The 250,646-nt window shown below is 37.1% G+C and overlaps 2 protein-coding genes and 1 long non-coding RNA gene across 3 annotated transcripts; 2 read left to right on the forward strand and 1 right to left on the reverse strand.

The window, feature by feature from the left end:
- The first annotated feature begins 68,248 nt into the window (after window positions 1–68,248).
- Window positions 68,249–68,847, forward strand: LOC121030052 (non-histone chromosomal protein HMG-14-like). The gene is given in 2 exon segments (XM_040474610.1): window positions 68,249–68,470; window positions 68,473–68,847. Coding segments are annotated over 2 exon segments (354 nt in total). The 3' UTR covers window positions 68,605–68,847.
- A 14,568-nt stretch (window positions 68,848–83,415) lies between these two features.
- On the forward strand, window positions 83,416–196,169 carry LOC121029701 (uncharacterized). The gene is made up of 5 exons (XR_005789845.1): window positions 83,416–83,832; window positions 173,560–173,659; window positions 178,213–178,263; window positions 185,669–185,709; window positions 196,077–196,169. It is a non-coding gene; the product is annotated as an uncharacterized LOC121029701 (long non-coding RNA).
- LCA5 (lebercilin LCA5) lies at window positions 178,869–237,218 on the reverse strand. Its single transcript, XM_040474009.1, has 7 exons — window positions 236,990–237,218; window positions 231,741–232,270; window positions 195,382–195,519; window positions 186,225–186,321; window positions 185,377–185,519; window positions 183,119–183,251; window positions 178,869–181,392 (listed from the first exon to the last, which is right to left on the reverse strand). Exons 1-7 carry the CDS (start codon window positions 237,186–237,188, stop codon window positions 180,521–180,523), a joined length of 2,112 nt encoding a protein of 703 aa, XP_040329943.1. The 5' UTR covers window positions 237,189–237,218; the 3' UTR covers window positions 178,869–180,520.
- Window positions 237,219–250,646: the final 13,428 nt, after the last annotated feature.

Consider the following 250,646-nt stretch of genomic DNA (forward strand, 5'->3'; position numbering starts at 1 on the left):
TCAGTTACTTTTTATAAAGCTTGCCAAGTTATTTACCTTTGGAATGTTCCTTCCCCAAAGAGAAAGCCAGAAGAATTTAGAAGTATATACTTATATTCTAAAAATATTTCTAGGTATATGTATATAGATACATGTGTGTATGGTTGTATTATATGTATATCAACAGGTGTGTATATATATGTATGTGTGTGTGAGCTATCATATGTATGTGAGGTATACATATCTCATGTATATATAACTCTGTCAAAGCTCATCTTTCCACTAGAGAAGCATTTCAACCTACATGCAACATTAATTTTTAAGTTACCTTCTCCTTCTGGTCCACTAAAGGCTGAGAGGATAGGCAATGTTTGTTAAGTGCTTATTATTTCTAATCATTTTCTATGTGATTGGTCAAATTCTCATTAACAGCTTATGAAATAGGTATTCACTGCCTTTTCATAAGGATGATTGGGCTGGGATGTGAATTCAAGATAAATGTCTCCAGTGCCTGTGTTCTCCATCACAATGCTTTATTTTCTCTTTGCAAGTGGTGATGATTCTCAGATTTCTATTCCTCCTAGTGCCTAAATCACTCTCTAGATGTTACTTAGCCACTTGGGGAGAGTCCATTTTCTGTCTGGTTCATTACTATACTATTTCAAAGCAAAGTAGATGCATTCTGTCAAAATGAATTTCCATAAGGTGAGTCAAGTTTTTGACTATATCATTATAAAATTAGAGGTGTATTTCCATAGAGAAAAATATTTCTTAATAAGTAATGACAAAGTTTTGATAAGGAGAGGATTAAGATGGTAGCTAGCCCAGGTTCATTTGGAACCAACAAATCCTTACTTAATTACTGTCTCGCAATGGCAGTATACTTCTTTGTAGTACCGTGTTGACTTTAGAATGTCTCCTTTTGTCTTCATTTGCTCACCTCATCATTCCTGCTGAGTCCTGGTTAATAAACTGTAAATATCCAAACATGGTTCTACCCCTGATTACCTCTGTATTTACAGTTTTCAGAATTTTTGTACTCATCTCCTGGTATTTATCTGGCATTTTCAGTGTCTGATTCAGTTGGACTGCTACCACACATTTTAACTTTAATTTCTACCATATTGTTTTATTTCTATCAGGTTTTTATTGAGACCTATGGTGGATTGAATAATTGTGCTCAATTCTTCACCTCCCTGAACCTAGTATTACACATCCACACTCTTGACATGGGTTCAGGTAGGCAGAGTACTATACTTCCTGCCTGTTGACTTTGGCTTTGGCCATATGACTTGCTTTAATGAATGGGATATTAGTAGATGTGATGTAAACAAAGGTTTGATATGAGCTTCTACTCCTGACTTTTTCATGAGAAAAATGTGCTTTAGGCAAGTGTGATAAATATATATTTGGTCTTTGTCCCCAAGTCCTGCAACAGAGCTTCTAAAATCCTTGGAATTTCCTGAGTGATAGGGTTAACAGAAGTACCTTTTATTGTTCATTACAGTCTCCTTTCTACCATACCTGAGTTTGCTCTAAAAAGGTTACTTTTGGCCTCGGGATGGGGGCTGGTCACCAAGAAGACCCAAGCATGATTAGAGAGTTGGAATTTTCAACCTTACCCCCACTTCTTCCAGGGAGGGAAAAGGAGATAAAGATTGAGTAAACAGCCACTGGCTAATAACTTAATCAGTTTTGCCTACCTAACAAAACCATAAAGTCCTCCAAATGGTGGGGTTCTGAGAGTTTAAGTTGATGAATACATAGAGGTGCTGGGAGGGCGTTCCTCCTTGAAGAGAGCATGGATGGTCCATGCTACCCCTCCCATATCTTCCATATCCTATGCCTCTTTTCCATTTGGCTGTTCTTGAGAGTTATATCCTTAATAATAAAGCAAAAATGGTAAAGAGTTTCCCTGAATTTTGTGAGCCATTCTAGCAAACTAGCAAACCTGAGGAAGCAGTTGTGGGAACCCCTCAAATTCTGCCAGGTGGTCAGAAGTACAAGTGGCAATCTGAGGCTTTTGACTGGTGTTTGATTAGGGATAATCTTGTGGCACTGAATCCTTAACCTATGGGGTCTATGCTAACTCTGGGTAGTTGGTATCAGAATTGAACTGAATTATAGGACACCAGTTGGAGAGTTGAAGAACTGGCTGTTGTGGGGGAAAAACCCACACATCTGGCATCAGAAGTGTTGTGAGTAAAAATAGTTCAGAAGTAGTGTCAGAGCCAAGAAGAAGAGACACATGGAGCAGGCCTAGATCAAACTTGCAGCTTAGAGCTAAGCCCAGCCTAAATCAGTTGAAACCCAGCCAACCCAGCAATGCATAAGGGAGAAATAAATACTTGTTTTTGAAAATCACTGAGTTTTAATATGGTTTGCTACACAGCATAAATGGATGTGCAATCATGTGCCAGGTACTGTTTTAAGCAGTGGATGGCTTCTTCTCTCAGAATTCTGTAGGTTTTTGGCTTAATAAAAAGAAAATTTACCTGCCTTATTCTTAAAATACAGAACTTTCCATATTGAACATAGTATATGGAATTCTACATTCAAATATAATACAAGCAGCTGTATAGGTTTAGAGAATTTGATAATACAAAGATAAAAGGGAAAGAGAGCCCAGTTAACCAATTAGGCAAGACCTTGTACGTTACCCTCAGTTTTGCAGAACTCCCCAAACCATTTTTTCCAGGGTACCCAAGAATTGAGGAGCCTCTCAGGAACTGCTACACAATAACTAGACCCAAAAGAAACTAATGCACAAACCTTAGAACAATTACTTCTTCTGTTACAAGAGATACTTCTTTCTAGTGACCGTAATACATATGTCTGCTTTCCTAAATACCACTTCCTAATATCAGCTACCAGGGAAGTAGAATCCTCACATACACCAGTTAGGATAAGTTTGGCTGAATATAGCAGATAACTACCAAATACAGTATCTTTAACAAGATAAATATGTTTCTCTCATAGTTAAGAAATGTGTGAATACACAGTCCAGTGCTGGTATGGCCTACAGATTTCATCAGGGACCTACCCTTTTATCACTCTGTACCATCATTTTCAGTATGTGGCTCCCATCTTCAAAATTGAAAGCCCAATATGTTAAAACTCCAGCCATTATTTCCATATTCCAGGGAAGGAAGGAAAGCAAAGAGGGAGGAAGGAAAGCAAAGGAGGAAGAGAAATAAATCCTCACTGGATTTCACTTATATCACATTTACTAAAATTTATGATTATAACTGGTGCAAGAAAGTCTCAAAAGTTTAATCTTTAAGTGCATGCATGCATTGCTGTCCTGAATTAGTATGTTTGCTACTAAGCAGAAAGGGAAAATTGGATGTTGAAGAAAGCAGGTGGGAATCTCTGCTCACCATATCGGTCTCATTCTAGTTGTCTATTTCACATTTTGATGTTCCTTAAGTCAGATGCATTGTGTGGACATTGATATGTACTTGATATTTGCCTGAAAACCCATTATTAAATTTTTTAAAATCTTTATTTATTTTTGAGAAAGAGAGAGAGACAGAGCAGAGTGTGAGCAGGGGAGGAACAGAGAGAGGAGACACAGAATCCAAAGCAGGCTCCAGGCTCCCAGCTGTCTGCACAGAGCCCGAGGATGCAGGGCTTGAACCCACAAACTGCGAGATCATGGCCTGAGCCAAAGTCGGACACTTAACCGACTGAGCCACACAGGCCATCCCCTGAAAACCCGTTATTAAATTGATAGAATGCTTTTTAATGTTTTTAAAAATGTGCTAATGATATGAATACTCTTGGTGAGAATAAAATCAGAGCACAGTGAGCTTCGTGGGATATGGTAAAGCCTTGTGAATTACCCCTGCCCCACAAAAGGGGTAACATTTTCAGAATTAAAATATGTGGGTCTGCCAGACTCAGAGTGGCTATTCTACGAGAGAGAAACTCACTGAATTTTTGCTTTTGGGGATTCCCTTTTCTGGAATCCTTGTAATCCCCCCTCCTAAGACAGTCTCTAGTTAACGGAAACCTTTGTTTTTGGCCATTGTTGCTCTGGTCTTTCTCCATGATTACTCTCTAGTAACTTTAGACTAAACCTCTCTATTGCTAGAGTTCTCCAGCCAGGATGAGTTAAACCATTTTTTAGGCTGTATCTTCTACACAGGACTACTTTCATCCATAAATGTGTTAATTTTAACTAGTTTAACTACAAAAGTTCACCTCTCTACTTAGTTCTAGGGACTCCTGTCTCTTTCAAGTACTTCTAACATGAGCCACATTTCTTTACCCAAAGAGAAGTTGTCCAGGTAGGTAATTTGGAAAAAAATTCCAGTAATTCTTTAGTTTCTGAATTTTACAAAGTCATAGTTTCAGGTAAGATGGGAAAAGATAAAGCTATACCTTAAACTTTGTGGTCTGTTTCATAGAATCACTTAAGAAATTGTTGTGTTTCCTAGGTTATCATTGAAAGATTTAAATACAAAATTTAATGTTTTTATTTTACAAGCAAATGCTTTATGTGCTAAAGATATATTTTGCTATGTATTTGGCAAGCTTTAGATAGTGTTTGAGATCCTTTGTTAGTTGCTTAGGGTTACTACTGACAAGAATAAAGCTACTATATATATATATTTTTTAAGTAAGACATCAGTTTTAAAATCCTGATTTCTGCCACGTGAAAATAGGAGAAATGTGTATCTTAGGATCACTGAAATACAATTTAGCAGAATTTTTAGTGATGATTACTAGTGTAAAATATAAAGTATAGATTATAAAGCCTGTAGGTAGAAGACTATGTAAAATTAGGGGGTTTAGAGTCTGGAATTAAAGACATTAGAGTCTTTCAGTTCTAGAAAATGTATGCTTATGTTTGCACATAGCTCATGTGCATCAAAGGATTATTACAGAAATTCACAATCTTTGTACTTACCAGAGACTTTAAGAAGGTAATGGCTGAAAGTTTAAACATTATTAAAAGGATTGAGTTAATTAGCCTTAACTTAACTGCCTTTTTGAAGAAAAAGCAATCAAGCTTCTTTCTGCTACAGTTCTTGAGCTTTCCAGGTTCCCCCTTTATCACAAAAGGAATGAATTTGCCAATACATCCAGTGAAGTGTCTGCTATAGGCAATGTAGGTCTCTGTAACTCTCAAAGACTATTATATTGTGTTTTAATTTCATATTTCTTTGTAATTCATGTTCTTTTCAAAGTTCAACCACCTCCCCAAACGTTGTGAACCCTATGAGCACACAAGAATTACTGAGAATTCACTCTGTACCAGGCACTCTGTGAGGAAGTGGGGATAAAATAAGAAATTCTCTTTGACATCACGTGAGCAGTCTTACAGGACAGTTTCAGTAATGCTGTAATAGCACTTCTACAGCCTGTAAATTTAATAGTCCAACTAATGGCCCAAAGGAGAATATAATCAATTCTACTTTAGGGGGTTAGGAGATAGAGATATGGCAATTGGGTCTTGAGAATGAAAAGGAAGGAATTTAGCAGGGCTACACAGTGAGGGGGAACTGGAGACATTTCAAGTAGAATGAACATGAGCACATTTGTTTTTATGTCTCACTTACTAGACCTTCTAGAGTGAAGACCTCAAACTCTGGTAATACTCACCATGCAACCAAGTGTAAGATAGTGTTTAGCAAGTGTTTTCTCAGTAAAAATGAGTGATCTAGTCTAGAGAGTATTGAGAATGGTTAAGAAACAGTCCAGGGCTTCTCACTTTGTTAAGCATGAGAACCACTTGGGGTGCTTGTTCCTATGCATCACCCCAGAATTGCTGTTTCAACAGGTCTGGGGTGAAGGCCAGAAATTTGCATTTTTAATAAGCCCTACTCCGAACTTCCCTCCTCATTGTGACTCTGATGCAGGGGGTCCACAGAGTGCAGAGATGTAGGTGGAAAGGAATTTGTGGATACTTTGGAGATTCTTACATCCTGGTTCTTATCAACTACCTACAGCTCTCCAAATATACCTCAAGGTTCACCCCCTGTGAGCCATCAAAAAGCTTTTTAATCAATCTTAACCTCTGCTGCTGAGACCTGTAAGTTAATTTTCTGGCAAATATGATGAGGGGAAAATAAATCTGCCTCCTGAGACTTAACAGGTCTTCTTGATTTTTAAGTATTAGCATGTTTTTCAAGTGCTGTGAAGCTGGAAAGTGCTAAAAAAAAAACAACAAAAAACTCCAGGATTAGTCATTTCTCTTAAAAAAAAAAAAAAAGTTTCCAGTGGCACAATACTTACCTCGAAAGATGAAAATTTCCACCTAAAGGCATTTTTTCTATATTTTGTAATCATAGTTGAGAATTTATGCCAACTCTCTTTTTTAGCTATTCAATGAAACATTTCTAAACGGAGTTGAAAATAATTCCATCATGCCTTTAACACCCACTTGCTCTAATTTAACTCCACTTGTCTCTCCCTTACTTACTCTTTATTTTCTTGAGCATTCCAGCTGTTAACATTAAACCTAATTTTTGAATGTCAGCCCATGTCAAAGCAAGGCTTAATCCTTTTAATGTTAACCTATCACCAGCTCAAAGCTGCTTTATATCATGAGATACAACTGCATTTCTAACCCTGTGGGCATGGAGTGTCATTACACATGCATGCTATAGCTTCCCTGTAACACTATTTTGGTGAGTCTTGAGTTTTATGTGGGGCAGGTAGAGATTGAACCCCATCCCAAGTGCTTTGGTTATACAAATAGAAGAGGCCTTTTTACAGGGTGGTAGTGCTGAAATATTAGAAAGAATGTTGGCTGTCATCTAGTCCCTCACCCTTATTTTTTTAATCTAGGAAAGAGTAAAATGTCACAGACAAAGCATATATTTAATGACAGGCTTTGGAACCGGAACCAGACACTTTGTTAAAGGACTTAAATGTCACTGTCATTTACTTTCTTCTCTCTTGAATGAAAGGCAATTTTAAAAACTCATTACTGTTCTTACTTACTCCTCCCATTTAGACAATTTTTGAGGTGTAAGGAAGTCAACTGTGTCTTGAAACAGGCTGTCGTCATTGGCTAAGTCCCACATGTAAGCAACTTGTAGTAAGGTACAGGTGACTTTTTCATTCCACTGGGACCACTGAGCTTTGTTACAGTAATATACTAATAAAGAATTCTGTTTATGAGGAAGATCAGCAAATGAAAATAGATACTATTGCCATTTTATGTTATGGCTTTTGGTGCAATATAATTAGAACTTTAGTAAGAGATTGTATCTTAATTAAATGAAAGAAATGATAAATGTACTTATAAATGAGAGTGAATAGACCTTATAAACTATACTAGTGAAATGTCCAGTTAAATGTTCACATTAAAAGCCAATAATAAAAAAAGGATAAAGAAAACAGTATTTTATTTATATTATGTACCTTGGCACTGAAGTTAAAAGAGTAAGTCACAGTATTTTTCCTAGAAGAGCTCACGGCAGCATACGAAGGGAAGAACAATACCAAAAATGTCAACTATAAGACCTAAAAGAAAATTCAGTTCAAAGCCCTATGAGACCTTAAGGGGAGAGTAATTAATCTTGTTTTGGAAGTTGGAAAAGGCTTCAGGGAGGGTATAATGTTTGAAACAAGTGCAAATTCAGTAAAAAAAAAAAAAAAAAAAAAATGCCAAGCAGATGATTTTTAAAGGTATAAATGCAGCAGTGTGACATTTTTTTAATGAACACTAAGTAAAAAGCTCTTTTATTAGGCATAATTAAAATAATTATTTCTATGGAAGAAATTTTCCACTTCCCAGCTCCCTGAAATAATAATGCCTGCCTTTTATTTTTATTTACTGTTTGTCAGTCTTTTCTGTTAAGTCTGGTTTATGCAGTTTAGGATTTTTTTTTTTTTTTTTTTTTTTACATCACCTATTTGGAAAGGACCTTCCTAAAAAAAAAAAAAAAAAAAAAAAAAGTCTGTCCACATTTTCCTCTAGAAGAGTCACTTTATATTCTTTCATGTAATTCACATCATTCTTCTCTCCCCCTTTCCCATTTATTTTATTCTTTTTAAAAAATATTTCCTGGGGTGCCTGGATGGCTCAGTCGGTTGAGTGTCTGACTTCGGCTCAGGTCATGATCTCACGGTCTGTGGGTTCGAGCCCCGCGTTGAGCTCTGTGCTGACAGCCCAGAGCCTAGAGCCTGCTTTGGATTCTGTGTCTCCTTCCCTCTCTGTCCCTCCCCCGCTCATGCTCTGTCTCTCTGTCAAAAATAAATAAACATTAAAAAAAATTAAAAGAAAATATTTCCATACTCTGGTATCGAGAACTGGGAACAATAATATATGCTAATATATTTATATTCTACTTTATCATAAATTTGGAATCAAAATCCTAACCTCCTAGACCTGGATAATGGTCATGAGATCAATTGTTTAACATTTAAAATGTTGCCAAAGATATGCTACAGGACTCTCACTGACAGATTCTGTGAAAAAGGTTCATGATTGGAGATTCTGAGAAGGAAGGAGTTAAAGGGAACAAAATCTTGGAGAATTAGATTGATCTCCAGGGATTTGGAAACTAGGCAGACTATCTGAAGATGAAAGGAAAGATTTGATTCTGTGCTGAATTATAAGTTTTGAAGGAAATTGCAGTGTAATTTTGTTCAGTTATAGATAAGAATCCACAGCCTAAATTAGTAAAGTTCTTATGACTTATCTTTTAAAATCATCATTAAAAAGTATTTCTAAAACTGTCAATTGTGAGAATCACCCTTGAGGTACGTGTGTAATATGAAAAACCTAGAAAAGAAGAGCAGTAGCAAAGTGCATATTAAACATGAGTTGCAAAGGGGGCAAATCTAAAAGGCATGTCATTGCATTATATCTCTTCAGTGTCGAGGAGGAAGGAAAAGGGCAAATCACTGCTGACGTGCCTTATTCACACACCTTAAAAAAGCATTGTCATGTGCTAGTCAACCTTCTGCTTTTAAGGGAGTTGTTAAAATTGCTAAAGCCTTGGATTCTCTTACCCTGCCCCTACTCCAAAGAGCAACACTTTGGAACCCCTCCATAGCTATTTAGACTTGACCCCAACTCAGTCACTGGAAAGAACCCTCAATCCAGGTTTAAATGAATTGGGCATGTTGGTCAAACCAATTAATGTAATTGCTGCCCACTGGTTAGTTTCTAAGAACAGCCTGTCTTGTTGCAAAATATCATTTTCTTTCCTCAATTGCCAAGTATATACTTGATTAGTCTGATTTCCAAGTGAATTCCTTGGATATGCTTATATAAATTTAGAATGGCCCACTGATACAAAATCAAGCAAAAAAGGCATAGTGAATTGAATACATACACACTCACGTCTATGCTCCTTCAGAAGCTCTCTCAAACAACAGTAAAGGTTGTGGGAGAGTAAACTCTGCAGGACAAAGAACAAGAAAGGAGAAGACGGTGAAATCTGGGTGGTTGTTAGGTGTGTGGTAACTGATGTTTACGTAGCAAATCCAAGACAGCCGAATGATAAACCACCAGTGGGGAAGTTTTAGAAGCACACTGATTTGCATTGCAGAATCTGCAAAGGATTTATGACCATAGTAATTCTGGGTGTCAGATGTAAATTGGCGCTAAAAAAAAAAAAAATTGGTTGAAAGTCTGTTTAAGACTGCACATTAACTCCCTTTAAAAACCCCACTTAAATCATAGCTTAAGTTTCTGTTTGATTTGTTTTGTTTTAAGGAATGAACTGCAAATGATGAAAAACAAACCAAAACAAAAATAATGTTTTTTTGCATACTTTCCGTTAAAATCCTTATCTGGGTACTCTAAAATTTTTTGCTATTATGAATAGTATATTCCTAAGTATTCATTTTCTAGCAGTCTGTTGCTTATATGCAAAAATACCACTGACTTTTGGTTATCAATCTTGTAACTGGTAACTTTGCTAAAATCTATAATTATAATTTTGACAATCTTATCTCTGAATAGTAACTGACTTTATTTCCAATCTTTATAGTTTTTTATTTCCATTGCACAAACTATGATATTTAGTCCATTGTTGAATAAAAATAGTTACGTTAGGAATAACGATAGTGGTCCACCATTGATAATAATGTTTGCTGTAACTTTTCTATGCACACTTGTGTTCAGGTTAAAGTAATTCCCTTTTATGCTTTACCCACTGAAAATTTGTATCAAAAACGACTATTAAATGTTATCAACTACTTATTCTATATTTATTGAAATTATATAAATTTTCTCTCATATGTTAATGTAATACATTACTTAATAGATTTTCTAATCAACTTGTATCCCTAGAATATATCCAACTCAGTGATGATAGATTACCTTTTTATGCATTGCTAAATTAAGTTTGCACTTTTTAAGAAAATTTTTGCTCTTACCTTAATAAAAGATGGACTTGTTTTTTCTTCCTTTATTTTTTTATAACAAAAGAAATTAGATATATAAACTAAATTGGAAAGTCTTCCCCTTCATTTTATTAATTTGAACTTTAGGTTTGGAGTTACTCAGTAAGATCACCTGGTCTTGCCAGTTTCTTTCAAGGAGAATTTTGAACTAATAATCATTCTGATTTTTATTTCTGGACCAATGTTGAGTCAACTTTGGTAACTTTTAGAAGTATTTTATTTCACCCAAATTTTCAAATGTAATAATATGAGAGCTACTTTTATTTTCTTACTTCAATCTCTGCTGCCTTTCCGTTATGCCCTTTTCCATTGCTAATATTCTGTGTTGTCTCTTGTTTCCTTAATCAGTCTTCACTGAGGTTCATCAGTTTCACTCATTTTTCTTTTTTTCCAAAAAAGCCACTCTCATTTTTACTTCATACTTTTCCATTCTTAATTATTTTATTTCTCCTATATTTTCTGGGTTTATTTTGCTCTTTTTCTAATGTCTTAAGTAAACGCTTATGCAATTGACTTTGAGTTTTGCTTTTATCCCCCTAATATAAGCATTTAGGCTTTAAATTCCCCTCTAAAAACTTTTGGCTACATTTCAGAAGTCTTCAAATCTTGTATTTGTAGCTGCTTCTGTTGCTATGTATGCTTTGTTATGTATGTGCCATGGTCACAGAATGGCTGCCAGCTACTTGCACAGCTACACACTTCATTATCCACATTCAGGTACAAAAAACCAGTCCTTTCTCAAACCATCAAATGAGTTTCCTGAACTGTTCCTAATGAGACCCAATGAAAACACTGAACCAAATTTTATAGCTAAAGAAATGTCATGCTCACATTGACTTTATTACTGGAAAGACTTAAACCTGTCCTTGTTTAAGGACAAATTCCTTCCTGAAACCCCTGATGCTGGGTGAAAGTCATTAAGTGGAAAACCTATTTCCATTAATTTTACTTTACTTAAAAAAATTTTTAACATTCATTTATTTTTGAGAGGCAGAGGGAGACAGAGCACAAGTCGGGGAGGGGCAGAGACAGAATGAGACACAGAATCTGAAGCAGGCTCCAGGCTCTGAACTGTGTCAGCACAGAGCCCCACATGGGGCTCAAACTCACAAACCCACAAAACATGAGATCATGACCTGAGCCAAAGTCGGATGCTTAACTGACTGAGCCACACAGGTGCCCCTATTTTTAAAAAAATTTTAAATGTTTATTTTTGAGAGACAGAGCACTAGTGGGGGAGGAGCAGAGAGGGAGCCACAGAACTCAAAGCAGGCCCAGTCTCTGACCTCTTAGCACAGACCCAACATGGGGCTTGAACTCCCTAACTGCAAGATCATGACCTGAACCAAAGTCAGACACAACTGACTGAGCCACACATGTGCCCCTATTTCCATTAATCCTAAAAGTCGTGATGCATTTCATCCCAATTCCCAATAACAACTGAACAATATAAATAATTTAATTTTTAAAAATCCAATAATTTGAAAGTAAATACAAATTTATACATAAAACAGGGTATAATAAGGGTTTGCGTATTCCTTACCATTTTCTTCAATTGTCCAGTCTTTTGGAACTCAGTTGATCTTGCACTCCAACTGCACTTCAAAGTTATATCCTGGAAAAACACTTTTAGGATAAAATAAAAGCTAAGCAAAAGAATGCTTTGAAACCCATGGAAGTAGTGCATGTTCACAATAGACTAAGAGTTGTTGAAACTGCAAACCCTTTATCCCTCTCATTTGGCATACATAAGCAAAGTCGATTGTTTTGGGTTTATCTAAACATTGCATGCAATTCAAATTAGACCCATATGATATTGTCTCCCTAGAAAATGTTTGTGTTGAGTAAACTGATGAGCATGTCTTCGCCTGAACCGTAGTCGCAAAAATATTATATTTATTTTTTTATTCTATTTTTAGTGTTTGGGGATAAAAAGGAAAAACCTCATGCGGGAAAAAGGAATAATTGTCTGAAAATGGTATGACTTTTCAAAAACTATACTATTATAGCAAAAAGCAGAACATTTCATGCGAAGTAGGTCTGTACTGTGGCAAAGGGGATGGGTTTGCTCTGACTCCGATTGATCAGGGCTTGTCCTTGGGGATGTGGCTCTGCCAACCTCCATGCTATACACAAAGGGTAAGGAAGAGTATGAATATCAATGAGATCATCAGCATGTCTTTTCATCTTGCTTTATTGCAGTGTTCCTCTAAATCAAATTTAATCTAATCTGAGATCCCACTCACATAAGTGATGGGACATTTAATTTTCATTATCGTTGGGGTTTCCTCCCTCTCTATGAGATCAGAAGGCATTCAGAAAGCCAGGGGAGGTGCTGGTTAGTCACGGTGGTCACCAGTATTGATGCTGAACCTTCTCCCTAATGATGCTACCAAGTATTAACTTCTAATATCAATCAAGCATTCATCTCTGGGTGGACTTAAGGATGAACCCATCAGCCATTTATTCCACCAGTGCTAGACTTTGCCCTCTGCTCACCAGGCCACAATATATAATGCCCAGCTTCCTTGTCTCACTTCTGTTTTTTCCCCACTCTTTGCTGCATTCTCTGATTTCCCATCCTAAAACTTTGCTTTCCATTTTCTGGCTTAAAAAAACACAACACTTTATTGCTATGATTCATAATACCATACTATTCACACACTTAAAGCAGATAATTCAGTGGTTGCCATTATATACACAGAGTTGTTCAGTGATCAGCACAATCAATTTTAGAATGTCTTTATAATTCCTGAAAGAAATCCCCTACCCATTATCAGTCATTCCTCATTTTTCTCCGACTCCCCTACTCCATGCAGCCCTAGGCAATTACTGATCTGCTTTCTGTATATGTAGATTTTCCTATTCTGGACATTTCATATAAATGAAGACATAAAAATGTAGTCTTTTGCATCTGGCTTTTACTTAGCATAGTGATTTACACTTCATTCATGCTATAGTGTACATTAGTAGGTAATTCCTTTTTACAGTTGAATAATATTCCATTATATGGATATACTACATTTTGTTTATTAAATCCCCAGTTGATGGACATTTGGTTCTCAGTTTGGAGCTATTATGAATAATGCTGATGTAAACTCTTACAAAATGCCTTTGTGTAGACTATAGTTATCTCTTGAAGAAATTCCTAGGAGTGGGATAACTAGGTCACATGTTAACTTTATATTTAACTTTTAAAGAAACCGCTATATTGTTTTCCAGGGATCTGTACTATCGACCAGCATTATTATGAGGGTTCCAGTTTGTCTGCATCCCCATCATTTGCTACTGTTTATCTTTTGAGTGATAGCACTTCTTGTAAGCATGTAGCAGTATACATTATATTTTTAAAATTGTAATTAGTCAACTACATTTAAAACTTGGCAGAAGGGGCGCCTGGGTGGCTCAGTCGGTTGGGCGGCCGACTTCGGCTCAGGTCATGATCTCGCGGTCCGTGAGTTCGAGCCCCGCATCGGGCTCTGTGCTGACAGCTCAGATCCTGGAGCCAGTTTCAGATTCTGTGTCTCCCTCTCTCTGACCCTCCCCCATTCATGCTCTGTCTCTCTCTGTCTCAAAAATAAATAAATGTTAAAAAAAATTAAAATAAAATAAAATAAAATAAAACTTGGGAGAAAATCTAGGCATCTGCCCTTCTCAGAAATATGCAGATATTCTAGCAACACTGGGTCTTAGCACTGTAAGGTAGCAATTGGCTGGAGCTATGTAATTGCCATTCTCTTTATTCTGGCACTCTGTCCAGTTTTCGTCAGTCCCATCTTATTTTATGAGCCTGACACAGAGGGTAAGAGTCCGTTCTCATTTTTTTTTTAATAGTTGTGCTCTTTTTCTGGAGGTAAGAAATGTTTTGTGTCTTACACCTCAAGCAAAAGTAGAAAATAAGTTGGAGACTTGGAGGGAAATATAATTAAAGAAAAGTAGGAGAGAGGAGTTCTTTGCTGAATTAAAGATGGCTCTTATATGTTTACAAAAATAAAAAATGGATTAAAGATCTGAATGTGAGACTTGAAACCACAAAAATCCTAGAGGAGAATACAGGCAGTAACTTCTTTGATATCATCTGTAACAACTTCTTTCTATATTTGTCTCCTGAAGCAAGGGAAACAAAAGCAAAAATAAACTGTTGGGACTTCATCAAAATAAAGAGCATCTGCACGGCAAAGGAAACAAACAAAACTAAAAGGCAACCTATGGAATGGGAAAATATATTTGCAAATTACCTATCTGATAAAGGGTTAGTATCTAAAATATATAAAGAACTTATCAAACTCAACACCCAAATAATGAATAATCCAATTAAAAATAGAATACGACCAACTAATCTTTGACAAAGCAGGAAAGAATATCCAATGGAATAAAGACGGTCTCTTCAGCAAAGAAAACTGGACAGCAACATACAGAAAAATGAACCTGGACCACTTTTTTACACTATACTCAAAAATAAACTCAAAGACCTAAACATAGGACAGGAAGCCATCAAAATCCCAGAGGACAAAGCAGGCAACAACCTCTTTGACCTTGGCTGTAGCAACTTCTTACTCAACACATCTCCAGAGACAAGGGAAACAAAAGCAAAAATGAACTATTGGGATGTCATCAAGATAAAAAGCTTCTGCACAGAGAAGGAAACAATTAACAAAGCTAAAAGGCAACCAATGGAAAGGGAGAAGATATTTGCAAACAACATATCAGATAAAGGGTTAGTATCCAAATCTATAAAGAACTTATCAAACTCCACACCCAAAAACAAATAATCCAGGGAAGAAATGGGCAAAAGACATGAATAGACACTTCTCCAAAGAAGATATCCAGATGGCCAACCTACACATGGAAAAATGCTCAACATCACTCATCATCAGGGAAATACAAATCAAAAGCACACCTGTCAGAATGGCTAACATTAACAACTCAGGCAACAGCAGATGTTGGCGAGGATGGAGAGAAAGAGGATCTCTTTTGCACTGCTGGTGGGAATGCAAACTGGTGCAGCCACTCTGGAAAACAGTGTGGAGGTTCCTCAAAAAATTAAAAATAGAGCTACCCTACGACCCAGCAATTACACTACTAGGAATTTATCCAAGGGATACAAGAGTGCTGTTTTGAAGGGGCACCTCAATGTTTATAGCAGTGCTATCAACAATAGCCAAAGTATGTAGAGACCAAAGGTCCATCGACAGGTGAATGGATAAAGAAGATGTGTATACATACATATACATACATACATACATACATACATACATACAATGGAGTATCACTTGGCAATCAAAAAGCATGAAATCTTGCCATTTGCAACTATGTGGATGGAATTAGAGGGTATTATGCTAAGCAAAAGTAGCCAGTCAGAGAAAGACAAATATCATATGACTTCACTCACAAGAGGAATTTAACATACAAAACAGATGAACATAAGGGAAGGGAAGCAAAAAATAATATAAAAACAGGGAGGGGGATAAAACATAAGAGACTCTTAATACAGAGAACAAACTGAGGGTTGCTGGAGGGGTTGCAGGTGGGGAGATGGGCTAAATGGGTAAGGGGCATTAGGGAAGACACCTGTTGGGATGAGCACTGGGTGTTATCCCATGTTCCACTGGGATGAATCAGTGGAAGCTACTCCTGAAATCACTATAGCATTATATGCTAGCTAACTTGGATGTAAATTTAAAAATAAAATAAAATAATGAAAAAACAGATAAAAATAAAATAAAAATAAAATAAAACTTTCAAAAAATAAAAAAAAATGGATATTTTCCTGGATTTTAAATAAATAATAGGCAGAAGACATGAATGGACATTTTTCCAAAGAAGACATCCAGATGGCTAACAGACACATGAAAAGATGGTCAACATCACTCATCATCAGGGAAATACGTATCAAAACTATAATGAGATACCACCTCACACTGGTCAGAATGGCTCAACTCAACACAAGAAACAACAGGTATTGGTGAGGATGTGGAGAAAGGAGAAGTCTCTTGTACTGTTGGTGGGAATGCAAACTGGTGCAGACGCTGTGATGAGGAAACTCTGAAGTTTCTTCAAAGTTAAAAATGGAACGGGGCGCCTGGGTGGCGCAGTCGGTTGAGCGTCCGACTTCAGCCAGGTCACGATCTCGCGGTCCGTGAGTTCGAGCCCCCACGTCAGGCTCTGGGCTGATGGCTCAGAGCCTGGAGCCTGCTTCCGATTCTGTGTCTCCCTCTCTCTCTGCCCCTCCCCCGTTCATGCTCTGTCTCTCTCTGTCCCAAAAATAAATAAACGTTGAAAAAAAAAAAAAGTTAAAAATGGAACAACCCTACAATCCAGCAATTGCACTGCTAGGTATTTACCCAAAGAATACAAAAATACTAATTTAAAGGGATACATTCATCATAATGTTTATAGCATTATATAAATAGACAAATTATGGAAACAGCCCAAGTGTCCATCAACTGTTGAATGGATAAAGATGTGGTTGTATGTGTATGTGTGTGTCACACATATGATATCACTCATGTAGCATTTCAGAAATAAAAATGGGAAAAGTGAAAAAGAGAGGGAAACCAAGAAACAAACTCTTAACTACAAAAAAACGAATTGATAGTTACCAGGGGGAGGTGGGGGGATGGGTGAAATAGGTGGTGGGGATTAAGGAGTGCACTTGTTGTGATGAGCACTGGGTATCGTATCAAAGTGTTGAATCACTATGTTGTACATCTGAAACTAATTACACTGTATGTTAACTAACTGGAATTTAAATAAAAACTTAAGACTAATGTTTCATATACTAAATATATCTGTCAAAAGAATGTAATTTAAGACATTATGAACAAATCATATAAAGACAATGTATGATGGAAATTTTAATGAGCTGAGAAGCAATAGAAATTTCAGCGGAGTCCTATTTTGAAATCAAATCAAATAAGTAATGCTACCCTGAGAAGTTATCTATTAATACAAATGTAAAAGAGCTTATAAATTAAAAAAAATTTTAATGTTTATTCATTTTTGAGAGACAGAATAGAGTGTGAGTGGGAGAGGGGCAGAAAGAGAGGGAGACACAGAACCTGAAGGAGTCTCTGGGCTCTGAGCTGTCAGCACAGAGCCCATTGCGGGGCTCAACTCACTGACCTGCAAAATCATGACCTGAGCCGAAGTCGGACACTTAACTGACTGAGCCACCCAGGTGTGCCAAGAGCTTATAAATTTTAAAATAAATGTTTTCATTATCTTAATTTTAGGAAAATCATTTCTTTGGCAAGCAATAATCCAGTGTACTTTAAAATTGGCTTTCAGAGGGGCGCCTGGGTGGCGCAGTCGGTTAAGCGTCCGACTTCAGCCAGGTCACGATCTCGCAGTCCGTGAGTTCGAGCCTGCGTCGGTCTCTGGGCTGATGGCTCAGAGCCTGGAGCCTGTTTCCGATTCTGTGTCTCCCTCTCTCTCTGCTCCTCCCCCGTTCATGCTCTGTCTCTTTCTGTCCCAAAAATAAATAAACGTTGAAAAAAAAAATTAAAATTGGCTTTCAGAATTGGACATTGTAAGAATTCCCCAGTTACAGAATTGAAGATGCAATTTTAAACATGATTCTCTCCTTCAAACTTTGAAAATTAATTTTGTTCACTTAATCTCTCACAATTAATACTGATAGAAAGAATGAAGAGTTATTAAAAAAAAGTCATAACAGTACAATATACTGAAAGCTAGATGTGATGGTGTTGGAAAATTAGATTTCTTTAAATGTCTTGAGAGTAGTTACTCTAAATATAAAACCAAACTATGTTTGGAAGTAACTACATTTGGGTACATCTGTTCTCCATTATGCAATGGAATAAAACTAAATATTATTCCCAATTAAGGGATTTAAGGCCAAATTCTGGACTGTCCATTTCAAAGGGAAATGTAAGACCTAATACATCTTTTGTAGAAGAAAATGTTAGTTTTATAATTCCAAACGAGAAGAATTAGATTTAGAAATTTTTTAATCCTTTTTTAAAATTAATCTATAATCCAAAATACGATCTCTGTTTAGATTTTGCAGTGTACTTCTAATATAGTAAAAATAAAAATTGTTGATTCTACTTCAGAAAGTCCAATATTCTTGTCCTTGGGGTGCTGTACATATGTTACCTACTTGGATTTTTTTTTTTTTTGACTTTTGATTTTTGAACACCTGTGTAAAAGGAAAGCTTTCAAGGATTCTTCATATTTCTTCCTGATCCAGCCCAGATCGTCAGGATGGGAGGATGCACAGGAACCGTAAGCAGATGCTCAGAAATAGAGAATCTTCATTTGTTGAAGATAATAAGAGCACAGAATGGACTAGCAGGAAACAGGTACTCAGCTGGTAAAGAAGGGAGAGACCCAACATTTGTTTTGGTCTGCAGGATAGAACTTCATTTTGAGGCTGGTGGAGAAGGTAAGTAAGGGTGGCAAGAGAAAAAGTCTTGACTTGTGTTTGCTCGTTGGTTGTAGCTCATGGGCTGCAGAAGCATAGGCATTGCACTGACCATCTTACATGCTTAAGTCTATAGCAGCCCTTCTCCTTGGTGAGCACATAGACCTCTGCTTTCGGGAGGCTGAGACAAAACCTAGCTCTAACAGAGGGGTAAATTCTTCCTGAGTTCTGTATGGCTCATCATGTATCAATGTTTATAAGGGAAAGGTCCCTGCTTCTGACCCCTGCTGCAGTAGGCCTGTGTTCTCAAATATGTACTCTGATCACTCCCTTTATCTTGGCATAAAGGCTGGAACTGGCATTTATTAATCATAAAGTTATTCATTCTGCTTTAAAAATTTTTTTTTTCAACGTTTTTATTTATTTTTGGGACAGAGAGACAGAGCATGAACGGGGGAGGGGCAGAGAGAGAGGGAGACACAGAATCGGAAACAGGCTCCAGGCTCTGAGCCATCAGCCCAGAGCCTGACGCGGGGCTCGAACTCACGGAGATCGTGACCTGGCTGAAGTCGGACGCTTAACCGACTGCGCCACCCAGGGGCCCCTCATTCTGCTTTAAATCTAGCAACAGTGCTTAACTCCATAACTCCTATGGCAGTGGGTTTCACAAGTTGGCTAAATGTGGTACAAAGTAATAGTTTCTTCAACTTGCTCTAAACTTATCAGCCATTAATTCCACCAGATGACGCTTCATTCTTCAGTAACATTATGGAACATTCAGTTCTTTGGTTGAGAGTACAAACAAAACCCTCTGTCAGACTCTCAACCACTAAATAATCACCACTTGCCATTTTCCTTTTAAATATGTTTGCCTGGTTTGATTGACTTGGAGAAAATCTTAAGCTCTTCTAATTTGCCATAATTCTATTCAAAGTTTACTCTCCCAGTCTTTGTTCGGAATCATTTCAAATGTATATTTGTTATTAGGTATATATACGAAGTAGCCTATTTGGTAGGATTAGGATTAATTTGTTTGAAGAGTGCACTGAGGGCTTCTAAAGTATCAGGTATTTTGTAATAATGATGACTCATAATAAGTTATCTGTGGGCAGGACTTCAGGAAGTAGATGACAGGACACATTCATGATTTTAAAGCAGTTGAATTGGTTCCATGCCTGCCACCACCTCCCTCCCCTGCCAGTTCTTCCACTCACTCTGATTTATGAAATTCTTCTATTGAGGCTTAGTGTCTTTGATCCCTATTCCAATGAAAACTCCTTTAGAGAGAGAGGTGTTATTTAAGCTACTGTCAGCCATTTTCTCCTGGGCACAAATTGTCATGATGTATCATGCTTCTTTTCCTTTAAACTAGTCGTTTTCAAATCATGTCCTATAGAATCCTAGAGTCCCACAGGTCTTGTAGGGATAGTTGCAGGATAAGAAGAGATCAGACAGGTTTGATTTCAACAGCAACTCTGCTTACCTGCTGTAGATATTTACCTTCTGTGTAAGACTTAATGTGATAAGAAAATTTTATATTACTGTTGTTATATCTGTTTTAGACTCTCAGGTTAGACCCTTAGCATGAGGCCTGGCATGAGCTTCCAATATTTTTATATCAGTTACCCTTAGTTGATGCTCTCCTATTCTATATTCTCCCATATGGCCCTTGCTCCTGATTAGGGCACTCCTCGAGCACTCACGTTTGCTTCTGTCTCCCAGATTACAATCCAGAGCCACTCTTGTGCCTCCTATACAATTGTCATCTTTTCTACACTAGCAAGAAAAAGAAGACTAGGAGGAGAAAGCATAGCTATGAACATGCTTCCACTACTTCCTTCCTTCCTAAAATAGAAAATTTAAAGAATATCACTATCTTTAAGAGCTTTGGAATGGATTCCTTTGAAAGAAGAAAGTAGCTATTTCACCCTAAAGCCAAACACATTCAGAGCCTGGGTAGTTGGAATTATATATAATAAAAAATAATCTGAAGTCATTTACTACTAGGAGATGTGAAAAAAATAACATTTAAAAATAATAGAAAGTGGGCATACATTAGAACAATTTAGATTAATCTCTTCACTTTCTATTTTGATTATATTTTTGACTGGTAGTGGGGAGCTATATTTTAGCTTTGAAAGCATTGGGAGAAAGATTTAAAAACTTAATTCCACAGAACTCTGCAAAATTGAAGTTTTCTAAACTGTAAAAATAATATAACTAAATATAACATAATAAAACTAAAATTTAAAAGGAATAAATGAACTAGGAAAAATTTACATAAAATTTGAGGACTATAATCTATTTAGTCTGATTATAAACAAATAATAGAAATGAACTCTGGCTAACAGTTTTACTTTAAAAAGTGGAATTATTTGTAGCTTACAAAACTAAAATGGAAAAATAAATCAGGTGTCATTATGAATGAGACCAGGGGAAGTATGTAAATATGGGTAACAGGCACTCTAATGGTTGAGCAGTCTTTTCAGAAGCTGTGAGCATCATGATGTAGCTTTCATCGCTTTCTATTTTTGTTTCTTTCTTAAAATTCAAATTGCAAGGAGCATCTAATTAGCCAGGGAATGGGGACATGCTGGATGCCCCACCAGTGTAGCCTGCAGCAGAAGAGGGGTAGTTCCCAAAGGAAAATCCAGTATGAAAGGGAAAGGACTCTCTACAGGCAAAAGGAGCAGGTGCCCACCATAGGGCTCGCTCAGCTTCAGGAAAACACAGAGGAAGAAAATCAATAAATGGGTAGAGGACACAAATTAGAATTCATAGAAGATGCAATGGAAAGCAATATAGGTGGAGTAGATACTCAAATCTTGTAAAAATTAAAATTTATAGCAAATAAAACAGAACTTTTTTAACCATTAAGAGAACAGCTTAAATATAAAAGTTAAGCATAAAATTACCATATGATCCTTCAATTCTACTTCTCAATATATATTCAAAAGAACTGAAAGTAAGAACTCAGATATTTGTACAGCAATGTTCATAGCAGCATTATTCACAATAGCCAAAAGGTGGAAGCAACGCACGTGTTTGACAGATGAAGGGATAAACATGGTGTGGTATGTAAAATACAATGGAATATTATTTCACCCTTAAAAGGTATGCAATTCTGATACATGCTGCAATATGGATTAACCTTAAATGTTTTGCTAAGTGAAATAAGCCAAACACAAAAGAACAAATATTGCATGATCCCACTTAAATAAAGTGTTTAGACTAGGTCTCATGGACACAGAAAGTAGAAATGCAAGTTACCAGGGACTAGGAGGAGCGAAGAATGACAAATTGTTTAATCGGTAGAGTTTCTGTGTGGGATGATTAAAAAAAAAGTTCTGGAAGTGGATAGTGGTGATGGCTACACAATATTATGAATGTACTTAATTCCACTGAGTTGTACACTTACATTTTAACCTTTTAACCATTTTTTATGTTACTTATATTTGCCCACAATCTTTTCAAAGATGAATAGCTGCTTAGAATAATGTTGTGTTTAACTCATGCATTTATAGTGAGGGTGGGAATGTAAATTTATACAACTCATTTTGGAACGCAGTATGATAATTTTTATCAGAAACCTTCACACTGTTCCTGTCTTTTGACTTAGCTATCCTATTTCTGAAGATACCATCTTAAAGTAGTGAAAAGCTGTTTGCATGAAGATAATCATAGCAGTATCAAAAACTAATCGGATAACAAACCTAAGAGTCAAAAAAGAAGAGAAGCATGTCACACTAACTCAATGAAACATGCAACTATTAAACCTTACGATTGAGATAATATTTGGTATATTAACAAGTAAAGGTTATAAGGTGACACGATGTGAATATAATGTTAAAATACTCATGTCAACAACATGCATGAATGAAAGCCTTTGTGGTAAGCTGAGGAAATTATAAGGAACATATTTTCTTTTAAATTTGTCTTTAACTTTTGTTGTTTTGTCTGGATAAAAAGTGGTAACATTTAACGTCAAACAGAATTAAATATTTAAAATATGTTGTTAGAAAAGATAGAGAAGCAATTCTTAAATACTTGTTGGAGTAATTACAAGGAAAATTTAACAAGTAATTTTCTTCTCCATTATCATTTGTACTGTGAAAGTAAAGATACCTAAATGATACCTATCAACTAGACTAATAATAGGAATCAACTTACAAAAACCTTATTTATAAAACTATACACATTCTTTTAGGGCTGGAAGGAGCCTGGGGACTTATATAATGTGGTTATATTATGAAATGCACATTTTACAGAGCAATGGAAAAGAGATTGTGAGATGAAATGGAACATGGTTTTATAGATATTGGCAAAAAGAAGACAGGATAATAAAACAGAATGTCTCAGGAAGATTCTCAGATGCAAAAATCTTCAGAGAAGACACTTCTCACATGAAGTGGCAGGAAAGAATATCAGTGTGCTAAAAAGTCTCAGAATAACTACATATAACATCAAATGGCATTGCCTCTCATAAGAAATTAAAAACAGTGGAGAAGATATGTAGGAAAAACATTTAATGAGCAAATACTTTGAAATTAGGAAAAGAGAGCTGAGAACAAAGGAACTAACAACTTTCACAGCCAGAAAGTACTTCCTTAGTGTAACACTTATCTTTCTGGTACTTTTTCTAGACGGGAGTAGATTCCCAGACTCTATAGCATCAGAAGAGATTTTAGACAGCACGTAATAAAATTTCCTTTTTAAGCTGGGTACTCTAAAGTCTAGAGAAAGGACACACCCAAGTAACATAGCAAATAAAAAGCACAGAAATACCAGGGGCCTGGGCTCTGTGTGGCCCCACACTGCTTCTGCATTGCTTCCATGTTTCCATACCTGTAGTGGCATGGAGGGGGGAGGCTGCTACATTGCCCCCATGTTGATGCTTCCTTTGTTGAATGCCTTGGCTTTCTGCCATGGCCTCTTTCTCCAGACATCTTTACAGCTGTAAAAAACCTCCATCCTTCTGCCTTGAGAGGCTCTTTGTTCCATAGACATTCCATGCAATATTATTATTGTACATTATTATACCATGGGGTTCCCCCCAGGAGTGTTCAGTAGAGTTCAAAACCGAGATACAACCACATGAAATAAACAGTGCAAAAAAGGTTAAACTATTCAGGGCTAAATCAGAGGTCAACATACCACCCTAGAGTCTGAGAAAGAAATCAGTGTGGATAGGATCTATTAGGGAGGCAGGAAGGGAAAAATAAAGCAGTGTTTACTAAAATAGGATCCTGTGGATCTTCTGCTCTTGAACCATTGGGCAAACTAGTTTTAAAATGCAAAACCAAGAGTTAGCATTTTAACAAGATCCCTAGGTGACTTTGTGCATGGAAAGGTTTGAGAACCATTTTCAGGTATTTGGGAGTTGATGTATACAATGGCCTGAACTTGCAGCAAAAAGAAACATGATGTGTTCTGGGACTGTCCATGGAGTCAGACCATTCAAATAATATAATGTGGGAACTAATATAAAAAGATGCCTCAGCAGGAAGCCATGGAGCAGAATAATTTTTAACTTGTATAAATAGAGAACAATGATGACATTTAACTTTGTGTCACTACTGATATGGAAATAGAGGTACATGAGAGAAAAGAATGCAGGCTGGGTTCTGTGAACTTCTGAATCAAGATGACACATTTAATGGTGTTTTCTAGAATCAAATGAGTATCTTTTAAAATTTCTCTAGGTACAACTCTTAATTCAGATGACTTACCATTATAGGAAAAAATGTCCAAATGATTTAGTAACCAGACTTAGGATTTCCTATTGTTTTTGCCTTACATTGGAGCTTGAAAAGATTATTTTCTTTTTCATTTTACAGTTCAGCTTACGAATTTATACTAAAACATCTGGATATGTAGTAGACATGATTCAATTGTAGTCTCATTATAGTTGTTCAACTGAAAAAATAATAAACACGTTTGAATCTGTCATTTTGAAAGACCCAATACAGAATCTCTTTTGGCTAAAACTCCTGGGCTCACTGCTTCATCCCAAGCAGGCCCTCCATGGCCTCTGATGAATCCCACATCTCAAGGATATGGTTGACTCTCTTCCTTGTAGCTGCTCTCACTCTCAAGACTGTATAAGTAATTAGGATGCAGTCTCCTTAGCTTTCTGGCTCTTCTTTGACCCAGAATTAAAAGATCACACACCGTTTTTATTTTAGGGTTTTGGTTCTAAATACTTCTGAAACAGAGTGGGGAACCAAAGCCATTAACAGTGGAGTGTTGAAGGCTTTAGGAATTCTCCAAAAACTCTCCTAGTAATTACTCTTATTCTATCCTAGCCTGCAAATGGGGCTGGTCTCCTCTTCTGCCTTCTGCATGGACTCCCTCTTTGCATTATCCTGATAAAGTCTCTGTATGGTATCTTACATGTTTTAAAAAAAATGGGGTGGGGCATAAGGCTTACATCCATGCTCCCTCTTGCCTTCTTCACAAGTACAATTCCTACCCATTAGGGACCTCTTTCTAGAACTAGCTCTTCTGGAGATTTAAGGTTGACCTAATAGGCGGGAACTCAGAGGACATCTGTTTCCCTATGCCTCTCCATCAGCCTTCAGTCTCCAGGTCTTCCAGGCTAGCATAGGTGAATGTGAATTGGGTGAAAGCTAGACATTGATCACCTGTCCTTTTCAGCGCTGTGGAAACTTTGGATTACCTTGGAGCTCATGAGAGACCTTTTCATTCTGGTCATGAAGAAAGACATTTGTGTTCTCTCTGGGGATGATTTCTATTCCCTTAAATTGGGACTTTCTATTGTCCTAGCCTCATCTTTAGTCATTTTGCCTTGGAATCCCCACCTGATCCCCCCCCCCCCCTCCGCCACCTTGTTCCTGAATTACTGCCCCGTAACAGTTTCCCAGGCTTCCCTCTTCAATCCCATACATAGCTTCTAGGAACTCTGTTCCAGGGCTATAATGAAGACAAAAGTCAAGTATGCTTCTACTTCTCACCTGGAATTCCTACAACTGCCTCTTCAGTTATCACTTCGCTGAGGACATTTATTGCTCCATTTGTACACAGTGAATATAGTCCTATCATACAAGATGGGTTTGGCCGTGTAGCAGTAATATTGTTTTTGTCATCCTTTATTAATTTTAAACTCCATATTTATTTTCTGGGAGCACCTGCTTAGTGTTGCCTAAAAGAGGAGTGGGCAGTAAATGCTCTAGATGTGAGAAGATGTTTTGTGTTGCTATACATATCTTATTTCTCAAATTCAGCTAAGCACAATTATTAACTATTGTGTGGGATCTGTATTTCCTTCACACATTCCTTTGACTTCCGCAAAGAATTGTGCTTTGAATAAATACTGCACATACAGAACAAAAAAAGCCAAACAGTACTCAAGGACAGAACAAGGGAAGAAAGAAGTACAGAAGCATATTTCCCCCATTGCAAGGCACATCCTCTTCCTTAAAGATGGTGATTGTTTCTGTCAGTCTAGCCTGAAGTCCACAGGAAATTACAATAGTATTGATAATAAGTTTAGAGTACCGAAAGTTAAAACTTAGGAGTAAATTTCTCATTCATGGTAACAAGTTAATTTAGAAATATGCAAGTTATTATTGATCATATTTTGATTCTGTATATTTAGGGAAATCACCTAATTTGGAAAGGTTAAATGCCTTTTATTTTAAAATTTATACGATTTTCAAAGTTTCATCGCAACCCTAAATAGTACTGTTGCTACCTTAATTAAGCAGCTATTTTGAAACCTTTGTATTTCCATTCTAGTGAACTAGATTTCTTTACCAGTAAGAAATTTCTCTTTATTTCCTAAAGAGAGTAATAATTTTTAATAGTCAAATTCATTTTTTCTCTTTACATTTAGCTGATTTAATAAAGTACTATTTTGAAAAATCACATGATTTTTTAAGTGGTGGTAAAAAAACACATGAAATTTACCATTCTAACAATTTTTAAGTGTACGATTAAGTATATTCACATATTAAACGTCTTGAGAAATTCTGAGTCTTTTTTCCTTTGTCTGACCCAGGTGTTTTGCAAACTTATTTGACTAAAGAATTCTTTCTGTCCTCATAAAACCTATAAACATTGAAGGAAAAAGTGTAGCCTCTAAAACCCTAGACTGCATCTTCAGCATCTTCAGCTGTACCTCAGCACTAGAAAACTGTTTTTCGACTTGGAATCTTGATTTGACACTCCACTATCCTCCTTTCTACCACATTTTCATATTTACTTTAAGACAGAGATTTCTGTATGTTCCATAAATGCTGTCACCCAGACGCTCCTTACTGTAAATGTCAAGTTGATTAAACTTTCATTTGAAAGAATGGTAAAGCAAGGCTGACAATACATTTTTCTTAGCTTGGGGTTTGAAATGATGGCATAAATCCCAGGGGGCAGATCTATGATCCTCCGGGCTAAAATAAAAACTGTTTAGCTATTATGCCTCCACTGTATGTGAGCTATAAGCCCATCTCACACTTTGAGAGAAACAAACGACTCAGCTGCAAATGCTTTTAAAGTACTAGAATAAGAACAGCAAAGACAGGTAAATGAGAACATTTCTATGCACACGCAACATTAATATTGCATTGAAAATCTGAGCTTGTGTGGACTGTGTTTAGAGATACAAACAATTCCAGAAAAGACTACATAAAATACAAGATGAATCATTGTTACTACACAAAAGCTTCTGAAATTATGCATGGAATCTAAGTGGGGAAGGCTTGAGTAATAACTAGGAAATGACTGATTTTCCACTAAAGATATTTTGTTAATTACTTCAAGGCTCTATAGGCAATTTAACACCTTGTAAGGCTGTCATTATGCTCCATTTACAATAACAGCAATTTCTCTCAAAATATTTGACAGTGCATAAATTAACTCCTTCCTTATATTCCTCAATTATGATTGAATATTTGGACTCACATCTTAGCTCTTTTACTAAACTTAAGCTCCTTGAGGGTAGCAGTGATATTTAAATAAATTTGGTATGCCCTTCAGAACCAGATCCAGTATTAAGTACAATTTTTAATGTTTCAGATATATAGCATTTTAATTCAACATCTGTATACATTACAAAGTGATCGTTCCCAAAAGTCTAGTTACCATCCATTTCCCTATAGTTGATGCCTTTCTCCCATCCAGTCTGCTTCCCTCTGATAACTACCAATCTGTTCACTCTATCCATGAGTCTGTTTTTGTGCTGTTTTATTCATTTGTTTTTAGATTCCACGTATGAGTGAAATCATACAGAATTTGTCTTTCTCTTTTATTTCATTTAGCATAATGCCTTCAGGGTCCATCCCATGTTGTTGGAAATGGCAAGATTTCATTCTTTATGGCTGAGTAGTACTCCATTGTGTATATATACCAGATCATCTTTATCCATTCATCCATTAATGGATATTTATGTGTTTTTTTGGATATATCAGCTATTGTAAATGATGCTGCACTGAAGATAGGGGTTTGTATATTGTTTTGACTTAGTGTTTTCTTATTTGTCAGATAAATACTCCATAGTGCAATAGCTGTATCATATGTTAGTTCTATTCTTTTTTTGATGAACTTCCATTACTGTTTTCCATGGTGGCTCTAACAGTTTATAATTCCACCAACATTGTACAAGGGTTCACTTTCTTCCACATCCTCTCCAACACTTGTTATTTCTTACCTTTTTGGTATAGCCATTCTAATAAGTGTGAAGTGATGTCATTGTGGTTTTGATTTGCATTTCCCTAATGAGTGATGTTGAATATCTTTTCATATGCTTGTTGGCCATCTGAATGTCTTTGGAAAATGTCTATTCACATCCTTTGCCCTTTTTTTAATTGAGTTGTTTTTGTTGTTGTTGTTGTATAAGTTCTTTATATGTCTTGGATAGTAACCCCTTATTGGATATATGATCTGTGAATATCTTATCCCATTCAGTAGGTTGCCTGTTCATTTTGATGATGGTTTCCTTTGTTGTGCAGAAACTTCTTAGTTTGATATGGTCCCATATGTTTGTTTTTGCTTTAATTTCATTTGCCTCTAGGGTCAGATTAAAGAAAAAACTAACATAAATGTTGAGGAACTTACTCCTATGTTTTCTTCTAGAAATGTAAGTTTTCAGGTCTTACACTCAAGTCTTTAATCTGTTTTGAGTTAATTTGTGTGTATACGATAGTGGTCTAATTTCATTCTTTTGCAAGTGTCCACCGGGTTTCCCAACACTGCTTATCCAAAAGATTTTCCCTCTCCTTTGTCATAAATTAATTGACCACATGTGTGGGCTTATTTCTGGGCTCTCAGTTCTGTTCTAATGATCTATTTGTCTGTTTATGTCCTAATACCATACTGTTTTATTATAGCTTTTTTTCTTTTAACGTTTATTTATTTTTGAGACAGAGCATGAACAGGGGAGGGCCAGAGAGAGAGGGAGACACAGAATCTGAAACAGGCTCCAGGCTCTGAGCTGTCAGCACAGAGCCCGACACGGGGCTTGAACCCACGGACCGTGAGATCGTGACCTGAGCCGAAGTCGGACGCTTAACCACCGAGCCACCCAGGCGCCCCTATTATAGCTTTTAGTATAGTTTGAAATCAGGGAATGTGATATCTTTATCCTTGTTCTTTTTTTTTTTTTTTAATTTTTAATTCCAGTGTAGTTAACATACACTGTTAAATTAGTTTCAGGAGTACAATATAGTAATTCAACAATTCAGTATATTATTCAGTGCTCATCAAAATAAGTGTTCTCTTAAACCCCTTCATCTATTTCACTCATCACCCACCATCTACCTTCTGTTAACCATCTGTTTGTTCTCTGTAGTTGAGTCTATTTTTGGTTTCTCTCTTTTTTTCCCTCCTTTGTTCATTAGGTTTCTTAAATTCCACATAGGAGTAAAGTCATGTGGTATTTATCTTTCTCTAGTGGTTTATTTCACTTAGCATTATAGTCTCTAGATCCATCCATGTTGTTGCAAATGGCAAGATTTCATTCTTTTTTTATGGCTGAATAATATTCCATTGCAGATCTACACCATATCTTCTTTTTTTTTTTACTCTTTTTTTTAAAAATTTTTTTAATTTATATATGAAATTTATTGTCAAATTGGTTTCCATACAACACCCAGTGCTCATCCCAAAAGGTGCCCTCCTCAATACCCATCACCCACCCTCTCCTCCCTCCCACCCCCCATCAACCCTCAGTTTGCTCTCAGTTCTCAACAGTCTCTTATGCTTTGGCTCTCTCCCACTCTAACCTCTTTTTTTTTTTTTTTTCCTTCCCCTCCCCCATGGGTTCCTATTAAGTTTCTCAGGATCCACATAAGAGTGAAACCATGTGGTATCTGTCTTTCTCTGTATAGCTTATTTCACTTAGCATCACACTCTCCAGTTCCATCCACATTGCTACAAAAGGCCATATTTCATTTTTTTCTCATTGCCACGTAGTATTCCATAGTGTATATAAACCACAATTTCTTTATCCATTCATCAGTTGATGGACATTTAGGCTCTTTCCATAATTTGGCTATTGTTGAGAGTGCTGCTATGAACATTGGGGTACTAGTGCCCCTATGCATCAGTACTCCTGTGTCCCTTGGATAAATTCCTAGCAGTGCTATTGCTGGGTCATAGGGTAGGTCTATTTTTAATTTTCTGAGGAACCTCCACACTGCTTTCCAGAGTGGCTGCACCAATTTGCATTCCCACCAACAGTGCAAGAGGGTTCCCGTTTCTCCACATCCTCTCCAGCATCTATAGTCTCCTGATTTGTTCATTTTGGCCACTCTGACTGGCGTGAGGTGATATCTGAGTGTGGTTTTGATTTGTATTTCCCTGATAAGGAGCGACGCTGAACATCTTTTCATGTGCCTGTTGGCCATCCGGATGTCTTCTTTAGAGAAGTGTCTATTCATGTTTTCTGCCCATTTCTTCACCGGGTTATTTGCTTTTTGGGTGTGGAGTTTGGTGAGCTCTTTATAGATTTTGGAGACTAGCCCTTTGTCCGATATGTCATTTGCAAATATCTTTTCCCATTCCGTTGGTTGCCTTTTAGTTTTGTTGGTTGTTTCCTTTGCTGTGCAGAAGCTTTTTATCTTCATAAGGTCCCAGTAATTCACTTTTGCTTTTAATTCCCTTGCCTTTGGGGATGTGTCGAGTAAGAGATTGCTACGGCTGAGGTCAGAGAGCTCTTTTCCTGCTTTCTCCTCTAGGGTTTTGATGGTTTCCTGTCTCACATTCAGGTCCTTTATCCATTTTGAGTTTATTTTTGTGAATGGTGTGAGAAAGTGGTCTAGTTTCAACCTTCTGCATGTTGCTGTCCAGTTCTCCCAGCACCATTTGTTAAAGAGACTGTCTTTTTTCCATTGGATGTTCTTTCCTGCTTTGTCAAAGATGAGTTGGCCATACGTTTGTGGGTCTAGTTCTGGGGTTTCTATTCTATTCCATTGGTCTATGTGTCTGTTTTTGTGCCATACATTAGGTTTAAACATAGGCTGTTTGTCTGAGATTTTCCTTGTTTCATGAGGGTAGGCCTGTATTACTATAGATTTTTCTCTCAGAACTGCTTTTGCTGCATCCCATAGATTTGGGACCATTGTGTTTTCATTTTCACTTGCCTGCATGTATTTTTTTATTTCTTTTTGATTTCTTGACTCTGGCTCTTTAGTAGCATGTTGTTTAACCTCCCTGTGTTTGTTTTTTTTCCCCCTATTTTTTTCTTGTGATGGATTCCTAGTTTCATACTATTGTATGAAGATGCTTGATATGACTTCAGTATTTTTTAATTTATTGAGACTTGTTTTGTGGCCTAACATGTGGTCTATCCTGAATAATGTTCCATGTGTAGTGAAAAGAATGTGTATTCTGGGCGCCTGAGTGATTCATTCAGTTAAGTGTCCTACTCTTGATTTTGGCTCAAGTCATGATCTCATGGTTTGTGGGTTTGAGCCCCATGTCAGACTCCATGCTGACAGTGCAGAGCCTGCTTGGGATTCTGTCTCCCTCTCACTCTGCCCCTCGCTTACACTTGTTTGCTTGGTCTCTCTTAAAATAAATAAATATAAATAAACTTAAAAATAAAAAAAATATTGGGGTGCCTGGCTGGCTCATTCAGTTAAGCGTCTGGCTTTGGCTGAGGTCATGATCTCGCAGTTCATGGCTTTGAGCCCCACCTCGGGCTCTGTGCTGACAGCTCAGAGCCTGGAGCCTGTTTTGGATTCTGTGTCTTCCTCTCTCTCTCCCTGTCCCTCCCCTGCTCATGCTCTGTATCTCTCTCTCAAAAATAAATAAACATTAAAAAAATAAAAAATAAATATTAAAACACAAAGAAAAGAATGTGCATTCTGTTGGTTTGGAGTAGAATGTTTTATATATATCTGTTAATCCATTCAGTATAATGTTTCATTTAAAGACCTTGTTTCATTCTGCCTTGACAATCTATATGTTGATGTAAGTAGAGTGCTAAATCCCCTACTATTATTATATTACTGTCAATTTCTCTCATTATGTCTATTAGTACTTTCTTTTTATATTTACATGCATCAGTGTTGGGTGTATAAATATTTATAATTGTTATATGCATTTGGTGGATTGACCTTTTTATCATTAGTGCCTTTCTTTTTCTCTTGTTACTATTTTTGTTTTAAACTCTATCTTGTCTAATGTAAGTATTGCTATCTTGGCTTTTTTAAAAAAACGTCTATTTATTTTGAAAGAGAGAGAGAGAGAGAGAGAGAGTGTGTGTGTGTGTGTGTGTGTGTGTGTGTGTGTGTGTGTGTGTATGTATGTGTGTATGTATGTCTATGAGTCGGGGAGGGGAAGAGAGAAAGGGGGAGAGAGAATCTTTAGCAGGCTCCATGCTGTCAGTGCAGAGCCCCACATGGGGCTCAATCTCCCAACTGGGAGATCATGACGTGTGCTGGAATCAAGAGTTGGACGCTTAACCAACTCAGCCACCGATGCACCCCAGCTATTTTGTTTTATTACAGGTATGGAACTCTTTTTTTCATTGTTTCACTTTCAGTCTTGATGTGTCTTTAAGTTTGAAGTGACTCTCTTTTAGGCAGCATATAGATGGGTTTGTTATCTATTCATTCAGTCACTCTATTTTTTTATTGAAACTTTTAGTCCATTTACATTTAAGGTATGTACTCATTGTCATTTTGTTTCTTTTCTGGTTGTTTCTGTAGTTCCGTTTTCCTCCTTCTTTTGCTCTTTCCTTGTGAATGATGGCTTTCTTTACTGTTATGCTTGGCTTTCTTATTTTTTGTGTATCTATGATAGGTTTTGGTTTGTGGTTACTATAAGGTTCATATATAATATCCAAAATATATAGCAGTCTATGTTAAGTTGGTGGCCACTTAAGTTGGAAGATGTCGTAAAAGAACTTCATTTTTACTTTCATTTTTATGTACATATTGTCTTATTTTCCATCTTTTTATTTTGTGAGTCCCCTGACTAATTCTTTTATTTGAAGCATATACATCTGTTTCCTCATTTTGACTAAATTTTTGGATTTGTTTCTATGAATTAGGCAAACAACTACTTCTATATTTGAAGGGATGTTCTTATGTATGGTCATCCCCTATATAGACTGTGTGTGCTGGTGATTTTGGTTGGCTGGCTGGAGCCATGGCTGGTGTGAACTGGGGAGTCCCCAGGCACTTCATGCTGGGCCTGCTCTGGTAGGATGGCCAGAGCTAAAGTGGGTGTGTGTGTGGGGGGGGGGTGGTTTTGGTGTTCTCTGCACAGAGGATTCCCTGGCAATATGGCTAAAGCTGAAGCAGGCACAGGCTGGGAAAGTCTCAGGGTTCTCTATGCAGAGGGCATCATGGTGGTGTGGCAGGAATTGAGGCAGGGCACAGTCCAGGTGGTCCTGGGCACTCCTCACCAGTGACACTGGTGGGGCAACTGGAACTGAGGCAGCACAAGGTGGGGTTTCCTGGGTGTTCCATCCAGGGTGCACCCTGGCATAACAGCTGGAGTTGAGGCAGGCTGGGGTTTCCAGGGTGCTTTGCACTGGAAATTCCCTGGCAAGTTGTCTGGAGCTGTGTGTTACAGGCCTGGCATGTTTCAGGATGCTTTGTGCCTGTGTCACCTTGGTGAGATGGTTGGAGCTCACTTGGTGAGCTCACTTGGTGAGATGGTTGAACACTGACCAGGACTGGTATGTGCCGTGCTAGTGCCACATTCGTGGGACAGCTGGGGCTGGTGTGGGCTAGGGATCTTGGGCTCATTGAGCTGGTAGGCTGACTATGGTGCCCAGATCCTGCTCCCAGCTGTACTATCAAGGTGGAGGATGAGCATCAACTATCATGCTCACCAGCCTCTCCAACCCAGAGAGAGTTCTGGTGCCTCCCTGCTGTTTCCCAGGGCCTTCGGGCTGATTTCTTTATATTCTAGCTGCCCTTCTAAACTGGCTTTGTTTTTTCTGTGACCCAGGGCAGATGAATCTGCTCATGATCCCTCAGTACTATCACTCCCTACTGCGATTTGTAGCATCACGGGTGGGGGTTCTCTTTGTTCCCGTGTCTCCATCTCTCTATGGAGAGAGATCACATCTTGGAGAGATCACACATGGAGAGATCACATCTTCTCTATGTGATCTATCTACTGTTGTGCAGAAGCTCTTCAATCAGCCCTCAGTTCTTTTTCAGAGAAATTCCTCCATAAATAGGTAAAGATTTGGTGTGTCTGAGGAGAAGGTGAGTTCACGGTCTTCTTCCTACATTGCCATCTTGGACCAGAATCTGTTGTGTCCCATTTATGGAAATTAGCTATATGCTACTGCACAGATAGAATCTATCTACTTAATTTAAAAAAGTGCAAATTAAAATATTGTTGATTAAACATTAAAACAAAAATAATTTTGCTACTCAACAGCAAATGAATTGAATATCTGAATAAAAGTTATAAAAATGGTGAAATGTTTATTTAGTTAACACAACTTATTGAAGTAGGGTTATTTAAATTTTTCTTCACCCATAGACAACCAGGTCCTACCTACCAATTCAAGGGTAGGTCAGTCTATTTATTGGTCTGGTTTATCAACATTAGAAAAATACCAGTCTCATGGTGAACACATGCTTACTGCATTGACACAACCAAGTGAATATAGAGAATCTTGCCATGTTATAAACTAGAAATTAGTGAGATGATGTAAGAAAACTCCTGGACTGGGTTTCTAGGCCTGCTTTACCATCTCTTTTCTCTCAGTATAGAAATGTACTTAAAACTCTACCATAAATATAACAAAAAATGTTGTGACTCATATATCCTGTTCTAGGTACCACCATATTATTCTCTTTTTTACTCTTTATTATTTTGCTAGGGCTGCCATAACAAAATACAAAAGACTGTGTGAACTGAACAAAAGAAATTTATTTTCTCACAATTCTGGAGAGTAGAGTTCAGGATCAAAGATGTTAACAGGTTTGGTTTCTGAGGCCTCTCTGGCCTTGCAGATATTTGCCTTCTTGCTTTGTCTTCATATACTTGTCCCTCTGTCTGTGTCCTCATCTCCTCCTTTTATGAGGACACCAGTCATATTGGATTAGGGCCTACTTACCCTGATGATCTCACTTAATCTTAATTATTAGAGGCATACCTTAGAGTTATTGTGGGTTTGGTTCCAGACCACTGGAATAAAGTGACGACCACAACAAAGCAAGTCAGATAAATTGTTTGGTTTCTTAGTGCATATAAAGTTATGGTTACACTATGCTGTAGTCTATTAAGTATGCAATGGCATTATGTCTGAAAAATGCACATACTTTCATTTAAAAATTACTTTATTGCTAAAAAATGCTAACCATCATCTGAGCTTTCAGCAAGTCTTAACTTTTTGCTGGTGGAGGGACTTGCTTCAATGTTAATTGCTGCCGACTGATCAAGGTGGTGGTTGCTGAAGGTGGGGTGGCTATGGCAATTTCTTAAAATAAGACAACAGTGAAGTTTGCCACATCAATGAACTCTTCTTTTCATGAAGAGTTAATTGATGCTCTTTCTTAGTAGCATTTGATGCTGTGTGATAGCATTTTACCCTCAGCACAACTTCTTTCAAAATTGGAGGCAGTTCTCTCAAACACTGCTGATTCATCAATTAAATTTATGTAATATTATAAATCCTTTATCATTTCAACGATCTTCACAGCATCTTCAGGAGGAGATTCCATCTCAAGAAACCACTTTCTTTAATCATCCATGAGAAGCAATCTCTTGTCCATTCAAGTTTTATCCTGAAATTACAGAAATTCAGTCACATCTTCAAGCTCCACTTCTAATTCTAGTCGTTGTTTTTTTTTTTTTTTAATTTTTTTTTCAACGTTTATTTATTTTTGGGACAGAGAGAGACAGAGCATGAACGGGGGAGGGGCAGAGAGAGAGGGAGACACAGAACCAGAAACAGGCTCCAGGCTCTGAGCCATCAGCCCAGAGCCCGACGTGGGACTCGAGCTCACGGACCGCGAGATCGTGACCTGGCTGAAGTCGGACGCTTAACCGACTGCGCCACCCAGGCGCCCCGTCTAGTCGTTGTTTTTGTTGTTTTTGCCATTTCCACCATTTGCCATTTCCATCTGTAGTTATTTCCTCCACTAAAGTCTTGAGCCCCTCAAAGTCATCAATGAGGGTTGGAATCAACATCTTCCAAATTTCTGTTAATGTTGATATTTTGACCTCTTCCCATGAATCACAAATTCTCTTCATGGCATCGGGAATGGTGAATCCTTTCCAGAGGGTTTTCAATTTACTGTGGCCAGTTCCATCAGAGGAATCACTATCTATGGCAACTCTAGCCTTAAAAATGTATTTCTTAAGTAAGACATGAAAGTTGAAATTATTTCTTGATTCATGGGTTGAAGAATGTGTTAGCAGGCATGAAAACAACATTAATCTCATTGCATATCTCTATCAGAGCTCTTGGGTGATCAGGTACATTGTCAATGAGTAGTCAGAATTTAAAAGATGTCTTTTTTTTCTAAGGAGTAGGTCTCATTTAGAAGCTTCAAATATTCAGTAAATCATGCTATAAACATGTGCTGTCATCCAGGCTTTGTTGTTCCATTTGTAGAGCACAGGCAGGGTAGATTTAACATAATTCTTAAGGATTGTAGGTTTTTCAGAGTGGTAAATGAGTATTGATTTCAACTTCAAGTCACCAGCTGCCTTAGCCCGTAACAAGAGTCACCTGTCCTTTGAAGCCAGACACTAACTTCTCCTCTCTAGCTATGAAAGTCCTAGATGGCATCTTTTTTCCAATAGAGGACTTTTTCGTCTCCATTAAAAATCTGTTGTTTAGTGCAGCCCCCTTCATTAGCTAGAACTTTTGGATAACTTGGTGCAGCTACACCAGCACTTGCTGCTTTGCCTTATACTTTTATGTTACAGACATAGCTTCTTTCCTTAAACCTCATGAACTAACCACTGCTAGTGTAGTACTTTTCTTCTGCAGCTTCCTCACCTCTCTTAGCCTTCATAGAACTGAAGAGAGTTAGGGTCTTGATTTGAATTGGGCTTTGGGTTAAGGGAATGTTGTGGCCAGTTTGATCTTCTATCCAGACCGCTAAAACCTTTTCCATATAAGCGATAGGACTATTATACTTCACTATGTGTGTGTGTTCATTGAAGAAACACGTTTAATTTCCTTCAAGAACTTTTCCTTTGCATTCACAACTTGGCTACCCATTTGGACCAAGAGGTCTAGCTTTCATCCTATCTCAACTTTCAACATGTCTTCCTCACTAAGCTTAATCATTTCTAGCTTTTGACTTAAAGTGAGAGACGTGTGACTCTTTCTTTCACTTGGACACTTAGAGGCCACTGTAGGGTTATTAATTGGCCTAATTTCAATGCAGTTGTGCCTCAGGGAATAGGAAGCCTGGGCATAGAGAGATAGTTGGGAGAACAGTGGTCAGTGAAGCAGTCACACAACATATATCGATTAAGTTTACTGTCTTATATGGGCATGATTTGTGTTGCCCCAAAACAATTACAATAGTAACATCAAAGATCATTGATCATAGATCATCATAACAAACACAATAATAATGAAAAATTTGAAATATGACAAAAATTACCAAAATGTGACACAAAGACACAAAGTGAACAAATGTTGAAAAAATGGCACCAATAGACCTGATGCAGGGTTGTGACAAACCTCCAATTTGTGAAAAATGCAGTATCTGAAATGCAGTAAAACATGACATATCTGTACCTATTTAAAGAGCCTATCTCCAAATACAATCACCTTCTGAGACACTGAGGATTAGGATTGCAAAAAGGTCACCACAATACCTTGTTAATATTAGTCACCATACATAATTATAAAATTTTTCTTTTTTTATGATGAGAACCTTTAAGATTAGTCTGTTAGCAACTTTCAAATATGCAATACAGTATTATTAACTACATTCACCATGTTGCACATTGCATGACTTATGCATTTTATAACTGGAAATTTGTACCTTTTGACCCCCCTCACCCATTTCACCCACCCCTCGCCTCTGGCAACCACCAGTTGTTGTAAAGCTATAAAGCTACAGACATGCAACCACCAATTTGTTCTCTGTATCTATGAGTTTGATTTTGTTTTTGGTTTTAGATTCCACATATAAGTGAGATTATATGGTATTTGTCTTTATCTGATGTATTTTATTTAGCATAATGCCCTCAAGGTCCATCCACGTTGTTGCAAATGGCAAGATATTATTCTTTTTCATGTTTGAATGATATTTCATACATTTTCTTTATTCATTGATGGACATTTAAATTTTTCCATGCCTTGGCTATTGTAAATAATGCTACAATGAACATGGAAGTGTTTACCAACACTTATTTCTTGTCTTTTTGATAATAGCCATTCTAATGGATGTGAGATGATATCTCATTGTGGTTTTGACTTGCATTTTTTTGATGATTTTTGATGATGAGAATCTTTTCATGTATCTGTTGGCCATTTGTATGTCTTCGTTAGAAAAATGTCTATTCATATCTCCTGCCCAGTTTTTAATCAGATTGGATTTTTTTTTGTAATGAGTTCCTTATATGAATTTTTTTGAGTATGACACTATAAAAAGCACACACCAAACAGTAACTGTAATAATAATAATGAATACTAAATAGAACACAAAAATAATGAAAACCTCATATATGAAACTCCAAAAGAGTCAATGGGATCTGGATAAACTGCATTATCCCCTTTGTTATCTTTTGTCTATTTAGAAATCACCATGACGCTCTGTTTCCATCAAGTCCCACTGAATGAGCTCCTGAAAATGGCACTAATTAAGAACTTATATAGGTAACTTGATCATAGGTATAGGGTACAGTAAAGATGGAGCAGGGGTGCCCACAGATCACTCCTAGGTTTGGTGATTGGCTAAAATTACAGACTGGACTCCGTATATCATTGTCTCATAGCTATTATTTATTACAGCACAAGAATACAAAACAAAATCAGCAAAAGGAAGAAGGCACGTGGGGAAAAATCTGGAGGAAGCCAGGTTGTAGTTGCCTTTCCAAGAGTTCTCTCCCAGTAGAGACACACAGGATATAATTAATCCAGCAAAAAGATATAAAAATACATGAAATGGCTACTAGAGAAGCTCATTAGAGACTTAATGCTCAATGTTTTCATTGTGCCTTGGTCATATAGGCACCCTTTGCCTAGCACATACCAAACTTCTGGACTCCCAGAAAGTAAGTCATTGTTCAGTAGAAATGACATTGTTAGTACAAACAATTTAGCCCCATTAAACCACTTTTATCAGTTAAGGAAACACTTCCCAAATTCAAATTCTCAGATGCCAGCCAAGAGCCAACATTGCTAGCATGATTTTCTAAGGATAGAAGTTTCAAACCTGCTATGTTAACTGTTTTCTGCAGATACAAAACTCAGAAGCCTGCTCCACAGAGACTGCCTAGCTGACTGCTATTTCTAAGTTTATCATACTGTAAGGAATCACAGGTAAAGGACCCCAGTAGGCTCCTTTTAAACATGTCATTTGGCTTGCTATTTTTGTCCCAAGGTTTTACATTTTAGCACCTTGAACACCTCCATGTTCATTATAGCATTATTTACAATAGTCAAGACATGGAAAGATTTTAAATGTCCATCAGTGAACAAAGAAAATGTATATACACTCCTTGAGCACTCTTTTCCTTCCCTTCCCTGCCCTTTTTGCCTGCAGAAGCAGGACGAGAACTTTACAGAGGGAAATCCGTATTGAAACTCACAGGGGGCTAATATAGCAATGGCCATCTCATAGGAGAAAACAGGGTGGATTGCAAAGCTACAGACATGCTTTCCTGGCATTTTTGATAAGCTCAGTCTAGAGTCAGTTCCTAGAGAAATTCCCTTCCTGGCCTGGACAGTGGCCTCCTCATTGGAATTGCTTTGGAGGGGTAGACCGTACCAAACGAGGAGCTCCTCTGGCTGCCCAGCTAAATACCAGTTGCATATAGATTCTAACGTTCGCTTGAAAAGTCTGCCTCATTATTTTATAATTCCACTTACCCAGTTTTCCACTTTGAGCTAAACGGAACCCAAGTAATGTGTCTTTTCAGAGGTAAAAGGAGAAAACTTTCGTGTTTTATATCTGGACTCTGAGGAAATCAGACACAAATTAAGCTGCTTCTAAAGTCATATGCGTTACAACTTTTTTTAAGTTTGTTTTCTCATTTTGAGAAGAAAATTGTTGCTCTGTAAGAGGTCCACCAAGTCACTCCTTCCTCCCTTGGCTACCTCCATGATGTCTCTGCGTGCAACTGAAGAGTTTGCCACCAGAGTTTCATGCATTGCTTTGCCAAATGCTGCCACTAGAATTTGACAGCAGAAAATGGTCCCTGGAGTTTATTAGTATAAAGAGCTTCCAATTCTTCATGTTTCTTCAGTCAAAACAGTAAATATTTCATCTGACATCAATTTTATTTCCTTTCTGCAACATGTAGTAAAGAAAGCTACAAGAGGCCCTAGGAACTTTATGCTTCAGTAACTCAGAATTCTCCTTACCTTTTTACATTCTCCATTTCTCATTGTACCTACAACATTGTTTGTTAGAATAACAAAGGCTGCCCCTATTTCTTGCTTTCTTATCTTAAAACAAATGAGCAAAGGTCTTTTGCTGTTTCAAAGTTTTCTTGAACCAGGCTCCTTCCTAAGGAGCAAATGTGAGCAGACAGATCATACAGATCAGCTGTATTTTGTGCATGGATGAAATTAAGAAGCTGTCCTGGAAAATAGGGAACAGGGTGATCTTTGCCGTTAGCTACAGAGTCATCTGTTGATTCTTGCTGCTTCCCTTTCTATGGTACTCTCCTGGTCTCTCTGTCTCCCCTAAAGAAAATGCTGAACTGTTCTCCATGATATACAGATGGTGATAAAAATATGTTAAGTTGTGTTCCCTCTATTTGTTCTCACTGTGATACTTTTTTTCCAACTGAACCAAGTCTGATCTGATTTGGGTAGTTTTATATATCTTGACTATTTGAAGAGCTTAACAGTTGTTCTTCCCTTCCATCCTTCAGCCAACTCTGATGATACCATTACTTGCACAAAAATTGTAGTGGTTTCCCCCTGCCATCGGAATAAGCCAAAGTGCCTTGGTCTGGCATTCACAGATGTCTATAGTTGAGCACCAGCCTCCCCTCGCCTTTTCATTTCTATATGTACTATTTTTTTTAATCTCATGCTTGATTGTTTATTGGCATATTCATCTATTCAACAAAATTTTTGAATTGTCTATTTTGTTTTGAGTACTAGCCCTAGTAGATAAAAAGAGAAAAGATATTTATTTCCCAAAGACTGATCATCGAATAAGGGAGACAATCACAGTGGAACTTAATAAGTGCTGCCGCGGAGGTGTGCACGTGAATAGTGTGCATTAAATAATTAATGACAATTAGTGGTAATTTAATTTACTTTGTCTAAAATACTCATCAAACACCTAGGACAATACAAGCAATGGGAAAACACAGAAAGGATCCAAATTAAAGGAGGAGGATCATGGAAAGTTTCTCAGAGTTGCTAATGCTTCAGTTCAGTCCTTTGAACCCCTGAGCGCCCAGGCCCTCTGCTAGTTGTCAAAATGCTCCTTGTAGAAGGCACAGCATGCTTTCTTTACACTCCATTTCCTCATCTGGAATACTTTCTTGTTTTAAAACACCTCTGATCCTTCGAGGCCTAACATCTAAATGTATCTCTTCATCCTCTGTGATTTCCCTAGGACAGAAGGAATCCATTTATTACCTTTCTGAATTCCTACAGCACACTGTGCTTTTCCAGTGTCACAACTTTGAAGCTATTTTATTTTATTTTATTATTTTATTTTTAAGTTTATTTCTTTATTGTGTGTGTGTGTGTGAGAGAGAGAGAGAGAGAGAGGGGGGGGGGTCAGGTAGCAGGGCAGGGGAAGAGAGAGAAGAGAGGGAGTATCCCAAGCAGGCTCAGCACTGCCAGCACAGAGCCTGATGCAGGGCTCAAACCCACAAACCATGAGATCATGACCTGAGCTGAAACCAAGAGTCCGATGCTTAACTGACCGAGCCACCCAGGCGTCCCCTCAAGCTATTTTATTTATTTTATTTTTTTTCCTCAAGCTATTTTAAATGAATATCCAAGGTGATAAAAAGCAATTTAAATTACATAGAACTATGTATAGCAAAAAATGGAAGAATATCTTTACCGCCACTCTCTGTCCCATTCCTGCCTCCAGAAGGAAGTCCTATCAGAAATTTGTTGTGTCCACCCAGAACTTTTGCTTGGCATTTACATACATGTGTGCACGTGTATGCAAGCAAACACATGTAATTGAAGGTAATATTTTTCATAAATTAAATCTTATTCTGCATTGTTTTGGGAATTGCATATGAAGATATGAACATATGGACTGTTCATATCAGTACATAAAAATGTAATTTGTTTTCAATGCAATACTTAAGATGGCCATTTATTTTCTGACATTCTATTGTTAAAAAAAAATCCTGCTACATTTAAATATATCTTTGCATATGTATGTGAGCACTTCTGTGGATAAACTTATTGATGTGAAATTCCTGTATCAAAGAATGTACATATATAAAATATTGGTAGATACTGCAAAATTGTCATCCAAATAGGCTATCCCAGTTTAAATTCCCACAAAGAGTCCTCAGACCCTCATTTAATGGCACCTTGCACAAATTTGATCTCCCTTAGTCACTGAAAACATAATTTTCTTTGGTCAGGGACTACACCTTTTATGTTTTACCATTCTAGGTGACCTCTGTCACAGAGTAGTGCTTGGCACATAATATAAATTTGATAAATATTTGCAGACACAAAATGAACTGCATAGATGTAAAACACCAGGTTTCTTCTGGAGGCAAGGAAGGTGCTATTTATTCTTTGTGGAAGCTCTCTGATCTGGCTCCTATAGATTGAGATCCTATTTCTAGCCCCTACCTAAGTGTTCAGTTTTTTTTTTTTTTAATTTTTTTTTCCCAACGTTTATTTATTTTTGGGACAGAGAGAGACAGAGCATGAACGGGGGAGGGGCAGAGAGAGAGGGAGACACAGAATCAGAAACAGGCTCCAGGCTCTGAGCCATCAGCCCAGAGCCTGACGCGGGGCTCGAACTCACGGACCGCGAGATCGTGACCTGGCTGAAGTCGGACGCTTAACCGACTGCGCCACCCAGGCGCCCCATTGTGTTCAGTTTTTAATTAATGGCATAGTCTACTTAGATGTCTTGTTATAATGAAAATCTTAGATAAGATTTTCTGAGGAGTTAACGGGAAGTTCTGAGAGTAAAGCCCCTGGACCAGTAAAATGCAAAGACCTAGTGGTCTGGGGCCTCCTCTTGGCACCAACAGAATGTGGCTGGTAATCCCAAGTGTACAAGAAGGACATGGGTTCATAGTAATCTGCCAATCGAGCTAGGAAGCCCAAACCGGAAATGGTACCTGATGTCTAATTGCTTTTACATTTGTGCACTTGAAGTCAGAAGATGGGGGTTAAACCCCAGTTCCATGACCTTTGGCACTCTGCTTACTCTTTTTGAAAGTCCCCTTGCTTTTCTGTAAAATGGAAAGAACAATCCTCGGGGTTTTTGTGAGGATTAAGAATGATCAAGTGAAGGAAGCTTGCACAGTGCCCACTATGTAGTAACAGCCTTCTCATGCTGCGTGCCGCCTTCCAGGGCACAGGAAAGGACTGCCTCCAGTAAATACACAGGACTTGCTTAGGAACATTGTTCCTGAAGATCTACGTTTGGATAGTTGTTTTGTCCATTCTTTGCATGAGTTTCAAAACTGCCTCCTCAGGAAAATAAATCCAGAAATCCATGTAACTATTTTTTACTTCCCTGTTTTTATAGATTCTTTTCTATAGTTAAAGGCAAACTTTGGTTCTTGACTCAAAAATCCCATATGGATGTCATGCCCAAAGCAATGAAAAGGGCATATGTAACAATTGGAATGAATATAATGTCCCTCTGCATTCAAGATGAGGAATCACACGTCAGGGGATTCTGTGGCCATGAACCATTTGTGGGCCTTTGGGAAGGCAGGCAGTAAGTGCTGAGAGCCAGCTTGGGTTTCTGGTTAAGTGATTCCCCCCAAATCTACACTGGCACAGCGCAGACTGCCAAAGCAAAGGGTACGTGAATGCCACCCAAACATTAACATGATATCTTCTTTTGCTCTGTGTTGCTTTTGTTCATGTTATTCCATCCTTCTCATTTCTACCTGACAAAGTCTCCTTCATCATTTTAGGGCTATTGCAAGTCTTACAATTCATAGCATTCTTCTTGTATGACATTTTTCATATTATGGCTTCCTGCTGATTTGTCTGTTTTTCCCCCATAGACCATAAGCACCTGAAAGCTATCATTTCATATTTCAATTTCTCTTTCCCATGTTCAGAGCTTTATACAATGCCTTGTGCTAAGTACTTCTCCAGTAATACTTTTTAAAGAAAGAATAAATGAAAAGGAGGAGAAATACGGGCTCAGGTATAGTGGGTGGATTTGTGGCTGCTAAAATGTCCCCAAAATTGTTGAAGATATTCAAGACCCACTTCTATCATGGGCAAATTCTCGGAAGTTAAAATGGGACTCTTTCACAAATTTGCATTATCTACCAGCCACAAACATACAAGTAAATGGAACTTCACAGAGTAAGCCCTTAATCGATAATGAAAAGATGCAAAGTTAAGCTATGGTATATTTTCCTAGAAAATTAAATAATCCATGGGTGGGCCTGTAAACAGTGACTCAGGATGCCTCAAAAGAATGTGCAGCCATCATAGTGGCCTTATTTACAGATCGTGGATAGTTTTCCTATCTCAACGTTCAGCTCCTTTTACTCCATGCAATCTTCCTGGAGCAATTTCCTCCATACCTATGGCTTGCCAGTGATTCTCAAATCTATAATTTCAGTCCAGACCTTCTACCTCAGGCCCAAACTTATGTATTATACTCTCTCCTGACTGCATGGCTCTGGGAAGACTACTTAACCTCTCTGTGCCTCTGTTGCCTCTTCTATAAAGTGAGATAATAACACTACCCACCACATAGGGTTACTAAATCAGTTCATATGTATGAAGTGCTTTGAACAGCACCTGACATGTAACATGACATGTGTTTGCTGTTTCTAGTCTCAACGTCTTTATTTGGTTGTTTCAGTGGTACCCAAACCCTACATGTCTGAAATCAAACATATTTACTTCCCAAACCTGCTGTACCTCCAGTACTCCCTGTCATAATCAAGAGCACTACTATTCACATAGTTACAAAAATGAAAAGGTAAGGGCTGTCCTTTATACCTCTTCTCCTTATTCCTCATATACAAATTATCAATAAGGCCTACTTATTTTATTCCTAAATAGGAAAAATAGGATTATAATTGGATTGGATTCTTAAATCTATACATTTCTCTCCATCTCTACTACTGACACCCTAGTCCAAACAGCTTTCATCTCTCACCTGAGTTACTACAGTAGCCTCCTGAATGGTCTCCCCATAAACCCTCTTGCCTTCTCTAAACCTCACTCCATGGAGTGATCTTTTAAGAATAAAGCTCTGGGTCATCTGGGTGGCTCAGTCGGTTAAGCGTCCAACTCTTGATTTCAGCTCAGGTCATGATCTCATGGTTCATGAGTTCCAGCGCCATGTTGGGATTCTCTCTTGGGATTCTCTCTTTCTCTCTCTTTCAAAATAAATAAATAAACTTAAAAATATAAGAAAATCTTACTGTGCTTTTTCCCTGCTTTGAAACTTTCAAAGCTTTCCACTGCTCCCTCAATAAAGACTCAACTTCTAAACTGGCCCTTGCTTCATGCCACTCCCATGCCTTCTCTTATCTCTTGACCGTGCAGGCTCTATCACTAGCCCTTTGCCTGCAGTGCCCTCCCCTCTTCACCTTGTGGCTTTCCAACTCAAATAGCACCTGCTCAAGGAACTCTCTTGAATCCTTACACCAGGTCAGGTGGGGATTCACACCTTCTATTTTTCCTCCCAATATTTACCATCTCTTATAATAATTTATGTATATGACTGTATAATCTATGTCTATTTTCTCCACTAAACTGTAAGCCCCATGAGGGTAGGGACCATGGCTGTTTCTCTTACTCACTGTATTCCTGCTACCTTGCAAGTAGCCTGAAATTTAGTGTATGCTTAATATGTTGTTGACAACTGAGTTAAAGAATCCAGAGCCCTGTTCAACATAGCTATTAGTGATTTGGATGAAATCATAAAGATAAACAGATAAAAATTATGGAGGTAAAATTTCAAAAAATTAAAAATAGAGTTACCATATAATCCAGTAATACCACTGGATGTATATCCAAAAGAATTTAAATCAGGAACTTTAAGATAGATCTGCCCTCTCATGTTCATTGAAACATTATTCACAGTAGCCAAAATATGGAAACAACCCGAGGGTCCCCTGAAAGATAAATGGGTAAAGAAAGTGTGGTAGGTACATATAATGGAATAGTATTCAGCCTTTAAAAAGAAGGAAATCCTATCATTTGCAACAACATGGATAGACCTGAAAAGAAATTACATTAAGTGAAATAAGTCGGTCACAGAAGGACAAATACTACCTGATTCCACTTATACAAGATATATAAGATAGTCTAATAGAAGCAGAAAAGAGTGGTGCTTTCCAAAAGATGGGGAGAAGAGGGGAAGTGGTGAGCTGTCATTCAGTGGGTATAAAGTTACAGTTATACAAGATGAACACGTTCTAGAGATCTGCTGTCTAACATAGTACCTGTAGTTAACAATTTGGTGTAAAAAATTATAGAGGTTAAGAAAAAAAAACTGGGACAAGTGCAACAAACTCAGGATTCCAAAATATCTTAAAAGCATAAAATAATCCTAGTAAGCAGCAAGCTTTAATAAGGATATGATACAACTATGTATTAAATTTTAAGAAAAGTCTCCTGAAGAAATATAGTATCAGGAAGACTACTAGATAACAGTACGTTTGGACACAACTAAGCCAGGGTGGGAGAGTGCATCCTCGGGGGAGTTAACAATGTACTGGACCTGTAGAACGCTTGATTCCATCCTGGGCTGCACTAACAAGCCAGCCGTCCTGAAAGTCAGGAGGAATATGGATGATCTCCCTTGTCCCTGTTGAGATCACAGCTGACAAATAGTGTTAAACTAGACCGTTGATTACAATACAGTAGAAAGAATACAGGATATTTAATCTGAAGACAATGTGAGTTAACAATTATTTTCTTCAGGCCTATAATAGCCAGTATTTATCCAGCACTTACTACAGTGTGCTATAGGCATTACCTTGATCAAGCCTAATAGTGTAGTATGGATATTATTATCCCATTTTATACATAGATGAAAGTGAGACACAGTATAAATAGCTAGAAGTGGTAGAGCCAGGATTTGATGGAGGAAGCCTGCTCTAGAACTTACTCTGAGGCCCTCTATGGAGGCCACAGCCCCATTAAGCATATGCTTATCAAAGACCTATCTGGACAAGAGACTACATGCTTTATGTGTTGACTCCAAGATCCAAATCCAAGATATATGACAAAGTAAGCAGATTTGTGTGTAATTTAAGAGTTTTCCGACATGAGAACTTTATAAAATGCTTTCTCAAAATAAAAAAAAAAAAAAGGTCTAGGTTGAGTGACATGTTAAACTGGGGCTCCACCACCACCTCTCAGAAATGCTGTGGAGGGTATTCCTGTATTGGGGAAGGGAGTTTGTGCTAGATGACAATTAACTCCCAATTCTAAGCTGCTAGGATTCAACAAATTGGTGATGGGAAACTCACTTGGCTAAATCTGATGTAATAGAATAGATTATTGGTGAGCAGATAGTCCTTTGACTCCCTCTGCTTGGGGTAGAGTATAATCCCTTAGTCCCATTGACTCTAGGCTTGGCCATGTGACTTGCTTTGGTCAGCAAAATGTTGGATGTGGCTCAAGTAGAGTCTTTATGTACTTGCTTCAATTCTGCTTGGCTCTTGAGCCCCTGTGATCAACTATGAGATGCTTCTAGTAGCATCTTTAGCCTTGGCTCTAGACTCAACACATGTAGAACAGGCCTGAACCCAGCCTGCAGCCAAGATCAGCAGACCCCAACTGATCTCCAGATCCATGAGTGTGAGAATAAATGCTTCTTACTGTAAGCCACTGAGCTGTGGTTTACTCAGGATTTTATGACAAAAGCTGACTTGCAAATACCTGGTTCTCCCTAAACTGAGACAATCCTTTTATCAGGCCCTTTACAGGTAGTGGTTCTCCTTGCCACTCTCCTGCCTTGGGATTCCACCTTGTATAGTTGTATAGGGGCAGAGAAGGAAGGTGAGTGAGTGCTGGAGTTTACAATATAACATAGCCTTGAGGCGAAGGGCCTTCAAGGAACTACCAGGTTGGTTTATTTTCCACGTCCTTGAAACAACAGAACTGTGCTATAGTCCTGTACTCTGCCCTTCTCTTTGTGGTCTGCCAGTAGTCTTATACCATCTTGCTCTATCCTTACTTAGGTAATAGCACTTGGGTAAATCTATCCAATTATGGAATTGGCTTCTTCCTTTCCTGGGCCTTAAGTTTTGAGTCCATGTTATATTGTTCTCTGAGAACTCATTCAGGAAGAATTTAACAGGAAGGTGAAATCCACTTCTGCCCTTAACCTACCTTCTGGACAAGTGGAAACCAGCCCGGGCTTCTAAGAGCCAGAGCTGGCATAGGAGGATCAAGGGGAGAGATACTGGAGCATGGGCTTGGTAGAAAGCTAGAAACTAGGCACAAAACAGGAGGTAAGCCCAGAGAGATCCCCAAAGGTAGTCGCTGGTGCTTTCTCTATGTTATCTGTAGCCTTTCCAGAACTGGATGGTCCTTTCAGATACTTTTCCTTTAAAGCCTTAAATTCTGAAACTGCTTGTGCCAGCTTTCTTTGGTAACCTTTCATTTCTGGGTTCCATATGGTATGTGAAAGAAGAAGAGGAAAGAAAGGGTGGATGTGAGTGACAGTACAAGAAACATTTCCTTTACATTTGGACAGAAGAAACAAGTGGCCACCCTCAGCTGTGCAGGAATCCAGCCTGATTTTTTAGCACTGCCTTGTTTTTTCCCTCCCAAGTCTCCAGAATAAGGTATTTTCACAAAAGAAACAAGTATGCTTACAAGAGTAATGAAGGGTGTGAGTTAATGGGAAATGAGAGAGAGAGTGCAAACTATGTGCATAAGGAAGACCGGAAAGAAAGAAGAACAGAATATTTGCCAGACACCATACCCGGTAGTTGACATATGGTTTCTCACTCTCTTCTTATAGCAGCCCTTTATTAACCTCTCTGACATAGAAATAAGGAAACTGAGACAAAGAGAAGTCTAGTAATTTGCTCAAGATCCCACAGCTAGTTGGAGAGTTGGGAAAAGAACCCAGGTAGAGCTAGGATTAGAAGCTATATACACATCTAGAAAGTGGAACAAAGGATGAATATCATTCAGACTCAACCCTACACACCGATGTTCAAATGTTATGTGATCTGAGAGACCAAAGCAAAGGTCTTCTAGTCCAAAATCTATCTTCTACTCAACTATCTTAATGCCTAGATTTCTACTATTATGTTTCCCTTTTACTGAGCTAAATCCACATTTGTCCAACTAGGTTATACATAGCATGTGGCAGTGTGCTTGGAGATAGTTACAGGAGAATCATGGTATGTTGTTCAAGAACAGTGGTTTCGTGCCAAATTATGAGGGAAAAGTTTTACCAGAACAAACATCGATATTTTATAAAATGCAAATTTGAACTGAGTTTAAAAGCTAAAATGTGAGAAACTTCATGTTTGCTTTACATTATAATCCCAGAAGTCCAAGCGTATGAATTCTTTCTATGAATCCTTATAGGCTACTACTCTGTTGGAAAAGACTGAGGTGCACCAGTTGAAGGTACCTTGTCTCTGGGAAAACGAAAACATGCTGACTGGTAGTGGTAAGGGAACATTAACATTCCCTGCCAAACATGAGCACTTGAGGACAGACGAATTTATTATTTTAAATTCACCAGGCCAAAGAAAATACTTGAAGTAATGAGACCCCAGAAGCATAAGTTTGATTGAATTCTGGAAGCACAGAAATAATTTCTGTTGAGCAAGAGTAGGTATGTGCCTTGGTGGGATGTCAGAATAATATATGTAAGGGATGGAGTTACTGGAGAGGTCAACTTTTCCTCCATCAACCATTTATTCTCCATCCCACACTCTTTGTTAGAGAACCTTCCCGGGCTCCCTTTGCAGAGAGAATGTTCACAGAGACCTGTTAAATAGGGGGGCTGACCATGTGACACACTCTTTCCTCTGCAGTCACAGCTGACTTGGCTATAGGCAGATACTAGACCCAAAGCAATGCACTTGGAAGGTATTTGTGTATATGAAAAAAAGCCAGGGATCCTTTTATTCATATTCAGGAATATGGAAGTCAGGGTTCAAGATCTGACTTTAGTCAGTGTGAGCTGAAGATGATATAAAACTGGAGATAATGGTAGCCATATGCGTGCTAAAGCCAGGAAAGCCAGTGCGCCAAAGAGAAAAGACAAAACCAGATGTGTAAGGAGAAGCAATCAAGGGAACGTGCACCTCTGGAAAGAGAAAAGCAGAGACTCAATATCTGAGTTCTGGCCCCTGATAAAGTCCGGCCATTTGGTGAACTACCTCTGTACCATACCTGTCAATTCCCCTCCTTGCTTAAGCTGGCTAGAGCGGTTTTCATTCTTTGCCACTAAAGTTCCCCGACAAAGGCAGAGGGATGTGATCAAACCTCCTTTACTTGGGTATAGAGTTACTATGTAATTTATCATCCTAACTGGGACACTTGGGGTGCTGTTAATAATTATACTGACAAAACAGGAAACCAGAATGTACAGCCATCCTTCCTATGTGGTCAAGAAGGGAAATGAGATATTAACTGCTTGTATTTCCCAGGCACTGTTAGCTGTGTAAATATAGGCCATCTTGTCTGATCATCACAACAGTCCTACCAAGCTTGGCCTCTCTCAGACCAGGAACTAGAGCTAGAAGGATTACATGTATAGGGAAACAGGTGGAAGAGCCAAGATAGGAGCCCAGGTCGAGCTGACCACAGGTTCTATGCTCTTCTCAGCGGGCTCTCTTCCTCTGTAACAGTTTTGCATGAGGCTCAAGCTGTACTAGCCCAGAGTCCTCAGATTAGCATTCTGGAGTGTTGACAGCAATGACCAGTAAAGAGAAACACATGCAATTATGCTAATCTCTCAGAAAACCCATGCCCCCTCAATGATACCAGGACGATGTCTGTCTAGCCTCCTTCTTGCCTGAAACACCTTTCAGCTGAAAAAGCACAATACAACAAAATCTCCCCGAGCAAAGAAGGAAATTGAAGTAATTTTGAGACAATTTGGAAGCCCCCATCTCCACCTGAGTTATCTGAGCAGTGCAGAACACAAAAGATTAGGGGTCAGAATTTTTCAGATAATTGCTTGTTTTCCTGACCCAGCAGGTTTAACTCGCAGGCTCTCTTTTGTGAGCATGTATTGTCCTCACCACACAGTGAATACGCACCAATTTCTAGGTAAGAGCTGTATAGCAAAAGAAAGGTGATGAGACAGTAGAACCTGATATTCTAATTAAGACTCAGCTGAAAAATCTCTTCATTAAAATTCTAATGTGATTCCAGTTTTATTTCTACTAAAATGCCAAATATAACAGGAAAATATTCCAATTTCTATATCCCTTTTCCTACCTGTCACTTCTAGCCCCCAGGACTAATCCAGTCACAATCAAGCAATTATCTGATGTTGGGGCTTCTGGGACTTGCCAGCCATTGTGGGGAGTGTGCCAGGTTCTTTCTGAGTCAGAAAAAGAGATCAGTTACTGCCAACTGCACCCACCTGTTTATCCTTGGTAAGGGGTAGACTGCCAGGATAGTAATTACATCTTAATTGAAGGCGACATGACCTAGATAGGCAGCGAGCTCTCCTACCACATTGATCTAGCTTGAAGAAGAGGTTCCAGCACCAGGCTGAGAGGCAGGGCTTTTTATTCCATTAGAATCTCAGCTGTTTCTCCCGACACTACTTTTAGAACCACTGATGAGTCTGCCCTTGTGTGGTTTGTTTGCAGCATGTATTTCCAATGTCATCCCTGACCTTGTGAGGAGGTAGAAGACTGAAAGAATTTGGAAGAAGCTGTAGTGTGGACAAGAGAACACAATTTGGGTTAAAGAATGATTACAACCACATAGTACTATGCATTCTGAGGTCTGACCTCATAAACTGCGATTCTGATCACCTATGGCTGAGACCATGTAAGAAACGTGACTGGCATTTCACAAGTTATTTGGAAGCCACAAAAATATGTCTGACACGAGGTAGCTCTTACTGAACCTTGTAAAATGGAAATGCAAAGTTTTTATACTACAATGATAATGTAATTGAGAAAAAAATCTTTTTAAAGTAAAGGAGCATAAAACATCATTTTTTGAAGAACTTAATGGACTATTGTGGCGCTCTGGGTGCTAGGTCACAGCTACACAGTCTTTTACTGACTTTTTCAAGTACACTGAATTCTATCCCCACAGTTAAGGGACCTCATGGTCTCTCTTTTGAATGATTTAAATCCTTGCGAATTATTCAAGTGCTTATATTATTCTCCTTACTCTTTCCTCACCCACCTTCCAACTGAGAGAATTCTTTTAAATTACCCAGATGCATACCCTCAATGCATGTATGCACACAAAGTGTCTTCTAGTGGTTTGCACTTAGAAAACAATTCCTCGGGGCGCCTGGGTGGCGCAGTCGGTTAAGCGTCCGACTTCAGCCAGGTCACGATCTCGCGGTCCGTGAGTTCGAGCCCCGCGTCGGGCTCTGGGCTGATGGCTCAGACCTGGAGCCTGTTTCCGATTCTGTGTCTCCCTCTCTCTCTGCCCCTCCCCCGTTCATGCTCTGTCTCTCTCTGTCCCAAAAATAAATAAACGTTGAAAAAAAAAATTAAAAAGAAAAAAAAAGAAAACTATTCCTCTACAAATGAATGGCTCTCGTTGGTGCTAAATAATCAGATAGCATCATTCATTCTAGCCCCATAAAAATGACCAAATAAGGAATTGAGTGACATAAAACAACAGTTGAACGTGGAGGTTCACGAGTGTGAAGCACAACTCCTAACTGGGAAATGAATCCCAGCACCTCACATAGGATTGTTCTGTGTTACTTTCTTAGCAATAGTTTCAGTTTTTTTCCTCTAATAACTCACTGCCTTAATTACTTCTAATAGACCTTAAAGAACACCTGTATTTTTATTCAAAGATGCAATAATGACTTCCACACAAAACCATCATTAAATTTTTCCTGAGGACCTTGAATTTCATTTTCCTAGAAATCATTGTTTTGAATCTAGTTTTCTTTCTGGTGGCCAGAATGCAGATGTTACAGAAATGTTTGTCTTCGCTTCCAGTTTTCTACCCTAATATTAACTTTGCCTTTCAACTTGGGTAAAAATCATATAATAGTAACGATGCTTAAAAAAAAGGCACTTATTGGTTATAATGGCATAGTTTTATAATGGTACTAGTTTTCCTGGAGGGCCTGAATTTTATTTTGAAATCATATGTAATGATTTCCTAAAAGTGCCATGTCCGGATCTTAAAGGTATTCTTTTTATGCACATATAGTACCTCAAATTTTAAATTTTGGTCATAGAACTGAACTGATTCCTACTGGGAAAAGTGGGAGAATGGGGGAAAAATAATTAGAGCAAAAATATGATTATAAATATTTGATATAGTTACATTAGGAATTAAAGACAGGTTCAAGTTGAGGTTAAGTAGTTTTAACAAGCCATCCTTTAAGTTTTATGATAGCATTTGGGTGTTGATCTGTTACACCTATTTATTATACTCTGGTCTTTCCCCGGCTGTTAACAGCTGGTCAGCAACTCACTTTTGCCCTGGGATTTTTAGCCATGCAGGCATGGTTACCATCAATGCCTTTAAAAAGATTTATGCTTAAAAAAATATTTTACAAACCTTTTGTAAAACAGAGGCTGTCAAATAAATTGGATGACATTTCTGTCCCATTTGATTCCTGGCATTAGGCCAAGACCTCTATTAAAATCAAAGAATGCAGTCAGCTCTTCAAGCACTGTCCCTTTCTGCAACTGTGGTTTTGCCAAGACCCTGCAGATTCTGTAGCCCACAAGGCTGCATGTCCTGAGTGGGTGCTTTCCTTTTTAGCAGTAGCAGAATAACAGGACACTGAGCATCACGCAGAGGCCTCAACCCAGCCTTGTTCCTTCCACTCAGACACATTGTCTAATGTGGGAATTGCACCCCGGGGAACCAGACATCAAGGTTTCAGTCATTCATTGAAATACTGCCCCATAAAACACCACTCCATTTTGTTGCACCTGACACAGGGGCAGGTATGTGTGCACATGCCTCTCTGGGCTAGGAAATTGCTAAGGAAAAGCAGAGCAGAGCTGGTAGAAGCAAGTTCCAGGTTCCAAGGTTTCTAAGAAGCCATGTTTGACAGCACACCACATTTTCTGTCTCATTGGTTTCCATTAATTTTTAAAATGTTATTCTAAGTCAGATAAGCGATTTTTCAACCAGGATGGGGTTATATTTCTGAGAATGCAGATAAAATCAAACTTTAAATTTTGGTAAGGGAACGCAACTTGAATTCTACGTTAGAAAACTTAAGTTTTGTGTTTGTGTTCAGTAAGCTTGGCTAGGAGCCTGGGTGTGGGAAGTCGGAACGTAGAACCAAGCTCAGAGATGGGGTGAAGGGCTTACTCTTGAAGCTAGGACTAACAAGTCTTGTCAATCCAAGGACAGAGGCCAAAACTGGCTCTGGGAAAGGATGGCCTAACTTCTGGGCTTTTCAGGGTGAACTCGGAGCCTCAAAGAAGAAATGATATAAATGAGTAGCTGGCTTCCTAGACCAAAGCGAAGGAGGGCCATGCACATAAATTCATGGATTTTTAAGAGTTGGAGGGTGCTTCCTAATGTTACAGATGAGGAAACAGAGATCCAAGGGGACAGCTGTCTCTATCAGGCTCATTTATGTGATCGGGGTTGGGAGTGGTGGGAAGCAAATGGACAAAAGGTAGGCAGAGAATCGTTTTTCTCTTTGTTTCACAAGTTTGATTGCATCTTCCCAGCTTCATCGGCCATTTTCTGCCCTACAAGTGATGTATTCCAGTGTGCAGATAGGTATCCTTGTGCACTGTAAGAACCAGGCATCTTAATCTGGGCCTTCACAGTGCACAATAGCATACCACAAGCAGGGTGTGAGACACTGTTTTCCTAAAGACATTAGAAAAAGCACATTAGTCCTGAAGCTACTCAAATAGTTAGAAGAGCTAGTTCAAATTGCTGTTCTGCCTCGACTGCTATGGCTCAGTAGAGAAAAGTTCATTTAAAAAGCAAAACAGAAGGATTTCAAATCTGATGTTTGAACATAGGTTCTTACAGAACAGTATTTACCTGGTTCAAAAGACAACCCACAAAGGAATTATGCACTCATAAAGAAGGCTCAAAACTGTTACAAGAAGCCAGCGCTGTTTCTCATTTCTAAAGTGGTAGATTTAAAGTGGTAGAAGGGTTGGGAATCTTCGTCATCTGTGCTGGCAGACACAGGCAAGGAAATGTGTATTCTGAGGTGAGGATGATTTTGCAATAGAGTTTGGGTTCAGAAACCAAACAGGTATTGGGGAATTTTCTTCAAATAGAGTTTCTGCAAGAGTGAGCAGAAGAATGAGAGAAAGTTCTAACCTACACATTGGACTTTGCCCTAGCTTGCACGGTGTATAATGACACTGTAGAAGCCACAGAGAGGAAGAATTTAACCTTCTTCTGAATGGTTAAAAAAAAGGAACTATTGAATATTATTGAACGAAGAGATTTTCTTACATAAATTACCAAGCTGTATGTCTCTTGGTATTTCCAGGCTAACAATTCTTTTCAACTGCTATGTGTTCTAGGCATGCCAAAGTCAATGTGGGGCAAAGAGGAGGGAAGGGGGAGATTCCAGTCACCCTTCCCTATTCTTCCTTCATTGTTGAAAGTTAATTTCTTTGGCCTTCCCAGTTCAATATTTTGTTCCATGATGTGTGTGGTAGACAGAATAATGGCTCCCCAAAGATCTGAATCCCCAGAACCTGTTAGTATATACCTAACACAGCAGAACGGACTTGGCAGGTGTGATAAAGTTAAGGATTTTTTTATGGAGAATATCCTGGAATATCAGGGTGGGTGTAGTGTAAACATGAAGGCCCTTAAAAGGAATAGAGGGAGGCAGGAGAGTCAGACAAAGATACGTGACAGTGGAAGCAGAGGTCTGGGTGATGCAATTCCTGGCTTGGAAGATAGGAAGAGGGTCACAAGCCCAGGAGTGCAAGCAGGTTCTAGGAGCTGGAAAAGGCAAGGAAATGGATTCTCCTCTAAAGTTTCTAGATAGAATGTGGCCATGCCAATACCTTGATTTTAGCCCATAAGACCCATTTTGTGACTTCTGACTTCTAGAACTATAAGAGAACAAATTTGTGTTGTGTTAAGCCACTAAGCTTATGGTAATTTGAAACAACAGTCATAGAAAACTAACTTAATGCCTCACCACAAATCTGTGAATAGAGAAAGACAATCATAGAATTCTTTTCAGCATCTTTGGTGGTTGGTGCCTGGCTGTTTCTCATACAAAAGTGCTAGGGAATCAGGTACTGACCACTGAGGCTTTGTTCAGAGCCCAAGATGCAGCCATTTCCTTCTGAGCTGCACCAGCCTTGTCTTGGACTTTGTGAGACATTTGTGTTTCTGAACCTGTAGCTCTTGGGAATTGCACAGAGGACTTTGCATTCCTAATTTCCTCACGGCCTGTTTCTGTCCCCCAGGCATCGGTGTCATCAGAGCACATGGCATGTTTTTTGCAATTTCTTCTGTGTCAGAGAAGACCCAAGAAACTTTCTTGGTGCCAAAATAGGGGTTTTGCATCAGCATTGGTGATGTTTGCCATGGTGGCATTCTGAACTTGGTCACAGACCACATTGTCCACACAAATTGTCATTGAATCCTTGGTAAATTTCTTCTCAGGCGGAATAACCTGTGAAATAGTGCCCACTTGGATCAAGCAATCACTCATTGCAAGAAAAAGAATAAATCAGGTTCTTTGGCTCTTCCTTAAAATTTGTGACTCAATCTAAAGAATATAGTTCTTTCGTATTCTTCTAGGATAATTACACACATTTTATTGCTATGGGGAAAGTTATGATGGGCCAAAATCCATCTGCAAGGTTACAGCCTGTACAGGGCAGATTTTGATCCTAAACACACTGCAGAATCCCTGTCACTCAGCAAATAACCTGTTGGACAGGTAAATGAAGAAATAAGTAAATGACAACAACTCTTTGTGAAATAGGTTTTCAATTAAACTATTGATGGGTGTGGGTCTAGTATTCTTCTTTTAGTTTTTTAAAAAATATTCATTTTTCAGAGACAGAGCATGCACGTGTGCGCACACTCGCGCGGGGGAGGGGCAGAGAGCGAGAGAGAGACACTCAGAATTTGAATCGGGTTCCAGGCTTTGAGCTGTCAGCAGAGAGCCCAACACAGGACTCAAACCCACGAACTGTGAGATCATAACCTGAGCTGAAGTCAGTTGCTTAACCAACTGAGCCACCCAGGTGCCCCATTTTTTAAGCTTTTTTTTTAAGTTTGTTTATTTATTTTGAAAGAGACAGAAACAGCTTGAGTGGGGAAGGGGCAGAGAGAGGGAGAAAGAAAGGATTCCAAGCAGACTCTGTGCTGCCAATGCAGAGCCTGACGTGGGGCTCACACTCACAAAACTGTGAGATCATGACCTGAGCCAAAACAAAGAATCGGATGCTTAACCGATTGAGCCACCCAGGTGCCCTGGGTCTAGTATTCACAATTTATGAAGTGTTTATGAATTTATGAAGTGTTTTCACACATTGATTTACTTGCTTATTTGTGAAATTTTTTCTGTACACCTTAACTCTTCATTTTAACTTAAAACAAGAGTCTATAAGTAAAAAATAAAATACTAAGAAAAAAATAACATTTTCATCCAAACCCATGAAAAATGATCATTTTTGTGTGTGCCTATATTTTAGGATCCTTAGGTTGATAAGTTCCAAATTCATGGTTTTATTTTAAATAGCTATATTGCTTATATTAAGAAATTCATCTTTAGATAGCCCAGCAGCTAAATTATCTGAAGTGATTAAAATATATAAATTTTATTTGATTCCACTTTTTTCTGAATGTTTATTTATTTTTGAGAGAGAGAGAGAGAGAGAGGAGGGAGGAGAGAAAGAGAGAGAGAAGCAGTGAGAGAGGGAGACACAGAAATCGAAGCAGTCTCCAGGCTCTGTCTGAGCTGTCAGCACAGAGCCCGACACGGAGCTCAAACCCAGGAACCGGACTATGAGATCATGACCTGAGCTGAAGTTGGACGCTTAACCAACTGACCCAACCAGGCACCCCTGATTCCACTTTTAAAATACTTATTTGCCTTAAAAAGGCAAATTTTTACTTTTATAATGTAACATACAGTTAAATTTTACCCCTAGAATGTTTAAAATAGTGACAATGTCAACTGCCTGATTATTTAACAATAGAAGAGAATTTGCTCTTCATTCTATATAAATCTGAAACTCCCTTTAATACTAGCGGATACAGGGAGGCCAGAAATGAGACTAATTCATTTAAATTTAGAGCAATTTGTTATACAGTGGCATTTCTTTTCTGTAAAAATATAAAAAATTCAGGAGATGCAAAAGCAGGTTTTGCTACAAACTGTGCACTAAAATAAGAATGGAAAGTGGACAAAAACCAGAACAGTAATTGTGAATTGCCTTTTTTGTTATGGTTAAGGGCACTTTTCTGCTCAATAGTTTTAATAAAGAAATCCCCCTAGCTATCCCCCCAATCAGTTTGAACGTAATTCAAGCATTATACACATTGTTCCCTGGATTTATGCCTTCGTGGTTTCAAATTATGTCCAGCATCCTGCCAAGACTTAGATCGTTGTACCGTAGTTAAAAATCAGATTCCAAAGCAACTAGAAATCCATGTTTTTCCTGTTTCAAAATAAAATTCTATTTACAGTAAACCTAAAAAAAAAAATGGTTTTTGTAGTTGAGCAAGTCGTCAGTAGAATTATAGACCGCTCAGAGAGATGAAGTTCAAATGAACTTCGTGATACTTTCTTTTCCAAATTCTCAGCTAAATATCTTCAGGCATTGGTTCCCAAGCTACACGATGTCAGTCTCTGAGGTTCCAGGATGTTACTGCAAGGGCTTCTCAGCTTCCTAGATGGCTGTTCACGGAATAGTTTAGATGTTACACACATAAATGTGCTACCAGCTTCCAAACGTATGTGCTAGATGTTAATGTGATTCATACAACTCCAATTCATTAGCTAAGTCACTATAACTGTTTTTCGTAATATATCTCCTCTGTCAATGGGCAATTGGCTTTGGGGGAAGGATAGTATTAGGTAATATTTCTTAAAATTAAGAAGTCTTTGGTTAAAAATTAGAGCAGTGGCTCCTGGGTGGCTCAGCCAGTTGAGTGTCCGACTTCAGCTCAGGTCATGATCTCACGGTGCATGGGTTCAAGCCCCGCATGGGTCTCTGTGCTGACAGCTCAGAGCCTGGATTCTGCTTGGGATTCTGTATTTCCTTCTCTCTCTGCCCCCTCCCCTGCTCACACTCCGTCTCTCTCGCTCAAAAATAAACATTTAAAAATATTAGAGCAGATACATAACTAGAGAAAATAGCCATGCCAATGGTCATCTGTATTGACAAAAATATATAAAGACAGAAATAAACACCTACCCAACTAATTGTCAGAGATCTATGCTTCTCTCAGCTCATAATGATAGCCCTGGGCAAATAACCCCAGATATGTTAACACAAAAAATAATACAATTTAGGTAAAACAAAGAAACTTTATTTAACACTTCATGAAGTAGACCGTCTCCTTTCAGAGAACTGCAAAATGGGGGCAGAAGGACCAGGGGCTTTTATAGGATAAAGAATAAAGAACAAAGAAGAGAAAAATAGTAACTATCAGGTTGGCTGAGGCCACACAGTCAACCTTGTTTGGGGTGAGAAGGTCCAGAGGTGGCTAGGCGTTTGCAGATTGGCTGACTGGATACAGGGCGTCTTAGGCCTTCATCTTGGGCCTAGAAAATTATTTCAACATATCTCAAGCTTCAAATGTATTGCCAGACAATTTGGAAAATATGTTTTAAACCCTCTTATGTTTGAGGGGTTGTGCTCCCACAAAAAGGAAGGTGCACAGGCCCAATAATCCACCACAAAGCTGTGCATCCTTCCTCTGGGCAGTTGTGATTGAATTCTTCATGGCTAGCAAAGCCGTTTCAGGCATTGACATTTGAGATCTCACTGTACATCTAGGAACATTGGCAAGGAACAAGAAGTATTTTGAAATAGAATAGAAGTGCACCGTGGTGTTGTAACTGAACTCAAGGGGTTCACCACTTGGGGCGTATTTAGTTGAACACAAGGAAGTGTTGAAAGCAAAGAACTTTTATTGTTGTAAGTAAGGAGATGGGCAGATAGCTCTCAAAGCACTGTCTTCCTGTGGGGTTAGTACAGGAAGCTGTTACTCATTGTATTAGGGGGGCAGGGGCAGGGAGCTGGCGTATACTTGAAGGGACTTGTACATTTTCTATTGAGCACTTCTGCACAACTGCATTTGCCTGGTATGTCAACGTGCTAGTGCATACACTGTATGTTCAAAAAATGATGGGAAACCCCACCCATAGGAGAAGATCTGAGCATGAAAATGAGCTAAATGTGGAAACTAACTCCTAGATGACCCAGATGTAGACTTCAGCAGACAAAGACTATAAAGAACCTATGATAAATGCATTAAAAAAATATATTCAAAGGAAAAAATACATGCGATTATTAAATTTCTCATAGAGATGTTTAAATTTAATGCCACATTAAATGTGCATCTCTAAAACAATGGTTAAAAGAGAGAATCCCTTTCAAAAAAAAAAAGAAAGGAAAGAAAAGGAAAGGAAAGGAAAGGAGCTAAAAAGGTAACTGGGGCAAGGGGGGAGGGGTGCGGGATGGGGCTTCAGCAGGGTCCTCAGCTTCAAACCAGCTCAAACTGGTTCACCTAAGGGGCTGTCAGGTGAAACTCTTAGCTGGATGTCTTCTAGGTGGGAACTGCTGGTTCTGCAAAACAAAACACATTCCTTCCCTGCTTTTGTCCCTTCACCTCCTCCCTTCTTCCAATAGCTTTCAACCCTCTTATTTGAGTGACTTCCTGTTGCATCCTGGCTCCCAGTATCAGCAAATGGCTGACCAACAACCCTGGCTCAAAGCCAGCCTAAAGCAGTCTGGAGGCAGAGGGGAGTCTAGCTGTTTCCTTGTGTTATGACTAATTTCTCTCCTCGGGATCACTACTACTGTTTATTTCAAATTCACCAGGAGTCAGCAATTGTTCTAAATTCTTTGCCATTAATTCTTTGCCATTATTTCATTTAAATCTTGTAACACTTAGGACACAGCAAATGAAGAAACAGAGATTGTGAGAAATTCGGTGGACTCGAGGTCATTTGAGTGAGGAGTGGTAGATTTAACAGATTTAACTTCAAACGCTTTAGCTTTAGCAGATACCGGTGACAGGCCAAACCCTGACGGAGATGTGAATTGGGCAAAGTCCTCCCTCTTCTTTGTCTCCTGTTGTTTACTGATAAATGTTTCAGGGCAGCCCCTCCTTCTGTATAACTGGTATAACTTGGTGGCTCAAAGTGAGTCACATACAGCTGGATTCACATCCCTATTCTATTACTTGCTGCACGTTTTGCTGTTCCTTGCTTGTTGTCTTGTGCAACTGACTTAACCTGTAGCCGGGTGCAAGAGCACCTGGCTCTGGGGATCCCACACAGACCAGGTTTGGCCACTCATCACTGATAAAATCCAAAGGCAGAGAGAGGAGTGGTGATGAAACAAGAAATTTATTTTAGTGAGGCCAACACCAGGAAGACAGCAGACTCACATCTCAAAGACTGTCTCCAAAATGCTGAAAATACTTCCAGGTTTATATAAGGAAAACATGGGGCAAAGGTGGGTGGGGTACTTGCAGGTGATCCATGAAGGTCAAATCGATCATTGTCTTGCAGTCCTTATTGCATGAGGGCGTAGTTTCAGTTCCCATCAGGGGATGCTTTGTTCTAGGGATCTTCCCCCAGAGCCAAGAGGAAAACTGGAAAGAAGAACCCAACCAGAAAGTTCGAGGCCAAAATGGAGGCAGCCAAATGAAATTTCTTTCAAATCAGTCAACCTTTTTCCCATAAGGATCTTGTGATGAAATTAGACAGCACTATCATTCATTCAAATTTTAGCTGAAAACTCATGGCCTTCCAGCAATCTAGGTACAGGCTACTGACAGAGTTCTATCCTCACAGCTGAAAGTTTAGTTTGGTAGTGTGATGTTATGGTTAATAATAAATATATATTAGGTCTTCATCTGTTTCTGGCACAGAGCCCTTAACCCCTTCCCCCACCCCCAGTGGCCTAAGTTATTAGCATGACAAAGGTACGTTTTGGTATCTTAATGAGGTAACTTTTGGAAGGCACCTAAGGATGGGGGCTGGTTGCCTTTGGAGCCAACCGCATGATTAGGAGATTAGTAATTTTAGTCTCCTTTCTATCCTCCTCTGACCTCTGGGGACCTGGGAGGGGGACTGGAGTTTGGGTTCAACCTCCAATGGCAAAAGATTTAATCAATCATGCCAATGTAATGAAGCCATAGAAACCCAAAAGGATGTTTGTAGAGCTTTTAGGTAGGTGAACGGGTGGAAGTGCTGGGAAAGTGGTGTTACTCTTCCCACATACCTTGCCCTATGCATCTCTTCCATCTGGATGTTCCTCTGCATCCTTCATCATATTCTTTTATAATACATTGATAAATGTAAGTGTTTCCCTGGGTTCTGTGAGCTGCTGTAGCAAATAATCAAATCCAAGGGGAGGAGATGGGCACCTCCAGTTTGCAGCCAAGTCAACCAGAAGTTGTGGGTAACTTGGGGACCTACTAGTTGCCATTGGCATCTGAAGTGGGGACGGTTTTGTAGCACTGAGCACTTAACTTATGGGATCTGATGCTTACTCCAAGTAGACCGTGTCAGCATTGAGTTAAAATATAGCATCCCTAGCTGGTGCCACAAAGAACTGCTTGGTGGGGAAAAACCCCTACACATGTGATCAGAATTGTCAGAAGTGAAGTGTTCTGCGTAAAACTAAAGGAGACATGTAGGAGGGAAAGACTGTTTTTTTCAATACAAGGTGTCAGGAAATTAAAAAAATATATGTAATTCATAGCATGTAATGCTATGAAGAAACATAAAGCATGGTTAGAGAATGAGGAGATGGAGTGATAGGGCTGCTGTTTTAGATAAAGTTGTAATGTATATTAATGTCAAACTCTTAACATTAGGACCTGACACATAGACTCAAGAGCTGTTGTCCATTATTGTCATTAGGCCATCCTGTTAATTCTAGCAGAAGAATTCTGGGGGACGACACTGAGGGGCCTTGTTTGGGTCTCATATATGTGTCTCCGAACCAATCACTATGACCAGGTTAATAGGTCATCCTGAGTCACATGACTTTTCTCGTGGTCAGGGATGAAGGAGACCCTGACCTGATAAGCCCTCTCTCTACCTGGATTGGAGTAAGGGTGGCACAGTTCTTCAAAGAATAGACAAGGCTATTACTGGGGTGGGGGTGGGGGAACACTGTTAATAAATACTTGTTAATCCAAGTTTCTTGGGAGAATACAACTAAAAGATAATCAGTGGAGAAACATTTTGTATCAGGATTAGGTTCTGAATTCAAAATGCCCTCTTAGTTAGAACCCAGCCTACTGGGAAGTCCTAATTCCAGCACCAGAATGAATTACTCTTTTCTTCCCCCTCAGCGTTCTCTGTAAGTGTAATCACTGTCTGTCACCATACAATGTTATTGACTATGTTCCACATGCTGTACTCTTCATCTACGTGACTTATTTATTTTATAACTGCAAGTTTGTACTTCATAGTTCCCTTTATTTATTTTGCCCATCCCTCCATCCACCTCCCCTCTGGCAACCACCAGTTCTCTATATTTAGAAGTCTATTTTTGGTTTCTGTCTTCATTTGTTTTGTCCTTCTTCATATAAGTGAAATCATGTATTTGTCTTTCTGTCTGACTTTTCTCTCTTAGCATTATACCATCTAAGTCCATCCTTATCAAATTGGTAGGATCATTCTTTCTTATGGCTGAGTAATATTCCATTGTATACATCCATTGCAGACACATCCTCTTTCTCCATTTATCCCATGGACACTTGGGTTTCCATAATTTGGCTATTGTAAATAGTGCTACAATAAACATAGGGGAGCATGCCTTTTTGATTTAGTGTTTTTGGGTTCCTTGGGGAAATAGCCAGTAGTGGAATTAATTGATCATGTGGTATTTCCATATTTAATTTTTTGAGGAATCTCTATATATTTTCCACTGTGGCTGCACTAGTTTGCATTCCCACCAACAGTGCACAAATGTTCACTTTTCTCCACTTCCTCACCAACATTTGAGGTTGTCTTTTTGAATCTAGCCATTCTAACTGGTGTCAGGTTATATCTCATTGTGGTTTTGACTTGCATTTTCCTGACGGATAAGTGATGTTGAGCATCTTCTCATGTGTCTGTTGGCCATCAGTATGTAGTCTTTGAACAAAAGATCTGTTCAGGTCCACTGTCCATTTTTAGTCAGATGATGATGATTATGATTAGTGTTGAGTTGTATAATTCTTTATATATTTTGAATATTAAACCCTAATTGTATATACCATTTGCAAATATCTTCTGCCACTCACTAGGTTGCCTCTTGTAATGGTTTCCTTTGCTGTGCAAAAGTTTTGTATTTTAGTGTAGTCCCAATAGTTTATTTTTGCTTTCGTTTCCCTTGTCTAAAGAGATATATCCATCAATATGCTGCTAAGGCTTGTTCAAGAGACTACTGACTATGTTTTAGGAGTTTTATGGTTTCAGGTCTCACATTTAGGTCTTTAATGCATTTTTAATTTACTTTTGTGTATGGTGTAATAAAGTGGTCCAGTTTCATTCTTTTGTATGTAGCTGTCCAGTTTTCCCAGCATTATTTATTGAAGAGACTGTCTTTTCCCCATTGTATATTCTTGACTCCTCTGTTAGAGATTAATTGATCATGTAAACATGGATTTATTTCTGGACTCTCTATTCTGTTGATCTATGTGTCTATTTTGTGCCAGTATCATACTGTTTTGATTACTATAGCTTTGTAGTATAGTTTGAAATCTGGGACTGTGATACCTCCAGCTTTGTTCTTTTTCAAGTTTGCTTTGGCTCTTTGGGGTGCTTTGTGGTTCCACATAACCCTTAGGACTATTCTAGTTCTGTGGAAAATGTTGGTATTTTGGTAGGGAATGCATTGAATCTGTAGATTGCTTTGGGTAGTATGGACATTTTAACGGTATTAATATTTCCAATCTGTAAGCACAGAATATCTTTCCATTTGTGTCATTTTCAGTTTCTTTTATCAGGGTCTTATAATTTTCAGAGTACAGGTCTTTCATCTCTTTGGTTAAATTTATTCCTAGGTATTTTATGCTTTTCAGTGTAATTATAAATGGGATTATTTTCTTAATTTATCTCTCTACTACTTCATTATTGGTGATAGAAATGCAAATATTGGTGTATATTAATTTTTTACTCTGTAACTTTACTGAACTCATTTATCACTTATAATGGTTTTTTGGTTGAGTCTTTAGGGTTTTCTAAATATAATATGTCATCAGCAAATAGTGACAGTTTTCCTTCTTCCTTACCAATTCAAATGCCTTTTATTTCTTTTTCCCCCCGATTGCTATGGGTAGGACTTCAATACTATGTTGACTAAAAGTGATGAGAGTGGACATCTTTGTCTTTTTTTTCTGATCTTAAAGGAAAAGTTTTCTGTTTTTCACCACTGAGGATATTAGGTGTGGGTTTTTCATATGTGACCTTTATTTTGTTGAGTTATGTTCCCTCTAAACCATTCTGTTGAGAATTTGTATCATGAACAGATGTTGTATTTTGTCAAATGCCTTTTCAGCATCTGTTGGGGTGATCTTATGGTTTTTATTCTTCCTCTTGTTAATGTGATTTATTGCCTTGGTTGATTGCAAATATTGAACCACCCTTGTATACCGGAGTAAATCCCACTTGATTGTGTTGAATGATTATTTTAATGTATTGTTGAATTTGGTTTGCTAATACTTTATAGAGTGTCTTTACATCTATATTCCTCAGGGATACTGGCCTGTAGCTTTCTTTATTGGTAGTGCCTTTTTCTGGTTTTTGTATCAAAGTAATGCTGACCTTGTAGTGAATTTAAAAGTTTTCCTTTTTCTTTGATGTTTTAGAATAGCTTGAGAAGAATAGACATTAACTCCTATTTAAAGGTTTGGTAGAGGGGCGCCTGGGTGGCTGTCAGTTAAGCATCGGACTCTTGATTTAGGTTCAGATCATGATCTCACAGTTCATGTGTGAGAACTGTGTTGGGCTCTGTAATGTTAGCACAGAGCCTGCTTGGGATTCTCTCTCTCTCTCTCTCTCTCTCTCTCTCTCTCTCTCTCTTCCCCCCCACCCTCCCCTGCTCACACACTCTGTCTTTGCCCCGCCCCCTCCCCTGCTCACATGCTCTCTCTCTCTCAAGATAAATAAATAAACTTAATAAAAAAGTTTGGTAGAATTCACCTGTGATTCCTTCTGATTCTGGACTTTTGGTTGTTGGGGTTTTTTTTTTATTATGAATTCAGTGTCACTACTAGTAATTGGTCTGTTCAAATTTTCCATTTTTTATTCGGTTTTGGAAGGTTGTATGTTTCTAGGAATTTATTAATTTCTCCTAGCTTTCCAATTAGTTGGCATATAATTTTTCATAATATTCTCCTATAATTCTTTATATTTCTGTGGTATTAGTTGTTATTTCTCCTCCTTCGTTTCTGATTTTGAGTCCTCTTTTTCTTGATGGGTCTGGCTAAAGATTTATCAATTTTGTTTATCTTTTCAAAGAACCAGCTTTTAATTTTATTGATCTTTTCCATTGTTTTTTTTAGTCTCTATTTTATTTATTTCTTCACTCATCTTATTTCCTTCTACTGGCTTTGGGCTTTGTCCCTCTTTTTTCTAGCTCCTTTAGGTATAAGCTTAGGTTGTTTGAGATATTTCTTGAGGAAGATCTGCATTGCTATAAACTTCCCTTCTTAGAAGGGATGCTTTGGTTGCCTCCCAAAGATTTTGGACCATTATGTTTTCATTTTCATTTATTTCCATGTATTTTTAAAATTTTTCTCTTGATTTCTTGACTCATTGGTTGTTTAGTAGTGTTTGTTTGGCCTTCGTGTGTGTGCATTTTTTCATGTTTTTTTTTTCTTGTGATTGATTTCTAGGTTTATACTGTTGTCAGAAAAGATGCTTGATAAGATTTTAGTTTTCTTGAATTTATTGAGACTTGTTTTGTGACCTAACATGTGATTTATCCTGAAAAATGCTCCATGTGTACTTGAAAAAAAAATGTGTATACTGATATTTTGGGATGGAATATTCTGTATATATCTGTTATGCCCTTCTGGTCTAATATGTGGTTCAAATAACGGTTTCCTTATTGATTTTCTGTCTGGATGATCTATCCATTGATGTAAGTAGTGTGTTAATGTCCCATACTATTATCGTATTACTGTCGCTTTCTCCCTTATGTCTGTTAATATTTGTTTTATGTATTAAAGTGTGCCTATGTTGGGTTCATAGATATTTACAATTGTTATATTCTCTTGTTGGATTGATCCCTTTATCATTGTGTGGTGCCCTTCTTTGCCTCTTGCTACAGTCTTTGTTTTAAAGTCTGTTTTGGAGCTTGGGCAGCAGCAGTAGTGGCAACAGTGAAGCAGCCGGGCTTCATGAAGGCTCTTGTTTCACCATGGCACGTAGGCACCTGGTACAAACGTGCCCCACTTCCATGAAGCCCAAAAGTAAGGTCAGTTCTGCCAAGGAAGTGGTGAAGGAGGAGCCTAAGGGGAGGTCAGCAAGGTTGTTAGTTAAATCTGCTCCTGCAAAAGTGGAAATGAAGCCAAAAAAGGTAACAGGAAAGGATAACTTCTCAAACAAAAAAGTGCAAACAAAAGGGAAAAGGGGAGCAAATACACTGGAGGAAAATAGGCTGGAGTGGCTAACCAGGAAACAAAAGAAGACTTACCTGCAGAAAATGCAGAAACTAAAAATGAGGAGAGTCCAGCCTCTGGTGAAGCAGGAAAGAAAGAAGCCACGTCTGATTAATATCATATAACATGTCTTATCAGTGGTCACTGTCTTCCTTCTTGTACAATCCACAGGAATATTTTTATCAACTATTTTGTAAATGCAAGTTTTTTAGTAGCTCTAGAAACATTTTTAAGAAGGAGAGAATCCCACCTCATCCCATTTTTTAAGTGTAAAAGCTTTTATTAAGAGGTGAAATCATTTGCTTGTTGTTTATTTTTAGGTACAACCAGAAAATAGTGGGGTATTGAATATGGGAGGCTTTGACTATCTTGAGTGTCAGATAAACATTCCATAGATGAGGTAGATTTTGTATCATATAATACCAAGCAAATGGTGATTTGGAGTCAGTCACGCATTTAATATGTCTTGAACATTTTAAATTACTTTTATTCCCATGTTATTTTTGGTAGAGTTGTTGCCTAAAGAAAACTATTCCTTGATCTTGGCTCTTCACGTCAGAATTTTGTGCATTCTGTAACATCTTGGTAATAGTAGTCAAGTTTTCCTAGTAAATTTGTGAATGTGCTGTGCAAGATTGAAAATTTGAGTATGTATGGTATATGGTATTAAATTGTGACTTAATAGGACTTAACAATGTTACAGCATATCAACATTTGAAGGTATTGGTACTTGATACACTGTTAAGAAAAATTTGTATCCAAATTTTAAACTAGAAGTTCACTGGAATAACTTTTAGAAAAGAATCACAATTACATGATTTTTTAGATTTTTGGTATATAGGTTAAGAATTGTGTACAAATTGAAATATCTATATTGATCCTCAGAACAACCAATAAAAACTCAATTACAAAAGAAAAAAGTAAAGTCTATTTTGCCCAGTATAAGTAATGCCAGCCTGGATTTAATTTTTTTTTTTCATGTCAATTGGCATGGTATATGTTTTACCATCACTTTCGGTCTGTATGTGTCTTTAGGTCTGAAGTCAGTCTCTAGTAGGCAGCATATAGATGGGTCTTTTTTATCCACTCATTTCTCTGTTCTTTTCTTCTTTTACTCTTTCTGTATGAGTGACTTTCTTTACTGCTATTTTTGGCTTTATTTTCGTGTATCTATTATAGGTTTTGGTTTGTGGTTACTATAAGGTTCATTTAAAACATCCTAAGTATATAGTAGTCTGTATTAAGTTGATGGCCCTTTAAGAAGAAGGAACATAGAAGAATTATAAAAGCAACCAGAAAACTAACAAAAATACTAATTAGTAAATATCTGTCAATAATTACTCTAAATGTAAATAGACTAACGGGTCCAATCAAAAGACATAGGGTGACTGACTGGCTTTTCTTTCCAGTTAAAGAATTCCCTTTAACATTTCTTGTAGGGCTGGTTTAGTGATAATGAATTCCTTTAACTTTTGTTTGTCTGCGAAACTCTTTTTATCTCCTTTTGAATGGAAACCTTACTGGATGACAACCTTGCTGGGTAAAATATTACTGGTTTAGGTCTTTCCCATTCATCACTTTGGTTGTATCATGTCACTCCCTTCGGACCTGCAAAGTTTATGATGAAAAATCAGCTGATATCTATATGTTTCCCTCATATGTAACTGTGTTATTTTCCCTTGCTGTTTTTAAAATTCTCTATCATTACTTTTTGCCATTTTAATTATTGTGTGTCTTGATGTGGACCTCTTAGGTTCATCTTGTTAGGAGTTCTTTGTGCTTCCTGGATCTGGATGTCTATGTCTTTCTCCAGATTAGGGAAGTTTTCAGCTATGATGTCTTCAAAGTTTTCTGCCTTCTTCTTTTCTACTAGAATCCCCTATAATATGAATGTTATTATGCTTGGTGATGTCAGAGTTCCCTTAGCTTATTCTCATCTTTTTAAATTCTTTTTTTTTTTTTTTTTACTATTCAACTTTGTTACTTTCTGTCTTCTAGTTACTGATTCCTCTGCAATTTAACTACTGCTGATTTCCTCTAGAGTAGTTTGTACTTCAGTTATTGAATTCTCCACTCTGGTTTTTATGTTTTCTATCTTTTTGTTGAAGTTTTCATGGAGTTTATCCACTCTTTTCTCAAGTCCAGTGAATATCTTTATGACCATTACTTTGAACTCTTTATCAGGCATATTGCTTATCTATGTTTCATTTAGCTATTTTTCTGTGGTTTTGTCTTCTTCTTTCACTTGGGACATATTCCTCCTTCTCCTCATTTTGTCTAATGCTCTGCATTTATTCCTATGTATTAGGTATGTCAGCTACATCTTCTGGTCTTGAAAGTAATGGCATTGTTAAAAGAGGTGCTGTGTATAATCCCCCTCCCCGCCCCCCCCCCACCTGGTCACCAGAACCAGCTGCTCTAGGGGTTTTCATGTGGGGACTGCTTGCCCTCCTGTTGTGGCTGAGCCATGATTGCCTTCAGCCCAGCTGGTTGCAATCACCCACTTGGCCTGCTAGGAGTGTACAAGCAGGGTTTGCTCCCTGCACTGTTGAGAGGTCTGTCTATAGTGTCCATAGGCTCAGTTGTGGGTGGGCTGGCTGTCACCCTAGCTAATTGCAGTTACCCCTCTGCCATAGTTGCAGGTGCATCAAAGGGAGGGGCAGGCTCCTTGTGCAGCCAGCTAAGGGGCTCCGCTGCAGGAAATGTGGATGCAATGGTGTGTGGCCTTATCTCCTCCCTTCCTCAGGGCAGGAGTCACTTTGGAATGACTAGGTCTGCCTACCAGGTGTCGTGGGGCAGGACTTGCCTTGGAAGCATGCCTGCTGAGGCAGCCTGCTTGGATGGGGCAGGCGTGTTAGAGCAAAATAAATGGATAGTGTTAACATTCCCTCTCACAAGCTACTGGCTATCTAGGCTGGAGGAGGGGAAGAGAAGTGGCACCTGCAAGCATTTTTGTTCCAGGAGAAATCTCCTGCCAATCCCTGTGCTCTGGTGAATTCTAGGGTTAGTCAGTAAATCTTCCATGTACACCCCAGGTGCTTTTCCAACTATTGCTTCTCTAATGGGTCTCCAGTGAGTTATTAGTATGCTGGATCTTTAAGGGTAGAGACTCCATTTCCTAGAACTCTCTAGCTCTCCCAGAGTTAAGCATCTGACTTTAAAGCTCTAAGAGTTAAATCCTGTTAGTTTTCAAAGCCAGATATTATGTGGACTAATCTTCCCAGTGCAGATCCTCAGTGCCAGGGATGCCCACCGTGGGATGTGACCCTCTCACTTTTTTATGCTTGTAGTATTTCTCCCATTTGTGGCTAATCATGCTGGGGATTTGGTTCCCAACTGTATCTCTGCCCTTTCTTCCCCTTTCGATGTAGCCTTCTCTCTGTGATTAGCTGTGGAAAGTCCATTCTGCCAGTCTTCAGGTCATTCTAAAAGTTCTTTTTATAGTTGTAACTGTTCTCTCCATGTATCTGTTGGACAAGGTAGGCTCAGGATCCTCCCACTCTGCCATCTTCACTAATTCTTTAGTAATTACTAATTCTTTAGTAAAGAATATGAGGGGAATTTAGCTGGTGTTGAGGCATTATTTTACATGACAAAATGTTTTTCTTTAAAAAAAATTTTTTTTAACCTTTATTCATTTTTGAGAGACAGAGAGAGACAGAGCATGAGCGGGGAAGGGGCAGAGAGAGGGAGACACAGAACCTGAAACAGGCTCCAGGCTCTGAGCTGTCAGCACAGAGCCCAATGCGGGGCTCGAACTCACAAACTGCAGGATCCTGACCTGAGCCCAAGTGGGACACTTAACCGACTGAGCCACCCAGGCTCCCCCAAAATGTTTTTCTTTAAAACCAGGATCACCTTGTCCATCGTGAGATGATCAACTATGAGAGGTATTTGGGAACTGAGTAGCCAAGGTAGAAGGACTCATCTATACTAAGCCTATTACAGACATAATCTCTGTAGGAGCATTTATTTGTTCATTAAAATGATGGGTGAATCACCGGAATTGTTAAATTAATATATACATAAATATTTATGGATATACATATATAGTTTACATACATAACTATACATAATTATAAAATACATATACGATTAAAAGAAAAAAATTTATCTGTACTTACACATTTTCTCTCTTCCCTCCCTGAGATTATATTTTGAACACAAGTAAACTACGTAACAGTACACAGTAGTATGTTACTCTTTGAGAAAGCACCAACCATTATATCTGGAACTTATCAGGTGTACCCTAACCGTTAGTTGAATTAGAATCTAAATGTTTCTCCCTTCTAAAGGATGACTTTTACTCATATGGCTAGCTGGGAATGATGGGGCTGTTTAAAAGATAATCAGAGGAGCTATCCAAATTCTTAGAGTCTGAAAAAAATCAGAGAAGGATTTTTTTAACGTGTTTTTCTACTCATGATTTGGCCCTGCCTCAAACCCATTTTGAATCTGTTCTTATTTTTCTGCAGTTGAATCTTTTCTCAAGCTAAATTTTCAGTTATTACTAGTGGCATCTCCCACATTTTATGCACATATATATTACCCACTTGAATGAAAATAAAGGCACACCCAACATTCCATTCTGTGGGAGGGAAAGCACTTAAATACACTGAGTGGAAAACATGCATTTCCTGTTTGTATTGAATTAAGATTCAGGCAGCTTCAGAACAGGATATATTTTAATATAACCATTGCATGTCTAAAAATGCCCCTGTGAACATTTAATCTACTTCTAATTCCTTTATTTAGTCTGGAGTCTTTGAAGAGAAGTTAAAACTGATATGTACAGGGAAATAGTGTATATTTAATACAAAAAGGAGTCTTGTCAGCAATTAGTAGACTACCAATTTTGCTAGAAAAATGTGGGACCTAACTTGTCCATGAGAGAATCTTTACTAGCTGTGCTTTTTTCCAAAGGCGTTTAGTTATCAAAAATATCATTCAGATATTTGTACACATTTCAGCTCTCAGGCTGAGCATTTTCAGGAGAGCTTGGGGACTTAATGAAATAAACTTTTTAAATTTTAATTTACCATTTCACGGAGGTGGGAATTCATTTACTGAATAACAAACATGTCCGATTCCACTTAATTACTTTTCCTGACTCTCCTATCTCACTCCTGAATCACATTTTTTCAGAAGTGTATTTAAAACATTCAGAGTATATGGCAAGGGGGAAAATAGGATTGAGACATGTTTAACTCCTAAAATTATAGAACTGAATATTGATACTTTAAAACTACATTTCAGGAACTGGGCTTGGACCTAGAACACCACGTTGGATTTAGCATCTTGGTGGTAAACAACCTTGGCAGGAACAGTTTTAATATAATGTTAAGGATGAGAGCTGGATAGCTATGGGGTAAGAATGAATAGAAAATGGGGTGCCTGGGTGGCTCAATGGGTTGAGTGTCTGACTCTTGATTTTAGCTCAGGTTATAATCCCAGGGTCATGGGATCTAGCCCTAAGATACTCATTCTCTCTCTCTCTCTCTCCCACTCCCTCTCTCCCTCTGCCTCCCCCACTCAGCTCTCTCTTTAAAATAAATTTTAAAAGAAGAATGAATAAGAGACCAAGAGGACATGCTAAATATAGTCCTGTTTCCAGTAGCTTGACTTTTTAAAGGAACAATGTTATGTGGTCGGTGATTTACTTTAAAATCCTTCAGCAGACATGATGTGTGCAAATATGTGTTTTAGTTTGTTTTCACCCAGATCCTAGGGCAGGGAGTTATGGCAATTGGAAATACATACTCCTATGGTGGTTACTGGTAGCAAACTTCAGAGACAGTTACAGATGCCTTAGCTCTTTTTTACCTCTAACACCGGAGGTTTTGCTAATTAGCCTAATGAATGTCAGAAGTTGGTTTTCATTTGTGTAATGCCAGGTATCAGAGATGTGCAGATTAGTTAGAAATGATTTAGAAGTATTCTCAACTTTGTATGAACAAGATAAAAGAATGTGGTGAATGAAACTCCTTAGGCTTAATTTTTATGTAGCCATAGTCCAGGACAAGTGGAATAAGGTCCCAAAGGAGGAAGAGATAGGATCCAGAATGGAAATAGTAAGTCAAGTCCTGGACAAGAGGAGGATGCCTGAATGATTGGACATGAAATCTGATTTGCCTTAAGCCTTTCCAAATTTTAGTCATTAGTGGCTCTGGGATCTGTGACTAACCCATTGTGGTCTTCTCACCTTCTCTCCCTGTCCCTGAGGCAAGTGCCTGGTTTCTGGATATTCAGTCCCCCTTTTGTTTTTGTTTTTTTTTTTTTTGAAACTGTGATAGGCCTTTTCTCTCTCTGAAGCAGATTCAGAGACTTTTAAGACTATTAATGGACTTCATCTTTCCAGGGAATGAAAAACATATCTAGAATGGAGCTAGAAATTATCCCTGTTTATAAATTATCCTCATTTATAATTGCTAATTAATATATATAACCATTAATAGTATATGTTTTAATTGGTGTATAAATATTTTCAGAGTTGTGTCTGTTTGGTGAATGTGAATCTTTACATTAGCAGATTTTTCTTTCTTAAAATGATAATATAGCAAATTTAAGGGATGAAAGAAGATGGCAATTAACAACAACAACAACAAAAAAGAGGTCAGCTACTGTGTTAATGCTAAGATAAAGCTGTCAGTAAGGTCAATGGGCTAAGATAGATTGTGATAAAATTAACATTATGCAATGACATTTCACTGGGAAATTGACACTAAAATTTTGCTTATTTCTTGTACCCCCCTCTGTTCACCACAAACTGACTTTTTCTAAACACATGCTGATCAAAAGTCACTGAAAGAATTGTACTGTGGAAGGTGAATAAATGGTTTATTTTTTCTTCTCATATCTAGAAAGGTTTAAAGGTATTCTAAAGACCAATATTCTTTTGCATGAAGCAGTACTGCTAAAGAAAATTTCTACCTGGTATAAACAGTAAAATGGAGATATCATGCTGCTAAGTAAACTGCATAAAAATCAATTTTTTTTTCACTCTGGGAGATTAAATTCACATTTTTCAGAGAGAAAGGACCATCATGGAATGGATTTCCTTATGGTCCAACAAATTGGGGTTATTAGTACACTTTTCCAGTCTAGCCGCACTGAATGGTGTATATCACAAGCAAAACACAGGATGCTAGAAGTGCTAGACGTGTAAGAGGAGTTGTAGAAGTAGAGGAAAGGAAATCCATAAAATCCCATGATGCAACGGGTCCTTTCAATGTTGAAGAGAAAGGCAGAGCCAGTGCCTGAAAGAAAGGCCAAGAGTTCCCAGTATAAGGAAACATTGATTCTGGAGATCCTTATTTGGAGTAAAACCAGAATGTGACGTTCTGTGCTATCAGGAGCCCCATTCCATGTAGCACTAAATTCATAGGCATTGATTAAAACAGAACAAAACAAAACCAACAGATCCTTAAGTATGGAAAACAAACACTGAAAAAATTACATTTGGAAAGCAGAATATGCTATGCAACCTTTAGGATTTGAACATTACTTACAAAATCAGAGATTCTAAATGGATCATGACTTAGCAGTTTAGAACTAAATATTAGGCCAAAGAACATGCTTTGGGAACTTTAACCAAATCACAGAAATGAAGAGGTCCTAACATTTGCTGCAGTTTCATAGATAACAGCTCAATTTTGTGTATTGGTCCTCTCTTTACCCTGTCTTTGGCTTTGAAAACTGTATGCATTTAGGGGCCAGAAGTGGGATGGGGCAGATACATGGACGCATACAAATCCAAAAACCATTACTAGTCTGCAATGAAGTAAGCACAGAAATTAAAGTTAGCATTTAGAAACTTCTATAGCAATTTGGCATAGTAATTTTGTATCTGTTAAATCTAATAAAAAATTTGGCTTCTATTTTTGTATATACTTTTCATTTTCATTTAATTTTTCTAGTAATTCATTTTTATATTTTCAAAAATGTTCCTTTGCAGATTAGAAAAAAAAAAAAGTGGGTTTTTACCATAGAGTCTGAGGAGCATTGGCACACACCATCACTGTGCCATATTTTTTAAGAATTAAGTACTAAAGTGCTAGGTCTTTAGCTCTGTTAACAAGATTTTTTGAATTAAAAAAAGACATGGTGGCATCTGAGGTTCTTTAAGCTCCTCACTCATAGAATGCTAAGGCTCAAGCCCTCCATGGCAAGAAAAATTTTTGTGGGAAAAAGTTTTGTGAGCTGTTGATTGACTAATCCTAAATCGCTAAGTCAAAAATCTTTTGCCTACCCTGGATGACTTACCTCTGCCAAACTTCCTTTAATTCCCTTTGTCTTCTGATTCCTATTCTATAAAATTGTATCAGAGTCCCCGATTCAGAGAAAAAACATGTGGATTTCATTTTTTTTTCAAATATACTATTTAGCTTTCCATTACTTGTAATCGTTCAAGAGCATGATGCATAGATAACTAGATAGTGGAAATTTCAAGAGTCACTTGTAATTAGCTTTGTAAGATGTTTATATACTTTTATTTTTATTTTTTGTAATGTTTACTTAATTTTGAGAGAGACAAAGTGAGAGAGAGCAGGGGAGGGGCAGAGAGGGGGAGACATAGAATCTGAAGCAGGCTCCAAGCTCTGAGCTGTCAGCACAGAGCCCAATGCGGAGCTCGAATCCATGAGCAGAGAGATCATGACCTGAGCCGAGGTCTCACACTTAACTGACTGAGCCACCCAGGCGCCCCTGTTTATATGACTTAAAAAAAAAAAAAAAAAAAAAAAAAAAAAAAAAAAAAAAAAGTTCTTCCAAGCTGACTAAGGTAATGTTAGCTGTCATTTCTGAGCTAAGCCCAAAGGAAAGCAGTGTGTGGAGCCCAGGCTGAGATTTGTTTTTCAGTGTTTCGTTTTTGTTTTTTGGCTTGTTTTTTTGCTTGTTTTTTATTGATCTCCTAAGCTGCATATGTATGAAATGGTAATTAAGAGTTGACTGTACACACAGACCTCTTTCTCTTAAGTGGCTTTATAACAAGAAGGGGCGTGGCTTCAGTCCAGTCAAGCTTCAGTGTGGCACATATCAATCCTCAATGGATCTCTTTAATCAGACCATAGAAAAGAATAAATGGTGTTGGATAGCTAGCAAACAATTAGAAAAAAATTCTCTCTCTACCTGTATCAATTCTTGATTAATAAACTGTAAATGGATGGCAAAGCCTTTTCTAAGCAAAACCAATGTAGAAAATTTGATGAAAAAGAGTAACTTTTACTTTAGCCAAACAATCACCAAAAACTTTACTCTCAATCGAAAGAAAACATAAATTAGAAAAACATATATGTGACATGGATGACATGAAAGAAATTAAGGAGATAGACCTCATAAGACACATCTGGAAATACAGAAGCTATAAAGGAAAGGTTAGACATGTTTTACTGCATAAAAACATTTCAAAGTCTGTATGGAAAACAGTACCATAAATAAAACCGAAGACAAATAGGCAGGAGAAAATATTCATAACATATGATAGATTAATAATAGCAAATCATTATACTACATACCACATGCTGTTCCAAGACACTGCATGGGTTAACTCCTTTAATTCTCACAGGAATTAATAGTACTTAATGAGGTAGGTACTATTATTATCCCATTTTACAGGTAAGGAAACTGAGACAAAGATAGGTCATAACAGCAAATACATGGACAAAGTGAAATTCAGACCAAATCAGTGTGGCTCTAGGGTCCGTGTTTTCAATTATCATGCTGTAGTTCCTTCTCAAGTCAGGCCTGAGTAAAGTAATGCAATTAGGGCCATCAACAGGAAAGCATGAGACCCTGGAATGCAGGGAGGGAAGAAAGAAGGAAGGGAAAAGGGAGGGAGGAGCTAAAGAAACAAACAAAAACAACACAAAAAGAAACAGGACAAGAGAAGAGGAATATTCACAATTTTTAAAACAAGTGTAATCTTTTTTTGTGGACTATATCTGTATAGAGAGTTATATGAAAAAACAGTCAACAAAAGATTAGTGGTGATTACCTCTGGTGATTTATATATATATATAGCATGTGTATGTATTTCTATATATATATATATATATATATATATAATAGCTCAGTCATCTTTCCTCTATTGTTTGAATACTTCTATATACAAAAGCTTTAAGATGTTAATGCCGTGTACAGTGTTAGCAATGCTGTAGATATGGAGGCATGGAGGTGAGTGAATAAACTGGATGATTTCTCAAGGTCAATTTAATGCTATTTAATGCTATTTAATGAAAAACTTCAGAATTTTGTATGTCATTTGACCCAGATATTCTATTTTTTTTAAAACACTTATTTATTTATTTTGAGAGAGAGAGAGCACCAGTAGGGGAGCAGGGCAGAGAGAGGGAATCTCAAACTGACTCCATGCTGTTTGTTGGCACAGAGGTAGACGCAGGGCTCTATCCCAGGAACTGTGAGATCATGACGTGAGCCGAAATCAAGAGTCAGGTGCTTAATTGACTGAGCCACCCAGGGGCTCCCTACTTGTTTTTATGTCACCAATTTGAAGTGAATCTTTATTCATTGAGACATGAATTTTATTTTTCGCTCATTTCCAGCACAACTAGAGCGCAATGAGAACTCACTCAAGTGTTCAAAATGTGACCAAATTGAAACAACTGCAAGCTATGCTTAGCTAGTCCCTCTTCTTCCCACAGGTACATTTTCTCATTTTGGGCACACAGCTGAACTGCCTGTGCCAGTCTCCCTAAAGTTAGATCACATGACTGAATTCTAGTGATGAATATCCTTTTGAGACAAGGCTTTAAAGAAGCAGGTGTGCTCCCTCTATCCTCTAATTTTTCCTCCATTGATTGGAGGCAGAGGAGGAGGAGTAAGAAACACTGGTGGAAGAAAGACAAAATGAGCGTAGGTCCCTGAGTCACTGTATGGAGAACCATCCACCAACCAGGAACTCTGCCTTAGACAGTTAAGCAAACTTCTATTTTGTTTGCGCTATGTTATATGTCTAAATCTTTTTATCTCTACTGCTTAATTCACAGTTTTTTTTTTTTTATTTAAAAAAAATTTTTTTTTCAACGTTTATTTATTTTTGGGACAGAGAGAGACAGAGCATGAACGGGGGAGGGGCAGAGAGAGAGGGAGACACAGAATCGGAAACAGGCTCCAGGCTCTGAGCCATCAGCCCAGAGCCTGACGCGGGGCTCCAACTCACCGACCGCGAGACCGTGACCTGGCTTAAGTCGGATGCTTAACCGACTGCGCCACCCAGGCGCCCCAAAATTCACAGTTTAAATACAATATGTTACTTAAGGTTTATTAAAACATTTTATTGAATAATTGACATACAATATTGTATTAGTTTCAGGTGTACATAGTGTGATTCGATATTTACATGCATTACAAGGTGGCATCACAGTAAGGTTAGGCACCATCTGTCATACAAAGTTGTTCCATGAGACAGATGGTAGCTACACTTGTGGTGAACATAGCATAATGTATAAACTGGTCCAATCACTAAGTTGTACACTTGAAACTAATGTAACTTTGTGTGTCAAATATATTCAAAAAATGGGGTTCATTAAAAATAAATTTTAAAAACCTCACAAGTTGTTACAATATTACTGACTATAGTCCCTGTGCTATACATCACATCCCTTTATCTTGTTTATAACTGGAAGGCTGCTGCTTAATCCCCTTCACCTATTTCGTACCTCCTCCCTACCACCTCCCTTTGGGCAACCATCACTTCTCTGTATTTATGAGTCTGTGTTGTTTTGTTTTGTTTTGCTTTTTAGATTTCACATATAAGTGAAGTCATGTGGTTATTGTCTTTCTCTGACTTATTTCACCTAGCATAGTACTCTCTAGGTCCATTCATGTTGTCACAAAATATTTCCATTTTTTATGACTTAGTAATATTCCATACATACCATTTATCTATCAGTGGGCATTTAGTTTGTTTCCATATCTTGTCTACTATGAATAATACTGCAATAAACATAGTTGTGCATATATCTTTTTGAATTAATGTTTTCATTTTTTTCAGATAAATACGCAGAAGTTGAATTACTGAATCATATGATAGTTGTATTTTTAATTTTTGGATGAACCTCGTACTGTTTTCCACAGTGGCTGCGCCAATATACATTCCCACCAACAGTACATGAGGGTTCCCTTTTCTTCACATCCTGCCAACACTTGTTATTTTTTCTCTCTTTTGATAATAGCCGTCCTGACTGGTATGAGGTGATATCTCATTGTGGTTTTGACTTGTATTTCCCTCATGGTTGGTGATGTGGAACATCTTTTCATGTGCCTATTGGCCATCTGCAGGTCTTCTATGGAGAATCGGCTATTCAGGTCCTCTGCCTGAATAATTGGCTTGTTTTTTGTGTTGAATTGTATGAGTTATTTATATATTTTGGATGTTAACGTCTTATCAGATATATCATTTGCAAATACCTTCTCTCATTTGGTAGGTTGCCTTTTCTTTTTGTGATGATTTCTTTTGTTTTGCAAAAGCTTTTTACTTTAATATAATCTCATTTGTTTATTTTCACTTTTGTTGTCCCTGCATGAGGAGACATATCCAAAAAAATATTGCTAAAACCAATGTCAAAAAGCTATTGCCTATGTTTCCTTCTAATAGTTTTATGTTTTCTGGTCTTGTATTAAGCCTTTAGTGCATTTGAATTTATTTTGTATGTGGTATAAGAAAATGTCAGTTTATAGCAGCACTTTCAACAATAGCCAAACTATGGAAAGAGCCTAAATGTCCATCAACTGATGAATGGATAAAGAAGTTGTGCTTTACATATACAATGGAATACTACTTGGCAATGAGAAAGAATGAAATGTGGCCTTTCGTAGCAACGTGGATGGAACTGGAGAGTGTTATGCTAAGTGAAATAAGTCAGGCAAAGAAAGACAGATACCATATGTTTACACTCTTATGTGGATCCTGAGAAACTTAACAGAAGACCATGGGGGAGGGGAAGGAAAAAAAAAAGAGGGAGGGAGGCAAACCATACGAGACTCTTAAAAACTGAGAATAAACTGAGGGTTGATGGGTGGTGGGAGGGAGGGGAAAGTGGGTGATGGGCATTGAGGAGGGCACCTGTTGGGATGAGCACTGGGTGTTGTATGGAAACCAATTTGACAATAAGTTTCATATTAAAAAAAAAAAAAAGAAAATGTCAGTTTCCTTCTTTTGCACATAATGTCAAGTTTTTCTGACATTTTTTACTGAAGAGACTCTTTTTCCCATTGTATATTCTTGCCTCCTTTGTCATAGATTGACCATAGGTCTCTCTATCCTCTTCTATTGATTTATTTTGTCTATTTATGTGCCAGTACCATTTTGATTACTGTTTTGATTACTATAGCTTTGCAGTATATTTAAAATCAGGGAAGATGGTATCTCCAGCTTTGTGCTTTCTCAAGATTGTTTTGCCTATTCAAGGTCTTTTGTGGTTCCATACAAATTTTAGGATTATTTGTTGTAGCTCTGTATTGTATTTAACTAGTGTTTTAAACTGCCACTGAACTGACTTGCCACATATTTAAGTTTTGCAACAAATCTGTAGAACGTGCTTTCTTTCTGGTCAGCACAGTCACACTTTTTGATAGTGGGTTCAGATGAGGCACATTTTGACAGAGGAGCCCTGTTCCTTGTGATGATGAACTTGCACAGTATTGGAATTCTCCAATATTCCTGCTGATACTCAAATTCTTTTTTCTCAGCAGGCTAGTTCTTGTTTAGCCAGCTGATCATTTTACTGAGTCTTCAAGAACCTTTTCTGTTTGTCCTCTATTATTGTTTTTGCCTTTAATTTTCCTGTTTTCCATTTTGTCCTTAGTGAAGGCAGTGGATTTAAGTGAGTTCTCAGATGTCAATTACATTTCTCTGCTTCTCATTTTTCTGTTTTGAACTTCTCAGCCTTGTGTACCAAGTCACCAATAGTTTTCTTAACTAATATATTTTTCTACATTGTACATGAATACTGTTCTTTTGGCCTGTCCTCTTTGTCCACTGTAGCTATCTTTTTTTTTTTTAATTTTTTTTAACGTTTATTGATTTTTGAGACAGAGAGCATGAACAGGGGTGGGTCAGAGAGAGAGAGGGAGACACAGAATATGAAACGGGCTCCAGGCTCTCAGCTGTCAGCACAGAGCCTGATGCGGGGCTCAAACCCATGAACTGCGAGATCATGACCTGAGCCGAAGTCGGACGCCCAACCGACTGAGCCACCCAGGCGCCCCTATAGCTATCTTGAAGATGCTGTGGACATAGATGTCCATGGTTACTTCACTCTGAGGACCATTATGATGTGCAGGACGATGCCAAGAATATTGCTATCTTTGGCTATTCTCTCTCAAATTATTATGCCTGCATGCTTACAGGAAGTAGTGTCTAAGTAGCAAAGGTCTGTATATGGTGGTAAAAATGGTAGAATTACACAGGATCCAAATAGCTGAGACCCTACTGTCACAATAATCAGAGAAATGTGTGACATCCAAGCAGAAAATCTTGAACATATTCAGATTTCATCAGCACTATAATGTTATTCTCATCTGGGGAGATGCTTGTTTTTGGTTCCTGAATATTACAAAAGTTTTACAAGGCAACAACTATGTGTCCTATAATAATGAAACTATTAAAATAATGTTAAAGAATATTTAATAACATAAAAATATGATAAATTAATGAACAAAAAACAGGTTGTAAAAGTGTATGCATTATGATCCCGTATATGTGAATAAAATATATATTCACCAAATAAATATTGAGCCCCTACGATGCATGCACCAGGCATTAGATATTGATATTTGTATTTACATGTGATGTAGCAGATTTCATATTTTCTAATTTCTCTACAATCAATATTTATCAATTTTCTAACAAAATATCACTATTAAATTGAAACTTTTTGAGTTATAAGAAAAGGCTAACATCATAATAAGGTTGTATAAAATAAACTGACAACACAGAAGTTATTTTGGCCTTGTGTTCCATAGTGACTCACCAAATATACCCTGAAGTGTTTATTTTATTTTTTTCTATTTCACTGTTAAAGCGAGCAGATGCATTTCACATCACATGGATCTCGTGGAAACATGCCAACCATTTTCTTAGCAACCAAACTCCTGTCTTCTGCACTGTGCATGATTAACTACAACAGCCTGTTGACGGCTTAAAATAAACCTGCCTTTTTCCATTTAGCATTTTATCAAATGAATGTAATTTCATTTGCTGATGAATTTAGTTCAGCTTCAAGGGAATTTTTCTCTTCTTCATGGGGAGGCTGAAGAATCAGAACTGTCATGCCAAAGAAAGAAAAGCAAGCCTAGGGAGAAAAACAGTCTGATGTTTACATGGGTAAAGTAAAAGTATTTTTGTCAATTTCACTCCCACCTCCCTGTTTTTTATGGGTTGGAATGTTGATTTAAATTTAAATTCTATTCTACTTTTGCATTATGATGTTTAGGTTGCTTGATTAAAGGTGTTAATTTAAATGGCTGTTCTGACGATTGCTGTTGTTATTATGGGTGGGCTCTTATTTTGTTTATTGCTGGCACTCGAATATGCCCTACAACATAATTAGACTCATCTCACAGGATTGTAGACCCTTTGCTGGGGTTCAGAAGTAAAGGGCTAGACCAGAATGTCATCTGGCAAGAGAGGAAGTGTGTACATTATCAATAATGAGAGGAGTCAATATTGCCTTAGAGGGGGTGACTCTGCAGCTTGGAATAAATTGCTATCCTGATTGGTAAAAATATCTTTGTATCTAAATGCACACGTAGGCATTTTGCTTCCAAGAACTACAGAAATATTTGCTAAATAGGAAAAATTTAGACTAACAGCTTAATAACAAAGCCATCTATGCAGTTAAAGCAGCCTGTATCTACGGAAGCAATAAGGGAAGAGGATTTGACTGAATATAATATGTACGAGCAGGTGCCCCCCCATCATTTTCCGCTTGTGTCCTCATTTGGAAATAGAGAAACCCTGCAGTAATGGCAAGTTGCAACACTATTTAAATTTCCACTTTATTTCCCCCAGAGCAAATTCTTAAATGTTAACCATCATTAAGCAATCAAGTTGATGCTTTAGCTGCACAGTTTTACATTTTTTCCCTGGGGAATAAAGATACAACAAATATGTAACCTATCCCTGATAAATCCATGTTCTGATTTCTGCTCCATTTATATCTTGAGGAATAATCTCTTTTTAAAGTAAAGTTTATGCCCAACATAGAGTTCAAACTCATGACACTCAGACCGAGTTGCATGCTCTACCCACTGAGCCAGCCAGGTGCCCCAAGAAATAAATAATCTGGATTTGTATCCTATATTAAAAACGAGTAATATAAGATTGATAGTTTACATTAAATATTGCAAAATATCTACTCCCATGTTTTAGTATTGTCTTGCTATAAATTTGAATTCTTCATTGCTTAAGTCAGGTGCTGATGCTGGTCAGCCACTTTGGATATCTTTTTCAGGATAGTGTTTGAAAGAGTTAATACATTTTTAATACTGTCTTAGTTTCCAAGTTAAGAAAATCTGACTCAAATGTGTTATCTGGTATATTTGAGGCTAATCCTACTGGTGGCATGACTTCTCTATTGTGAGAAGACTTGATGACTAGCACTCTCTGCCTCTGGTCTTCAGAGAGGATCTCTGAGACCACACAGGGAGCTTCCTGTGGGACCCACTGCTCATGGGGGCAAGTACCTTAGAGGTTTATGAATATACCCTAATTGAGCTGAGGGAACTCGAGAAATAATCTGGGAGAAATTTTATGTTCTGCCACATGAACAACCACAAACATATGGAAACCTCAGTGCCTCAACTTTCCTTCTTTATATTCTTTCATTAATTTCCTATCCTCAGATGGATAAAAGTCAAGGTTGGTAATGCCTGGCTTGTCTGTAGAAGGGATCCTGATTAACTTAGTCATTTCATATTTCTTTTTACGTTTTTATTTATTTATTTTGAGAGAGAGAGAGAGAGCACACATGAGCGAGCTTGAGTGGGGGAGGAGCAGAGAGAGGGAGAGAGAATCCCAAGCTGACTCAGCACTGTCAGCAGAGAGCCCAACATGGGGCTCAAAATCACAAAACGTGAGGTCATAATCTGAGCCAAAGTCAAGAGTGGGATGCTCAACCAATTCAAACACCCAGATGTCCCACATCATATTTTGTTTTTTAATAGAAAACTATACAACTTTACATTTGGTAATACTTTTGGTATCAACATGCTTGGTGTAGCTTTATCTCTTTCTATTCTAATAGTCTTTTACTTTATTCCAAAAGATATTATGCTCCTTAGAAGTTTTGTCGTTGTTCTTTGAGTAAAATTACATTTAATTTTAAAATTCAATAAAAACAAAACAACATCAATCACCAATTATTGGGAGAATGATATTAGTTATTTGCTATGCTAAGTCCTATAGATGAATTAATTCTCATATTGTGATTAAGAAGTAGAGCCAGGTCTTTCTGGTGCTCTATAATTAAAAGGGAAAGAACACACCACACCCTCATTAAGAATAGATTAAGGGGCGCCTGGGTGGCGCAGAAGGTTAAGCGTCCGACTTCAGCCAGGTCACGATCTCGCGCTCTGTGAGTTCGAGCCCCGCGTCGGGCTCTGGGCTGATGGCTCAGAGCCTGGAGCCTGTTTCTGATTCTGTGTCTCCCTCTCTCTCTGCCCCTCCCCCATTCATGCTCTGTCTCTCTCTGTCCCAAAAATAAATAAACGTTGAAAAAAAAATTAAAAAAAAGAAAAAAGAATAGATTAAATGTCTTAGTTAATTAGTCAAGGATAAAGAACCTCTCCAGGCAGTGACCAGCATGGCCTGTCTTGAAGAGGATTTCCTTACCTCTAGCCCCTAAGAGAGTTCACCAAGTAAGGTAAAGCCATAGAAAGTGAAAAGAATCAGTGTCCAAGTGTCCCTAATAATACATGAGCCTCCAGTCTTCACAAATAATTATATCAAGAATTACTATTCCAAACCCCATGGTCTTAACCATTACAGTAGACCCCAGAGTATTATACCTTTGCAGTGAGGTGAATCTTTTGAAAATGGGGCACAAGCTTCTTATTTAATTGTATAGTGAGATGGAACTATAGTTCAGTTTCAATTCAGTGACTGGGGCAAACCAAATCTGCTTGTTTGAGGAAATTGGGAATCTAATTTCCAGTATAAAGATAAAAAGCTAAAGTATAGAGATTTAGAAGTACAATATTGGAAGTTGTCAGGATAATTTGGGAGTATTTCTTTCTAGGTCAATTGATGAACCAAATAAGAATGTCTTTGACTTACGATTCTAGGATGTGGGACTATCTGCTTGCATATTAGGACTATCGGGAAAAGCCTTATTATAATATTTGCTCCATGAAGCTGATTAGCTCTGAATTGAGAGTACCCATTTGAGTCTGAAACAGATCAGGCAATATTTTCTTGCATCTACGGTGATATGAGTGCCTGAATATAAAAGGGTATACTTGCATAGAGAGATAACTAGAAAGATACAGATATGTACATATATATACACATGCACACATATATACACATACATGTTTCTTAGTGCCAAATATAGTAACATGAAAGAGTTTTTCAATTATTAGGAAAAGATAATGTTCCAATGTAAGGTCTAGGGTGGAACGCCCAATCCAGTAGCTATTAACTATAAGTGATTATTTAAATTTAAGTATAAGTTTAATTAAAGTTCAGTTCCTCAGTTGTACTAGCATATTTCCAATGCTCAACTGCCACATGTGGCTAGTGGATACCATATTGGGCAGTAGAAATAGAGGATTCTTCTCTCATTATGAAAAGTTCTATCGGACAGTGCTGGTCTGGCAGTTAAGGAGATAGATCTTAAAATAAATTTAATTAGAGCTTTTAAATCTTATCCTTTCAGTAAAGTCTTCTGTGAACCAATTTCTGTTGTAGATTACTAAAAGCAGGCTATTTTATTATGCTATTCACATAGTGATTCAATTTCTAATTAGAAGTTGATGAAGTTCTTTCATTTACTACAGTATCATTTGCACCACATTTTCCAACTGCATTAAGAAGTTAAATTATCTCACATAAGGTAACAAAAGGCAGGCAAATTTACTCAATGGTCTAGAAAAAATAAATGTATATGAGGCATATGTGTGTGTACACATACACTTGTGTACAAGTTTGTGTTGACTGAAAACAGAGTGTTTCTCCATTCTAAAGTGAAGTGCTAGATATACTGTACTGATCTTTGCAGCATTGCTTAGAAGAGACCAGTCAAGTCCAGTGACCATCACGTACTTCTGACCCACATAAAGGAACCATTAGGATTCTTTGAGGGAATTCTCAAGAGCAAAGAATTAGCAGTGGCTCTTAAAGCTTCTGTTTGGAAGGGGCGTACTGCTCACATTTCATTGGCCAGATCAAGCTAAATGAAACCTGGTATTAATGGAAATGCAAACGTATAGTCACCTCACTGAGAGCAGCAGCAAATGGGGACAGTCATACAACCTACGACAAGGCCCTTTGCTAATGGTAAAATAAATAGCTTACTTGTTCTTTTTTATATAGCCTGTTAAAATGTAGTTGGTTCCTAAGTAGTATTTTTATATCTACATAGAAAAAGGAATCCTGTTTTTAGAACATCTGAAGCATCTAGTTCTTCAACATTATCAACAATAGGCCACTGTGGTTTCTGGAATCTGTTATCAGCCTCAACCTAAGCTCAGCTATACTGGTTTCCTTCCTATTATAATCTGCATCTGTAGAGTGAATACAAAGCGAGAAAACTCTACCTATTCTAATCACAGAGAACCTCACGTAAAGTAAAAAAAATCTGTTACTGAATGATTTGAAAAGAAGGTGATAGTTATGGCCATGGGATACAAGAGTAACTGCCCCTGGAAACCTTTACAAGATGATAGTCATGTTTCATTCTCATTATCAGGGTATTTCAGAGGAAGATGTATGATGGTCACTTTATTCTATATGTACAAAGCCTGATACTGTATAGCCTGATACTGATCTTTTAGTAAGAAGCTTGTATTAATCAACATAGATCCTAGAAATTATTCCTATGAGACAGGTGTTTTTATTCCCCTTTTGCAAAAGAGACAACAGAGCAAAGAGAAATTAATCAATTTGACCAAGGTCTTGTAACTCTCAGGAGCCAGATCTGAATTTGAACTCAAGTCATGCTGATTCCAGATGTACAGATAGATCTGATGAGCATGCTTTTACTCCCATCAATAAGTAGCATTTGTCAGGTGACCTTATAGAATTTGGCAGTCTTTTGCCAAGGGCATGACCTATATTAGTTTATTTATTCTTAAAACCAGCCTGTGAAATAAATGTGATTTCTTCCTGTTTTGTGACTTAGGAAATGGAAGCTTAGAGACATAAATACTGTGTGCAAGCTATACTATTACTAAGTGTTGGAGTCAGAATTTGAAACTAAGTCTAACTCTAAAGTCACCACGTACTAGTTTCTACGTACTAACCTCTACAGTTAGGGCTTCTCTGCAGTGCTTAGCATCTGAATCTAAAACTTGGGATGCCCTGAAGTGGGGAGTCAGTAAACCCAAAGTGATGTGAGAAAGGTAAATAAAAGACAATTAAAAAGGGAACTGAATTACTTAATACATAACGTATGGGATTGGAGGGTAGTATAGGTTTATGGTGGAAGCGAGAGTATTAAAATAAGAATTAGAAAAGAAAATCACTAATCATTAAATAGAAGTCCATTTTTATCTCAGAAGTTCAATTACTAATTTTGCCTTTCAGATACAGTTTTTGTCTTAAGCATGCTTATTTTGATTCTAATCCAGTTGGAACAAGCTTATAATTAAAGTGGCATTTACTACGTTGGATGTTTTTCATACTGATTAGACTGGAGAGAGAAAGGCCCTTGGATCTGGACACATCCAATGTCTTGATCACACAATAGAAACAGAGCTGAAAACCAGTATTAGTGGAAGACTATCTGAGTCACAGGCATTTTTAGATGGTAAGCCAAGGCAAAAGCCAAGGAACATATTTATTGCTAGGAGCTCTGTGTTTATTATGTTTTCATTAGTGACCATTAAATGAGAGCTGGAAAAAATGAATAAAGGATTATTAGGATGACTGAATCATAATAACTGTATGCAGCTCCAACACATCTAGTACTAAAATATGTGATACTATGACTAAAGTTATCATGCAGATAACTGATGTTGGTTATCATTACTGAGTGTCTTACAGTCAATTTTTTAAAAGGAACTGCTACCCAAAATGATAGTATCTAGAAGTGAGGCCCTCGGTAGGCCAAGTTTAAGAGGAGTTGGTATATAATGTCTTACTATTTCAACTAGAAATAAGTATCAGGATATATAGCTGATGTCCAAATGATACCTGCAATACTTAGAAATCTCTCAAGAGAATCATTCCCAATTTCTATGTTTTTGGAATAGTGCCCAGAATTGAAAATAGTCTTGTGTCTTGCTACTCATTTTAACTCAGAAGGCAAATGTCCTTGATATTGGCTAGCTGGAAAAATGGCAAAAAGACTGATAAAGTTTTCACTGTAAGACAAATAGTCCAATAGACCTCAAGCTATGCCAGAATGGAGAGAATTGTTGGTGAAGCAGTTGGAGCTGTAGTTCTGGGCTTACGGAAGATCTTTTTGTCCTCATGAGAACTTAGAAAGTGCCCCTTAGAAAAACAGATTTTCCAGGATACTCACCATACTCTGCAACAACTGAAAAAATATGTAGGCTTCTGGGTGTCAGATTCTACATGGAAGGACTCTGTTCTCCCTGAGAAGAAGAAATGACCAAGTTCCAGAATGCTGTCACCAACATGGCAGAATAGGATACCCCAGACTCCATCTTCCCAACAAAGACCAATTAAAAAGCTATATCTCAAAATCCAGCTTTGGGAGAGCTCTGGATTCAACTTAAGAAACTTTGGCAACATAGTAGAGCAAAAACCTTGAAAATAACAGCACACGAAGAGAAGGACGAATAGCTTCATTTTGCCTGCATCATCTCAGCCACCAAGCCAGCCTTGATGAGCACCAAGAGGAACTCCCTAATGAGAAAGATTGCCTCTTTTGTGGAAAGGAAGAACATGATGAGCAACCAGTTTCCCCAGATTTTCAAGATACTACATGAAGGTCCCACTTCAGTTTCACTCCAACCAGAGATTAGCAAAGCTGAAACAGAGACAGCTAGGAATGAAGAAAAGCAGGATCTACCAGTATTGACCATACTGAGGGAATAACTGAGTTTCACAGTGATGTGCTCTGCAAATGACCTCAGCATCTTTTGCCACCGAAGAAACTCAACAGTCCACAAAGCTGCCATAGACCCCCTGCAGATTTCACGAGCTTTTACCCCACAGGTATTTGTGTTGGCTGACACCAGCCACCTGAGTCCACCCTGCTCCCTCCCCATTCCCATTCTCATCAGAGACTGGGAACCACACTGGAAGCCCAGGCCTCTGTGGCTATGTGAGTGTAGGACATTATACTACACCTCCACAGCTGACTTTCACAACAGTGTGCATACCCAGGGCTGATCCCTCCAGCTATGCATTTGCTTGCCACCAGCCTGGCAACTGTCACTGGCTTCCGCTGTGATGGGCTCACCCAGGGAGGACTGAAGTCACAGTAGTACCTACCAACAGCCAGTACCACCACAGCTACCAGTGTATCACTACATGTGTTTGCTCTTAGCCCCTACCACTACACAGGCACCTGTAGATGGCCCCTACTACCAAACATATGCAAAGCTCCAGCTCCAGGTACTACTCCTGCTTGCCCTCATTCCTAGCCACTATACCTGGAGGCACTGCTGAGGATCCTGACAGCCCCCACCACTAAAGTGCTCAATAAAGACCATCTAATTGTTGTGGACCGCAAAAGGCTGGTTAATATATCCTCCCCAATCTGGTGCTACAACACACCCCAGCTCTTGGTGGCCTGCATCAGTAGACCCAGGGTCACAGAATGCTCCAACATGCCCCAACCTATCGGTAAAAGTCATTCCTTACCAAACTTAGTCCAGAAAGCCTAGAAGGAGTGACTGCTTTTTCAAATACACAGACACCTATACAAGACTACTGGGATCATGAAGAATCAGGTAAAAATGACTCCACCAAAGGAATACAGTAAACCTCCAATAACTGGCCCCAAAGAAATGGAGATACAGGAATTTCCCAACAAAGAATTCAAAATAATTGTTCTAAAGATATTCAGAAAGTTACAAGAGAAAACATAAACAACTTAATGATGTTAAGAAAACAATATAAGAACAAAATGGGAATTTCAACAAAGAGAGAAAACAGAACCAAACAAACTTTGGAGCTGAAGAATACAGTCACTGAACTAAATTATTCGATTGAAAGCCTCAGCAGCAGACTACTAGATTAAGCAGAAGAACCACTGAGCTCAAAGACAAGTCATTTGAAATTATCTAATCAAAGAAGAGAAAAGAATGAAAAGGAATGAAGAAAGCCTACAGGTCTTATAGACACTATTAAGAAAAAACAATCTACATATCATTGGAGTCCAGAAAAAGAGTTGGAGAAAGAGATGAAAAGCTTATTTAAAAAATTAATGGCTAAGGGGCACATGGATGACTCAGTCGGTTAAGCTTCTGGCCAGCTCTGATCATGATCTCACACTCTGTGAGTTTGAGTCCCATGTCGGGCTCTGTGCTAACAGCTCAGTTCCTGGAGCCTGCTTCAGATTCTGTGCACCCCCCACTCTCTCCCTCAAATAAATAAATATTTTTAAAAAAAAAGAATTAATGGCTGAGAACATAAACTTGAGGACAGATTTGGACATCCAAGTTCATGAAGCTATTAAGTCACCTCAAAGTTTCAAATCAAAATTTTTTCCAAGATACATTATAACAAAACCATTTAAAATCAAAGAAAAGAAATAATTTTAAAAGCAGCAGGAGAAAACAAAATTATCTTATACATGGGGACACCCATAAGCAGATTTCTCAGCTGAGCCTTTGCAGGCCAGAAGAGAATGGAATGATATATTCAAAGTGTTGAAAGGAAGAAATTTCCAACCAAGAATATGTTACCCATCAAATTTGTCCTTCAGAAATAAGGGTGAGAGAAAGACTTTCCAAACAAGGGTTGAAGGAATTCATCATCACTAAATCTGCCTAAGAAATACTGAAAGAAGTTCTTCAAGTTGAAACAAAAGGGCACCAATAGTAATGTGAAAACATAAAAACTTTTAAAAGCACTGGCAAAGGCAAGTATATAGATTCAGTTACTCTAATGTTATCTAATGTTATATGGTGATGTCTTAACCACTTTAGTATAAAGGCTTAAGCACAAAAGTATTAGGAACAGATATAATTACAATTATTAGTGGATACATAATATAAAAAGATGTGAAGTGTGACATCAAGAACACAAAATGTGGGGAAGGAAATAAAAGAGTTTTTGTATGTGCTCAAAGTTAAACTGTTATCAGTTTAAGACGTCTCAAGTAAGCTGAAGGGTAATCACAGAATAAAAACCTATAGTAAATAAACACAAAATAAAAAGGGAATCTAAGTATACCACTATAGAAAAAGCGTTATTTCATAAAGGAACACAGCAATCACAGAAGAAAGGAACAAAAGAACTACAAACCAGCCAGAAAACAATTAACAAGATGGCAATAGTGAGTTCTTATCTACCCATAATTATTTAAAATGTACATGGGTAAAGTTCTCCAATCAAATGGCATAGAGTCGATGAATGGTTAAAAAAAAAAAGATTCATCTATATGCTGCTTACAACAGACTCACTTCAGCTTCAAGGACACACATAAGCTAAAAAGTGAACAGATGAAAAATCTATTCCATGCAAAGGGAAACCAAAAAGGAGCAGGGTAGCCATACTTTTATTAGGTAAAAAAGGCTTTGTTAACACCCGTAACAAGAGTCCTAGGTCATTTTGTAATGATAAAGGGGTCAATTCATCAAAAAGAGAAAACAATTGTAAATATATATACACTGAACATCAGAGCACATAAATACATTGAACAAATACTAATAGATCTGAAAGGAGTAATAGACAACAATACAGTAATAGTAGGGACTTTAATACTCCACTTTCAACAGTGGATAGATCATCTAGACAGAAAATCGATAAGGAAACAAGTAAATTGAACAACACTATAAAACAAATGGACCTAAAAGACATATATAGACTATTCCATAAAATAGCAGCAGAATATATATTCTTTTCAAGAACACACAGAATATTCTCCAGGATAGATCACATATTTGGACACGTAACAAGTCTTAGCAAATTTTTAAAAATTGGAAAAGATATTTGGTATAATTTCAACCACAGTGGTATGAAGCTAGAAATTAGTAACAGGGGAAAAGACGAAAAAATCATAAATATGTGGAAATTAAACTCACTCCTGAACAACCAATGAGTCAAAGATTAAATTAAAAGGGAAATCAACACATTAAAAAAAACAAAAATGGAAACACAGCATACCAAAACTTATATAGCAAGAGCAATGCTGAGGGAAGTTTATAGTGATAAATAACTACGTTAAGAAAAAAAACAAATATCTCAAATACACAACGAAGTTAGCAGAAGGAAGAAGATAATAAAGACCAGAGAAGAAATAAGATAGAGAATAGAATAATGATAGAAAGATTAGGGCCCCTGGATGGCTCAGTTGGTTTAGCATCCAAATTTGGCTCAGGTCATGATCTCGCAGTTTGTGAGTTCAAGCCCCACATCGGGCTCTGTGCTGACAGCTCGGAGCCTAGCGCCTGCTTCAGATCCTGTGTCTCCCTCTCTCTCTTCCCCTCCCCCACTCATGCTCTTTCTTTCTCTCTCTCTCACTCTATCTCTCTCTCAAAAATAAACATTAAAAAAAATTTTTTAAAGAAAAGGTCAACAAACTGAGTTGATTTTCTTTAATATAAACAAAATTGACAAATCGTTAACTAGACTTTCCAACAGAAAAAGAGGATTCAAATACAATTATAAATGGAGGAGGCATTGCAACTGATATCACAGAAATATAGAGGATAATAATAGACTACTAAAGGGGTGTCTGGGTGGCTCAGTTGGTTAAGTGTCCAACTCTTGATTTCAGCTCAGCTCATAGTTTGTGGGACTGAGCCCTGCATCAGGCTCTACACTGAGAGCCTGAAGCCTGCTTGGGATTCTCTCTCTCCTCCCCTCTCTCTGCTTTTCCCTTGTTTGTGTATACCCTTTCTCTGAATAAATAAACATTAAAAAAAATGATATGCCTGCCAATTGGACAATGTAGAAGAAATAATAAATTTCTAGAAACATAAATCTACCAAGTCTGAATCATGAAGAAACAGAAAGTTTGAATATACCAATAATAAATAAGGAGATTGACTCAGTAATCAAAAACCTCCCAACAAGGAAAAGCTCAGGACAGATGCCTTCAGTTGAATCCTACTGAACATTTAAAAAAAGAATGTATGCCAGTTATTCTCAAACTCTTCCAAAAATTGAAGGGAAGAAAGCCCTCCCAAATTTATTTTATGAGGACAGAATTACCTTGATACCAAAGCCAGATAAGGGTACTAAGAGAAAAGAAAACTATAAGCCAATATCCTTGAGGAATATAGATGCAAAACTTAAAAAAAAATATTAGGAAACCAAATTCAGCAGCACATTGAAAGGATCATACATCATGATCAAGTGAGATTTATCCCTGAGATTGCAAGGATGCTTCAACATATGGAAGTCAGTAAATGTGATACCCCAGATTAACAAAATTATGGACAAAAATCATATAATCATCTCAACAGATGCAGAAAAAGCATTTGACAAAATTCAACATCCTTTCATGATGAAAATTCTCCACAAACTTGGGTATATAAGGAACATAGCTCAACATAACAAAGGCCATATCTGATCTCACAACTAACATATTCAGTTTAAAAGGTTAAAAGGCTTCCCTCTAAAGTCAAGAACAAGACAAAGGTGCCCACTCTCATCACTCTTATTCAACATAATACTGTAAGTCCTAGCCAGAGCAATTAGGCAAGAAAAAGAAATAAAAGGCAACCAGATCAGAAAGAAAACATTAAAATTATCTCTGCTGATGACATGATTTTGTATATAAAAAATCCTAAGGACTCTCAAAAAACGATTAGACCTAATAAATGAATTGGGTAAAGTTTTAGGATACAAAATCAACATACAAAAATCAGTTGCATTTCTATACTAACAATTAACTATCTTGAAAAAAAATGAGTGGATGAGCCCATTTACAATAGCATGCAAAAAAATAAAATACGTAGCAATAAATTTAACCAAGGAAATGAAAGATCTATACATAAAACTATAAGCCGTCAATTAAAGAGATTGACATAAGTTTATATCCCATAGATAACCCATGTTCATGGATCAGAAGAGTTCATATTAAAATGTCCATTTTATGGATAAAGGACCTGAATGTGAGACAGGAAACCATCAAAACCCTAGAGGAGAAAGCAGGAAAAGACCTCTCTGACCTCAGCCTCAGCAATTTCTTACTCGACACATCCCCAAAGGCAAGGGAATTAAAAGCAAAAATGAACTATTGGGACCTCGTGAAGATAAAAACCTTCTGCACAGCAAAGGAAACAATCAACAAAACTAAAAGGCAACCAACGGAATGGGAAAAGATATTTGCAAATGACATATCGGAAAAAGGGCTAGTATCCAAAATCTATAAAGAACTCACCAAACGCCACACCCGAAAAACAATCCAGTGAAGAAATGGGCAGAAAACATGAATAGACACTTCTCTAAAGAAGACATCCAGATGGCCAACAGGCACATGAAAAGATGCTCAACGTCGCTCCTCATCAGGGAAATACAAATCAAAACCACACCTCACGCCAGTTAGAGTGGCCAAAATGAACAAATCAGTAGACTATAGATGCTGGAGAGGATGTGGAGAAACAGGAACCCTCCTGCACTGTTAGTGGGAATGCAAACTGGTACAGACACTCTGGAAAACAGTGTGGAGGTTCCTCAAAAAATTAAAAATAGATCTACCTTCTGACCCAGCAGTAGCACTGCTAGGAATTTACCCAAGGGATACAAGAGTACGGATGCATAGGGGCACTTGTACCCCAATGTTTATAGCAGCACTCTCAACAATAGCCAAATTATGGAAAGAGCCTAAATGTCCATCAACGGATGAATGGATAAAGAAATTGTGGTTTATGTACACAATGGAGTACTACGTGGCAATGAGAAAGAATGAAATATGGCCCTTTGTAGCAACGTGGATAGAACTGGAGAGTGTGATGCTAAATGAAATAAGCCATACAGAGAAAGACAGATACTATGTGTTTTCACTCTTATGTGGATCCTGAGAAACTTAACAGAAGTCCATGGGGGAGGGGAAGAAAAAAAAAAAAGAGGTTAGAGTGGGAGACAGCCAAAGCATAAGAGACTCTTAAAAACTGAGAAAAAACGGAGGGTTGATGGGGGGTGGGAGGGAGGGAAGGGTGGCTGATGGGTATTGAAGAGGGCATCTTTTGGGATGAGCACTGGATGTTGTATGGAAACCAATCTGACAATAAATTTCATATATTAAAAATAAAATAAAATAAATAAAAGAAAAAAAGAAAATGTCCATTTTACCCAAAGTGGTCTATAGATTCAATGAAACTCCTATCAAAATTCCAATGGCATTTTTCACAGAAAGAGAAAAAAATCCTAAAATTTGTATGGAATCATAAACAATCCTGGGTAGCCAAAGAAATCTTGAGAAAGAACAAAGTTGGAGGGATCACACTTCCTAATTTCAAGCTATGTTACAAAGCTACAGTAATTGAAACAGTATGGTGATAGCATACAGATACATATACCAATGGAACAGAACAGAGATCCCAGAAATAAATCCATATATATATGGTCAAATAATATTTGATAAGGAAGCCAAGAATACTCAATAGGGAAAAGACAGTCTCTTCAATAAATTGGGAAAACTGAATATCCACATGCAAAGAATGAAATTGGAACCCTATCTTACACAACTACTAAAAATTAACTCAAAATGGATTAAGGACTTAAATGTAAGACTTGAAACCATAAAACTCCTAGAACAAAAGCTAAAGAAAAATCTCCTCGACAACAGTCTTGACTATGATTTTTGGACATGACAAAAGCAGCAATCAAAAAGTGAGATTACATCAAACTACAGGCTTCTGCACAACAAAATAAACAATTAACTGAATGAAAAGGCAATCTGTGGAATGGAAGAAAATATTTGCAAAACTATATACCTGAGTTGGTTATTATCAACAATATATGAGGAACTTCTAACCAATAGCAACAACAACAACAAAAAAAACTCAATCCAATTTAAAAATTGGCAGAAAACTTGAATAGACATTTTTCCAAAGAAGACATACAAATGGCCAACAAGTATAGAAAAAGGTACTCAACATCACTAATCATTAGGGAAATACAAACCAAAACCATAATGAAATATCAACTCACACCTGTTAGAATGACTGTTGTAAAAAAGATAAGAGATAATAAATTCTGGGGAGGATGTGGAGAAAAGGAAGCCATGGTGCACTGTTGGTGGGAATGTAAACTGGTGCAGCCATTATAGAAAACAATATGGAGGTTCCTCAAAAAATTAAAAATAAAACTATAATATGATCCAGTAATCCCACTTCTGGGTATATACTGAAGGAAATGAAATTACTTGGAAGAGATACCTGTACCCTTTTGTGCACTGCAGCATTATTCACATAGCTAAGATGTGGAAACAACCTAAGTGTCTACCAACAGATGGATGGATAAAGAAAATGTGATATATACCTCCCTCTCTGTTCCTCCCCCACTCGCACTCTGTCTCTCTCTGAAAAATAAAGATTACTAAAAAATTTTAAAAAAGAAAATGTGGTGTGTATATATGTGTGTGTGTGTATATATATATATATATATATATATATATCATATACATATGAATAAAATGTAATATTCATAAAGATGAAAATACTGCCATTGGTGACAACATGGATGGACCTTAAGGGCATTATGCTAAGTGAAATAAGTCAGAGAAAGAAATACTGACTCACTTAAATGTGATCTCACTTAAATGTGGAATCTAAAAACATGGAACTGATAGAAACAGAGAATAGAATGGTGGTTGCCAGGGCTGAGTGGCAGGAGGGAATAGAGAGATGTTGGTCAAAGGGTACAACTTTGAGTTGTAAGATGAGTAAGTCTGGAGAGCTAATGTCTGTACATGGTGACTAGAGCTAACAATATATACTGTTTTGTATGTTTGACAGTTGCTACCCTAGGGTACATTATACACTTCAAATTTACATGATGTTATATGTCAATTATAGCTTGAGAACACCCCCCCAATATATGTGGGATTTGGGGCTTAATTTTTAAGGTAGAGTGAATATTCACACTCATTTATTACTCCAAATTAGAGTACCAAGTAGTAAATTAAAGGCTCCTCTCTAATCCTTATTCCTCTCTATTCCAATCTTGGAACCTGATTGTAAAACTTGGTACCATGTACATATGAGCATGGATTGGGTCATTGAGAATTTCTCCTCCTGCAATATGCTACTATTTGATATAAAGTATGACCCCAATCATAGATTCTTATAGGTATTTAGAAGAAAACTTTAAGGGGCGCCTGGGTGGCGCAGTCGGTTAAGCGTCTGACTTCAGCCAGGTCACGATCTCGCGGTCCGTGAGTTCGAGCCCCGCGTCGGGCTCTGGGCTGATGTCTCAGAGCCTGGAGCCTGTTTCCGATTCTGTGTCTCCCTCTCTCTCTGCCCCTCCCCTGTTCATGCTCTGTCTCTCTCTGTCCCCAAAATAAATAAACGTTGAAAAAAAAATTAAAAAAAAAAAAGAAAACTTTAAACTAAAGGGAATGCACAGTCATTTTGTCCCACCACAAACAAATCAATCTGTGATTTGTATATTGAGACTTCCCCAGAGAGATTTAGGTAATTAAGAATTGGAAGCCCTTAATTAGGATAAAAAAGACTCTGCCATGGTGGATGGAAATGCTGATGAGTTCCAGAAGGGCTCTCTGTATTGGAAGAGCTAGGTAGTCAGGGCAATGTAGTATCTAAAGTGGTGTGGAGCATTTTATTACCAAATGTTTTAATCATGCCTAGACCTTCCCTGGAGTGGCTCCTCATGCACCCTGGTCTCTGGGGCCTGTTTCTTCCGTGTGGTTTTGGGTGCGTTAGGTGAGGAAGTGACACTGCTTTCCCCAGGTGGAACTAAAGAAGGTGTGTCGAATACAACACCTCCTAGAGCTTGCACTGGACTTTGTCAGCAGGATGGCATTTATGGTCATCGATCCTAAGCAAAGAAAATTTGCTTTTCCTTCTCTCTCTGCCAGGCATCCCTCTAGTGTCCCCTCTGCAGCTGAGTGGTCTACCTATCAAACTTTCTATTTGGAATAGCCTCCTCTGTCCTCTACACCTAAATCTCTCCTGTTCTTTAACAGGGAGCTTGAGGGTCACCGCCTCCAGGCAAGTATCTGCATGTTAGCCTCAAATTTTTTTGTAATTTAATTGTGAATTCCTTGATTGTATGGTACTGGGACTCCCTGGGTACTGAACACGATACTAACAAGGAGCCTTCAATTAAATGGAGTAATGGTGAGGCATGTGTGAGATGCTTGCTGTTTTGAATTTAGGAAAGCAAATGTAGGAAAGTAGGATTCAGCATTTAGATTTTTTAATGATACGGACTCCAAATAAAGGACGGAATTTAGGAAACTTAAAATACTGTTAATCACTAGTAGAAATCTAAAAAGAAGTTCAGAGGAGTATATGTCGGAAAGAGAGTAAGAGAATAGGAATTAAGATTTCTGCAAAGTGACACAGGAAAGAGATAATAACCTGAATATTTTAGGCCAAGAACAACAAAACACCTAACAATTATTTTCAGTATATTGGAAAAAGAAACAGAAATCTTCCATTCCTGGGCAATATTAACAAAATTTATCCTACTGTTAGATATTTTCTCTGCCAACTTCCTAAAATCATCTAGAAATATTACTGACTTTTCTAACTTTATTTTCCCTGCTCCTGTTATTTTATATGTTACTCCATAGGCATCTTACTTATTTTCTTGCCTGTAGGGAATAATTTCACTTAACTATTAACATTAGTCACTTGAGCATAGTATTTCAGGAACATTTTTATCCCTCTGTTTTTTAAAGACCATCCATTACTTTTATTCTGTTTCCTGCGTTGACATTTTTCATGCTGTTTGCAATAATTTTCAGTAGGAAGAAAATGCTTAAATGTATACAGTGATGCTTCTGTAAAATGGAATTTTCAAAGACATTTGTTTCTTGGATCTGTTCCTACAATTTTAAAATAGGAATGTTATACCCAGGAAAATAAGCAATGTGGGAGCGGGACATATTTTACCATTGTGGTTATGTTTAAATATCCCAAAATATTTTTGTTTGTTTTTTTTTAGTTTGACAAGAAAATATTTTGTGCATTCAAAGTTCCTTCCTGTTTATTGAGATGGTTTTTCTCTTATTGTTCCTTGATGTTGGCTCACCTACATGTATGATTTCCACATGTTTTCTGGTTGGATTCCTGAGACATGGCGACATCAAACAGGTTGATTTAGCTGCGGATGAACAGAACTGTAGGAAGCAAGCAAAGGCTGTTAGCGGAAGCCAGGAGGAAATCTTGAAAAGCATGATGAGCTATATACTAAAGACACAAAGAAACTGCATTTTTGCCCCCTCCAAGGAGCTATTGATGATAGATAGTAGGATGTTGAGGAGCCAGAGTGCTTACTGGGATCAATGTGGCAGCATGCAAGTGAGAGGGAGCTGAGGAGTCTGGGAGCTGCCGGTCCCGGTCCCTACGGCTGACCAAGCAGGACCGCCGCCCGAGCCTCAAGCTGTTCCTGCAGCTTGGAAACCCTGAAGCTAGCCTCAAGTAAGAGAATTTTTTTTTTTTTTTTTAAGCTGAAGGGCGACAGATCCTTTAGTGCATCGGTACCTTGGTTATTAGATCCATAGACGGGCTCAGCTGCTATTTCAAAAAGAATTACAGATCACTGATCGCAGATCGCTGCAGGGTTAGCTCTTCTCCCTGAAAGCTGTTCACATCGATTTGCTTCATAGATTGATTGCTTGTGGCATCTGCAACCCCCTTGAATAACAGGAGGAAAAAATATCCGGTGGATGGGCCAAATTCACACATAATGAATGAACGTGGAAGACACATTTGGTGTCACATTGACTTGCTGTGGATAACAGCACTTAAAAGTAGTAACAGCTGGATTTGAGTTTTTAAAATTAGGGCTGTATTATTAATGAGGAACTGAGACGATGGGAATCTGAAGGAGAATCAAAAGCTTATTTGAAATGAATGGTTTTTATGCTGTACCTTGGGGTGGGGGCCACCAGATGTACCGGGCGCACGGCTCTGGGGCCTTGTTGGATGGCTTTTACTCACCTGGACTTGAGCATTGTGCCTTAGCTGCAGCAAGGGCACTCTAATAAGGGGCAGCACAGAACCTCTTTTGTGTTTATTGTGGGGATTTTGCAAACTATATTGTCCGATAAATCTCATACTGCCTTCTTCATGAAGATAACCAGGAGAATTTCCTCACAAACCTTAGAAAGAGGAAAAACTAGGTTCTCCAGAGCAATAGTGGTATTTCCCCATTATGTAGCCTGAATCTGGTGACTGCTAGAGTTTCCCTCCTGCTGGCCCCTGTGAAGCAGGGGTTGAATTTATGATTAGGATAGGACCTTCCATATACCTTATTTTATTTTACCTTTATCTTCTTTTTAGTTTTAGCACTTCATACTGAATGAATAATCATATTCATATTTGCAATGCAGCAAATTTTAAACTTACTCACAGGGGTGCCTGGGTGGCTCAGTGGGTTAAGTGTCCTACTTCAACTCAGGTCATGATCTCACAGTTGGTGAGTTTGAGCCCGGCGCTGGGCTCTGTGCTGACAGCTCAGAGCCTGGAGTCTGATTTGGATTCTGTGTCTCCCTCTTTCTCTGCCCTCCCCCCGCTTCTCAAAAAGAAATAGTAAAAAAATAAATTTAAACAGTAAATACAAGTTTTATTTTTTAGAGATAAATTGTCATTTAAAATTTTGCCCAAGTAGCACTTTAGTTATGAAACGATCTTTAATTCTTAGGAGATGCATACTGAAGTATATATGAAGTAGAATGACATGGGACTGTGATTTGCTTTAAAATACTTCAACAAGGGGCACCTGGGTGGCTCAGTTGATTGGGTGTCCGTCTTCGGCTCAGGTCATGATCTCACCGTCCATGGGTTTGAGCCCCACATCGGGCTCTGTGCTGAGAACTTGGAGCCTGAAGCCTGCTTCAGATTCTGTGTCTTCCTCTCTGTCTGCCCCTCCCTCACTCAAGCTCTGTGTCTGTCTCTCTCAAAACTACATGAAATATTCAAAATATAAAAATATAAATATTTTAATATTTTTATAATTTTATATTTTATATTTTAATATATTTTAAATATAAAATATAAAAATATAAAAAGGTAAAGCAAGGATGGAAGATTTTTGAAAATTGTCGAATCTAGGTAGTTTACTATTCTCTCAATTTCTGTGTATGCTTAATATTTTAAGTTAGAAAATGTTTTCCATTTGGGTCAAATTTCTGATGACATGTGAAGCCAAACTACTTGTAAGCTTGACAGTTAGGTTTCCCTTAGAAAAACTTTAATGTTCATATGTCCTTCTGAACTTGGTTTGGTTGTTTTGTTTTTCTCTGCCTACTCAGTTGAAACTTCAAGTTATAAAATTTAAGACAGAATGAAGGCAGCAAATCTGAAATTCAAGGCTATATAAGGTATACCAAACTAAGTGCAGAAACACTCATGTGTGCTTGGGAACATTCTGCTTTCCTCAGTTACCCAAACACATACGTCTGAGCTTCCGTTTCTCTTTTCCTCACAATCCAGATCCAGATCTGGGAATTTAAAATGTAAAGAAGCAGGTAGGGATGACTCGTGACAAAAATCTTGACTTGCAACATAACTTTCAGAGTTCAAAGCCTAAATCATGCTTGTGTTCTTCATAGATCATTGATGTTGTCTGTCTCTGGGTGGTTCCACCCATGCATATGACTTAAGATTTGAGATAAAGACTGGGCTTTAAGTGAGTGTTAGTAAAGAGTACATCTTGTCTTAAATAAAGGAATCTGAAAACTCTGCCATGGACACTAAGCTGCCTACCAAGGGAAATGGTGATGCTAAGAGAAATTCATCATATAGCTGCAGAGAATCATCTGGCAATTGATGATAGCAGAGGAGGAGTAAAACAACATCTGCTTTCTTTCCATCTCATACTGATAACGTGGTTAAATAAATGCACTTTGCTTATGGCCATAAAGAGCACAGGGGACGTCTTCTTTCCAAGTACTTTTGTGCAACGCTCAAGGTTTATTCTTCTGGTCCTGATGTTTTATTTCTTAACACCTGCTGGATCAACAAGCACCCACAGGATTGCTTCTCAGAATTGTCTGAAAGGATTCTATCAACCATGATCACAATGCAACCCCATAGGCTACAAAAAATAAAATTGTTTTTAGCATTATCCACTAACTTTTACTTTCTATTTCCACATTCTTCATCCTGCGTGTACTTTTTTTTAAAGAATCTGAAAGTGTTTTTCTTATTATTTACAGTTATAATATTTCACTTAAAAAAACAGTGCTATGCACATTGTTGGTTAATAAGCTTTAGGGAAATATTAGGTTGAACCATAGAAACTGCTACTTTTATATTTCAAAAACGGACAAATATTAAACATTTTATATACTTCAACTTAACAGTGATCTCTTACACAAAAATTACTCTGTTTATTTTACTTCTCATGACTTTATTTCTTAAATCAACCACAAACAGTTTCTGTCAGTCACAGCCTGGTGGGCATGTGCAGATTTCTGTGGCTGCAGGAGCCAAGACATGCCCTTAGTCACCTACCAGGTGGGAGGAAATAAATGGAGTTCTCTAAAATTTCCATGAATTCTTTCGTGTCCCTATCTCCTAACTTTAATCCATATCTGTGTTTGAGAAAGATCTAACAGCCACATAGAACTCCAAGGCTATTCCTCTCTAAGGAGATAACTGCCTTGCATTTTATCTTATTTCCTAAATATTTGTTTGTTTATTTTCAAGCAGGGGCAGAGGGAAGGGGCTGAGAGAGGGAGAGAGAGAATCTCAAGCAGCCTCCTTGCTCGGCCCAAGCCGACATCAGAGTCAAGAGTCGGACGCTCAACCCACTGAGCCACCCAGGCGTCCCTACCTCACATTTTAAGTTCCTGTCATCACAGGCCACGTTTCTCAAACTGGTATAAATGTACATGTCATGAAAAACCAGATACTTGGTAAACATCTTAGTCAATGACAAATGATTTAAACCACCATTTTTTGTTTTAAAGGGAACACATACTATGGAGTAAAATGCAAAATTCACATGAATTTTTTAGATTAAATATGACACTTGAAAGACACGCCCTACTTTTAGAGTTATTGCCAGCTTAAGAACAATGACATGGGAATTGACTGCCCTCTGCATTTAGAAGGACTTTAATGGAAGGTTAGAGACGCTGAGTTAGGAAATGCATACATGTGACAGCAGAGCCTACATAACACTCTGAGAGCTATACTGTAAAATTAGCCATAATAAGGTTTTTAGTCCTTTGTGGAATGAGGGTATACATATAATGAGGAGGAGGATGACAATTTCAAAAAGGTAATACTTACCGTTCTTATAACGGACCAAACCAAGTATTGGTGCACAAGTATTCCAGAGATTAGCAAACTATGTCCTGCAAGCCAATCATCCCACTGCCTATTTTCATAAATCAAGTTTTATTAGACAATAACCACACCAAATCATTTATGTACTGTCTAGGGCTATTTTTCACTCTACAATGGCATATTTGAGTGTTTGCAGCAGAGACCATATGTCCTGCAAACCCTAAACTGTTGATTATCTGGTTCTTTATAGAAGAAGCTTACCAATACCTGTATTAGTGCATTTAATCCTCAAAGTAAGCTTATGAGGGAAATTCTGTTAACTGTTACTGTTGAGAAAACTAAGGCATAGAGGGGTTAGTTACGTTACCCAAGGTCATAGAGCAAGTAAGTGACAGGGGCAGGGATTTGAACCCACCGGTCTTGTTACAAAGCCCATATGTCCTAACTTATTATAGAAATCCTTACAGATAAAAGGAAATATTCAAGGTCACCTTAAAAACGAGACCCAAAGTTGATAGCTCCCTAGTAGGTGATGCTAATATACCTATAACTAAAAAAGAAGATGCCAAATTATGAGGATGGCCAGCAAGAAACCTAAAACACAAATAGTAGTATCTAAGAAGATCATGGCCTATGCACTTGATGCCCACTTCTTGTGTGTCAGTGGGAAGTTTAAAGAGTCAGACACCTAGTCACAGCCTATGGAAACCACTGCTCCAACCAAAGTCATTGTTTCCTGAATGTGGTTCACAAATTTCAATTCCATGCTTTTGTATTCCCCAACTTGTTCTTTTCTGCATTAATACTCCCCTTCCCCCAATACCCACAATGAAAGAGGCAAGGAATGCAAACATTATCTGAGAAAATGTTAATGGTGAGGAGTGTCAGGTTTACACTGTGGTGGTCATGACAACGGCATTCTTTCAATTTAATATTAGAGGTTCCCAGAGGCAAAGGTTATGGCTACTGTAAAATTCTTAAGATCCTGCAATGTGCATGTGAATACATCATAAATGGAACAAATGATCTTGTATTCTGGCTTCTGTTAATTGTAATGCTTTGTTAATTGGGCCTCGTATTTATATTATGGATTTCAGGAACTGTTGAGATTTATTTCTTAATTGTCTAAAACCTGCATTCATCATAGCTTCAATATTAAATGTATTTGATTCTATCTGATTCTTTAAAAAATGTACAATACATATATTGTGCTATTTTCTTTTAAACTGGAACAGGTTACTTAAAATTGTTGGAATTTTTCTAGTGATGAAAATGTCAGTTCACCTTTGGAGCTGGCTTCTTTGGGGGGATAGGGGCAACAAAATCCCAGAATAGCCCCTGTGTGATATAAATGTAAAGGAAGTAGACTCCCATGTGCTAAGAGGAGGAGATAACTGGGGTTTTGTGCGGTTAAGCTCTGGTTCTGTGGATAGACGGGGTCTCATAGCACTCCCCAAATCTGTCAGTGTCCAGCTCAGATTCCTTTACTTTCAGGTTCAAAGTTGTCAAATGGCCTGCTGGGCCTCAAAAGCCCTGAGGGAGGCCAGAGATGGCCAGCAAGGATAATTAAATCCCAAGATACAGTTGACTATAAGGGATGAGAGCTTACACTGGTGACAGTGATTCAATGCCATGGCCTTAATCAGCCTAGTGGAACACTAATTCGGGACACCATGCATGACCAGTATAAGAACCTCTGTACCAGTAACCTCCCCTGCCCCTGTAGGTGTGTCCTGGGTGGAAATGGCTCAAGGCATGATTAGAAACAGCTGATTCCTAAAGGACTTGAAGTTCAGGACATAATCTATAGTGGGACACCCATGGCTGAGTCTGTGGAGGAAGTGGTATCACCCATTGCTCAAGGAACCCAGGGAACTCTGCATAGAAAAGAGGCAATAACAGTGAATACAATGGACTTCCCTGTCCACTTGACTTTCTGTCAGGGAGTGAGGGAGTGGAGAGTACCTACTAGAAGGGTTGAGGGGTGGTGGGGATGAAGAAAATCAGTCATAAGACCACCTCTCATAGATGAACATAGATCTTGATGACCTCTGACTTGGAACAATGAGAAGCTCTGCTCATTATAATTCTCTAAATGACAGTATTTCCTCACCACACTGCACTACCCATACTTCTGTGTGCGTGAACTCATTGGACCCATTGAGTACTACTCATTACTGGCAATCTCTGCCACTCCCTTTCTTCCGGAAAAAGAGAAAATGATCTGTTTTATTAAAAATATTTGAGTCATCCTTTGCGGTGGTTTTGAGGGGCTTTAAAATATAAAATTTCTATTAAATAGAGCTTGAGGATAACCATGCTTTTTCATCGGTGTGGGGTGTGTGTATGTATGTGTATCTTATTGAAACGGTCAAGAGAAATCTTAAGCAGATAAACCTCTTCATGTACAAGCCAGCAATAATCCAAAATATTTACTCCTTCGTATATTATATATATGTATGTGTGTGTGTGTATATACAATCTATGTGCACCTAGCAGTGCAATCTAATATTTTTGATTATCTAATATTCCATCAGAATGAATATGTAACTACAGCTTCAGCTGAGTAGTTCTGTGAATAGTCTTTGGCCCTGGATGTTCCTTTCTCTTCAAGGATTGCTGCCTAAGGCTGTGATTTAAATAATAATGGCCCCTCTTTTTTTGTCTGTCCAGAAAGAAAATTTTATTGAAGTGCTAGCTATTTTTTGAGGAGTTAAGAAATATGTTTGCCTTATAGTAACAATACACAATCAGGATTCTCTCCTCCTGTCTTTTCCCCTCATGTGCAAAAATCTTTATAAAAGTATATTTTGCTTTAAAAAAAATAGATTCCATAAGTGTCACTAGAAGGGTGGAAATAAGTTCAAGTGTTTGGAGCAGCATCCTTTTATAGAGAAGCCCTATCTTATTGGTCTCTGCATGTCCCCAGGGACCAGCAGAGTACCTGGCACATAGGAGGGCCTCACATTTGGTAAACTGTCCCATTTTGAACATGATCACATCTGGATAGATTTCTGTCTTATGACTCATTCAGTGCAAGTGACAGAAAAATCCAACTCATACTGACTTAAACAAAGAATAAAATTATTGGCTCATGTAATTAAAATACCCAACACCAGGTCTGCTCTCTCTCTGTCTCACTCCAGTACTCTCTTCCTCCCACCCCCTGCCATATTTCAGCTCTACTTTCCTTTTAGATATTATCTCCGTATAGTAACCCCAGCAGTTCCTGGTCACGATAATTTTTTTCTTTTACCCATAGTTCTATAAAACTCCCCAGATTTAGTTTCACTGGAACATTTTGGAGCATAGACCTTCCCTGAACCAATCACAGCAGCTGGAAGAATTTAATTCATTGGTTGACCAACCTGGATCATAGGCCCAGGCCTGTGAGCTTACAGTCTCATGTGGATAATAGAAAAGGGGTAGTTTCCCAAGAAAACATTCTACTACACAAAAGATAAATAGATATCAGGCAAACAAAAATAACTGATTTCCATTATAAAAATTAAAACAGGTTGGGTTTTTCCCACCCTTTTAATGCAGGTAAATAAATATTACGTCTTTCCAAATTCAGGAATGGTTGTAATCATTCTTCCATTTCCAAAAGAAGGAAACTGTTTACACAATGACTGTATACAACAGGAAAACACAAGAGAGTTAAGAGTCACAGCCAGGCTGACTTCATGTGTGCACTCAGCTATCCTCTTAAAATTGAAAAGCCTGTGAAAGTTCAAGGCTCTGATATTTTGGCCCAAATTACATATTTCAACACCTTATTGTTTGTTTTTGATGGCTGGGTTAGTAATATTAATGCAAAAAGGACCATCTGGGAGAAACATTTTTTTCTGTCTTATGTGGTTTTTTTATGGATAAGCAAAAATGCTAATTATTTAAGCAAAAATGTTTTTAATATGGAGCTGCAATAATGTTTTTAATAAGGAGTTACATCACTGTGTTATCCACTTTGAGTCCCAGAAAAACAAAGCAGATTGCTTTGTATTCATGAGCAAGTGTGGAAATCATTGCTAGAAATGCATGTTATAATTTGCCCCAAATATCAATCTATAAATACCATTCTTTGTTATTAAGCTTTGTTTTAGTAAAAGAAAGAAAAAAACCTCAGGAAACCCTTTCAAATGGTCTTTCATAAGATCATAAAATTTCTTAAAATATTTTTAGATCAGGAAAGCCACAAATTCACTATATTAATTGGGAAAGGGAATTTTTAAAAAGTATTTCTTGAAAAATAATAGATCAGCATAATTGAATCAGGTGAGTTCTGGTAATTACTGAGAAATAAAACACCTGGATTCAATAAATCTTAAAGCATTTAAACATGTAGTAAAGCACAGAGAGACTGAGTCAAATGTGTAGATTTGAATTCTTATCCAATTTAAGTCACAAAAATAGGAACCACACAAAATACTCTTGGCTTCCTGGGTAAATGAACACGACAGGCTATGGCAATATAGTACATATTAACCCATTATGGATAACCAATTAAAAGGCTTGATACCAAATATAAGACAAAAGCAGCACTCTTGAACTGGGAGAGGTGTACATCAGAATTCGTGGAGACCAGTCCTGGGAGACTGGAGTGGATGGCTTTCAAGGATCCCGATCCTCACCCTCCATACCAACTCTTTCTTAAACCCCATCTGCCTATGGGCACCCACCTTTCAGGGGCTCCTCTCCTACCTCTCATGCTGTCTTTTCCCCGGCTTTGTCAAAGAAGACTTAACCTCTTCTCTTCTTGAATCCAATCACATTGTATTCTCTCAGTGTAGAAAAACCTCTCATCAAATCAAAAAGATCAGTTAGTGCATAAAGCATTACCAGAGAGAAAGAAAAAGATCATCAGTAAGAAATATTAAAGGCCTAGATGCCCTATTTCATCCAAGTGACACACTGAAGAAATGATTTTTTTCATTAAAAATTTTAATCAATTTTCATGGAATTAGAATATTTTACAGTGAAAAGTGTGCTGGGCCGTTCTAGTCAGCTAAGAAGTATGTTCTCTCTGCATGCTTATAATTCTCAAAAGTGAGAATGAGCTTGGTGATTTATGTTATTGATCTGCATCCTGGCCTGTGTCTCCAGTTGCATATTTTGCCTGGTTTCAAGGAAAAAACTTAAAATGTGCCTGTTTACTTGCATCATCAACTCTCTTCAAAGGTTATTGTAGAGCAGAAATCTGGGTTTTTCTTTTTTCACATGGACACAAATCTCCTGCTCGTTGTCACTCATCAGTCATTCTATTTATTTATGTAAACTGTGGGTAATGCACTTAACAGCAATGATTAATTCACTTTTCATAAACTCTGTAGCTACTAGGGACTCAGTACCTTCTCTTTCCTTTGTTGTTAATTCCCAATAAACTTCACTTTTCAAAGTAGAATATTTTACTTTGGTATGGGTGTGTGACAAAATATTCTCAAAATGCAATCTAGGATGTAATACCCTGAACTTGAAAAAATCATCTTTATTTAGTCAGAATTAATTTCTTCCACTCAGATGTTGATATTTTAATACTGTCAAATGTGTAATCATAAACTTCATAACTTTCAACCATGAATGAAATTACTAAGCAATCCATATGTAATAATTTCCAAATGTCTGTCTTTAGAGCCATCTGTCACACCTTTTTAAGGCCCTTCAAGTCAACCTAGAATGTTAACATTGGCATAAAATACAGCTTTGTTCATGGGGTGAGGAAAACATTTTTGGAATTTCCAGTTTTATGAGGTTGTCTTTACCAGGTTTTTCCCAAATCAACTTCCATAAACAAGAAGCCTCTATAAAAAAAAAAAAAGAGTGTAACAGGTGTAACTAAAACTGTCAATTGGTTAAGTCTTGATAGAACTTCAAGGTAGATTCACCAGAAACTGAAAGTTTCTTAGTTTACCTGGAAAAATACTGGATTATAGTTTCAGTAGTACTATATAGTTTAGCATTTGTCCTGGTATTTTCATATTTTACCCAAATATTATTATCATAGTTGCATTAAAGCCACCTAGAATGGCTTAGGTAGCTCTCCATTTTATACTTCCATCTCTTGAAAGACATGTGCAGTGAAGGGAGCTATCATTTTAACGTGGGGTTAAATCTGAAAGATGGCTGACAATAATCCATTCTGTCTTTTACCCTTTTTAGACTCAACTAACTCTTGCCTATCAAAGACAGCATACAGAATATGTCTCCTGTTAAAGTGTTCTAGGACAAAGAGGTTTAGGGCCAGCTAACTCCTTGTTGTCTTAGGTGATAGTTAGGAGAAGTAGCTGATGCTACTTCCCCTGGCTAACCACCCAATTTTCCAGCAAGTTGTTCCATAATCTGTGCCATGGCCTGGAGATACAAGACGTCTAGTGCAGCAAAGTCAGTGGCAAATGTGATGTCTCAGTCTGCTTGGGCTGCCCATAACAAAGTACCAGAGATCGGGTGGCTTAAAGTTTATTTTTCATAGTCTGGAGCCTGGGAAGTTCAAGATAAGAGCTCTGGTTGGGTTGGTTCCTGGTGAGGAATCTTTTCCAGGTTTGCACATGACCACCTTCTTGCTTCATCTTCCAGGGGCCTTTCTTTTGTGCGCACATGGAGAGTTCTCAGGTGTCTCTTCTTATAAGAACACTAATCCTGTTGAATTAGGACCTACTCATATCCATCATTTAACCTTAATTCCTTCCTCAGAGGCCCTGTCCCAAGTATAGCCATGTTGAGGGGTTAGGGCTTCAATATATGAATTTTGGGGGGACACAAGCATTTAGTCCATAACACATGGGAAATGATAATTAGGTACATATTAAATACATGCAAAAAATGGAGACTAAACACTCCTGCACAGAGGCACCTGGGTAGCTCAGTTGGTTGGGTGACCGACTCTTGGTTTTGGTTCAGGTCATAATCCCTGAGTTGTGGGATTGAGCCCCATGCCAGGCTCCATGGAGCCTGCTTAAGATTCTCTCTCTCTCCCTCTGCCCCTCTCCCCTGCTCACTCTTGCTCTAAAAAAAAAAAATTAATTAATTAATTAAATAAAAATAAAACAGTCCTGCAAAAGAAACCACTCCAATACTTATAGACTTAAAACAATCATTTATTCTATTGTTCAGAAATTCAAATAGTACTCATAAGGGAAAGCTCAGTTCTGCAACATGTCTTACTGGCTTGGGAATCCATGATAGCTTCATTCGCAAGTCTGGTTTCTGAGCTGCTTGACTTAAATGTCTGGGGACTGGCTGGGCCTCTCTCTCCCTCCCTCCCTCTTTCCTTCATAGACTCTTATGTTCCAGGGCCATTTTTTTTCCTCCACATGGCCTCTCTTAAGATGGCCTTTGGTTTCAAAACCCCTGTGATTGAAAACAGAAGCTATACAACCTTTGAAGGCCTGGGCGCAGAAATCCCAGACTACCACTTCTGTAGCAATCAGTTTATCAAAAACAGATCACAAGTTCATTGTAGATTCAAGATATGGAAGATAGTCCCTGCTTTCTTGCTAAGAGAAGTGGCACACGCATGCAAGGATGAGAGCAACTGTTATTGGCCCTATTTGCAGACAAATCTATCAATCTGTTCAGGCCATAAAAGTTTATATCACTTCCACATACAAACTCCTTCAAAAGACTCCCAAAGTTTCATCCATTCTGACATCAGATTCTATGCCCAGTTTTTCTTGATCTACATTGATATGCGTTATTGTTTTGGGAAAAAATTATTTTTGGAAATAACTTTTGAATTGAATGATTTTATAACTCAGTAAACACAAGAGAAATAATTTTCAGTGCATAAAGGAATATTTTTAAAAACTAAATGCCATCCCGGTATAGATTTTTAATTTCATAGTCACCATTCAACAACTGTCTAATACATTGCTTTCTGAAATGATGGAAATGTTCTATATCTACACTGTCCAATGCTGAACCAATTAACCACATTTGAATACTGAGCACTTGAAAAATGGTTTATGTGATTGAGGAATTGCATTTTAAGTTTTATTAAATTTCAATTAACTTAAATTTAGCCAAATGTGACCAGTGGCTACTACATGATAGAGTATAGGTCTAACAAGTCCTTTTGAAAGTTAGGTGGTATATAATTCTTATCTTTCAGTAGGCTTAAGGAAAAAATAATTGTATTATTCACTGATGGACTGAATGAGTCATGGCAACCACCCATAATCACATAGCAAGAAACATATGCATTGAGGAGGGCACCTGTTGGGATGAGCACTGGGTGTTGTATGGAAACCAATTTGACAATACATTTCATATTAAAAAGAAAGAAAAAAAAAGTAGCCACCAAATATCAATAGAGAAATCAGAGCCTTGCTTTGTTAAAATACAAAGACAAGTGGAGTCAGAGCTGTCCTATTTACTAGATTGAGATGAAGAATGTAAATTTTTCCATGAAAATATCTCTGAATAAATTTGTTTTTTCATTAAAAAAAAAGAAACATACACACATTAGGAAAATAGTTCAAGGAAGACTCAATAAATGGACTATTTATACATGTGATCAGGATTTAGGGAAACCCCAAATAGTGCAATACCCTGTGGACAGTAACAGGAAGGTTGTTACCATCTTTGGGCCTGAAGGGATAAAAAAGAGGGAGAGTTTGCCAAACCCAGAAGGTGATAGTCAATGTAGAAAAGGTCACACTGAAAGGGAGATAACTTTTCAGGGAAGGTGCTGGGAGAATAAATATCCTTTTCTTCCTATCATCTTTTACAAAGGGATCTTGATTGGTCAAATTCAACTGGAAGCAAGAGTCCATTTTTGGGGGGGAGGGTTTCTAGCACTCTCAACCCAAAGGCTTACTGATTTATATAGTACATACCCAAAAAACCACCAGAACAATATACACCAAATGTTAACAGTTATTATCCCTGGATGATGGGATCATAGATGATTCTTATTTTACTCATTTTGCTTATGTATAATTAATAAATTTTCTAAAATTAACATTAATGTCATTATTAGAAGGTAAATAAACCAATTAAGTTATCTTTCATTGCTAACTTGAGGACACTCATGTCAAATTAGAGCCAAACACTTCCCTACCATACTTGAAACTGCAGGATCTCGATTATCTTTCTTTTTATTTTATTATTTTATTTTTTTAATATGAAATTCATTGTCAAATTGGTTTCCATACAACACTCAGTGCTCATCCCAACAGGTACCCTCCTCAATACCCATCTCCCACCCCCCATCAACCCTCCATTTATTCTGGTTTTAAGAATATCTTACGGTTTGGCTCCCTAACTTTTTTTTCTTCCTTCCCCTCCCCCATGGTCTTCCGTTAAGTTTCTCAGGATCCACATATGAATGAAAACATATAATACCTGTGTTTCTCTGCCTGACTTATTTCACTCAGCATAATACCCTCCAGTTCCATCCATGTTGCTGCAAATGGCATGATTTCATTCTTTCTCATTGCCAAGTAGTGTTCCATTGTATATATAAAGCACAACTTCTTTATCCATTCATCAGTTGATGGACATTTAGGCTCTTTCCATAATTTGGCTAGTGTTGAAAGTGCTGCTAAACATTGGGGTGCAAGTGCCCCTATGTGTCAGCACTCCTGTATCCCTTGGGTAAATTCCTAGCAGTGCTATTGCTGGGTCATAGGGTAGATCTATTTTTAATTTTTTGAGGAACCTCCACACTGTTTTCCAGAGTGGCTATACCAGTTTGCATTCCCACCAACAGTGCAAGAGGGTTCCTGTTTCTCCACTTCCTCTCCATCATCTATAATCTACTGATTTGTTCTTTTTGGCCACTCTGACTGGCATGAAGTGGTATCTCAGTGTGGTTTTGATTTGTATTTCCCTGATGAGGAGCGACGTTGAGCATCTTTCCTGTGCCTGTTGGCCATCCGGATGTCTTCTTTAGAGAAGTGTCTATTCATGTCTTCTGCCCATTTCTTCACTGGATTATTTGTTTTTTGGGTGTGGAGTCTGGTGAGTTCTTTATAGATTTTGGATACTAGTCCTTTGTCCAATATGTCATTTGCAAATATCTTTCCCATTCCGTCAGTTGCCTTTTAGTTTTGTTGATTGTTTCCTTTGCTGTGCAGAAGCTTTTTATCTTCATGAGGTCCCAATAGTTCATTTTTGCTTTTAATTCCCTTGTCTTTGGAGATGTGTCAAGTAAGAAATTGCTGCAGCTGAGGTCAGAGAGGTTTTTTCCTGCTTTCTCTTCTAGGGTTTTGATGGTTTCCTGTCTCACAGTCAGGTCCTTCATCCATTCTGAGTTTATTTTTGTGAATGGTGTAAGAAAGTGGTCTAGTTTCATTTTTGCATGTTGCTGTCCAGTTCTCCCAGCACCATTTGTTAAAGAGACTGTCTTTTTTCCATTGGATATTCTTTCCTGCTTTGTCAAAGATTAGTTGGCCATACTTTTGTGGGTTCAATTCTGGAGTCTCTATTCTATTCCATTGGTGTATGTGTCTATTTTTATGCCAATACCATGCTGTCTTGATGATTACAGCTTTGTAGTAGAGGCTAAAGTCTGGGATTGTGATGCCTCCTGCTTTGGTCTTCCTCAAAATTACTTTGGCTATTGGTGTCTTTTGTGGTTACATACAAATTTTAGGATTGTTTGTTCTAGCTTCAAGAAGAATGCTGGTGCAATTTGACTGGGATTGCATTGGATGTGTAGGTAGCTTTGGGTAGTATTGACATTTTAACAATATTTATTCTTCCTATCCACGAGCACAGAATGTTTTTCCATTTCTTTATATCTTCTTCAATTTCCTTCATAAGCTTTCTATAATTTTCAGTATACAGATCTTTACATCTTTGGTTAGGTTTATTCCTAGGTATTTTATGATTCTTGGTGCAGTTGTGAATGGGATCAATTTCTTTATTTGTCTTTCTGTTGCTTCATTATTAGTGTATAAGAATGCAACTGATTTCTGTACATTAATTTTGTACCCTGCGACTTTGCTCAATTCATGTATCAGTTCTAGCAGACTTTTGGCAGAGTCTATAGAGTTTTCCATGTATAATATGTCATCTGCAAAAAGTGAAAGCTTGACTTCATCTTTGCCAATTTTGATGCTTTTGATTTCCTTTTGTTGTCTGATTGCTGATGCTAGAACTTCCAGCACTATGTTAAACAACAGTGGTGAGAGTGGACATCCCTGTCGTGTTCCTGATCTCGGGGGGAAAGCTCTCAGTTTTTTTCCATTGAGGATGCTATTAGCTGTGGGATTTTCATAAATAGCTTTCATGATGTTTAAGTATGTTCCTTCTATCCCGAATTTCTCGAGGGTTTTTTATGAAGAAAGGATGCTCAATTTTGTCAAACTCTTTTTCTGCATCGATTGACAGGATCATATGGTTCTTTTCTTTTATTTTATTAATGTGATGTATCACATTGATTTGTGAATGTTGAACCAGCCCTGCAGCCCAGAATGAATCCCACTTGATCATGGTGAATAATTCTTTTTATATGCCGTTGAATTCGATTTGCTAGTATCTTATTGAGAATTTGTGCATCCATATTCATCAGGGATATTGGCCTGTAGTTCTCTTTTTTTGATGGGTCTCTGTCTGGTTTAGGAATCAAAGTAATGCTGGCTTCATAGAATGAGTCTGGAAGTTTTCCTTCCTTTTCTGTTTTTTGAACAGTTTGAGAAGGATAGGTATTATCTCTGCTTTAAATGTCTGGTAGAATTCCCCAGGGAAGCCATCTGGTCCTGGACTCTTATTTGTTGGGAGATTTTTGATAACTGATTCAATTTATTCACTGGTTATGGGTCTGTTCAAGTTTTCCATTTCTTCCTGTTTGAGTTTTGGAAGTGTGTGGGTGTTTAGGAATTTGTCCATTTCTTCCAGGTTGTCCAGTTTGTTGGCATATAATTTTTAATACTATTCCCTGATAATTGCTTGTATTTCTGAGGGATTGGTTGTAATAATTCCTTTTTCATTCATAATTTTATCTATTTGGGTCACCTCCCTTTTCTTTTTGATAAACCTGGCTAGAGGTTTATCAATTTTGTTTGTTTTCAAAAAACAACTTTTGGTTTCATTGATCTGCTCTACAGTTTTTTTAGATTGTATATTGTTTATTTCTGCTCTGATCTTTATTATTTCTCTTCTTCTGCTGGGTTTAGGGTGTCTTTGCTGTTCTGCTTCTATTTCCTTTAGGTGTGCTATTAGATTTTGTATTTGGGATTTTTCTTGCCTGGATTGCCATGTATTTTCCTCTCAGGACTGCCTTCACTGCATCCCAAAGCATTTGGATTGTTGTATTTTCATTTTCATTTGTTTCCATATATTTTTTAATTTCTTCTCTAATTGCCTGGTTGACCCATTCATTCTTTAGTAGGGTGTTCTTTAACCTCCATGCTTTTGGGGGTTTTCCAGACTTTTTCCTGTGGTTGATTTCAAGTTTCATAGCACTGTGGTCTGAAAGTGTGCATGGTATGATCTCAATTCTTGTATACTTATGAAGGGCTGTTTTGTGACCCAGTATGTGATCTATCTTGGAGAATGTTCCATGTGCACTCGAGAAGAAAGTATATTCTGTTGCTTAGGGATGCAGAGTTCTAAATATATCTGTCAAGTCCATCTGATCCAATGTACCATTCAGGGCCCTTGTTTCTTTATTGATCCTGTGTCTAGATGATCTATCCATTGTTGTAAGTGTGGTATTAAAGTCCCCTGCAATTACCACATTCTTATCAATAAGGTTGCTTATGTTTGTGATTGTTTTATATATTTGGGGGCTCCCGTATTTGGCGCATAGACATTTATAATTGTTAGCTCTTCCTGATGGATAGACCCTGTAATTATTAATAATGCCCTTCTTCATCTCTTCTACATCCCTTTAATTTAAAGTCTAGTTTGTCTGATATAAGTATGGCTACTCCAGCTTTCTTTTGACTTCCAGTGGCATGATAAATAGTTCTCCATCCCCCCACTCTCAATCTGAAGGTGTCCTCAGGTCTAAAATGCGTCTCTTGTAGACAGCAAATAGATGAGTCTTGTTTTTTTATCCATTCTGATACCCTATGTCTTTTGGTTGGCGCATTTAGTCCATTTACATTCAGTGTTATTCTAGAAAGATATGGGTTTAGAGTCATTGTGATGTCTGTATGTTTTATGCTTGTAGTGATGTCTCTGGTACTTTGTCTCACAGGGTCCCCCTTAGGATCTCTTGTAGGGCTGGTTTAGTGGTGACGAATTCCTTCAGTTTTTGTTTGTTTGGGAAGACCTTTATCTCTCCTTCTATTCTAAATGACGGACTTGCTGGATAAAGGATTCTCGGCTGCATATTTTTTCTGTTTATCACATTGAAGATCTCCTGCCATTCCTTTCTGGCCTGCCAAGTTTTAGTAGAAAGATCCGTCACGAGTCTTATAGGTCTCCCTTTATATGTTAGAGCACGTTTATCTCTAGCTGCTTTCAGAATTTTCTCTTTATCCTTGTATTTTGCCAGTTTCACTATGATATGTCATGCAGAAGATCGACTCAAGTTACATCTGAAGGGAGTTCTCTGTGCCTCTTGGATTTCAATGCCTTTTTCCTTCCCAAGATCAGGGAAGTTCTCAACTATGATTTGTTCAAGTATACCTTCAGCCCCTTTCTCTCTCTTCTTCTTCTTCTGGAATTCCTATGATACGGATATTGTTCCATTTGATTGCATCACTTAGTTCTCTAATTGTCCTGTCATACTACTCGATTTTTATCTCTCTTTTTCTCAGCTTTCTCTTTTTCCATAATTTTATCTTCTAATTCACCTATTCTCTCCTCTACCTCTTCAATACATGCTATGGCCGCCTTCATTTTATTTTGCACCTCATTTGTAGCATTTTTTAGCTCCTCCTGCCTATTTCTTAGTACCTTGATCTCTGTAGCAATAGATTCTCTGCTGTTCTCCATGCTTTTTTCAAGCCCAGCTATTAATTTTATGACTATTATTCTAAATTCTTGTTATGTTATATTGCTTAAATTGTTTTTGATCAATTTGTTAGCTGTCGCTACTTCTTGGAGTTTCTTTCGAGGAGAATTCTTCCATTTTGTCATTTTGGGTAGTCCCTGCAGTAGCTCCAAACTGCAGGGCACCTCCCCTGTGCTGTCCGGAGTAACTTGTGTTGGTGAGCAGGGCCACAGTCGGACCCGATGTCTGCCCCCAGCCCACCGTTGGGGCCACAGTCAGACTGGTGTATACCTTATCTTCCTCTCTCCCAGGGGTAGGACTCACTGTGGAGTGGTGTGGCCCCTGTCTGGGCTACTTGCACACTGCCAGGCTTGTGGTGCTTCTTCGATGGGATATGGTGTATTAGCTGGGGTGGTTCTGCGAGGTGCACAGAGGCAAGAGGGGCAGGCTTAGCTTGCTTTGCCCTCGGTGGTCCCCTGGGGGAAGGGCCCTGCAACACCGGGAGGGAGGCCAACCCATGGGAGGGATAGATCCACAGAAGCACAGCACTGGGTGTTTGCATGGTGCAAGCAAGTTCAGTGACAGGAACTGGTTCCCTTTGGAATTTCGGCTGGGGGATGGGAGAGGGAGATGGCGCTTGCCAGTGCCTTTGTTCCCCAGCCAGGCTGAGCTCTGTCTTCTGGGGCTCAACAGCTCTCCCTCCCAGCGTCCTCTTGCCCGCCCCACTCTCTGTGAGCAGAGCTATTGACTTTTAACATTCCAGATGTTAAGTCCTGCTGGCTGTCAGAACTCAGAGTCATCCCCTCCACTTTTGCAAGCAAGACTTTGGAGGCTCTGCCTTGCTGGGCAGGCTGCCCCTCAAGAATGCATGTTGATGTAGTCTTTTTGGTTAGCCTACACACAGAAAGTAGAGTGAAAGAGGTGGCATAGATATATAAGAGTAAGTAGAAGATACCCAATATATTTAAAATTTAAATAAAATAATGTTGTATTATTATGTGTTTTTGGCATCCAACTCAGATGGAATTTTAAAAATTCAGTAACATTGCTATAATTAGATTCTTTCTATTGTTTACTTATTTATGTGACCAAGATTTTATCAATCTGAATGCTGTCTCATCTGAGCAGTAAGTGATTCATCCAAAGGCACTGAGCAGAAAGGAAAACCGCATATATCTCAGATGTGTTTACAGAAATATGATTATAATTACCAAGTGTTTAATATACTTAGGTATTTACATTTTGTGGAGGTAAAATAGGTATATAACATTTTAAAAGTTTTTGGTGTACACCATTATAATTTGATATCTGTATACACTACAAACTGGTCATCACCAGTTCATTGTCATACAATTGACCCCTTCACCTATTTCATTGAACCCCAACCCCTTCCCCTCTGATACCAATAATCTGTTTTCTGTATCTTCTTGAAAAACCAGCTCTTAGTTTCATTGATCTTTCCTATTGTCTTTTTAGTTTCCATTTTATTTATTTCCACTCTGATTTTTATTACTTTATTCCTTCTACTAACTTTGGGCTTCATTTCTTCTTCTTTTTCTAGTTCCTTTAGATGTAAAGTTAAATTATTTATTTGAGATTTCTCTTGTTTCTTGAGGTAGGCCTGTATTGCTAGGGACTTCCCTTTTAGAACAACTTTTGCTGTATCTCATAGATTTTGGTATATTGCATTTCTATTTTCCTTTGACTCTAGGAATATTTTGATTTCTCCTATGACTTAATGGCTGCGTAGTTACGTGTTGTTTATCTCCATGTATTTGTAGTTCTTCCAGTTTTTTTTTCGTGTAATTGACTTCTAGTTTCATTCCATTGTGATTGGAAAAGAAAATTGATTTCAGTCTTTTTAAATTTATTTAGACTTATTTTGTGACATAACGTGATCTCTCTTGAAGATGTTTCATATGTAGTTGAATGTATGTTCTGTTGTTTTCAGATGGAATATTCGTATATAACTTTTAGGTCCTTCTGGTCTAATGTGTTACTCAAACAACTGTTTCTTTGCTGGTTTTCTGTCGGCATGATATATCCATTGATGTAAGTGGGGTGTCAAAGTTTCCTACTATTATTTTATTACTGTCAATTTCTTCCTTTATGTCTGTTAATATTTTTTATGTATTTAGGTGTTCATGTGTTGAGTGTATAGATATTTACAGTTACTGTATCCTCTATTGGATTGATCCCTTTATCATTATGCAGTGCCCTTTTTTGCCTCTTATTACAGTCTTTGTTGTAATGTCTATTTTGTCTAAGTATTGCTACCCCATCTTTTTTTATTGCTTGCTTCCTTTTGTGTGGAATAATTTTTTCCATGTTTTCACTTTCAGTGTATAGGTGTGTTTAGATCTAAAGTGAGTCTCTTGTAGGCAGCATATAGATGGCTTTTGGTTTTTTTTTAATCTATTCAGTCACTCTATGTCTTTTGATTGGAGCATTTAGAAAATTTAAAATTAAAATAATTATTGATAGGTATGGGCTTATTGCCATTTAAAAAATTCTTTTTGGATTTTTTTTGTAGTTCTTCCTCATTCCTTTTTCTTCTCTTGCTCTCTTCCCTTATACTTTCATGGCTTTCTTTAGTGTTATGTTTGGCTTCCCTTCTCTTTATTTTTTGTGTATCTATTATAGACTTTTGATTTTGTGATTACCATTGTATTCATATATAATATCCTATGTTTAAGGTAGTCTACATTAAGTTGATGGGTGCCTTAATTTCAAACACATTTTAAAAACACACTACATTTTTACTCTCTTCCACATTTTATGTATATGATATCATACTTTACATCTTTTTATTTTGTGTATTTCTTGACTAATTTTTGTAGATATAATTGATTTTACTACTTTTGCATTTAAATTCCATACTGGCTTTATAAAGTGATTACTGCTGTTACTATATGTTTGCTTTTACCTGTGAAATATTTTCTTTTTATAATTTTCTTCTAGTTATAGTCTTTCTACTTACAGAATTCTCAACATTTCTTATAAGGTAGGTTTAGTGATGATGAACTCCTTTAACTGTAGTTTGGGTAATTCTTTATCTCTTGTTCAATCTTTTTTTTTTAATTTAACTTATTTTTTTAAATTTACATCCAAGTTAGTTAGTATATAGTGCAACAATGATTTCAGGAGTAGATTCCTTAATGTCCCTTACCCATTTAGCCCATTCCCCCACCCACAACTCCTCCAGTAACCCTCTGTTTGTTCTCCATATTTAAGAGTCTCTTATGTTTTTCTTTCCTCCCTGTTTTTATATTATTTTTGCTTTCCTTTACTTGTGTTCATTTGTTTTGCATCTTAAAGTCCTCATATGAGTGAATTCATATGATATTTGTCTTTCTCTGACTAATTTCGTTTAGCATAATACCCTCTAGTTCCATCCACGTAGTTGCAAATGGCAAGGTTTCATTCTTTTTGATTGCTGAGTAATACTCCATCTTCTTCAATCTTTAATGATAAATTTGCTGGATAGAGTATTCTTGGTTGTAGGTTTTTTTTCTTTCAGCACTTTGATTATATTATGCCTCTCCCTTCTGGCCTTCAAAGTTTCTGATAAAAACTTAGCTGATAGCCTATGGGATTTTCCTTGCATGTAACTTTTCTCTCTCTTACTGTTTTTAAGATTTTTGCCATTTTAATTGGTAATGTTTCTTGGTGTAGATCTCTTTGGGTTCATCTTGTTTGAAAATCTCTATGTGACCTAGATCTTGATATGTTTCCTTCCCCAGATTAGGAAAGCTTTTAGCTATTCGTTCTCCAAATAAATTTTCTGCCCCCTCTCTTCTCCTTCTGGGATCCCTATAATGCAAATGTTGTTGCAATTGATAATGTCACAGAGTTCCTTTAACCTATTCCCATTTATTATTCTTTTCCTTTCTGCTCTTCAGCCTGGTTGCTTTCTATCATTCTGTCTTCTAGATCACTGATTCATTCTGCAATCTCTAATCTGCTATTGATTCTTTCTAGTGTAGTTTTCATTTCAATTGTTATGTTCTTTAGCTCTGACTGGTTCTTTTTTATAGTTTCTACCTCTCTGTTGATGTTCTCACTGAGTTTATCCACCATTTTCTCAAGCCCAGAAAGTATTTTTATGATCATTACTTTGAACTCTTTATTAGGCATATTGCTCATCTGCATTTCGTTTAGCTCTTTTTCTGTGATTTTGTCTTATTCTTTGATTTGGAACATATTCCTCTGTCTCCTCATTTTGTCTAATGTTCTTTGTTTCTATGTATTAATTATGTCAGCTATATCTCCTGGTCTTGAAAGCAGTGGCATTGTGTAGAAGAGGTCCTATGGTGCCCTATGGCATAATCTCCCCTGGTCACCAGAACCAGGTGCTCCAGGGGTGTCCCCACTGTGAGCTGTGTGCACCCTTCTGTTATAGCTGAGCCATGATTGCTGTGGGCACACCGGTGTGTGGGGTTAGCTTTCAGCTCAGCTGGCTGCAGTGATTTACTTTGCCTGCCTTGGGTGCACTGAGCAGGGTTTGAGTCACATATTATTGAGAGTCCCAGCTGTAGCTTTTGTGAGCTCACTGGTAAGTAGGGTTAGCACTCAACCTACCTGTCTACAATTAGCTTTTGCCACATGTGCAGGTGCACTAAAAGGGCAAGTTTTGCTCCCTGCATAGCCAGATAAGAGGTCTGACTACAGGACTTGTGTGACTAAAGGGAGGTGTGTGACTCCTTGTGTGACTACTAAGAGGTCTGACTACAGGGTGTGCTGGTGTGTAGGATTCTCTCCTCCACCCTGCAAGGCAGGAGTCACTTTGGAGTGGCATCAGTCCTGACTGGGACTGCCTGCCAGTTGTGGTGGGACAGGAGTTGCTTTGAAGTGATGCTTGCAGAGGTGGTAAGTCAGGTGGAATTGTTCTTCAGGGGAATGCCAGTGTAGGGTACAAAGTGCTAGTGAAGCAAATGGAGAGTTTAGAACTGGCTTCTACAAGCATCCAACACTTTAGACTGTAGGAGGGCAAGAAAAGTGATACCTGCCAGCACTTTTGTTACTGAAAAAAATCTGAAGATACCTGCCCCGCCTCAGCACATTTTCTAAGATTAATCAATAAATATCCTTCATGTACACCCAAGCACTTTTCAAACTGCTATGTCTGTGCTGTGTTCTGGGCTGTTATTTAGCATGCTGGCTAAGCCCTTTAAGGGTCAGGACTAAGTTTCTTAACTAGTCTCTCACTCTCCCAGAATTGATGGATTTCCAAAGCACCATTGATTTTCAAAGCCAGACATTATGGGGAGTCATTTTTCCAATGTGAGTCCCCAAGGCCAGGGATGTTCAGTGTGGAGTCTGATCTCCTCACCCTTCTATGCTTGTGATGTCCTTCCTTTTTGTGGTCTTCTGGATATGTCATTCTCTCTATGAGTAGCTATGGAAGATCTGTTCTGCCAGTCTTCAGGATGTTTTTAGAGCTATTTTAATAAATATTGTTGTCTCAATGTGTTTGTGGGATGAGGTGAGCTCAGGATCCTCCTGTTACTCCACTTTCCCCCTCTTCTTGTATGTAGTCTTTTTTTAATGTTTATTTATTTTTGAGAGAGAAACTCAGTATGAGTGGGGGAGGGACAGAGAGAGAGAGGGATACACAGAATCCGAAGCAGGCTCCAGGCTCCAACCTATCAGCAAAGAGCCTGACGTGGGGCTCAAACTCATGAACCATGAGATCATGACTTAGGCTGAAGTCGGATGCTTAACAACCAAGCCACCCAGGTGTCCCTTGTATGTAGTCTTATTATTAATTAATTCCATTTACTTTTAGCTTAAAGAAGTCCCTTTAATATTTCTTGTAAGACTGGTTTGGTGGTGATGAACCCCTTTAGTTTTTGCTTATCTGGAAAACTCTTCTTTTCCATTCTCAGTGATAGCCTTACCAGGTAGAGAATTCTTGTTTGTTTGTTTGTTTGTTTGTTTCTTTTCAGATTTTTGAATGTGTCATGCCACTCCCTTCTGGTCTGCTAAGTGTCTGACAAGAAATCTGCTGATAGACTTGTGGGTTTTCCCTTGTACATAATAGTTGTTTTTCTCTTGCTGCTTTTAAGATTCTCTTTTTAACTTTTACCATGTTAATTATAATATGTCTTGGTGTGGATATTTTAGGTCTGTTTTATTTGGAACTCTCTGGGATTCCTGAATCTGATGTCTGTTTCTTTCACCAGATTAGGGAAATTTTCAGTCACTATTACTTCAAATAAGTTTTGTGGCTCTTTTCTCCTGAGACCCCTATAATGTAAATGTTATTTCACTTGATGTTGCTTGAAAGGTCCTTTAAGTGTCTTTAATTTTTAACTTTTTTTTTTTTCTTTTGCTTCTCTGGCTCAATTCCATTGTTTTGTCTTCCAGCTCACTGACTCATTCTTCTGCTTCATCTAGTCTGGTATTGAACCCTTGTAGTGTTGTTTGTTTGTTTGTTTGTTTTTTTCCAGTTCAGTTATGATATTCTTCAGCTCTGTAACTTATATTTGGTACTTTCTTATATTTTCCAACTTTTTGTTAAAGCACTTGCTGTGTTTATTTATTCTTCTTAGTTCAGTGAGCATCTTTATGACTATCACTTTGACCTTTTTATTAGGTAGATTGATTATCTCTGTTTCATTAAAGTCTTTATCTTGTTCTTTCATTTGAAATACATTCCTCTGTCTTCTCATTTTGCCTGAGTCTGTATTTGTTTCTGTGTATTAGGCAAATCAGCTATTTTTCCCAGGGTTAAAGAAGTAGCATTTTATAGAGGATGTCTCATAGAGCTCAGAAGTGCTTTCCTTCTGGCCTTCAGAGCAGGCACTCAAGGGCCATCACCTGTGTGAGCTGCACATGCCTGCATGTTATGGTGGTACCACAACTGTGGTGTGCAGCTGCAGCACTGGAATAGGCAGATACCTCAGAGAGGTGCACCTTCTGTGACTAGCAAGTTAGAGAGTTCTGAAATGGTGCCCACCAGCACTAGCATTAGCAAGTTAGAATGAGATCACAAAAGTTTGACGAGCCATATCTTTCTCTAGAAAGAATCCCAACAAATTCCTGCCTCTCCAACGGATGCTTTAAGGTTAGTAAGTGGTTATCCTTCACCCGTGTTCTAGGTACTTTTTGAACTGGAGTTTTTGTGCTGGGTTCCAGAGAAAATGAATCTATGTGCAAGCCCTTTAAAACAGTTTCTCCATTCTATGATTTTCCTTGACATAATCTCATTGGTTTTTAAAGCCAGGCATTTGTGGTCTCATCTCTCCCATGCAGGATCTAGGGGTTGGGGTGGCTGATAAAGGGCACAGATCCCTCACTTCCCAGGGAAAATTGTTGATATTTTTTTAGAACCCTCCCAACTGTGGATCTTCTGTACCTGGAGCAGGTTTGGGGTTTATTTTGTTTTGTTTTTTGTTTTGTACTTGTTTGTGCCTTTCCTGACTGTTTTGATGCTACTCTTTTATCCTTTGTTGTGGAGGCTCTGTTCATCCACTTTTGGGGTCTTTTTTAGAGAAAATTATTCCAGATGTAGGTGAAAATTTGTTATGTTCCTGGTAGGTAATGAGTTCAGGATCTTCCTATGCTGCCATCCTGAACCCCCTCTATATTTAGAAAAATCAATGATGAGTTATAATAATTATAATTACAATTTAACACAGGAGAAATTTTTAACAGCAAGAGCATATAGTTAATTATTTAATGCACAGTTGGCCCTTGAACAATGTGGGGGTTAGGGTCACATACCACTTGGGAAGTCAAAAATCTATATTTAGCCTTTCACTTCCCCCCAAAACAAAATATCCTGCTATTGACTGGAAGCCTTACCTATAACATAAAGTTGATTAACAAAACTTTGTACATCATATGTATTATAGATTGTATTCTTACAATAAAGTAAGCTAGAGAAAGAAAGTGTTAAAACCATGAGAAAGATAAAATACAGTGAGAGAACTGTACTGTATTTATTGAAAAAACTCCACATAAAATTGAACCCACACAGTTCAAACCTGTGTTGTTCAAGGGCCAGTTGTATATATATTCAGAGACAAATTATTCAGTAATCAATAAAAGAATTTTAAGCAGAAATACAGAAATCTTCCTAATCTGGAAAGGGAAATGAATATCCAGATCCACGAAGCCCAAAGAACTCCAAACAGATTGAACATAAAGGAGACTTAACTTCATGAAAAGTTAACTTTATGAAAAGACTTAACTTAAAGAAAAATTACAATCAAATAGACAAAACTCAATAGCAGAGAAAATTTTGAAAATTTTGAAAGCAGTAAGAGAATAGTAACTCACAACAAACAAGACTGTCAGCAGGTTTCTTTTGGGTGTGATGAAAATGTGCTGGAATTAGATGGAGGTGATAGGTGATAACTAACACCGTGACGGAACTAAAAGGCGATGAACTATACACTTTTTTCCCCAGTTTTATTGAGAAATAATTGATATACATCACTATATGTTTAGGGTGTAGACCATGATTGTTTGGTTTACATGCGGTGTGAAATGATTACCACAATAACTAACATCCATCATCTCATATAGACACAATGAAAAGAAAGAAAAAAATATCCTTATGAGGAGAACTACTGGGATCTATTCTCTTATCACCTTTCTTATATATCATACATAGTGTTAGCTCTAGTTGTCTTGTTGAACATTCCATCCTTAGTACTTACTCCCATGATCACTCCCATGATATAACTGGAAGTTTGTACCTTTTGTCCACCTTTCTCCAATTCCCCCTATCCCTGCCTCTGGTAACCACAAATCTGGTCTCTTTCTATGCAATTGTTGTTCTTATTGTTTTAAGATTCCACATATGAATGAAATCATAGAGTATTTATCTGACTTATTTAACCTAGCATGATGCCTTCAAGGTCCATCCATATTGTCACAAATGGTAGAATTTCCTCTTTTTTTTTTTTATGGCTGAATAATACTTCAGTGTGTGTATGTGTCTGTCTGTCTGTCTCTCTGCCTCAACTTCTCTATCCATTCATCTAGCAACAGACCCTCAAGTTGTTTCTCTGTGTTGGCTATTGTAAATAATTCTGCTATGAATATGGGGGTGTAGATATCTTTTTGAATTACTGTTTTTGTTTCCCTTGATATATTGCCAGAGGCAGAATTGCTGGGCCATATTGTAGTTTTAATTTTTTGAAGGGTTTACATACTGTTTTCTATAGTGGATATACTAATTTACAATCCTACCAACAATGCACAAGTGTTCTCTTTCCTCCACATCCACACCAGCATTTATTATCTCTTACCTTTTTGATAATGGTCATTCTAACAGGCATAAGGTAATATCTCATTGTAGTTTTTATTTGCACTTACCTGTGACTAGTGATGTTGAGCATCTTGTATGCACCTGTTGGCTCTTCATATATCTTCCTTGGAAAAATGTCTTTTCTGGTCCTTTGCCCATTTTTAATGGGGTTATTTGCTTTTTTGCTATTGAGTTGTGAGTTCTTTATATATTTTAGATATTAACTATTTATCAGATACTTTGAAAATATTTTTTCTCATTCTGTGGATTGTCTTTTCAACTTGTTAATGGTTTCTTTTTAGTTTGAGGTAGTCCTACTTGTTTCTTTTTTATTCTGTTGCTCATGCTTTAGGTGTGATTTCCAACAAATCATTACCAAGATCCATGTCAAGAAGCCTTTTTCCTATGTTTTCTTCTAGGAGTTTCATGGTTTCAGGTCTTTCACTTAAGTATTGAAACATTTTTTTTAGTTCATTTTTGTGAGTTTATTTTTGTGAGGGATCAAGTTTCATTCTTTCACATACCAATATCCAATTTTCCCAGCACTATTTTTTGAAAGGATTGCCTTTTCTCCATTGAATATTCTTGGCTCCTTGTCAAATATTAGTTGACTGTTTATGTGTGGGTTTTTCCTGGGCTCAGTTCTTCTCCTTTGATCCATTTATCTGTTTTGATGCCAGTTCCATACTGTTTTGATTACTGTAGCTTTCTAGTGTAGCTGGAAATCAGAAGTATGATATCTCCTGCTTTGTTCTTTTTTTCTCAGGAGTACTTTTGCTATTCAAAGTCTTTTGTGGTTCCATATAAATTTTTAAGATTGTTTTCTCTACTTCTGTAAAAAGTGCCATTGAAATCTTGATAAGTATTATAGTAAATCAATAGATGACTTTTGGTAGTATGGACATTTTAACCATTATTAATTCTTCCAGTCTGTAAACATGGTCTATCTTTCCATTTATTTGTGTCTTCTTTCATTTCTTCCTTCAATGTCTTATAGTTGTCAAAGTAGAGATCTTTCATCTCCCTGGTTAAATTTATTCCTAATTATTTTATTATTTTGGAGCTATTGCAAATGGGATCAATTTCTTTTTCAGAAAATTCATTGTTAATGGTTAATGTATGCTGTTAATTTTTATATGTTAACTTTGTATCTTACAACATTCATGAACTTGCTTATTCATTCTAACTGTTCCTTAGTTGGGTCTTCAGGACTTTCTATATATAAAATCATGTCATCTGCAAATAAAAATAATTTTACTTTTTCCTTCCCAATTTTGATGTCTTTTATTTCTTTTTCTTACCTGAATGTTCTAGCTAGGACTTCCAGGAATATGTTGAATAAGAGTGGTGAGAGTGGATACCCTTTTCTTAAGCCTGATCTTAGAAGAAAAAGCTGTCAACCTTTTACCATTGAGTATGATATTAGCTGTGGTCTTGTCATGTATGACCATTATTATGTTGAGATATGTTTCCTCTATGCCCAATTTAAGTGTTTTTATCATAAATAATTGTTGAATTTTGTCAAATGCTTTTTCTGCATCATTGACATGATCATATGATCCTTTTTCTTTCATTCTATTATAATCACATTGATTGATTTGTGTGTATTGAACCATCCCTGCCGCCCAAGGATAAATCCCATTTGATCATGGTGAATGATCATTTTCATATGCTGCTGAAATCAGTTTGCTAGTGTTTTGTTGAGATTTTGTGCATCCATATTAATTAAAATATTGGCCTGTAGTTTTCTTTTTTGGTAGTCCATCTGGCTTTGGTATCAGGATTATGCTGGCCTTGTAAGATGAGTTTGGGAATGTTCCCTCATCTTCAATTTTTTGAAAGAGTTTGAGAAGGATTGATGTTAATTCTTCTTTAAATGTCGGTAAGGGGCTCAGTCAGTTAACTCTTGGACTGTTGATAGCAGCTCAGGTCATGATCTCACTGTCATGGACTGAGTCCAGCATTGGGCTCCATGCTAGGTGTGGAGCATGCTTAAAATTATCTTCCTCTCCCTCTGGCCCTCCCCCACTTGCACGCACACTCTCTCCTTCTCAAAAAATAAATAAATAAATAAATAAATAAATAAATAAATAAATAAATAAAGTAAATGTTGATAAAAATCACCAGTGAAGAAATGTGTTCCTGGGCTTTCCTTTGTTGGTAGATTTTTAAATTACTGACTCAGTTTCCTTACTCTAGTAATCAATCTATTCAAATTTTCTATTTCTTCCTGATTCAGAAAGGCTGTATGTTTCTAAGAATTTTTCCATTTCTTCTAGGTTGTCCAGTTTGTTGGTATACAGTTGTTCATAGAACTGTACAGTTTAAAATGGTTTAAATGTTATGTGAATCTTACCTCAATAAAAAAAATCACTCTGCTACTTCAATTCTATTGGATATGTTAACACTGTGATGCTTTTTAAATTTTTAATGTTTATTTATTTTGAGAGGGGGGAGGGGCAGAGAGAGAGAGAGAGAGAGATAGAGAATATCTGATGCAGGTTTGATCTCACAAACCGTGAGATCACCACCTGAGCTGAAACCAAGAGTCAGACCCCCAACTGACAGAGATACCCAGTCACTCCCATGATACATTTTTATTTTAAAAATCAACATTTTCAGTGTTATTAAAATTACTTCTTGTAATTACTTCTTGTAACAATTTGTAAAATTACTTGTAAAATTTCTTGCAAAATTACTCCTTGTAACAATTTAAACTAGAATGAAAAAAAATTTTTTTTTAATTTTTTTTTAACGTTTATTTATTTTTGAGACAGAGAGAGACAGAGCATGAACGGGGGAGGGTCACAGAGAGAGGGAGACACAGAATCTGAAACAGGCTCCAGGCTCTGAGCTGTCAGCACAGAGCCCGACGCGGGGCTCGAACCCACGGACCGTGAGATCATGACCTGAGCCGAAGTCGGACGCTTAACCAACCGAGCGACCCAGGCGCCCCTAGAATGAAAAAATTTTGATGTTACTTTAACAATGCTTGAAGGTGGAGGTTAAATCAGATGAGACTGCTGATATTTTACTATTTTTCACTAAAAAATAGCAGTTGCATATGATTCAATTTAATAGTTTAAATTTCTTTTAGAAGGTACATGTACAGTAAATTTGAAGACCACTGATGTAAAGGATCTAAGAAATAGGTTAAGGTTAGCACCTGTTAGGTTAGGGGGGAAAGTTAACTTTAGGTGAGTGAAAATTTTCAAAGGGGTGAATGGAAGCATAAGCAGTTTGTAACAAGAGGTAGCATTTAAGAACTCAGACATTGGGACCAGGTGTCATGGATTCCACCACTTGCTTTCTCAGCTTCCTGAACTATAAAATGGTGATAATACTTGTATTTAACTCATAAGGTTGTTTTGCAGATTAAATAACTGAATGAATGTAAAGAGCTTAAAACAATAGTATATAAATATGTGTTGTATCAGTCAGCTATTACCACAACAACATTGCATAACAAACAACCATAAAATCTCAATTGCGTACGAGAATAAGCATTAATTTCTCACTTTCCACCTGTGGATTGTTTAGGGTTGTGCCCAGGTGTGCTCCAAAGTTTCTCATCTTCCTTGACCCAACAGCTAACCTAAGCATGTTCCTCCCGTGGCAAAAAGGAAAAGATGAGGAAATGTTAGCCTCCTTCTCTGAAGTAAAGTTTTTTGTTTGTTTCATGTCTTTCTAAAATCTTCTATTTGGGGGGCGCCTGGGTGGCTCAGTTGGTTGAGTGTCTGACTTTGGCTCAGGTCATGATCTCACAGCTCCTGAGTTAGAGCCCCGAGTTGGGCTCTGTGCTGATAGCTCAGAGCCTGGATCCTGCTACAGATTCTGTCTCCCTCTCTCTCTGCCCCTCCCCCACTCATGCATTGTCTGTCTGTCTCTATCTCAAATATAAATAATCATTTAAAATTTTAAAATAAAATATTCTATTTTTATTGGAGTTTCAATAGAGAATACACTTCTCTCTCTCTCTAAAAAAAAAAAAAAAAAGAAAAAGTCTTTGATTGTGAATTAAATTCATGCTTTAGCCACAACCAGTGCTATACCCATTCTTTGAAACAGTCTGACTTTCTTCTGCACCAAATAAGCTACATGAATTCTGGACAACATGCATGAAGGAAAAAGAAGATATTTTCCTTGGATTCTGTATTTCTTTTAAATATAGTTTTTTCTCCCCTTCTTTTGACAAGCCTGCCTTGTGTACTATCTGAATAATTTCATAGCACCTACTAAAAACAAATAATTTGTAATACACATTCTGTGTGCTAAGAGATTTATCTTGACAGTGAGCAGGTGAGGCAAGATTCAAAGAGAATTTACATATCTTTCCACAGTTTGGCCTTTATGTTTTATTATAAAGCCTACGAAGTTTTAATTTCACCTTCTGCTTTCTGGTGAATAAACAAAGGAAGATTGTTTTGATAAAGAGACTTAATGGGGAAAGTTGATATATTACACCTTGGCAGATAACTCAAATTTACAAGCTTAGGGGAACGGTTTACCAATTTTTTCTTCTCCAATAGTCTGTTTAGCTTGTGAAATTCGCATAAAATCAACACTAATTTTTTCTGTCCTGTACTGTTATAAATTGTGTGTGAAGTTATCTTGGGTACCTGACCAGCCTGAGAACACCTATTCAAATGAAGGCTTCACTACAAATGTGGAAAATGGGAGAGTCCTTCTGGCCAAAAAGCGACACTGCGCATTTCTCAGAGTACTCAATGTGGCTTTCAAACACCACTGGGATTATATTTGTTTCTAGAAAGAAAATTCTGACTGGCAATGACCCAGTGTGAATGACAAATACACTTGGTTTTGTTGACAGCTGTTCTTGTTAATTCCAGTCTTAGTGTTTCCTATAGTGGTTATATTTTCTTAGCATGAGGGAGCTGTAGCCTAGTCTGGTGAGATGGGAGGAGTTATAGGAAGTTCCAGCTATTACTCTTCCCTCTAAACTTCAAATAGAAACGATTATGCTCCTTGACCACAGGTTTGACTTCTCAGTTTTAAGGAATGTGTGTATAAATGTAAGGTAGCCATTCATTATAATACTTTAGAAAAATATTTAAAGGCCTGAGAAAATTCTCATGAGGGGATTATATAATTTCTACATGAAAAAATAGAATACCAAACTTCTTTAATAGCATAATTCCCATTGAGATAGAATGTACAGGTTTTTTTTTTGGAAGGAAATGCACCTAAATGTTAGTAGTGGGATTTAGGATGATTATTGCTCCTCTTGCACTTTCTTGTATTTATGAATTATTTAAAATGAGCCAATATTTTGTTAACATGAAAAGTTCTTACATACCATAAGACATAGCTTCCTCCCCATTCTTGTAATGTACTGGGAAGACAACATTTTATACATTAAAACTAGCCACCAAAGGGATTTTTCTGGGCTTCCTAAATTTCTATCTTCTGTCATCTTTTTCCTCTACTCTCTTGTTAGTAATCTCAGTCAGTGTCATAACTTCATATAAACACCTCAGTCCCACGTATCCAGCCCTTGCCTTGATCTTCAGTTCTAGTCTCGCAATACTGACTACCTGCTAGGTAGCTTCATATGGATATCTTGTCAGCACACTCAGTGCACCCCAGAACAAAACCCTGAGTTGTCCTCTAGATCTGCTGATCCTCCTGCTGTCTCTATTCCTGTTAATGACACCACTTTTTCTAGGTCATTAAGAAGAGATTTGTCACTGCTATCTTTACCCTCCTTTATCTGTCACACACGAAGAGTTGTCATCATATTCTAGCTAAATAATCTAGCTCACAGTTAATTGCTCCTTTCCATTCCCTCTGGCAATATCCTAATGATATCTCTTGTTTGGACAATGGCATTGTACTTTCTAAGCAAGTCATGTTTATTAACCTTAACCCTCACAACAGCCCTTTGAGATAGGTACTCTTCTTATCATCCTTATTTTACATTTACTTGCCTGAGGTCACAGAGTTTACAAGTAGGGTTGGATTTGAACCCAGGCAGTCTAAGACCAGGGATTATACATATACCTTTCAGCCACACAGCCTTTAGAGCAGTGATGGCAACAATCACTTTACATTTTTTCTTCCTACATCCCTATGTTGGTATTATCCCTATTGTAGAGATAGGAAAACCAGAAACACTTCATGAACTAAATCTGTTCATCTACCTACCTCCATCAAGGTTAATCTTCTAAATGCTCTGTTCTGATGACTCTTTTAAAAAGAAAAACACAATGTTGCTCATTGCCCAGAGAATGAACTCAGAATTGTTTAGTTGGGCATTCAGGAGCTCCCCATCTGTTGCCCAGCTTTATCTGCTACCTACTCCTGCTGGATGGTCCCCTGGCCATCTTTTGGCATGACCCAGCCCCTGTCTCGATTCGTCTGCGTTGCAACTTCCGTTTTTGCTTCTTACCACCCATCCCAACTCCCACGTATATATTCTCCCCTGCAAAGGAGCTTTTGGAATTTCCACTGAACAGGAGCCATAGATTAGGTGCATTCTAAAGACTATCAAGACTTCTCTGCCATTAGACAGGCCCTGGAAAGAGAAAAATCACATTTCATTATTCTCAAGTACAAAAACTAGGCTTGATAGAGCTCTCTTATTGCTTTCTCTTCTGCAGTATTTGCCCACAGCTCATGTTATCAGTTCAACAATAAATAGAAAAAAAAAAAAAAAAAGGAATGGAAGCAAGGGGCAGATTGAGTGTCATTTAGCTATTAACCCGGAGAATGATGGCTTGGGTGGTCCCAGGCTTGCGACCTCCTTTGCCCAGATATCTTTTTCATATTGGTCTTCTACTGTGGGCTAGAGCAGGGATCATGACATTTTCCCCCTCCTCCTCTTTGTTTTTCTTATTCTCCATCTTTCTTCTTCCAAATCCTTTTGTCAAAGAAAGTCTTTAGGGGGCTCAATATAAATAATATATTTAAAAAAGAGCTGTCCTGCTGGAGGTGAAGTGGGGAGCCTGAAGCCCTCTACATTTATCCCTCACTTACCCATTATCCCCCCCTGCACTTGAAAAATTCTGCATAGCCTAGTTTTTAAGGGTTGTATGAGCAGTATGTGGATGTATGGTCATGTGTGCCTGTTTATTTTATTATTTTTTTAAGCTTATTTATTTTGAGAGAGAGAGTACAAATGGGGGAGGGACAGAGAGAGAATGAGAAGCAGGCTCCACACTGACACTGCATAGCCCAATGTGAGGCTCAAACTCACAAATGGCAAGATCATGACTTGAGCCAAAACCAAGAGTCTGACACTCAACCAGCTGAGCCACCCAGGCACCCCTCATGCAGGCCTGTTTAGAGGTAAGGTGGAGAGGAAGGCAATTCTGTTGTTCATAAAAATGTAACATGCTCAAATCACTCTCCCTATTTTTTCCTAAGTTAATTGCTTTTTTGTTCTGTGCTCCCTAGAACCTGGATCCAATTGTAATTCAATGAGTATTTGTTTAGTGCTTGCTGAGTTGCTTTCATGATATGAGGCTTCATATGGAGCAGTCTGTGCCCCTAGAATGCATATAATCTAATTGTGAGTCCAAGACTGTCACCTTCCTGAGAGTGACTCCAAAATCTTCAGTGTTCTGATTTCTTGCCCAAACTTCAGCTCTGTTACTTGAGTTGTCTGTCTGCCTCCTGGACACTCTCTGCTTGGTTGTCCCATTCTCACCTCAACTCAACATACCTGTCTCAGACTATGCTCTGCCTCAGAAAACCCAGAGAGTTTATGGCACCAACATCAGTTGACTGGTAAAAGAACAAAACCACTGAGGAACAGTGGGAGGCAGTGGAAATCATCCATCAAAATGACAAAAGTAACACAAATAATTGGAGAGAGCTGTGAGTTACTATTAAATATGTGAACCCTATCATTTATGAGAGGGAGTAGATGTATCCTGGAGAGAATATATACCTACATTATCTCAACTGGACTTCACTCCCTGATGCCTCTTATCTTGTGAGTATCTCTCTATGTTAACATGATTGTAGAGTTTTTAAAAAAATGCGTTTTATACATAAATGGCCTTTAACTGCAAGCCAGCAAATACATTTGCAGATCAGCAGAGGAAATAGAAATCTGCTCCAAAAATGGAGGAAAAAATGGCCATGATGGATGTTCTAAAAGAAGGGACTATGTACATAAAACCATATTTACTATAATTCCTGGATTATAGTTTCTAATTTCTTGAACTGGGATTTCCAAAGGTAATACTGAACTCGTCTTGTCTGATTACTTTAAAAACAAGCCCCTGGGGGGCGCCTGGGGGGCGCAGTCGGTTAAGCGTCCGACTTCAACCAGGTCACGATCTCACGGTCCGTGAGTTCGAGCCCCGCGTCGGGCTCTGGGCTGATGGCTCAGAGCCTGGAGCCTGTTTCCGATTCTGTGTCTCCCTCTCTCTCTGCCCCTCGCCCGTTCATGCTCTGTCTCTCTCTGTCCCAAAAATAAATAAACGTTGAAAAAAAAATTAAAAAAAAAAAAAACCAAGCCCCTGGATAAACGTGACTTCATTGTATTTGATTCTGCTGTAGAGGAAAAATTAAGGTTTCAGGGTAGCACACTGTGTCTCACTGTAAGGGAGAACTTCTAACAAGATACCTGTCCGAAGTCAGACTGGAAGTAGGGGTGTGGGTAGGGGTGGAGGGAGGGCAGCATGCTTCCCTTCCCAATTCAGGCGTGGGCTGGTATGGATTATTACATTTGGAGAGAGGTTGAACAGAAAGGCCCCCAAAGACCCTTCCGACTAAACACTCCATAAGCATATAAGTTAATTTGGAGGCCAAAGAGCTGAGAAATTAAAATTACGAGTTTTAGCAGAGGGGCCTTCCTAATATGGAGGAAGTCACTAGGGCTTGCTTTGAAGAACTGCTAGGTTTTGGAGATGGGGCAAGAAAAAGGCATCATTCTGGATGGGGAAAAACATGTCAAGGGTGTGGAAGAGGCTGCGCTGGTGCAGAGAAATGAAGAGGGAAGCTGATGCTGATGGAGGAAAAAAGAAATATGATAGAAAGAGCCCCTTGAGAGAGAGTAGGAGTTGAACTGTATTTGAGGCAGTGGTAAGCTTAGCAAAAACCTGACAGCTGTTCATACATTATCTGATAAACCTGACAGTTGCCTAAGGACATGTGAACTTTGGAGCAGCTCTGAAGTGAAAAGAGATAGAAAAGCTATATGCTATGTTAAAGCATCTTCCCCAGTGCTAAAGAACTGGGGTTTTCCTAAATACAGGGGTGGGCTACCAGTCAGATTTAAACTATATTTTTCAAGGTATCTCTTGTCTATACTGAGATGAAAGGGCAGCAAGGAACATCTGTAAACATCCAACTAAGGTCAGGAAGTGATATTTTAAGAGCTTCCATTCTACCATAGAGGTGAAAATAGGACTTAAAAAAATATTGTAAAGATCCTTTATTTGTGAACAAACAAGTACAAATATGATATAAGGTGACGTATTAAGAATTGGAACACTTGAAGCAAGCCTGACATGAGATTTCTTCAAAAGGGCTTTTAAGTCACTATCCATTTTGTAAGTCTACCATTATAATATTATATAAATTATATTACCTATTTATATATGAATTATAAGAGTATTATGGGATGGTTTGCAGTAGTGTGTAGCTTGGTGTGATGGTGTATCTTCTTGACTGCAAATGAGCAATCTGACGCCACCAGCCCCACCTGAGCCCTAGGGCTAGAACTGTGAATTTTATGGCAGGTAACCAAAGAAATACAGTGATCCCGTCAGCAATTCAAAAGCTGTGATGCTTCTAGTTAGTTTGTATATTTCTGTGTTTGACCATTATGGAGTCATAACTGGCTAAGGTTGTATTTTTATTTTATTCTTTAAGTCTTTACAAAGAAAAGAAAAGAGAAGAAAAGAAAGAGGGGGGGAAAAACAAAGAAAACATTCAGGAAATTGAGAATGAGACAAGTTACGTTTCAATCAACTTGTACTTGTGTAGTCAAAGAGACCTCAAATCCAGGGATATCATTAACCTAGAACAGATGAAGTCAAAAATATTCCACTACTGCCACCCAGCTATCTAGGTATAAAGAAAATGCTGTTTGTGAGAATAAGACTAATTATAACATTTGTCATTTCCATAGTGAGGATCCCCAGTAGAATAAAATATCAGCAAAATTTGCTCATTCTGAAAATTAGACAAAACACTTTTGTGGTTTGGATCCTGGTGATACCTGGTGTTGTGTCTATTCCATTACCTTACACTATAGACTATTATCTCTCCCTGGATCTTATCAGTTAATAATTGGTGTTGAATTTATTTCACACTTGATCTTAGCCAAAAGACCAAGAAGCGACGTTGTTGAATTTATTTCAAATAAAATTTCCAAGACATTATAGTTTTTCCATCTCTTTTTAAAATTATTTTTATTAAGTTTTTAATTTTAATTCCACTATATTTAACATGGGGTTATATTAGTTTCGTTTGTACAATAGAGTGATTCAACAATTCTGTACATTACTCAGTGCTCATCATGGTAAGTGTACTCTTTAATCCCCTTACCCATTTCACCCATCCCCCCCCAACCACCTTCCCTCTGATAACCATCTTTTTGTTATCTATAGTTAAGAGTCTGTTTCTTGGTTTGTCTCTTTCTCTGTCTTTCTCTCTCTCTCTCTCTTTTTTTTTTTTTTTTACCTTTGCTCGTTTGTTTTGTTTCTTAAATTCCACATATGAGGTACATCATATGGTATTTGTCTTTCTCTAACTGATTTCTTTTAATCATTGTATCTTTTATTTCTTTTAGCATTATACTCTTTAGCTCCTACCATGTCCTTGCAAATGGCAAGATGTCATTCTTTTTTATGGCTGAATAATATTCTCTGTGTGTGTGTGTGTGTGTGTGTGTGTGTGTGTGTGTGTAACACATCTTCTTTATCCATTCATCAGTTGATGGACACTTGGACTGTTTCCATAATTTGGCTACTGTAAATAATGCTGCAATAAACACAGGGGTGCATGTATTACTTTGAATTACTGTTTTTGTATTCTTTGGGTAAATGCCCAGTAGTGCAATTCCTAGACCATAGGGTAATTCTATTTTTAAATTTTTGAGGAACCTCCATACTCTCTTTCATAGTGGCTGCCCAAGTTTGCATTCCCACTAGCAGTGTATGAGGATTCCTTTTTCCCCACACCCTCACTAGCGCTTGTTTCCTATGTATTTTATGTTAACCATTCTGATGTTTGAGGAGATATCTCAGTGTGGTTTTGATTTGCATTTCGCTGATGATGAGTGATGTTGACCATCTTTTCATGTGTCTGTTGGCCATCCTGATGTCTTCTTTGGAGAAATGTCTGTACGTGTCTTCTGCTAATTTTTAAATTGGATTGTTTAGTTTTTTGATGCTGAGTTGTATAAGTTCTTTACATATTTTGGAAACTAACCCTTTATCAGATAGTCATTTGAAAATATCTTCTGTCACTCCATAGGTTGCCTTTTAGTTTTGTTGATTATTTCCGTCACTGTGCAGAGATTTTTTTTTTATTTTGATGTAGTCCCAATAGTTTATTTTTGTTTTTGTTTCCCTTGCTTCATGAGATGTATCTAGTAAGAAGTTGCTATGGCCAATGTCAAAGAGGTTACGACCTGTGTTCTCCTCTATAATTTCAATGATTTCCTGTCTCACATTTAGGTTTTTAATCCATTTTGAGTTTATTTTTGTGTATAGTATAAGAAAGTAGTCCAGTCTCATTCTTCTGCATGTTGCTGTCCAGTTTTCCCAACACCATTTGTTGAAGAAACTGTCTTTTTCATATTGCATAGACTTTCCTTTTTTGTCAAAGATTAATTGACCATAAAATTCAGCATTTACTTCTAGGTTTTCTATTGTGTTCCATTGATCTATGTATCTATTTTTGTGCCAGTATCATTCTGTTTTGATTCCTACAGCTTTGTAATACAACTTGAAGTCTAGAACTTGATACTTCTAATTTTGTTTTTCTTTTTCAAAATTGCTTTGGCTATTTGGGGTCTTTTATGGTTTCGTGTAAATTTTAGAATTGTTTGTTCTAGTTGTGTGAAAAAATGCTGTTGGTATTTTGATAAGGATTGCATTAAATCTATAGATTGCTTTGGATTTTTTCTTCCAATCCATGAGCATGGAATATCTTTTCATTTGTTTGTGTCATCTTCAGTGTTTTATAGTTTGCAGAATACAAGTCTTTCACCTCTTTGGCTAAGTTTATTCCTAGGTATTTTATTATTTCTGGTGTAATTACAAATGGAATTTAAAAAAAATTTCTTCTGTTGCTTCATTATTAGTATAGAAGTACAACAGATTTCTGTTCATTGATTTTGTATTCTGCAACTTGAGTGAATTCATTTATCAGTTCTAGTAATTTTTTTGGTGAAGTCTTTAGAGTTTTCTCTATGTAGTATCATGTGATCTGCAAATAATGTAAGTTTTATTTCTTCCTTAACTATTTGGATGTCTTGTATTTCTTTTTGTTGTCTGATTGCTGTGGCTAGGACTTCCAGTACTGTGTTGAATAAAAGCTTTCAGTTTTCCCCCATTGAGTATGATGTTAGCTGTGGGTTTTTCATAGAAGTCCTTTCCTTTATTATGTTGAGGCATAGTCTCTCTAAACCTACTTTTTGGAGGGGTTTTTAAAAAATCATGAATGGATGTTGTACTTTTGTCAAATGCTTTTAATGTATCTATTGAAATTATCTCTCTCTTTTTAAATGTTTATACAGGTAGGATTTGGATGAGATAAGGGGAAGGAGACAATCAAGGCAAGGTAAACAGCCTGAGTAAACGTAGTAATTCTTGTAAGAGGGAAGCAGAGTGGGAGCAGCCAGGCTGGAAGAGACTGTGCACCAGAACAGATTAAACAAAGCAGAGGATAGTGGAAGGTTAAGGAGAAATGTTTTGGTGGGGCAAGCTTATATTCTTACATAGTATTGAACATGCTGGGTCATAGACTAGTGGGGTGGGTGCCCAAGAGGAGATATGGAGGAGGAGTGACATAGCTTATAGGTGGGTTATTATGAGGAAGAATGGAGGGAGCTAGGTTGCTGCTGAGTGTAATGTTAAGGAGCAGTCCACAAGACCACCCTCACTTCTGACACAAAGTGCAGGTTTGGGGCCTTCACCTGATTACCCTCCATTTTAGTAATTTACTAAAAGGACCCACAGAACTCACTGAAAGCATAACCATTTTACTCAGGTTTATGGTTTATTACAGTGCACCAGAACAGATTAAAATAAGCCAGAGGAAGACATGCATGAGGCACAGTCCAGGAGAGTTTGAAACTCAGAGCTTCTTACTGCTCTCTCTGAGGGGAGTGTGAACAGCATTAACTCTTTCAGTGACAATGTGAGAAAATAGACACAAAGTATCAAATGGGATAACTCACCTAAGCCTTGATGTGCAGAGTTTTGATTGGGCCTCAGTTACATAAACCTGATTGGTCATCCACATTGCTGACCTTAGTATCCAGCCTCTCTGGATATCTAGCTGATGACACATGACCCAAAGTCCCCACCCTAAATCACACTGCTAGGCTATTGGTGTGATCCAAGTTTCTCAGATACTCTTATCAGGGATTACATTTCAAAAATTTAGAGATCACCCCCTAAGGACCAAGGGTAAAAGCCTGACCTCTCTTTGGGTAAAGTTATTATTATTATTATTATTATTATTATTATTATTATTATTATTTTGAGATAGAGAAAATGAGAGAAAGAAAAAGAGAGAGAGAGAATATCTTGCTGGGCATGGAGCCTGACACAGGGTTTGATCTCATGACCATGAGTTCATGACCTGAGCCAAAATAAGAGTCAGATGCTTAACCAACTTAACCAGGCACCCCAAGAGTAAGTTTAATTCATTACTGCACACTGAGGTGACACAGTTTTGTCTTTTTTAAAGTTCTCCCTCTCACTTCTGTCTCTTCTTTCTTTCCCCAAATCTTATAAGCTTATAAGCAAAAACAATCTATGTCTCCAATTCCCTCTTCTTAGCCACTGTCAAGTCAGGCCATCATAGTGACTGGGCTCTATGATGAGAACAGAGTCTGTGGCATATCTTCATTCTCAGCTTGACAAACTCTACAGAAATCCCTGGGCAAATCTCATGGTGCCAGGTCACCGGAGAATGTTCTTTGCAAGGACAGCTTCTTGCTAGGAAGATTACAACAAATACAAGTCATCTCAGAGGCCAAAACTAAAAGTCTGATTTCCATGGTGACATAGGGACTGCCCCTCTCCACCAGGGAGAGAGCATACTGAAGACTTATTCTGGGCCATATAGTTGCAAAAAATGAAATTTCTAACAAATATTAAATTATCCCCAAAGAAAGTGACTATGTGATTTAGGTAAGGCTGCCTCAAAGCCTTAGAACAGTTCCCTTTAAAGCTCTCTCAGGTGGTTTTTGTTTTGAGATTCCTTTCTTTGCTAACCTACTTCCTGCAGGAAAAGTAAAAGAAACCTCTCAGATAACGAGAAGAAGTTTTAGTATGGACATTTTTGCCATTTTGAGTCATAGCTCAACCTAATCATGTTTACAGGTTTCTATAAGGATTGCCTATCTTAAAAATTTTTTTAATTCTTTGGAAAAAGCAGATTGGGCCCAACTTTGGGCTTATGCCTACAAAGCGAGTTCTGTGGTAAGGGCTTTATTTGCAAATAAAATATTTTCCACAAACACTTGTCTAACTAAATCATATAGCACAAAAATAAAAGGGCTTGAATTCATAAAAACAATCATTATTTGCAAAGGGAAGCCTTTTCAAATGTGCCTATACCTACCTACATCTGCTTTTTGATTTTGGGGCCAAAAACTCTCGAATTAAGTGTTTTGCTTCTAGCGCACTTATCTCAGAATGGTGATGTGAAGTAAACAGGGAAAGTAAACAGCATTATTTTAAAATAATGCAGTTCGTATCTAATGTGGTCATGTGCGATTCTCTAACTTATTATGTTGAACTGTAATTTGAAATACTTCATATCCTATATTTTATTTTTTTTTCAACTTTTTTATTTTTTTTTATTTTTTTTATTTTTGGGACAGAGAGAGACAGAGCATGAACGGGGGAGGGGCAGAGAGAGAGGGAGACACAGAATCGGAAACAGGCTCCAGGCTCTGAGTCATCAGCCCAGAGCCTGACGCGGGGCTCGAACTCACGGACCGTGAGATCGTGACCTGGCTGAAGTCGGACGCTTAACCGACTGCGCCACCCAGGCGCCCCCATATCCTATATTTTAAAACTAACCTACGATTTATTCCTACATCTCCAAAAGTGACTATTATATTTTCATATTGTCATTGGCATTGATTATGCTACCATACTAGTGTTCTGCTTTATATATTTTAATTAAATGTTTTATATTTTGTACTTGTATCCTGAGGCAATTTTAACATGAAGGGGACAATTTTATAAATGGGAAAAAAAAAAAACATACCAAATGAATGGTGTGTTCCCTGCTGCCTAGAATATTTAAAAGCCAGAATTCCTGCCTCAAAATGTTTCCAGGCAAAGTAAAATTATAAGGAAAATTAGATGCTTTTTACATGTCAAGAGTAAGTTATTTTCTTTTATTTGACTTGATTTTTGATTTGTTTGATGGAGTCCTGGAAACTTCTACTTAAAGCTGAGTCTTTTTTTGCTGAAGAGAAAGTATGAAGGTTTATTACATGGTCACCTATAATTATTAAATAATTGGAGACAATGCAAGTGCCTAAAAATAGGGGGCTGATTGCATGATTATGGAACATAAACACTGCATAATCTATACAAGTCAGGTCAAAAAATGACATTCAAAAAATGTTTCCTATATGTTAAGTGAAAAAAATCAATTATAATCAGTACACATAAAATAGTCCTTATATGATTAAGAAAAATATGTAGAGTATGAATACATGAATCAATAAGATGTGTAAATATACACAGAAAACACTGAAAGGTTATTTAGACCACGTTGTGGTTCTCTCTGCACAAACTAGACATGGTTTGAAAGATCATAAATCATTAAATCCTAGAGTTGAAGGGCCTTTGAAATCATTTAATTCAGTCACTCATTAATTCACTAGATAATTCGTTCTTTGGCTAGTTAAAGACTGCTACCCTGATTCCTCAATGTTTTCTTCATTATAACATCCATAGTTTCTTCGATCTTCCTTCCTTCCTTTCCTGACTCCTTCCTGTCTTGAGTTGTTGGCATCCCTCTTAAGGTGGGTCATCAAGAGTAGACCCATGTTCCAAGTGTGATCAGGCCAGCCAGTATCCAATGGTCTTGTTTGCTGCTTTTATGTCTGTCCAGCAAAGGCCACAGTTCATATTGACATGAAGTCAACTAAAACTTTTTCAGAGAATTTCTATGTGAGAAACTATTAAAGGCCATCTTCTCCAATTTGAATTAATTCAATTTATTCTTTGAATCCAAAACAGGATCTCTACAGCTATAACAATCTCTGATTTAGCTTCCGGCCTTTCTCTTAATCCTTACCATATCCTAAGCCATATTTCATTTGTTTTACTCTATATCCAGGTCTGTCAAACTCATTTTGAATCTTGATTCTGTCCAGGAATATATTCAGGGTTTTTTTTTTTTTTTTCCATTTATTTCCTTCCCATATTGATAAGTAAACCTTCTCTATCTTTACCTATCTCTGAAAACCATCTTTGAGGGTAAGGACTAGAAAATGTCTTAAGGCATTAAGAAATCTGCTCCTGAAATCATTGTTGCACTATATGCTAACTAACCTGGATGTAAATTAAAAAATAAATTAAATAAATTCTTATAAAAAAAAGAGTATACAGTCTTAAATATATTTTCTGGCTCATAGAAAACACACAAATAGATGTCACAAAAGAAACTTCGCATTTCTCTATCATTTCTCTGTATCTTCACCCTCTGGTTTCAGAGGAAGAAGGGTCTGTAATTCTTTTTTCTGGGGCTATCACAGCTTCCTTTGTATCTGTCCTGGCTTAAAACAATAAAGAAGCATTACAGGTTCTTGTAGCAAAGTCCAGAAGGATGGCAGACTTCAGCAGCTCAGGAGTGCCATGAGAAACTTTATTCAGTGCTCTCTTCTCTGTCTTTGCTGATATCAACTTCACCTTAAGGTTAGGGCTCCTCAGGATCACAAGATGGCTGCACCAGTTCCAGGGCCACATGATTCATTTTGTACATTCAAGCAGAGAACAAGAATTGGTTCTAAAACCTCTCTCAGAAGAGCAGAGAAGCTTCTTTTGAAAAGTCTGAAAAAAAAAAAATCCCTCTCATATCTCACTGGTCTAAATCGGATGAAATGCCTTCCCTAAATGCGTAACTAAGGTCAAGTGAGAAGGTCATGTTATTTTAAGCTTGAATCCATACTCTATTTGTAGAAATATGGAATACATACAGAATTTGGGGTACCCAGGCAGCATTGTCCAATTCCACAATTTCAGGAGGCACAATTCATATGAATTTCTATTCTGGAACTGTGTTCTACATCTTTCATATAAAATATGATGGGAATAGAGCTTCCTGGAGTTAATCATCTGGTGGTCTTAGACTTGGAAAGAGATACTTGAAATCAAGGGTAGTTACCACAAGAAGGGGCACTAGATACTTTAGATCATCACAAAGTCTACTTGACCATGTGCCTTTCAGTCCTTCTCTTCCTCCTTCCTATGGGACTTTTCCCTGTTAATTTATCCTTTTTTTTTTTAAATTAACAACAGCTCCCTTCTTATTTGGCCATTTGCTAATGCTCATTTTTCTTCACTCAAAAAACAAAAATTAAATATGAATTAAGTTAAAATTTAAAATTAAAGCTTCCCCAAACCTGCTACTCCACCAAGCTACCTTAGCTTCCCTACCACAGTTATGGAAAGCACAGTCTATCTTCATTGGCTCAATTTGGTCATCTTGCTTCTGTCTTAACCACACTACCAAATCTTCTCTCTGAGTCATTTCTCTGTAAATGAATCCAAATGTCATTGATCAGGCTCCAACTTTTCTGATCACTACATCCTCATCCTTGAATTTTTTCAAAATTTTATCACTCACCTGCCACGTGCCACACACTGGGATAAATGCTGAGAATGCAAACATTGAAAGAATTCAGTCCTTGCCCTCAAGGAGGCTAATAAAGGCTAGTGGAAAGACAGCCAGTGAAACAACAGATGAAAGCCATACTAAAGGCACATGAGAAGAGTAAGCATCTAAATCTAAGAGTCCATGAAGCTAAAGAAGGGACAATTCTTGGACTGTTTTTAGGAAACAGTAAGGAGTTCGTCGAATTGGAAAATGCCCAAGGCACAGGAAATATCATGGTGCAATCAGGGAACTATAAATGGTTTGATATGGTTGGGGGATGGTAGAGAATGGAGGGGAGGGGCAAGAGTTGAGTTGTTCAAGAACGCAGAAGCCAGGTCAGTCAAGGGTCTGGACAATGTAATTAGGATCAAGGATAGCCAAAGAAAAATGGAACTATTTAGCATGACAGGCTTCTATTTTATATCATTTCTGTGAAATTTTAGGGGATGAAATAGGCAGTCATGTACCCAGAAGCTGGTGGACTGGTAAGGAAGGGTACTAAAGAATTTGGATTGGGGTGCCTTGGTGGCTTAGTCTGTAGAGCATCCAGCTCTTGATTTCAGCTCAGGTCATGATTCCAGGGTCATGGGACTGAGCCCTGCATCTGGCTCTGCACTGAGCATGGGGTCTGCTTGAGATTCTCTCTCTCTGTCTCTGCTCCTCTTCCCCCCTGTCTCTCTCTCTCTCTCTCTCTCTCAAATTAAAAAAAAAAAAAAAGAATTTGGATAAAGATGATGATGTTTCTGAGCTACAACTATGATGATGGGTGAAAAGAAGGTAGAATAAATTCAAAAGATAAAAATCTACAGCACTTAGTGTGGGACAGGAAGAATGGAACCATAAAGAATGGCAAAGCTAAGTGGGAAGAAAAATTCAATGATGTCAAATATAGCACAGAGGTTAGTCAAGAAAAGGACATAGCATATCTCTGGTTTTCTTATTTGTATGACCAGTTCTCACTCACATTTGGACTCTTAGCTCTGCCACTCTGCATTGGTGCTTCCCAATGAAATAACCAAAGTAGACCTTCCTACATTCTCCCCTCACAACATCATGTAATCCCATGGGCTTGAATAATTACAGCTATGTCTTAAGCCCCAAATGTACATATCTGAGTCTGACTTTCTCCTCAAATTACAATACCAATTTTCAGTTGCTTCCTCAGCATCTCTGCTTGGATATCCATATGTGCATCTCTAAATAAATTGAAATCATCATATCCTCTCCAAACTTATTACTTCTCTTTTCTCTAATCTGTTGATGCTGCTGCTATCCTTCTAGCAGGACAATTTGCTGTTACCTCTGTATCCTTGTTAGCTTATTCACCCATCAAATATTGAGTATCTAAAATATATCTTGAATTCTTCCATGTGCTGTAGATATAATGATAACCTCAACAAAGGTTTTGCCCATACAGATGACCTTCATTCTAGTGAGGGAATACATATTGTATTATATCAGACAAGTGTAATAATTTAAAATAAAATAAGAGAACATAAGAATGACAGAGTGCTTTCTTTTTTTTTTTTTAACGTTTTTATTTATTTTTGGGACAGAGAGAGACAGAGCATGAACGGGGGAGGGGCAGAGAGAGAGGGAGACACAGAATCGGAAACAGGCTCCAGGCTCTGAGCCATCAGCCCAGAGCCTGACGCGGGGCTCGAACTCACGGACCGCGAGATGGTGACCTGGCTGAAGTCGGACGCTTAACCGACTGCGCCACCCAGGCGCCCCTGACAGAGTGCTTTCTACATTCAATCAGTTGGTAAGGCCTTTCACTTCACCGTTAATGTCTCTGGCATTTATCCTCACCCCTCTGTTCCCATACTGTCCAAGTTCTGCTTTCCATGCTCCCTCATTAAACAAATGGCAATAATGTCTCAGTTTAACTCAATTAATTTGAATAAATACGTAGTGAGCTGTTACCACATGCTGGGCACTAGACTTGATACAGATACCAAAACAAACTAAAAAATTTGTAATTTAGAAAGAGTGATGAAATAAACACCTGAGCCACTTAAATACAAAACACAATTGATCAATTCCACATGGATATGATACCTAACTAGTATGGAAATTCACAGAATGATAGATCACTTCTGAAGGAGACTCAGTTGAGTTATTCAAAAATGCCACTTAAAGGATGGATTGGACTTTTGTTGGGTTTTGAGAGGACAAGCTGGGGAGGAAAATGCATTCCAAGTGAAAGACTCTGGATGAGTTAAAGGAAGAATATGGGGAAGCACAAATGTCCAGATAATGGTGGGTGATGTCACTTGCTGGGACGCTAGGTTACTTATAGAGGAAACAAAGGTTAGGAAGATAGACTGGGACCATTCTGTGAAGAGTCTTAAATTCTGGTTTGATAATTTATACTTAATTTATCGAATGATGAATATCCATCAGCTTTTTCTCTTATGTTTACTACATATGTGACTTTTTCATTTGTTAATTAATAAAATACCTGTGAGACTACTAGCCACTACTATCCTAGAATATTGTTGAATTAGTAAGAAATTATTACACAAGGCACGTGTGTTGAAATAGTATCTTATGATATGAAAGCTAAGCAAACCCTGGTAGATGGTGGCATGAATGTATTTGTATCGGAAAGATTATGTTTCTGAGCTTTGAAATATTTCATGTTTTCCATTATTTTGAAATTAGGTAAAGACTGCAGTGAGCCAGCTTATAATTTTATATTTCTGTTAACTTTAGAGAATGAAAAAAGAAAAGTTCTCTCCTAGGGACTTTATCAAAATTCTTTGAATTGGCAGAGTCTATGAAACGTAAGAAATATGAAGAAGAAATTTTAGTAGAATATCTCTAGACTTTAATGGATGTCTGAATGAAAATACATGGTTTCTTCCAAAAATATGTTAATAATTATCTATTACTAGAATGAGACATAAATTTCCAAAGAGATGCTAATTTGTCTTTCTAAACAAAAGACTGAATTGTTTAATTTAAATTTTGCATCAACTTACAAATGGAAGCTCCCACTTAATGAATTTTCAAAAGCAAATAAACCAGTTGAGGTTTCCAAATGTAGAACTTACACATGTATTGATGACTTGGCCTAACAACCAGCATTCTAGTCTAGTTTCTGAACTATTCTACACATTGACCATATATTTAAAGTATAGATTTGGTAATGGGAATGGTACTAATAGCCTAGATGAGTAGATTTGAAACCCAATATGATTTCAAAATTGGCCAACTTTACCAAGGAAACATGAAGAAAGGTTTCCATGGTTTCAGAGAATCAATAGTGCCCTCTAAAGGAAATCCATCAGAGGTACATTCAATATCGAGGTTTAATTTAGCATTCTTTCAGTGAAAGGTGTTACTTAATTGTAATTCACAAAATGGACTCAAGATTGTAAAAAGAGTACAGGCCAGCCCTCATCATAAGTACCGTTCGTAGCTTCCCACATAAATTTTCTACTGGTAGAGCAAACAGATCATCCTTCAGCCCTAATTGTTTCTGCTCTCTGTGAACTATTGTCACCATCTTTGTGGAAAGTTGCTTGAAAGGCAATGGTTTCTGAACTGAAGGGTGGACACCCTGGATTCTGAGAGATGGGAAATTCAGAAGGGGATCCAGGTAGGTATCTTGGGAAAATGTGCTACACCGAAGGAAAAATGTGTAGAATTGAGTGCAGGAATGCCTTGTCCGCTCTTTGCCCAGGGCCAATTCTGAAAACTTGCATGTTGGCGCGACAGTCACATCAGCTGGTTTGGAAGACGAAGGTAGTGTAGTTTGGCTGAAACACATGAAAATTAAAAAAAAAAAAAATGATGACATGAAACACTTGTAGATTTTTGTCAAACTAATTTTGTGGTTTATTCTTATATTTTTTCCCTCTATCCATTTTGCATGATATACAGAGAATTATTCACAAAGTGCTTGATAATGTTACAAAAAATACTAGGCATTATTATTGTATTTTTTTTATTAGGAGAAGGGTGAGTCTTAAAGATTAATATCTGCCTTAGAGACACAAAGTCAATAAGTACAGATGAATGTTAATTCCAGATAGAAGGTAATGCACCAAAGCTATTGTCATAATGAGATAGATGAGGATGAGTTTAAAATATTTTATTCTGTTACCAAAGCTATTGCATATAGGGCACTGTGTATGTTTTTAAGACTCTTCCTTCAGAGTCAGGTCCCGTTTTCTCAGGCAATAAAGATCATAGTTTAGGTTAGTACTGAGCACATATGCCTGGAGCATGCATGACAGCTTACTCTGAATGTTCAAATATAATACTTCACCTGACCCTCACACTAACCTTGTGAGTTCAGTAGGGTGATTAGTATATAATAGAGCAAGAAAAAAAACTTCATGGGACATGATTAGGATTATGTAGGAAAATTAATTTTCAAATATCCTTTTTTTCCCTACTGTTTATTGGAATATTAAAACACTTGAAGAGACATCAGCTTAAATATTAATGGATATACAAATCTGCTAAGATGGTACATCATCCACAGCTAAGCTCTTCCCCACCTTTTGGGACAATCCAGGTGAACTGTCACATTTCAGCAGAGACAGCTGTGATGAGTAGAGCACGGTAATAATACTGCACCATATTAATTAGATGTGACACGTTAGTTTGAAAAAATCTGAGAATTATGGCAAATAACATCATTCTTAGCAGGTTCCACAAACTACCACCGAAGTTAAAGGTGCATCATCAGAATAGCAGGTGTGTAGAGCTTCTGGAAGCAGTCGGCTCACTTACACCATTCTATCAACTCCTAGGAAGCATTTTGAGCTTCACAGGCTAGAGTTAAAAGTTCTATTTCCCTTCTGAATGGTTCTTGGAAAAGAAAGATCCAGAAAAGTATAGATTCCTTTCATCTCCACGGCAGGAGGCTAACACAAAAAAATCCCTCCCTCTCTGATTCATTCTGGTTAGCTAAGAAGCTATTTTAAAGTAGGTTCCAAAGACATACTTCCTAAGGTTTGATCAGCAGCACAACATGGCCCCATGACTGGCTGGGCAGGAATTGTAGCACTCCTGTGTCTGACTGCTCTGTCTCAGCATGCAGTGGGAAGTGTTCTGTGTTTCAGAATTCTCTTCTGGAACCAAGGCCCCTCTTCAGGGGAAATGGCTCTTGAAGAGTTTGCTGCACATAGGAGCTTCTGGGTGGGTGAGCGAGAAAGTTTCTAGCCTGGGCAACGCAGATACAGCCTGTGTACAACTGAAGGTCAGTAGCGTTTCACTTCAGTGCCTTGGCCACTGAACAGAAATGGTGGTTTCTGTGTTATGCACTAAACTGTCTGAGGTCAAATCCTGTGGCCCTGGGGAGTGTGCTGGTGAGTTCCTAGGGACCCCATAACCACTGAGTCTTCTCACTTTCACAAACGAGCTCCATTTGTCCTGTTAATTATTATTATGTTGCTCTTTACTGTTGTCAATACTTGGATGTAGACACGTTGACATGGACAGCAACCCCACAAGGTAGGCAGGACAAGTATCATCATCCCCATCTTGCTGCTAGGGAGAAATTAAATGATTGGACTTGAGTATACTCTGCTAGCTAAGAACCCTTGACTCCCTCCCTGTAAGCCAATGCTCTTTGCTTATGTCACTTATCCACTTTCCTTTTGGTCCTATGCCATGTGTCAACAAGGCAATCTGATAAAATAACACCAATAGGAAATCAGAAGTACGTCCCTTTGGTCTCTCTTCTCCAAGATCTTTCTGGCGACAGTATCTTAAAATGTTCACCATCTTGGTAAGAATTTTTGGCTAGAAAGTATCGAATTTTCTCATGGCTCTTAGGGGTGATGAAAGCTGTGAGTAAATGTGTATCTGTTATTTGTTTTTAAATATTTATTTATTCTGAGAGAGAGAGAGTGAGTGAGTGTACACGTGAACAGGGGAGGAGCAGAGAGAAAATCCCAAGCAGGCTCCGCACTGTCAGTGAAGAGCCCAATGTGGGGCTTGATCTCAAGAACCACAAGATCATGACCTGACCTAAAATCAAGAGCCAGGTGCTTAACTGACTGAGCCACCCAGGTGCCCCTAAATGTGTATCTTTTAGAGTGTCTCATATAGGATATTTAAGAAAACACCCATGGTTCTTTGGCTATTCAAGAAAACTGGTCAAGATAAGAGGATTCTGCTTTGTGTCAGGTCAGGAGAACTGAGAGACAGGGCTTGAGGACTGTATCAGGTAAGTAAAGGAACTTGACCTGTATGTATTAAAACTCCCTACCAGAACATGGTAGTTATTCAACTGTAGAGCATTCAGTATGTTTCTTTTAAACAATGGGACAGGGGCGCCTGGGTGGCGCAGTCGGTTAAGCGTCCAACTTCAGCCAGGTCACGATCTCGCGGTCCGTGAGTTCGAGCCCCGGTCCGTGAGTTCGAGCCCCGCGTCGGGCTCTGGGCTGATGGCTCAGAGCCTGGGGCCTGTTTCCGATTCTGTGTCTCCCTCTCTCTCTGCCCCTCCCCTGTTCATGCTCTGTCTCTCTCTGTCCCAAAAATAAATAAACGTTGAAAAAAAAATTAAAAAAAAATAAACAATGGGACAAATATTCTTGCAAATTTTATTTCTGTTTTCCTGGATTTGAGCACTGTCTTGGTGACCAGAACAACAGGGACAGTTTTGGGAACAAGTGCAAAGTGCTATGAGATAGACAAGGAAAGATGACCTGGCAGGAGTCATTGGAATTGTTTACCTAAGTGAGCGTTGGTCCAGAATATTCATGGCCATCAGAATTACTTATTGGTCTTCTTTAAATTTTTTTTTAACATTTATTCATTTTTGAGAGTGAGAGAGACAGAGCATGAGCAGGGGAGGGGCAGAGAGAGAGGGAGACTCCGAATTGGAAGCAGGCTCCAGGCTCCTAGCTGTGTGCACAGAACCCGACGCGGGGCTCAAACTCACAGAGTGCGAGATCAGGGCCTGAGCCAAAGTCGGATGCTCAACCGACTAAGCCACCCAGGCGCCCCATTGGTCTTCTGATAAAGAAAATAAATCCCTAGGACTATTTCTGAAGCCTTACCTATTACAGGGTCAATCACTGGAGGTATTCGGTCTCCATCAGACTAGTCCAGCCAGCAGTCCAAGATTCTACCAATCAGGAAACCATGATTTTCCTGAGCTCCAAAGACTAGAAAGATAAAAATCACATCCCCATACTTGTTCATACCAAGGGTTCTAGATGCAATAGGGTGAAAGCTTTCTGCCTTCAATTTGGGGCATTTTTTTCTGCTGGCAACCAAGACTGGAGAACACAGTCTCCAGCTGCTTGCAGGGGCTGAAGGAACAAGATTCCAGGCTCCAGTTCCATCAACTGCAATGATGGTAGCATTCTGAACTTGGCTTTTAGTTCTCTGAATTGGAGCTGCATTTAGGCATCCTTAAAGTCAGGTGGCCTTCTGATTACTGCAGAGGAAGTGGTGCCCTGGGTGGGCTGGTCAGGAGTGTTCTGGGAGTCAGACGCAGAAGCCCCTAGAACTTGCTCCTCCAGTTCTGATTTCATAAGCACCTTGTTCCCGGTATTAAATCCTTTCTGGTCAGAATATTCTGGAATAGTTTGTTGTACGCACTACACTCAGATACAGGGTACCAGGAAAGATTAAAAGAAGACCTACAGTAAACATGTCCTGTTGACATTTCATTTCAGTAATGAAGAAGTAAAATCTAGGCCAACAAAGACATTGCTAAGGGGAGGACATTTGAATTAGAATGATAGTGCTTCTCTATAACATTGAATACCAAGAGAACTGGAGTGGTGTCAAGTATAGGAAATGATGCATGCTCCTTTTAAAGATTCATAATATATAATTGTGCACTACAGATCCTGAGAAGCCTGCAATAAAGAAGCATGCTTAATTTTGTTTACTCTTGTATTTTCCAAACTCAATCACAAAGACAGTCATTATTTGAGGAATGCTAGTTTACTTCAATTTGAGGGCAAAAATACAGTCTTGGTAACTATTCTGAAAGGAACGTAGTACTGTATAATTTACTGAGGAAATATTTGAGACACCAAAATAAATAAATAAATAAAAATTTGTAAAGCAAAGGCAGGATATAAAAGAAAAGTCAGCAAGCAGTAAAAACCAATAAAATTGTTAATGTCTAAGTAATTGTTAATATGGTTATTAAACTTAATATTCATATTAGGCACAAGTCTTGAAAGGGAAGATAAAGTAAAATAATAACAATATAAATTTAAAATCTTACAATGTTTCGACAAAAAACTAAGTGGGAAAGGAGGAAATGAAAAACTATGCTAATTTTTATATTCTACACTGAGGGGGGTTATTCTTGACACAAATAGAAAAATATAGAAAATAAATGAAAGAATGAATACATCCATCCATACATATTTAATTAAAAAACATTTTTTTTAATGTTTATTTATTTTTGAGAAGGAGAGACAGTGTGAGCGGAGGAAGGGCAGAGAGGGAGACACAGAATCTGAAGCTGTCAGCACAGAGCCTGATGCGGGGCTCAAACTCATGAACCACAAGATCATGACCTGAGCTGAAGTCAGACACTTAACTGACTGAGCCACGCAGGCTCACCTTTACATATTTAATTTTAAGGTAACATAAAAGTATTATGATTAATAGCTTTCAAATCAATAGAGAGAAAGACAAAAAAACCTAATAAAGAAAAAAAATCAAGAAATCCTATTATTAGATGACAAATGTAAAACAAAAGCCAGAAGTGACAACTCTTAAGTGTAAAAAGCTAAAGCACTGTATTGGCTTTAAAAAAAAAAAAATCCAGCTATATGCTCTTTATAAGCATTCTATGAAAAACAAAATTATATGGAAAGTATAAAATAAACCAAGGGATAGACAAAGACGTAATGAGAAATTCAAAGCAGAGAGAAGTAGGAGGGCTTGACATCAACACCAAAATAAAATTCAAGGTAAAAGAAGTTACCTAGAGATGAAAGGAGATTTTTAATCATGCAAAAAATTACGCAGTAATGTCCACGGGGAGAGACCCTATTTTCCCCTCTCTGAGTGCCTGCCTCCCTTGAAATAGAAACTCCCCGGCTTTCAGAACTAATTAAGTCCCACACCTCCAGAAGTGCTTCCCCTTGAGCTCTCTTATGTGCCTTCCACAGGATGACTTATTGGATCAGTGAAATCAGAAAAGGATCATTGTGCATTCATGGGCTCCTCTCTTTGGCATGCTTAGAACCACCTACTTACAGTGAGTTCCATGTGGAAACCTCCTTAGAGCATAGAATGGTGCATTAATGTGTGACCAGAGAAATTCAGTCCTCCCCACCCAAGCCACTAGAATGAACAGTAAAATAGTGTGCTTGCTATGCAGACATGACTTCATGATACACTCCCTGAGATGCTTTTCCAGCCTCAATGTTGTCCCCCCACTATTCAGAAAGTCTGGGGCTACTGCCTTTTTCCATCCTACCTGCCCCATGTATGACAAATAAAGTAAGTCATAGAAAGTCAATTTTTGCTAGAAATCCAACTTTAATCCTTCAATGCAGTTTAGCATGCAATGAAGCTAATATTTCATCCCAATCTGATTTCTGAGTATCTTTCTCAATAGTTTATAAGCTGGAAAGGAGAGAGCTATGTGTAATTACACACTCCAAACCTCCAAAATAGCGGCCATTAACTTTAATGAAAATACATTAAAGCAATATATAGGAAGAAATTGACAAAACCGCATTCCAAAAGGGAGACTTAAACACTCTCTTTCAGTCTTTACCTGCACAAAAGGCAAAGACTAGAATAGGAGATAGAGAATTTGAACAAATAATAAGAGTTTGAATGAAGAGATATACTGAAATTTGTGCTCTACAGAGAAGATAGGCATTCTTTTCATATATTCATGGGGAAAAAATCTGCAAAATTTGATCATCTACTAAGCCTCAAAAAGAATTTCAATAAAATAAAAAAGTGACAATTCTATCTGCCATGTTCTTTGGCTGTAAAAATAAAACTGGAAATTAACAATGCAAAGTGACAATAAAATTAATTCAAAAATAGGTAAGAAATATTAAATAATCCCGACCTCCTTGTCAAAGAGATAAAATCAGTTTCAGAAAGTTCAAATGAATTATATCAGATGCCTCTTGTGTACCCCAAATCCTTCTTGGTCTCACCTCTGATTCCATCTATATCTATGGCTAATATTTCCACATAGGTTTCAACTATTTGTGCATGTAGCAATGTATCTCAAGGGTGAGGCATATTCTGCACTCGTGGGTTCTCAACCAGGAAGTTTGGGGAAGTTAAGGCCCTCAACCAATGGGAATGGGAGTCAATGGAGTAATACTTCTTCCTTTTGTCCCTTAAGGAGACAATGCTATGACACCGTTAGTATAGTCCTCAGAATATCCTTGTGGGATCAAAGATCAGTCTCTCATTAAGGATCATCAGTCCAATAACCTATCTATAAGTTGGATTTCCCTCCTTTTCCTGTTTCACTCTCTGGTCTCTCCAGCTTCCTGATGTCACTTCTCAAATAAACTCCTTGTGCATGAGCTCTGATCTCAGGCTCACCTTTCCTTCTTAGAGGAATACAAGGTAAATCAAGCATGGTCCTGGAAAGCTCACCTTGGGATGGTCTCTGGAACCCAGTTCACCAATCAGATGACAATGAGAGTCCCACTGTGCTGGAATAAACTTCAGGTGACTGAGAGATGATTCAGAACATCACCACAAAAGGGTGCCTATGAGTGCTGAATACCTTTAACTGCAGAATGAAGACTAAAGCAAATGCATAATAGGATATCAGCACAGAGTAAAAATGTTTTATGTCCTGATATTATGAGAATTATAAACCCAATAAAACTTGGGAAGAAAAAGGAGAATGAAATAGGAGCTATAATAAGTATATTAATTGCTTCATCTGTAATAGTTTAGAGTTAAAAGATATCATTTAAAACTGACAATCCAAGACAATCCAAGAAGGAGAAATATAATGATATTTAATAATATAAAGAGTAAGAAGTAATATTATCGACTAAAATCTATTGTTGGAGAAGATGGGTCAGGGGAAAGAAACGTGCTAATTTTTTAACACTGCTGGATAGAGAATTAATAGGTACTGTCCAAAGTAGTAGAGGGCTACGAGTATTAGGTACTAGAAAAAACAAAACCTTAAACCTTTCTTAATATCAGAAAAAATACACATAGGCATATGTACATGCAAAGAAAACTAACCACTTAGTGAAAGACATTTTAAAAGCTGTTAAAACAGGACACATAAAAAAATATAATGAAACAAAGATCAAGCTTATCTGAGTATCAACAGTACAACGGAACAAAGATCAAGCTTGTCTGAATATCAATGAAATAGATAAATGTACATATTGAGAGAAATATTTCCAGACTAGATCACAAAATAAAACCTAATTCTATGCTTTATACAAGAAATATATCTAAAACAGAAAAGATCCAGAAAGTTTTATAGTAAATACTAGTCAAATACCTCCCAAAAATAGGATCAAGATGTTAATATCAAGGAAAAAAGGTGGAACTCAGACCAAAAGCAGTACACTATGCACAAAAATAAGGACTTTGTTAAATCTAATGGCCACAATTCACAGTGAGTATATAATTATGACTCTTTCACGCACCAAATAATACTTCTATGAATTTTATAAAGCAAAAACTACAAAACCTGCAAGGAGAAATAGAAGCACATTCTTCAAATATAACTTACCACGTTATTAGACCTAAAAAGACAGTTATATAATCCTATTGCCACCAAAACATGTGGAAAACAGTTGAACAGCTATTTTTCTTTTTGAGAGAGAGAAAGCGTGAGTGGGGGAGGGGAAGTGGGAGAGGGAGAGAGAATCCCAAGCAGGTTCCACACTCAGCGTGGAGCCCAATTTAGGGCTCAGTCTCATGATCAGGAGATCATGGCCTGAGCTGAAATCAAGAGTTGGGTCACTCAACCCACTGAGCTACCCAGGTGCCCCAACAGCCATTCTTGGTTATAAATACTAAATAAAATTGGAAAAGATTATTATTTGCTTAACATGATAAATCTGTCTCAGCCCTAAGTCATCATGCTTAAAAGGGAAAAAACAGAAGCATCCCCACCAAAAATTATATATAAAACAATTATGATCACTATCACTACTATTACATAGAATACTGTACTAGAGGAAAGAGAAAATGGAATCAACCAAGAGAAAGAAAGTAGAGACAAGAGAAATGGAAACCAACAGCTAAAACTATCCAATGGAAAACTGAAAAAAAAAAATAGCTTCACATATACAAATAGTAATCAGAAAAATATATATATGATGAAAGTAAAGTTACCATTTACAATAGCAACAAAAACTTAAACAACTGGGGATGAACTTAACAAGAAATGTGTAAGAATATACAAAACAATAACAACTTTAAAAAATCACTGAAGGATACAGAAGAACTGAACAAAGGGAAAAACCTATTTTGAGATGTTCGCCAATTATAGAAGTATCTTTTAAAACACAAAAACATTTTTTAAAAACTAGACAAATGATTCTAAAGTTTGTAAGGCAAAAAAATATGTATCAAGAAAAACTCTGAAAAACATGAGATGTGAAGTAAAAGGTTTAGTACTACTTAGATATATCACTAGATGTATTTATTTTATAGTTTCAAAAATTGAAACAGTGTAGGGGAGCCCTGGGTTGCTGAGTCAGTTAAGCTTCCAACTCCTGATTTCAGCTCAGGTCATGACCTCACACACGGTTTGTGGGATCGAGCCCCACATTAGGCTCTGTGCTGACAACATGGAGCTTGCCTGGGATTCTCTCTCTCCCTCTCTCTCTGCCCCTCCCTGCTCACTCTTGTGTGTGAGCTCTCTCTCTCAAAATAAATAAACTTAAAAAACATTAAATAGTGTAATTAATATTAGCCCATAAAGAGATAACCAAAGGAAAATAATAGAAATTCCAGCAATAGGTCCAAATACATAAAATAATTTCATATCAAAGTGTAAAAGTGGATTTTTAACAAATAGTGTCAAGACAATTGGATAGCCATTGGGAAAAATTTAGGTTGAAACTGTATCTCATAATATACACAAATATAAATTCTACAGAAAATTAAAAGAATTATTAGATTAAAATAATTATTTTATAACCCTATAATGATTCAAAATAAATGATAAATTTTGCATAAAAATAAATTGTGCATGGTGAAAAGAAAAACACAATAAGCAAAATCAACGGTGACAAATTGGGAAATGTTTCCAAGTCATACAACAGATAAAGGTCTGATGTCTCCAATGTAGAAATAAATCCTAGAAATAAAGATTAATAACCTAAAGCAAAATCAAAAGCAACAAATTGGGAAATGTTTCCAAGTCATACAACAGATAAAGGGCTGATATCTCCAATGTAGAAATAAATCCTAGAAATAAAGATTAATAACCTAACAGGAAAATGGGAAAAGAATATGAACAGGCAGTTCAGAAATGTAAACGGCTTTTAAACACAATCCCAACACTTAATAAGGGAAATCACAAATAAAAACTGTATTGAGATATCTATCAGAAGGGCACTAGTATTGCTTATGAATGGATAAATTGGTTAAAACAACGGAAGATAATATTGTAGTGACTGTCAAAATAACAAATGGTATACCTTCTGGCCCATCAATTCTACTTCTGGGAATCTGTCCTGCAGATATATGTAAAATTGATGTACAAAGCCATTCAACAGAGCATTGTTTATAATAGCCAAGAATGGAAGCAACCCAAGTGTCCATCAATAGAAGACCAGTATATTAATTTTGGATATCCATAACAATGGAATAGCATGAAGCAATTTTTTTAAGTGAGGATACTTTCTGTATAATGATATGAAAAGATCATCATGTTAATTTTTCAGGGCTGCTACAACAAATCACCACAAACTGGCTTTAAAATAACAGAGATCTGGGGTGCCTGGGTGGCTCAGTCAGTTAAGTGTCTGACTTTGACTCAGGTCATGATCTCCTAGCTCGTGAGTGTGTGCCCCATGTCAGGCTCTGTGCTGACAGGTCGAAGCCTGGAGCCTGCTTCGGATTCTGTGACTCCCTCTCTCTCTGCCTCTGCCCTGCCTGCACTCTCTTTCTGTGTCTGTCTCTCTCAAAATAATAGTAATAATAACAAAAATTAAAACAACAGAAATGTATTCTTCCACTGTTCTAAGAGAGGGAAGTCTGGAATCAAGGTGTTGGCAGTGCCGCATTCCCTCTGGAGCCCTGTGAATGATCTGTTTCATGCTTTTCCCGCAGCTTCTAGTGGTTTCCAGCAATTATTCCCATTCCTTAGCTGTGGCCTTCACTTCAATATCTACCTCCATCTTCATGTGATGTTCTCTTGATTGGTGTTTGATTAAATAACTGGGTATTATAGGTAGTCAAGTTCACATGTAGAAATAATGTCATAATTTCCAAGGTATATATTGAGTGTAACATAAATCAAGTTACACAATAGTATATACCTTTCATTTACTAAAGAGGAAGAATAAGAATTCATATTGCTTGCATTGGCATAAATTCTGGAAGGATTCTCACGTGCGTGCATGTGTAACTGTTTAGGGACAAGGAAAGGAAAAAGAATTCACTATATACCTTTTTAATATCATTTGGTGTTTGAACCATGGAATGTTCAAAATGTTTACATTTTTAAAGTTTATTTATTTATTTTGAGACAGAGAGAGAGGAGAGAAAACAAGTTTGGGAGGAGCAGAGAGAGAGGAAGAGAGAAAGAATCCCAAGCAGGCTCTGTACTCTCAGCACAGAGCCTGTTGTGAGGTTTGAACTCACATCCATAAGATCGTGACCTGAGCCGAAGTTGGATGCTTAACCAGCTCAGCCACTCAGGCACCCCACGTTTAATTTTTTTTTTTAAAAAAGATGTGACAGTAAGATCTGGGAAAAGGCAGATTGGAACAAGATGCAAAGTCCAAAAGTTCACACACACACACACACACACACACACACACACACACACACATACACACACACTAAAATTGGCATTTCAAATGAGTGGTAGAACTATAGGGTAACTTTGTGTTATTTTGCTTATCTGTATTGTCTATTTTCTCAATGAACTTATTTCTTCTTCTTAAAAATGTTTAACAACTGATAGCCTCTCCTATTTTTTTTTTAATTTTTTTTTCAACGTTTATTTATTTTTGGGACAGAGAGAGACAGAGCATGAACGGGGGAGGGGCAGAGACAGAGGGAGACACAGAATCGGAAACAGGCTCCAGGCTCTGAGCCATCAGCCCAGAGCCCGACGCGGGGCTCGAACCCACGGACCGCGAGATCGTGACCTGGCTGAAGTCAGACGCTTAACCGACTGCGCCACCCAGGCGCCCCATCTCTCCTATTTTTTTTAAAGGTACACTTCTTACTCTGAAAGATTTGAAGGTAGGAAAGGAGGGATAAAGACCCAGCAACTTCATCAATTGTATATTTCAGATATTTATTAAACTCAAAGTGAGCAATGATCTTTAGGAAAAGTGACATGATCATCTCTGCTATTATTGATTTACTTCCATTTACACCTATTTTTTTTTTTTTTTTTTTTTTTTTTTTTTTTTTTTTTTTTTTTTTTTACACACTGGGTAACCCTGCGCAGACCTATGGCTACAAATTCCATACATATGTGACTGAGTCCCAAATCGGTATCTCTGGTGTAGATTTTCCCTTTGTTGGTTCAACCTGTCCTTTTGGACGTCCCACAACAAACTCAATAGGCTTCCGAAGGAGCTTTTCATCTCACCCTCTACCTCCCAAATCTGTCTTCAGAGTCTCCTTTCAGTCTGTCATTGTCACCTCCTCAGCCTCCTGTGTCCCCCCCTCTTCTGTCCTCCATATCTAATTGATAACCAAGTACTTACCGATTATCTCTCATAAATAACTCTACAATTAATCTATAGTGTATTTTCATTGATTCTCTCATTTTTCTAGCGTTATTGAGATATAATTAACATACATACTGTATAAGTTTAAGGTGTACAACATAACAGTTTGGCTTATACATATTGTAAAATAATTACTGCAATAGGTTTAGTTACCACCTATTATATCCTAAAGATACACTAGAAAGAAGAAGGAAAAAAGAAAATATTTTTCTTATAATAAGAACTCTTAGGATTTAATCTCTTAATTTTCCTACATATCATACAGCAGTGTTAAGTATAGCCATTATGTACATTTACATCCCGAGTTCTTACTTATCTTATAACTGGAAGTTTGTACCTTTTCACCAACTTTCTCCAATTCCTCCACCCACCCCACCACCTGCCTCTGGTAACCACAAATCTGATCATTTTTTCTACAAGTTTTTTTTTATCTTTTTAGATTCCAGACATAAATTAGATCATACAGTATTTATCTCTTTTTTTGTCTGACTTATTTCACTTAACAAAGTGACCTTAAAGTTCATTAATGTTTTCACAATTGGAAAGATTTTCTCATTTTTTATGGCAGAATAATATTCCATTCTCGTATGTATATACCACAATTACTTTATTTGTAAGTGAACACTTAGATTGTTTCCATATCTTGGTGATTGTAAATAATGCTGCTATAAACATGAGAAAGCAGATATCATTTCAAGTTAGTGTTGTTTCCTCTTAATATATTCCCAGAAGTGGAATTACTGAATCATATGATAGTTCTATTTTTAATTCTTTGAGTTTACAACCATTATTGCTTTAAATGTATTTTCTGTCCCTTTCTCTTCTCCTTCTGAATTCCCATTATGTGGATATTGTTTCTTTTTATTGTGTCCTATAATTCCCAGAGGCATTCTTCATTTTTTTTCATTTTTTTTCTTTTTATTCCCCTGACTGGATTTCAAAAGTCTTATCTTCCAGATCACTCATTCCTTCTTCTGCATGGCCAAGTCTGCCTTTGAAGCTCTGTATTGAATTCTTCAGTTATTATATTTTACAGCTCTAGGAATTGGGTTTTTAAATATATTTTTTATTTCTTTGTTGGACTTCTCATATTATTTATGCATTGTTTTCCTAATCTTCTTTAGTTTTCTGTGTGTTCTTGTAGTTCACTAAACTTCTTTAAGAGGATTATTCTTTTTTTTTTTCAACATTTATTTATTTTTGGGACAGAGAGAGACAGAGCATGAACGGGGGAGGGGCAGAGAGAGAGGGAGACACAGAATCGGAAACAGGCTCCAGGCTCTGAGCCATCAGCCCAGAGCCTGACGCGGGCTCGAACTCACGGACCGCGAGATCGTGACCTGGCTGAAGTCGGACGCTCAACCGACTGCGCCACCCAGGCGCCCTAAGAGGATTATTCTGAATTTGTCACAGCCATAGACCTCCACTTCATTAGGATCAATTATTAGATCTTTATGAGTTTCCTTTCGTGGGGTTATATTTACCTGATTTGTCATGATCCTTGATTCATATGTTGGTATCTTTACATTCGGGTAAGTGGTCTTTATTTCCAGACTTTACAGGTTCACTATAGCAGAGACAGCTCCTTACCAGCCAGCTTGGTCTGGGTTTCTGGACATGTCTGTTGGTAATGTCCTGGGGCAGATGGGACCTGCTATTAGGGTCTAATTTGGGGCAAGGTAACTGTTTATACTCTGAGGTCAGGGGTGTGATACTCAGAATAGCTGCTGGGACTGCTGGCTTGATTCCCTTCCCAACTGAGGTTGTAGGATGGGCTCTGCTATTGCCTAGACTCTCTACTCAGGTTTAGTAGACAGTCATGACCGAGTATTATACTCAGCAGTAGACAGGGCAGCAGGACAGGACCCAGGTCTGCACAACTCATTGTTTGGAGACCCAAAGAAAGCAAGAGTGTACATCGAATACCTGGTCTGGTGAAGCCACTACTGGTTTTGCTTTGTAGACAAAGAAAGTCACAGGCTGTGCTTTCTGTTCAAGTGTTACTGTAAGCCGGGCTGTTGGATGGGCTACACAGCTTCCCATGTGATCTGGTAAGTTTCCCTGGTCAGGTGGACTGAGGCGTTACCCACCTGTTGCTAACAGGTGAGGCTATGAATTATTTCCCTGTCCAGGTGCAGCAAGTGAAGCAGGTATAAGGCCACTAATGCTCTTTGTTTGTGATCTTGACTTAAGCCATCCTGTGCCCCCAGTTCCCTGGCAGAACAGGACCACTGGCTTTACTCTGGGGACCATTAGCTCTGTTCATCCACCTCTTAGCTCCAGAGTTGCTGGGTTACACAGTGTTCCTGCCAACCCTTCCTGTCAGATGGGGCTGTGGGCCATGCTCTGCAGCAAGTGGGGCTATAACACAGGCTCTTCACTAGGGAGGCCTAGGAAGGCCCACTCCACCAACTCCTAAATTTTCTTGAACAGGTTTTCTGCTAGGGAGAGCTGGGAGCCGGGAGCCCCAATTTACAGCAGATGGGGCTATGACTCAGTACCTCTGCTGAGCGGGGGAAGGCCAGGCTACAGCAAAAATCCTTGTTTGGGGACCCAAATTAGGGAGACCTGCACCCTACTGAGTTCCCTGGTCAGACTGCCCCCTCCCCTGACTTGGTTTGCAGATGAGCAGAACTGCTCTTTGGGATTACTATTTCAGCCATGCTAGTGGGAACTCTGTCTACCAAGATATGAGTGCTGGTTATTAGAAGCCCCTCCCCACTTGTTCATCACAATTTGATTCTTAGTAGTTGAGCCCAGCAGATTGCCCTGTGATCTCCATGGGACGAAACCAGAGTAAGGGCTCCCACAAAATGATCCACAATGCTGAAGATAAATATGTGATATATATATGATATATATATATGGGGAAGTGGGGAAGTGGGGAAGTGGGGAAGTGTAGCTGGTCTTCTGACCCTTCTAATGCAGTCTGTCTCAATTTCTGTGGTGTGTATGATGGGAGGAGGGGTGCCTCAGCCTCATTCCTGTGTTTCTAGATTGTCTCATTGGTGTCTTGTCCATGAGTAGTTGTTGCTTGTTCTTTTATGAGGAGGAACAAAGTCAGGAGGAATCTACATTACCATTTTGTACCATTACTCTTCAATTATTTCTTTTTTTTTTAATTGAAGTATAGTTGACACACAGTTACATTTCAGGTGTACATGATGATTGAACAAGTTTACAAGTTACTCTATGCTCACCATTTGTCACCATACAACAATATTACAATACCATTGACTAAATTCCCTCTGCTGTACCTTCCATCCCTGTGATTTATTCATTTCATAACTGGAAGCCTATGTCTCCCACTCCCTTTCACCCATTTTGCCAATTCCCCTATCCCCTTTTCCTCTGGCAACTACTAGTTGTCTGTTTCTATGAGTCTGTTTCTGCTTTTTGTTTGTTTATTCCCTTGTTTTTAGATTCCACATATAAATGCAATCATACAGTATTTGTCTTTCTCTTATTTCACTTAGCATAAAACCATCTGGGTCTATTCATGTTGTTGCAAACGGCAGGATTTCATTCTTATTAAATCTTATAGTTGAGTAATATTTATTTATTTGTTTGTTTGTTTATTTATTTATTTATTTATTCACATCTCCTTTATCCATTTATCAATTGATGGACACTTAGGTTGTTTCCATATCTTGGCTATTGCAAATGATGCTGCAGTAAACATAGGGGTACACATATCTTCCCTAATTGGTGTTTTTGTTTTATTTAGGTAAATACCCAAGAGTGGAATTACTGGATCATATGGTATTTCTATTTTTAAAATTTTGAGAAACCTCCATACTGTTTTTCACAGTGGCTGCACCAATTTACATTCCCACCAACAGTGCACATGGGACCCCTTCTCTCAAAATTTTTGCCAACACCTGTTATTTCTTGTCTTTTTGATTTTACCATTCTAACAGGTGTAAGATGATATCTCATTGTGGTTTTGATTTGCATTTCTCTGATGATTAATGATGAGCATCTTTTCACGTGCCTGTTGGCTATCTGTATGCCTTCTTTGGAAAACAAATTAATCAGATCATTTTTTGGTGTTGAGTTGTGTAAGTTATTTATATATTTTGAGTATTAACTCCTTATCAAATATATCATCTGCAAGTATCTTCTTCCTTTCAGTAGGTTGCCTTTTCATTTTGTTAATAGTTTTCTTTGCTGTGCAAAAACTTCATTTTGGTGCAGTTCCAATAGTTTATTTTTGCTTTAGTTTCCCTTGCCTGAGGAGATTTATCTAAAAAAAATATTTCTATGGACAATGTCAAAGAAATTACTGCCTGTGTTTTCTTTTAGGAGTTTTATGGTTTCAGGTCTCCCATTTAGGTCTTTAATCTATTTGTGTATGGTGTAGAAAAGAGGTCCACTTTCATTCTTTTGCATGTAGCTGTCCAATATTCCCAGCACTATTTATTGAAGAGACAGTCTTTTCCTCATTGTATATTCTTGCTTCTTTGTCATAGATTAATCGACTATATACATGTGGATTTATTTCTGGGCTTTCTATTCTGTTCTATTGATCTATGTGTCTATTTTTGTGCTAGTATCATACTGTTTTGATTACTAGAGCTTTGTATATCTTGAAATCTGGAATTGTGGAACTTCCAGCTTTGTTCTTCTTGATTACTTTGGCTGTTTGGGGTCTGTTGTGATTCCACACAAATTTCAGGACTATTCTGGTTCTGTGAAAAAGATCATTGGTATTTTGATAGGGATTGCACTGAATCTTTAGATTGCTTTGGGTAGTATGGACATTTTAACAATATTAATTCTTTCAGTATATCAGCATGGAATATCTTTCCATTTGTGTCATCTTCAGTTTTTTTCATCAGTGTTTTATAGGTTTCAGAGTACAAATCTTTCACCTCCTTTGTCAAGTTTATTCCTAAGTATTTTATTCTTTTTGGTGCAATTGTAAATGGAATTTTTTTCTTAATTTCTCTTTTTGCTACTTTGTTATTAGTGTATAGAAACACTACTGATTTCCAGGTATTAATTTTGTATCCTTCAACTTTACTGAATTCATTTATAACTTCTAATGTTTTTTTTTTTTTTTTGGTGAAGTCTTTAGAGTTTTCTCTGTATGAAATAATGTCATCTGAAATAGTGAGAATTTAACTTCTTCCTTAGCAACATAGGTGCCTTTGATTTCTTCTTCGTGTCTGATTGCTGTGGCAAGGACTTCCAGTGCTATCTTGAATAATAGTGGTGAGTGGAATCCTAATCTTGTTCCTGATCTCAGAGGAAAGGCTCTTAGTTTTTCCCAATTGAGTATGATGTTACCTGTGGGTTTGTCATATATGGTCTTTTAATGTTGAGGTACGTTCCCTTTACACCCACTTTGTTGAAAGTTTTTATCACGAACAGATGTTGAATTTTGTCAATGCTTTTTTTCTGCACCTATTGAAATAATCATATGATTTTTATGCTTTGTTTTGTTGATGAAGTGTATCACATTGATTGATTTGTGAATATTGAGACATCTTTGCATCCCTGGAATAAATTCTACTTGTTTGTGGTGACTGATCCTTTTAACGTATTATTAAATTAGGCTTGCTAATATTTTGTTGAAGATAATTGAGGATTTGTTGATATATTTGGGAGCTTTCTTTCCTCTTATTTTTTGGATTAGTTTGAGGAGAATAGGTATTAATTCTTCTTTAAGTGTTTGGTATAATTGACCTGTGAATCCATCTGGTCCTGGGCTTCTGTTTCTTATGAGTTTTTTGATTAGTGATTCAATGTTGTTACTTGTAATTGATCTGTTCAGATTTTCTATTTCTTCCTGATTCAGTGTTGTTAGATTGTATGCTTCTGGGAATGTATCCTTTTCTTTCACATTGTCCAATTTGCTGGCATATAATTTTTTTGTAGTAGTCTCTTACAATCCTTTGTGTTTCTGGGGTGTCAGTGTTACTTCTCTTTCATTTCTAATTTTATTTACTTGGGTCCTTTCTTATTTTTCTTGATGAGTCTGGCTAAAGGTTTATCAATTTTATCTTTTCAAAGAACCAGCTCTTGCTTTCCTTGATTTTTTTTCTATTTTTTAAGTCTTATTTCATTTATTTCTGCTCTGATTTTATTATCATTTTTTCCCCTACTGGCTTTGGGCTTTGTTCTTCTTTGTCTAATTTCTTTAGGGACAAGGTTAGATTGAGATTGAGATTTTTTCTTGTTCCTTGAGGTAGGCCTTTATTGCTATAAATTTCCATATTAAAAATAAATTGAGGGGCGCCTGGGTGGTGCAGTCAGTTAAGCGTCCGACTTCAGCCAGGTCACGATCTCGCGGTCGGTGGGTTCGAGCCCCGCGTCAGGCTCTGGGCTGATGGCTCAGAGCCTGGAGCCTGTTTCTGATTCTGTGTCTCCCTCTCTCTCTGCCCCTCCCCCGTTCATGCTCTGTCTCTCTCTGTCCCAAAAATAAATAAAAGTTGAAAAAAAAAATTTAAAAATAAATTGAATGAATGGATGGATGGATGGAAGAATGAATAAATAAATAAATAAATAAATAAATAAATAAATAAATAAATTCCATCTTAGAACTGCTTTTACTACATGCCAAAGGTTTTTGGAACATTGTGTTTTCATTTGTTTCTATGTATTTTTCTATTTCTTCTTTGATTTCTTTGTTTATTCATTGCCTGTTCACTAACATGCTGTCTAGCCTCCACTTGTTTGTGTTTTTTTTGTTTTGTTTTTTTTCTTTTTTCTTGTAACTGATTTCTAATTTCATACCATTGTGGTTGGAAAAGATGCATGATATGATTTCAGTCTTCTTGAAGTTATTGACTTGTTTTGTGGCCCAACATGTAGTCTATCCTGGAGATTGTTCCATGTGTACTTGAAAAGAATGTGTATTCTGTGGTTTGTTTTTTTTTTTTTTAATTTTTTTTTTCAACATTTATTTATTTTTGGGACAGAGAGAGACAGAGCATGAACGGGGGAGGGGCAGAGAGAGAGGGAGACACAGAATTGGAAACAGGCTCCAGGCTCTGAGCCATCAGCCCAGAGCCCGACGCGGGGCTCGAACCCACGGAGTGCGAGATCGTGACCTGGCTGAAGTCGGACGCTTAACCGACTGCGCCACCCAGGCACCCCGTATTCTGTGGTTTTTGATGGAATGTTCTATCTCTTCTATGTCCATCTAGTCTAATGTGTCTTTCAAAAACACTGTTTACTTATTTATTTTCTGTCTGGATGATCTACCCATTGATGTAAGTGTTAAAGTCCCCTCCTATTGTATTGCTGTCATTTTCTTCCCTTATGTCTGTTAATATTTGCTTTATGTATTTAGGTACTCCAATGTTGGGTACGTAGATATTTACCATTGTTACCTCCTCTTGTTGGATTGATTCCTTTATCATTATGTAATGTCCTTCTTTGTCTCTTATTACAGTCTTTGTTTAAATTCTATTTTGTCTAAGTATTGCTATCCTGGCTTTTGTTTTTCCTTCCATTTGTGTGGAAAATCTTTCTCCATCCTTTCACTTAGTTGAGTCTATTTTTTAACCATTCCTGCATACTATCTATTGAATGGAGCATTTAGACCATTTACATTTAAAGTAATGATGATGGGTATGTACTTATTCCCAGTTTGTTAATTATTTTCTAGTTATTTATGTTCTCTTATTTCTTATGTGCAATTCTTGAATGGTGTAATCTATCTTCCATATTAGTATAAAAATTGCTGTTCTGAAATAAAAGCCTCATGTCATCTAAAAATCCACTTTTGACTTCTACTAAAGTGCGTTGTATATAATATAAGCCCCATAAAGTGTTTGGAGGCTTTTAAGTGAATGAATAGATGAACTGGATGATTGACAGTTGAGTAGGTTCAGTCATAGTTATTTTCAGATTTATTAGCTATAAAACAATTGTTGGAAGAATGCCAACCATTTAAAGCCATTTGCTCATCCTTAACCTTTGAAACAACTGGCCATATCACATCAAACTATTATAGATGAAGTTGTTTATCAGTTTCTTGATTTATTTTATTAAATCAACCAGAAACAATAATTGTACTTTATATGAAATTCTGGAATTGAATATGTCAATAATTATAATCCTAATAACTACAGTAGGATGTCTACAGTATTACACCATGGATTATTTCCTAGTGGCAACTTAAAGTTCAGAGTTCTTTCAGTCCCAAACCCGTATACATTGTACAACACAAAGGAATACTCTCCCTTAACTAAAAGTGACTAATTCTTAACCACTAAATTGTAATTCAAAACACATTCTTTATAAGTGTACCTAGACACATTTCTGTAAAGCTAAAAGCATCCAGAGATATATACCACTCATCTTGCTATAAATTTAAATGCAATCCTGACCTGTATTTTTATGAATTAATAAAAATGTTACTTGGGCAATCCAGGTTTTGCAATTAATCAAGAGAACTGTATCTTTAAGAGAGTATCCTAGCAACCTTTCAGCAAGCTCAGGAAAGACCCAAATGACAATATACACCGATTTAATTATGCTGCTGGCTCTATCAAACTTTGCAGTTAATCAAAAAAACACTTAAAAACAGAAATAGAAATTAAGTCACAGCTGAAAATGAGAACAGGCGAAGGAATGTAAGGGGAGAATTTCATAACTGAAAGATAACTTTTTACTTGCTTATCAATAGAGTAGAAATGAAATTAGTAAAATTATAATTCCACAAGGAAGTTGGTGAAGTTACGATTGCTGTGAGTGTTAGAACCAATATTATATTGATTAAGAGATTGCTAGTCCAAGGCCAAAATTACATTGGGATAATCACAGCTTTAAGAATATATTTAAGTTGTACAAGCCCACTACATTTTTAATGGCCCATCCAATTGTACATTTCCTAGTGGTAATGCATTTTATGGGAACTAAGCCCTTGAAAAACAATGTTTCTCCTGAGTACACATTTGGAAATGTAGCTAATTTCATAACCACCACTTCCTTCACCCACCACTCCCCCTACCTCATCATCACCACCATCACTATTTTGCATGGCCCAGTACTGGGCACCATCTTTAACTGTTTATATCTATATCTGTTTATAACAGATTATACAGCAACAGGTATGTCCTTGATGAGGTGGGGGTTTTTGGTAACAGCCATATAAATCAAGGAAGTCAGAGAAAGGCAGATGGAGACTTTATATAGCAAACAAAATCCAAATTCATAAAACATGGCCTACTTGTGTAGGTAGAGGTAGGTACTACCTCTGGATGTACATCAGAATTCTTATTTATGTGTCTTCAAAGATGCAAAAAGTGGACACATGAGAAATTTGAATACTTCTAATTTTTAACATATTCCCTGTTTATAGGCCAATTTCATTTAGATAATTTTAATGTTTCTTAAACCTCAAGCAAAGAAGTTACTTGCCTGGAACATTAAGTACACACACACACACACACACACACACACACTTTTTTCTCAAATTTTGAAAAAGCTAAACTTTTAAATTTAATAAACTTGTTGCTATACCAAAGTGCATGCCCTACAAAGAATGTCAAATTTAAACCATATTGATTAGTTCTTCAGGAAATGCGGTAGGACAACATTTTGAGGGTTTTTCTGGAAGCTTAGGGACGATAGGCTATGATAGAGGAATGACATATGAACCACTCCATCTTTTTGGTGCTGGTGGTTCCATTGGCATTCCTCTTCCCTGACTAGTTCAACTCTTCTGATACATAACAGAGGACTGACTGTTATAGACCATAACTGTTGTAGCCATAAAAAAGACAGTGGTTTGTTTCTGGTCCAAAAAGTGTAGTGTGAGGGGGCGCCTGGGTGGCTTGGTCAGTTAGGCATTTGAGTCTTGATTTCACTCAGGTCATGACCTCATGGTTTCGTGGGTTCAAGCCCCACATTGGGCTCTGTGTTGACCCTACAGAGCCTGCTTGGGATTCTCTCTCTCTCTCTGCCGCTCCCCTGCTTATGCTCTCTGTCTCTCTCAAAATAAAATAAACTTTAAAAAAAAAGTGCAGTGTGAGGGACAAAGGTGAGTTCATATACTGTACGTTCACACTATGATCCCAAGCTGTGCTAAATTTCAATTTGCAAAACCCTGCAAGTAGCCCATCTAAGTAGAAATGCCCCTCAACCCTTCACCTACTAGTGTTAGCTCAGAGCACTGGTTCTCAACCTTGAGTTGCATCAGAATCCCTGGAGGACTTGTTCAAATACAGAATGCCTTACACCCAGAGTCATTGATTTAGGAGGTCTAGGGTGGAACCTAAGGATTGGCATTTCTTTTTTTAATGTTTATTTGAGAGAGACAGAGAGCAGAGGAGGGGCAAAGAGAGAGGGAGACAGAATCTGAGGCAGGCTCCAGGCTCTGAGCTGTCAGCACAGAGCCAATGCGGAGCTGAATTCACAAACCACGAGATCATGACCTGAGCCCAAGTTGGAGGCTTAACCGACTGAGCCACCCAGGTGCCCCAAGAATTGGCATTTCTAACAAGTTCCCAGGGGACACTGGTGAGGCTTGGGGGGTGGGCAGGAGACACACTTTGAGAACTAATGCCTAAAGAATAAAGCAAACTTGTTTATTTAAAACTAGACCTCAGAGTTATGGGCCCCATTGATTCTGGACCCCAGTAGTAATGTTTGAGTGGTAACAGATTCTCCTGGCATATGTTCTTTGGTTCTACTGATTCTCTTTCTCTGCTGAAAAATATTTTGGATACAGAACATAGAGATTTGTGCTGATTATCGAAGGAGTTCTTCTGTAAGTGCTTAGGAGAGTAAATTAGGATGTCACTGACATTAGAAACAAACTGTTGGAGGTAAATTTAAGAACCGGAGGGAAGTCCTTGTAGAAGAAAAACAAAACTGCAATAAACCCATGTTTCTAGGTGTACCCAGAGGTTTTCAGTATCCCAACTGTGTATGTATGGTAACTCTCAGGTTCTTTTTATCAGTGTGAAAAAAAACCCTGAAGTCTATGATGTCCTGTTACAGATAGTGTGAAATGTAGGCCTTACCAGGATCCATATTAACTGGGACAAAAGTTCTGAAATTTGATATTCAGGTCAGTTAAAGAGAGAAGAAAAACAGCTGCCCTTGGCCATGCTATTCAGGACACCCCCCTTAGCTATACTAGCAGAGAGGCTTCTTCCTGAATTCTAATACTCTGCCTTCAGACCAGAGCAGGGGCTCCTATTTCTGTTACTCCTCCATGGAAACAACTGGAGGAGCAAAACTATGTGTGTAAAGCTACTTCTCCCACAGGCTGCCTGTTCCTGGGAGCAGCAAAGTCCTTCTGTGGGCGACCGCAACCTCCGCGTGGGTCCATAATGACAAGGTGACTTCAAAGATGGCAGATTATAGGGTAAAATATCACATTTAGTTTTTAAGATACCATATTGACAAGCTTCTGTTGGGGTATTGATACAGAAAAGTTTGGGATATTGATACAGAAACAAAAGAAAATGCTTAATAGGTAATGTTCTCCCTCTACTGACATGCCTGTTTTACTTAGTCTCTTCTCTCAAGAAAACATCATCTTATTTAATCCTCACAATAACTGTAAACTATGATCAGCCCCATTTCACATCTGAGGAAACCTTAAGAAAAGTTAAATTATTTGACCAAAGTTTTAATTAGTAAGTGGCAAACTCCAACCCAACTGTTTCTACCCTATCCTGGCTACCCATTTCTAAGTTTTGTTTTGTTCTAGATTGAAATAGAGTATGTTCATTTATATGTAGATATATTTCACAAATGTAGCATTTGGTACAAAAAAAGTACATTTCTGGAACTCCTCTGTGAACTCTAAAGTGTTAATGTCTTACATACTCATCTTACAATAATGATGGGACAGTTCACCCTTCAACAACAGAATTAACTTCATAGTGCAACCCCATGGTTGTAATCATATTGCTAAAATGGCTTGTTGCTAGGGATACGGAGTTTTGAGTAACTAATGCTTGTTCCATTAAGAGCCTTTTGATATTTTTTTTCCATAAGAGCCATTAATTAGATATTGTTAATTGGAAAATACAGGCACCCCTCATTTTATTGTGCTTCACTTTATTGCGGTTCACAAATACTGCATTTTTTATAATTTGAAGGTTTGTTGCAACCCTGCATTGAACAAGTTGGTGTCATTTTTCCAACAGCATTTGCTCATTTCATTCCTCTGTCACATTTTAATGATTCTTGTAATATTTTTAATTTTCATTTTATTTGTATGGTTATCTCTAGTGATTTTTTAATTAAAATACAGCTGACACACAATGTTACATTAATTTCAGGTGTGCAACATGGTGATTCAACAAGTCTGTATGTTATGCTATGTTCATAGCAAGTGTAGCTATCATCTGTCACCATATAAAAATATCTAATCAGTGATCTTTGACGTTACTGTTGTAATTGTTTTGGAATGCCAACCGCTCCCATATAAGATGGCAAACTTAATCGATAACTGTTGTGTGTGTTCTGACTATTCCACTGGACATTTCCCATCTTTCTCCCTCCCCTTGCGCTTTTTATTCCTTAAGACACAACAATATTGAAGTTAGGCCAATTAATAATCCTACACGTCTCTTAAGTATTCAAGTGAAAGGAATAATCACATTTCTCTCACTTTAAATCAAAAGCTAGAAATGATTATGCTCAGTGAGGAAGGCATGTTGGAAGCTTTTGGTTGACAGACCAAAAGCTAGGCCTTTTGTGCCAAACAGCCAAGTTGTGAATGCAAAGGAAAAGTTCTCGAAGGAAATTAAAAGTGCTACTCCAGTGAACACATTAATGATAAGAAAGTGAAATGGACTATTGCTGATAAGGAGAAAGTTTTGTGGTCTAGATAGATCAAACCAGCCACAATATTCCCTTAAACCAAAGCCTAATCCAGAGCAAGGTCCTCTTTTCAGTTCTATGAAGGCTGAAAGAGTTGAGGAAGCTCCTGAAGAAAAGTATGAAGCTAGCAGATATTGGTTCATGAGGTTTAAGGAAAGAAGCTGTCTTCAAAACATAAAATGCAAGATCAAGCAGCAAGTGCTGATGTAGAAGCTGCAGCAAGTTCTCCAGGAGAACTAGCTAAGATCATTAATGAAGGAGGCTACTCTAAACAAGATTTTTTAATGTAAGTGAAATAGCCTTATATTGGAAGATCCATCTAGGACTGTCAGAGCTAGAAAGGGGAAGTCAGTGCCTGTCTTCAAAGCTTCACAGGACAGACTCTCTTCTCAGGGGTCAAGGCAGTGTTTTTACCATCCTGAAAATCCTAGGGTCTTTAAGAATTGTGATGAATCTACTCTGCCTGGCTCTATAAATGCAATAAAGCTTGGATGATAGCACATGTTTACAACATGGTTTGCTGAGTATTTTAAGCCCAGTGTTGAGACCTACTGCTCAGAAAAAGCCTCCTTTCAAAATATTACTGCTCATTGACAATATATCTAGACACCACGAGCTCTGATGACATACAGTGATATTCATGTGATATGCATGTTGTTTTCATGCCTGCTACACAGCATCCATTCTCTCTCCATGGATCAAGGAGTAATTTTGACACTCAAATCTTATTTAAGAAACACATTTTTTTAAGACCATTAGTTGCCATAGGTAATGATTCCTCTGATGGATCTGGGAAAAGTACATTGAAAAGTTTCTGGAAAGGATTCACCATTCTAGATGCCATCAAGAATGTGATTCATGGGAAGAGGTCAAAATATCAACATTAACAGAAGTTTGGAAGTTGATTCTACCCCTCACGGATGACTTTGTGGGATTCTAGACTTCAGTGGAGAAACTAAGTGCAGATGTAGACACAGCAAAAGAATTATGATTAGAAGTGGAGCCTGAAGATGTGTCAGAATTGCTGCAATCGCATGATCAAACCCGAAGGGATGAGGAGCCGCTGCTTACAGAGGAGCAAAGACAGGAGTTCTTGAGATGGAATCTACTGAAGATGTGGAGATTGCTGAAATAAAGGGTTTAGCATATCACATAAACTTACTTGATAAAGCAGCCGTAGGGTTTCAAAAGATTGTAATTTTGAAAGTTCAACTGTGTGTAAAATGCTGTCAAACAGCATCACATGCTACAGAGAAATCATTCCTGAAAAGAAGAGCCAATTGATGTGGCAAACTTCATTGTTGTCTTATCTTCAGGAAATGCCACCACCACCCCCAGTTTCAGCAACCGCCGTTCTGATCACTCAGCAGCCATTACCATTGAGGCAGGACCCTCCACCAGCAAAAAAATTTACAACTTGCTGGAAGCTCAGATGATGGTATTTTTTTTTTTTTTAGCAATACTTTTTAATTAAGGTATGCATTTACTTTTAGGCATAATGCCATTGTACACTTGATAGACTATAGTATAAACATAGCTTTTATATGCAGTAGGAAACCAAAAAAATAATTCAACTCACTTTATTGTGGTGGTCTGGAACCAAATCCACCATAACTGTAAAGCAAATTGCTTTTTTATGTCCAAAATTTCATCAGGGAAAAATGCCTCCCCCTTTCTGTAGAAGTTGTGATCTTTCCATGAAGAGAGGTAGAAGGGTGTCATCCTTCCCCTATACAAAGCCACCAGCCCTATAGGTGGGCATATAAACTAGCCCACCAGATTTTTGCTGGAGGTATAGGAAAGATTTTCTTTTTGAGGTCGGTGCCAGATGCAGGGTGCCAGGCTAAGAGGTGGACAAAGCACTGTTATTTGAACCTCCAGATCAATGAGCTTTCCATATTGAAGCCAAAAATAATATTTTTTTAAGCTGGTTTGATTTGGGTTTCCATTATTTACCACTTAAAGAGTAAATGCAAAATTCTTTTCTAAAATATCTTCTTTCTTTGGACTTCTTGAGACTATTGAATATAGTCTATTAGCCCGAGTGTAAAATGGGAGTAAGTATCCACTTTAGAAAGAACTTTGTGAGGATTAAATGAGCTAAAGCACATGCATAAAAACACGAACTGTAAAGCCCAACATTCAATAAGTATCACTTCTCTTCCCTGTTTCTACATTACCTTTCTAAAACATCAATATTTGAGCCTTTACAGTTGTTTTTCACATATCAACTCATTTAATGTATGCAATATCATGAGGGGGGGGGGGGAAAGGAGGTGAAAAGAGGTTTTGTAGCTTATCCAAGGATACACACATTGTGGGAGAGCTGGGGTGCAAATTATCACCTTATGCAATATAAAGTGCTATGTTTTCTGTATTTCATTGTATTTCTGCTATGAGGCTGACTGCACAATGATGAATGAAGGAAGGAAAGTTCTAAGTGCAGAGCTAAGAGGTACAACACATTTAGTATAGATGTTTTATGGTAATTCGGGTGGGTTTTTTTTTTTTTTTGGCCCGTTATCTTGTGCAAAGTGTAGTGTCAGTATGTTGTATGTACATACCTATGCTCTATTTTCCAATTATACCCTAAAAGAACTTCAATCACCTAAGATAACAGCTGATGTTTACTGAGCGCTTAGAATGTGCCAGGCACCCTGCCAAGCATCAACCTAAGTATTTCATTCATCCCTCATAACTACCTTAAAAAGTGTTACAAAAGAGCAGTAACAGCTGAGCAACCCAAGGACATTCAGAGAGTGGGTGGGAGGGCAGGGATGGAACTGTGCAGTCTGGCTCACTGTGCTCTGCATTCACTGTGAGGGCAAGGGCAGGGTCTGTCTTACTCTCCTGGCACCTGCTACATGCAGGGCACCCCATTAATGAATGACTACACACTCTTTACTAAAAAGAGAGCACTTTCAAATGATATAAAAGGAGACTTTAATGTGAAAGGGGCATTTGTTGTGTAGAAAGGAAAAAGCTTTAAAGGCAGATCTTTTCCTAACAATTTACAGTTCCTTTTTGAATCCTAAAAAATCCACATTGTGACTGTAACACACATTTCCCTTCCCCTTTCCATAGGGCAGATCTGCATGCTGTATCTGACTGACACTCAACCAGGGATACCAGAAGGTGAGTATGTCTGATAGGAGATGGTGAGGAGGGTCAGAACTAGCGAATCAGACATGAAATAAGTTTATGATTCAATTTAATCCTCCTTCCCCGCTTTTTTATATTATGAGCAATATATGCCATTAGGATAGTTATTAAGGGTGAAAGGATTAATTAAAACTATAATTATCTGATAAGACTAGCATACTGTCTAACCTGATTTAGGGCAAATTCATCTACTTTAATTAAAAATACTGGACGGGGGAAAAAGGTGAGTAAAGAAGTAAAATTTAACACTGCTGGTCCTGTTTCTACCATGAATTTCTTGAGTGACTTAAGGTATCATTCAAACAGCCATCGTGTGTGTTTAGTTTTTATTAGTTAAGAGTTCTGAGTACAAATAACAAATTTATCTTGACATTTAGAAAAAAAACGATTTACTCTCTGAGGTTTGTTCATAAAAAAAAAAACCTGTTGTGTGCATTTTAATCTCCAATTCTAATGCCTAACACCATAATACTTCTAAGTCTGTAACTTAATTTTAGGTTTAAAAACCCTGTCTTGTTATATCTGGTGAAAGAGACTAGAAAACATTATGTAGAAAAAAAAGCAAGAGACTAATTAAATGATCTCAATATAAAACTTTACTAAAAGGCTTTTAAAAAGCCTCTTAAAACAACCTAAAAATCAGAATACTTTTGGCAGAAAAATTAGCAGCTATGAACAAAATTAACATTACATAATATTTTATCAAGAACTGAATTATGATGTGGTTTACATATATTAGAATGATTTGCAAAAAGCTTTTTTTTTACTAAAAAAAAATTTTAATGTAGTTTAGCACTTCTGGGAGATTGTTCCCAATCAATGACAGTAACACAATTTAGAAGATGACAGATAGCCTATCTTTTCATTAGAGACCTATCCAGGTAAGTCTTGCCAAATAGTTATGAAATTATATTCAATAATCAGCATTCATAAGAACTCAAGGTAAAACAGTAACTCTGGTCCCCTCATCTATCAGTATATATACTTGGCATCAGAAATCATACCATTAGCAAATACATACTAAATTTTTGAAACTTTTGAAGGAAAAAAAGCTCACTTTAGAATAAGTGTCAATCTACATTTTTTTATGCTTCCCCTGACACACTATTTCCACCACTCTTCATTTTAACAGTGTTTTCTCCATGGTTGGTGATATATTACTGCTTCTTAAAGACCAATCATACCCAGCAGTCCAAGGTCATCAACTCCTGTGCAGATGAAGTGAGCTACAAAGAGCAAAAGAAGACCAATGCATTTCAACAGAAAAACATCCGCCCTACTTAGCAAGGCAGAAGCCCACCTCTAAAACATTTTTAACCCAAGGTTGCTTTATAATTAGTCCTACAAGTCCAACAGTATTACACTCTCATTGTCTATTGTTGGTTTTGACATAAGTTCAAACCTTAAAATATATACTAGAATTTCCAAGTTACATACTCTGGAAACATAATTGAGTTTCTATATTAGGATGAAATCTCTTCAGTTTTGTGTATTTGGGTATGAAATCTCAAACCCAGTCACTGTGATACAAACAGTGTAGGAGAACAAGGAGAGGATACCCAAGCCTCCAGGAGCCATGATAGGGGAATTATCCATGCAAACAGACAAATGTCTACTGAATTTAATATGTTAGCACAGTCGTAGGTAAGTGATTTAATGCAGCTCATAAATGCAGCCCCTGTGTTGTCACTGCTCCCACTTAAGAGTAGCTCAGCTTTGCCCTGTTTGTTAGAAAGGGACCCCTGTCCTGCCCACGGAGCACAGGGCTGCTAAGTAGCACCAGCTCTCCACCATCTGGGAGCTATGCTTCCTAACCCAGAGCCTCTCACCCTTAATTTCCACTCAACTTTCAGGAGGAAGACTATATTTAGGTCAGTAAGGATATGACCAAAAATAAGTAAACAAATAGGGATAAAAATAGGAAATAAATATGAACTCCAATGGAGTAAAACTTCCTATAGATCTGATTAAAAGGTAAAACAATTTGTAAATAAAAAGTCAAAACCAAGTAAGATACATCTCTATTTTTGGTTTCATTCAAGTCTCCTTCATTCTTGGCAAACTAGCTATGTGGCATGATATGATCTACTTTTCATTTACACTGTATTTCTCTATTAAAAATCATTCCTTAATAAGGACTTTTCATATTAAAAATTCTAAATGTGTATAATAAATATTGTATTAAAATATTTTAATATTTACAATTGGAAAAAGTATATACTGTCATCAGTCATCTCAGGACTACCTCTTCAATTTCATCTTCTACAGATTCAACTACTTTTACTGCTGGTTTACTGTTTGCATGTTTCAATCGGTGTCTATTTAGATTAAAACTTCTTCCTTCGCTGAGGAAAAAGTCGTCATTTTCATCACGTTCTCTATCCCTACTGCTCTTATCCCCAGGGGGAAAACTGAGAGAGTCCAAGTCTCCTTTGCCGGCAGCCAGAGAATTTGGGTCACTGCTTTTAGAGGAAACGGTGCTGCTGCTGCCACTGGCACCAAATAACTGTTCCATCAGATGAGCTTTTTTCTCTTTTCTTGTAATTAAATCTACACTGTCTTTACCAAGTTTCTCTACACTGTTTCTTTGGAGATCCAAAAGGCCACTCTTCTGGCTAAATGGATTTGACGTTTTTGCAAATGTGTTTTTTGCAAATGAAGGCACATAGCTGCCAAATGCAAGCTCATTTGGAGAGGCTGGGCTTCTAATACTTCCTGGATTCTGACCGTCTCCTTTTGTAGCAAAGTGGCTGATGTCTTGCAAATGATGCCCATTAAACACTCTCTCTGAGGATTCACAGAACATGGATGTTTTGGGGCTTCTCTCTGGGAAGTGCAGTTTTGATTCCAAATCAGGTGGCAATGGCAGAGGAGGGCATTTTAGATTCCGAGAATCTTGAAGTTCTCTGTTGATTTCATTCAGTTTAGCAAGTAGCATTTCTCTCTTCAGCCTTTCTTCTTCCTCTTCTTCTAATTTACCAAGGTTTTGAATTTGGTACATTTCCATTTGGTATCTTCCAGTTTCCAATGCGGGCTTTTCTTCTCTCTCCAGCAAAGATACCTTGTCTTTTTCCTTTTTAGCAAGTTCTTCTCTTTCCCACTCTGCATGAAATCAAATTAAAAAAATGAGATTTTATAGGAGTCAATATCTTTAGGAAAACTCAATTCTCATCTTTTACAAAACAGTCTATCTTAGTTATCAGCACAGTGAAGATGAACACTGTAAATTTCATTGCTATACTTGATAGTCTGGAATTCACAAAGAATATACTTAATGTGTACTGCATTTAAAATTCACATTTATAGGAAGAATTTTGTTCTTCAGTTTAGAGATAGGGAAGAAGGGTCTCTATTTTTTATACCTAATACAGTGCGGTACACTGAATAGAGAGTGATAGATGGATGGGGTGAGTTTATTTTAAAATTAAAAGTAAACTGAAACTCTAGATGTCATACCATGAGAAGGACACAACATCATGTATATAGTATTCTTACTGAAGATACATTAGGTTGAATCTAAGAGAAAACTTCAGATAAACCTCAAATGAGGAATTTTTAAAAAATGGGTCTTTATTCATCAAAAATGTTAATCTCACAAAATATTTAGAGAAGGCTGAAGAGATAGGAGAACTAAATGCAATTCATGATCATATCATGGAGAAGAAAATGCTATTAAGGACAATACTGTGTCAATTGACAAAACTGTAATATGGACGGCAGATTAGAGAAATGTGTTGTATCAAAGTTAAATTTTCTGAAGTTAAAAACTATACTGAAATGATGTAAGAAAATGTCCTTATTTGGGAACAATACACATGGAAGTATTTTAAGGTATGGGCATGAGATATACAACTTTTAGAAGCTTTAGAAGCTTTAGAACATTTTCACTGATGTTAGAGACCATTCTATACAAACTCCAGAAAAAAAAAAAATCAATAAGATGGAAAGAAAGGACCAGTCTTCTGTTACTTTATTCCTTTTCTCAGTACCTAGACACAACGGACATACTACCTAATTTTCTATTCTATATTTTAACATGTGGAAGCATCTCCCTTCGTGCATTAGCCAACAGGAATAGATTTTCTAATTTACCTGTTACATTGCTCTAAACAGACACTAAAAATACACATATATACAGTAACTGAAGCAATAGTTAGGCGACAGTTTTATGTTCCATTAACTTTAAGGGGAAAAAAAAGGATTTCTCTGTAAGACTAATGAAATATATGCAGAGGATTAAAGTCCAGGATCCCTCTCACCTATACATTTAAGATATTTTATCCAGATGGAAATGAATTTATTCCTGAACTTCATTTTCAATATCTGAAACTGTATGAGTTGGTTCCCTAAACTTCCATACTAATGGTTGAATACATTAAAGATTTGTTTTACATACTGAAACCAAAGAAAACTTACAGGAATATATTCGGGGCCTCAGAATTCATTGATTTTCATGTTTTGGCCAGTCTGACGGCCAAGCCAATAAAGTGTATTGTCTTTGATTATCTCTTCATCAAGTTTTAGTTAATTTATACATAAAAATTTTCCCTTTCATCGGAATTCTACTTCATCCGAACTTTCTGAAGGTAACTGTCCTTATTACCTAACCCCAAATAGCAACTTAACAGTCATTTTTTCCCTTCCTTAAAAACTGTATTGAAATGTTTGATTCCTAAAAGACCATCCCCCAACACTGTATCAACCTTTTCTTATTCTGTATAACCAATTCACTGTGCAGCTGGAAAATATGAGAATATTAAGGGATGCTAACCCTTTCTTTACCAAAAGATGCTGATTCATCTCTTGATTAAACAAATTCTTTTCTTACCATCCTCCAGCTTCTCAACCTCCTGTTTTACAACACGGAATCCTTGATCTTTCACAAATTTTTCTTCTCTTTTCACAATTGGGCTTAGCATCCCTGCTTCTTCATGCTCACCTCTTTCTTGCAATTCCAGGTCCTATTACATATATATTTTTTTAAATGCAAGTTCACAAGTTAAAAGGGAGAAAAAGCCATTTAAATATCATAGATTTATCTCCCATTAAGTATGACACCAAGTTAGAAACTAAATTTTAATTTAATAAAGCAGTAAATCACAAGTTACCACCCTCTGAAAGATACTTCAAAGGCACATAAGATTATTTTAGTTCAAATTTTTCTAAAAAGTAGAAGACATATCAGAACCAATAAAATTAAAGCCAATACTCTACAAACAATTCTGAAGAGATATGTTTCAGAAGTATCCTTGCTTTGTACATTTTCACAGCAAAATCCGATTAATTCAGTTAACCAGAAAAGGCTATTAACAACATACGGAGAGGCCATGGGAGAAGGTGCTGAGCTATAATACAGGCAGTAACAACTGCACTGAATTTTTCAAGTTTATACTATAAATTTTATAATAAATATTTAAATAAATAAAATGTAAACCCAAAATTACTTGTTCCTTATGGTCCCTTTACCATGTGTGTGTAATTTTTCTGAATAAAAGTAAAATACCTATTACAAAGTATAGCAGAGAATTGTCCCTTGTATCAATTTTCCTCTTCTTTTTAGTTACAGAATCTCTGAGAGTTTTAGCAGGGCATAGGACTGCTCAAGTAGAGACTACATTTGCTAACCTCCCTTGGAGCTAAATGGACCAAAGGGATGTGAGTGAAAGTACAGATGCAACTTCCGATCACATTTATAAAAACAAAAGCTGCTTGCTCTCCACTTTGTTCCTCCTCCTCACAAGGGTGGTGAGCCAATTCCAACCATACAGAGGAGGACTACACTCTTTAAGATGGAAGAACATTAAGACAAAGGATGACTGGCAAGGAATAAACCTATCTACCTATCCTGGACTACACACTGACCTTCAATCTATTATATAAAAAAGAAAATCTGCAACTTGTTTGAGCCACTGTATTTGGGGTCTCTTTCCAACAGGAACTTATTGGTCTGTACTTTAATAACATTCCCATTTGCTAAGACCCTTTAAAGTGGCAGGAAGTCTTAAGAGCCTTATAAACTCTGTGATTAGTTATTACCACAACCCTGATGGGTAGCCCATCCCTCTTTTATACACTAGGAAACTGAGGCTCCAGGAAGTCCCAACTAAAATGTTAGAACCAGAATTTAATTAAAAAACAGTGCTAACTCCAAGGCTGTACTCTTTTCACCCTATCAGGTTGCTACTGTTCATGCTGAATCTTATAAAGACTATTTTTTAATCCTTTTAAAGTTAAGAATGAGTTTCTATTCCACACTTTACCCTTTTCAAAAAGAAAACATGATCTAGTTTCAATGACAGTGAAAATATAGGAAGAAAGACACTTAGCACATACAGCCCAAGAATCAAATCAGACCATCCTGTCTGGTATTACCACAAGAAAAGAGCTCAGGGTCACTGGGAAACTTACAGGGCACAAAAACATAGGAATATGTGAAATATGCTGGATCCCTGGTATATCATTTTCTTTGGGACTTAAATTGTAAACACAAAATATAGAACTCTCTTAGAGAAAAGAACCTTCTGGTATTCAGTATAAAAGTCCTTTTCGATGAAGGTCCAATACAGACTCCCCTGAATTTCACTCTAATTTAAATGGTTAGTTATATAAAGTCAGATTGAACTGCAAAGACTTTGCTCAACATTCAATTAATCTATAAAATTCTCATATAATAAGGCCAAAAAAATATGTTGACTAATTGTAAAAAATCATTTGAAAAGTACTATAATTTACTATTAAATATAAGGGCAAGGAGGATTTTTAGATTATCTGATTATTAGATATCTGATTAGTAGATATCTGATTCTTCTTCTTCTTATTAGATGACATAAAAGGTAAGAAACTGCTATCTCCAATCCAGAAGGTACAACTAACCTTCCTGAAGCATCTGAAAGATGCAATGAGAACTAAGAGTTGATCCAAAGGGATTTAATAAAATACATAGGTGTTACCTCTTTTGAAAAGGCTACTTGCATATTTTCAGTTATGGCACTAGCTTCATTGCTAACTTTTAAAACACTTGATACTATGTTTTTTGGAATAACTTCAAACCTAGAGTTTAGTACCTAATCATGTTTCTAAACTCACCAAAGTAAGACGTTCAGGTTCTTCCCATTTGTTTTCATAACACATAACTGTTTGTGGTGTTATAGGAAATTCTTCCAGCTCGAAGTCGTCACTGGTTTGTACTCCTTTTGTACACTGGTCTATAAAATCACTTTGGCATGCAGCTACCATGAAAATTACAAAAGAATTTTTCTAATCATATTGAACAGTGCTAAGACATGGCATTTAACTGCTATATGTTCACCATCTACATGAGATAATGCATGTTTTGCTCAGCTCTGTGCCTACCCACTATTACTATTTTTGTTTCTAGGGGTAACTGGCAATTCTGTGACTTGAGAACAATTTAAACAGGTAAACCCTATTAAGCTTTTACAAAATTTGTTTTTAACTTTCTGCAATTCAAAAAAGGAAAATTTATACTTTTGTTTAAAAAAAAGCAAAAAAAAAAATGCATAATGCCGAAGTACTTATGAGTGAAATGACTGCTAGGATTTACTTTGAAATACTCTAGAAGTAGAAAAAAATAGATGAAGTAAAATTAGTAAAATAACTATTAAAGCTAAGTGATGCATAATAAAGGTTCATTGTAATATAATCAATCTCCGCTCAGAAGTATTCTTACATATTTTCATAAAAGTTTCAAAAATAATTATAAGAAAAAAATTAAAAATTATGTAAAACATAATTTAATGACCTCAGGAAAAACAGAAAGTTGACAAGATTTCTGAAAATTAGCTACGAGGAAATTTAAGTTTACTTCAAAGAAGTTTTTTCCCCTTTGCCTGCCTTCTACTTCAGAATTATTTGATTTTACTATTAATAAGTGACAACTACAATATGTTTTTCAACAGTAATAGCCACTATACCATTTTTTCTTGATCTAAGTTCTTTTTCTTTCTTTGGAGAAGACTTTGGCAGACGATTAGAATATATGTTTTTTATATCCAGTTCTCTCTCCTTTTCCTGAAAAGAAACCCATAATACAATTAAGGATGTAGAGTATCAGTGTAAAGTAAAACAAAAATTCTCACCTCATCAACTGGTATTTTCCTCACCAAACTGGAATATATTATACCTAGTTCAATTTCCCTTCTTACCTACCAAACTATAGAAAGGAATGTCTCTAGAACATCTAGGTTAGGGCAGAGAAATGGTTCTCCCTAAAAAGTGCAATATGTACTGGCAATCAAAATAAATGAGCATAAATAAGGCAAAATTCATTTTCTACCCACTCCTACCTGATGGAGCTAGTAACTATCTTAAACTGTCTTTCAGACTTAGTAACAGAGACCAAAATAATTTTGTTAGCATCTTTCAAATGTGGGTTTTGAATTAGTTAAAAATTAGAGGTTTCAAAAATTTTTTTTCAATATTTATTTTTGAGAGACAGAGCACGAGTGGGGGAGGGGCAGAGAGAGAGGGAGACATAGAATAGAAGCAGGCCAGGCTCCGAGCTGTCAGCACAGAACCCAATGCAGGGCTGGAGCCCTGAGCTGAAGTTGGATGCTTAACTGACTGAGCCACCCCCAAAACTAGACGTTTTTTAAAACACAGTATTCTTTATCATTTTGGGACTATGGGTCTGAGAATTTGATTAACAAAATGAAAATTCTATGTAAGATAATGAATAAACATTCAATTTTGCACAAAATTTCCAGCCATCAATGACCTCTGGATATAATTAAGAACACCTTTAACAAAATTAGATAATGTGAATACTTCCTCTCAACACTGTGAAAATGAAGGGCATTACTTGAAACAACTTTTAAAATAATCATGGGGTTATCTGAGGAAGAACATTGGATTATTCAACCATGCAACAGGGAAAAACTCCAGTTCCCATAATTTCCTTTTAGGATTTCATAACTTATTTCAGTTATATCATTCCTATTAGGATTCAGTATTTTCAGTTTTGGCATGTGTTATAGTGACTATATTACCAAAACTTTTCTTTAAAAGTACCAAAGAGAATATTAGAATTTTGTAAATCACAATGTACCAACTTACAAATATGCTTTAAAATGTTGACTTTTTAGGGACGCCTGGGTGGCTCAACCATCTGACTTCGGCTCAGGTCATGATCTCTTGGTTTGTGAGTTTGAGCCCCGCGTCAGGCTCAGTGTTGACAGCTCAGAGCCTGGAGCCTGATTCAGATTCTGTGTCTCCCTCTCTCTCTGCCCCTCCCCTGCTCACAGTCTGTCTCTCTCTGTCTCTCAATAATAAATAAACATTAAAAAAAGTTAAAAAAATAAAATGTTGAGTTTTCAACCAATATATATGATAAATTAAGTAACTCCTTTCGAAAATTTTTTCATTTATTTTGACAGACAACATGCAGGTGCCTGTACATGCATGCCTGGAGTAGGGGCAACATGAGAGAGAGAGAGGGAGAGAGAGAGAGGGAGAGAGAGAGAGAGAGAGAGAGAGAGAATCCCTAGCAGGGTACAGAGCCCAGATCCGAGGTGGGGCTCAATCCCATGAACCATGAGATCATGACCTGAGCTGAAATTAAGAGTTGAACGTTCAACTGACTGAGCTACCCAGGCACCCTGGTGTAAATTACATAGTACAACTTACAAATATGAGTAAATGTTTTAAACATTTTTTTAAAGTTGTTTTTTTTTTTAACGTTTTACTTATTTTTGAGAGAGAGAGAGAGCACATGCACAAGCAGGGCAAGGGCAGACAGAGGGGAAACAGGATTCCAAGCAGGCTCTGTGCTGACAGCAGAAAGCCCAATGCAGGCCTGAACCCACAAACTGTGAGATCATGTCCTGAGCTGAAGTTGGCTGAGCCACCCTGGCCTCCACAAATATGAGTGTTTTAAAATGTTAAGGTTTTTTGTGTTTTTTTTAAATATAATTTATTGTCAAACTGGCTAACATACAGTGTGTAAAGTGTGCTCTTGGTTTTCAGGGTAGATTCCCATGGTTTATCGCTTACATATAACACCCAGTGCTCATCCCAAGGAGTGCCCTTCTCAATGCCCATCACCCATTTTCTCCTCTCCCCTACACCTCATCAACCCTCAGATTGTTCTCTGTATTTAAGAGTCTCTTATGGTTTGCCTCCCTCCCTCTCTAACTGTAACTATATTTTTTCCCCTTCCCTTCCCCCTTGATCTTCTATTAAGCTTCTCAAGATCCACATGAGTGAAAACACATGATATCTGTCTTTCTCTGACTTACTTCACGTAGCATAACACCTTCTAGTTCCATCCATGTTGCTGCAAATGGGATGATTTCATTCTTTCTCATTGCCAAGTAGTATTCCATTGTATATATAAACCACATCTTCTTTATCCATTTATCAGTTAATGGACATTTAGGCTCTTTCCATAATTTGGCTAGTGTTGAAAGTGCTGCTATAAACAGCCCCTATGAATTAGCACTCCTACAAACTGTATCCTTTGGATAAATTCCTAGTGGTGCTATTGCTTGGTCATAGGGCAGTTCTATTTTTAACTTTTTGAGGAACCTCCACACTGTTTTCCTGAGTGGCTGCACCAGTTTGCATTCCCAACAGTGCAAGAGGGTTCCCTTTTCTCCACAACCTCACCAGCATGTGTTGTTTCCTGAGTTGTTAATTTTAACCACTCTGACCGGTGTGAGGTAGTATCTCAGTGTGGCTTTGATTTGTATTTCCCTAATGATGAGTGATGTTGAACATTTTTTCATGTCTGTTAGCCATCTGGATGTCATCTTTGAAAAGTGCCTATTAATGTCTTCTGCCCATTTCTTCACTGGACTGTTTGTTTTTCAGGTGTTGAGTTTCATAACTTCTTTATAGATTTTGGATACTAGCCCTTTGTCCGATATGTCATTTGCAAATACCTTTTCCCATTCTGTCAGTTGCCTTTTAGTTTTCTGATTGTTTCCACTGCAGTGCAGAAGCTATTTATCTTGATGAGGTCCCAACAGTTCATTTTTGCTTTTAATTCCCTTGCCTTTGGAGATGTATCAAGCAAGAATTGCTGCAGTTGAGGTCAAAGACGTTGTTGCCGGCTTTCTCCTCTAGGGTTTTGATGGTTTCCTGTCTCACATTTTGGTCTTTCATCCATTTTGAGATTATTCTTGTGTATGGTGTAAAAAAGTGATCCAGTTCCATTCTTTGCATGTTGCTGTCCAGTTCTCCCAGCACCATTTGTTAAAGAGACTGTCTTTTTTCCATTGAATATTCTTTCCTGCTTTGTCAAAGATTAGCTGGCCATACTTTTGTGGGTCCAATTCTGGAGTCTCTATTCTATTCTACTGGTCTATGTGTCTGTTTTTGTGCCAATATCATACTGTCTTGATGATTACAGCTTTGTGGTAGAGACTAAAGTCTGGGATTGTGATGCCTCCTGCTTTGGTCTTCTTCTTCAAAATTCCTTTGGCTATTCGGGGTCTTTTGTGGTTCCATACAAATTTTAGGATTGCTTGTTCTAGCTTTGAGAAGAATGCTGGTGCGATTTTGGTTGGGATTGCATTGAATGTGTAGATTGCTTTGGGTAGTATTAACGTTTTAATAATATTCATTCTTCCAATCCATGAGCATGGAATGTTTTTCCATTTCTTTGTGTCTTCTTCAATTTCTTTCGTAAGCTTTCTATAGTTTTCAGCATACAGATCTTTTATATATTTGGTTAGGTTTATTCCTAGGTGTTTTACGGTTCTCGGTGCAATTGTAAATGGGATCAATTTCTTGATTTCTCTTTCTGTTGCTTCATTATTGGTGTATAAAAATGCAACTGATTTCTGTACATTGATTTTGTACCCTGCAACTTTGCTGAATTCATGGATCAGTTCTAGCAGCCTTTTTGTGGAGTCTTTCAGGTTTTCCACGTAGAGTATCATGTCGTCTGCAAAAAGTGAAAGTTTGACTTCTTCTTTGCCAACTTTGATGCCTTTTATTTCCTTTTGTTGTATGATTGCTTTCACTAGGACTTCCAACACTTGGTAAACAGGAGTGGTGAGAGTGGACATCCCTGTCATGTTCCTGATCTTAGGGAGAAGCTCTCAGTTGTTCCCCATTGAGGATTATATTAGCTGTGGGCTTTGCATATATGGCTTTTATAATGTTTAGGTACGTTCCTTCTTTCCCAACTTTCTTGAGGGTTTTTATTAAGAAAGGATGCTGTATTTTGTCAAATGCTTTTTCTGCAACTATTGACAGGATCATATGGTTCTTATCCTTTCTTTTATTAATGTGATGTATCACATTGATTGACTTGCAAATACTGAACCACCCCTACACCCCAAGAATGAATCTCACTTGATCATGGTGAATAATTCTTTTTATATGCTGTTGAATTCGATTTGCTAGTATCTTGTTGAGAATTTCTGCATCCATGTTCATAAGGGATATTGGCCTATAATTCTTTTTTGTGGGGTCTGGTTTGGGAACCAAGGTAATGCTGGCTTCATAGAATGAGTCTGCAAGTTTTCCTTCCATTTCCGTTTTTTGGAACAGCTTGAGAAGGATAGGTATTTATTCTGTTTTAAATATCTGGTAGAATTCCCCTGGGAAGCCATCTGGCCCAGGACTCTTATTTGTTGGGAGATTTTTGATAACTGATCCAATTTCTTCACTAGTTACGGGCCTGTTCAAATTTTCTATTTCTTCCCGTTTGAGTTTTGGTAGTGTGTGGGTGTCTAGGAATTTGTCCGTTTCTTCCAGGTTGTCCAGTTCGTTGGCATATAATTTTTCATAGTATTCTCTGATAATTACTTGTATTTCTGAGGGATGGTTGTGATAAATCCATTTTCCTTCATGATCTTATCTATTTGGGTCCTCTCTCTTTTCTTTTTGAGAAGTCTAGTTAGGGGGTTATTAATTTTGTTTTGTTTGTTTGTTTGATTTCCAAAAAAACCAGCTCTTAGTTTCACTGATCTGTTCTACTGTTTTTTTGGAGTCTATATTGTTTATTTCTGCTCTAATCTTTATTATTTCTCTTCTTCTGCTGGCCTTGGGGTTTCTTTGTTGTTCTGCTTCTAGTTCCTTCAGGTGTGCTGTTAGATTTTGTATTTGGAATTTTTCTTGTTTCTTGAGATAGGCCTGGATTGCAATGTATTTTCCTCTTAGGACTGCCTTTGCTGCATCCCAAAGGGTTTGAATTGTTGTGTTTTCATTTTCATTTGTTTCCATATATTTTTTAGTGTCACCTTTAATTGCCTGGTTGACCCATTCATTCTTTAGTAGGATGTTCTTTAACCTCCATGCATTTGGAGGCTTTCTAAACTTTTTCCTGTGGTTAATTTCAAGTTTCATAGCATTGTGATCTGAAAATGTGCATGGCCTTTTGTAGCAACGTGGATGGAACTGGAGAGTGTGATGCTAAGTGAAATAAGCCATACAGAGAAAGACAGATACCATATGGTTTCACTCTTATGTGGATCTTGAGAAACTTAACAGAAACCCATGGGGGAGGGGAAGGGGAAAAAAAAAAAAAAAAAGAGGTTAGAGTGGGAGAGAGCCAAAGCATAAGAGACTGTTAAAAACTGAGAACAAACTGAGGGTTGATGGGGGGTGGGAGGGAGGGGAGGGTTGGTGATGGGTATTGAGGAGGGCACCTTTTGGGATGAGTACTGGGTGTTGTATGGAAACCAATTTGACAATAAATTTCATATATTGAAAAAAAAAATGAAAATGTGCATGGTATGATCTCAACTCTTTTGTATTTATTGAGGGCTGTTTTGTAACCCAGTATGTCATCTATCTTGGAGAATGTTCCATGTGCACTCTAGAGGAATGTATATTCTGCTGCTTTAGGATGAAAAGTTCTGAATGTATCTGCCAAGTCCATCTGGTCCAGTGTATCATTCATGTTTCTTATTGATATTCTGTCTGGATGATCTGTCCACTGTTGTAAGTGGAGTATTAAGTCCCCTGCAATTACCACACTCTTACCAATAAGATTGCTTATGTTTGTGATTGTTTTATATATTTGGGTGCTTCCAGATTCAGTGCATAAACATTTATAATTGTTAGTTTTCTTGATGATTAGACCCCCAATTATGATATAATGCCATTCTTCATCTCTTGTTACAACCTTTAGTTGAAAATCTAGTGTGTCTGATATAAGTATGGCTACTCCAGCTTTCTTTTGATTTCCAGTAGCATGATAGATGGTTCTCCATCCCCTCACTTTCAATCTGAAGGTGTCCTCAGGTCTAAAATGGGTCTCTTGTAGACAGCAAATAGATGGGTGTTTTCTTTTTAATCCATTCTAATACCCTATGTCTTTTGATTGCAATATTTAGTCCATTTACATTCAGTGTTATTATTTAAAGATATGGATTTAGAGCCATTGTGTTATCTGTAGGTTTCATGCTTGTAGTGCGGTCTCTGGCCCATTGTGGTCCTTGCAACATTCCACTCACAGAGTCCCTCTTAAGATCTCTTGTAGGGCTGATTTAGTGGTGATGAATTCCTTCAGTTTTTGTCTGGGAAAATCTTTCTCCTATTCTGAACAACACGCTTGCTGGATAAAGGGTTCTTGGCTGCATATTTTTCCTATTCAGCACATTGAAAATTTCCTGCCACTCCTTTCTGGCCTGCCAAGTTTCAGTAGATAGGTCTGCTACTACCCTTATGTGTCTACCCTTGTAGGTTAAGGCCCGCATATCCCCAGCTTCTTTCAGAATTCTCTCTTTATCTTTGTATTTTACCAGTTTCATTATACGTTGTGCAGAAGATGAATTCAAGTCATGTCTGAAGGGAGTTCTCTGCACTTCCTGGATTTCAATGTCTGTTTCCTTCCCCAGATTGGGGAAGTTCTCAGCTATGATTTGTTCAAGTACACCTTCTTCCCCTTTCTCTCTTTGTCTCTTCTGGAATTCCTATGATACAGTTATTATTCCATTTCATTGAATCATTTAGTTCTCTGATTCTCCCCTCATGGTCCAGAATTTTTTTATCTCTCTTTTTCTCAGCTTCATCTTTTTTCCATAATGTTATCTTCTATTTCACTTATTCTCCCCTCTGCCTCTTCAATCCTCACTGTCACTGCCTCTAATCACTGGGCTTGAAAAAAGATTAGAAGACAGCAGAGAATCCATTGCTGCAGAGATCAAGGAACTAAAAAATAGTCATGATGAATTAAAAAATGCCGTAAATGAGGTGCAAAATAAACTAATCTTATGACTATTACTCTAAATTCTTGTTTAGTTATATTGTTTATATTTGTTTTGATCAATTCTTTAGCTGTCATTTCTTCCTGGAATTTCTTTTGAGGAGAATTCTTCCGTTTTGTCATTTTGGCTAGTTTTCTGTCCCTTATGTTTTAAAAGCTTGTTATGTGTCCTGCACCCACGAGCACTACTATATTAAAGAGGGGTCATACATTGCCCAGGGCCTGGCCCTTCAGGAGGTGTATTTCGGAGTGTGTTACTTGCTCTCTGTTGTTGTGACTCTGGTTCTTTATCTCCCTACTCATAGTGATGTTTTGGACCCTCCACCAGGTGTGCTTTGCTTTTTTTCATTCAAGTAGCCCTGGAAAATAAAACAAACAAACAAACAAACAAAAAAACAGAAAAACAAAAAAAACACCAGCTACAGCAAAACAAAGGGTGGTGGCATTATTGATGGAAGAGGCCTTACACCAAACAAAAAGAGAGATGACAGGGGCAGGGAAAAAGAAAAAACTGACCAGGCAGAGAAACTCTATGGGTTAATCTGGGGGGGGGGGGGGAAGGGGCAGGGAGGAGGGGGGAAGAGGTATAAAGAGGTATACCTGCCAGGAGGTGCAGGTATAAAGAGAATAGATTAAATATGTCTGCTTAAACAAACCAACAACCAGAATAACCAGACTAGAGGAAGAAATAAGAAAGAGAAAAGGAAGAAAAGAATCTGTATATGTACTAAGAATTGTCTAAGAATTAAATCAGAAAATGCAAAACCGCTGGGTGCCTTGGAACCGGTTGAAGCGCTGGTCTGGAGGAGGGGCTGTCTGGTTCCACAGCATCAATCCTGCTCCAGTAGATACGAAGTTACCAGGTGCAGAGGGGTGTGGTTTGGCGTAGGCGGGTCAAGCCTACACTGTGGGCCCATTGTCCATTCCCTGAAGCCCCCCTTGTTGGTGATGGGGAGAAAAATGGCAATACCCCAGTCTCTCCTCCATGGACTGGGTGTCCCAAACCATTCTGTTCAGGCCATCCTCGCAGTGCCACAGGCGTGAACGAGGCAGTTTGTCCCACTCTGCTGACTCCCGCGCCAACCTGGCGCTTGGTTGGGATTTAAATCCTGACGTTTTAAACAGTCCTGCTCCATGCACCCCAGTTCCGGGGAAGTGCTGCTCTGCACCACCTCAGTGCCACATGCGCGGTTTGTCCCACTCCGCCGACTCTCATGCCTCCCTGGCACTCTGCTGGGATTTAAATCCCGACGTCTTAAAGGCCTCTGCTCTGCATGCCCTACCTCTGGGGAAGTACTGCTCCATGCCACCGATAAGTGGTCTCTGGCTGATGGGTGCAGGCAATCTTTGTCCTTTGAAACGGTTATATACCTTCTTCCCACAGCAATACAGGGAGGGGGTAGCTTTCTCCCACCATGGACTGTGCCTCTGAACTAGTTACCAAGCCAGGGGCTGGCTCCCATCCTCTCCACACGCGCAAACTGGGCAGCCAGCCCCCAGTCCAGAGGAAGTCCTACAGTTAGAGTTTGGATCTTTCTCCATCCCAGTCCGTGGTTTTTCTCTTGTCCAGATATAGTCCTATGCTTCCTCAGACTCTCTTTCTCTTCCCTTTGTCTCTCCACAGAAGGGGAACTCTCCCATCCGTGCCTACGTGGCCTGTTTTATCTCTCCCAGTTTGCAATCATGCAACTATGACCCGCCAGGTTGTCCCCGTGGGTCCCCAGGATGTTTTGTCATTCTGCAGCCCGGACTCTTGGAATCCAAAGTCTTTTGGCCTCAACACTGCTGTGTTTGAGGGATGAGGGAACTTTGAGTCCCCCTACTTCTCCACCAGGTTGGATCTCCTCCTAAAATATTGTGTTTTCAACTAATATATATATATTAAATTAAATATGAAATTAAATACTTACTTTTAATTTGTGATACAGTTGTTGCAGCTCCTTTTGAAGAACTTTATTTTCATCCTGAGCTTCATATGCCCTTTTCCTTTCAGCAAGCAACTGTCGCTGGAAACTGTTGGTACTCAGCTCAAGGTTTTTGGATAGTTCCTATGATGTGTATATAAACATATAAAAAAATTATACTCAAAAATAACTGAAGAGTAAAACACTGCACTTAGCACTGAAATAATGTTTCTAGTAGTACCATACAAGACCTACAAATCAGGCTGCGCTTAGTGTTCATGAACATAAAATAACTGGCAAACAGATCTACCAACAATTTAATAAGGTCCTTAACCTGGTAGTCCTTTTTTTGCTTTTTACAACGACTTGTAAATAAATTCTTAAGCATTTGTCTGAAGCATACATGAATAGTCATTTATGTTGGTTGCAAATTCAGCCAAAGATATGATGAGAAACATGGATATTTGGGAATCAGAGTTCAGGCAAATATATACAGCTGCATAATATTACACGGCACTATCCGAGGTGCAGAAATTACCTTGCAAATTATTTCTAGATAAAAATACTAGTCATTTCCATGGTCTTCAAACATTTTCCATAAAGTCTGTGAAAAGATTCAGGTTAAAATATTTTCTTTTAAGCGACATCAACATCATGGTGGTATGAGCCATTCTTTTTCTTCCCCACCTTTCAATTTACAGCTAATCAGATCCACAAAGCGAGTATCCATAACTGAACCAAAAGACTTCCGCACAGCACATCAGGACACCTGAGGGAGCCATCCATCTCTGCGCCTGAAAGTGGCTCAACTATACATCAGAGGAGGCTGTGGAGCCAGGGCCGGTGGTATAGGTGGCAGAGGTGGTGGCAGGCCCATATGACCTTCTGGCAGAGGAGGCAGAAGGTAAAGGTGGTAGGTGGTCATCTGCCTGGCCACATGTGCTGCAGCTGGCGGGACTCACTCTCTGTGAGGAGAGACCATAGTGACTGTGGGGAGGGAAAGGAAAGGGAAGGAGGCAAAGAGAACTGAAGGAATGCTGTTTCCTGCTGGAGGCCCCATGATTCTGACAAGACATCGTACATGAACCTCTGGGAAACACCTCCCCCTCCACAACTCAAGGATCCCCTACTGGCAATGGACACAGCCAAAGCATCAGGTGGTAAGCACACACCTCCCGCCACTCTGTCACCACACTTTTTCTTTCCAGTCTGTCAGCTGTTTTTTTTTTTTTAATTGTATGTATTTTTTTCATATGCCTTTTATTTCAAAGTCCCTGATTTTATCAGTACTGTTAGATATGTAGATCTTCTCATCCCTAGGGATGGCTTAAAGTCTTTAAATTTTTTTTTAATGTTTATTTTTGAGAGAGAGAGAGAGACAGAGCATGAGCGGGGGAGGGGCAGAGAAAGAGGGAGACACAGAATCTGAAGCAGGCTCCAGGCTCTGAGGCGTCAGCACAGAGCCCGATGGGGGGCTCAAACTCACGAACTGTGAGATCATGACCTCAGGCGAAGTCAGATGCTCAACCAACTGAGCCACCCAGACACCCATGGATGGCTTAAAGTCTTTAAATAGCTAATGAACAATTGAGAACTTGAGTACTAACTAGATATTTGAAGATATTATAAAGCTGTTCATTTTTTAGATGTCATTCTTGGTACTGGATGATGGCATTGTTTTAAAGGTCGTTATATTTCAGAAAGATATAAGCTGAAATATTTATGAATAAAACAACCGGATATCTAAAATCTGTTTCCAAAAACTAGAGAGGTAGGGGAGAGTACATATAAAAAAGTATTTCTGTAAGGTGACATTTTTTAGTGAAGTATAGTTGGCACACAATGTTACATTAGTTTCAGGTGTACAACATAGTGATTCCACAACTCTCTACCTTATGATGTGCTCACCACAACTAGAGCTAACATCTCACTCTACAATGCTATTACAATACCATTGACTATAATCTCTATGCTGTACTTTTTAGTACTTTTTATTCCCGTGACTTATTTATTCCACACTGGAAGGCTGTACCTCCATCTTATCACCAACTCTCCCCTCTGGCAATGATCATCAGTTTGATCTCTGTCTTTACAGATCTATTTCTGCCCCCCCTTAGTCCCTATTACCTATTTAACCCATCCCCTGCCCAACTCCCCTCCAGCATCCCTCCAGCATCCCTCAAGAGTCTGTTTTATGGTTTGCCTCTCTCTTTCCACCCCTATGTTAATTTGTAACTTTGCTTTCTGCTACTTCATTATTAGTGTATAGAAACACAACTGACTTCTGCATATTAATTTTGTATCCTGCAACTTCACTGAATTCATTTATTCTAACAGTTATTGGTCAAGTCATGTTTTCTACATATGGTACCATGTCATCTGCAAACAGTGACAAGTTTAACTTGTTTCTTGTCAGTTTGAATGCCTTTCATTGTTTGTCCAATTGCTGTGCCTAGGTCTTCTAGTACTATATTGCATAAAAGTGGCAAGAACAAGACCATCTTGTCTTTTTACTGATCTTAAAGCTCTGTTTCTCTCCACTGAGTATGATTTTAGCTGTAAATTTGTCATATATGGCCTTTATTATATTGAGGTATGTTCCCTCTACACCCACTTTGAGAGTTTTTGTTATGAATGGATGTTGAATTTTATCAAATGCGTTTTTCTGCAGCTGTTGACATGACTATATGATTTTTATCCATCACTTTTGTTTAAAGTGGTGTATCATGTTGATTGAATTGTGAATACAGGATTGCCCTGATATCCTAGAATAAATCCATGATCCTTGATCATGGTGAATAATTTTTTTAAAAACTTTGTTGAATGCAGTTTTCTAATATTTTTTTGAGGATTTTTGCATCTAGATTCATGATGGATACTGGCCTATAGTTTTCTTTTCTTGTAATGTCTTTGTCTTATTTTGATATCAAGGTAATACTGACCTTGTAGAATGTATCTGGAAGCTTTCCTTCCTCTTCTATTTTTTGGAAGTTTGAGAAAAATAGGTATTAACTTTTCTTCAAATGTTTGGTGAGAATTCACCTGTGAATTCATCTGGCCCTGGCTTTTGTATGTTGAGAGTTTTTTTTTTTTTTTTTAATTCTTTTTTTCTTTTTTATTTATTTTTGAGAGTGAGAGAAACCAAGCGTGAGTGGGGGAGGGGCAGAGAGAGACACAGAATCAGAAGCAGGCTCCAGGCTCTGAGCAGTCAGCACAGAGCCCGACACAGGGCTCGAACTCACAAACCATGATCTCAACCAACCGAGCCACCCAGGTGCTCCAGTATGTTTTTTAAAATTTTGTTATTGGTCATCAGTCTATTCAGATTTTCTATGTCTTCCTGATTCAGTGATAGAAGATGGTATGTTTCTAGGAATTTATCCATTTCTCCTAGGTTGTCCAATTTGTTGGCATATAATTTTTCATACTAGTCTCTTAAAATCCTTTGTATTTCTGTGGTATCAGCTGTTACTTCTCTTTCATTCCTGGTTTTATTTATTTAGGTCCTCTCTCTTTTTCCTGATGTATCTGGCTACAGCTTTATCAAATTTACTTCTTTTTTTCAAAGAGCCAGGTCTTGGTTCACTGATCTTTTCTATTTTTTAAGTCTCTATTTCATTTATTTTTGCTCCAATCTTTATTACTTTCTTCCTTTTACTGGCTTTGGGCTTTGTTTATTCTTCTTTTCCTAGTTCTTTTAGGTATACTATTTATTTAAGATTTTCCTCGTTTCGTAAGGTAGGCCTTTATCACTATACATTTCCCTCTTATACCTGTTTTTGCTACATCCCAAAGATTTTGGAACATTGTTAAGCTGTCTCTCTATATTTACTTCCTCTTTGATTTCTTTGTTGACCTCTTGGTTGTTTCATAGCATGTTGTTTAGCTTCCATGTTTGTGTTTTTTTCATATTCTTTTGTTGTGATTGATTTCTAGCTTCATACCATTGTGGCTAGAAATGGATGCATGACATGAATTCAACCTACTTAAATTTATTGAGACTAGTTTTGTAGCATAATGTGATCTTTCCTGAATAATGTTTCATGTGTACTTGAATGTGTATTCTGTTTTTGGATGGAATGTTAAGTCCATCTGGTCTAATGTGTCAGCAGGCACTGATTTTCTGCCTAGATGATATATCCATTGATATAAGTGGGGTGTTAAAATCCCCACCTATTATTACTTTACTGTCAATTTCTCCATTTATGTCTATAAGTATATGCTCCAATGATGGGTGCACAGATAATGACAATTGTTGTGTCTTCTTCTTGGATTAACCCCTATATTATTACATAATGCCCTTCTTTGTCTCTTAATATAGTCTGTCTTAAATTCTATTTTGTCTAAGTATTGGTACCCCAGTTTTTTTATATTCACTTCCATTTGCATGGAATTATCTTTTTCCCTCTCTCCACTTTCAGTCTGTCTTTAGATATGAATTGACTCTCTTGTAGACAGCATATAGAGAGGTCTTGTTTTTTTTTTATCCATTCCTCCCAACCCTCCCTCCACCCCCACCACAATGTCTTTTGAGCATTCAAGCCATTTACATTCAAAGTAATCATTAATACATATATACTTATGCCATTTTGTTAACTGTCTTCTGCTTGTTTTTGTAGTTGTTCTGTGTTTCTTTTTTCTTTTGCTCTCTTTCCTTTGGATGGATGACTGACTTTATTAGTGTTTTGTTTCCCTTACTTTTTCTTCATTTTTTTGTATATCTATTATAGGTTTCAGATTTGTGGTTACCATAAGGTTCTTTTTATAACATGCTAAGTATATACCAGTCTTAATTTGATGGTCACTTAGGTTCAAACACATTCTAAAAGAACTTCATTTTTATTCCTCCCTCCATGTTTAATGTTTATGTTGTCATATTTTACATCTTTCTATTTTGTGTGTCCCCTTATCTAATTTTATCCCTATCTAATATTTTAGTTAAAATTAATTTTGCTATTTTTGTCTTACAATCTTCATACCAGCTTCATAAGTGATCTGCTCTATTCCCTTTGCTGTGTGTTTGCTTTTACTCATGAAATCTTTTCCTTTTATAATGTTCTTCTAATTATGGCTTTTCTTTTCCACTTAATTTAACATTTCCTGTAAGGGCATTTTAGTGGTAATGAACTCCTTTAACTTTTGTTTGTCTGGAAAACTCTTTCCCTCTCCTTCAATCCTTAATGATAACCTTGCCAGATAACCTTTCAGCACTTTAAAAAAAAAAAAAGTTTTATCTATCTATCTATTTAGAGTGTGTGTACAAGCAGGGGAAGGGAAGAGAGAGAATCCCAAGAAGACTCTGCCTTGTCAGTGCACAGCCTGAGGTGGGGCTCATTCTCATGAACCCTGAGATCATGATCTGAGTGGAAATCAAGAGTTGGATGCTTAACCAACTGAGCTACCCTGGCATCCCAGCACTTTGAATGTATCGTGCCACTCCCTTCTGGCCTGTAAAGTTTCTGCTGAAACTTACCTGTGCCCAACCTCGGCTTCAGCCACACTGCCAGGGTGCCCCTGAGGAGTATCTCCTGGCTGGCCCACAGGGAGAGTCCCAAAACACCCCAGTTAGCACCCACTTCAGATTCAGCTATCATGCCAGGCCACCCTCTGTGAGGAGAGCCCTGGGATTCTCACAGCTTGCAGCTACAAAACTTTGGCTATCCTTCCAGGGTGCTCTCTACATGGGGAGACCCAGGACTGACCTGGCTTATACCCACTTCAGCTCTGGCCATCCTAGGGCAGGCCCAGCTCAAGTGTCCTAAGAACCACAGCCCATGCTGATACAGCTTCAGCCAGCTAACCTAAAGTACCAGGGACAGACAGTCTACACAGGATGTGACCATATATAAGACCACTGCTTTAAGTTTAAGAGAAGTAGCTATTCTGCCTAATTCACAGAAACAAAGTCAAGGAAATAAAGAGACACAGAAATATACTACAAATGAAAGAACAAGACAAAAACCTCAGATAAAGGACTAAATGAAACAGATAAACCCATTTAGCTAGTAAAGAATTCAAAGTAATGATCATAAAGATGTCCACACTGGACTGAAGAATGGAAGAACGCAGTGAGAACTTCAACAATGAGATAAAACCTATAAATTAGAACCAGAGTTGAGTAATACATAAAGAAATGAAAATTCCTTCTAGTGTAATCAATAGATTAGCAGATACAGAAGACTGGAATAGCAATCTGAAAGACAGGGTTACAGAAAGCACCCAAGCTGAAGAACAAAAAGAAAAATGCATTCAAAAAGTTAGTATAGCTTACATGATCTCATGGACAACACCAAGCGGACATTTGCATTATATGGTTCCCAGAAGGAGAACAGTGAAAAGGGCAGAAAATTTACTTGAAAAAACAATAGCTCTAAGTTTTCCTAACCTGGGTAAGGAAACAGACATCCAAATTCAGGAGCACAGATTGTTCCAAACAAGGTAGCCCAAGGGGGTTCACACCAAGACACATAAAAATTAAATGTCAAAGATTAAAGAGAGAATTTTAAAGGCAGCAAGAGAGAAGCAAAAGTTATATACGAGGGAAACCCCATAAGGCTATCAGCTGATTTTTCAACAGAAACATTAAAGGCTATAAGGGAGTGGCTGATATATTCAGAGTGCTAAAAGGAAAAAAATTACAAATAAAAATGCTCCAATGAGCGAGGATATCATTCAGAATAGAAGGAGAGAGTAGTTTTTCAGACAAACAAAAATTAAAGGAGTTTGTCACCACTAAACTGGCCTTAAAGGAAATTTTAAAGGGACTTCTTTAAGTGGAAAAGAAAAATCTATATTCGAGGTAAAATTAAAAATTATGAATAAAAGGGTATAAAATATAACAAATGGAAGAGGGGGTAAAAAATGATTTCTTTTAGAATGTGTTTAAACTTAAGGGGCCATCAACTTAATATAGACTGCTATATACTTAATATGTTATAAATGAACCTCATAGTAACACAAACCCAAAACCTGTAATATACACAAAAAAATAAAGCCAAGCATAACACTACAGAAAGATATCAATCACAAGAAAAAAGTGAAGAGAAGATAACAAACAAAACAACCAGAAACAATTAATAAAATGGCAATAAGTACATAACTATTGATGATTACTTTAAATATAAAGGGTCTAAATGCTCCATTCAAATGATATGGGAGAGGGCAAGCAGGAATAAAAAACCAGAATCCATCTATATGCTGTCTAAAAGAGACTCACTTCACTCCTAAAGACACATATGGACTGAAAGTGAAAGCACTGAAAAAAGATATGATACAAAGAGAAGCAAAAGAAAAAGTGGGGTGGCAATACTTCTATCAGACAAAATAGAATTTAAAACAGAGTATAATAAGGCCAAAAGAAGGGCATTACATAAATAATAAAGGGGTCACTCCAACAAAAGGATGTAAACATTGTAAATATCTAAATATATGAAGGAAATATTAAGACACTAAGGGAGAAATTGATAGTAATACAATAATAGTAGGTAATTTTATTACCACACTTACATCAATGGGTATCATCCAGGCAGAAAATCAAAGGGTAAATAATGTCTCTGAATGATACAATTGATCAGATGGACATAACAGATAAAACATTCCATACAAAACAACAGAGTACACATTCTTTTCAAGTATAAATGAACACTCTTCAGGACAGTACATGTTAAGCCACAAAACAATTTCTCAATAAATTTAAGAAGACTGAAATCCTATCATGCATCCTCTTCCGACCACAACAGTATGAAACTAAACATTAATCTAAGGAACAGAATGGAAAATGCACAAACACATGAAGGATAAACAAAATGCTACAAAACATCCAATGGGTCGACCAAAAAGTCAAAGAGAAAATAAAAAAATACATGCAGACAAATGAAAATGAAATTTCAATGTTCCAAAATCTTTGGCATGTAACAAAACCAGATGTAAGAGGGAAATTTATAGTGATAATGCCTATCTCAAGAAACAAGAAAAATCTCAAAGAATCAATCTAACCCTACACCTAAGGGAACTAGAAAAAGAACAAATAGGGGCGCCTGGGTGGCACAGTCGGTTAAGCGTCCGACTTCAGCCAGGTCACAATCTCGCGGTCCGTGAGTTCGAGCCCCGCGTCGGGCTCTGGCCTGATGGCTCAGAGCCTGGATTCCAATTCTGTGTCTCCCTCTCTCTCTGCCCCTCCCCCGTTCATGCTCTGTCTCTCTCTGTCCCAAAAATAAATAAAAAACGTTGAAAAAAATTAAAAAAAAAAAAAAGAAAAAGAACAAATAAAACTCAAAGCCAGGAGAGTAGAGGAAAAGAAATAATAAAGATCAGAATAGAAATAAATGAGATAGAGACTAGAGACAAAACAAAACAAAAAATAAACAAACTAAAAAAAACACAGATCCATGAATCAAGAACTAGTTCTTTGAAAACATAAAATGAATTGATAAAATTTTCATCAGAATAAGACAAAAGATCCAAATATTTAAAATCAGAAATGAAAGAAGTAACAACAGACACCACAGAATACAAAGGATTATAATACAACAGTATGAAAAATTATATGCCAGCAAATTGGACCACCTAAAAGAAATGGATAAATTGCTACAAACACACACTCTCCCAAAACTGAATCAGTAACAAACAAAATCTGAACACACAAATTACTAGTAATAAAATTGATCTGGTAATAAAAAAAACTCCCAATAAGCAAAAGTCCAGGACCAGATGGATTCGCAGGTGAATTATACCAAACATTAAAAAGAGTTAACACCTATCAAACTAATCCAAAAAATAAAAGAGGAAATAAAGCTTCCAAATACATCAACAAATCCTTAGTAATCTTCAACAAAATATCAGGAAACCTAATTTAATAATACATTAATAGGACCATCACCACAAACAAGTGGCGTTTATTACAGTAATGCAAAGATGGTTCAATATTTGCAAATAAACCACATCAAGAAAACCAAGGATAAAAATCATATGATCATCTCAAAATGCAAAAAAAAAAAAAAAAAAAATTGACAAAATTCAGCATCAATTCATGATTAAAACTATCAACAAAATGGGTTTAGAGGCAACACACCCCAACATAATAAAGGCCATATAAACTCACAGCTAACATCATACTCAATGGTAAAAAACTGAGAAATTCTCCTCTAACAACATGAACAAAACAAGGATGTTCACTCTCACCACGTTTATTCAACATAGTACTGGAAGTCCTAGCCACAGGAATCAAACATAATGAAATAAAAGGCATCTGGATTGGTAAGAAAAAAGTCACTATTTACAGAGGACATGATGATACTATACATAAAAAAACCCCACCCCACGGATTACACACACACACACACACACACACACACACACACACAAAACCATTAGAAGTTATAAATGAGTTCAGTAAAGTTGCAGGATACAAAATTCACAGAAATTGGTCACGTTTCTTTCTTTTTTTAACATTTTTTTTAACGTTTATTTATTTTTGAGACAGAGAGAGACAGAGCACGAATGGGGGAGGGTCAGAGAGAGGGAGACACAGAATCTGAAACAGGCTCCAGGCTCTGAGCTGTCAGCATAGAGCCCGACGTGGGCCTCAAACTCACGGACCACGAGATCATGACCTGAGCCGAAGTCGGCCGCTTAACCGACTGAGACACCCAGGCGTCCCGAAATTGGTCACATTTCTATACACTAATAAAGAAGTAGCTGTAAAAGAAATTAAGAAAACCATCCCTTTGGGAGTCCTGGGTGTCTCAGTCAGTTAAGCGTCCAACTTAGGCTCAGGTCATTATCTCACACTCCAAAAGTCTGAGCCCCACGTCAGGCTCTGTGCTGACAACTCAGAGCCTAGAGCCTGTTTCAGATTCTGTGTCTCCCTCTCTCTCTACCCCTCTCCCACTCGCACTCTCTCTCTCTCTCTCTCAAAAACAAACATTAAAAAAAAAATCCCTTTACAATCATGCACTAAAAACATAAAGTAAAATACCTGGAAATAAATTTAACCAGGCAAGTGAAAGACCAGTGCTTTGGAAACTATAAAACACTTATAAAATAAAGATGACACAAACAAATGGAAAAGTATTCCATGCTCACGGATTGAAAGAATACTGTTAAAATGGCTATTCTACCCCAAACAATCTAAAGATTCAATGCAACTTCTACTAAAATGCCAACAGCATTTTTTTCACAGAGCTAAAATAATCCTAAAGTTTGTATGAAACCACAAAAGATCCTGAATAGTCCACCAATCTTGAGGGAAAACAAACAAACAAACAAAAAACAAAGCTAAAAGCATCACAATCACAGTTTTCAAGAAATGCTACAAAATATAGTAAACAAAACAGTATGGTACTGGCACAAAAATAGATATATGGATTAATGGAAGAGGATAGAGCTTAGAAATAAACCCACACTTATACGGCCACTTAACCTACAATAAAGAAGGCAAGGACATTCAATGAGGAAAACACAGTCTGTTCAATAAATAGTGCTGGGAAAACTAGACCACTTTGTTAAAATAAATTCACAATGGATTAAAGATCTAAATGTGGGACTTGAAACCATAAAACTCCTAGAAGATAACACAGACAGTAACATCTCTTTAGATATATCTCTTCAAGCAAAGGAAACACAAGCAAAAATAAACTACTGTGCCTACAACAAAATAAAAAGCTTTTGCACAGAGAAGGGAACCAAAAAAATGAAAAGGGTACCTACTAAATGGGAGACAATATTTGCAAATAATATATCTGATGAGGGGTTAATATCTAAAATACATAAAGAACTTATAAAATTCAACACCACAAAAACAAATCGGGTTAAAATGGGTAGAGAACCCAAACAGACTTTTCCCAAAGAAGATATACAGACAGCTAACAGACCCATGAAAAACTGCTCAACATCCTTTATCATAAAGGAAATGCAAATCAAAACCACAATGAGATATCATCTTACACCTGTCAGAATGACTAGAATCAAAAAGTTAAGAAATAACAAGTGTTGGCAAGGATACAGAAAAAAGCAACCTGTATGCACCTGTGGCTGGAAATGTAAATTGGTGCAACCACTGTAGAAAATAGTATGGAGGTACCTCAAAAAATTAAAAATAGAAATACCATATGATTCAATAATTCTACTACTTATCCAAAACAAATTATAACACTAATTTGAAAAGATATATGTACCCCTGTTTACTGCAGCAGTACTTAAAAAAGCCAAGATATGGAAGCAACTCTAGTATACATCGACAGATGAATGGATAAAGAAGATGTGGTATATATACACAATAGAGTATTACTCAGCCATAAAAAGGGTGAGATCTTGACATTTGTGATCACATGGATGGACCTAGAGGGTATTATGCCAGGTAAAATAAATCAAAGAAATACCCTATGATTTTAATTATATGTGAAATGTGAAAAACAAATAAAAAGCAGAAATAGACCCATAAATACAGAAAACAAACTGGTGGTTGCTAGAGGGGAGTGGTGTAGCAGATGGGCAAAATGGGTGAATTGGAGTGGGAAGTATAGGCTTCCAGTTATGAAATGAGTTAAGTCACGGGGAGAAAAGGTACAGCATAAGGAATCTAGTCAATGGTATTGTAATAGCATTCTTAGGTGGCTAATGGTAGCTACACTTGTGGTGAGCATAAGGTTGTGGAATCACTATTGTTATACACCTGAAACTAATGTAATACTGTGTATCAACTGTACTTCAATAAAAGAAAACAAAGAGAACTCATGTAAATCCAAATATCACACTAAATCACAACAAATGTAAATGGATAATGTTGAAAGGGATGGTCTTATGTTATTAGATTCTTTTTAAAAATATATAAATATTGTACCAGCACAGATAAAACATTCACACCCAAGAAAGAAAAAAAATGCATTAGGCAAAAATATTACCCAAAAAAGAAAAACCAGTGGTGTAGACCAAAAAGGCTTTATGACAAGAAGCATTATTAGAAAGAGATGAGGAGTTATTAATGATAAAAAAATTCACTAGAAAGGTAAAACAACCCTGAACATGTTTTAAGTTCAACTCTGAACCTAAAAGTAAGTCTCTAAAAAATGCTAAATTTTTTGGCAGGCTATATCAAGTGAAAGAAGAAATACATATTCATTACTTTAGAAATAAAAATGGAGCATATAGATACAAAAATAACATATTTTAAAAATCATAAACACTATGAAAAACCTAATGCCAACAAATGCAAGATATGAAATAAAATGAATAATTTTTCAGAAAAATATAAATTACTAAAAGTGAAAAGAAATACAAGATCTGAATCAATCTATAACTATTAAATGAAGTGAGGAAATGGAAAAAAAACAGAAAGACAAAAATAAATTCACAAATAAGCACTACATCCAGAAGGTTTCAGAAGTGATATCTATGAAATTTTAAGAAACAGATATTCCCTATCTTTTATAATCTGAAAAAAGAACAGAAAGAAGGAAAAGCTCTCCAAGTCATTCTTTGAGAATTTTTATAATCATGATGCCAAAACTAGATAAAGACAACCTGAAAAATAAAGCCATTCTTCATTCACAATTATGTGAATATTGTTGCAAAAATCCCAAATACTGGCCAAAGGAATTCAGCAATGTACAAAAATTACATCACAACTAAGAGCATTTATCCCAAGAAAGCAAAGGATGAGAGTAATTTAAATAAGTGAATGTAATTTTCCATGTTAATGATAAAAAAATAATCATTTCAATAGAAGAAAAAAAGCATTTGAACATTTAATAAAATTCAGTATTATCCATGATTTAAAATAAAATTCCTAGCAAGCTGGTAATAGAACCAAATTTCTTCACATCTAATATACACAAAATGTACACACAGAAAAGATCCAGGATATATACTAAAATGCTAAAACTGGTGAGATCTGAGTGAAATAACGTTTTTAGTTATTTTTTTCAAGTTTTTTAATAATGCATATGTGCTACTTATGTAAAAATAAAAATACAATTTCTAAAAATATGTTTCAATGAAAATAAAATACAAAGGAGATATATCTATCAACTTCAGAAAAGTACTTCTGTGGAGGGAAAGCAGAGAAAGGGATGTTTTAGAGAATAGTCTACAAGGAAACCTTAAAGTAACATCTTTTAAGTATATGATCTAAAGCAAAAGTAACAAGCTATTAAGTAGGTTCCTGTTTTAAATATTCTCTTTTCTGTATGTTCAAAATATTTCTTAAGAAAAACATTAAAAGTGCTTTTAGAAATTAAAGGCATATAATGAAAAAATGTAAATAGTGGTTATCTTTTACTGGAAGGATTACAAGTATTTTTCCTCCTACTTTACTGTCAATTTAAAAATGTCTTTAAGAAAAAATTTAAATATTTAACTAATATTTCACCAAAAGGAAAGATCACAGAATTGTAACTTTTTAGGTTTATATAACTTAACAACTTTTGCAAGCAAATCCAAAGGATAATTAATCTCACCCCCCACTTACTATTTAATTAATAAAGCAATATATACTTACATAAAAATATTAATATTGCATGTGTTCACACAGGTTTATAAATGGCAGTTGTTTTAATCTGCTAAGTTATTCTGAGTTACTCTAAATTCTGAAGATTTAGACCCTTGGGTAAACAAGGACCATAGCCCACCTTACAGAATAGTTGCTTTACAATATTACTAGTAAGTGGTCATTCAGCATCTGTACAAATAGTTCTGATGGCAGAAAGTCCAGTAATTCAAAGGGCACTGATTTTATTATCATTGGACAATTCCAATTTATTTTGGAGCTCCTCCTTATGAATAAGCAGAAACCTGCTTATTCAACCTAAAAATGTTAGGTTTGTACTACCTTCAGCAACATCCAAGAGCATATCCATTTCTCCTCTTCCAACAAAACAGCTCTTTAACTACTGAAAACACATTACATTTTCCCTTTATCTGAATCTTATTCACACTTCCATGGTTCTTCCACTGTTTCTTATATTCCCATTTTTTTTTTTTACTTCTGGTTCTCCTGCTTGCTCTATACATGTCAGTCTGTTACCTAAAATTTGGTGTCTGTTTTAAAATGTTATCTGGCCAGTAAAATTAATTATTATTATTTCCTAGAGCCTGAGGACCAGCATAATTGGTTAATTGTTTTTTTTCCTTCTGTTAACTTTTTTTTTTTTTTTCAACGTTTATTTATTTTTGGGACAGAGAGAGGCAGAGCATGAACGGGGGAGGAGCAGAGAGAGAGGGAGACACAGAATCGGAAACAGGCTCCAGGCTCTGAGCCATCAGCCCAGAGCCTGATGCGGGGCTCGAACTCACGGACCGCGAGATCGTGACCTGGCTGAAGTCGGACGCTTAACCGACTGCGCCACCCAGGCGCCCCTCCTTCTGTTAACTTTTTAAGCAGCTATATGACCATAGATTCAACAACTAAAATGCTATGCTTTTTTTAAAACTTCAATTACTTTCAAATCAAGTCTCCCATATGATACCCACAAAATAGATGGAAAAAATTGAGGACTCAACAGTTAACCAGATTAAATTTTATCTTGCTTGTTTGGGGCCAGATTTTGATCAATTCAATCTTAAACTTGTCATCCATCAAATTAGCTGTCCTTCCTATTTCTGAAACCTGCCATGAATGCCACTATCTTTCATTGATCCATCTATCCACTCATTCCTTTAAGAAATATTAATTCTAGCCAGATAGAATGTCAAATGTTGCAAATACAAAATCAAATAAGACCTGTTCTTACCCCTAAGGAGCCTAGTCAAACTGACCAATAAATATGCTGACAAAGGGCTGGGGCTTAAAATGGCACTCCAAAGCACTCACCTAAGAATGTTCTCTCCAACCTGACAGCTATTTACTGGCACCCCTTAGGCTCAGTTACTGATCCAATTGTAAAGCTTTCTAACATTTTCAACTAGTCCACATTTTTCCATTAAAACACAAGAAACATTTACTGTATCTACTACCATCTGGTAGATATAGTACATACCTACAGAATATAGATGTATATAATATGTACTACATAAGTGGTATAGTACAGTATGTAGTATATACTGTATAGTTTATAATATATAATTTAGAATTGAATGTATATATTTTATGTACATAGAAAAATTAGTAGATATAGTATTTTTTTTTGATGTACCAATCTTGCAGTCTAATAAGGAAAAGAGTAAGGTAGTTCTAAGTGAGAAATATGTTCCAAAACATATTCGAAAATTTGGTAGAGATTGGCATTAAGTTTACTGATTAATAGCTTCTAACATCTTCCTCTCCGTGCCTTTGAAAACACTGGTGCTTGCTTTTTCTCACTTTTCTTACCTATCCCTAGTCTTCCTAAGTCCCTAATGTATACTGACAAAGGTTCTGAAACCATATTCATAAGGTTCTTCAGTCCTCTGGGGGATGATACATTCGAATGTGGAAACTGAGCTAATTTAAATGAGTTATCTCTTATTATTTCTTCATCTGCTTTGAGCAGGACAAGATAGAAGCAAACTTGGAATCTAATAGTTATACCTCCTCTGAGCATTACAAGCAGTGGGCTTTGGTCTTATTACTCTAATGAAATCGCTGTTGTTTTCTTTTAAAATGTTTATAAGCCTTTGCTTATTCTGAGATATTGTCTTCCAACATACAGTTAGATTTTACTCCACAGTATTGAGCATTGTTAATACCAAAAATAAAACAGGTTTCAGAAGTGGTTCCCACTCAATAAATTGTATACAGAGAATTAACAAGATATGACAGATTTTGAAAAAAAAAATAATGTTTCTTTTCCAGCATGTGCACCACCTTATCAGAAGATACTGATAAAATAGCCAAATTTTAATATTTTTATCCATGTTATAAAATTATGATAAAACTCAAATGTACTATTACAAGAGAATCCTATTACTCAGCTTTTAAATATGTGATAAAATGATAAGATTTTACTAAAATGATAATAGACTAGAAAGAGCAAAAGAATGGGACACAGCAGACTGTAGTTCTAGTTCCAGACCTGTGATTCTAGTGACCTGTGTGATTCTATGTGATCTAGAAGAAGAAAAATAACATCTCTCTGTCCTAGCTTCCTCAACTGTTAAATGCTTAAGTTGGACTAGACAGTTCCCCAAGAAGGTGTTTCAGGGGCTGCATCAGATTGCGGGGCAAGTGAGTTTTTGAAGCACTCTCTGCAACCTAACTCACCAGACACCACACGGAATAGTTCAGCCTTTATCTGGCTGCCTCTGAAGAAATGCTAAAATTTCTTTTAGCATCCATTTCACCAATGGATGAAATCAGTACTTTCAAAAATTTTTTGAAAAACAATAGAACCCTTGAAGTACACTGAGCTCATTTGCAAACCAATGCAAAAAACAATTTCCATGGTCCTTTCAAAGTCTCCAATACTACCATGCTATGATGTATTTCCTTTTAAATAACATACTTTTCTCTGAGTGTACTTTATTTTTTATCCATACATTAGGTGCTTAGTAAGTAGTTGGTAGTAAGCTAGAATCATCATGAACTTTACCTCTAACACTGTTTATCACCACCTGCAAGATTTTACAGACTGGAAACTTAGGTTCAACTAATCTAAGTGGTACTGGATTTCACAAAGATAGCCCAGTATAGAACCAGAATCTGAACCTAGTTTGTGTGTATGTGTGCATGTATAAAATTCTCTTCCATTAGGAACTTAACACCTTAGGAAGTAGGTATTCGTCAACAGCATAATTAAATATAAACAACTTTTTATTTGGTCTTAAATTTTGAGCCAATAATTTCTGACAAGTTGGCACAACTCATCAATGTTTCCATATTAAAGATGCTTTCATAAAAATACATGTTTTTAAAAATCTTCTGGGGCGCCTGGGTGGCTCAGTCGTTAAGTGACTGACTTCAGCTCATGTCATGATCTCGTGGTTAGTGAGTTCAAGCCCCGTGTCCAACTCTCTGCTGACAGCACGGAGACTGGAGCCTACTTCAGATTCTGTGTCTCCCTCTATCTCTTGGTCCCTCCCCCTGATTGTACTCTGTCTCTCTCTGTCTCTAAAAAATGAATACAAACATTTAAAAAAAATAAAAATAAAATAAAAATCTTCTTGAATGATATCACAAGGAAAGCCAATTTAATCATAAAAGATCTTAACTTGATTACCATAAGAAAAACTATTATCCAGTAGCATTTTTTAGATTCCTTATATTAACAAATAACCAAAAGTGATTTGAAAATACTTTACTGATCCAGAGATTTCCACTTCCAGGAATTTCCACTAGTATACTTACATATGCATGCAAAGACTTAAGTTCACTGCCATGTATAATTACACTATCAAAACAAGTTCCTAACATATATGTTAGTAAGGGAAGAGGTTGAACGTATTATAATGTTTCTATACAATGGAAGAATATACCACCTTCAAAGAGAATGAAGCAGGAGGGATCTGTTTCAAGAAGCCCAAAGGACCCCAAATAGCTTGAACCCAAATAAAACTACATCAAGACATGCTATAATAAAATTTTACAAAGTCAAAGACAGCAGTTTAAAAACATCAAGAGAAAAGGAAGAAATTACACGCAAAGGAATGCCCATAAGATAATCTTTGGATTTCTCAACAGAAACTTTTCAGGCCAGAAAAGAATGGGATGACATATTCAAAATATTCCAAGAAAAAACCCCATCAACCAAGAATGCTACCTGGCAAAGCTGTCCTTAGGCAATGGAGAAATAAAGCCTCCCCCTAACAAATAAGACCTGAGGGAATTCATCACCACTACACCTGCCTTATAGAAAACGCTGAAGGGAGTTGAGAGGGAATAAGAGAACACTAGTTAATATCATAAAAACATAAGAAGGCAAAGTAAAATTCACTGGTAATGGTAAATACAGAGTCAAAGTTGGATCCTGTCATATGGTAATTTCAATGCATAATTCAACTACAACTCTAGATTAAAAGTTTTAAAAAATACAGTAAAAATAACCATAACTACAGTAATCTTATTAGTTATACAATATTAAATAATATGTAAATTGTAACATTAACCTAAAATATGAGGGGAAAGAGAAGTAAAAGTGTAAAGCTCAGGAATTCTATTGAAGTTAACTTATTAGTTTAAAATAGAGGGTTATAGTTTAAAGATATTTGATTTATAAATAAAATGATAAGCAAGGAAAAAATCTGTAGTAATTACACAAAAGAATATGATAAAGAAGTCAAAGCATACGGACAACACGAGACATCAAAACACACAAAAAAGACAACAGAATCACAAACAAGGAACAAGAGATCCATAGAACCAGAAAATGATGAACAAAATGGCACTAGTACGTTGTTACTTATCAATAATTTCTTTAAGTGTAAATGGATTAAGTTCACCAATCAAAAGATATAGAAATGATGGTGGAATGCTTTAAAAAAAAAAAAATCCGGGGCGCCTGGGTGGCTCAGTCAGTTAAGTGTCTGACTTCGGCTCAGGTCATGATCTTGCAGTTCATGGGTTCAAGTCCCACCTCAGGCTCTGTGCTGACAGCTCAGAGCCTGGAGCCTGCTTCAGATTCTGTGTCTCCCTCTCTCTCTGCCTCCCCACCCCCACTCATGCTCTGTCTCTGTCTCTCAAAAATAAATAAAAACGTTAAAAAAAATTTTTTTTAATCCATTGATATGCTGCTTACAAGAGACCCAGTCTATGGCCATATCACCCTGAAAGCGCCAGATCTCATCTGATCTCAGATGCTAAGCAGGGTGGGGCCTAGTTACTACTTGGATGGGAGACAAGAGACCCAACTATAGCCTTAAAGGCACACAAAGACTGAAAGAAGGGATGGAAAGTCATTCAAATAAATGATATCCAAAAAAAAAAAAAAAAGAAAAAAAGAAAAAAAAAACAGTGGCAGATATAGACAAAAGATACTTTAAACTAACAAATGTAAAAAGAGACAAAGGTGATTATTATATAATGATAATGGGATCAATGCATCAAGAGGATATAATAATTGTAAATATTTATGCACCCAGGATCAGAGTACATGAATACATAAAGTAAAAACCAACATAACTAAAAGGAGAAATAAACAGCAATACCAAATAACAGTTGGAGACTTTAATAACCCACTCTGGATAGAACATCTAGACAGAGAATTAATACAGAAAGAAGAGATTTGCAAACTATAGACCAAACAGGCCAAACGTATGCATATCCAACAACAACAGAATACACATTATTCTCAAGTGAAAATGGAACATTTTCTATGATAAACTACATGTTAGGCCACAAAACATCCTTAGCAAATTCAAGAAGATTAAACTCATACCATGTATTTTCTCTAGCCACAATGGTATAAAACTAGAAATCATTAACAAGAGGAAAACTGGAAAATTCACAAATACATGGAAATTAACACTCTTGAATAACCAGTATATCAAAGAAAAATAAAGGGGAAATTTTAAAAGTATCTTAGACAAACAAAAATGGAAACATAACATACCTTAACTTATGGGATCCAGTAAAGGTAGTTCTAAGAGTGATGTTCACAGCAATAAATGCCTACAGTAAGAAGCAAAATCATGCCAAATAAACAACCCAAATCTACATCTTAAGGAACTGGAATGAGAACAAACTGAGTCCAAAGTTAACAAAGGAAAAAACAGAGAAGAGTCAAATCAACAAAACTATAACTGAAAGGGAGACATTACAATTGATAACACAGGCATATAAAGAATCATGAGGCTACTATGAATAACTATACACCAATAAACTCAACAACCACAGGAAATGGAAAAATTTTTAGAAACATACAACCTACCAAGACTAAGTCAGGAAGAAATAGTCTGAAGAGATGAATCACTAGTAAGGAGATTGATCCAGTAATCAAAAATCTCCCAACAAAGAAAAGCCCAGAACCCGATGGCATCACTGGCGAACTTTACCAAACATCTAAAGAAGGATTAATGCCAATCCTTCTCAAACTTTTTCAACAACTGAAGAGAAGGGAATACTCTCAAACTCATTTTACAAGGCATGTATCACTCTGATACCAAAGCCAGAAAAGGACACTATCAGAAGAAAAACAAACAAACAAAAAAAAAAACAATATTCCTGGTGAAAACAGATGTAAAAATTCTCAGTAAAATACTAGCAAGTCAAATTTAGCAGCACATTCAAAGAATCATTTGCCATGATCAAGTGGGATTTATACTTGGAATGCAAGCAAGGATAGTTCAACATATAGAAATCAACAATGTGATACACACATTAATAAAATGAAAGAAAAAATCATATAATCATTTCAATAGATACAGAAAAAGCATTTGACAAAAATGTTTTATCAACAAATATTCATAATTCATATTCAAATTGTATTATCAAATGTTCATAATAAAAACTCTTAACAAATTAGGTACAGAAGGAACATACCTCAACATAATAAAGGCCATATATGTTGGCCATAGCTAATACCATACTCAATAGTGAAAGGCTGAAAGCTTTAGCTTTTCCTTTGAGAAATAAGACAAAGGTACCCACTCACCATTCCTATTTAATAGAAGGCCTACCTATAGCAAACAGGTTTAAAAAAATTTTAAAGGCATCAGAATTGGGGAGAAAAAGCAAAATTGTCTCTATTTGAGATGACATGAATTTATATATAAAAAATAACCCTAAAGACTCAACCAAAAAACTGTTAGAATGATACAAAATTAATCTACAAATATCAGTAATGTTTCTGTACACTAACAATAAATTATGTGAAAAAGAAAGAAAACAATCCCATTTATAATAGCACCAAAACAATAAAATACTTAAGATTAAACTTAACCAAGGAGAAGAAAGATCTCTACTCTGAAAAATACAAGACACTGTCAAAAGATATCAAAGAGGGCACAAATAAATGGAAAAAGGTAACTTGTGTTCATAGAAGGGAAGAATTAATAGTATTGTTAAAATGTCCATACCACCCAGAGCTATCTATAAATTCAATGCAATTGCTATCAAATCCCAATGGCATTCCTTAAAGGAATAGAAAAAAAAATCCTAAAACTTGCATGGCATCACAAAGACCCTGAATAGCCAAGTGCTCCTGAAAAAGAGTAACAAAGCAGGAGGCATCACACTTCCTTATTTCAAGCTATACTATAAAGCTACAGTAATCAAAACAGTATGGTACTGGCATAAAAACAAAGAGATCAGTGGAGCAGAAATGAGAACCTGGAAATAAATCCAAGTATTTATGGTCAGCTAATATTTGACAAGAGAGCCAAAAATACTTAATGGAGAAAAGCAGTCTTTTCAATAAATGGTCTAGGGAAGTTGGATATTCACATGTAAAAGAATGAAACTAGACCTCTAACTTACACTACTCTTAAATATTAACTCAAGGTGGATTAAAGACTTAGGCATAAGACCGGAAAAGATGAAACTCCTATAAGAAAACAAAGGAAAAAAGCTCTAAGACATGGATCACGGTGATGATTTTTTGGACAGAACACAAAAGCACAAGCAACAAAATAAAAAATATACAAGAAGAGAGTACACCAAACTAAAAAGTCTCTGCACAGTAAAAGAAACCATCAACAAATTAAAAAGACAACATACTGGGGCGACTGGGTGGCGCAGTCGGTTAAGCGTCCGACTTCAGCCAGGTCACGATCTCGCGGTCCGTGAGTTCAAGCCCCGCGTCGGGCTCTGGGTTGATGGCTCAGAGCCTGGAGCCTGTTTCCCATTCTGTGTGTCCCTCTCTCTCTGCCCCTCCCCCGTTCATGCTCTGTCTCTCTCTGTACCAAAAATAAATAAACATTGAAAAAAAAATTAAAAAAAAAAAAAAAAAGACAACATACTGAATGGGAAAAAATATTTGCAAGCCACCTATCAGATAAGGGGTTAAAATCCAAAATATATAAAGAACTCCTAAATTCCTACAACTCAATAGCAAAAGAAAGTCCACTTAAAAATGGGCAGACCTGAATAGACATTTTCCAAAGAAGATATGTGAAAGGCCAACAGATACGTGAAAAATGCTCAACAGCACCAGTCATTAGGGAAATGCAAATCAAAACCACAATGAGATATTACCTCATGCCTATAAGAGTGGCCAGAATCAAAAAGACAAGAGATAACAAATGCTTGTAAGGATGTGAAGAAAAGGAAACCCTTATGCAGTTGGTAGGACTGTAAACTAGTATAGCCAATACGGAAAACAGTATGAAGGATCCTTAAAAAAACTAAAATTACACTGAACCTATGGCCCAGCAATTCCACTTTTGAGAATATATCCAAAGGAAACAAAAATACTAACTCTAAAAGATATCTGTGCCCCCATGTTCATAGCAACATTATTTATAATAGCTAAGACATGAAAACTTCCTAAGTGTCCATCAATGGATGAATGGATAAAGATGTGGTGTATACACACACATACAATGGAATATTATTCAGCTATAAAAAATGAGAAAATCCTTCCATTTGCGACAGCATGGATGGACCTTTAAAGCATTATGTTGGGGCGCCTGGGTGGCGCAGTCGGTTAAGCGTCCGACTTCAGCCAGGTCACGATCTCGCGCTCCGTGAGTTCGAGCCCCGCGTCGGGCTCTGGGCTGATGGCTCAAAGCCTGGAGCCTGTTTCCGATTCTGTGTCTCCCTCTCTCTCTGCCCCTCCCCCGTTCATGCTCTGTCTCTCTCTGTCCCAAAAATAAATAAACGTTGAAAAAAAAATTAAATAAATTAAAAAAAAATTTTAAAGCATTATGCTAAGTAAAATAAGTCATAAAGAGACAATTATTGTATGATCTCACCTACATATGGCATATTTAACCAAAAAGAAAATTCCTAGAAAAAGCAATCACACTTGGAGTTACCAGGAGGAAAATGGGGGGAGGGAGAATTGAAGAAAGATGGTCAAAAGGCATAAGCTTCCAGGTATGAGATAAATAAATAAATACTAGAGATGTAATGTACAACAGGGTGACTATAATTAACACTGCTATATGACATATATGAAAGTTGTTACAAGAGTAAATCCCAGGAGTTCTCATGACAGGGAAAAAAACATTTATTTTTCTTTTTTTGATTTCTCTTTTTACTGACTGTATATAAGATGATGGATGCTTACTAAACTTATAAAGATAATCATTTCACAATATATGGAAACCACTATGCTGTACACCTTAAATTTACACAGTGTTGTATGTCAATTATATCTCAATATACCTGGAAAACTTAAAAAAAGAATGAGGCAGATTTTATTCATGCTGTGAGTTTATATATATACATATATATATATATATGTGTGTGTGTGTATATATATATAATCTTGTATGTATGCACACAATAACATGTAACATGTAAAGAATACCAAAATATGTTTCAGTAAAAACAACATACTAAGCAGTGTGCATGGTACACTCCCATTTATAGTTAGTGAATAAAAAAAGGATCTTTATGAACTTGTACATTTTTTTTTCTTAATGTTTATTTATTTTTGACAGAGACAGAGACAGAATACGAGTGGGTTAGGGGCAGAGAGAGAGGGAGACACAGAAGCAGAAGCAGCCTCCAGGCTCTGAGCTGTCAGTACAGAGCCTGACGCAGGGCTCGAACTCACGAGCTGTGAGATCATGACCTGAGCCAAAGTCGGACGCTCAACCGACTGAGCCACCCAGGCGCCCTGAACTTGTACATGTTGAGATGATTTCTTAACAGTGATTATTTCTTGGAAAGGAGTCTACAAGGATAACAGAAAGGATAGTGATGTTTCGTTGTCTACTTCTCTGTATTATTTGAATTTTTAGGACTTTTGTAATGCTTGTATTACTTTTCAACAGAAACATTATTTTAACTTAAATATTAACATAAAATTGCTATAACAATTGTTCTAACTAAATGGATAGTTTGAAAGGATCCTGTAAAATTTATTCTCTGGATAAAGAGTATTAAACTTTACCCCTGAATCACAGATCCCATAATTTCATTGTAAATACACTCCCACCAAAATTGGTAAAAATATTTGTAAACAATATAACAAAATCTAGCCAATTCCTTGAATAATTATACAATAAAAAATTAGTAAGATCTCAACAAATGCTATTATATTTTACAAGCAGTTCTTTTTTTTAACATTAAAAATCTTTCATTTTCCCAATATTCAACAGACATAATAAGGACTTCATTATTTTTTAATAAATATGGTTTACCACGCTAAAAATGCTTTTGGCCCATAAAAGATTTGAAACATGATTTATACTCATCAGGTTTCAGAAACAAAAGAACGCTCAAATCATTCCATTTCACTCCTCAGATGAAACAACTGAAACCTGTCAATTAAGGGACCTGCACTAAGTCAGAGTGGGACAAACACAAAACTGATTTCTCGGTTTGACCTCCAAATGTGCTAATTAGTTTCATTTTTAAAGAAATCATACAGACCAAGTAAGTGAGGCAACGAGGGGCGTTCTGGCTTTCGGTTCCTGAAGGGTGAAAGGACAGAAAATGCTTAGAGCAGATACCTAGACACAAGAGTAAGGTATGGCAGGGAAAGATGCAGGAAAAGGACCCAATACTAGACAGTTCCATTCTGGTTCTGAATAAACTAGGAAGGGTAAGAGAAGATAATGATGAATCAATTCTTATTTTTGAAAATGGTTTACATTGGAGGACTATAATGTTTGTATCACGGAGAAACAAATACCCACTCAAGGGCAGCTCTAGGGTCAAGGGAATTTGAATGCTAGTCTCTAACAAGAAAATCTATCACAAGAAAAAGAAGAGTATTCAAACCTCCTTTCATAGCTGTATGATACTCAGGCTACTCAAATCACTCCCCAAAATCTTTAAAAATTTCTAAAAAGGGAGAGAAAGGCTTGTTAATAATGTTTTTCTAACAAGGTAATTTATTTAGTTTACTCTGTGCCAATTCAATGCTAAAACAGGGCTGGATTTTTTTAATGTATTAAGTGTGCACCCTAGTTTACTGGTATCCTTTTAATAGCATGAATAATTATCATTACATTTATGATCTTTTCATAAAACTTTGTAGATAATTTCTTATTTAATGACTAAGGATTCTTAAGATAGTTACAATTCATGGTATTTGCTTTATTGGTCTTCCCTATGACCGTATGCTACTGTACCCTTAGATGAGGAATGCAACCAGAGCTCTGTGTTTCTAATGAGGAATGGGGACAGAATTAGTGCCTTTACCTTCAGCTGCTACTGGAGGCCAGTTGCAGGCCTCGTAAGCCATGGTGGATGCAGGTTGGCAGTCATCAAAAGAAACTGCATTTGGGGGTAATCACAAATGAACTTGCTAATAAAGAACTATTTATGTTAAATCAGTGATTCTCAACAAGAGGTGCAGGGATCACCTAAAGGTCCCTTAGACACTTTCAGGAGTCTGCAAGTTCAGAACCCTTTTATAATGAAATATTATTTGCTGTTTTCACTCATCATCATGAATATATGTTAGAATTTTCCAAAGGCTATATATATAAGATGTGATAATATATAAAGAAAATGGTCAGCATTTAGAAAATCTACCTAATACAATGAACAAATACAAAAGTGATATGACAGAGTACAAAAAGTTCACTGATTCATGGCTTCAGATTCCACTCTGCAACAAACCTATAAGAAACACCACTTACTATGTTTTGATATAGTATCAAAGAGGCCTATCTAGCTATCTGAAAAGGCTTCTAAAATGTTCTTCCATTTTCTCACTCCTATAGACATTTGTGTGAGGCTGCATCTTTTAAATATCTATCAACCATAATAACATACAGCAACAGACTGAATGCAGAAGCAGCTTTAAGTATGCAGGTGTCCTCTATATTAAGCCTGACATTGAATAAAACTGCAAATATAGAAAACAATGCCACTCTTCTCTCATTTTTTGTTTAGAAAATACAATATTTTTCATTAAAAAATCTTATAACATGTAGTCAGTTGTTTATTATTTTTAAATAAATTAAGAAATATAGTTAAATGTTCTCAGTTTTCATTTCTGATATACCCACATAAACAAAAGCTCCTGGGGAAGGGGGGTCTGTATGTTTAAACATATCAACAGGTCTTCAGACCACAAACTGGGAATCACTGCATTATATAACTAAAAATGTTTTTCTGCTATAAAAGCACACTTTTATATTTTTTGCAGCTTTTTTATACTTTGCTGCAGTTTTATTTAACTATTAAATATTACATATAACTTAATATTTAAGTTAATATATTAAAATGGGGCTACTACTGACACAACTCCATTCAGTAAATTAACTGAAGTAAAACCCAAAATGATGATATAAAGCCAACCATAAATGAAGAAATAAATATGTAGTCTGATTTAGCTGTCTGCCCCTTTGTACTGAATTAAACAAGTTGAACCATATCAAGCAGTTCTTCATCCCTGGTATATGGTCCATTTTGGGGCAGACCATATCACACAAGAGAAAAAACAGAGGTCATGGGTGGTTGTCTCCACTCATACCTTTGGTTATTTGTCTCCCTAAACATGTATCTACTTCTAAACTACCATGCTCCTAAATCATGGGGACTCTGTGCATTCTCTCAGTTCCATCAACTAACAAAATAAGCCTGCACCCAACGTAGAGAGAGGATGATAGTCAGAGGGATGTTTTTCCACAGCTAAATTATTTATAGGTAACTTGGAAAATGCTTTTTGTCCTGTCCTCTAAAAAGAAAATATAACTCAAAAGGGAGTAAGAATCGTGGCCCGAAATCCTTCCTGGAATGAGACGATCACTAAACAAATAAACAAACCTGCCTGCCATGAGTTCCAGCCTAAGGAACATAAAAGAAAAAGCTACACCGAATGAAACAAAAAACACCATACAGTCATTCTTAAGAAACAGTAGCATAGACCTTAAAGATAGCACTACTATTTCACTGCAATTTCAAGGGATACTCAGGACTTTCCTGGGTTTTAGTTGTGTAAAATGAAACACCACAATTGAGCTCCTAGAGGTCTCCTTTATCCAATTAGTGGTACTGACTATAACCTATTGAGTTTGAAGAAAAAAGATTAACCTTGTGTTGGATAAAGTAATAAAATATGAATAAATGTATGAGGCACAAAAACAAAAGCTAATTTTCACAGTAAATCAAGAAACTCAAGAGTACAGATTTCAAATTCTGGATTGATCACTGAGATTATGGAAAATATAATTACAAATTGGGCCAAAGGCTTTAGGAAGTATGAAAAGGTAGGAATTAGCCTCAGGTGGGCTGCTGAGGCTCCTCCATTTAGAAAAGAGTTAGTATGTCAGTACTCACTCTAAATGTTAATGTACTAAATACTCCAATCAAAAGACCTAGGGTATCAGAATGGATAAGAAAATAAGACCCATCTATATGCTGCTTACAAGAGACTCATTTTAGACCTAAAGACACCTACAAATTGAAAGTAAGGGGATGGAGAAACATCCCTCATGCTAATGGTCATCAAAAGAAGCTGGAGTGACCATACTTATACCAGACAAACTAGATTTTAAAATAAAGACTGTAACAAGAGATGAAGAAGGGCATTATATCATAATTAAGCGGTCTATACACCAAGAGGATCTAACAATTATAAACAGTTATGCCCCAACGTGGGGGCACCCAAATACATAAATCAATAAATCACAAACATAAAGAAACCCATTGATAATAATACTGTACCAGGAGAAAAATTCAACACCCCACGTACAGCAATGGACAGATCATTATAAGCAAAAAACCAACAAGGAAACAATGGCTTTGAATGACACACTGGACCAAAAGGACTTAACAGATGTATTCAGAACATTTCATCCTAAAGCAGAATACACATTCTTCTCAAGTGCACTGGAACATTCTCCACAATAGATCACATACTGGATCACAAATCAGCCCTCAAGTACAAAAAGAGCAAGATCATACCTTGCATATTTTCAGACCACAACGCTATGAAACTTGAAATCAACCACAAGAAAAAATTTGGAAAGACTGCCAATACTTGGAGATTAAAGAACATCCTACTAAAGAATGAATGGGTTAACCAAGAAATTAAAAAGAAAAGGAAAAAGTACATGGAAGCCAATGAAAATGAAAACATGACAGTCCAAAACCTCTGGGATGCAGCAAAGGCAGTTACAAGAGGGAAGCATGTAGCAATCCAGGGATTCCTAAAGAAGGAAAAAGGTATCAAATATACAACCTACCCTTATACCTAAAAAAGCTAGAAAAGAAAGCATATAAAGCCTAAAGCCAGGAAAAGAAGGAAAATAATAAAGATTAGAGCAGAAATCAATGATACTGAAATTAAAAAAAAAACAACAATAGAACACATCGATGAAAACTGGTTCTTTGAAAGAATTAACAAAATTGATAAGCCCCTACCCAGATTGATCAAAAGAAAAAGGAAAGGATCCAAATAAATAAAATCACAAATGAAAGAGGAGAGATTGCAACCAACACCACAGAAATACAAACAATAATAAAAGAATCTTATGAGCAATTTTATGCCAACAAATTGGGCAATTTGGAAGAAATGGGCAAATTCCTAGAAACACATACACTACCAAAACTGAAGCAGGAAGAAATAGAAAATTTGAACAGACCCATAACCAGTAAAGAATTGAATCAGTAATCAAAAATCTCCCAACAAACAAGAGTCCAAGGCCAGATGGCTTTCCAGGGGAATTCTACCAAATATTTAATGAAGAGTTAACACCTATTCTTTTGAAGCTATTCCAAAAAAATAGAAATGGAAGAAAAACTTCCAAACTCATTCTAGGAGACCAGCACTACCTTGATTCCAAAGCCAGACAAAGACCCCACTAAAAAAGTACAGACCAATCTCCCTGATGAACATGGATGCAAAAATTCTCAACAAAACACTAGCCAACTGGATCCAACAATACATTAAAAGAATTATTCACTATGACCAAGTGGGATTTATTCCTGGAATGCAGGGCTGGCTTAATATCTGCAAATCAATCAATGTGATACATCACATTAATAAAAGAAAGAATAACAACCACATGATCCTCTCAATAGACACAAACAAAGCATTTAACAAATTATAGCATCCTTTCTTGATAAAAACCCTCAAGAAAGTAGGGATAGAAGAAACATAATTCACAATCATAAAGACAATATACAAAAGACCCACAGCCAATATCATCCTCAATCAGGATGTGAGCTTTTCCCCTAAGGTCAGGAACATGACAGAAGTGCCCACTCTCACCACTGTAATTCAACATAGTGTTGGAAGTCGTAGCCTCAGTAATCAGGCAACAAAAATAAAAGGCATCCAAATCAGCAAGGAGGAAGTCAAACTTTCATCACTCTTCGTAGACAACATGATATTTACATGGAAAATCCAAAAGACTCCACCAAAAACCTGCTAAAACTGACTCATGAATTCAGCCAAGTAGCAGGATATAAAATCAATGTACAGAAATCAGTTGCATTTCTATGCAGCAATAATGAAGCAACAGAAAGAGAAGTCAAGGAATTAATCCCCTCTACAATTGCACTAAAACCCATAAAATACCTAGGAATAACCTAATCAAAGAGGTGAAAGATCTGTACATTGAAAACTACAGAAAGCTTACGAAAGAAACTGAAGAAGACACACAAAAAAAGGAAAAACATTTCATGCTCATGAATTGGAAGAACAAATATTGTTAAAATGTCGATACTACCCAAAGCAATCTACATATTCAATTCTATCCCTATCAAAATAACAACAGCATTTTTCACAGAACTAGAACAAACAATTCTAAAATTTGTATGGAACCAGAAAAAAACCCAAATAGTCAAAGTAATGTTAAAAAAGAAATCCAAAGGTGGAGGCATCACAATTCCTGACTTCAAGCTGCATTACAAAGCTGCAGTCATCAAGACAGTACGGTACTGGCACAAAAACAGACACATAGATCAATGGAACAGAACAGAGAACCCAGAAACGGACCCACAAATATGGCCAACTGATCTTTGACAAAGCAGAAAAGAATATCCAATGGAAAAAAGACAGTCTTTTCAGCAATGGTGGTGGGAAAACTGAACAGCAACATGTAGAATAATGAAGCTGGACCACTTTCTTACACCATACACAAAAATAAACTCAAAATGGATGAAAGACCTAAATGTAAGACAGGAAGCCATCAAAATCCTAGAGGAGAAAACATGCAACCACCTCTTTTTTCTTGGCCGCAGCAACTTCTTACTTGACATGTCTCTCGAGGCAAGGGAAACAAAAGCAAAAAATGAACTACTGGGACCTCATCAAGATAAGAAGCTTCTGCACAGCAAAAGGAACAATCAGCAAAGCTAAAAGGCAACCGATAGAATGGGAGAAGATATTTACAAATAACATATCAGATAAAGGGTTAGTATCCAAAATCTATAAAGAACTTATCCAACTCAACACTCAAAAAACAAATAATCTAGTGAAGAAATGGGCAAAAGACATGAATAGACACTTTTCCAAAGAAGACATCCAGGTGGCTAAGAGACATATGAAAAAACGCTCAACATCACTCATCATCACGGAAATACAAATCAAAACCACAATGAGATACCACCTTATACCTGTGAGAATCACTAAGTAACAACTCAGGCAACAACAGATGTTGGCAAGAATATGGAGAAAGAGGAACCCTTTTGCACTGCTGGTGGGAATGCAAACTGGTGCAGCCACTCTGGAAAACAGTATGGAGGTTCCTCAGAAAGTTAAACATAGAACTACCCTACAACCCAGCAACTGCAGTACTAGGTATTTATCCAAAGAATACAAAAATGCTGACTTGAAGGGGCACATGCACCCCAATGTTTATAGCAGTGCTATCAGCCATAGCCAAAGTATGGAAAGAGCCCAAATGTCTATCGACTGATGAATGGATAAAGAAGATGTGATATACAGATACAATGTAATTCAACTCTGTGATGAAAAAGAATAAAACCTTGCCATTTGCAACAATGTGGATGGAATTAAAGGGTATTATGCTAAGCAAAATAAGTCAGTCAGAGAAAGATATCTTATGATTTCACTCATACGTGGAATTTGAGAAACTCAACAGATGAACATAGGGGAAGGGAAGGAAAATAAGATAAAAACAGAAAGGAAGGCAAATCATAAGAGACTCCTAAATACAGAGAATAAACTGAGGGTTGCTGGCAGTGTGTTGGGTGGAGGGATGGGTTAAATGGGCAATGGGCATTAAGGAGGGCACTTGTTGAGAGGAGCACTGGATGTTATATGTAAGTGATGAATCACTAAATTTTACTCCTGAAATCATTATTACACTATATGTTAACTAACTTGGATTTAAATTTTTTAAAAAATGAAAAAAATTTTCAGTATGGTATGACAGCTGAAATAAGACTGATTTGAGCATAGTAGGTTCATAATTACATATTAAATGTCATTTCCAATAGAACTTCAAACACAATATAAATGAAGTAGCTTGTATCTCCCAACCAAACTTTGGGGCTTACAGCTAATTAACTCAACACTCCTAATATTTGAAAGTAAACTGCTAAAACCAAGCTCTTCCTTCATGTGCGTAAAATATTCATAACTCCTTGTGAAAATAATTATTACAACAAAATAAGCTTTGAAATTTGAAAATAAAAGTCCAAACATAATTTCCTCATCTAGAAAGAACTGAAAGTATTTACAATTGCTCTACAGAAAATAAATACTTAGGTATAATCTAAAAAAAACCTGTACGGATCTATATCCCGGGAATGATGACGATGAAATAAATGAATATACTGTGTTCAAGAGTAGAAAGGTTCCACATATAAATTCTACACAAATTGATCCATGTTGAATGCATTTCCCATTAAAATCCCAAGAAGGTGTTTGTAGACAAAAACAAGCTTATTCTAAAGTTTATATGCAAAGGCAAAGGACCCAGAATAGTTAAAATAGCCAAAGTTTAAAAAAAAAAAGCATAACATAAGAGGAATCACTACCTGATGTTAAGGCCTACTACATCGCCTATAATGAAGAAGTCTGACATTGGCAGAGGGACATATACATACATAGATCAACAGACTACAGAATCCAGAAATAGACCCATAAAAATATCCCCAACTGGTTGTTTTTTGTTGTTTTTTTTTTTAATTTTTTTTTCCAACGTTTATTTATTTTTGGGACAGAGAGAGACAGAGCATGAACGGGCGAGGGGCAGAGAGAGAGGGAGACACAGAATCGGAAACAGGCTCCAGGCTCTGAGCCATCAGCCCAGAGCCTGATGCGGGGCTCGAACTCACGGACCGCGAGATCATGACCTGGCTGAAGTCGGACGCTCAACCGACTGCGCCACCCAGGCGCCCCTCCCCAACTGGTTTTTGACAAAGGTGCCAAATTAAAAGGAAGAAGGATAGTCTTTTCAACAAATGGTACTAGAGTAACTGGGTACCACAGGCAAAAAAAGAAAAAAAAAAAAAAAAGAATCCCAACCTAAACCCCACATCTTATACAAAAATCAACTCAAAATGAACTTGAAAGTAAAGTATAGGGGTGCCTGGATGGCTCAGTCAGTTAAGCGTCTGACTCCTGATCTTGGCTCAGGTCATGATTTCACTGTTTGTAAGCCTGAGCCCCGTACTGGACTCTGTGCTGACAGTGCGGAGACTGTTTGGGATTCTCTCCCTCTCTCTCTGCCCCTACCCCACTCATTCTCTCTGTCTCAAAATAAACTCTAAAAAAAAGTTAAAAATTTAAAAAAAAAAAGAAAAGAAAACATAAAACCATAAAACTTTTGGATAGAAACACAGTAAAAAATCTCTGGAGCTACAGGCAAAGGGTGATAGAAATAGGCAAGGAATTCTTACACTTGACACCATAGTACAATCCATAAAAGAAAAATCTAATAAACTAGATTACATCAAGATTTAAAACCTTCCCTCTGAAAGACCCTGTGAATAAGATGAAAAGACAACCTACAGACTGGGAGAAAATATTTGCAAGCCCCACATCTGACAAAGGACCTAGATTACCTAGAATATATACAGATTCAAAAATCAATGGTACCAACAATCCAATTTAAAAATAGGCAAAAAATATGAACATGAATAGAATCTATAGATGGCAAATAAGCACATGAAAAGATATACACCCTCAGCCATTAGGAATAATACAAGTTAAAACCACGACACAGCACTATATACCTATTGGAATGGCTACAGTATAAAAGAGCGAGAACATCAAATGGTGGCAAGGATGTGGAGAAACTGGATCACATATACATTGTTAGTACAAATGTAAAATAACACTGCCACTCTAAAAAGAGAATGGTGTTTCTTACAAAACCAAAAATGTATTTATCATACAACCCATCAAGTACACTTTCAGGCACAGATCCCGGAGAAATGAAAATTTATGTTTGCACAAAAAACTGTAGAGGAATGCTCATAGTGGCATTATTAGTTAATAGTTAAAAACTGGAAACAACCCCAATGTCCTCCAATGGGATACACCATAACACTCAGTGGTACATCCATACTATGGAATACTACTCAAGAATAAAAAAGGAACACACTATTGATATATACAACAATTTGGATGGAGCTCTAGGAAAAAAAACATCTATTCATCTCAAAAGCTTAAATACTACATGATTCCACTTATATATCATTCTTAAAATGACAAATTTAAAGAAACAGTGAACAAATTAGTGGATGTCACAGGTTAGAATGGAAGGAAGGCAAGAAGGTAGCTGTGCCTATAAAAGTTGGTAGCGCAGGATCCTTGTGATAGAACTGTTCTGCATCTTGATTCTGGTGGTGGTCACATAAATCTACACAGTGATAAAACTGCAGAGAACTAAACATATACACACACACAAACACAAATGAATTCATGCAAAACTAATGAAACCTGAGTAAGGTTGATGAATTCTATCACTATCAAAACCAATTTCCTGGCTGCAATATTGTAATTATGCAGTATGTTACTGCTGGGGAAATTGGAAGAAGGGTATATAGGATCTCTACATATAATTTTCATACAACTGCGTATCAATCTATAATTATCTCAAAATAAAAAGTTAAAAGCACTTTTTTTTTTAATTTTTTTTTTCAACGTTTATTTATTTTTGGGACAGAGAGAGACAGAGCATGAACGGGGGAGGGGCAGAGAGAGAGGAAGACACAGAATCGGAAACAGGCTCCAGGCTCTGAGCCATCAGCCCAGAACCTGACGCGGGGCTCGAACTCACGGACCGCGAGATCGTGACCTGGCTGAAGTCGGACGCTTAACCAACTGTGCCACCCAGGCGCCCCAAAAGCACTTTTTTAAATCCAGTAAGAAAAAAAAAATTGAGGACCCTATACAGTTAACAAGTATTTCAAAGATATCATTACAGATGACTGATTTTCATGCTCCCAAGTGGGCAGCCACATAACTAACCTCCATCTACTACTCAGAATCCACAGATTTATTTTTCCTCTCTTCCTTCTTTCTCCTCTTTCCCCCAACACCCTATAAGCCTCCTTCATAACTGGTTGTAAGAGAGAACCACAGCATACGTGTGTGTATGTATATGTGTGTACAATGCAATACCATGTTCTCTCTAGTTTTATACAAACACACACAGAGGTGGTTTTTTTTTTTTTTTTTATCATTATTAGCATTCTGTGCTCTTGGTTCCCAATTTCAAACCCTATGATTTGGCACATTTTATACTCCCCTTTAAAAATAATTAAAATGTTTGTTGTTTTTTGTGACAGTAATTGCTTTCAGCCCCTACCTCCAAGCCACCTCAAGGTAAGCGGCCCCTTAAAAAAAAAAAAAAAAAATGTTTCCATATGTTTGCTCTGCAGTTTGGGTTGATCACTGGTGAAGCCTACACAATATGGTATCTTCTGTGCACTCAAGCAGAAGATAATAATTGCTAATTTTATAGAGTAAGTTAGATACTTTTTCTAACCACTTATGTACACTCTATTAGTAAGCCACTGCTCCTGGGCTTAGCATTGGTATATTGAACACGGTATACTATATAAAGAAGTACAATAACATACCCTGTATTAAAAACACCCAATTAATACATGACAGAAGCTAATTTACTTGTAGTTCTGACTTGCCCTTCCTCAGAGAGCTGTCACAGCAGGCATTATTCCCATACTTTTCCCCTACCTTGGCTTTCCAAACTACTCATCAGTTTTAATAAGCCCTGACTCAGGGCTTCTGTTTGACACACACATACACACATACACACATACACATACACATACACACACACACACACACACCCACATTCATGTGTATATTGTATATGCATTTACTTCTATGTAATTTTACCATGTGCACATGATATACATACATATGAGTTAGCATCTAATATAAATTCTCTGTATAACAATCATGGGATAGTACTCTTTTTCCAACTTGTTATAAGAAAAATACCTTTTTTTTTTAAAGTTTATTTATTTAAAGAGAGAGCAAGCAGGCATGCATGCATACACACAGGGGAGGGGCAAAGAGAGGGAGAGAGAGAATCCCAAGCAGGCTCCACTCTGTCAGTGCAGAGCTCAATGTGGGCTCAATCCCACAAACTGTGAGATCATGACCTGAACCAAAATCAAGAGTTTGGCACGATTGAGCTACCCAGGTGCCCCAAGAAAAATACCTTTCTGGGTGCCCGGGTGGCTCGGTCAGTTAAGCATCCAACTCTTGATTTCGGGTCAAGTTATGACTGCATGTCTTAAGATCGAGCCAGCCCTGCATGTACTCAGAACTGGGCATGGAGCCTGCTTCAGGTTCTCTCTCTCCCTCTCCCCTTCTTCCCTTCTCCCACTCATGCTCCCTCTCCCTCCGCCCCTTGCCCACTCACACGCCCTCTCCCTCTCCCTCTAAAAATATAAAAATGAAAATAAAAAAATAAACGTTCTACTGTATTCTCAGGCTAGTAACTCAACATTCTTCTACCCACCTCTCATGTTAGTTTCTATTTGGGGGAATAAGGATATGCTCTGCTGCCAAAAATGTCTTTTACAAATGTTCAAAGAAATAAAAACAAAGTATTTTTCTTGTGGCATTTCTTACACAATGGCCCCAAATGTCAGTTTTATACACTACAGCTATTAGTGTACTGTTTTCAATTTTAGAGAAACACTCCAGTAATCAAATGATGTACTTACCCAAAATGACTAAGATTCGTGGAATTAAACACTCATTCATTCATTAACCTTCCCATTAATGTATAAATTTTTTGTATCTTGCTCTTAAATATACAATCTTAATTTTTTCCTAATCTTCCTCAGAAAGATAATTTTTAAAATATTAAAGAAATAGTTTTCATTTCTAAGCAAATCTGAACTTCAATAAGCAGTCTTAACAGAGTATGCTCTTAAATACCCAATGAAAAACGATATTAAAACAGCACAATTAAAGCTGTATAAGTTTTACCTTAATTCTTCTCTCGGTGTCATCTAATTTTAACTCTGCGGAAACCAGCTTCTTTGCCAAATCATCTCGTTCAGGTAGGTGTCTAGCTTCAGAGATCTTTTTCAGTTTCTGCAAGGAAAATTTTGTCCTATATAGTTCTCCTTCAGTATCTTTCACCCTTTTCTCAGTTGCCCGTTCTTTCTCTTGAGATTTTCTTAAGCGTTCTTTGAGTGCTGTAATCTCATTGTTATGATGAGCAATAAGTTGTGAGATTTCATTTTCTGTATCTTCAAACTTATTCAGGGCTTTCTCCTGTCTGTATTGAAGCCTTTTCAAAGCCTTATTTTCTTTTAGCAGCTCAGCTAACTTGACCTGGAGTTCAGTTACTTCATTCTGCAATTCATTGATTTTTAGCAGTCTTGCAGAAAGAACCCGTTTTGTAACAAGATCAGTATCTTTCCGAAGTGGCTCCCTATTGAGGCTCTGGGAGCGAAATCCCACTCGGACTCCCTTTCTGTTTGGTGGATCCTTAGGGCTTGGCTTCCTAGCGGCTAAAAAGGAAACAGTAACAATGTAAAGTGAGAGCCCTACCAATGTAATATTACTTATTCATTCTAACACAAGTGGATCCATAATATTCTTTAATTATATTGCTCCTTAAAAAATGACCTTACAAAATTTAAGTATCAGGTTTTAGAGGTCTTAATATAATGTTAATGTATATAAATATACATATATTTATATACTAATGTTTTTATTAAGAAACATTCAGAATCTTTTAAGAAAGGTCAAGAATATTCTGACTTATCAAAATGATATCTCAATAGTTTACAGGGAATTATTTTACACTGCTTTAAAATATGGCAGTATCAGCGGTATCTCCCTCTCTCTGCCCCTCCCCCATTCGCACTCTGTCTCTCTCAAAAATAAACATTGAAAAAAAAATTTTTTTTAATGCCAGTATCAGGCTTTACCATTTTCAACTTTATAGATAAGATGGCAAGCCAGAATTCAAACATGGTCATCATCACCATTAGCATGGTGTTTAATAAACACTGGACAAAACATTGTGATATTCAAGTAATTTATGCCAAGATATTTGGGATTATAGTTCAGAATAATGAAATGTACATTTTCTCTAAATTAACCAGAACTTTTTCTTTATTTGGGGAAAGAAGATTACAACATATTATACAACAAGAAGACTTGGGTTTGGGACTCTGATTTACCACTTAAGAACTTCCTAGGCAATTCGGCTAAATCTTTCCAGGTCTATTTTCCCCACCCATAGAATTAGGATAACAGCACCTATATAACTAGGTTGTTGTGAGGACTAAACAAAGAATTCATATAAAATAGGAAGTTCTCCACAAATATTCTCTGGCACAATAAGAACCTAATCCCATTTATCAGCGATTAAAAATGAAAAACACTTTTAGCAGTACAGACATGATTTTAAATGCTTGCTCAGGGGCTTTCTTTTGTGTAAGGTTCAATCAAAAACATTTGATGCAATTTGAGAACAAGACAAAAACAAAAAAACTACACCCTAAAAAATATATGCATATGAAATCCTTAAACTATACATATTAAATAACGTTTCGCAAAAATTTGGAATGTCATTATTTATACTAAAAGTTCATTAAACTTAGGCCCCAGTGTATAGAGCCCCTGTCCTTTAAAAGAGGCATCTGGAAGCCTGCCACAGTTGAGAATAATGAACTTTAATCTCCAAGGTGACTGCAGTTTTTAAGAAGGAAATGCATTCCAGATGAAAAAAAAAAAAAAAAAGAAAAGAAAAACTAGAAAATTTAACCTTTCCCTACCCATCTCTCTAGTCATGGATACCTTAATTCCATTATTTAAACAAGTAATATTTACAATTTACATTACAAAATTTCATTTAAAAAACAGAAGATTCTAATGACTGTGTTTTGAATGTGTACTGATTTGGGATTCCAGTTCTAAAAATGTGTGAATACACAAAAGGAAGTGGTAATGATAATAAATGAGGGAAAGCCTACTTGTAACTCTGAAACTACACTATCCAATATAGTAGTAGTCACTAGCCACATGTAGCTACTGAGCGATTTGAAATGTGGGCAGTCCAAACTGAGATCTGGTATACTGTGAAGTACATACTGAATTTCAAACACTTAGTTCAAAAAAAAAAAAAAAAAAAAAAGCAAGCACAATGTTCCAAACATAATGTTTTATATTAACTACATTTAGAAACAATAATATTTTGGGGGTGCCTGGGTGGCTCAGTCAGTTAAGCGTCCGACTTGATTTGACTCAGGTCACGATCTCAGCATTCATGAGATCCAGCTAGGCATCAGGCTCTGAGCTGACAGCGTGCAGCCTGCTTAGGATTTTCTCTCTCTCCCTCTCCCTGTGCCCCTCTCCTATGCACGTTCACTCTTTCTCCAAAAAAATAAATAAATAAATAAATAAATTAAGATAATATTTTGGATATGTTGGTTTAAATGAAGTATATTATTAAAATTAATTTTACCTGTTTTTCTTTTTTAATATAGTTATCAGACAATATAAAATTGCATGTGTGGCCTACATTTGTGACTTGCATTATATTTCCTGTGGATAGCACTGCTCTAATTTTAAATTGGGGCATCCATCATTTCAATTTTCTTTCTTTCCCAACATACTGAGTTAGTAACAGTTTTGGTATCCATATCCTATTATGGAATATGTACTCAACTCTTAGAATGACAGAAACTTTATACATAAAAATGATTATAAAGATGAGTATTAATTCTTCCAAATTTCTGTTTTATGTATAAAATCATATTGCTCAGCAAACAAGATTTCATACAAATAGAAACTTATTTGAAAAGTTAAAGCCTATATAAGAATCGACAGAATTTTCCTCTAATATACTTCAGCTATTCAGTCAAACAGAAAGGCCTTCCAAAACCAACTTTTTCACATCCTAATAATTGGAACATTGATTTACAGCATATTCTATTCATATGACTACAAACTGATCATAAAAAGGACACTTAACCTAATTCAAAAATATTTCCTAAATGCCATTTACTTATTTTCATTTTTAAAACTATCAAGATGAAACACAGTGCTAATTCAAGTGAGAAGAGAAAAGATGATTGACTGTCATGTATATCACTCTTCATTTGCCCCTTGCTAAGTCAGTATGAAAAAGAGGGTGAGAAAGTATTGCTTTTTTGCTTCCTTCAGGTGATAAAAATAAAATATGACTCCTTTAAAAAACATGCAGTTAAAAAAAATGTAGTAAAGATGAATTACATATCTACAAAAAAACTCGATATTTATATTATTGGTAACACACGAGATAGAAAACATATATAACATGTAATATACAAACATGTATAACCTAAACTATCATCAAATTTTATCATTATGCATATAACTTTTGATAGAACAATTTCATTTTTAAAAATAATTAGATATGCTGATAATTAAAAAGAGAAAGGAAGAATATGCTATCAAACATTCAAATCCACAAATTCAAGTGTTCAAGATGCTGTTTTAATTACATGTGTTCTTTCCTTAGTTTAGTATACACTGGCAGTTGCAACTTAAATAGCATATTCTATTTAACACTAACTCAGTGTTTAAGGAAACACTAAAGTGCTTAAGTGTAACTGGTATGGTCCTGTTGATTGATCTAAGGTAGACAAATTACCGCAGATTTTAATTCAGAAGGCAATACAAAGCAGAAAATAGTAAAAGTCAGACTAAAGACAATAACGGATTTTTCTGGGTGATGTTGGAACTGTTTTTCATAGATTTTTCTCAATTATCTTCTTAAATAAGGTAAGGTTTAAGAATTTCTCTTTAATTACGTAGCCTCCTAAATTGCTTTGGGGAAGTAGTAAAAAATTAAAGTATTCCTGCAAGTAATTCACGAAGTATGTAAATTATTTCTCAGGAGTAAATGGGCATTGTCTAAGATTCAACCCTAAAGTCTGTTTATTCTTAATTAGATAGCAAAAGTTTAATATCAGATCATGCTTTCAACCACAAAATCAAAACAAGAGGCTCACACTGAGGAAAAGACCAAAAGACTTGTAGCACTGTACTGGAGAAAGAAAGAAAAGAAAGGAAATAAACAAAGAGGAATGAAAAGGAAAGAAAGGAAGAGAAAGAAAAAGCACTCAACTGTTCTAAGTATGAACATCCCTGGGAAGTTAGATCAGGGGTCCATGAAAGGGTTGCTTTCAAAATTAACATATATTCTTTGCTGATTTTTTCAAAGCAAATGTTACTTTTCAAAGTAAAAATTTATAAAGGCAAATTTAATTACACCCCTGCTTAAATCTATTCTATAGCTAACTATTTCTCCACAGAAACAGACAGTCAATATATTATTATAGGATTCAAGGTGTTTCATGACCTGGCCCCTGTTTCAGTTCCCAATTTTACCCCTCCCTGCCTTGCAATCTAAACTATATAATCTTTCTAAATGCGGCTGTTATAGCTGTGCTGCATTTATTAATGAACACTATAATTAACTCATTTGCCTTAGTTTATAATTCTGTAGTGTATTTTTCTACGGTAGTCCTTACATATTTTGTCACTAAGTACATCAGAGGTTTTTTGACCAGAAATTCATTAAGACAAAGAAGAGATTTCTAGAATATTGCCTTGTCAAATATGTATTAATATGTAGTTCCAGACTAGTAACACTTTAATAAGACAAATTATTTCTAATGATTAATCTTGTTTGCATTATAACACAGTTTAATAGAAAACAGAGTGGTGGTCCCAAGTCCCAAATTCCATTTCTAGAATTAATTTGAACTTTTGTAGTAAGTGCTGTGTAACCTAGATGAAGTAATTTTACTCAATCTATAAAAATGCCCCTTAAGTATTTTATAGCAATGTCTTCTGCTGCTTTTTAAAAGTGGAGACTTAAAAAGGTACTACTTTGCGATTTTTTTTTTTTGCCTGTATAGTACCTCAGAAACACCAAGACAAGAATTTATTTAGAAAGAATAAAACAAAATGAGAAGGCTTATGTACAGTTCTTTCTTCTGTATATAGTATGATTTTTATTATAACAAAGGATAATACACAGCACCATAAGCAACAACTATATATACAAAACTATGTGTATATAACACACACAAACACACACACACATATATATATAAATCAGCCCATTTCCATGCACATATCAATATACATAGTAATAGAAGAGTTTCATTCATACAACTTTCCTTAAACACTTAAAATGAGTCTTCTAGACTCTCTTTTAGAATGCTTACCTTGATGATGTACTTGGCTATCTGAAATCTGTCTTTTAGGATTTTTTCCCTTTTTACTCTTAGGTGAAGAGGACTTGACTAGCGATGACCGGCCAGAAGATTGTTGAGTAGTTTCCAAATCAGATGAAGAATAAGAGTAATAATGTTTGTCTGTCTTACTTTCTTGATCATTATCTGGACTTCTTTCTCTTTCCCCCATGGTTTTTGAAAAATGTTCTCTATTCACATAATTTCCTGAAGAGCAACCTTTAGAGCCTTCAGATCCTGGTGATAATATTCATGTCTGCAATTTGTTTTCTCCAGATATCTGTAGTAGAGATTAGCCCATTAGCAACCAGAAGATACATATTTGTTCTTACAATTAAGGAAAGAGGGAAGGAAACTCATTATATTTTGTGAAATAGGTTTTATAGTTTATTATAATAAAAGATACTTAAAGCAAATAAATACTGCTTATAATTTTTAAAAGAGGCTATAATTCAATTCATCCCTATCTTCACATTGTTATTTACAGTCTATAGAAAAGACAGAATGTTGTAGCTTGGACAGAGAACATACAAAGTATCTAATATATAATTGTTTCTGAATAAATGCTAACTGAATTTGACTCCCCTGAATGTTAAGATTTATAATAAACACAAATGCTGATTTTTGACAGATGAATAATGACCATTATTCACCATTTTTTTCTTTTCTGGGGAGGCAGGGAGTGGTAAAGGCAAGCCTACTACTAGAAACAAACAAAAATAACTACATAAAAATGTAAAATTAAAGTATGTAAAAAATTAACCAAATTTAAACACCTGGTGAAAAAGTTGCAATATGACAGAAAAATAGTTATCATCCTTAACATATAAATAAATAACTCCTATGACCCCACGAGAAAAATATGAGGTCAAAAGTTAAATGGGCAAATAGATGTTAAGACCCATAGCCGGCAGTGCACTCAAAGAAAAAAGGGCAGGGTGTGCCCAGGGGGCCCTCAGTGGTCATGAGTTTGAGCCCCACGCTGGGGTGTAGAGATTACTTAAATATTTTTTTAATGCTGCTGGAATGCCTATCAAGAGAAGATCCACAGTGGGGCACCTGGGTGGCTCACTCAGTTGAGCACCCGATTCTTGAATTCAGTTCAGGTCATGATCTCATGGTTCATGAGACTGAGCCCCACATTGGGCTCTGCACTGATAGCATGGAGCCCGCTTTGGATTCTCTCTCCCCCTCTCTGCCTCTCCCCTACTCACGCTTGTTTGCACTCTCTCTCAAAATAAATAAACATTAAAAAAAAAAAAAGATCCACAGGATATTTGGGAAAAAAAGTTGGCAAGATATATTAAAACTTTAATTATGCTTTAAACCTTTGGCCCAATAATCCCATTCCTATGTAATAAGAAAATAATCCTAAAATTAGGGGAAAAGTTATGCACAAATGTTTATGCAGTACAATTTTTAAAATTTTTTTTCAATATATGAAGTTTATTGTCAAATTGGTTTCCATACAACACCCAGTGCTCATCCCAAAAGGTGCCCTCCTCAATACGCATCACCCACCCTCCCCTCCCTCCCACCCCCCATCAAATATGCAGTACAATTTAAAAAAAAAAAAAGGAAGCAAACAAAATCTCTAACAATAGAATAATTAAGAATATTGTAAAAATCAATACAGCATAATATCGTGCTGTCGTTAGAAAAACTTATAAAATGTTTGTGTTACCAGAGGAAATGTTTATACTACTATGGTAAAGAAAAAATTCAAACTAGTGAACACAATATGATCTCAACTACACATATTCATAAAAAAAACCCAAAAACCCAAAAGTAAGGAGTACTCTTCCCTGATGAAGTGAAAAATATTTGCAAAGTAAGGGATATATATACACCCAAATAGTGTCTGAGCAGCATGGATTTTAGATGATTTTTTCTCTCTTATATATTTTTATTTTCTATTAAAATAAAATTAATTACTTTTTTAATTGGAATAATCGTTTTTAATATTTTAAAAAATCCCACTGATGAAATTACTATTACAAGTATAGTGCTTCTAGCACTATATGCAAGAAACATATGCACAAGGTGGCACTACTACTGTTCATTGCAGCAGTATTACAGTGGTAGAGAACTAAAACAATCAAAGGACCATCAATGAGGAACTAGCTACATATAACCACACAGTGAAGTACAATACTATCAAGCTACTAAGGGAATGAGGACTACCTCTGTATTTTCTGCAGTCTGGAGTGAGCTCCACAATGTATTAAGCACAAGAATATGGAGAAATCATGTATAGTCTTTCTTCATCAAAGAGAGATTACAAATTTGCATACATAACGCTTTATATTTTTAAAAAGGAAAAAGATAAAGAAACACTTAATGGGGGGGAAAAGAAGGGTTCTGTAAGGCAAGGCTGTCCAATAAAACTTTCATCAAGAATGGAAATGTTCTATAATCTGTGCTGTCCAGTATGGTAGCTGGCCACATATGGCTACTGGGCACCCTGAAATGTGGTAAATGTGACTGAATAACTAATTTCTTAATTTTGTTGAATTTTAATTAACTCAAGTTTTTAAAGCTGCATATACTGGTGCTTGGCTCATTGAATCTCAATGATCTCATCTTAAAGACAATAATAATAGTAACTTCCTTAGAGAACTGCTATGACAGTTAAATGGGGATAATTCAATAACTATGACACAATAAGCACTCGGTAAAAATCAACTATTTACAATTCAAACATACAAGATATTCAGTAAATTGATTGATATTCCTTGTCAAAACTGTTTTAATTCCAATAATATAACTAAAAGCTGATTAAATGGTATAGATGGGGATTATTTGTTTATATGCATATAGCAGAAGCAACTCCCTATGACCTATCACATCTTAATCAGAGGTGCCTAACTTTTCATTGCAAAAGGTAGAACCCACAAAACATTACCTGTCATTTACCTCCTATGCACCAACACTCACTCTCCCCCATCCCACCTCAAATATATGCATAAAGTTTTAAAAAAAGGAAACATCCACTGACCCATTATTCAAGTCCCTCTCCCTGGAATAACTATTTTAATGGCTTATACTTTCATGCTTATGCTATTTCTTGAATTAGCAACTTGAGACTATAAAAGATGAGGATTTAACTTGTGACTCATTTTAAATGTTTGCAACATGCAACGGCTTGTTGGGTTATGCAAGGTTTTTTCCTTAGAATTCCTAATTGTCCTTTTATCCTATTGAAAGGAAAAAACCACCTTTCTATATCACTAATACTTACCCAGCTTCCTAGTCATTCTATCTACAGGCTGAATCCATTCCATTCTTCCTCTTAAAGACATTTTCCTTGGGACCAATTATTTCCTATTCTACTTTAAACAATTACTTTGTATATCTGTTATACCACTGTCATTCTGGAATCACTTTTATAGTACTTCTGAGTTGATCCACCATTTCTAGTAGCTCATGTCACCGTCTTTAGTTTTGCTCATTTTACTGATCCATATCCTCAAATAACTTCAACAGAAAGGGTATATAGATAGGTTAAGAGGTAAACGTTCTGAGTCCTTATATACCTGAGAACGTCTTTATTTTGCCCTCCAATTTGATACTTTTCATAGGTTCTGCATTCTAAGTTAAGTCATTTTCTCTCAGAGCTTTAAAGACACTGCTCCACTGTCTTCTAAACCCTGAAGAGGTTCTTGCTAGATGTTACAGTCATTCTTTTATTCAACATGTATTTCTGTTGAACTTTTACCATGTAACCATAAAGAAAACAACAACAACAATAATCCTTGCCATTATGGAGTTTACACTCTAGTTATGCTCATCTGATTCTCATTCCTTTATAGGTTATCTTTTTTTTCCCCCTCCTTAGGAGCTTCTAGAATTTTCCCTCCTCTTATACTGCAATTCCACAACGTGCCTAGGTGTGGGTCATTTTTTTCATTGATTGTGTTGCCCCTTTATCTCCCTCCTCCTTTTAATATTGAAATAAGTATCTTTAAGCACTAGAAATGTTATGTTACTTTTTTGATAACCCACTTTCCTGTTTACTCTTTTTAAAACTGACTAAATAACTGACTAAATAACAAACCTGCTCTCTGTTTTTCTATTTTCAAATAGAAACTTACTCAACTTATCTTTTAACTATCCAGGGTTGTTCTGTTTATTGTTTTTAATTTGTATAAACACTTTAATTTCCAATAAATCTTTCTTACTATGATTTTTTAATAATTATTCTGTTCTTGCTTTACTGAGGCAATACATTTTTATTTCTCTGAGAACACTAGACATTTTATTTTTTATTTATTTTTTTTAATGTTTGTTTTTGAGAGAGACAGTGTGTGAGTTGGGGAGGGGCACAGAAGCTGAAGGAGGCTCCAGGCTCTGAGCTATTAGCTCAGAGACCAACACGGGGCTCCAGTGGGGCTCAAACTCACGAACTGTGAGATTATGACCTGAGCTGAAGTCAGGCACTTAGCCAACCTAGTCACCAGGTGCCTCCATTTTGTTTGTTTTAAATTAAGATCTCTTCTGATTCAGGAACTATCTGTCTCACATGGTGAAAGTTTTTCTCTTTACCATAGAATTTTCATTTATAATACTGCTGGTTTTATTTTTTTGAAGGTAATTATTGGTTGTCCACTGATAAATAAGAAGAAAAAGGAGAATGAATGGAAAACAAGTACATATGAGTAGGGGTTCCTGATAGGCACACTATGCTTTAGGATTAACAGCAGAGAATCAGTCATTTTCCATGGGGCTCCCCTAGATGAGGAGGGATAATGTCCAGATACAAATGTCCACCATGACAACTGTACTTCTCCTTTAGAGTTGTCTTTATTTTTATTTCCAGAAAAAATGACTTCTGTATTTTTTGATTGGAAAGAAAAGGAGTGGCGAAGAGCAGGGAATATTATACTGAGTCACTCTGTATGGGATTCAGTGGAAAAGGAGGCATAACTATTATATGGTTATATATTTATATAGTTATATATATAGTTATATAACTATAGTTATATATATATATTATATATATAACTATATATGTATAGTTATATATATATATTATAGTTATAACTATGTAACTATAGTTCTATAACTATATATATAGTTATGTAGTTGTATAGTTATAACTATATATATAGTTATATATTTCAACTATTTTTCCCATTTTCAGTTACCCTTGGTCTCTGACTTTAAATGCTAAGATTCTCTAAGATCCTGTTAAATATATCTGAACTTTCTTTGCTATAGTTCCCTCTTGAATATTTTGACATAGTTTTCTCTGTTTTAATGTTTCATCCATCATTATTCTTTTCCTCTTTCAGAAAATGTGCTGTGATGTTTTATCAGAGAGTACCCGACCATCCCTTCAAAGTTATAGGTTCATTCTGTTGTTCTTCTTTAATATAATTTTAATGTGGTCTTCAAGAAGAGAGGAGAAAAATAGAAATCTACATCTTTAATTTGTTAATGTAACAAATATATTTTAAGCCAATTATTTCTAAGTTATTCCCACCCTTTTAAGGCAACTTGATATAAGCAATCACTTTTCCAAAATCCATACAACTGCAATTCATACACCAAGTCAGTCAACAAAAATTAGTGATGGTACAGATGCCATTATAGACAATGAGGAAAGCAATTTGAGCAAGAATACACTGTGAGTTCTTTTAGAACAGGGTCTGGCTCTTTCATCAAAGAGAGACAACTAAGAAAAAGTCATAATGTCCTTTATTCCTTTAGGGAATATATAAAAGATATGTACATATAATATATATGAATATATATCCTTCATATATTCCTTAAAAATATTGCATGTTAATTATATGAGAAACTTTAAAAGTGACAAAATTCAAGAGTAACCCCCAAAAATACTAGAGAATATCTTATTTTTACCCAGTTTCTGATTTCGGATCTATTCTGAACTAACGTGGGTATTTCTTTTTTTATTTTTAAAAATTTTTTTAATGTTTATTTATTTTTGAGAGAGAGATTGACAGAGTGTGAGCAGGGGACGGGCAGAGAGAGGCAGAATCTGAAGCAGGCTCCAGGCTCTGAGCTGTCAGCACAGAGCCTGACATGGGGCTTGAACTCACAAACCATGAGATCATGACCTGAGCTGAAGTCGGATGCTCAACCAACTGGTGGGTATTTCTAACCTACATATACTTGTGACATCCTATAATATGTTATAATCCTTCATGAAAACAAACATTCCTTAGAAAATATAGCACTCAATGACTTAAGCCTTCCCAAGGAATAGACTCTTAGACACCTATGAAAATTTACTTTTAAAAAATTAGTGGGGCACCTGGGTGGCTCGGCCATTGAGAGTCCAACTTCAGCTCAGGTCATGATCTTGCAGCTTGTGAGTTCGAGCCCCACGCCGGGCTCTGTGCTGACAGCTCAGAGCCTGGAACCTACTTCAGATTCTGTGTCTCCCCCTCTCTCTGTCCCCCCCATGCTCATGCTCTTTCTCTCTCAATAATAAATAAACGTTAATTTTTTTTTTTTTTAAATAAAAAAATAAATAAATAATTAGTACTTAGACCTTGTGGAAACGATGTTGCCTGGCTAATAGTATTGCCAGAAAAAGTCCACATAAGCAAACAAAAAGTAACAAATTAAAAACAAAAAGACCCTAAACACTAGGCTAAAAGAAAAAGGAAGATGAAGTAAGGCAACTAATAAAACAACTACTAATTTTTCTTACAAAGTATAACTATTAAACAACCAATGACTCAACAAAGAAATCAAAAGAAAATAAAATACATAGGAACAAATGAAAATGAAAACACAGCAGTCCAAAATCCTTTGGGACACAGTGAAAACAGTTCTAAGAGGGAAATTCATAATGATTTGTACTTACCTCAAGAAACAAGCAAAATCTCAAATAAGCAATCTAACCCAGAACCTAAAGAAGCTTCAAGAGGAAAAGGCCCAAAGCTTGTAAAAGGAAAGAAATAATAAAGATCAGAGTGAAATAAAGACTAAAAAAAAGAAAAGATTAATGAAACCAAGAGCTGATTCTTTGAAAAGAAAAACAAAATTGACAAACCTTTAGCCACACTCACCAAGAAAAAAACAACTCACAAATAAATAAGATCAAAAATTAAAGCGATGTAACAAATGAAATACAAAGAATTAGAATAGAATGCTATGAAAAAAATTTATGACAACAAATTGGGCAATTTAGAAGAAATGGTTAATTTCCTAAATAAATATACAATCTTTCAAAATTGAATCATGAAGAAATAGAAAATCTAAACAGACTGATTACTAGTAAAAAAAAAAAATTGAATTGATAATCAAAAAACTCCCAACAAAAATAAATCTAGGATCAGATGTATTCACACGTAAATTCTACCAAAAATTTAAAGAATACCTACTCTCAACATTTTTCCAAAGACGACGTATAGATGGCCAACAGACACAAGAAAAGATGCTGATTATCACTGATCATCAGGGAAATACAAATCAACGCTACAGTGAGATATCACCTCACACCTGATAGAATGGCTAAAATCAACAACACAAGAAACAACGAGTGTGGGCAAGGATGTGGAGAAAGGGGAACCCTCTTGCACTGTTGGTGGAATGCAAACTGGTGCAGCCACTCTGCGAAACAGTATGGAGGTTCCTCAAAAAGTTAAACATAGAACTACCCTATGATCCAACAATTGCACTACTAGGTATTTATCCACAGAATACAAAAACACTAATTTAAAGTGATACATGCATCCTGATATTTATAGCAGCATTATCTACAATAGCCAAACCATGGAAACAATCCAAGTATCCACTGACTGATGAGTGGATAAAGAAGATACGGTATATATACACAATGGAATATTACCCAGCCATAAAAAGGCATGAAATCTTGCCGTTTACAATAGCATAGATGGAGCAAAAGAGTATTATGCTAAGTGAAATAAGTCAGTCAGAGAGACAAATAAACCTTATGATTTCATTCATATCTGGAATTTAAGAAACAAAACAAAAAAACTTAGGGGAAAAACTGAGAAGCAAACCAGGAATGGACTGACGGTTACTAGAGGAGAGATGGGTGGTGGGATGGGCTAAATAGGTGATGGGGACTAAGGAGTGCACTTGTGATAAGCACTGGATGTTATATGAAAGTGCTGAATCACTAAACCGCACACCTGAAACTAACATTACACTGTAGTTAACTAACTGGAACTTAAATAAAGACTTAAAAAAAAAGAAAAGAAAAGAAAGAATACCTATTCTCCTCAAACTATTCCAAAAACAGAGGAGGAAGGAAAGCTTCCAGATACATTCTATAAGGTCAGCACTACCATGATACCAAAACCAAAGATACTACTGAAAAAGAAAACTACGAGTCAATATACCTGATGAACATACATGCAAAATTTCAACAAAATATTAGCAAACCACATTCAACAATACATTAAAACAATCATTCAGCATGATCAAGTGGGATTTATTCCAGGAATGCAAGGATAGCTCAATATCTGCAAATCAATTAACATGGTACACCACATAACAAAATGAGGGGTAAAAATCATATGATCATCTCATTAGATGCAGAAAAAGCATTTGACAAAATTGAAAATTGTTCAAGCCATCTATTGAACAAAAGCTTTCAACGAAGTGGGTTAAAAGAAAACATACTGCAGTATAATAAAGGCAATATATGTCAAACCCACAACTAAACACCATACTTGCTGAAAAACTGAGAGCTTTTACACCAAGATCAGGAACATGACAAGGATGTCTACTCATGACACTTCTACTCAAATAATACTGGATATCCTAGCCACGTCAATCAGACAAGAAAATTTTAAAAAGGCGTCCAAATTGGTAAAGGAAAAAAACTGTCACTATTTGTAGATAATACAAAACTATACATAGAAAACCCTAAAGACTCTACCAAAACACTATTAAAGTAAATTAATTCAATAAATTTGCAGGATACAAAAATAATATACAGAAATCTGTTGTGTTTCTATACACTAATAACCAAAGTAGCAGAATTTTATTTACAAATTCCATTTACAATTGTTCCACAAAGGGTAAAATACCTAAAAATAAATTTAACCAAGAAAGTGAAAGACCTATACTCTCAAAACTATAAAACACTGGGTGCGTGGGTAGCTCAGTCAGTTAATCATCTGACTCTTGATCTCAGCTCAGGTCAGGATCTCACAATTCATGAGTTTGAGCCCCATGTCAGGCTATGTGCTGTCAGGGCAGAGACTGCTTGGGATTAGCTCTGTCTGTCTCTCTCTTGCTCTCTCTCTCAAAATACATAAACCTAAAAAAAAAAAAAAAAAGCCCTGTAAAACACTGATGAAAGAAGTTGACAATGACAGAAGCAAATGGAAAAATACACCATGCTCATAGGTTAGAAGAATTAATGTTGTTAAAATGTCTATACTACTCAGAGTAACGTACAGATTCAATGCAATCCCTATCAAAATACCAACAGTATTTTTTTTACAAAACTAGAATAACCCTAAAATTTGAATGGAACTACAAAGACCTCGAACAGCCAAAGCAATTTTGAGAAGGAAGGAAAAAGCTGGAGGAACCACAATCCCAGACAGTACTGGCACAAAAACAGACACATAAATCAATGGAACAATATAGAGAGCCCAGAAATAAACCCGCACTTGTGTGGTAAATTCATTTGACAAAGGAGGTTATATACAATGGGAAAGACAGCCTCTTCAATAAATGGTGTTGGGAAAACTGACCAGGTACATGCAAAAGAATGAAACTAGACCATTTTCTTAAACTATACACAAAAATAAATAACACAATAAAGACCTAAATGTGAGACCTGAAACCATAAAACTCCTAGAAGAAAACATAGGCAGTTATCTCTTTGATATAGACCGTAGCAACACTTTTTAGATATTTCTCCTCAGGAAAGGGAAACAAAAAGCAAAAGTAAACTACTGGGACTACACCAAAATAAAAACTTTTGCACAGAAGAGGAAACCATAAACAAAAAGGCAACCTAGTACACCTGTTAAGGGGTTAATATCCAAAATATATAAAGAACTTATACAACTCAACACCCAAAACCAAACAATCCAATTAAAAAATAGGCAGAGAACCTGAATAGACTTTTTCCAAAGACATACAAATGGCCAATGGACACAAGTAAAGATGCTCAATATCACTAATCATCAGGGAAATACAAATCAAAACCACAATAAGATATCACCTCAAACCAGTCAGAATGGCTTATATCCAAAAAGAAAAATTATAAGTGCTGGAGAGGATGTGGAGAAAGAGAACTCTCATGCACTGTTGGCAGGAATGTAAACTGGTGCAGCCACTGAGGAAAACAGTATGGAGAGTCTTGAAAAAATTAAAAATAGAAATACCACTATCTATTAAAAATAGATATTCCACTACTGGGTATTTACCAAAAGAAAACAAAAACACTCATTTAAAAAGATATATGCACCCTTACATTAACTGCAGCATTATTTACAATAGCCAAGATATGGAAACAACCCAAGTGTCCATCCACTGACGAATGGATAAAGAGGATGTAGTATATACACAATGAAGTATTACCCAGCCATAAGAAAGAATGAGATCTTGAAATTTCTGACAATATGGGTGGACCCTGAGGGTATTATGCTAAATGAAATAAATCAATTAGAGAAAGACAAATACTATATGATTTCACTTATATGTGGAATCTGAAAAACAAAACAAATGAACAAATTTTTAAAAATCAGAAACAGACCCATAAATACAGAAAACTGGTGGTTACTCGGGTTGGAGGTGGGGTGCTGGGATGGGCAAAATGGGTAAAGGGGAATGGGAGGTACAGGATTCCAGTTATGGAATGAATAAGTCATGGGGTTGAAAGGTACAGCATACAATATCTAGTCAAAGGTATCGTCATTGCATTGTATGGTGACAGTAACTTCACATGTAGTAAGCATAGCATAACCTATAGGTTGTCAAATCACTACACTGTATGCTTAAAACTAATGTAACACTGTGTCAACTGTACTACAGTAATTTTAAAAAAAGGGTAAGCAAATAAAAATAAGTACTCTAGCTTAATAAGATTACATACCAACTTAGCACTGGAATGAAACCTGGGGGATCACTCTTTTCTTTGAACAGATTAAGAAAACTAGCACCCATAAAAACAAACTGGGTTATCCACGATTACAATTTACCTAAGGTTACAGAGTTAAGACAGTAAGCCTTGAAATGGACCACAAGCATACCTCAGATATACTGCAGGTTTAATTCCAGACCACCACAATAAAACGAATATTCCAATAAAGTGAAGACTGAAAGAAAAACAATCAAATGAATTTTTTGGTTTCCTGATGCATATAAATGTTTAAACCATACTGCAAGAGCATTATGTCTTTAAAAAAAGGTATATATCTTTTTTTTTTTTCAACGTTTATTTATTTTTGGGACAGAGAGAGACAGAGCATGAATGGGGGAGGGGCAGAGAGAGAGGGAGACACAGAATCGGAAACAGGCTCCAGGCTCCGAGCCATCAGCCCAGAGCCTGACGCGGGGCTCGAACTCACGGACCGCGAGATCGTGACCTGGCTGAAGTCGGACGCTTAACCGGCTGCGCCACCCAGGTGCCCCAAAAAGGTATATATCTTAATTTAAAAATACTTCATTGCTAAAAAATGCTAATTATCATTGGGACTCTCAGGGAATTGTAATCTTTTTGCAGTGGAAAGTCTTGATAATGATGCATGCTGACTGATCAGGGTGGTGGTTGCTGAAGGATTGGGTAGTTACAGTGATTTCTTAAAATAAGACAATAAAGTTTGTGTCACTGATTGATTGACTCTTCCTTTCATGAACAATTCTTCTGTAGCATGCAATGCTGTTTGACAGCATTTTACTCTTGGAACGTTCAAAATTGGGATTAATCCTCTCAAACCCTGCCGCAACTTTGTCAACTAAGTTTATATAATATTTTAAATCCTTTGTTGTCATTTCAACAATCTTCACAGCATCTTTACCAGGAGAAGATTCCATATCAAGAAATCACTCTTTGTTCATTCATAGGAAGCAACTCCTGTTCAAGTTTGATCATGACACTGCAGTAAGGCAGTCACATCTTCAGGCTCCACTTCTAATTCTGGTTCTCTTGCTATTTCCAACACATCTGCATTGACTTCCTCCAATGAAGTCTTGAATCCCTCAAAGTCATTCATGAGAGCTGGAATCAACTTGTTTCAAACTTCCATTAATGTTAATATATAGACCACAAATAACTGTTCTTCATGGCATCTAGAATGGTGAATCCTTTCCAGGTTTTCAATGTACTTTGCCCAGATCCATCAGAGGAATCACAACATATAGCAGCTACAATCTTATAATATGTATTTTCAAAATAAGATTTGAGTGTCAAAATTACTCCTTGATCCAGGGAGACAGAATGGACACTGTGTTAGCAGGCATAAAAACAACATGAATCTGTCTGTCCCTCTCAGAGCTCCTGGGTGACCAGCTGTGTTGTCAATGAGCAGTAATAGTTTGAAAGGAGTCTTTTTTCTTGGGCAGTAGGCCTCAACGGTAGGCTTAAAATATTTAGTAGACCATGCTGTAAACAGATGCGCTATCATCAAGGCTTTGTTCTTCCATTTATAAAGTAGAGGCACAGATTTAGCATAATGCTTAAGGGCTCTAGAATTTTTATAATGGTACATGATCACTAGTTCAACTTAGTGTCATTAGTTGCATTAGCTCATACCAAGAGTCAGCCTGTCCTCTAACGCTTTGAAGACACTGACTTCTCCTTTCTAGCTATGAAAGTGCTAGATGGCATCTTGTTTCTAAAGAAAGCTGTTGTCTACACCGAAAATCTGTTGTTTAGTAAAGCCACCATCTTTATTATCTTAGATCTACTGGATAACTTGCTGTAGCTTCTACATAAGCACTTCCTTAACCTTGCACTTTGATATTAAGATGATTTCTTTCCTTAAACCTCATGAGTCAACTTACTGTAGCTTCAACTTTTTTTTTTTTTGCAGCTCTCTCTCAGCCTTCACCGAACTGAAGAGGGTTAGGGCTTTACTCTGGAATAGGTTTTGGCTTACAGACTGTTATAGCTGGTTTGATCTTTTATCCAGACCACCAAAACTTTCTTCGTATCAGTAATAAGGCTGTTTCACTTTCTTATTCATGTGTTCACTGCAGCAGCACTTTTGATTTCCTTAAAGAACTTTTCCTTTGCACTTGCAACTTGGTTGTTTGATACATGAGACCTACCTTTTGGTTTATCTTGGCTTTTGACATGCCTTCTCATCAAGCTTAAATCATTTCTAGCTTTTGATTTAAAGTGAGAGATGTCTGAATCTTCCTTTCTCTTGAACACTTACAGGCCATCATAGAGTTATTAACTGGCCTAATTTCTATCTTGCTGTGTCTCAGGGAATAGAAATGCCCAAGGACAGGAAGAGAGAGATGGGGTAACGGCTGGTTGGCGGAGCAATCAGAATACACACAGTAATCAGTTAAGTTCACTGTCTTACACATGTGCAGTTCATGGCACTCCAAAACAATTACAGTAGTAACATCAAAGATAACTAATCAGAGATCACCATAACAAATATGGTAAAAACAAAAAAGTCTGAAATACTGTGAGAATTAAGAAAATGTGACA

Source organism: Herpailurus yagouaroundi, unplaced genomic scaffold (genome assembly GCF_014898765.1).
Source record: "Herpailurus yagouaroundi ecotype Mexico unplaced genomic scaffold, PumYag 139, whole genome shotgun sequence".
Taxonomy (NCBI): Eukaryota; Metazoa; Chordata; class Mammalia; order Carnivora; family Felidae; genus Herpailurus; species Herpailurus yagouaroundi.

Coding starts and splice junctions, on each gene's coding strand:
- LCA5 (XM_040474009.1), bottom strand. CDS start 237,188: ATGGGGGAAAGAGAAAGAAGTCCAGATAATGATCAAGAAAGTAAGACA. Junction 232,271..236,989: donor TAGCCAAGTACATCATCAAG/GTAAGCATTCTA, acceptor TTTCCTTTTTAG/CCGCTAGGAAGCCAAGCCCT. Junction 185,520..186,224: donor ACTTAGATCAAGAAAAAATG/GTATAGTGGCTA, acceptor TTTTCATGGTAG/CTGCATGCCAAAGTGATTTT.